The sequence below is a fragment of the Patagioenas fasciata genome, chromosome 20 (genome assembly GCF_037038585.1).
Source record: "Patagioenas fasciata isolate bPatFas1 chromosome 20, bPatFas1.hap1, whole genome shotgun sequence".
In the NCBI taxonomy this organism is placed as follows: Eukaryota; Metazoa; Chordata; class Aves; order Columbiformes; family Columbidae; genus Patagioenas; species Patagioenas fasciata.
Window position 1 is genome coordinate 9,442,253 of NC_092539.1, and position 277,235 is coordinate 9,719,487.

Here is a 277,235-nt window from a genome sequence, read left to right on the forward strand (position 1 = left end):
GCTGCACTGCGGTCTTCAGGGGCTGCGTCGGGACCATGTGCAGGCTGCTTGGGGGGGTTGCACGGAGGTGGCCGGGGCTGCGCTGTGGCTCTGTGGTGTCTGCATGGGAGGGCTGTGCTGGAGCTGCAGTGGGGATGGGGAGCTGCATGGCAGGGTTGTGGGGACCACACGGTGGGGTGCACTGGGGGTTTCCAGTAGCTCCATGTGGATGCTGCATTGGGGTGTCCGATAGCTGCATGGGGGGCTGCACTGGGGGTATCCAGTAGCTGCATGTGGATGCTGCACTGGGGTGTCCGGTAGCTGCATGTGGATGCTGCACTGGGGTTTCCAGTAGCTCCATGTGGATGCTGCATTGGGGTGTCCGATAGCTGCATGGGGGGCTGCACTGGGGGTATCCAGTAGCTGCATGTGGATGCTGCACTGGGGTGTCCGGTAGCTGCATGTGGATGCTGCACTGGGATGTCCGATAGCTGCATGGGGGGCTGCACGGGGGCTCCCCGTGGGGCTGCGCACACCCCGCAGCCGCACTCCCGTCCCCTCCGTGGCGGGAAGGGGGTTCCCAGCGGCGGCCCCCCGGGCTGGGCAGGGAGGAGCGTCCCGTCCCGTCCCGTCCCATCCCGTGCAGTGCCGTGCCCGGCCGTGCCGCGGCGTCCCGCCCCGCGCCGTCCCGCCCCCCCCCCCGCCCTCCCGCCCGGCCCGGCCCGGCCCGCCGGGGCTGAGCAGCCGCGGGAGGCGCCGGCGCTCGGAGTCGCTGTGCTCGGCGCTGGGGCGCGGTGTGTCTGGGGTTCCCGGCGGGGCAGCGCGATACCGGCACCGGCTCGGCCGAGGCCCCGCGGATCTATGCGGCTGTGAGCGGCGGGAGCAGAGCGGGATGGAGCGGCTCCTGGCCCCCGGCCTCCTGGTGCTCCTGCTGCCCGCCCTGACGCGAGGTGAGCGCCGCCGCCACGGGCCCCGGAGCGGCCGCCCCGGAGCCCGGCAGGAAGTTTGTTGAGAGCGGGGCCGGGCGCGGCGGGGGTCCCGGTCCCGGCTGGGCTCCGTGGGGCACCGCGGGCACTCGAGCGCGGCGCCGTCGGGGGGTCCGGGACGCGAGTTCCCCGTGGGAACCGGGACTCGGTGTCGCGGGATGCCTGGGAACCGAGCTCAGTTCCCGCGGGGGAACCGGAGCTCGGCGCCGCCGGGGGAAGCGGGGCCGGAACCGTGGGGGGAGCGGGGCTCGGCACCGCGGGGGGGTCAGGGAGGCCGGACCGCGGGGGGGCTGGGGCTCCGCGTCCCGGAGGAGGTGGCGGGGCAACGGCGCTCGCGGCCGCCGGGAACCGGAGCTCGGTACCGGGGGGTGCTGCGGGGAGCTGCGCTCGCTGCCGTTGGGGGAACCGGAGCTCGGTACCGCGGGAACCGGAGCTCGGGACGGGCTCGGCGTGCAGGGCGGGCGCGCTCCTGCCTGTTGTTCTGCGAGAGCTTTTGACCGTTTTGCAAATTTTTCTCGGTTTCCTGTTTCTTGAAAGTCAGCCGGGTCTCCTCCGGGGCCCCCCCCGGCGCCGGCCCCGGGGCGGGTCCGGGTGCTTCGCCGCAAAGCGCTGGGCGACTGTCGGGGCCGGGGAGAAGAGCCCTAAAAGTGGCCCGGAGGTGCGGGGCGGAGCGGGGAGCAGCGCGTCGCGGGGGGCCGGGGCCCTGCGATGCACCCCCCGAATCGGGACCGAGCGAGCAGCCTCCTCCGGAGCAGGAGTATCCTGGGAGGATTTTGGGAAAGGAAGGCAGCGGGGTTGCCCTCAACCCGCTCCGCAGCACGGCAGCACGGGCTGAGAGCCATGTCTGGCACCCGGCCCCTCGGAGGCAAAGTTTGCAGAAAGTTGTGCCCAGCACCCCGCTCCATCCCCCGTGGGACACGCGGGGCTGGGGACAGAGTCTTGAGCGCTGCGGGGTGTCCCCGGGGTGCCCGGGGCTCGGAGGCCGTCCGGGGGACAAGTTTGGTTCTGGCGGTGACGGTGAGAAGCTGGAATCGCTCAGAGTGAAACTGCTCTGGCTGCACACACGTGTCGCAGAACCAGTTACCGTGAAGAGCGAGCAGGGCAGAGAAGGGGAAGAGGGAGCCAGGGTGGAAATCGGAAGCGATTCTGGTACTTTCAGCAAGTTGCTGTGGTAACTGTGCAGAATTTGGCTCTGAGGGCCAGACAATGAAACCTTTACTCATAACAAGTTGTGATGGGCCACTCATTTCATTACTGAGTTAGTGGTAACTAATGGGCCCTCGGGCGCGTGGTTTTTCCCAAATGGCATTTGTCACTCAAGGACCTGCTCTGGGGTTTCTCTCTGTCAGTCCTCCTGCTGGAGGAGAAGGCAGAGCCTACTTTCAAGCCCACCCTGAGTTTATTTTTAGGTGAGCCTCTCTGTGCTGGGGCCATGTGGTCCCTGCTCACCTCCATCACCCTGCAGCCCCCATCTCCCTAGGCTGCTCTGAGGGTGTCGTGGAGCCCGTCCCTGGTCCAGGTGACACTAGGGGATGCAGCCCCCCCCGCTGCCACCCGGGACCTGTGCTGTAGCTAACACTTCCCTTCTGTTTGCAGGTTTACGGTGCACACAGCTTGCTGAATCCTGCCTCAACGGGGGCAAGTGTGAAACTTTTCTCAACGGGACAGAGGTGTGCCAGTAAGTATGGAGGAGCCAGAGGATTTTCATCTCCCCCGACCAAAGTATTGACATGCATGTTGACTTTGCTTTGAAGGCTCTGGATTTAATAGGGCAAGATGCGTTTTCTTTCCTTGAGTGGCAAGAATAACCTGCTCGTGTAGGAGTCGCTGCGAGTTTGGCAGGATCGGGCTTTGTTCCTAGCTGGGTGGAAAAACATGGGCAAAGGGCCATGTTTTGCTGGTATTAACCTATGTAGACTGCCCTGCTGATGGAGCAGGAGGTAGGGCCAGCCCACGGCGCTCGTTGGACCGTCGGGCAGGGAGGCAGGCTGTCTGTCTGTCTGTCTTCCAGCTATTCCCTCCTGGCCCTGAAGCGTTGCCTTTCAGTCCCTTGCACCCTGGCAGTTTGTGGTGCGGTGTCCAGTACATCTCCAATAAACGTTCAAGAGGGATTTCATGGTGTGGCTCTGGCTGCTGGAGCTGCATGTTGATGTCCATGGGTCTGCGGGGCATCACCCGGGGGAGCAGGGCCACCTCCTCCCACAGCCGTGCTGGTGCCAAGCTGCGGTCCAGCCGGCGTTCCTGGCGGGCCCTGGCGCCCGGGCAGGAGCTTTCTCCAAGCCGATTGTGGGGGAACGGATGTGTAAAGCGTTGGGACTCTTTGAAGGACCAACCGACCCACCGCAGCGATGGCCGATTCACTCCAGGCTCCCAGGGAACAATAACCAAGAGAAATGAATAAGACTCCGGCTCCCTTTTTAAAACTATTCCATAAAAGAAATGTGAATGGGCAAGGCTCTGTTTTCCGGCCAGATTTCCCCTCTGCCTGTTGAACGTGGCCTGAGCTGAGAGCAGGCGGGGAGACGTTCCCACCCACCCCAAACTTCCAAATAGGAAGTCCTCGGAGGAGGAACCTGAAGGCATTTCCAATCCCAACCTGTTGAATGGCAGTTTCCCTTGACAATGTGTGTTGCTTTTTTGCAAATGCGCCTGGGTGCCGTTACTCTGCCCAGTAGCTGGGCACCTCCCGCCCCCTTCTCCAAGCTGAGCCCCCCAACCCTTTGGTGCAAATAAATCAGCAAATCAATCAGGCACATGAGCAATTTAATGGACAAAGGCTGGGTCCCTTTGTGAGCCACTAATGAATGCACGCCACTTTTTTTTGCACAGAAGCCCTTACCAACGCTTGACGCTCTAAATCTTGTTTTCTTTCATTCAAAGAGCGACAGCTGGGATTCGGTCGAAATTCGGCAGCTATTGTTAAGGGAGGCAGATTAATGCTGTGTGACTAATCATGTATGGCTTCCCAGAATGCCCAACCCTCCACCCCCTCCCCAACCTTACACCCCTCCTTTTCCTTGTGGTCATTCTTCCCTTTTTTTCTGAAGTCTCTGCAACTCCTGATTTACATTTCATGTACAGATGGTGATGGAATCTAATTAGATCTGATGTGTGCGAGCTCTATTTGATGGAAAAGCCTCCAAAGTAGGCTTGAGCTGGATTTTTTTTAAGGGAAAAAGTGAACTTTAAAGAACTTTTTCATTCTAGCTGTGAATAACCGCATCTCTCTTAGCTTCACGAGTGCATGTGAGTTATTTTTGCAGGAAGGCAAGGTGTGTGCCCTTGGTGTGTTAAAGCACTTGTCCCGTGCAGGGAACACTCCATGGGCGATGGGGGCAGATATTAGAGATACTGCTACACCGAAGGAGGTGTAACTTTCCAAGGCATCCAATAGCAGCTCGCAAAATCCTGGTTTTTCACTTGTTTGAATCTCTCTTTACGAGGAGTTTTGCTTCCAAGCTCCTTAAACAAAGCAGAGCCAAGAGCACAGATACCAGACGCAGCAAAGCTTGGCACTGCCCTTTGGCGCCTGCGTGAAATGCACCATTTTGGCTACTGGCCACATCTCTGCTCGGCCTGGCACTTAACAAAGTTTGGCCATAAAGCCCCATTGTGCTGCCCCCACAAATCCAATTAGAAAGTGGAGTGAAATAAATAGCGTACGAGGGAGACGCTACTCCAGCGGACGAGCGTCCCGGCGCTTGTGGCGGGAGAGAGCTCGTTGGGTTACGTGAAGACGACTCCGATAACACCAAACCCGAGTTATCAACCCTGTTACGGAAAGGGAATCGTCGGTGCGAGACGAGGAACTTTCTCTGCCTTTATTACTTTACAGCGCTAGTTTGTAGAACTCCAGGTGCCTTATCTTGCTTGTCCCTTTGCCAGGCAGTCCGGGGCGCGCGGGGCTGTAATTGAATGGAGAGGACTGAGCATTTGATCGGCGGGAGGGCTCGTGACAGAAGCGGCCTAATTAAGCCGCCTTTGGAGCTGCTTTTCCTCTTGGCAGGGGCAGCCGGGTCTTTCAGTGCTGGAAGAGCAGCAGAGTTTCGTGCATCGTGGAGGGACTCGGGGTGTCTCTGTCCCACGCGTGGCACTCGCACCGGATCTGGAGCTTTCAAAGGTCTCGTCTGCGGAGGGCTGGGACCAGCGGACGGTGGCTGATGCCGTGTTCCCTGTGTGGTTTCTCAGCGCTGGGGAGCTGGGGCTTTCCAGAAGAGTCACTCGCCCTCGATTAAGGCATTTTCCCAGGCAAAATGAGAAGGTTTTCCGAAAGATGGTTTTGTCTTCTAGTGATAGCTCCTAATTAGACTGTTGGATAACCATAGTTTTGAGTGGCATCCCTGCAAACGAGCGGGGCTGATTTTAGCTTGCTGTGCCATGTGACGTTTATTCCCAGGACCTCCCTTGCTCCGCTAGTTAAAAGCAGATGGCATGAAAGAGGGCTGAGTTTCCAACCCCGCTCCACCAGCCTTTCTCCATTAAAGTCTGCGCCTGGGTTGTCATACTCTTGCCTAGAGAAGCCAAAGGAAAAGAATAAGTTAAATTAATCACCAGGCTTGCGCTGGAAAAGGGGAAAAGTCAGTTTGCTAAAGTACTTCCTCTGTTTATGAATCAGCGCGGTGTTGTAGTTCAGCCGGGGCGATGGCTCCTGAGCCGGTGCCCATCGCCACCACCAGCTTCCACGGGCAGCGGGCCAGAAACCTTGGAAGAAACATTCAGAGGGGGACTGTAGTGGTAAGAGATGATTATTTTAGCTCAAAACTCTTTCGGGAGACAACCAGGAAGGCAGAGGAGGGATCTGAGCCCTGCAGTTCTCTGTGCCCTTCGAGTTATTCAACTGCTCAGTCATTGTTATCTCATTGTAAAGGGCGGAAGTTTTCTTCTGGTTTGGTTTTTTTTTTCTCATGTGCTTTAACCCAACGTTATTTCCATGAAATAATAACAAAGAAAAAAAATGCAGTCTCGGTGCTGGAGAGGAAGAGGGTGGAGTGTTGAACAATCACCCAGAGGAAGCTCTTAAAGAAGTAGCCGAGCCATGATTCAGCCATGTTGAGAACTCTCGATGGCTCTTTGAAGCCTGATCTCATTCTCGGAAAGAACAAGGTGGAAATGGGTAAAAGGGTAGATTAAAAATACAAAAGCATCACCTGTTGCAGATTCCAGTGGAAGGGGAGGGAAGCTTTGCTGAGGAGCCCAGCTGGTGAGGTCACGGGGACAGCAGCAGGACTTCTGATGTCTTTTCTAGAAGAATCTCCATTAATATCACTCTGCAAGGCGTCTTGATGGTTCTCAGTTGTCTCAGGTGGTCCCGCCGACTCCTGCTAACTTGCCTTGGGATTTTATTGGTTGGGCAGTGGTTTGTTGCTCGATTTTTCTCATGGCTTGGTACTTGAGATGGCCAGAGGGTTGTACTGCGTTTGGGCAGGGGCCAACGCAGGCGGCACTCAGGACATATCTTGGTAGGTCCCTCAGCAGTACCTGCAGCACAGAGATGAGCAGGAGACGTGGGGTGATGCTGCTGAGATGAGGTTGCCCAGGGGCTCCACAGCATCCAGAGGGGATGAGGCATCATTAGATAGAGTATGTTTTATTCCACCAAAATCTCTGACTTGCTGTCTGCCTACCTGTTGGAAGCCATGATGTGTCCATTTGTTCCAGCTGATCCTACACGCCCTGGTCTCACCTCCAAGGCTGTTGTGGTTTATTGTATGTAGCATGAGGGGGACATGCTTGGTCATTGCAAGGCCAAGCTATTCACCAATTAAGGGCTTGGATAACATAATCAGCAGGCAGTTAGCAAGTTTTAAAATAACATTGTTTGGAAATGAACCTGCTTTTTCCAGGCCCGGAGGTGTGCTGACCCTTGTTTTGCTCGTGTTGGTAGGTGTCCTGAAAGGTAACAGCATGTGTACATGAGTGGAATGTGGAATTTATAGACCATCAGCGTGTTTAATGAGGGAGTAGCCTCGGGGTGCAGTTACCGAGGGCTGGTAAGCTCTGGATCTGGATGGAGACTTCATCATATTTAACCTGTTGCCAAACTCCGGGTGAAAGTTTTACACCATGTATTGGGGTTGTGGAGTGGAAGAGCCTCTGGGACACAATTTAAACCCCCCTGGGGAAGCAGACCTGCAGTGGGGTCTTGATTGAGTCCTGTCTCCATCCCAGGGGTGCAAAAGGTGTTTGTGGTCCATCTGCTGCACTGCAGGTGTGTGGCTTTGTGTCCAGCCAGCTCCTGCTGCTGCCATCTCCCAGGCCATCTATCCGCAGAAGGGCTCCGTCCTTCAGTGCCGGGTTCCTTGGCCAAAGATCTGGAATGAGCAGTAGGGATGCTACTCTGGTGTTCAGGGGAGACGTCACGTTATTGTTGCTTGGGTATCTCTGCTCAGAGCAGAGACGTGAGGGTCAGGGCTTTGGCACCACCAGTGTCAGCGGGGTCTGAAGGGCTTGAGAAGCTCCAGCTGTTAATAGTTTCTTTGCACATGTACTTAATAGCACAACTCTCTTTGCACATCTACTGTGTGTGATGTTGGGAAGCCTTTGCAGCACCTCGCCAGGTCTCAGTGACCCCAGCCCATGGCAGGTCCCACCTGCCTGCTTAGAGAGCCCCAGGACAGGTTGAGTTGCCCACCCGAGGACACCCCAGTCTTTACTTTACAATCTGAGCCTTGCTGGTGGAGCAGCTCGGTCCTGCTTCCAGCTGACCATCTGGCCAAGGTGTGACGGTGCCTGTTCAGACTTGTGCACCTTTGTCTGGACTTCACCTTCCTCTCTGAGCAGTGGTGCCTGCGCCCATTGCAGCTCCACCATCTACAGCTCCAGCATGTGTCCAGTGGGTCAGGTCACCTCCTCTCACCTCCCCATGTCGGTAGGTGCCCCACAGGCTGAGATCTGCAGTACGGCGTGGTGTTGGGGTTTCCACGTATGTCAAGTGAGGTCTGCTTGGTGTCTCGGTTTCCCTTCATGTGCTGTTGCTTATCTGAACATCAAACCCTGTCTTGGTGTGAGATGAAGCAGCACAACCTACGAGGTGCATCCTGGCTCGTGGAGGTGAATTAGGTGATGGAGATGCCCATTGGGAAATGCAGCGCTTGGTGTGAGCAGTGCAGGATTAGAACCATGCGAAGGGATTGGGGACAGGCAGAAGACATTTGGCTGGGCTGTATGGGGAGCTCTGCCCCAGAAAATAATATTTTCAGTTGGAAGGGACCTACAATGATCATCTAGCCCAACTGAAGGGGCAGCATCCTGCCCCGTGTGGAGTGGGCATCACTCGTGGCCGGTGATGTCCCACATCTGTGTCTGCAAAGGGCTGTTGGGAGCGTGACGCCGGTGGCACGGGAGCGGTGTGTGCCCTGGATGTGCGTCCCTCGCCCAGCAGGAATTAACGTCTGCTTCAGGCTTTCACCCGTCACATCCTCCCCTTCCCCCACTGCAGTCTGGAGTTAATATTGGAAAAGTCAGTTAAACAGTTAATGTTTAGGCCCTGGTTATTGGGCTCTTGCACTTTTCCAGCAAAGGGAGCAGAGTTGCATTTTAATGGGAAACTTTCACGCTCAGTCAAGTTGCAAAAATTTATTTGCGCAGAAGTCGTTTCTTTTAACAAGTTTTCACCCTAATTCCCTTCCCCAAAATCTGAATTTAATGGTATTTATATGGGAAATGGATTTATTAAGTTTTAATGATGGTATAATGTTGCCCTTATTTAATAGAAGGGGCAGGCAGCCTTGCGATGGGGGGTAGGGAGGGCTGGGTACCGGGAGCACCCGCGGGATGGGGAACCTGTTGCTTTGGGCTTGATCTAAAGTCAGTGTAGCTGTGAGTGGTGGTGCTGGGCTTTGCTGAGACCTCCGGAGCTGGGCAGGATCAGTCCCAGACTGTTGAAAGGGCTGAGCATTGCTGATTCCTCCTCATCCTCATCCGGAGCTCCTGGCACTATGTGACACTACCTGTGTCTGCTACAGCTGTCACCAAGAGGAGCAACCAAAGAAGGGTCTTCACTTTGTCACCTACTCTGTCCCATCAGCAGGGTGATGGGGACCCCAAGGACCTTACACTCCCCACCAGCATCACTGCCTGGGGGGCTGAGTGTTTGAGCATGCAGTGATTTATTTTAAGATGGAAATTATCTGCTGTCAATGAGCAGCTGTGGAGCAGAACACGTCCCCAGCCTTCCCGCCCCGTCGGTGCATCCTTGCACAGGGGGATCAGAAAAAGTCCCTCTCAAAGTCACTCCTGGCCAGTTAACCCCTGGAGTAGCCCCTCTCGGGGCAGGTGGGGAGTGTGGCTGTGGACAGTGGGATGTGCAGCGCTGCCGGCTCTCGTACCCGCTGCCCATCAGCCGCTCCAGCCCTGTGCAGCGGCTTCGGGCCGGGCTGGGAGAGTGACCCCACGGGGGAGCAGCCCGGGAGGAGGGGGGGGGCTCTCCCTGGCCCCTATTAAAATGTTAGACACAGACCTCCGAGTCAAAAGGCAGGGCGACAGACGGCCCTTTCACAGGGCCTGCTGCTCCCCACAAAAGGGGGGTTTCCAGGGGAGGGGGGCAGGAATGCGCGCTGCGGCTGGAGGGCAGAGCCGCCACCATTGTCCCCTCTCCCTCGGCGAGGGCGTCATGTTGACACAGGGATTTCTGCCGGCAAAAGGTGTCAGAGGCAGAGTCTTCCCTCCCTCCCTCCCTCCCTCCCTCCCTCCCTCGCCATTTCCTTGATTAAACTGAGCAGCAGCAGAAATGCCAGGATACAGATCCCAGGAGCAGATACCCGTCTGCTTGGGGGTGCTTTACATCCCTCAGGCTGCGGTTTCCAAGGGGGGGGGGGAGGTTTTTGTTGCTAATAACTGGTTTGGGGAGCTTTGCTTTGCTTGCAAAGAGAAACCAACAGCTTCGTGGCTGTGAGGTTGAGGGGAGGTGGATCCGTCGCTGTCCGTCCGTTGTCATCTTTGCCCGCTCACCGTCTCGCCGAAACAGCCCCGGTGTGAATTGCTCCGGCTTTCGGTGGGGTTTGTGCCGCGGGGACACCCATGTGCTCTGCAGAACCCCCCTCTCCTCCTGTTTATAAATATTGGAGCTAAATATAGCTTGTTTAAACTCTTGGTGGCTGTTCAGATCCTAATCTTAGGTTTTATGTTCAGGAATAGAAGAGTGGGATGGTGGGGTCACGCATGTCCCGGGTGGGAGTTTTCCATATTTGGCTCTCGGGCAGCGCAGTGTTTAGCCAGAACTTGGTTTGAGGGGGAAAAGGAGAAAAATAATGAGAGTTCATCATCACTGCGTGAGATGGTGACACCGTGTGCGTGCCAGAGCTCCCGGAGCAAGGGAGTGAAACTGCCCTGCACAGGCAGCAAGTGTGGGCAGAGCGGGTGAAAACGGGCGTTTACCCCAAAAGTGATGGGGAAGGGAGGGTGCCCTCAGTTCCAATAGTGCTGGGCTGGCAGGTGGCCTGGGGAGGTGGAAATTCCTCATCTCCCCCAAATTCCGACTTTTCCATCTGCTGCCTTAAAGAATGAAACATTTTTAAAGGGAAAGCAGAAGTGAAAAATCAAAACAGGGAGCAGTTGCAGTGGGTGCTTTCGAATGCCAGAGCTGCTGGGCAACACCGTGGAGGAAAAGAGCTGGGGAACTTCATGGTGTCCAACCGGCACATCAGTCACTGGTGCGGGCTCGTGCTTGGCGACCTGTCCCAGGGTGCTTGTCCCTGCCCCGGGGTGCTTGTCCCTGCCTTATGGGTGGGCAGTGGGACCATTGCCAGCCTTAGCCAGGTTGTGTTCCCTGGGGATGCTCCACTGGAAGCACATCCTTCATGGTCACCCCATCAACGGGCTCCTTCAAGAGAAGGAGCGGGATGAGCGGGAGAGCAGAGCTCAGCAGTCGCTCCCGCAGACAATGGGGCTGTGCGGATTTACACCAGCAGAGGATATGAAAAACATTAACTGGGGGAGGAAAACAAAAATATTTCATAGCAGCCATTGTTGAGGGTGGGAATGAGGCGAGTTTTGTCTTGGTCTCTTCCTTCGACATCTTTCATGTTTATTGTGAATGAAGCTCCATTGAAAGGCAGCTCCTTCCCAGGTAGCTGGTTACCACCCCGTGAATAGCCTGGCCACTTTGCTTAGTAATGGGATTATATTGTTTTTCATTACAATGGGAACTTTGATTCCCAAACTGTCCTGACTAATGTCTGCTTAAGAAACAAAGCCATTTTTTCCCCTTTCTGCTCTGTGCTAGTAGGAGGAATAGAGCTCTAGCACGTCTTTCCCCACTCCCGTCCATGCTTTGGGAATTCCTTTAGTTTCTCTCCAGATGAAAGTCTGGGTCTTAAAATCTCAATTAGATGGCTTGGGCTAGGTCAAAAATGAAGTGGAACAAAAAAAACACATCAAAGACTTCGGATTGCACTTTGCTTTTTTTAATTAAACAAGACTGGAGATCTGCTCTTGCTTTATTAACCTGATGTCACTTGAAGTAACCCGCTGCTTTGCCAACCACCCTCCCTGTGTGAAACTCTGTTTTTTTCCCAGGCTGGTGTCCCGGTGTGTTTAATAAAGCAGGGCTTGGATGGAACTTTGTTAAAAAAACCACCAGTTTGGTCTAGCGCTGGTTTTTGGTGCTGGGAGACGCGTCGCGGCTGCCGGGGGTGTTTGTGGGGCTGTGCTGGCGCCGGGGCCGGCGGGAGCTTTGGGGTGCATTGGCTGGCCAGGGTGCCCCACACGGGTGAGGGGGAGCTCTGTCTGCTCCGCCTGGGCTCTCCTGGGAGCTGTGGTGAAGCCTTTGGTTTCTTAACGGACTCATGTGCCAGAAACCACAGAGCCAAGCTGCAGGTGAGACGCGGTGAGCCCGGCTGTGCCCGCTGCCAGGAGGGAGCTTGAGCATCCCCCCAGCAGCCCCTGCAAGTGCAGGGGGCACCCTCTGCCACCCCCTCCTCCCCAGGGAGGTGATGGCAGTGTCTGAAAGTGTTCCACATCTCCCTGCACCCATCCTCCTCCAGCTGGGCCACCCGGAGCATGGTGACAATGCTGCAGCAGGAGATGGGACTGGGGTGCAGGATGCTGAGCTCTGCTTTCCCAGCTGGACAGGTTTCCAAGCTTGTCTGCCTTCCTCTGGCTCTGGAGCACATTCCTGTGCTCGGTGGGGTGTTTCTGGGGTGGGCTGACCCCGGGTAGGCAGTCGGACACACCTGTTGTCCCTGATAATGCTCCGTGCAGGAACACGGGAGGCGTTGAATGAAATAAGATGGAATGGGAAGATGGAATAAGAAGCGGACCTCTCAGTGACATGGAGACATCCCCGAGCACCGGCCCTTTCTCTGGTTGGACTGGAGCTGCGGGAGATCTGAGTCTCTCGGGCTGGCACCGAGCAAACGTGTCTTAGGGGGAAGGGTGTAACTCCAGGAGAGAGCTGGGGTGGTGCTCCTGGGCTGTGCCAGCCGGGAAGCCACTGGCACAACTGGAAAAGTGACTCTTGTGCGTGGATGTCTGATGGCAAGCCAGCTAACGCCCAGGCTCTGCCGCTGCTGGGGCTGTGGAAGGAGGTGGTTGTGGTTCCCGGTTGTAAGCCCAAGGATGATGGTGACCCTGAGAGGTGTGGGGACGATAGGACAGGGTCTTGTCACCGCTCTGCAGCCAGGAGCAGCGTGTGGTGGCTGTGGTCCTGTGTGTGGCTAAGGGAGGCTCAACTGCTGGCTATTTCTCCTTCCCTGTTTTGTTGCCAGCAAACACATGAAATGCCAGCGTCCTGCTCACATTTGGCCGCTTACTTTGCTCCGTGGAGTCCAGACCGGGCTGGCACAGGTGTCTGCTTGGTCACACAGTGTGTTTGCTGGTGTCGAGGGCTCTGTGGGTGTGATGGTCCCTCACTGGGGACCCTCTGCACCACGCAAGGTCACAGTCATGGTTTCTGAACCACCTCTTCATTGGGGCAGCTTTGCCAGGGACTCTGGGGTGCAGCGAGGGTGGCTCATTTGGGGTGGCTGCCCTGGGCCATGGGTACCGCAGGGCAGAGAGCGCATTCCCCCAGGCCAGCCCGGGGATGGGTGTCGCGGTGGGGGCTGTTCCCCCAACAGGGGACACCCCGCACCCAGCGCCTGGGTTTGCCGCTGCCGCAGAGGCAGCGGGGACTCTCCTGGCCCCATTAGTTTCAAGTGCCCCCAAAACGGGGCTTGAATAAAGACCTGAGCTGCCCTTCCTCAGCTTTCCCACGGTGCTCGTACCTTGGGGAAAACAACCACGGCCGTTTATGCTTCCAGCAGATGAGGGTGAGGAAGAGGTTATGTGATAGCAGCGCAGATAAGAGGCGGCCTGGACGTGGGGCCAGCGGCTGCGATGGGGCTCCCCGCCAGCCCCCCATCCCCTCCCACAGCATGGGGGCTGCCCCCTGGACCTGTCCCCCTGTGGGATGGGGATGGGGGACAGCCCCTGCGTGTCTGGTGGCCGTGTTTCAGCTTACACCTGGTTTTCATTTTGCTCGTTGGTTTATTTTGTACATTTTAAGCCCAAGGTGGGTTTTACCTCCGCATCATCCCCCCCGCACCTCTGAACCCCCCCCAGGCCCCGAGCTGTGCTTGTGCAGGGCTGACGCATCCCGAATTTGAACAAAGCTCCCGTGCCGCCGTGCGGGAGCCGTGCCGGGGCGGGCTGGGCTGCGGGAGCGCCTGGGTGTCATCTGTGCTGGCCGTGGCAGATGGCAGCTTAGCACAGAAAGGAAAACAGTCTTGGGTCAGAGGTCGCAGAAACATCTGCCTCGGGATGCTTTCAGTGCCCGCATTGCTGCGGAGGGACAAAACCTGTTGCTGGTGGGTTGGAGGAAAAGCCTCGCGCGCTGCGAGCAGGGAGGGAGCGAACAAAGGGCCAGCAGCGCGCGGAGCTGCGTGCACGGAGCACCCGGTGTGGGGCTGCGGGGGCCGGGACGGGCACCCCAGCTCTCCCAGCACTGCTGGTGGGGCTGAGAGCTGCAGCGCTCGGGCAGCACGTGTGTAAAGCAAAGCGGGGGCAGTGGCACAGTAGCAGAGCCTGTGAGCTCTCCCGCGCTTCTGCATCTCACTCGTGCTTTGGGTTATATGATCTGCCGAGCTTTTCTGGAGCCCTGCTGAAATCTCTGCAGCGCTGGGCTGCAGTTTGTCACTCGTGGAGGATGTGCAGCAGACACAACAAATGCACGTGCCCACACCGAGCTTATCCAGATGTGGCCTGGGCTCGGTGCTGGGAGTGGGGTGGGAAACTGGGGGCTGCTGTTCCCATTCCCAGGCCATCCCCAGGGACTTGCTGTCTGACCTTGGACGAGGCCTTCTCCGTCACCCTTCACATCGCCCATGAATCACGGCGGAGATTTATGGGTCGGGAGCGCGGTGCATTATTAACTGCGCCTCCCCCCTCGCAGTGGTTTGCGCGGGTGCTCGCTCAGGGCCGGCGTGGAGGGGGAAGATGCGTCGCAGCCTGGTTTCATGGGAATCCAGCCCCAGCCTCTGCCTGACCCCCCGAAACAAAAAGCCACTTGGATGTACCACAGCTCCAGACGCTCAAGGGCTGTAAATCGGTGTGTTCACACCTGCAAGGAGCTCGTGCAGCATCCCCATCTGCAGGGATGGGGACCAGCTGCTGCATCGCTGTCCCCTCTCCTGCCTGGGGCCTCGGTGACAGCCCCAGTCCCTTGGTTAGGTCACGTAGGAAACATCCTAGAAGTGAATAGTCTGTTCTGACCTGCTCCTTGTGCCGGGACGGTGCTGGGAGTGGGAGCATTGGGCTCAGCCATCACCGGGGTTGGGGTCTGTCACCCTCCATCACTGTATACAACGGCAGGGTGGGTCGTGGCTGGAGGGTTTGGTGCCTCTTCAGCAGGTTAATGAGTTAACAGAAACGTTTCTCAGCTGTGTGCTCAGGGGAGGGAGAGACACCAATGTTTTTAGCCCTTGCTGTGTCACGCGTGGGGCTGGGAGCGCGGCCGCGCTGGCCTCTCCGGGGATTTCATGGGAGCTCCTTGGGAGCTCGGCCGCCTTTCACCACCTCAAAGCTGGTTTCTAATGGCCCTTTGGAGCTGTTTTGCTCCTGGAGCACCCACCCTGTCCTCTGCCAACACATATATATATATGTATATAATTAAAGCATAGCTTTAATGTCTCTTATGCTAATTTCCTTGAGCTGCCTGGGGTTTGGTTTGGGTAGCCCTCGCTTGGGAAATGCCAAAGGAAAAACCACAGGGTGATGTTCACCTGGCTGAGCCCACGGGGACGCCGCATCCTCCGTGTCTGCTCACCTGGGAACCCTGACGCCACCACCCACTGGTATGTTTTTTACGGAAAATAAAGCTTAGCTCCTTGGGCTGAACTTTAGGAGAGGTTTTTAGGCCCTGGAGAATTAGGTGGATGCATGATGAGGTTGCAGCACGGCTGTGAGCTGAACCTGGCTCTGCTGAATCCAGCCTTTCCAGACCTAGGAGAGGTGAAAAATAACTACGTCTTGGGCTGGCCTTATTCTTCACCTGGTTTTTGATCTCTTGCTTTGCATGAGAGGCTTGTCTTCAGGCTTTCGTCTGCAGCCTGGACTCTCTAAAGCTGTTGTGGTTGCTGGGTTTTTAAATGCAGCTCCAGAGTCTCCGGCTGTGAGTGAGCCCTGGGTCCTATGCCGGGGGGAAACAGTGACATTCATCCCGTGGCTTCAGTCTGCAGCCATTCCCTGCTTCGTTTCAGACTTGCTGTTGCAAATATGGGCACGATCGCATCATTCCTGTGCAGAAGCATCTGTGGATGCTGCAGGAGCAATGTTGAAGCCACCAGGTGCAGAGCTGCTGTGGGCACATCCCGGGCGCTGCCACTCGCGAGTAGGGGTGTTTGGTGTCCTTGTTTCGTGCTCTTGCTGAGCAGGATTGTCACTGTCACAAGAGCCGTATCCCGAGCGGCAGACAGAGCTTTGCTTTGATACCTGGAATGAGATTGAGATGCCTTAGAAAGCGCGAGGAGGAGTTTGAGAGGGCTCCCCGAGCCGGGAGCTGGCGCTGTGTGTGTGACAGGTCTGTGAGGGCCGTCCCCATCCCTGCTGTGGTTGGGATTCGGGAATCGCTGGGTATCCACAGCACGTCTGTGTTGCACAGATGCAAACGCCTCTGTGGGTTATAGTAGGGACCATACTGGATTTGTAGTGTGCCTGTGTTCTATTGCATTTTTTCTGAAGCGTTGCTTCACCGACACCGCTCAGTGGCTGGGAATACCCATCCCGCAGGGAGGAGGAATGCAGTTCACGAGTGTGCCCCGATCCTGCCTGCCCGTGTGTGCCCGTCGCCCAGCTCAGCCCCTTTGGCTGGGGCAGACCCGTGCCGAGCCCTTCATCGGTGTCTGCCGCACCCTCCGCTTGCTCCTTGAGCCGATTGTGTCCATAAACCAGCTCTTTAACAAATAGAAAGCCATTAAAAAGAAAAAATCTGCAAACTCCCCGAAACTTGAGGGCTTTCCTGAACCAAAAGGCTGGAGCAGCCCAGCTGGGTGGGGGCAGCCCCCAGCCCCCTGTGCCTTCAGGCAGGGGCTCCCTGCCCCCCCGGAGAGTTCCTCTAATCACTAATTAACCTCCTGGCTAATAACCATGCCCAGGCTCGGGCTGGGCTTCCCATCCATGAGCCGAAACCACCAGTTGCCGGCACTGAAATTGGAAATGGTCTGAACACTAATTGGGTGGGAGGGCTCTCGGCTCCGCGCCCCTTGCTCCAGCCTCATTTAAGCCTCGCAGTGCAGGAACCCCAATCCCAGCGATCGGCCCCGGGGTGCAGAGCATCACCGCCCGGCCCCGGCTGCCCGAGGCAGCACCGTCATAACCAAATCCCGCGCCGGGAGCCAAATCCCGCGCCGTGGCGGTTCCCGCGCGCTCGGTGGTTCCCGCGCTGCCCCGGGGCTCTTTGTCCAGCATCAATTTGTTTTTCTTATTCTTTTTTTTTTTTTTTTCATTCCGCCTTTTTCTCCCATTGGCGAATCTCCCGCCGCCCCCCCTGTCCAGGCAGCCGCTGGCAGGGCCCGGAGGATTGTTTTAAGAAAAAAAGCGTGTGTGGTGCGGGGAGAGAGGGGGGGAGCGCGGTGCATTTTAACAGATGACTGCACACTTGAGCGGTTTGCCGGCGGCGTGCCTGTGCCGGCCGGCCGGCCCCGCACAATGGTCCCTCTCAGGCGGCCGCGGCCCCCAGCCCCTCGCATTCCCCCGCGCGGGGCCGCGGCGCAGCCACCCAGAAGCGCCCATCGCCCCACGGCCGCGGCGTCCCGGGCTCGGAGCCGCCGGCGAGCCGGGCATCGGCCGCGGGCGCCGGCAGCTGCTCTGCCTCATTAGGATGCACACCTGCTCCCCGCCGCCCTTTGTGTGCCGAGCAGATGCCCTGATTTATTATTATACACATTTTCTTTTTCATTTGGCCTGGATAATGCCATCTCATTAACTCAAAATGTCTCCGAATCCTGACAAATTCTCACACAATCCCCAACAATGAAATCAGAATTGGGTTAAAAAAAAAAAAGTGGGGGGAAGAGGAGAGGGGGAAGCGGGGCTGAAACGCGGTCCTGCCGCCGGCACGGCGCGGCAAAGCACGGCGGCTGCGGGTTGAGCTGGCAGAGGATGGGGGTTTGCTGGCTCTGCTTCACCAGGGGGCCCCACATTCTTGTTTTGGGGTTTGTAGGTGGGTGGGGGTTGCAGTTGGTTCTCTCTGCAACATTCCCTGGGACCCCCTGCTTGCCTCAGGGGGGCTGCCTGCCACAGGAGCCTCGCAGCACCGTGCCCAAGGCTTGGGGACACAAGGTCCCACCAGTTTGGGTGGCGATGGTTGTGAGCTGAGCGCTGCGTGTCCCGCTCTGCTGCGGTGGCATTGGCATCGCGGTGCGGGACGGCAGCGGGACGGCGTTGCCTCGCTCCTCCCATGCCCCACTCGCAACAGCTGCTCGGCGCAGCCCAGCCAGGGTAGCAAATCTCCCTTTGGAAGCGGTGTAACGTGAGCAGAGCTGCTTGGGGACAAAACGCGCAGCATCTCGTGTTGCAGGCGCGATGCAAGAGATGCTGCACGGGAGGGTTTGTGCTGGGGAGGTGCTGGAGGGTCTTGTCCCCAGGATCTTCATTGAGTGTTGGGTGCCCACGGTCTCTCTATGCAGAGCTTTGCTCTGTCCTCCCTTTCCTGGGGGGCAGCTCCCCACTCTGCAGGGTCCTTTGCCAGCCCCATGTCCTGCTCAGCATTGCCAGGACTTGTCCTTGCAGCGTGTCCCCATCACCCCGGTCCTGCAGCAGGCAGTTGCTCCAGCCTTGTCGGCCGATGGTGACAGATGGTTGAGCCGGTGGCCGCATCAGGGGGCCATTTTCTCAGAGCCCCCACGCAGAGAGACGCGGCAGCCGGGGCCACTCATCCTTCCTTGCACAGGGTTTGTCATCAGGGAAGATCTCAGCTGGCTGCGAGGAGCAGGAATGTGTCCCACCTGTTACCAGCCAGCGCTGAGCCCGGGTTTGCGTTTGAGTGATTTCTTAGGATGGAGGAAGGATAAACATCACCCTGGTGGGGCAGGGACCAGTAAGCAGGGGGGGGGGCAGAAAAAGTGTGTTGTGATGAGAAGCAGGACGTCAGCACTGGAGGCTGCGGTTTTGCAAGTCGGCGCAGGCCCCTCGATGGGGGACGCCTTTGTTCCCAGCACCTCTTTCATCTTCCTCTTCTCAGCCCGGAGCAGCCGAGGCAGAGCCTGGCAATTGCTAAACCCACTGTGCTGGGATGCGGTGCAGGACTGGGCTCAGAGGGTGTTTATAGAGTCGCAGAATGGTTTGTGTTGAAGGGAAAATCAAAGCTCATCCAGTGCCACCCCTGCCATGAGCAGGGACATCTTCACCAGCTCAGGGTGCTCAGAGCCCCGTCCAGCCTGGCCTGGGATGTCTCCAGGGATGGTTCATCCACCACCTCTCTGGGCAGCCTGGGCCAGGCTCTCACCGCCCTCAGGGGGAAAAATTTCTTCCTTATGTCCATCCTGAATCTCCCCTCTTTTAGTTTAAAACTGGCACTCCTTGTCCTATTACTACAGACCCTGCTAAAAAGCCTGACCCCATCTTTCTTATTGGCTCTTTTTAAGTACAGAAACGCTGCAATAAGGTGTCCCCAGAGCCAGTCCCTGAGGTGGCTGGGTGTCCCCAACCCCTCAGGGCCAGTCCCACTGACACATCTTCCCCCTGCCAGGTGTAGCGGTGCCTACGTGGGTGAGCGGTGCCAGCTGCCCAACCCCTGCCTGAGCTCCCCCTGCAAGAACGCCGGCACCTGCACCCCGGTCGTGCGCGGCAGCACCGTGGACTACACGTGTGCCTGCCGCCTGGGCTTCACCGACGAGCTCTGCCTGACGCCCCGCGACAACGTCTGCATCAGCAACCCCTGCCGCAACGGGGGCACCTGCGACCTGCTGACGCTCAGCGAGTACAAGTGCCGCTGCCCGCCGGGGTGGTCAGGTGAGGGGGAGTCACCGCGGGGCATGGGGATGTGGTGACGTGGACAGGGGGTGGAAGGGCAGCCTGCACCATGGGTTGCTCCTGGAAAACCCTCGTGGGTGGAGAAGGATGCTGGCTCTGATTTCGGCTTGCTCCAGTGCTGGGAGAAAGGAGGGGGGTCTGCACACCTGAGCAGGGGCTTGGGGGGTACCTGGCTGGGCGAGCTGCAAGACTTGTCCATGGGGGAGGGTTTTACAAGGGGAGTGGTGTTGGGGAATTAGTTGCACCCCCTGTGAACACAGTCCCAGAGCCAGCTCTGCACCCCAGCACAAAGATCGCTCCCACCGGGTGCTTGAGCTGCAGTTTGCATCCTTATCCTCCCTCCCTGCCCTCCCCAGGCAAAACCTGCCAGCAGGCCGACCCCTGCGCCTCCAACCCCTGTGCCAACGGGGGCCACTGCGTCCCCTTCGAAGCCCACTACATCTGCCGCTGCACCGCCGGCTTCCACGGGGCCAACTGCAAGCAGGACGTGAACGAATGCAACATCTCGCCGCCCGTCTGCAAGAATGGCGGGAGCTGCACCAACGAGGTGGGCACGTACCAGTGCTCCTGCAAGCCAGCGTACACCGGGCAGAACTGCGAGCACCTCTATGTGCCCTGCAACCCGTCGCCCTGCCAGAACGGGGGGACGTGCCGCCAGATCGGGGACACCACCTACGACTGCACGTGCCTGCCAGGTAGGGGCTGCTGCTGAGGTGGGGGACGGGGACCAAGGACCATCTTGCAGCCCTTTTAGCACCCGCTTGAACAAGTAGTGCCCAACCTTCCCCTGAATTTTGGCTCTGGGAGGGACAGAGCTGTTGGCTCGCTGTGCCACGTGTGTTTGAGAAGACATTGGGCAGTGATGCCCAAAGAAGGGAGATCATCTGGGGGTTTTTTATACTTGGTGATTCACCAAAATAACTCTTCCAAAACAGCTGTTTGAGCAGAGGCCCCAGTGCGGATGCTCATATTCCAGAGTACGAGTGCCTTTTTCCGCTTCAGCTTAATCCACTTCCAGAATGGAATAATTAGCCCGGAATAGCTATTTTGGAAAGTTTCCGAGTGCGAAGGGAGTTGGGGAAGGGAGACCCTCCCCGTGCTCACTGCTGCTCCCTCCAGCAAGCGCTGGAGCAGCCCGGATGAATTACAACCTCCGAAACAAAGGGCTCGTGCAGGAGGGGACCTGTCCCAGGAGCCCAGCACCCTGTACAGGAGCTCAGCACACGGGGTGGGGGAAAAGCAGCCGTGAAAGTGCCCCCTGACCTTGTCAAGCCCTTTCACTTCTGCCTTGGGGCAGTGGTCGGCAGCGCAGTCAGGGCAGGGAGCGGAAGGGGCTGAGCGTGGCTGCCTGGAGAAATGAAATAGCTGGGCTTCCTGCTGGCGCAGCCCTGGCCCCGCTGCCACGCAATGCAGCCCCATGCCCCTGCCGGTGCTGGGGAAAGATGCACGATCCCTGCAGGGGAGTCTTATCTTAACCTCCAACACAGGCTGAAAGCATCAGTCCCCTTCCCAAAGCTTTTGGCTGCAATAACTTTAAAGATCCATTAAGCATCCCAAATACACAGGATCCTGCAGCATCTCCTGCTTCCCCCCACACCTGCTCACCCGTCCTTAGTGGCAGCACCGGGGCTGACCGGGCAGCCAGGGAAGGAAGCCTTTCCTCCCAGGATGAGCCGATGCAGCCAGAGGTGATGCTCGGCAGGAGCAGCTCCGAGCCCTGGCCCGGCGGAGCAGCGTTGCCGCAGGGACAGGCAGGAGGAGCTGGTCCTGCCCTGCTGTTCTGCTGACGAGGCACTTTCCCTGGCGCAGCCCAAGCGTCGGGCACGTCGAGGTGAGGTATAGCCCCGGGGGAGCATCCCTACCACGACGGCACCAACGCTTTCACGCCCATCTGCGGCTTCGAGGGCTGCTCCCCGTTGATCTGCATGCTGCTCGGGCTGGTTTGCCACCTGCAGGGCGGCACAGCCCCAGCTCACGGGGAGCGGGGGGGTCCCTCGGCACCTCCACCATCCAGCACAGCTCGCTGCAGGAGCTACATCGGCTTCGGGCGGAGGCAGGAGGGACCGGGGGCCGTTTCTCATGATAAGAGGGTGATTGATACCCTGGTATGCAGCGCAGCGGACCTGAAACAATGTCCCTTTTTCATTCACGGAGAGGCCTGGTCGGACCGAGTTTCTTCAAGTTAAACTAATCTCAGCTGTTTTATCATGCCATCGCTGTAGAATGTAACCTTGAGTTTAAAGTAATTGCAGTACTAATTACTCATTCAGATGGTTCAAAATGAGTTAATCCTGGTATCTAGGACATTGCCAGTTATTGCTGTTCAGTCTCAGGCCAGCTGCTTAAAAATGAGGTGCAAGCAACGTTATCTGCTTTGGATTCCTACCATCAATCATTAATAGCTGTTGTTGCTCCTCGTGTGATGGAGCTGAGGCTGCAGGGGAAAGGCAAATATGGTCCTTTGGAGAGAGCGAGGGGAAAACCCCCATCTGGGCCAGGGTCTGGTGTCTGGTGGAGGATGAGCCTGGGCAGCGCAGTCCCTTCCCATGGTGGTGCAGTGAGCTGCCTGTGCGGGGAGCAGCCCGGTCTGGACCTGCAGAGCGCCCGGGGGAGTTTGGGGAGCTGCTGGGACATGCCGGCACGGTGGGGAGCTGGTGTGGGCTGGCATCACCGTCCCTACCCCCAGCGTCTGGGCAGGCTGGGGAGGTGACGCCTGGTAGCAGCCGGATCAAGGGCTTTGGGGTCTTAGAGTAAATGCAGCTCTTAACCCAGGTGGCAGGTGGAGGGGGATGAGGAGGGTTGGCAGGTGCCCTGGGAAGGGTCTGGCTGTTTCATTTCTGCTGGAGAGGCCGGGGGTGGTGTGGTTTCCATGCGTGCCGCACGATGCAAGTGATAACACAAACCTGAGCAGCCGGACTCCCCAGGCGAGCAGCGGGCTGGGACCAGCACTGCGTGGGGCGGTGGGTCGTCCTGCCAGGGGTTGGATTTCCCCCCCAGGGAAAGCACTGCTGCTGAGGCTCTTTACATGAGAAGTTAAAAGCTGGTGATTCAGCACCAGGTGCTGCAAGCCTTTGTGGGAGCAGCTCCGGTTTATCCCGGCTTGCCACAGAGCCGGATCTTCTGCTGCTCGGGGCAAGCGTCTCCGGAGCCGGGGGCTTTGGCAGACGAGCCCCATGCTGGGGATGCCCCATCTGCCATGCACGGAGGAAGCCGCTGCTGTTTGCTCCGGTGATGGTGCCCTGGCAGGGAAACCTGCACGGCAGAACTGAGCCCCAGCAGAGGCGAGACAGGGCTGGGGACGAAACCAGTCTCAAAGCTGGGCTGGGAGCGCCTGGCGCATGCTCAGCACCCGATAACGATCATCCTGCCGTGGGCGGTAGGGTGGCGGGGGGCTGGAGCAGTGGCACGGCAAGTTGGTGGGTCGGTATCACGGCAGATGTCTCCTCTGCGCAGGGTTCACGGGCCAGAACTGTGAGGAGAACATCAATGACTGTCCGGGCAACAACTGCAAGAATGGAGGCACCTGCGTGGATGGTGTCAACACCTACAACTGCCAGTGCCCACCCGAGTGGACAGGTAACACCGCTGCTGCGGCCAGGGTGGCACAGTGCTGGGCTGGGACGGTGGATCTGGCCCTGAGGGGTGCAGGGGACCGGGATGGGGACAGCTGTCCTGGTTCTCAGCAACGCTGCAGAACCCACAGGAGCTGACATGGTGCCCTGTCCCCTGGCAGGTCAGTACTGCACCGAGGACGTGGATGAGTGCCAGCTGATGCCCAACGCCTGCCAGAACGGGGGCACCTGCCACAACAACCACGGCGGCTACAACTGTGTCTGTGTCAATGGCTGGACGGGCGAGGACTGCAGCGAGAACATCGATGACTGTGCCATGGCCGCCTGCTTCCATGGGGCCACCTGCCATGACCGGGTGGCCTCCTTCTACTGCGAGTGCCCCCACGGGCGCACAGGTGAGGTCCCGTCCCATCCTGGAGCAGGGTGGCAGCTCCCCACATGTCCCCTGGCTCCCAGCTGAGTCTTGCCATGACTTGTGTACCCATCACCCTTGACGTGCACCTGAATTTTGCTGCCCAGGTTTGCTGTGCCACCTCGATGACGCCTGCATCAGCAACCCCTGCAATGAGGGCTCCAACTGTGACACCAACCCCGTCAACGGCAAAGCCATCTGCACGTGTCCCTCGGGGTATATGGGGCCAGCCTGCAACCAGGACGTGGACGAGTGTTCACTGGGTGAGCAGTGGGGCTGAGCTCACACAAGCAGCTGGGGAAAGCGCCGGTGCAGCCGGGAGCGTGTCCTGTGAGCTGTGGTTGTGTGTTGCAGGAGCCAACCCTTGTGAGCATGCGGGGAAATGCATCAACACCCAGGGCTCCTTCCAGTGCCAGTGCCTGCAGGGCTACTCGGGCCCTCGCTGTGAGATTGATGTCAACGAGTGTCTCTCCAACCCCTGCCAGAACGATGCCACCTGCCTGGACCAGATCGGGGAGTTCCAGTGCATCTGCATGCCCGGTGGGTGGGCGGCCCTGCGGACCCCTGCTGCGGTGATGGGTGCGGGTGGCAGGAGGGCTCTGGGTGCCCCTGAGCATCAGCTCGGTGTTGGTTTGGATGAGGAGCCACTGGGACAGCACCAAAAAGAAAGAGCTTGGTAAAGATTGCATGGTCTCCCGCAATGATGTGGAGATGGGGGGTGAGAGTTGGGCACCATTCGCTCTCTACAACTATCAGAAAGGAGGTTGTAGCGTGGAGGGCGTTGGTCTCTTCTCCTAAGTAACAAATGACAGGACAAGAGGAAATGGCCTCAAGTTGCACCAGGGGATGTTCAGATTGGATATTAGGAACAATTTCTTCCCAGGAAGGGTTGTCAGGCATTGGAACAGGCTGCCCAAGGCAGTGGTGGAATCACCATCCCTGGTGGGGTGTAAAAGACCTATAGATGAGGTTCTTAGGGACATGGTTTAGTGCCAGAGTTAGGTTATGATTGGACTTGATGATTTTAAGGGTGTCTTCCAACCAAAATGATTCTATGATCAGCCCTGCTCTGGACTCCTCTTGCCAACCTTGCCAGCTTTGATTGAGCCAAGGGCAGGGAGATCTGGGGCGGACAACCACAGAGCAGCTTGTGCATCAGGTCCCACCACCTGTAGCGCAGCTCCTGAGCTGCTTTTGTAAAGCTGGCGTTCCAAATGCGTCCTGCTGTCTCCTGCTCATCCCACGTGTTGTGCCGGCCCCGTGCCACAGCACTGAAGGTGTGGTGGGTCTCTCGGCAGGTTACGAGGGGGTTTACTGCGAGATCAACACGGACGAGTGTGCCAGCAGCCCCTGCCTGCACAACGGCAACTGCCTCGACAAGATCAACGAGTTCCACTGCGAGTGCCCCACTGGTACGTGGCATCCATCCCACTGCCATCGTGGTGACAAAGCCATGATGCATCCCGGCTCAGTGCCCAAAATGGGCTCCTTAAATTCCAGAACCCCCTGAAATGGGGAGAGGGGGCTGAGCATCTCTCAGCGCTTTTGGTGGGGGATTCCCCCATCGTGGCGAGGGGCTGAGCCCCACTCAGCGATGCTGCTCTAGGTCCGGCCCATGGGAGAGGGGAAGGAGGATTAAACCCCGTGGCTTTGCACTTGAAAAGGCCCCTCTCTGGGAAGGAGGGCTGGGGGGGGCCGCGCCAGCAGCTTTGAATGCGGTGTCAAAGTCACGGGGTGGAGCGGAGAATGGGGAGACGGTTAATCTGTGAAAGGAGGTTTTGAAGTTCAGAGACTTTGCTCCTCTAGAGATGTAAATAAGATGCTCTCAATGGCGGGTCGCAGCCCCGCATTCAGGGCCCCCAGCAGCCATCCCCATGGAAACCTGGCGCCCCGGCCGGGAGGCAGGGGGGGCCTGGCGGGATCGGCCTGAGGGAGGGGGGAGCCTGGCGGGTCCGGGGACGTGACTTCTCCCTCCATTCCAGGCTTCAACGGGCACCTGTGCCAGTTCGACATCGACGAGTGCGCCAGCACCCCCTGCAAGAACGGCGCCAAGTGCGTGGACGGGCCCAACACCTACAGCTGCGAGTGCACCGAAGGTGAGGGGTCCCAGGGGGCTCGGGGGGTCCCACCCTGACAGGCAGGAACAAACGACCTTCTACCCCATGATGTGCCATAAATTGCCGAATTATTAACAAGCGCCCACCTCCCCAAGCACCTGCTATGGACGGTGGTCCCCAAACCCCGCAGCAGCGGGGTCGGTCCCTGCTGATGTGCCTCCGCGGGACAGGACTGTCCCTTTCCCAAGCGGTGGCAGAGCAAACTGAGCCCTGCTGTCCCTTGAGCTGGGATTAACGAGCCCAGTGCTCATTAGGTGTGGCCCCGCAGCAGCCATCCCGCCCGGGCGATGGGCGGCAGCGAGGGGGCTGGCAGGAAGGAAGGAATAAAGCTGCCTCTATGGGGACGCAAGGTGCAGGGCTGCGGGGGCTCGTCGACCGAAACCCAAGGAGCGGTTGCACAAAATGATGACTTGAGCCCCGGTGGCAAACAGTGGCTCTTTTGTGGAGCAGCTCCCGCCAGAAATCTTCCAGCTGAATGGCCTCTAATTAGTGTCTTGCTAATGCCAAGCCCCGATGAAAAGCTGCTATGTGGGCTTGGCGGGGTCTAGTCAAAGCTGTACTTTGTCCTCGGCTCTCCACCCCCAGCCCAGTGGGGAGGGAGCCGGCCAGGAGAATAGGATCTGCTGGGGGGGTTATTATTCGGGGGTGCCTGCGGCCGCCCCCCCCGCACACTCCAGGACGAACCGCGGGCGAGCGCGGGGCCCCACTCCTGAGCTGAGGCGGCTTAATGCGGGTCATTGTGCGCCCCGCGACAAAGCCCGCAAGCTGGGGGCTGACCGGCCCGGCCGCCGGCACACCGGGGTGCTCCCCTGCGTGCGTCTCGCTCCCGGGGGTCCCGGAGCTCACGGCAGGGCGGGTGGGCAGGTCGCATCACCCCCATGCACTGCCCCACACCTGGCCAGGGTGGGAAGGAGTGTCCCCCATCCTCACCCCTCATCCCCCATTCCCACCCCATGTGCCCCATCCTGACCCTGTGTCCCCTCGCTGGTGGCAGGTTTCAAGGGCGCTCACTGCGAGATCGACATCAATGAGTGTGACCCTGACCCGTGCCACTATGGGACGTGCAAGGACAGCATCGCCTCCTTCACCTGCCTCTGCCAGCCCGGCTACACAGGCCACCGCTGCGACATCAACATCAACGAGTGCCAGAGCCAGCCCTGCAAGAATGGGGGGACCTGCCAGGACAGGAACAACGCCTACAACTGCCTCTGCCTCAAAGGGACCACGGGTGCGCAGGAGGGACCCCCCGGGGGCTCTATGCGGGTTGGCTGTGCCGCACAGCACCGCGGTCCCATCCCCATCCCCAGGCAGGTTGGCCCTGGGCCACCACCAGCAGCCGCCCTGGTGCCCGGGCTGGCCCGGGGCATCCTCAGCGAGGGCCAGTTCTCCCGGTTTGGGGAACCACACCCCAGCCGGGAGCCAGGGAGCCGCTTGCGGTGGAGGCACTTTGTTGTGGAGCAGCGGTCGGTGCTGATGAGCTTCCTTTTGCCTCCTCAGGGGGTCTGGGGACCCCCTAACGGCACCGCTCTCCTTCCCAGGGCCCAACTGCGAGATCAACCTGGACGACTGTGCCAGCAATCCCTGCGACTACGGCAAGTGCATTGACAAGATCAACGGCTACGAATGCACCTGTGAGCCAGGGTACACAGGTGAGAGCAGGGCACGGCGGCCACCATGGTGCTCTGGGGACCTGGTCCAGATCCAGCCTGATGTGAGGAGCCCTGGGATGCCTGTGGCTGGGGGTGTCCCACACAGCCAGGGCAAGGGGACAGCCAAGAGGGGAGATGCTGCCATCCCACTTTCGGGAGGTTTTGCACCCTTTGTTCAGGAGGGTGACCCTGGCTCAATCCGAAATCAAAGGGGTGTCTGGTGCCACGAATTTGACTCCCGCTGCGCCCACTCCCATGGGTATCGGGTTGCCGCCTCGTCCAACTGGTTTGTTTGATCGCTGCTGGAAATGGCGGAGAGCTTTGATGGGAGCAGCCCCCACCTCTCCCCACTCGCACGGCCCCTTGTCCGCCTGCCCGCCGGGAACCGCAATAAAGCCCGGCTTTGTCAGCCGCGGCAGGTAGGGTTACAGGCTGAAACCGGCTCCCTTCGTTATTCCCTCCTGGACCAAACGAGCGCAGGGCATGGCCTCTTCCCAGTCGTGTTTAATTAAGCCAGGCAGGCGATAGAAGGGTGTGAAGTCACCCTACCCGGGGGGCAGCCCTGCTCCACATGTGTGCCCGGAGATTTGAGATTCCAGCAGCCGTTCCTTGGGTGGCTGGACAGGGACCAGCCTGGTGGGTGCCCCCCGAGAGGTGGCACACACCCACTGTGCATCCCATGGGGTGACATTTCCTCACATCCCCCCGCTTTTCCCAGGGCGCATGTGCAACATCAACATCGACGAGTGCTCCAGCAACCCCTGCCACAACGGGGGCACCTGCAAGGACGGCATCAATGGCTTCACCTGCCTCTGCCCCGAGGGCTTCCATGACCCCAAGTGTCTGTCTGAAGTGAATGAGTGTAACAGCAACCCCTGCATCCATGGGAAATGCCATGACGGGCTGAACGGGTAGGCTGGAGGGTGCGGGGACCCTGGGGGGCTGTTGGGACCAAAAGGCTACCAGCAAAGTTAAGGTTAGAGACAGGGTGAGCAGGTGCCCCTGCTGCTTGTCCATGCTCTGTGCTAGTCCCAAGGGATGTCTCCCCTCAGGGACACGCTGAGGAGCCTGGGCTTTGCTGGGTAAATGATGGCTGGTGGAGCCAGGAGGGCCACATTGGACCAGAACTGTGCTTTATGCCCCAATTTTCCCCCAAAGCTACAGGTGTGACTGCGACCCAGGCTGGAGTGGGACAAACTGTGACATTAACAATAACGAGTGTGAATCCAACCCCTGCATGAACGGTGGCACCTGCAAGGACATGACCAGCGGCTACATCTGCACCTGCAGGGAGGGCTTCAGCGGTAAGGATACCCTGAGGAGCTCTGGGTGGGGGTGCATGACACTGGACAGGCAGGAGACTCCTCTGTGAGCTGGTGGAGACCCCAGCTCTGGGTGGGAGACGTGGCAGTGCCACCAGCATGGGGACCCTCAGCAGGGCTGGAGCTGAGAGCAGGAGGCTCTTCCATGGTGATGGGTGGGCTGTTGCCACTGTCACCATGTCCCCACAGCCCCCTCACACCAGCACACCTCCATCACAGTCGCTTTTATCTGTTTTTCTCAACACAGGACCCAACTGCCAGACCAATATCAACGAATGCGCTTCCAACCCCTGCTTGAACCAGGGCACATGCATCGACGATGTTGCTGGCTACACCTGCAACTGCCTCCTGCCCTACACAGGTGAGGGGCGCACCCTGCACCCCCACATGACCTCGCTGGGCCTCCCGCTTCAGCTGTGACAGCAAATTGGTCCCTTTGCATGTACAACAAGCCAGCACCAAGTGTGGAGGCTTCCGTCGCTCTGCCCCGCCATGGGGCTGCCCATGGCCGCAGCTCCACCTCCCTGTGCCACGCTGCAGCTGGAGGAAGTTTGGAGGAGCTTTAGGAAGTGGCCAGCCAAGGCTTCCTTGTTCGTCTTCCTCCTCCTCCTCCTCCTGGAGGGCACCGAGGCGGTGGCTCAGCCACGGCGACCGCCCCACTCACACCCCACTGCCCCAGGGGCTCGGCGCTGCCGGCAGCCCCGTTCTCCTGCCACGATGCTCGTGCTGGAAAAAGCGAGGAGAGGCTGAGGGGCTGGGGAATTTTGCTGAGCCGATTCCTGTTTGCCGGCCTCCCGCTTCCTCTCGCGCAGAGCGGCAGCCGGTGCACAATTGCAGGAAGCTGTGAGCCGTTTCCTGCCCTCGGCAGTGGCCATAGAAACCCCTGGGGGGGATGGGGACGGGGCAGGCGGGGAGGGGAAGGCTCTGGAAAATAGCAAAGGCCAGTTTGGGAGATACTGGCTGACAGGGAAGATAAGGGTTCGGAGGGAACGTGTCCCTTGGCTGGACGTAAACAGGAAAAGCGGCTGAGAGGGACATGGGGGGGAGTGCAAGAGGGGAAAGACAGCCCGAGCAGCGCTTCCCTGCCAAGGGAAATGTGCAGCACTTTAGTGCAGCCCAGATTGCCGGGACTTAAATGATTTGAGGGGGACCAAGGTCATGGGGGACTGGGGGTGGAGCAGTTGGTCCTGGCTGGGCTGCCCTGGGGCAGTGGGGAAGCCCAGGACTGGCAGCACCCCAGGGCAGGGGATGGGGCAGCGGGGTCTTGTCCCACCCGTTGATTTGGTTGGGTGTCAGTGGGTGCTTGTGCCTGTGCAGGAGCCACTTGTGAGGACGTGCTGGCCCCCTGCGCTGGCAGCCCCTGCAAGAATGGTGGCGAGTGCCGGGAGTCGGAAGACTACGAGAGCTTCTCCTGCAGTTGCCCCTCCGGTTGGCAAGGTAGGGGCACAGTGCTCGGCCTCAGGGAGGGTCCTGACCTGCCCATGGTGCAGCCGGGTGGGCAAGACACAGCCATCGCCTGTGGTTTGCTGCGAACAGTACCGAAGATGTCACTGTGATCCTCGGGGCTTTTGCCAGTGCCTCCAGCCCACGCGGTCCCTATCCCACTCTGTCCTGCAGGTCAGACGTGCGAGATCGACATCAACGAATGTGTGAAAAGCCCCTGCCGCAATGGGGCCACCTGCCAGAACACCAACGGGAGCTACCGCTGCGCCTGCAGGACCGGCTTCACCGGCCGCAACTGCGACACCGACATCGATGACTGCAAGCCCAGTAAGAGCAGGGACCACACTGAGCCTGGTCCCGAGCCATTGGTTTCTCTGCCCCTCCTGGGGCTGGGATCTTGCCCCCCGTGCACGGGGGAGCCCCAGCCGCTGCTCCAGGCTGTGCTGCGAACCCTGCTTGGGCTTCTGGGCATCATGAGCACCTGCTGGTGGAGTTGCGTCAGTCCAAGGCCACATGGGAGGTGGCAGGAAGGACACTGGGGGGGAGAGTGACGTGCAGGCAGTGAGCAAGTGTGTCCCATGTGCCATCGTTGCTCCCAGTCCTGGGGCTGGGCTGGCCTCTGCCCATGCTCTGTCCCATCCCTCTGTGTGGCCAGGGGATGTGTGAGGATGGGACAGCAAGGCTGGACTGTCACATCCTCACATGCACGTCCCTCCTCTCCAGATCCATGCCACAACGGTGGCTCCTGCTCTGACGGCGTCGGCACGTTCTTCTGTGAGTGTCTGGCTGGTTTCCGTGGGCCAAAGTGTGAGGAGGACATCAACGAGTGTGCCAGCAACCCCTGCAAGAATGGTGCCAACTGCACCGACTGCGTCAACAGCTACACCTGCACCTGCCCCTCTGGCTTCAGCGGCATCCACTGCGAGAACAACACACCTGACTGCACAGAGAGGTACAGCCTGACATGGGCACAGTCTGTGTCGGGGCTGGAATGAGGGGCTGAGGTCTCTGTGCTGCCCTGGGCTGGTTTGGGGGGGATTTGGTGTGGGGCACAATCAGCCGTGACTCACTAGGACATGATGTCTGTGTTCCCAGCTCGTGCTTCAACGGTGGGACCTGCGTGGATGGCATCAACACCTTCACCTGCCTCTGTCCACCCGGCTTCACGGGCAGTTACTGCGAGCACGACATTAACGAGTGTGACTCCAAGCCATGCCTGAACGGGGGCACATGTCAGGACAGCTACGGGACGTACAAGTGCACTTGTCCCCAGGGATACACAGGGCTCAACTGCCAGGTAGAGGAGCCTTGGGCTGTGGGCTGCTGTCCCACGTCTGTCCCTGTGTGCTGGCTGTGGGGATTTGGGGGGTCACTGCAGTCTCCGTGGCTGCAGAAGCACTGCTGGGTCCTGACCCCTATCCCTTGCTCTGCTCCTCCAGAACCTGGTGCGTTGGTGCGACTCCTCTCCTTGCAAAAATGGAGGCAAGTGCTGGCAGACCAACAACCTGTACCGCTGCGAGTGCAACAGCGGGTGGACAGGGCTCTACTGCGATGTCCCCAGTGTCTCCTGCGAGGTGGCTGCCAAGCAGCAAGGTGAGTCCCTGCCATGGATACAGCCTCATGGGGCCAGGGTGGGATCCCCAGGTGCCCCCTGCGCAGGGACTCACTCAGTTCTCCTGGGGATCTTAGGCACTAGCAGAGCGATCTCAAGGATTGCTGTAACGTGCACCCCGCAAGGCTGCAGTCCCGGCTGCGATCCCTGGTGGGACAGGCAGTGGCCAGGACGTGGGTGTCACCAAGGTCCCAGCATCTCACTCTGCTCTTCCTGGCAGGTATCGACGTAGCACATCTCTGCAGAAATTCGGGGCTCTGTGTGGACACCGGCAACACTCACTTCTGCCGCTGCCAGGCCGGCTACACCGGCAGCTACTGCGAGGAGCAGGTGGACGAGTGTTCCCCCAACCCCTGCCAGAACGGAGCCACCTGCACGGACTACCTGGGAGGCTACTCCTGCGAGGTGGGTGCTGCAGGGAGACAGAGATGCACAGGGAGAAAAGAGCAGTTACTGCCCTTCTGCTGCTCAAGGAGCTGCCCCAGTTTCAGGCTGGCTCGGTGCCCCTGTCCCGAGGTGGACGCCGGGCTGCTGACCGCTCCTGCAGCTGGGTGGGAACTGCGCCAACCTCTCTGACCATTCTCTTCCCTCCTTTGCAGTGCGTGGCTGGTTATCATGGAGTTAACTGCTCAGAGGAGATCAATGAGTGCTTGTCCCACCCATGCCAGAATGGAGGAACCTGCATTGATCTCATCAATACCTACAAATGCTCCTGCCCCAGAGGAACTCAAGGTAAATTAATTCCCCAGGCTGGCACATTAGTGGGCTGAGCGCGGATATTCTCGGGAGCTGCTCATTAGCTGCTTGGGCTAGCAGAAGCAAATGCAACGGTAGAGTTTTGTGTTTGTGGGCGAGCTTAGCCGTCAAGGCCACGCCGCCTTGGCCGCGCGGTGCTGCGTGTCCCCTGCCCGAGCGGCGGCTCAGGCTCAGCCCCTCCGCAGGGACGGGTCACACAAAGCGACCAGCGGGCACCCCGATACTGTTTGATGAGCTGTGTGGGTTGTTCCCCCATTTCTCTAGGGGTGCACTGTGAGATCAATGTGGATGACTGCAGCCCTTTCTTTGATCCCGTCACCCTGGGGCCCAAGTGCTTTAACAATGGCAAGTGCACGGATCGGGTGGGCGGCTACAGCTGCATCTGCCCCCCTGGCTTTGTAGGGGAGCGCTGCGAGGGAGACGTCAACGAGTGCCTGTCCAACCCCTGCGACGCCCGCGGCACCCAGAACTGCGTGCAGCGGGTCAACGACTACAAATGCGAGTGCCGACCTGGCTACGCGGGTGAGCACCGCGTCCCGCCCAGCTCCCCGCACGCGGCCCCGCAGCCCCCAGCCACCCCCAGAGCCTTGCACACCTTCCTCTGCCCCTCACACGCTCTTCTCCCTCGCAGGCCGGCGCTGTGACACCGTGGTGGACGGCTGTAAAGGCAAACCCTGCCGGAACGGTGGGACGTGCGCGGTTGCCAGCAACACCGGCCGTGGCTTCATCTGCAAGTGCCCCCCGGTAGGTACCTGATCCTCTCCAGCTCTGAGCGTGGGGTGTTGCATGGGAAAGGGACAGGCCAGGGGACAGTTTAGCCCCTGAGGATTCCCCAGCTGGGACAGCCAGGAGCAGGTGTGGAGGGGCAGATGTTTTGCTGTGGGTGCTTGCTGGAAGGAAGTGTATCTGTACATCCCTCCTCATTTGCAAGGAGACTGGGTTTGGGTGAGGGACAAGGAGGCAGCTCAGCCCTGCAGGTACGACACACAGCCCTGCAGGTACGACACACAGCTCTGCAGGACAGGCTCTTGCTTGGTTGACCATTATTCTCACCACATCAAGGTGGAACAGGCAGCTACGAAGAAGAGCTCCCTTCATTTTGAGGCAGATGCTCTAACAGTGTTTACGTTCGAGATCATTCTTGCCCATCACTAGTTTCAGAGGACACACCAGAGCCGTGCCCTGGTTCACTGGGTTCATGCTGAGTTTCCCAGAATGCACACGTGTGTTAGGCTGCTCACAGGACAGCGTCCGTGACTCTGACTCCCTCCTTGCTGTCACCTCCCCAGGGCTTTGTGGGTGCCACCTGCGAGAACGACTCCCGCACCTGCGGGAACCTGCACTGCCTGAACGGCGGCACCTGCATCTCCATCCACAAGAGCTCCAAGTGCATGTGTGCTCCGGCCTTCACGGGTCCTGAGTGCCAGTACCCGGCCAGCAGCCCCTGCACCCCCAACCCCTGCTACAACAGGGGCACCTGCGAGTTCTTCAGCGATGCCCCCCCCTACTACCGCTGCAACTGCCCCGCCAACTTCAATGGCCTCAACTGCCACATCCTCGACTTTGATTTCCAAGGTGGGATCGGGCAGGACATCATCCCACCCAAAATTGAGGAGAAGTGCGAGATCGCCGTCTGCACGGGCTACGCCGGCAACAAGATCTGCGACGGGAAATGCAACAACCACGCGTGCGGCTGGGACGGGGGCGACTGCTCCCTCAACTTCAACGACCCCTGGAAGAACTGCTCCCAGTCCCTGCAGTGCTGGAAATACTTCAACGACGGCAAGTGCGACTCGCAGTGCAACAACGCCGGCTGCCTGTATGATGGGTTTGACTGCCAGAAATACGAGGGGCAGTGCAAGTAAGTGACTTTCTTATTGACCTTCTTGTTTTAAAGCCGTGCCTTCCGTACTGATCGTCTTGGGGTGTTTTGTGGTTGCCTCTGCTAAAACTCCTTAGTGCAGACCTGTTGTTCACTCTCTGCCTTCTGTTCTGCTGCCTTTGGGGCTGCAACTCAAGCAACCACAGTTCCCTGTGGTTTTATTGAGTTTATATACACTTGGAAGCTTTGGCTTATTCCAGATGGCTTCCCTGTCCTTGCCTTTATCACGCCATGGAAGTGAATTCTCTAACTGTCCATCGTAACACAGCGAGTTTCAGTGTAGGGAGACCCCAGATGGAAGAGCAGCCAGAAAACATGATGATGTGAACATCCAGGCATTTACCAAACATTGTCTTTGGCAACAGCGGGAGCTTAATCCCAGATGCCTGGACAAACTCTGGTCTGAGTAACTATTTTGTGTCCCCATGTCTTCTCTGAGACACACTAATTTTTCCCTTTTTCTGGCATCTACATTGCAACCTATAATTGAACAGCTGCTGTCTTTCACCTGCAGAGGTGAATGCTTCACAGCACTGCGTGAAATAGTTGCCTCCTGTGTAAACTGGCTTAATGTCTATCAGGATGAAGAATATTTATACGAAAGAGAGGTCCTTGTGGGCCACCGCTTATTCTCTCAGCAGATACAGGTAATACACACAGTACTTGGTCTAATTCATTCTTCTGCCTTTCTTTTTTCCGCCCAGCCCTCTGTATGACCAATACTGCAAAGATCACTTCTCCGACGGTCACTGCGACCAGGGCTGCAATAATTTTGAGTGCGAATGGGATGGTCTGGACTGTGCGAACAACATGCCGGAGAAGCTGGCGGATGGCACGCTGGTGGTGGTGGTCCTCATCACCCCCGAGAACCTCAAGAACAACTCCTTCAACTTCCTGCGGGAGCTGAGCCGCGTGCTGCACACCAATGTGGTCTTCAAGAAGAACGCCAAGGGAGAATATATGATCTTTCCATACTACGGCAATGAGGAGGAGCTGAAAAAGCATTACATCAAGAGGTCGACAGAGGACTGGTCAGATATGTCTAGTGCTGTCATCAACAAAGTGAAGAGCAGCCTCTACTCCAGGGCTGGCAGGAGGCAGAAGAGAGAGCTGGATCAGATGGACATCAGAGGGTAAGGGGGACCAGTGAGTTCCTTTTCCACAGAGCGGTATTTGTTTTGTGTGTTGATAATAGTAACACGCTATAAAGGGAAGGATGTAGGCCAGATAATTGTATTTAGACATTGCGTTCTGTGTGAACAGAAACCGGATTTTGCTCTCATGTGGGAAAAGCGAGTGATCGCTCAGGAATCCCTGATACAATGCTGCGCCGACTCTCACGATTGAAGGAGTCCTGCGTATTGTTGGGAGCCGGGGCTGGGCTGGGTGGGACCTGGAAGCAGAGCTTGGCCTGACCGACTGTCTGACTTCAGGAAGTCATTAAGTTAAGCCTCAGTTTCTCCCTGGGAAACGCTTTCTAGAGCTTTGTTGTAAAACTCAATTACTGCAAACTGTGTTCGGAGATCTTTGATATAAACATATAGATCTAACCTTCCCCCTCTCCGCGGGCTCAATCAAAAGCCACCGAAAGCAAAGGAGTTAGAGCAGTGAAACTGATGTGAAAAGATCTGAAGGCTCCCAAACACCATTATTGAAGATACTGTAGTGTCTGGGTGATTTTAAGATGTTGTGAAGCAGAGATTCCCTTCCATTCTGAGTTATATTCAGCGAGGCAAATCCAGTAGCCCATGAGTGTGAGCCACAGGGCTGGGGCCACCAGCTAGCAAGGAGATGGGGTCCCACCTGCTAATTCCCACCAACGGGGGTTAACGAGGGGAGGGAGAAGGGCTCGTCTGTCTTGTCAGTGTGGTCATTGCTCCGTGGGTCTCACTGACTCTTCTCTCGCACGCAGATCCATCGTGTACTTGGAAATCGATAACCGCCAGTGCATCCAGTCGTCTTCCCAGTGCTTCCAGAGCGCCACCGATGTGGCGGCGTTCCTGGGCGCCTTGGCCTCCCTTGGCAACCTGAACATACCCTACAAAATAGAAGCCGTTAAAAGTAAGTACGACTGGCCAGCTGGGGAGGAGAGACAGCCAAAACTTCCCAGCCTTATCCACGTTCAGTTCCCCGTCAGCTGGCCGCACTTGAGAACAGTCTGGTTTTAATAACCTTACATCGTTTCTTTTTTTCCTTTGAGTCTGTTCTAAAAAAAAAAAATTGCAAAACCAGTTTATTATTTTTGCTTATTCCAGGTTTATTTCAAAATCATTATCACTATAAAAGTTATAAAAAAAAAATAAATAAAAGAAAAAGAAAAAGAAAATCCAACCAGCTCCGATCAATCAGTGACATGCAAGGAGTTGAAGTTTGTATCTTGAAAATCCCCCCTAAATCCTTTTGTCTTAACAGCTCAATGCAAGCGCAATGATTTGAAGTTTGCTAATCCTTTTCCTTAAAGGAGAAAAAAGTGAAGCTGTCTCCTGATGCAGACTGGCTTGTGCAGCCGAGAATTTACCGATAGTTTGCAATTCTGATTAATAGCTTATAAAATGACCTTATTTGAGGGGGGGGGTGCTGATTTAGATCAGCCTTAGGTACCTCTATTAACTAATTTTCCTTCATTTCCACTCTGTCACTGGTTTGCTATGCAGCTTAATGTCTCAGCCTCTCTTTGTGCCCCACTGTTCTGTAGGTGAAACGGCCGAGCCCGCGAAGAACTCGCAGCTGTATCCTATGTACGTGGTGGTGGCCGCGCTGGTCTTGCTCGCGTTCATCGGAGTGGGGGTGCTGGTGTCTCGTAAGCGGCGCAGGGAGCATGGGCAGCTTTGGTTCCCAGAAGGCTTCAAAGTGACGGAGTCGAGCAAGAAGAAGCGACGAGAACCACTCGGGGAGGATTCTGTGGGACTGAAGTGAGTAATTTCATTGCTAACTCATTAAACGCAGCGCAGCGGGGCTGCTCGGGGCTCTTCTGTAAGAACCCATTGGAGTTTTGTTCTCCAGTGCATCATATTGCTGTAGCGGGAAGGAGAATAATCAGGTTTCTTAAAGTTCTGCATGGGGAAAACAGTGTTCCCATCTGAAGGAGGTTTCTAAATGCTTCGTGGTCTGTTTACCCTTGGTAAAGAATGAAAGGCAACCTGAGGAGAACCTCCTGGAAATTGCCTTCTTGAATCTTCCTTCAGTTTGTGCATATGTATAACCACAGCCCATCACAGACCAGTTCCTGCAGAGGAGCTGATTTTCTGTCTGGTTTTATTTTTCCAGACCCCTCAAAAATGCCTCAGACGGCACACTGATGGACGACAACCAAAATGAGTGGGGCGATGAGGAGACCTTGGACACCAAGAAGTTCAGGGTAAGCTCGCTGCCACGTCCCTTTTTGGTGCTGCGAGCTGTCACTCGCTGGGTTTTGTCACGGAAGGAGCAGCACGGAGCGGAGGGACCCTCAGGGACCCGGTCTGCACCGCACATCGCTGCTGCCAGCTCCTGCGCAAACCCGCGTGTGACAAACGCCCCTTGGGGACTCGCGGAGCTTCCCATGCTGGAGCTCAGCGCCCCCTCCCACCCTGACTCGTGCATTTTGCTGGGTGCTCATTCCCGCGGTCGTTCCGCAGTTCGAGGAGCAGGCGATGCTGCCCGACACGGACGACCAGACGGACCACAGGCAGTGGACCCAGCAGCACCTGGACGCCGCTGACCTGCGCATCTCATCCATGGCGCCCACTCCGCCGCAGGGGGAAATCGATGCCGACTGTATGGATGTCAATGTCAGAGGTCCCGGTAAGCTGGACTCCTTTCATCACGTGTGCGCTGCTTGTCAGCTCCTCCGAAATCCTCCCTCACCCCTGCAACGAGCAGCCCCAGACAGCCCTACCTGTCCCCATTTCTAGTATAGAGTTGCTGCCAGGTGTTCTGCATCGCGTGGTTGCTGTTGTGTGTGATTTAGAGATAGACCCTGTCACGTTTTGCTTTCCATGAGATCTCTTTTGTTGAGATGGAAATCAGAGAACACAGAAGAGCTACCTATTGATTCATCCAGCTTATCTCTCTGACGCTCCTAAATTCCTCTCCTCCCACCAAACTGCATGTTTCACAATCTTCTTTTCAGGTTTTTAACTATACGAATAGTTAATAGGTTTTTAAATTATTACAAACATTTGGTCGTCTTCATATCTGTGAAATTGTTCTCTGAAATAATAGAAATATTTAAAACTTTGCTGTACTGTACTCAAGTTTGCTTTGAGCAACGAACCTTATACATTGCACTTTACATGTTAGTGTACAAGCTAGGAGATAAAATAGGAAAAGCAGTGAGTGGTGAGATACCACTAAGGAATTTCAGATCTATATCAGAAGAAGGATATTTGTGTTTGATGTTTAGAACCAGTCAGGAGCTCAGTCTTGATGCACCCACGAGAATAAGCTATCGCAACCAGAGCATCTTACTGAGCCGCCTGCATTAGAGGAGGGTAAAAAGCCTCTTTTTTCACCGGGTTCCCCCGTGTTTTTCAGATGGCTTCACCCCCCTCATGATCGCCTCGTGCAGCGGAGGAGGGCTGGAGACCGGCAATAGCGAAGAGGAGGACGATGCTCCCGCCGTCATCTCGGACTTCATCTACCAAGGCGCCAGCTTACACAACCAGACGGACCGCACCGGCGAGACGGCCCTGCACCTGGCCGCCCGCTACTCCCGCTCGGACGCGGCCAAGCGCCTGCTGGAAGCCAGCGCCGATGCCAACATCCAGGATAACATGGGCAGGACGCCCCTCCACGCCGCCGTCTCTGCCGATGCCCAAGGCGTCTTCCAGGTCATTGATCCTTTCTTGGGGTTTTCTGGGGAAATCATGGTGCTATGTGTTGAGTTTGGTCACACAGCTGAGCTTATCGCAGGGTGTCCCACTTGCCCTGGCAAGTTAAAGTCATGAAAACCAAACCTCGGTTGTCTTAGGGCAGGACACAGCAAAGCAGCAGCCCTGTAGCTGCCGTCGGGATCCACATCCCCAGACTGGGAGCAGGGACTGGAGGGACCCTCTGGAAAGGGAGTCGCAGGTCCTGAGACTTGGGTACCAGGACTATCTGCTGTCTGTCCCTCCTGACGTTTGGTGACCTGCGCTTTGGTCCCTGGCAGATCCTGATTAGGAACAGGGCAACCGACCTCGACGCCCGAATGCACGACGGGACCACTCCTCTGATCCTGGCCGCTCGCTTGGCCGTGGAGGGGATGCTGGACGATCTCATCAACTGCCATGCAGATGTTAACGCCGTGGATGATCTAGGTACTGCAGGCGACTAAAGGAAAGGGCTGCTTGCTGTGTCTCTTACCACTCACTAATATGTCTTGTATTTCATGGTCTTCCCCTATAGGCAAGTCAGCGCTGCACTGGGCAGCTGCTGTGAATAACGTTGAAGCCGCAGTTGTCCTCCTGAAGAACGGTGCCAATAAGGACATGCAGAACAATAAGGTATGGGTCTCCTGGGCTGACATAGGCGAGGAAAGAACCATTTTGGGAGTCTCTTAAAGGGTTATTTTTGCCTAAAATACAACAGTGTCTGGCACTCAGACTCTGATTTGATTGTCCTGCTGGGAATGAAGCTCTTGGATTTGGCTCGAAGCAGCACTGTGGGATTTGGTCCTCTGAGTGATGTTGAGGAGCCGTGCAGTGCTTGGTGAGCAGAATGACAGTGTTAGTGTGGCCATCTCCTTGCATGTTCTCGGTCACTCGTTGGGTCCCTGGTTTGATATCAGTATAAGGACATGGCAGGGTAGGAACACGCCGCAGTCAAACCTCACCAGAGGAGAGACCATTACAGTCCACCCAACTGCATGGTGTCGGGCATCGAGCTCAGGATGCTAACCAGGAGAATATGTGAACTTACTTAACCATCTTTGTTGGGTTTCCAGGAGGAGACCCCACTGTTCCTCGCAGCCAGAGAAGGGAGCTACGAAACCGCCAAGGTCCTGCTGGACCATTTTGCCAACCGCGACATCACGGACCACATGGACCGTCTCCCACGGGACATCGCCCAGGAGCGCATGCACCACGACATCGTGAGGCTGCTGGACGAGTACAACCTGGTGCGGAGCCCACCCCTGCACAACGGCCCACTGGGGGCCCCCACGCTGTCCCCACCGCTCTGCTCGCCCAACAGCTACATCGGCAACCTGAAACCTGCCGTCCAGGGGAAGAAGGCCAGGAAGCCAAGCACCAAGGGCCTGAGCTGCAACGGCAAGGATGCCAAAGACCTCAAAGCCCGGAGGAAAAAGTCACAAGATGGAAAAGGATGTCTGCTTGACAACTCCAGCGTGTTGTCTCCAGTGGACTCGCTGGAATCGCCCCATGGGTACCTGTCGGATGTTGCCTCCCCTCCGCTGATGACCTCTCCATTCCAGCAGTCCCCTTCCATGCCTCTGAACCACCTGCCAGGCATGCCTGACGCCCACATGAGCATCAACCACCTCAACATGGCAGGGAAGCAGGACATGGCCATGGGAAACTCCAGCAGGATGGCTTTCGATTCGGTGCCGCCGCGTCTCTCTCACCTGCCCGTCTCCAGCCCCAGCACGGCGATGAGCAGCGCCCCGATGAATTTCTCGGTGGGCGGCGCGGCCGCTCTGAACGGGCAGTGCGAGTGGCTCAGCAGGCTGCAGAATGGCATCGTCCAGAACCAGTACAACCCCCTGAGGGGCAACATGCAACCTGGGGCGCACCAGCAGACGCAAAACCTTCAACACGGCATGATGACCACCCTGCACAACAGCTTGCCCACCACAAGCTTGTCGCAGATGATGAGCTACCAGGCGATGCCAAACACCCGCCTGGCTTCCCAGCCTCACCTGATGCAGAGCCAGCAGCTCCAGCAGATGCAGCAGCAGCAGCTCCAGCAGCCAAACCTGCAGCCGCAGCAGCCGCCGCAGCCACCCCAGCAGCAGCCGCCGCCGCAGCAGCCGCCACCACAGCATCACAACCCCAGCTCCACCACCAGCGGCCACATCGGCCAAAATTTCCTCGGGACGGAGCTGAGCCAGCCCGACATGCAGCCGGTGAGCGGCAGCTCCATGGCCGTCCACACCATCCTGCCGCAAGATTCCCAGATGCTGCCCACGTCTCTGCCGTCCTCCCTCGCCCAGCCCATGACCACCACCCAGTTCCTAACTCCACCTTCCCAGCACAGTTATTCCTCCCCCTTGGACAACACCCCCAGCCACCAGCTCCAGGTGCCCGACCACCCTTTCCTCACGCCGTCTCCAGAGTCGCCGGACCAGTGGTCCAGCTCGTCCCCTCACTCCAACGTGTCCGACTGGTCCGAGGGCATCTCCAGCCCCCCCACCAGTATGCAGTCGCAGCTGGGACACATCCCCGAAGCCTTCAAGTAAAAGACGGTGGTTCAGAGACGCTGGTGCTCAGCAGGAGTTAGAAGCTCGAGGGAGATCTTTTTTTAAAAGGACGTTGGATGCTTTTATTAAAGGATCCTTTTTAAATATGTTTTTATAAAAAAAAAAAAAAAAAGACAAATTAATTCCTCTTTTTTTTAGTATTTATTTATGTACTTTTTATTTTACATGAAAACACTGCCTTTTTATTTATATGTTCTATTGTTAAGAACTCAATGCGTTTCAAGAAATCAAAAAATTAGGTTTTTATAGGACATTCTCTTTTGTTTGGGGGGTTCGTTGTGTGGGATCTGAGAGGAAATGTTTATGTAAAGCTATAAGCAGCGATTTGTGATTCTGAAATGCCATTAATTTATTTTTTTCTCTTTCAACTCAGAGGTGAGAACGAAAAGGGGAGGGAAAAATTGACTGAAAATACCGCTCCGTAGAGGGAAAAATTAACTATGGGCAGATTTTTGAAATGTACTTTAAAATGTTTCCTTTGCTTTTCTATCCGGGAGGACATTTTATGGTACCAGTCATGAATCTTTGTTTAAATTTCAGTATTATATAGTTGTACATTTGCCTTGATAATAGAAATGTTTGTTCTCTCTTGTTTTTATATATATAAAAATATATATTTAAATGATTTTTATGATCTAAAAAAAGAATGAGGATTATAGACCTGTAAGAACAGGTTCTAAGCTAAAAAACAAACAAACTACAAACCATGAATATTATCCCCCACCAAAAGAAGTCTATTTGCCAAACTTTTAAAGAGAGCAAACCCATAACTACGGAGTATATACCGAACCCACAACTTTGGAGTTTATACACAAAGGAGGCTTAGTTTTACTTTAAATATCTTTTTTTTTTTTTTTCTCGTGTTTGCATTTGAGCAACTGTTTAAGAAATAAACGCCAATATAAACTTGTTAACCACATCCTTATTTTAAGGATGGCCGGCCTGTTTGGGAGAAGGCGAGTCTATTAGTGACCTGGGTGAGATGACGAAGCATCATTGCCGCTGCCACCACCACACGCTCCCCCGTGTCCGGCCCCAGTGGGACACGCTGCTGGTTTTACTGGGGTGCTGGACCCATGGGTGGGGGCGAACGACCAAGCGCAGCCGAGTCTGCGCCGTGAAACCTTAACACTTGGTTCTTGTTAGCCCGGAGTGGCGCATCTTTTTTTATATTGATGTGCGCTCTTTCTGTGTATCGTGTAAAATATAGTATAAGCCTGTGGCAGATTTAATGTTTGTAAATACGGGGTTGGTTTTTTTTTTTTTAAGAAAAGGTGGATTTTGTTTCAAAAATCTAAATGAGCGAGTTTAAATATATCATAAATATATCACCTTGTAGAGGTGTTGGAATATCACTCACTCGGGGGCAAAGGCAAGCAGACACCCTAAGACTAGATATGTGTATGGGACAGGCAAATAGAGAGCAGTTAATCAAGAAAACCTAAGAAAAGGGTTCCTTTTCCTCACTCCTTCTTATTAGAACACCAAATCAAATGGATATTTCTCAAGGCACAGCGCCGTGCTGAGCACTCATCGTAGTTAACATTTCAGACCATTGTTATTGTGACGTGCCTAATATGAGTGATAAAAACATCACGTGGTGTTGAATCTTCCTATGTTTTATAAACTAGAGTGTAGTTTAAGAAAAGATATCTTCTGTAATAAAGTTATCTACATGCAAAGTTGTAGTTTGCAAAAATGATGTATTTTTTTTGGTTAACTGATTTGCAATAAATGATGCTTCTGGGCATCTAGATTTTACTAAAACTGGAACTTAAGTGTTTTTCTTATGGATTGTTTGGAATCTGGATTTGATGCCCGCTGCCTTTTGATACTGCAGGCACTTTCCTGACGTCTTGTTCTCTATTAAAGCTCAGAGCAGGGCTTTGGACAAGGAAACATTCTCCTCAACTTGCACAATTCTCTGACTTGAGCCGTCTGGTCTGAGGCAGGAGAGGCTCTGCCCATGTGGCCCTTTATGCTGCGGCACAAACACGGTGTGGAAACATTTGCCGTCCTTGCTGCACTCCAGATTTTTAAGGTAATTTGATTTTCTCTTCCCCGCAGGGACTCTCTCATCCAAATGCGTCTGCAAAGGCCCCAAATAACTGGTTATAAATAGCTGAGCCATGAACCTCCTCCCAAGTCAGATAAGCCCGGTGACTCTTGGAATGCTGGTATTTTCCACCCTGTGGCGGGAGTGGGCATGTGTGTGCATGTACCCGATATCCAGCCCCAGACAGTTTCGGGGCCACCACATATTTGCTGTAAAACTGGTCAGAAGCCGGTGCTGCCGCAGCAGCGTTTTATGCACTGCCCAGCAGCGGTGAAACGTGGCGCCTTCAGAGATCAGGGAGACGATGTGCCAGTGGGTACTCCGGCAAACTCCTTGGAAAGGGGTATTTTAACCAAGGATAAATCCCTCTTTGTGGTTCACCAGCGAGGATCTTGTTACCCCAAGGGACATCCTGGAGATTGGCTTCCCAAGATGTGCTCTTGACCCGAGCTGTGTCCCATCTGGGGATGAAGAGCATCTCCCTTCACTGCAATTCGTGCATGTATCACATCTGGCAACATCCAGCTGTGTTCCCATCCTTCCAGGCTTCTGCCACATGTCCCAGCGCCTGTGCCCACGGGTGGCTGCAAACACAGCGTGTCCCCGCGGGACCGGGAGATGCTCGTGCCAATGGGAGACTCTGCTGCCTGGCCCAGTGTGCAACGCTCCGGTCGCTCACGGTCGAGGTGGGAATTTGGCCTGGAATGGATTAAAAAATAAGAGGATTGTCACGATGTGCAAAATAACATGAAGCAAGAGGTAACTAAACACAGGTGGGTGATTTAGGAAGTGAGGGACTGCAAAGCAAGTGATTCTCCGTGAGGATGGGTTAGAGGGACAGAATGAGGAAAGAGGGGGTTAAATACTAGGGAAAGAGGTAAAACAAAAAGGTCTGCATTGGCATGTAATAAATTTGCCATAGGGTAACTCAATGAAGAAGTCAGCAAAGGTTTTCTAAGCAGTAGAAGAGTAAGGATACACAGTTTAAATAATTAGTCCCCAAATGACTCTGGTGTGGTGACCCACAAACTCATGCCAGTCCCTCATTCCTGCTGAACAGGTATATGAGGTGATTGTGGGGTCACAGATCCCCACCTGGGACTGAGGCAAAGTTAATGAGAAATGAGTGAAATGGCCCCAGTTTCAACACCCCGCTCCACACCCAGGGCACCAACTCTGTCCAGGGGGATTTGCCTTTCCCCAATCCCCTCCAACCAACCCACCCTGTCCAACCACCAGCTCATGTTGATCTCCTGCCAGTAAAGATGCTGGGAGCTCATTTTCAAGCTCTCACATGAACAGAAGATGCGGAGGGATGAAGGGGTCACGGCAAGCACAGTTGTTGCAGCATTCCAGGTGAAAAAGGCTGAGAAGCACTGAAATTATATCCCACGCCAAGGGGAGGGTTCAGAAGTGTTTGCATGAAACAAGATGAGCACGGAGCTGCTCGGATGGCAGGTATGTTGATGCTATGAGGAATTGGTGCATCTGCACTATTTGTTTACATGCTGGAGGGCCTGGGTTTTTTTATTCTTTGTTTTCATTATTCCTGCTCAATTAGATGGGACATTCAGACATTGCTACTCTGTATTGCTTTTACCTCCAGGCTATTGGTGTTTGCTCAGAAAGTTGTGAACAGCTGCTTGAACCCTGATTGCCAAATTGTTGCTGCAGCTCAAATCACCCCCTTAAGAATGTACCAAAGGAGCCAAATTCATCTCAGGTGTAGCCTCTCTCAAATTGCACATGGGTTAATGTGGCTGGGGTAGTTTGGATAATCACAGCAACTAAATGAGTAAATAAATAGAGCTCAGCTTGTCCAAGTTGGCTAACCTGATATGGAATACTGATACTTGCAAGAGAAGTGCTCCTTTAACCATTCTCCCTGTTTTTAAACTCAGAGAACAATCCTTTCAATAGCGAGCCCCTGGGGCAGAGCTTGTTTGTGGTTGCCCACAATCTGAAGGCTGAATAAATTATCTGAATTTAATGGGAAAAGGTCAGTATCATTTTTCTTGTACCCCAAATAAGCTGATGAAGTAGGAGACAGGGATTCACTCTGTCCTCATCCCAGTAGCAAGCGTTTTATTTGTAAGGGTCGCGCTCAAGTCCAGAACTGGCTGTGTTTGCTGAGTACAGCAAATCGGTGAGAAAGCTTCAGGGTATAAAGGAATTGGATGTCTTAATGAGACAATTCTTCACAATCACGTACTTATCAGAACAGCAGGGGTGAGAGCCCATCACTAATGTTTGCATTGTCTATGTATGTGTAAAAGATGAGGGTTAGATATGTTATGTATATAGCTATAGATACAGATGTAAACTGTTGACGATATTTACAGAATATATATGTATTTTTAAAAAGACAATTGGGCTAATGAAAATCACATTTCCTCTGATTACACCTGTCAGGGGAAACATCAAGGAAGGACCAGGGCTTTGTCTGCTGTTCACACGTGTGTAGGGAACTGGTATTTGACAAGCTGGTTTATAAGAACGTTCCTACAAAAGAGAGAGATAAAAGGCACTTTAAAAATCACAGCCCTGCCTCTGGTTCCCACACCAGCATCAAAGTGCTGCTTCCCCCGCTTGGGCTGGGCTTTGAGGATATTGCCCGGCCTTAACGATCCAGTGTGCAGAAATAGCTCTTGTGCTGATAATGGCTCTTGATTAAGATGTTTATTCAGGTTGTTTGTGTTTTCTCCTCCACAGCTCGTCACTGGGTGCAGAGTGTGACAGTATCGGTGCGGTAAATCAGGCGTGTCCTATGTTTGAACACGGACTCCCCCTTAATAAGCTTCGTGTTTGCATGAAACAGACCCTCAAAAGGGTAAAATCTTTAGGGTAAAATCTTTATTCTTGCCAATAGCTGCTTGATGTCCTGCTATTTGCTCCGCTGCAGCGTCCGGACACCCGCACACCAGCCGTCCCTGGGTTTGCACCATTAATGTCCCTTCACACAATGTCCCTTTGCAGATTGAGCTCCTGCAGGTCCCTGTGCGACAGGGACCTCGCTTCGCAGCAGGTAACAGTTTCTTATATTCGCCTCTTCCTCCAACAGAGTAGTTTTTCTCGTTCTCAGCCTCAGCGACCCGGGACTGGGGGACAATCTCCCGTCCCGTCCCGTCCCGTCCCGTCCCGTCCCGCTCCCCGTCGTCCTCCCCCGGCGCCTCTGCCGTGACCGCCGGTCCTCTGTCCCGCCCTGGCGGCCGCCTTCGCCACTGCAGCCAGCTGGGACACCCGAAGGCTCCCGAAGCAGGACCCGCACTGGGCCGCGCTCCGCCGATCCCCGTGCGGTGGGAGCGAGGCCCGTAGCGGACGGTGCCTTGGGGAAGTGCCGGGATGGACCCGCAGGCGCCTCAACCGGGACTCGAACCGCGAATCACCCAGCCCGCACTGCGCCTGCGCTTGGCCGTGGCGCTGCCGAGCCCACTTCCGCCCTTAGTGTCATTTTTTCACCTCCGGCACTTCCGCCCTCCCCCGTTTCCCTTTAAAGGAAGGCGGAAGGGCGGCGGGAGAGAGAAACACAAACACGGGCGCCGGGCCCCGCGCGCGCCGTGGCGTCATTGCGCGACGCGACGTGACACGTCGGCGGCGGAACTGCCCAGCCGGATGTGCCAAGATGGCGGCGGCGGAGGCGGCCGGTGCTGCGGCCGTGAGGGGGGGCGGCCGCTGCTGAGCGGCGTCCGGCGGCGCGGGGGCTGCCAGGTACCGCGGGGACGGCGGAGGGAAGGGGCGCGCTGGGCCGGGGGAAGCCGGAGGGCGGGGATCCCATGTGGAGCGCAGGGCCCGAGGTGCGGGCCCCGCGGCTGGCGGTGGCCGGTGCTCCTTCGGTCTTGGCCCCGGGCCCCGGTCGCGGTGCCGCACGGGGGGTGAAGCAGCGGGTCCTGCGCAGTCACTGCAGCCGTCCCGACGGGTTCGGGGTGTCCCAGGAGTGTTCCGTGTGGAGGGGGACAGAAAAAGATCCTGCGGCCACAAGTAGCGCCTGATGTCCCGTATCGTGTGCTTCCCTTGTTGAGACACACGACTTGTCGCAACTCAGGGTTGTTTCTTCGAGTTGCTCAGTGTCGCGGGTCTGGGCTTGACTGGAGCAGCAACCGGTGCTGACTCAGTGGGGCAGTTGCCTGGAAGTGCCCGGGACCCGCTGGTGGGAGGGACCAGGGGGTCTCCCTTCCCCAACAAATGGGAGTGATTTGTCCTGCTGTCTGTGGATCGTGTTAAACCCTCTGCTTTTGACTCCCAAAAAGCTCTTTTCACTGAACAACACTTGTAAATGTGCTTGGTGTTTGTCAGAAAGCTGGTAGGGAACTATCAGCAGCACTAAAGATGTAGAATGTGATCAGTCTGAGCGTCATCCACATGTGTGCAGGTGTCTGCACAGAAAAACAATCTGAAAAAATATAGTGCCTCGGATACTAATTTTAAAAAAGCAAATCTCATTTTTCAGCTACTCTTGTCTTTGAGATTCCAGCGGCATTTTTTATTCACGTTATTTGTGTTGTTACAATTCAGTGTGCGTTAACACATTATTTATTGTTTGTTACGTACACACATATGCAAACCTGTGCATGTACATATGTATAGGCACACATGAGAATTAATATTAGTATTCTGTAACCTACTTTGTTGCCATACCTATTCTTGTCTAACAATAAATTACTTAGCTTATGCCCCTTAGAGATAGGATTAAATTAGTTCCCCCCAGATAATTTATTCCTTCATGCAGATAAATTTTCACAGAGGAGTTTAAACCAGTCACAGCCATAGAGTTTGTCAGGTGTAATTTATTGACAGCCTTGACTAGATGATAGTTTTAATATGTATTTATATGTATATATATTTTTTTCTCTCTTTGGTAACATTTTCTTGCACATTTGGAAACAACTTCTGTAATTATTATTTCTGGTGACTAATGTTTAGCAGGCTGCTCTGCATTATCCATTAATGAACCTGCTGAACATGAAGAATTTCTAAACTGGATAAAGCAGAGATGGATTGCTCTTAACTTACATAGTTCTCATTTATACATTTCTTCAAATCAGCATTTCTGTGAATACTGGGCTGGAGGGAGGGAGGGTCAGTATCACCGAGTTGGTATCTTCTGTTTAACTTAGGTGACATGGGCACGTTCATTTTATTTGGCCTTAATTCTTCCTGTCTTGCGTGCTTTTACTACTGTGTGCAGTCTGTTAATATTAACTTTCCATCTGTAAGGAATCTGATACCCTCACGTTGAACTTCTCTAACACAACATCAGAGACCTTGTTATAGGAATGGCAAGCCAGCGCTTTAAAGTAGAGCTCTACACTTATTTCAATTAGCTAATTACTGGTACTGGGTGTTACCAAAATGTGGTAAAGTATTAGGGATTTTTTTTCTTTGTGTACATCTGATAAGACACTGTGAGGAGTGCAGTCTGCATTAGAAATTTGAAAGTGAGTATTTAAGTTGTAAAAATAGTCATCTTTTGTGCTCGGCTGTATTTCAGAAACAACTTTTCTAGTAAGAACAGAACTGTTAGGTAGAATAGACATCAACATTTTAAGTGGGTGCTTTCCAGGCAGTAGCTGCCTTGGTAGGTGTTTTAATGAGCTTTTTTTTCCCTCCCCACTTTGCAGTGTGTTGCAAAAAAAACATCCGTTTATTTGAAGTGGGGAGGGAGGATTTTTTTCTGCAGTTAATACAATAGAGAACATGGTGAAAAATAACTGGGAATGTCCAGAACAGTCTGGGCTTTCTCCAGCGTGTGGAAGCAGAGGGGGGGTCATTTGGTCAAGGCTCCCTGGGAACACGCTGATAGTGAGTGTGGCTGCCTGGAAAACCTTCACCTCGTTGTAGAAAACAAGATTGCAAAGCGCTGAAACCCTTTTGGAAGTGTTCCTTGATAGGAATGCAACAGGCAGCTGTGGATTGAAAAGAAGTTTTGAAGACAGATGTAACTAAAGCATGAAACTATTGAAGCTTTCTATTTAATGCTTTTCTGGTCTTCCATCCCATTTTAACAAAACACAAGTTTTAACAATTTACAAAGTCTTAACTTAAGACATGACTATGAAACATATAGATATGCAGAGAAATTGAGAGATTCTGATTGCTACTTCAGGCCTTTGGAAGAGGGACCTGGATTCTTCATAGGACTGTTGGATTCTGCAGTGATGAGCGGAACAGATTTTACCGATATCTGATAGTGTATATAGCTCATGTGGTACCAATCAGTATGCTTTTCATTGAAACTTTTTAGTCCTGAACCTTTATGGAATACATGGTGTTAGGCAGTGGTCACTCAATATGTGTTTTTGTTGACCAGAAACCAGAAGTGTCTTGCATTTGAACTTCTCTATAGTTATCGAAATTTTGTCTTCATTACCAACCTCTGGCTTTTCTGGCTTCCCATTATATTACTGACAAGATACTGAATCTCAAAAAACCTAAACTTTCACAGCTTTTGTGTGTCTTCTATAAACAGAAGTGCATCTGATGTGACACAATTGCCATGGGTACTTCACTCTACACAGTGTCAACTGTATTTGTTGTGTGCTATGAGAAAACAAGGCTCACGTGCTGCTAAATCTTCGCTAAGCTGAACTGGACACGTTCTGAAGAACAACTCCAGTTTTTTCAGCATTTCTCCCTGCCCCCTATTGTTAAATGTTGATAAAACTGAAAAATATGTGTTTCTTACAATTTGCCAAACTTCCTGTGTACCAAATTTGCAACGGGTATTGTTTGGAGTTCTTGGCAGAGTTGGAATACTTGTGTGCCCGTCCTTTCCACCCTGAAACACAGACATAGCTCTGACACTGGGCCAGAGTCTCACTAGTGCTAAAGCGAGAAAGCTGGTTAATTACTAGGTGGGAGGAGTTGATTGTCTTTCATATTCTTAAATACAGCTTTACTAAGAGGCATTCATCTAGAAGAGAGAATGTTAGTGATGAAAACCCAGTTGCCTTTCTCAAAATAAATAATGCTATTGTCCTACCCAAGGTTTTCTTTATTAAAACAAAACTGGACTGTGTTCTTTTGAGGGCAATAACATCTGATTAATTCTTTCTTGAGATGCTTGCTTCTCATCTTACCTGAAAAAAGGTGCCTTCACATCCAGCAATGCTGCAACAGAACTGAAGATTGTCTCTAACAGAATTAGAGCTAGATAATAGTTTCTCAACTCATTCTAATTAAATTGAGCTTGCCATAGTGCTTGCAGGTTCTGCTGCAGGCGGACTGCTGCTGCGTCTTGTCTGTGATTCCATACTTGTGCTTAAAACAAATTGGGGAAAATGTGACACCGTTGGTGCTTCAACAGTCTCAGATTTTAACATTTGTACACGACTGAACTGTTTAATTATTTTTACTTTGAACTATTTGTTAATGAGGATGTTAAAGAATGTGCATTGTCACCACACAGCATTAATACTGGGCTTGGATTTAGAAATACAATGTTATGTGTACATTTTTTATGCATTTTGGAGGAGAGATATTTTTCACTTCAAGTTCCTTGGGTAATTTTGTTTCTAAAGTAGAACTTGCTGAAGTGCTGCATGTATTGTGAGAAAGGAAACTGACTTGTCATTTTGCCTTAACAGGGCAGAAGAAGGAATCTGTCTGTGGCACCCACTACTAGTTTGTCGCCCAGCGCCTGACCTGCTGAGGCCACCATGCAGCAGCCTCCACAGCCTGTTCCAGCGGGAGCCGCAGCTCCACCTCCCGCAGGCATCGCCCGGAACATGTACTGGAGAAACAGCTCACTCGGGAAACGAGGAAATGCACCAGCTGCCCCAGTGCAGCCTGTGACAGACCCTTTTGCGTTTGGCAGACAAACTCCACAGGGTTCCCCCTTAGATAATCCATCCAAGGGCAATGCGTTGGTTATGCAAAGCTCTTCCCCGGCAGGGTTTCCACAGCCAGCTGTTTTGCATGCTTCACCATCGCATGCAGGGGACAATCCTCATGGACCGCATACATCTTTATCAGCTCCTGTATCTCAACCAGGAATAAACACCAGTTCATTTTCTAATGTTCCAATTCCTTCACCATCCCCAGGATGTGTTATAAATAGTACTGCAGAAGTGCATCCAAATGCAGATCTTGGACTCCATGGGGCTGCAGTACCGTTGCATTATAATACAGGAGCAGCAGTTGAAAATTCTCTTGGTGTGCATCCTGGAATGGTGTCTGCATCAAACAAACCTGGAGTCAGACAAGACATTAGTAGAGATCCAAATGATGTTCCTTCAGGACCCAATGCCACAGCACTCTTCCCTCCACCTCCTCAGCAGCCTGTGTCTCAGTGGAGGCCTGTTCCAGGTAACCTGCAGTCTCCGGTTCGAAATTTCATGCCCCATCCTGAGCTGTCTTCTCAGACTGATGTTCAGAATGTTTCTCAGTCTTCTGTTAGCACTTCTCATCCTCCTCCACAGACAAATTTACAGCAGGCTCCTGTACACCAAGGTATTCCACAAAATATCATGCAAGCGCCTTTATCCGTTGGTTGTGAAAAGAATGGGAAAAATGGCTCTGCAAATAGTCACCACATGAACAGCATCCAGCCTGGAAATGTGTTTAGGCATAATGCAGAAATGACTAATGCTTGGTTAAATCAACCATACCAGGAACAGTTCTATCCACAGCCACCATTGCAAGACTCCAGTTTTGTCATTCCAGCAGCTCAGGAAACTAACCCTAAAAACCAGTCTCCAGATATGTCTGGAACATCAAATAGACCTGTTCCTGCAGATCGAGATTCAGGAACTCTCTCAATGTTTTTCAAAGGGGATGAGGCAGAAAATGAAGAAATACTTTCATCTGAAAAAAATTACATAGTTGAGAAAACAGAGTTTGATGCTTGTCAGACGAATTCGGCATCTTTGTATCACCCACCAATGCATCCTCAGCGGGTTGCAACTAATGTTCTCTCTCAGGCGCAGACTGGTACAGGTTCAGCCAATGAGATGGTACAAAGAGGAATGGATGCCCAGTACTTTCCTAAAATTGTAAGTCAGCAGGAAACACAGGCCGCTAAGCACTCTATGTTTGCTGGTGATGACAAGACACGTATAGGTGACACGTCTGGGCATGGGGCTTCACAGTATGAAAACGTTGAGAACCTGGAGTGCATTCAGAATCAAGAAGTGCTGCCAAGCGAACCCCACAACATTAGTGCTGCACCCCCGGCTGCAGGCCCTGATCTCTACAGATACGGATCCTTTCCAGGTCACGCGCTTCCCAAGAACGCTGTTGTGAGCCATGCTGAAGGAGGACCAAATTTGGAGGCACCTGATTCATTACCTCACCCTGTCCGACCGGACAGTGTATCTTCAAACTACAGTAGCATCAGTCATAGGAGCGCTTCTAGCTCCGCAAGGCCTCAAGAGCAAGTCGGTACATTTATTCAGCAAGAAAGTGGGAAGCCTGATGAAGAATCTTCTGCTACCTTTTTCAAACAGATTGACTCCTCTCCTTTGGGAGGCGATTCAAGTGAGCTAAACCTGAGCAAGAACTACCATAGTAATCTGTCCCAGCCTCCAACTCCGAGTCCTCCTAAGCCTACAGGAGTATTTCATACAAGTGCAAATAGTTCTTTTGAACCTGTGCGATCCCATGGAGTTGGTATCAAACCTGCAGAGATTGACCAAGCAAAGATGGTGGTTGAATTAAGAGAGAACCACTCAAACCAGAAGAATATCAAGAAGAATACAGCTGTGCCGGTCGCATCCCCAGGCAATCTTGAACAGCCACCAGATAATCTGGAAACTATTTTCATGCCTCAGGTACACCCACTGCCCCTTGCAGTCACTGGGGAAGCTGGAAATATGTTGCACTCTGGACCTACTATGGAAAACTTACAATCAGTATCTGAGAGGAGGTCCTCAACAAGAGCTCAGGGGGCAGTTAAGAAGTGTGATAGCCCAGCGACAACTTTGTGGGCTCATAATGAGTTACCTAATTTTGGGGGAAATGTTCTTCTGGCTCCTGCTGCTCCTGCAGTGTACGTACCTGCCAAACAAACTGTGGAAGTCATTCAGCCACCAGAAGAAGTCCCGTCTAATCAGCAGCCAAGTAAACCAGGGACTATTCCTGTGCAGCTTTCCCAAGATGGAAATATATCCTCTGAAAATCTTGAGAATCCTCCCAAAATGGGAGAAGAGGAGGCACTTCAGTCTCAGGCAAGTTCCGGTTATGCAAGTTTGTTGTCTTCTCCACCTACAGAGTCTTTGCAAAATCAGCCTATCCTGATTGCTCAGCCTAATCAAAGCTATAACTTGGCTCAGCCAATGAATTTTTCTATTTCTCTATCTAATCAGCTCAGCAGCAATGAAAACAATCAGCCAATGAAGGACTCTGGGGTTGGGGACAAGCCTGCAATGGGTCCCCAGACGTCACATGCTGGTGGGATAATTTCTGGGGAAAACATGCCATTACCTGCGATGCAAGTTGGATCTCCATTAGTTAATGCACTTCCAAATACTAGTCTATTGAAACATAATTTATTACAAAGCCCTGTTAATTCCTCTGATACTGCTTCTAATCAGCCTGCAAACTTGCTTATGAAAACTCCGCTTAATTTGGCTCCAGAAGGGCTAAAGAATGTTAATACGGAAGGTTTTGTTCCTGAATTTGCTAGCAAGCCAGGGTCTAACTCATCTGTTTCTCCTGGGACGAATCTCCCCAGTGGAAGTGCAAATGCACTGGTGTCCCCTGTTAACTCTATAGTACAGGCTAATAATTCTGCAAATCACTCAAATAGCAAAGAAGCAGCTGCTGGAGTGCTCGACTTCACAGTATCACGGACGTTGGAAAAAAGCAGTGCAAGTAATTCTGTACAGGTGCATAATCAATCACTTTCTGGTGGTCCGGTATATCCTCAACAGTCAGCGGGTGGTGCTGGTCAGGTGGGTCCTGAGATGCATGACAACCAACATTTCTATCAACAGGTGACAAAAGATGTGCAGGCTGTATCAGACAGAGCTGTACAGGGAGTGTTGCCATCTCCACCACAAATGCAAGCAGCTCACATGCAGCAGCCACCATCTTCTGGGCCATCCTCAGTTCCTTTGAACTACCAGGGTGCCACAGGGACTAAAGCCACGCAGGCGTTGCAGCAGCACGAGAACCAGGTGCTCAGTAACCATCCACAACCTGCGGGTTCCCAAGAGGCAAGTTCAGCGCAGCCAACAAGGTACAATCAGGCGAGTCCTGATAAACAGCCGGCGTCTGGGCAGCCATCGGGTGCTCCACCCTCCACAACCCCGTCTACCACCAGTCAGTCGGTCACGTCAAGTGCGCAGCAAGACCTGCAGCGTCCGTCCCTGCCGCAGACCCCTCAGGAGGCCTTTGGTCCACCCCAGAACCCTTACTACTACTACAGACATCCTTACGATGCTTACCAGCCTCCGTATCCACCACCTTATCCTCCTGCAGACCCCAGAACAGCAGCTCATCTTTATTACATGGTAAATTTTTTTGTCCCTTGCTGTCAGTGTGTATCAGTAATTTTCATCTTTGAATTATGAGTTTAAACAGTTGTGTCATGATCAACATTCAGCATAGAATTCATGTTGAGTATTTAATTGTCGGGAAAATCCAGATAGCAGTAACAAAACTTATAATACGAAGGTTATAAAAACTTTAAGTAGTTACTAAAAGCGATTTGAGTTTGCACAGATGTCAGCTGATCGCAGTTTGTCTGGTTCTTTGGAAAAAGTTGCCAGTTACAACTGTCTCAGCTGCCCACGTGTTCAGATTTGGTTCTCGTCTGCTGCCTGGATTACTGACAGTTTAGCAGAGTGACCAGCGTAGTGGTTGAACTGCCTTTAGTCCAGACATAGTGGTTTTTTTCTTAAGTGTAGGATATCAATAGACTTGAATATACTTGCCACAATGGGTATCAACAGCTGTGCTGTAGTCTGTTAATCACTTCAGGTATCACAGTTGTGGTGTAGATGATCACTTGTTTAAAGATTTGTTCTTGGAGGGAGGATGCTTCTCACCGCACACGTCATCTCTTTTCTAGGATGACAGCTACGGGCAGTACGACCCGCGGTACCGACACTACGAGAGCGGCACAGCGTACGTGGAGCCCGGGAGCTACCGCTATGCGGAGCCTGAACGACCCAGTTCCAGAGCCAGTCACTGCTCCGACCGGCCTTCCTCTAGGTACGCGCTTCCCAAACTGAGTAAATCACCTTCCAGAGATGACTGTTTCCTGATGATTATTGCATAAGTGATTTGTGGGAGCTTCAAATTAATGACAAAACGTTACTGTGGCATTATCTGGTGGATGGATTTGCAGGTTTCCAAGAAAGAACCCCAGTTATCTATCTGGAAGTGATGGAGACCTTTGTAGTATCTGTCTGTTGTTGGTAGCTCACTCATGGATCAGTCTTCAAATTAAAAATGTAACATTTACAAACATCACTAGATTAGTATTTAGTAAGGGCTGTCAGCTTTTTGTTGCACACAACACATTAGTGATATATTGGTTTGTAAAGTCTTAATTTTATGATTCCTTGGTTTCCTGTAAATGCATTTAAATATGAAACTCCACCTGATGAATTGTTGCATGTAGTTCTTCATATCTCCTGCTGACTTTAGAAGAGGTGGAAGGAGGAATAGTAACTTTTGATACCTGTGCGCTTTCTTCCAGGCAAGGGTATACTGAAGATTATTATCCAAAAACTGGATGGAGTGACTATTATCCAGGTTATTACCCCAACTCATATGATTACGGAGGTAAGATGTCAACATGAACTCTGAATTTTTCTATAGAAAATTTCAGGTTTATGCAAATATTTATGGGAACATGTTAATGAAACTGATACCCTTTCCACAACCAGGAAGAATAAGTTTATTCTTGCTGAAAACTGATCTTTGGGCCTACTTGAGTTCTTACAACCAAGTCTTCCTCACTGTAAGGGTTTTATTCAGTAGAAGTAGTAAATAGAAAATGAATTCAGGTTTTTTTCCTCAGTACCAGACTTGTTTGTCTTTCCATTGGGAAAGCACACCATGTAAGTCTACAGAATAGTTTTCTTCAATGTGTTGCAAGCCTGTCATTCACTGGGGTATATCCTTGATGTGTAACCTACAGGCAGATTTCAGGGGGGTATAAACAGAAATTGACTCATGACTAGAATTTGGTTTTGTCCATGATTATTGAATGCTCACAGAGACATACTGGTGTTGTGAATCTGAAGATAATTGCTTGTCTAGTGCCTGGGAGGATTTTAAGCAACATTTGTGTACATCCTGAGACATTTAGCATGATTCTCTGAAGACTGATCACAAAGATTCTGTTTATACTTGTTGAGTAATCATGTTGCAAGCAAGTTTTTAAATTTTTAGAAAAGATCTATCTGTGTGATGGTGAACACCGTACCTTCAAGAGTATCTAGCTAACTATAATAACCATGTTTGTCTGAAAGGGGTGACATTGATTTTTTTTAATTGTGGGTTGGTTTGTTTTAACTGAAAATGAGTGGACATATTTACATAGCTTTAAGTACATTATTTTGGTTTTGCTATATGCTTTTAAGGCCAAATCAGTGTATAACTAAAGAGAAAGGGCTAGAAAAAGCTTGTAGACAACAGCTTCCAATACCTAAACCATTTATTTTCCAAAGATCCAAGTCGCTGGGACCACTACGCATCAGCGTACGACCCCAGATACAGAGACCCTAGAGGTTATGACCAGAGGTATTGGTATGATGCTGAACATAACCCTTACCAGAAGAGAGATGGATATCCATACGGCAGCAGGTTTGTCCGTTCAGTCCATGTTATCTCAATGCTGTTTGCAGATCCAGGGCAGCGTGTGGCCTTGGTGCTGGTGATTAGAGAACTGATGTGTCTGTCTGAGTGCAGGTGGAAAACCTGGTACCGGTTTCTTAAGGGCTGAGTCCCCCATAGTCAAATATGTCACCAGAAAATTAAGTTATAGCAGTAGGTGTTAAGGCAAAAAGGCTGAGGCTTTGCTCATGCACTACCAGAAATATTACTTTATTTGCTGAAGGTCTGTCCCAAAGCCTTCAGAATTTATCAACTGTTGTGGTAGCTGTATTAGGCAGCGGAATTTCAGGGTATCATGCAGTTTTGTTAGTAAAATCTTCTCAATATTCTGTAGGAATTCAGGTGAGTCCTGTAGCCGACTGTTGAAATGCAGTATTGCACGTTTCACAGATAGATGTTGCTGGTCCTTTCTGTAGCTTTAACATGGGCCACTGAGGTAAAACCGATGTGCTGTCAGGTCATTCTGAGGATTTAAGGCAGTAGGACGTGTTTTCAGATCAGGTGAACATCCTGTGGCTTTTCCTAGAACAGACTCTGGTTATGATGTTGGTCTTGATCTTGAGTATTCTGATTGAATTTGGAGAAATGTCAGTTTGTATACTGTAAAACCAAACCAAAAATCCCTCAATCTAGTAATTAATCTAAAAGCCAGTCTGAAGTTAGGTGCAGTTTTCTTCCTGCCAGATACACAGTGAAGTCACTTCCCTCATGGATACGGGTGGCTGTGCTCATTTTTACTTTGTGTGTTTCTTCATTCTTCAGATATGACCGGTATGAAGATAACTGGAGATATGACCCTCGCTTTGCTGGAAGTTTTGATGATGAATCTGAACCTCATAGAGATCCTTATGGTGATGACTTCGATAGGCGCAGTGTCCACAGTGAGCATTCCGGGCACAGTCTCCGGAGCTCCCGCAGCGTTCACAGTCACCAGAGCAGTTTCAGCTCTCGCTCTCAGCAAGTGAGTTTCAAATGATCACATCCAGTATTCTTTCAGCTGAGTTGAGTCTTTCTCTATGTTCAGGGTGGGAGAAACATTAGAAATACAGAAATATTGCTGGGTTTATCTCGGGGAATACGTATTTTGAAGACTTTTATTCTGTAAGTTAAGCCTGTTTTGTAATATAGTTTTGAACATTTATCGCAGTTGTCAAGAGAGCTTTAACCAAAATCAGCACTCAGCTGTGCAAGTTACCACACACAGAGAAATGGAAAATTGCCTCTACTGAATCCATTTGTTGTTTGTGAGAACTTTGCCCTCACTGTGCCTGGCTGTAGTTGATAATGTGTCTGGCTTTCAGTTTCATGTCATTTTGCTTTTCACAAGCATGAATGATATTACTGACCTGGGCATGTGTTAAAAGACTAACTCCATATTTGTATGATGCTATTTTGGCTTTAAAAGGAAAACCCAAATCTAACAGATTACTCATCTGCTTATGCCATAAGTACAAACACTTGAAAAACGCAGGATATTTGGGAAATTTTGACGTATACTCTTTTGCTAGTGGAATACGTCACTTTAGCTGTAGTCTCATGTGTTGCTGCATTTCTTGGAAGTTTAGGTGGTTTTCCAGTCTGAACTCCAATTCATTTAGTAATATTGGAAGTAGTACTGGAGATCGTTTAGATGTTCATCTTGAGGCACACAAAGTCATTTAGACATTCAGATGTAAGAGAATCTCAGTTTAAGATTTTCTGTCCAAGTGTTGCAGCAGAGGTGAACACTGACTCTGATCTGTAGTGGCTGATACAGCAACACTCGAACCTGTAAGTCATTTCTAGAATGTTATTCTGGACACCAGCACACAGACGTTTTGTCGTGACAGAACTGACCATACTTGCCGCAGGTGTCGTGCAGGGCAGCGTTCTCAAATGCAGGGATGTAATAAACCTGGTTTATGAACAGTATGAAGAACTGAAGCTGGGGGGAGATGCTGTCCTGAGTCACGCTTGCAGTATCACTTGCTTTGTGTAACTCCACTCTCTGCTAACAACTACTAATATGATCTATTTAGAGCCAGCTGTATAGAAGTAATCACGATCTAACGGCTAATGCCTATGAAACTACTGCGCAGGCAGTGTCGCTCCACACAGATTATCCGTATGGCGGATACCCTGCTAACTTTGATGGACAACAGCCTTTTACAGATTACGGCTACGCGGCTGAACCGGGCTGGCCGGCGGTAGAACAAGGTATTGGCACCACTGGGGCGGGAGGAGGGACAGCACCGTGCTTGTGAGGTTGTCTACCAGCAGTAGTTTGCACTTCGGTTTGTGTTTGTAGTGTATTTGTTGAAGCTGTTAACGGGGGAAAAAAGGCTGGTTTACAGTGTAATTACACATGAACAAAGTCTCGTTTCCTTTCCAGTGTAAGAATAATTTCTTACTTGCTGAAGCCTGGTTATATCGCACAACGGCAGCAGTAGCTAGACAGTGTTTGCTATTAAATACTGCATACTCACAATTGTAACTCTCTTTTCAGATAGATTTTTAACTATGCTGCTTGCACTTCATGGGGAATAGAATTAAAGTTTAACTTAAACTTTAGATTTATCCACATTTTCTTCTTACCCTTTCAGTGTGGAACAAAACACTCTTTCTCTGGGAAGGCTTTTCCAGAGTATGTTGAAGTGTATCATTAACTCTTTGAAGATATGTCCTGTTTGTATGGAGATCACAGAAATGTGTCTTAGACAATCAAATCCTCTGCACTGAGAAAATAAGTGGATTTTAAAGTTCTGTAGTCTAGTTTTGTTCTTAGCGTTGCAAACCTTCCGAAGATCTTTATTAATTGTTGTGTATAGAGTTCAGCCAGATTGAATGGCAGTTTTTTTCCACTGGTACTGGAGGATTACTGAGTTGGATAAATACGTCAGCAAGTTTACATGGTTACCAGACCAGCTACTTGTTCTTAACTTTATCTTTTCTCCCCACTTCAGCACCTTTAAGGCCCTCAACGCCTGAGAAATTTTCAGTGCCTCATATCTGTGCCAGGTTTGGCCCTGGGGGCTTCTTAATAAAAGTGCTGCCAAACCTCCCTTCGGAAGGACAGCCAGCTCTGGTGGAAATACACAGCATGGAGGTAAAGTCTCAAAGGAAAAAGGGAGGTGCTTCAATACAGGTCATTTTTTTGGAAGGGGAGAAGGAAACTTGGATCTGTAGCTTCCTGACTTTTGCTTTTCTATGTCAGTCGTGTGTCTTCATATTTATCTGTCGGGGCCGTAATCATAAGTAAGCCAGTAACTTTAAAAATTCTGCTCCTGAGAGATGATGTAGTCATGAATAAAATATCCCTAGGAGGGAGCAGAGTTGTACACAAATACTAGAACAACATCAGGAAAATCATTGGGCTTGGCAGTGTTGGGTTTGGGGTTGGACTCAATGATCTTAAAGGTCTTTTCCAACCTAAATGATTCCATGATTCTTTTCTATTGTTAAGGAGATATAAGACAGGTTTTAATACCTTGCTACAGAATGACTTCCATGTAAAGTAGATTCCCGCATTTGTTACCCTTGTGCAGGTTGCAAAACTCATAAGAATGTCTTACTGTTTGTATTTGTGTTTTAGACTATGTTACAACATTCTCCAGAGCAAGAAGAGATGAGAGCATTTCCTGGTCCTCTTGCTAAGTATGTTCTTACAGATTTCAGAAATACCTTTCATGCATTCAGAGCTCATTTCTTCATCAAACTTTTAATTGTCTACAAACTGTAGGATTTAAACTGACTTAAAATATTTGTGGCTTTTGACCTGCTTAGATAATATGGGAGCTTTAAATTTGTTCCTCATGCCAGTCACAATAGTGATCTGAATATTTGTTTGTCTCACTAAAAACATGTCATTCTTCTTTCTTTTTCCCCCCACCAGGGATGACACCCATAAAGTGGATGTTATTAATTTTGCACAAAATAAAGCTACACAGTGCTTTAAAAATGAAAATTTAATTGACAAAGAATCTGCAAGTCTGCTTTGGGACTTCATTGTACTGTTGTGCAGGCAGAATGGGGTATGTCTCACTGCTCAAATGTTTATCCTAAAATGCTTTCTACTCAAAATATTATTTATGTAAGACACAGTAATATGAGTGTAGTGACTTTGAATAGTTCTCAGCTTGATGGAAGAGTTAAACTGGTCACTTGTCCTCAGGCGCTCAGAAGTGCTGATATTCACATATTATTCAAGTGACAAATAATGAAGGCAAAGTTGAAATAAGGGATTTTTTTAATTGTTTTTTCTCTGCATGTTTAGACTGTTGTGGGAACAGACCTGGCTGAACTTCTGCTTCGAGATCATAAAACAGTGTGGCTTCCTGGGAAGTCCCCTAATGAGGCAAATTTGATCGATTTCACTAACGAGGCTTTGGAACAAGTGGAGGAAGAATCTGGTGAAGCCCAGCTCTCGTTTCTCACTGATAGTCTCATAACCACAATTGACAGTCTTGAGAAAGAGACAGAGAGATTCAGAGAGCTGCTGCTTTATGGCCGCAAGAAGGTGAATGCTTATACTGTTGTTTTAAATACTTCATGTGTCATTTTGTTTACTTATTTTTCACAAATCTTAAAGTTCTAGACATCAGTTAGAATAATTTTTGCTCCTTGCAGTGCACTTACAATTTCATGGCACTGCATTACACTGATATGGAAAAATGTTAGGCCCTGCAGTTCATAATATAAAACAAAATTACATTCATGTGATCTAAACAGACATTTTTTAAAATACAGTCCCAAAGTACTACTGTAAAACAGTCATTGTTTATCTGAGTAGTATGTTAACCTGTTCCCAGGAAACTAATTCCTGTGTTAATTAGGATGCTTTGGAGTCTGCCATGAAGCATGGTTTGTGGGGTCATGCTCTGCTACTTGCCAGCAAAATGGACAGCAGAACACACGCGAGAGTTATGACCAGGTACTGGTTTGCTTGTTGTTTAGTACAATGTGACTACTTGTCCTGCTAGTGAGGTAGAGACTTAGTGCCCAGACATCTTAATGTCAAAATCATGAGTTATACTCAGTAGCTCATGCAAGAGTTGTGCTTTAATTTTACCTGTAGATTCAGTTATCATAATTACCTTTTATTTTGGGACTTTCTGGTTAACTTAAACCCGAGAAGTTATTCTGTGCCCCTTGTTCCATATAAGGGGTATTTGTACAGTGTCACTGTGGGCTCGCTTGACATGTGCTGTTAGTCATGCCTTGAAAAAACTCTGCAAAACCCTAGCTGTCACCTTTGTTAAAGCCAAGTAACTCTGTCATACCCTTCGTTCTCCTTTCCCAAAAGAAGCAGATGTGTTTGTGGATGCTTTGTCTGTAGACAGAGAAACTTTATCTCAGCTTCCTGAGCTTGTAAAATAATGTACTAGGTCTTGTCAGCTGGCATGGGGAGAATGCTGAGGTTTTCCCTAATTTGAGCAGATCCACTTAACAGTCATGTTCTGGTTTGGAATGTTATCCACTGGGCAATCACTTATTCAGTGTAGTATTTTCAAACAGCACTTCCTTCTCTTAAGCTAAGTTAGGTTCCGGTACGTTTTACCTGCTCACCTCTTTTGTTTTTCTGTGTAATGTCTCTGTAGATTTGCCAACAGTCTCCCAATTAACGACCCTCTGCAGACCGTGTACCAGCTCATGTCGGGAAGGATGCCGGCAGCGTCCACGGTAAGAGCCCAGTGTGAGCTGCACCCAAGACTAAAGAGGTGCTGCAGTAAGCAGTGTAGTTCACAACAGAAATCCTCCCATGTGCTTCTCCTAGAATTATCGGATGAGTTGTTTTAGTCCTTTTTAGGTGGAAATGCACACAGAGCTACAGCCACTAATTTGACTCGGTAATTGTTCTGATTTTAGTGCTGTGGAGATGAGAAATGGGGAGACTGGAGGCCTCATCTAGCAATGGTGTTATCCAACTTGACCAATAATGTGGACTTGGAATCCAGGACAATTGCTACCATGGGAGACACTCTTGGTAACTCCTGGGGAATGAACAGCGGGATGACTGAAGGAAAAGCTTTAATTACTCCGTTTATTTATTTATTTTTTAAACAAGCAACTGCTGCGTGAGATGTGAAGTAGAACAGTTTTCTGTGGGGGTGTTTCTGTTGGGAAGATATTTGAATGCAAAGCCAAAACAGTACGGGACACTGAATTGCATTGTGCCACCGAGAGGAATTATCCTGAGTTCTGTTGCTTGTTTCTCTACAGCTTCCAAAGGCCTGCTGGATGCTGCTCATTTTTGTTACCTTATGGCCCAAGTTGGTTTTGGAGTTTACACAAGGAAGACAACAAAGCTCGTCCTAATTGGATCAAATCATAGGTTTGGCTTTCTTTTTTTTATTTTAATTTTTTTTTTTAATGTGATGTCCTGTCCTCGTTTGAGGAGTAGAAGTTATTGATATTTTCATGTCTAATAGAACTATGTTTCTGACTTTATTTCTGATTGCTTTTATTTATTTATTGTCAGCATGTACAATCTTAATGTTAAATAATATTTTTCCTCTCTCATTCTCAAATAGCTTGCCATTTTTTAAGTTTGCCACCAATGAAGCCATTCAAAGAACAGAAGCCTATGAGTATGCGCAGTCACTGGGAACTCAGCCTGGCTGCTTGCCCAATTTCCAGGTGAAGAGCTGTTTCTTTTTGTCTTTCTTGTGGCAGGTTTTATACAAGGCTTTAATCTCTCATTTACTGTATTCAGCACAGCAAATATTTTATCCATTGTAACATAAAACATTCGTGGATAACTTAGTGCAAGATGGCTTGTTTCCCGTTGTTACTTAAGTATTCTTTTTGCATTTTTATCTGTTCGTTCTGAACTTCAGAATTTTAAACTTGGTTGTTATCATAACTATATTCCAAAAGGAAAATTCCAGCAGAATGTGTTGGCACTAGCTGTAGACAAATAACAACTTCTGTTGGGTATGTTGGGTGGAAGAGGAGAATTGGATGCTTCTTCCCTCTTTTTATTTTTTCCAGCACACTGTAGATGTGGTAATGGAATATCTGAGCTTTCCACTGAAACGACAGACTGCCTTTCATTTGATACTTATAAGAATGTTCCTACCACTGTGTTTATTTCACGTGCTTGCATTCCACAGGTTTTCAAATTCATCTATGCTTGCCGACTGGCTGAGATGGGACTTGCTGCTCAGGCTTTCCATTATTGTGAAGTGATTTCCAGAACTGTCCTTAAAGATCCACATTACTACTCACCTGTGCTTATTGGCCAGCTAATCCAGGTAACATAAGGAAGAATAAAGTATTTGTGGCTTCGTATTGTAGGTTGTAAGCTGTGGCTGAAATCCCCTTTGTCAGCTGGTTAACTGAAACTTTACAATGATTCCTTTCTCCAGATGTCATCACAACTACGGCTGTTTGACCCACAGATAAAAGAAAAGCCAGAGCAGGAATCTTCTATAGAACCTTCATGGTTAGTAAGGCTTCGACATGTGGATGGACAGATCAAGGTACAGAATGGACTTTTCAACATGAAGCATTCTCCTTAAGGATTAGTGTAAATGCAATTTTTTAGATGGTTATGTTTATACCGCTAATTATGGAAGCACACGGAGTGACCTTATGATATATTCATGTTGTGAAGTGCGAGTGTTATGATTTAAACCAAGTGGATTTACCACACTTCAGCGCCCTAAGATTCAATACAGAATTGGTAAAGGGTTGTGTACATTCTATGAAACAGGCTGTTCTTAGAAATGTAATGCAAGGGAAACTGGGACGCTCATTAGGCTGCAATAACTACTGTAAGCAAAGGATCTGCTTGCCCCCAAAAAAGTTGTGTTTGAATTAGTGTAGCTGGATTGTGACAGATAGAGATCTGTTAGAAATTGACTTAAGATTTCCTTTGCTATATGTTCCATTGGTTATTGACTTAATGTCTGGTACTGTTATTAATATCTTGTTTTTTCGTGCAGGAGGGTGCAATAGCTTATAACACAGACAGATCCACCCCCCCACCATACGCCTGTAGTACTCCAAGCTCTGAATTAGACCGTGCCAGTCAGTGCGATGGAGCAGGAGTTGGCCGGGACATGGGTCCAGGTGCTGAAAATCCCCTGTTCGCATCCTTGTTACCCAACATGGCTCAACAGATGCAAAGTGTGCAGCTGATGCCTTCAGGTTAGTGTTTGATATTCTTCTTCATGACAGAGAGAAAAGAAAATGTTTCGGGTTTCTGGTATAAGAAACGGCTTCAGAGAGTGGCAGACAGTGCGATTTCACTTCTGCATTGTGTCATTTTATTCATAAGGTAAAAGGTTCACATGCTGGAATTTCTGTTTAGTTATAACTCTTCACTTTTGTGTTGCAGTACCTCAGGCCGTCCTTGCTGGGTCAGCTGCGATGATTCCTCCTGGTGACCAGGAACCTGTCCAAAGTGTCCCTTTCTACTCAGTTGCTTCTCAGTCAGGACCTGGCTTTGCACCTCCAGGATTTTCAAATCCGTATGGAATTGAACCATCACCAGTGTATTTAGGGTCAGCGCTACCACCGGGAGGGCCGCCGCAAGAAGTTGAACCACGGACAGAAGAGCAGACAAACCTGGAAACAGGTCTGGGATTGGAGTAAACAGCTTTCCTTCATTATAGGGGGAATGAAATATGTTGGGGAATATTGCAAAATATCTCAATATTTAGAAAATAATAAGTCTTGGATTATGAAGTTTAAACATACCATATAACGGTACAGAAACATCAGTGGGAAGTTATAGGATTCATCCTGCTTATTTGGTTTAGTTTGCAAGTGAGGTCAGACTCAGCAGATTGTCATTTAGCCCCTAACAGCTCATCACCGAGTGCTCTGGGCTTGCCAGCTCTGTTTGCAGGGTCTGTGACTGGAGGCTCAGGGATTTGTTGCCTCTGGGTATCAGCATCTGGGACGCTGATCAGTTTGAATTCTGTGACAGCAGAACCAGGCACAGGTTTGGCAGAGCTGTGTTAGAGATAGGAAGAACCTCAAACTGCCACAAAGCAATGGTTGCAACCCAGAGCCTGCTGTGACTCTGCTTACAACAAATATAATACCCATGCAGGAGAAAAAAAAATCACAGCAACTGCAGTTCACTTTTGTTAAAAGACCAGGTGCTTTCTAGCACACAGTTCATAACTAGTGAAGATTTTTGGCTTTAAAGTGTTGTTGTGGGGCCTGGGGGCTTTTCTGTGTGTGGTGTTGTGTTCCTCCCAGCTAACAGAATCTAATTTGCTTTTTAAGGAATGCAGAGAATTGCCCCGGACTCTCCTTCACAAAACTCTTTCCCTGAACAGAGAGAGGAGGATTTCTATGGCAGAATGGCCAGCATGGTATCTCTCATTTCATACGTTTCTCCACAACTGTCAGCTTCATTGCAGATCTTTGCAAACACAAGAGTGTATTTGGACTTGAAGCTTAGTTTTTCTTTCCCACTATCCTTCCCCTTCATAATAAATAATGAAGAACTAGTAGAAAAAAATAAAACTGAAGAACTAGATTGATCTTTTTCTGCCCTGCCTTCCTCTTCCATCTCCCAGAATGGTTCTTCATAGCCAGAAGAGCTTGTAGCATACATCAGGAAGGCCCTAAAGACAGTTCTGTGACTTGGTTTTAAAAGCGTAGTATTGACTACAGTTCAGCCATAAATGGAAATGTGGAAGGTGCTTATCAAAATCCCAAGCCTATTTTTGAAATACATAGTATTATTTTTTTTTAATTTTTATTTTTGAGTTGCTATACAAACATTAGAAGAACAACCTAACGTTGGAGGGGGAAAAAATCCAGCAGTGACGGCTTGGTGCAGCATTTTTCTCTCTTTATTCTTGTGGGCTGGTTACCCTGATTTATCTCTTCCTAATGGACCAATTACATGATAGTACAGTTACTTGACCAGACTTCAGCTCTTTTTCTGCACCTCCCATGCCAGAGGAGATAGAAGTACCCAAATAACCAGCTGGGATATCTTTAATTGTGTGGGAATTTGTGATAAAAAGTGAATGTTGTGTCAGATATTTAGCTGTTTGCTTATTAAGCATGTCCTGGCTTTATGTCTAACCAGGCACCAGGACGAAGATCCAGATCCGCATCTCAGTCTTCAGCACATATGGTATGCCACCAGCAGGCTCTTTCACTGAATCTTTGTTCTTATTTATGTTAAATTTTTTATGTGCTTTTGTATCTCTTAATAACTTTCCAAAGAAGGAATTTGCTTAGCAAAATGAAATGCAATCCATCACTTCAGCAGTGCCAACTTTGGACTTGCCTGTGTGTTTGTAATACAGGGCTACGGACGGAGATCCCGAACAACGTCAGAGTCCTCTGCTCATTCTGTGGGGCGAGAAAGATCCAACTCTGCCGCAAACCAGCCCTCTCCTCCTCCCTCTGCTCCTGCAGGGAAAGAGACTAAAAAAGAAACTAAAAAGGAGCCAGCACCAAGAAAGGTAAACTTTCCAAGAAGCTAGAGGAGATCTGTTAGTCTGTGTTGTAACTCCTGGTCCAAGGTCCTGATTTAAGAGGTCCTGACTAAACTGTTTCTATTTATTAGGCTCAACTCTGGGCTCAGAGTTGGAGCCTCTAACAGAAAATGAATTGCTGCATGAATTTTTATTTTGATCTGTCTGTAAAGACAAGGGTTGAGATAATTAACTGAATAGATGAATTTGTTTTTAGACTGGTGGAAACTGGCTTCGCTGGCTGATGGGAAAAGGCAAGAATGAAGCTCACCTTCCGGATGACAAGAACAAATCAGTAAGGCCCCTAATCACAAAAACCTTTATACATTTTAATGTGTTTTCTTGGATGACAGATGAACATTGTTTTGACAAGTAAACAAATGTGTGCCAAACTTTCAAGGTTACGCTTATTTAAAGACAGGCTCTTTAAAAAAAAAAAAATGTTACAAGATTATTTTTGTTTGTTGAACAGCTGTGTTTTGAACTCCTAACTGTTGACTGTGATTTCCTTGTAGATTGTTTGGGATGAACAGAAACAACGCTGGGTTAATCTGGATGAACCGGAAGAGGAGGTAAAAATCTGAGACTTTTACTTCTCCGAGTGGAAAACTGAAACCTGTACTGACACACAGTTATCTTCAGTCTGTCATTGGCTCTTAAGAGTTGCCTCTTCCTGAATTTGGACTAAAACGTGCAACATTTTGAAACTAAGGAACAGCTTACATGTTGTTGTAGTCTACATCCTTATGGAACCTTTTGTATCTTTAGTTCCCTGTGTGGATCCAGTAACTGTGATTGAATTTACAAGTGAGTTTAGAGTAAACTTAGTCCAATATATCTCTTTATAGATACAACTGCAAACAATACAGGGGAAAAAAGAAAAGTCTATAGTTTTGAATATGTAATGCATTGTAAAGCAAAGAAAATCACACATCCTGTCCATCCTTGTAATTCAAGGATCTGTCTCCAAACACAAAGAAATGATAAGAACTGCTGTTGTAAGTGTTTTCTTTTAGAGTGAGTGTAGATGGGTTGTAACTAATCCTAAGTGGCATTGCTATCAGATGGAATATGAGCAATGCTGGCCTGCGCTACAAGGTCTGTGTCTGTATACCCAGTTTTATGTGCTCTGGCATAGGTAAGGAAAAGGAGAAGTCAGACAAATACTTGGTTTAAAAATCTGTCAGTGATGTGGTTGCATTATTTTGTTGTTCTCTCTGCAGAGTAAACCTCCCCCGCCACCTCCAACAGGATTTCCTAAAGTTCCTCAGGCTGTTCCAGCTGGACCTGGAGGCCCAGCCAGTGCCCCTGTCAACATGTTCTCCAGGAGAGCAGGTAACAGACAACACTGGTGCTTGAAGCATGGAAGGCTTCAAATTGTCCCTTGCATAAAACATGAAGACAGAAGCCTTGGCTTTTCTGGGGTTGTTTGGGTACAGTTGGCAGCTCGGTGATATCGTGGAGCTGTGGCTGTTGCTGGCTTTGCTTCTGCCGAGTGTCTGCACTGTGATTGCTGTCACAACTCTGTAGTGACTTGGGTATTATCATTTGTATCCCTGGAGCATTTCTTTTTTTATTCTGAAAGATGGCTTAGGCAGCAGACCATTCAAAACGGACACGGTGATGACGACCAGAAGGTTTATTTCTGTTCTTTCTGAATTTTTCTCTTTTAGCTGGAAGCAGAGCTCGTTATGTTGATGTCCTGAATCCGGGTGGAACCAAGTCAAGCGGTGCCGTTCCTGCGCCATCAGACCTCTTTGCCCCCTTGGCACCAATGCCAATTCCTGCAAATGTGTTTGTTCCAAACTCAGGTGTGTCATGAGTGGAAAAAATTGGAAGGAGGTTGCATGGTTATTTATGATTGTGTAGTTCTCTAAGTGTCTTTTGACGGTGTGTATTACATAGCCTTTAGTGAACATTTAAGAATGTTCAATCTTCTTAACTCCGATTTGTTTTGCAAGTAGAGTTAGTCTGGGAACTGCAGTAAAACAAATGGATTAGTAAAGCCCAGCTCTGCATGCTGCAAGCAAAGGGGTTCTCTCTCTTTTGCCTTTCCCACCTTGTACCCATTGCAGAGTGGCCAGGCCATGCAAATAGCAAAATCTGAACTGTGTAGTGTTCCTGCATTGCTCAGCATCTTGTGCTCACTTCTGACACCTGTTGCTAGTTCCAGGATTGCTATTTGGGGAAATAGCTGCACACTTACCATTTTTTTTCTGCTTTTGCTATGTACTGTGTTGCACCAAGATTATCTGTATGAACTGTGTGCATCTCCTGCTTGCAGACGTGTAACAAGACTGGGGCATCTAGAGGCATTGACACTACCGTTTTTAAATTACCTATCTCCTGGGAGAACCTTGATACTGTAGAAATTCAGTTCTGCTGATGTCCCTGCTTCTCATTCTGTGAAATCAAACACCCTGGTATGGTGTGTCTGGCTAAATCCCACTTTATTTGTAGTTCCAGGAGAAGCGCAGCCAATGGAAGGCAGTGGTGCGCCAGAACACGCACCAGCTGCAAATCAAACCAACGCAGATCCTGCTGCAGCTGCGGAACCAGAGGTGGGTTGGAAAGAATGGTTTGTGTGTATAGTTCAAACTTCCTATTAAAAAGTCCTCATCATTCTGAGTAGTTGTTTCTTAGCCACAGTACATACAAAGCATGCTGTTGTTACACGCAAACATAATCCCTACATTTTAGTTAAAAACTGGAGAAGGCAAACGCAGGTGAAAATGGAAGTGGGAAGTCCCTGAAAAGTGACTAAAGGGACCAAAAACATAGGAAGGAGCCCTACACTGCACGTTGCACCTGGCTTGATGTATAGTAACATTTTGCTTCGGTGGGATCAATACAGCAGAATGTGGAATGACATCACAGTAACAAAGATAAAAGTGCCTTGTTTTTCTTTAGTATTTAAACTCTGCAGTCCTTCCTCCTGGGTCTGGACTTCCCGTCTCGAACCCTGATGGCTCCCAGTCAGGCGAGGTAAGGCTTAATTCATTAGCTAATGACTTCTGCAGCATATTTTAACCATAAATTTGTAGTGGACTTAACACGGGCCATCTAAAACAAGTGACTGATTCAGTTGCTGATGACTGGCCAGGATGGAATCCCATGACTGTGTCAAATTTTACAGAAAAGACCAGAGTCCACACAATCAGTTTAGCCTCCATGTCCTGTGTTCTGTGGTGTGATCTCATTTTTCTATAGAAATAGACTTTTACAAGCTTTTTTCAGAGTAAAATGTCAGTAGCGGTTTGAGGGTCTCTTGCCTTGGTGCATGCGAATGATTTCACTAATACTCAGTGTGAGACACAAAGAGAAGAGCAGGTTGCCATGTGCCAGGCAGAGTAACATTACCTTTGTTCCTACTAAGTGTTTTCTATAGCTACATAATTTTGTGCTTTAAGAAGTCCCTTTGATTTAAACTAACTTCTGGCTTTACATTTTTTTTTAACTTGAGGTTGGTTTAACCTTTGGCAGTGAGACTTTTAGAACGAAATAAAACAACTGAAAGCTTGGGGCAGTGACATGCATGACGACTTTTTTATTTGTGTTTTTTTGTATTTGTGTGTTCTTGCTGTTTTGTAGCTTTCGCGCTCTAGTTCAATGAGTTCATTATCACGTGAAGTAAGCCAGCATTTTAATCAGGTACATGTGGCTGGCTATTCTCATTTATGTTAACTTATTTACTTTTCCCCTCTTTATTTTGCATTTGCTCCAATACTTACTAATGCTACTTCCAGTCATTTTCCCCTCTTCTCATTTCACAGAAATAACATTAAAAGTGACTAATGATGTCGTGTTCCTTTTAACACTCAAACAGGGTCTTCAGATTTTTTTCTGTTTATGAGAATGCATGTAATCCAGGCATGCTTTTTTGGTTTTGTTCATGTTCCTGAGAGATTCACTTAACAATTTAGATCAGCCAAAGAAGTCAGTTGATTTTAAACAAACAAAACCCAAAAAAAACTCCTTGAAAGACTCACACAAGCAAAACCTTGTCGTTGCTGCTGCCAGTCTCAAATCAGTAATATTATCATTGCCTGTTTAATCTGCAAAAGCCCCTGTAGGAATTAAAGGAATGCTTCATCTCTGCTCTAAGTTCCAGTACTGAGGGGATCACCATAGAGGGGTGACACAAACTCTTTCTGATATTTCTTGGTAAAGCAAAACTTAACACAAATGTTTATTTGGGGGCGAGCCCTAAGGTGTACTAACAAGCAGAAGGTACTAATTCAGTGAAGTCGCACTGGTGTCTTGTTTTGGTTTTGCATGCTTTGGATTTTCAGAGCTGTTTACAGTTAATGCATGCGATGTTGTTTTGGCAGTTCCTACATTAAGCAAGCAATATGAAAGATATGGATGCAAACCATACCAGCACTTTTTGCAGTTGTTACACTACGCTGTGCTGTCCATATTGTCGGCATTATTACTGTGAATATTTTCTCTGTATGACTAAGCAAACTGTTGGCGGGGCAGTGGAGCTCTGCGGATCCGTAACTTGGGTGTTACGTGTCTCCTAGGCTGCCGCCGCACCGCCCTCGGGGGGACCTGCAGCAGGAACGGTACAGTTCTACAACCCCTCTCAATTTGCACAAGTGAGTAAAGGCCTCTTCTTTGCTTTGAACAAACTCAAACAGAACCATGGACTTGTCAGCCCTGACAGTTGAACTAAGTAGTGAAATGTTGCTTGAGTAAATCGTAGTCATGCTGAACCTACTTGTTTTAAGAGACTGCAGGCCACACCTACATTTAATAAGTAACTTGGTATGGCCTTAATAATCAGGACAAATTCCGCCTTTCCCTTCCCGGATGCCTTTTGAACATAGTCTCTGTTCCTTCCCCCGCTCCCTACCCCCAGCTTTCCCTGCCTTTATAGCATTTGGTGATTTTGCAAGATAAAGTTAATGGAACGAGCAGCTGCTATGCTGCAATCGCTTTCATCTGCTCTGAAACCCAGTGCGAGGGGTTAAAAGGCTGTGTGACAGAAGAGGCCGTCTCGCTGTCACAGGTACCTGCGTTACAGCGAGGCTTGTTGCACACAGAACAAGGCTCTTGCTGCTGCAGGATGAGTTTCTCTTGCCTTGTTGGAGCCACAGAGATGAAAAGTGTTTAAATGTGTATTGCTGTGAAAATCTACTGCCTCGGAAGGGTGGCTGAGCTTTGATAGCCAACATCACCTGGCAGAGTCTTCGTTTTGCATGAACATTAAATGTGCACATAGACCAGTCTAGCACCTGTTTGACAGGTTCATGTTCAGAGCTTTATTGCCATCTTTTTGCATTTTGTCTCCAGTATGACACTTTTACAGAGTATTTTTTTTATTCCTGTTCCCCCTTTTCAGTCTCCTGCAGTCACTGGAAGTTCAAGGCTGGGAAGAATTGGCCAGAGGAAGTATCCGACCTTGAAGTAGAATACAATGGCTTTATATTTGGAATTCTCACTTTCTGAGTATACAAAGAACTATTCGATCGTACAGCACATGGTGTCAGTACTGGCTGCAATCGAATGATGGGTGATTTTTTTTCACATGGGTCTCCCTACTTGCACCTCATCTACGCAAATCATTACCAAACATAATATATGTAACTTTTCCTTTTTAAAAAACTGGCTAGAAATAGCTTTGCCGTGATGAAGAATAGACACAAGGGAGGAAATAGTTGCTGTCTGTTACAAAAACTATTTGTAAATTGCATAGGCAATTTATTCCTTAAATTAATTTTAAACCTATTAGTGTGACCTTCAAAGACATAGTTTCAGGGATTCCTTAATTTCTGAAGGCTGCTCCCCTCCCAGCAGGGGGAAGAACCATGTCCACATTGTACCGGAACACTCTGTGGCCTTAAGAGGACCATGCACAATTAACGCTTATCGCCCAGGGCTGGGGTTTGGGGTGTGAAACGGGAGATGCTCCCCTGGGAGACTTTTGGTGAGGGGGGCTGGGGCCACAGCTCATCCAAATAAATCGACCTATATTGAATGAAAACTGTGACTGTAATCTAATGCTGATTGGATTTGGATCTTACCCAGTATGTATGTAGTCTGTGGTTTTAGGTTACTTGTAAAGCAAATTGTATAGTCTGGAAGAAGCTCTCTGTATAATAGCTGACGCTGTACTGTTTGATGAGTGAGTGTTCTTTTAAGTGCAATACAGTTACTTGCTTTCTCTCAAACTGCTGGCACCATATCATTAAGGTGGTAACAGCTTGAAAGTGGTTTAAGTTCCTTCCTGTTGAGTGCCAGAATCTGCAAAATACTCTCTTCTTGAATTTCCATTACTAAAAAAGCCCAAGGTCTTAGATTAGCTAACAGCTGAATTCAAACGTACTAAAAGTAGATGGATTAGACCTCTACCGCTGGACTTTAAAATCTTTACGTTTAATATAGAAAATCTTGAAAACCATGATATGCAACATTCATATTCACTGATGAATCTGAATTATCTGCAAAGAGAGAAATAAACTTTAAATATTTATTAAATCGTTAGGTCATGTTTTATTTAGAACTTGCCACCAAATGATTTGCTTTTACTTGAATTTCTGCCCTTGAGTAGAAATAATGTGAATGTGGAATTTCCAGTGTTGGTCCCCAATTACGTTTTTTTTTCTTTCCCTGATAACACCACCTTTCTGAGATCTCGATAGCCTTACGTATGTCCCAAAAGGTTTGTATGTAACCGAAGTACAACGCTGTTTGGGGAGATTAGAAACTTTTGCATAATGGTCCATACCCAATTCCAGCCGTGATCAGCAGCAGTCGGTGTCGTTTACTTTTTTATAATTGAAACCCAGTCAGACATTTGGCTTTGTCTGGTTCAGCCAGGCTGCCCGCTCTGTTCTCCTTTCAGTAGAGACTGCCAAGCAACCGCCTTCCCCGCGGCTTCCTCGGAGCTGGGAGCCCCTGATCTTTCCTAAGTGTAAGATTTGACACTGTAAATTCTTAAATAAAATATTTTGCGCTCTGGAGCACTTTCACATTTTACTTCTTCTTGTGGTTATTGCATTAGCAAGCTGGGCAAGGAATTTCTCCTGTATATTAGAAATAATCTTGTGCTGTGCTTTAGTGTCGTCATTGCAGTATTTGAAATTGAAGCTGTAGATTTAATATTTTAATTTTTGGGCAGTGTAAAATGCCTCGCTTTGAACTGTCGCCTTAATCTGGTAACTTTTCTGCAGCGTTACACGATTGATTGATTGATTGATTGATTGATTTGCCCCCCCCCTGGCGGCGGTTCGGTCCTCCGGCCGCCAGGGGGCGCAGGCGTTGCCCGCGGGGCGGGCCCAGCAGCGCCGCCGTTGCCACGGCCGGGCCGAGGCCGCACAGCGGGGCCGGAGCGGCCGCCGCCGGCTCCAGCCCTGCCGGCTCCAGCCGTGCCTTTGTGTGGCCCCGTGGGGAAGGAGCTGTGTCCCAGCCCGCAGCAGCGGGTGAAAAGCCGCCGAGGCCAAGCGCAGCGGAGCCTCCGCCGGGGCGGCAGCGGGACCCGCGGGCCCGGAGGTCGGTGGTCGCTCAGCGAGGGGGCGGCCTGTGGGGAAACTGGTCCGTTCTGTGCTCGGGGTCGGGGGAAGGCGGGTGTGAGGGGCCGGCAGGGCTGTCCCTCAGGTAACAGAAGTGGCTATGACAGGATTTGTGCTCCCGGTACAGAGCTGCAGAGAGTGGCACTGCAGGGGGAAGTTTGGGTTGCGGTAACTGCAGTGACAAGGTGCTTTCCCCCGTGGGTAGGAGTTTGCCTTGAACCCCAATCCCGCATCCCTAAAACTGCGCCTGGGATATTTTCTCGGTTTCAGCAGCGGTGGCCGGAGGTTGCTGCAAAACGAGAAGGTGGCGGCGATTTCCCCGCTGTGAGATGCCGGTGGAGGCTGAGATCACTGGAAATTTCCTGGCCTGAGATCACTGGAGGTTTCCTGGCCTCTGGCACCAGCCTGGGGGGGCCGGTTGTGCTGGTGACCCACTGCACAGCAAGCAGAACAAACCACGATTTATGTGCAGTTTTGATTTCTTTTCATGCTAACAGTGCACACAAGCTTTTCTTAAAGAAGTCGGTACACAGCCATGATACCTGCAGCAGTTAGGAAGTCAGTTCGCTGCTCTGGTCTTAATAAAAAAGGAAAATAACATTGGTTTTCTAACAAGGTCATGTTAAGGTCTGAATTGTTCTAGAGGCAGGTCCTGTGAGGAGCTTGATTTCTGATTAATGGGCAGATTTTGCAGCTTAACTTTTATTTTTTTCCATATTTCCCTTGGGAAAATCTAGGTATCCCACTTCTTATTTCAGACAATGCATCTCCCTACACATATACCTGCCCTTTGTTCTCAGCTACAGACTGAGTTATCTTCAGTTTCCCTGCCTTTCTGCCTTGGCTGAAGCTCTGTGAATCTATGGAGTAAGTAAGGGAAGGAATCGATGTTGCGAGGAACTTGGCCTGTGGAGCTGTGTCCATAGCTGGGTACAGGGGAGAATGAGCACTCCGAATGGATTTCCTCAGCACTCTGGGGCATGTGCTACCCCGAGCACGGAGGGTGGAGCGGTACAGGACCTGCACGCTAAAAAAGCTGGCAAAGCAGCCAAGAAGGACCCCGGTGACAACGAGCTGCTTACCTTTGAAGATCCTCCAACTGTAGGCACCTCTTTAAATGAAACCTTAAAGCTTCTTCCAGCTGAGCTCAAAGCTAATATGAAAATTAAATCGTTCACTCCAAGGCCTCCTCGGAAACCCCGGCTGGAACGCGCTGCGTCTCTGGATGAGAAAAGCTGGAGAAGGTGGAGGCGGTTTAGAACGAGTCAGGAAAGTCTGACTGACCCCAACGAGACAAGTTCCTCCAACGGTTCTCTGCAGGAAGCGTCCCTCAGCCCTCCGGTCAGGGGCAGGGCGAGCCCCTGCTGCCCGCAGAATTCCTTGCACAGCTCACAGGATGCCTTGGAAGCCAGTCCTGTGGGGAAGAGCAGAGGAGGCACCTCCGACCTGGGCAAACGAGCCTCCGAGATCTCCAGTGCCTTTGGGGGGCTTCTGCGGGGGAAAGCGTTTGCCGGCGGCAAACCCCGGTTGTCCCAAATAACGCCGGTTCGACCTCTGCCACCCCTGGAGCTGAATGTGGCCTCTCACACCCTGAGGACAGCTAATAGGATTGACTCAGATTGCATGGATTACCGATATTATTCTCAGCACAAGTTTGGGAGGGTGAGCAGCAGCTTGAGCGACACCAGGCTACACGGCAATGGGATGGTCTATGATAATTGCTCCACAGACTCCATGAAATCCACATTCAGTCTGCTCACTCCCATTCGCTCCAAGGATGTTCGAAGCAGGTACGTCCCCCAGTTTCTTGTGGCAAAGTTTGGGGTGTGTTAGCAGAGAGACAGCTGCCCTGGGAACTTCCAGCCCATCAGTAAAGCACAACGGTTGTTTGGTGGTGTTTAAGCTGCTGTGGAGGCTGGGAACAGTTTGAAGAGGAGAGATTAATACAAATGCTCTGTATTTGCTTCTTTCAGCTGGGTGTTGTTTTTCATAAATACAAGTTTGATTTGCCATCAGCTTGCTTGTCATATTTAAGTAATATTTTTTTTAATTAAGAAACAGTAGCTGTGCCTACTAATAGTTGGGAAAAACTGTTAAAGCTTTACTAACTGGTGTAAATGCCCCAAAATAGGTTGTTACTCATTTGTCATGAGGGGTTTTCTTTCAGTTCTCTCTGCAAAGCCGCTGGAGTCAGGTGAGCAGCTGGGTAGAGCGCTGGGTTGTGCAGCGTTCCCGGGCATCATGCTCTCATCAGTATTTGTAGGGCTTAAGCAAGATTAAAAATGCTTATTCAACTTGCAGTCCTTTTGCCAATACCCCTTGCTTTTGTAAGCAGTGTGTTCTTTGGAGGGGCAGATCTGTCCTTTTCAAATGCGGTATTATTTTAGACCTCAGACTCAATAAATCATTTAGTTGAAAGCTAATTTGATGAGCTGAATTGAAGGAAGAATGTGGTTTGAATCATTGATTAGGAGCCACTTGATGCCAGAATGCTGGCAATAGTGGATCTATTTTCACGTTTTAATTCAACTGAGCTTCCTCAAGATACTCAAATATCAAACCAATCTCTTCATTTTGTGTCTGTGGTAAGTACCAGGAGACTGAAGATTTTTGATGGTTTCAGTCTTCTCATCACAGAACCTGTGTGGCATTGGTCTCGCCATCACACTCTTGTCCTGGCTTTGAAAAGCCTGGCTTATGACGATAGTTTTGTTTTCCTGCGTATGATCCATGAGCTCTCTATAAGGGTTGGAACTTCATATGGAACTTAAGGCAAGCAGAACAGTATATAAAGACTAAATGCTATTTTCTTGAGCTGAAGGTGTATCTTGGATTAACTCAAGGTGCAAGTGTTACAAATGATAATTGCAGCTGTCATGCTGATTCCTTAGCTGCTCTTTTATGGGTCTTGTGTTCGCAGGAGCTATTTGGAAGGCAGCCTTCTGGCAAGCGGTGCCTTACTGGGAGCAGAAGAACTCAGCAGATATTTCCCTGATCGGAATATTGGCATTTTTGTGGCCACCTGGAACATGCAGGGTCAGAAGGTGTGTGCACAAAGTCTCCACAGGTCTTTCGGCAGTGGTGAAGTTACCCCATCTTTACTGCAGGGCTGGTGTGATGGTTTTGTTTTGTTCATACTATGGTCCTTGTCAACCTGAGCTCATTGTCTTTATCAAATTACAAGGTTCTGAGAATTCAAGCCTGATTGTACCAGGTGACTGAGAAGCTACGCTTGGACACAAGCAGCCCCTGGGGTGTTCCGTACATAGCCCGTGAGCTTGGTAAAAAGTGAGGAAATTAGAAACATCACGTTACTGGCCCACACGGCTGAGCTGTGGAATCTTGGCTACTGCTGGAGCGGCAGCAGTTGAAATCTGCCCTTGGGAAGGAGAGTTTTCAGTGTTATCACTTAACGTATTTTTCAGAGCCTGAATTGTTTGCATATGCTGTGGAATTTGTAGGTTAGCCTGAAGTTTTCTAATACTTTTCTAGGAAACCTTTGCATAGCTAATACTGCTATTTTATCTTTTTTCTTTTCAATTTTTTTTAATAATAGGAACTTCCAGTGAATCTGGATGACTTCTTATTACCCACAGAAGCTGACTATGCCCAGGACATGTATGTCATTGGGGTTCAAGAAGGCTGTCCAGACAGGTAGCAAAAACAATGTAAAGAACCATCATTTTATTGTTAACTAATTACTTTGTTTTTAATTAGTCTGGAAATAGTCTCCATCGTATTAATATTTTCAATAACCAACCCATTTAATAAGACTCTGAAATGCATTTCATGAGCACCAGGGGAAATAGGTTTTAGAGGAAAATGTCATAAAAAGCTGTAAATACAGAGCTTGGTCATGTTGTTAGGACAGCAAAGAGCAAAACTCTGGTCTGATTTCTGTGGGCATCTTACCGTAGATCTGGGAGGCGATGAGCTCGCTCAGAGGCCAGTTGTGTGAGCAGCAACGTGCTTGTTACAGGACATTGCTGCAAGTTCCTAGTCTGTCTGAGACTACTGACCCTGGAAGAGCAGGTCGAAGCCTCCTATCAGACTCTGCTATTTTTAGGGAGTCTCCCAGTGGGATTCTCTTTTCCTCAGATTTGTGAGCTGCTTGGTGCTGTAATTCTCTCACCAACATGCAGAACCTGCTGCATGATCCATGTGGAGTTCCACACCAGCCTGACGAGGCAGCGGAGGTTTCGCTTACGCTTGTTTGCTGTTCATTACCAGAGGGATTGCTCTGTTCTCACGACACTGATTTCCTCTCCTGGTTATTGTCTCTTGTGCTGTCCTTGTGATCCAGCTGTTGTTCTCTCCTGCAGAAGAGAGTGGGAGATCCGCCTGCAAGAGACGCTGGGTCCCCACTATGTCATGCTCTACTCCGCTGCTCACGGGGTGCTGTACATGTCAGTTTTCATCCGGAGGGACCTCATCTGGTTCTGCTCAGGTGTGTGGTCCAGAAGGAGCTGAAGAGTGGGGAGGTGACAGGGCTGCTGCCATCAGGCATCTTGTCCTTCTTTCCTAATTTTCCTGCTCACCATCTCTAGAGGCTCTTCAGTAAAAGCAGGTTCTTTTTCTCCTTCCAGAAGTGGAGTATGCCACGGTGACAACTCGAATCGTATCTCAGATCAAAACCAAGGGAGCGCTGGGAATCTCCTTCACGTTTTTTGGGACCTCCTTTCTCTTCATCACATCCCACTTCACATGTGAGACTTTTACAATCTCGTTAGAAGTGTCTTGATTGAGGGAGGAGGGAAAAAATACTGCAGGGGGATAGAGGAGCAAGACAGACTGAAATCAAAGTGTGGGATTGCTGAGCTAAGAACAATAAGGGAGGAGAACTTTCCATTACAAAAGAATTGGCTTTAGAAAAGCAGAAATGAACTCTGCACAATTGTGTCTCTTTTTCCACACTTTCTGTCATTATTTTTCAGTCTGTGTGCTCCCTGGGTCAGAGTGTTACAGTTTACATGTGGGATGTGTCTGATGTCATTTGGAAGCTCCTGTTTTAACCAAAAATGGTAATTGAATGGCAGCAATGCATTGTTGGCAGTAATGGGATTTCTGTCTTTCAGCTGGGGACAGTAAGGTGAATGAGAGGAAACTGGACTACAATAAAACCATCCAAGCCCTTACGCTTCCCAAGAATGTTCCAGACACAAACCCGTATCGATCCAGTTCTAGTAAGAAATAACTTTATTTCAAAACTTAAGAGAAAGAATATTATTTCAGTTTACATATCCACAGGTCAGTGTATTGTTTGCCAAATTTTATCTTTGTTTCTTATTACCACATTCTGTGATGGTCACAGGCAGACAACATGTTTAAGTACTATATCTCCTGGTAGTAAAAATAAATAGTTTATGCCTGTTCCTTGAACAAATCTAGCAGCACTCTCAGTACGCCATGCATCATGCAGCTCTCACTTCGAAATAATTGAGTTTCATTTTAATGAGGCTTTAGCCACATCACATCCTTTAATTTTCCTCAAAAGTCAAAAGGAGATTCAGGGAAGAAAAGTCTGGGATTTGTTTTGTTTTTCCTTCAGAAGTTTTCAGGACGTTTCCCTTTATACTGACGCTTCTGGCTTGAATTTGCAGGTGATGTCACAACTCGGTTTGATGAGGTGTTCTGGTTTGGTGACTTCAACTTCCGGCTAAATAAGGATCGCGAGACTGTGGATTCCATCTTGAACCAGAACCCAGAAACAGATGTGTCCAAGCTGCTGGCGTACGACCAGCTCATCAGTGAAATGAGCAGGGGTGAGCAACAGCTGCTTTATCTCCCATGCTGCCAGGAACAGAGATATCTATGCATAGAAATAATTACAGCCAAACCTCTGTTTCCTAGAGATCATCACTGCTTTCTGTTGTTACGTTCCCTAAAAACGGAAGTCAGCAGTTGTCCGATACAGTGGCAGTCTGCACAAGGGACACTTTGCTGTAGCATTTTGCTATATATAGTATAATCTCTTACTGCTCTGTTTCATCCAGTTCCTCTGAAAACTGGACATCAGGGTCTGGGGCATTTAGATGTGAATAACTTGCATTTGCAAAGCATCATGAGCTTCGATGGAAGGGGAGGTTCATCCAACGAGTGTTTTTTTGTTTAAATAGCCACAGGCTATTTTTTATCCTCGATATGTAAGAACTTGAGCTTGCTCCTTTTCCAGAGCCCAAGCCCAGGTTTTTATAGTTATGTATGTACGTGGCTGCAGTTCCAAGCCAGCCTTAGTTAAGCGGTGTTGAATAATGGCAGAAAGCGTGCCACCTTCTTGTGAAGGAGGAATTTGTTGTTAAAGCTGTTCTCCCCTCCCCTTCCAGGGTCTATTTTCAAAGGATTCCAGGAGGCCGACATTCATTTCCGTCCTTCTTACAAGTTTGACATAGGGAAGGACAGCTATGACACCACTTCCAAGCAGAGGACTCCATCCTACACGGTAAGGGGTGGTTTCGGGGCAGCACGCTCAGCCTCTTAGCCACCTCCAACAGGGGTTCTCACCTACGTGACAAAGCTCCCTTGCCACAGCTGGTCTGTGGGAGATACAGTCGTGCTGAGATCTGTTGCATAAGGGCAACAGGACATGTAGAACTGGTTTGGAAGAAAGGATCGGTGAAGCTGTGAGCACACGGAGAGTTTGGTACAGGCTGCTAGTTTTATTTTCCCTGCCTTACATCCTGTTCTGTGCGTTCTCCCCTGTGCTCAGAGCTGGGCACGGAACCGCTATTGGGATCAGACACAAATTCTTCATAAAAGGGACACTTAATTTCAGTCAGTGGAGTGTGGTAAATGAATGGATTTGTCTGTTGTGAACCGGTGCTTCTTTCCAGGGTGGACGTGCAAAGGAGTTAACGCTCAGTGTCCCCTCTCTCTGCCTCCCAGGACCGAGTTGTGTACCGCAGTCGGTACAAAGATGACATCCACGCTGTCAAGTACTCGTCTTGTCCTGTGATCAAAACGTCAGACCATCGGCCTGTGTTTGCCTTGTTTCGTGTCAAAGTGAGGCCTGGCAGAGACAAGTTAGTACCTCGTTACACCACTCTGTATGATTGCACGTGGCTCCAGTGGCTCCTGCTGGGGGTTTGTCCTCCAAGGAGAGTCCCGGACACACAGTTAATCCCATGTAGATCCCTGCAGCCTGTTTGGTTTTTACCCAAATGTGCTCTCAGTGCTCAGGGCAGTAAGAGCGCTTAAACCTTGCGCTGACATCTGAAATCCCTGCTGCTGGGTCCCTTAATCCTCCTGAGGGAGATAAACAGAGTCCACTGCAGTGGACTATAAATCTGTGGTTTATCTGAGATGCAGCCCTCAGTTTTTCCTGTCAGCACGGACAGTTTTCCTCTTCTGTTCCTCTTTCCCTTTTGGGATCAATGCTGGTTTTCCTTCCCAGTGGTAGCTGCATTTCAACATCATTGTATGTCTGTGGAGTATTTTGAGATCCTCCATGTTCTTAATGTCCCATTGTGGGCTGTTGTGCCAGTAGAACTCCTTAAAAATTTGGTTAAGTCACTGAAATGTAGTTAAGTCTCTTTTCTGAGTAGCAGTGTCAGGGATTTCAAGACCCAAGTATTTAGAAAACGGTGATTTCTCAAAGCACTTGATCGCCAGTGCAATTAGAATTGTATTTTGTTTGTTTGTTTATGGGTATTAAATACCCATTAAATAGAAGTATTGCAGAGTCTGTGGGGCTGAGCTGCTAGAGTTTCCTTCTGGCCTCTCTAGAACAGACTGGAGTAAGAGCTGTTGTGCATGAACCCTACTAGAAAATACTCCAAGTTAACAGTACGCTACTTTAGTTTTACAATTTTTATTCTGTTTTTAGTTTAGGGTCATAAAGAATGTCCTCCATGTATGTCCCTTAAGAATGCAGACATGATCGTGCTTAAATTGAAAGTACTTTTGCCTTTTACAACCATTTTCTTCATTTAAAGGTATTGTGAAACCCTTAGTTTGTTGCTGTGGAAGGACTCTGTTTAATCTGTTTTCTCCCACAGCAGTAGCTGAATGCCTTAAGGAAGTAAAAATCGGGTTTCTGGCCTTTGTTTTATGAAGTAGTTGGGCAACGTTGGGCAAACCAGAAGAGTGTTGTGCTCTGATCTAATTGCTTGTGTTTGTGTTGTAGCATTCCGCTTGCTGCGGGGCAGTTTGACAGAGATCTCTATTTAATCGGAATAAAGAGACGGATTACAAGGGAACTTCAGAAACGGCAAGAGCAAAAGGACCAAAGATCCAGCAGCATATGTAGCATTTCGTGAGCTGAGAACTCTGCAGTGCTTGTGTTAGAGGTGCCCAGAAAGAGGATTTCAGGCCACGACAAACTCTGCAGGGAATTGTGTGCTTAAGCACCTCTGGCAGTTGCTGTGGCTTGTGAAGAATGTCTTAAACCTCATCCTGGATTCATTTGCATGAGGTAATCCATGTAGCTCAAGTACTTTTGCTGGAGAAAATGGAGTCAGTTATTTAGGACATCCATCCCAACAGATGTGACTGATTTATTTTTAACCATGCTTTCTCTGGAAGCGACCAGATGCAGTCTCTTGGTTCTAAGGTGACTCCACGCAGAGGGCACAGCTTCTGGAACTGGCATGACTGGGCCAGGGGACCTAAGAAAAGCCTGCAGAAAGGTGGAAACACTCGTTTGTCTGTTCAAGTTGACTGCTTAGCTTACATACATTGTGAGGTTGGATTTTTTTCTCCTTATCTGTAGTTAAGTGTACGGTTGTTCTGTAAAATGCGTAACAGGGACCAGTTAGGGGACTTGGGCAGTTTTGTGTAAGGATGGTGCTCCTGTGTTGGGCTTTTTTGGTCCTCGACAGCAGGACCTGTGTGAATGTACTACTAATGTACTACTGTACATTTGATGTGTAGAAACATTGCCTTTCAATAATTATTCTATAAGGCCTTCTGTTACTGAGGGGGTAAATCTCAATCGCTCGCACCATGTATATGGCTGTTGAGACTGCTTGAAACAATCCCTTCCTTGACTCACTTGCCCTCCCCGGGGGGATAAAACACTTGCTGTCCTTGAGGACACTCAAGGTGAAAATAATGGTCTGAGTACAGCTACTGTGTGATGCTTCAGCGAAGTGATGGAGAGGTCAAGTGAGTAAATGAGGGCAGCGCGCAGAGAAACTGCACAGGTCAGATCAGCGCAGTTCCATTATCTCCGATTACAGTTAATTCCTTTTGGTTTTTTATTTTTCCAATTCAGTGAACTGTGAATAAGTTGCTGTTTTTGAAGTAGTGTTGTCTTAAGGCTAAACGTGCTACATGGACCAGTGTGGCACTGGTGAAGTGCAAGTCCAGCTAATACTTTATGGGCACAGATCAGGTGGATCGTTAATCACCTTAGTACATAAAACACCGTGCAAATTTGGAGGAGGCGCTGCTAACTATGCAACCTGTCTGAGAGCTTCTGTTCTGCGGTACGAACATTTAAGGCACTGACCTGTCTGTAGCCATCAGGTATTTCCTTTCTTTTTAAAGGAATAAAAACATATTAATGCAATACCTTAAATGAGAACGAGCTCTTATTGCAGGGTTGTCAGAACTGGAGTTCTTTGTGTGACACATGCTAACGGTTCGGGGAACCTGAGCTGTTTGTCTTCAGCTGGCAAAGCAGGACAGATTTACTTGGGATCATTTGCATTGAACAAACTAAGCACATTTTACCTGCCAATACAAGACACCCAGCCATTAGCAGCTGAATTTCAGAACTCTTACTACTTGTTCCAGTCACTTAGAGGTCTCATTTATTTTCTTACAAACATACACAACAACTGGATAGGAGATCCATACCGTGGGTTCCACAAGAAGCAATGCAACAGGTTTACTTCCAGTTGCATGAGGGAAGGTTTGGGGATAAAGCCGGTAAGAGCTGCCTCACAGCGTTCTGATCACTCTGTACAATACACATCTAGCCAGTGAGGTGCTGCAATGCAACTGTCTACATTTGTAAGCCCGTATGTTAGGGGATTATAGAAATCAAACATTTTATTCCTCTCTTTTGGATCTCCATTTCTTCAGTGTGTTGGATGCATGGTACTTAGTTTGATGTCTCTTTGTGTATGCAGGGTCAGTCACAGGATCACGGGCTTTCTAAATGTTGTAATTTTGTTGATCGTGACTCCCAGCCGAGTGACAGTTAAGTTTTCTTTTTGCAAGTTCATCCGAGCAACAGCTCGAAGAAAGCAGGTACAAGTTCAAGGTGCAGCAGCAGCAACTCCTTTAATAATTTCCCTTTGTGTACCAACTCTGGAGTAAAAGAGCTTTTATTCTTTAGCATAGTTTACTTGCAAGTGAAAAACCTGAAGAACAGGATCGCGTTCATTCTAGAGGAAGTGTCCGTGGAGCATTATGCATAGTATCTCTGTAGATGAACTCCCCAGAAACTTAAGTTACACCATAGGTCTACTTTCCTTAAAAAAGAAGCAAGTCTTTATCGGAAGAGCCGGTACTTCCGCGGGAGCCGCCCGTCCTTACTGGAAAGTGCTGCCTGGATGTGTTCGTAAGTGGGCAAATCTGTCAGGTCACCCAGTGCAGCCACAGCTGGCTTCTTATGAAGCATCTTAGTGACCACTCTCTTGATATCAGCAGATTTCACCTGACCTGTGGGGAAAAAAAATAAGCCAGAGTTGTGACAACTACATTGTAAATAGCGCAAAGCAGCTTTACGATGACACTGAGTCAGACCCCGTGCTCAGAAAACCAATCGCTAACTCTAGACCTTCTCCACCATGCTGGTTTATTCCTTCTTTCTGACAAAAATAAGCTTTGTGCTGGCTTGCAAGCAATTGAGATGAGTTTGGAGTGTTCCAAGCTGCTCCCCCTACCCACAATTGTACCTACGGTTCAGTCAAGGCCAGGAAAAGCGTTGTCTACTCACTGATGAGGGCACAGAGCTCGTGAGGCAGCTTCCTTGTGTTTGTTGCCAACACTTGCCTTCCCACATCTTCAAAGATAACTGGCCGAGACTCAAGGTTCATCATGAGCATGGACTTCAGCTGCGTCTTCGCTCGCTCAAGCTCGACCTGTAAATGAGCAGTAAATACAAAGAGATGTTTAAAAAGAGTCTGGCTGCTGCTCTCTAATACAAGAGACCACCTAAGAGTTCTGGAAGCACCTTCCTCTTTGTGAACGTGCGGCTAAAATTACTGTATTCTTTTACAGAAATACTTCACATACTTATCTACAAAATGTCATTCTAGCCAGGCCAGTGCAATGCAATATTTCAGCTCAAAGACCGAAGTTAAGCTGCTCACCTCCCCTACAGCTCCTGCCATTAGAATGAATTCTCTTGTGATGATTTCCACCATCTCTCGAACCTAGGAAAAGCACATGATTGGAAGGAGATTAGAGCAACGCTTATTCCGTCTGGTAAGAAGTGATGTGATTACTTTTGAAGGACACCTGTCTTTGAATACAGGACTATTTACCTGTTTTGGGTCTGCACTGGCGTGTATACACAGGAGACCTGTATCCTCGTAACTGTGGTGGTAAGAGGTCGCATTATACATCCAGTGGTGCCTGCGAGTATACAAACGGTATTTAAATGTAAAAATTTAACAAGCATGGACCATGAGTCCCCTCTTAGTGCATTTTCAGGATTTTCAGCGTTACCAATGAGAATCGTTAATCCTTTGCCTCTGACAATTTCTGCCATCTACTCCCTTCCCTCCACTTGCATCCTCGAGACCAACCCCAGGGCAAGACAGAGCAAAGTTACTGGTACCTAGAGCCAATTAATATTGTTAATATCCCCTGATTAAAGGATGGATTGGTCTAGCAGAGGAAGACAGGATTCCTGGTCACTTCTGCCCTTCACTTTCACCCTCTCAAAAAATAAATCAGTCCCACAGGTTTCAAGCAGAACAGGCAGATGCGAAACCTGGGGGTGCTGGCTTTCAGAAGATGAAGCCTTCCACATGAACCTGCTAATGACTGTTTTTGCTGTCCCTTAAACAGAAAGGCAAACAAACCTGTTGAGCACATTGAGATAGAGCCGGGTGAACATGCCCTTGCCAGGCCCTCCAGCTGAAAAAGAGCCACCGCCTCCCATCATCATGTTCAGGACGGCAAAGGGAATGAAATCTTCCTCCTGAATCACAACAAGAAATTCAGCCAGCTAACAGCAGAGCTTTCGAGGGGCTGGGATGAGTAAAGAGGGAGAAAATGAGTCAGGAAGAAACAAGGCATGAGAAGAACCGAAAGTTCAGTACCTTCACCAAACAGTGAAAAAGCTGCTGGGCTGTATGTGCAGCATCAGCAGCAAAAGTGACAATATTTACAGCGTGAGACAGTATTCTGGGATTCTTCGAGTACAAGGCACTCAAACCAAAGGATTTTAGGTTAATACTTACTAAAAATGAGCAGCTTTCTAAGCCAATCATGATGTGGGTGAGCTCCGGGATGGGAGTAGGGCCCAGACTCACATCTGACATATCTTTTTCAACCTGTGGGAAGGGCACACAAATTATTAGGATTGATTTTTACCTCTCTTGTGTCCAGCCTGATATATTCCCAATAGAAGTAACATCTGTCATGGCCAGTTTTGGCTCATACTCAAGAACAGCGTGTGATTTTAGAAGAACAAAGCCTACGGAGAAATCAGCTCAAGTCCAAATACACCCCCTCCACCTCCCTTTTACCTTGATGATGCCTCCCGTGTACTGAGCCACCGATCTGTCCACGTCCTTGCTCTGCCCGCTGCCCCACACGGGCTCCACGCCCAGCAGGTGTTTCCTTGCACACTCCACCAGCTGCTCGTGCTCGATCCCCACCCCGGCCAGCACCATCCTGTCCGGCGTGTAGTAGTTGCGCAGGTACGAGTGCAGGACTTCCCGATCGATTTTGTCCGTATTTTCCACTGGGCAAAACCTGTTCAGTCCAACTGTGTTGTCTCTGTAGGCTGCCTAAAAGGAAACAGATGCATTAAAGTAACAAATATTACTTCACCCCCCCCTCCATCTGAACCTTTTCTTTCTGTTCTAGAATTATGCCTGTCTGTTTGAGGCACGTAAGAGAGGAAAGGCCAAGCGTTATTTCACTAACGTCAGCATAACTCAACAACATGTTGTCACCCGTGTCAACAAAGACAAGTTATAGATAGTTTTAGTTTAGGTTAAAATCTTGTGTAGGATTTTGAAGTGGAGCGACAGCAAAATTCTCCCTCTCACCACTGAAACCTAATTGAATAACAGAAAAATCGGTTTTAGGAATAGTCTAAAATAAACCCTGAGGTTCAGGAAAAACCGAGGAAGAGAATGCAGCGCGTCTTGTACAGGGCACTGCACACAACGTAGACTGTTGAGTGTTTTACCGCGTGGATCATCTCCGTGAGGAGCGGCTCAGGATCAGGTCTCATATTCAAGTCTTCAAGCTCAAATCGTATCGCCATTCGCGTCATCTCAATCTCCTCATCTAGAACAAGAGACAGAGACAGAGGTAACAACCACCACGCAAAATACCCGATTGCTACAAAATAACGTCTTGATGAGCACGACTTAATGAAGAATTCTGAAATCTAGCAAGCCATGCGTGGGGAGGCTTTTTTTGGGACAGAGACTTGTGTTCCCACACCTGAGAACCTGGGCTGCAGGGCAACATCAGCCAGCAAGTTGACCACCGTGTCCAGGCCTTTGGCGTCAGCAGAAACCGCGTACATGATGGTGTCCCTGCAATACAGACAGAAATCACGTCTGTGAGCGTTCAGTGAACGTGCATCACGAATTCACAGGTAAAGCTGCTTGACCGTTATCACTAAATACTTTCAAAATGAAACAGAAGTTTTATAACCCTTCCACTTCATTTCTGTAGCTTCTCAGCAGTCGCCACAAATGGATTTCTGCTGCTTAGAAGGAAAAAGTGGCTTTGACTGTCACACACCTCAAAAAGCAGCGCAAGCTGCTGTCAGTGTTAGAAACACTCAGGTAACAGAGCACAGAGGACGTCATACCTCGATGCCTGGCAGTCACAAATGCCCCCGTGCTTCTCTAACGTGAGGAGAATCTCGTCTTTGCTGCCAAACTGAGCTGTGGACTGAGAAGGAAAACACCAGTGTTAGTAATCAGTAAAACCACAACTGTTTATAATCCTTCAGTGTAGCCCAGAACAAGAATAATCTACAATCTTTAAGCCAAATGGTTTGCTAAATACTCCCTAACACTGCAGGTGAAAGCAGTGCTTTCAAAATACAATTGCGATCGCAATAATTAATCAGGAATGCCATCAGCGTCTATTTAAGCAGCTCAGACCCCGGGGAGGAGCAGATTTACGGTGTCTCGAACGGTACTCACGGAGAACGCCAGCTTCTCCAAGAAGTGCGAGATGCCGCTGAGGTATTTCGCTTCGTGTCTTGATCCCGAATTTATAAGAACTGGCGTGAAAAGGAGAAGAGCTCGGTGTGAGTCCCACCCCCCCAGCTGTCACCACCGTGTCCCCAGCTCTGGAGCCCACGCACCCCCCTGGTACCGGGCTCCGGTACTCACGGCCCACGGTGCAGAACTGCCCGAATTTCTTCTGCGAGGCGACGCGCAGCCCGTTCTCCAGCACCGTCACCCGCGTCTCGAACTGCTCCCGGCCCTCGGCCGCCGCGAACACCGCCTTGGGCACGCCGGGCAGCGGGCAGCTCAGCGACACGCTGGGGTACGCGCCGCCGCCGCTGTAGCTCCGACCGGCCGCCAGCCCGCACCTACGGGAGCCGCCGTCAGCGAGGCCGGGAGCCCCGGCAGCACCTCCCCCGCGTCCCTCCCCGTGTCCCCCGTTCCCCGCTCACCGCCGGGCCGGGCCCCAGGCACCGCGCCGCAGCCACGCCATGGCGGCCGCCATCCTGCCGTCACCGGGAGCGTCGGCGCGGGGTCACGCGTGGGCGGGGCGGGCGGCACTGCGCAGCGGCGGGGACCCGTGGATTGGTGGGCGGGGAAAGGGGCGGGACTCAGACAAGGACATGATTGGGTGACAGTGTGGCGCCCTCTCGCTAATTGGTCCGTTCTGAGGGAAGGCGGAGCCCACTCAGGGGAGGCCCCGCCCCGCAGTCGGTGCCCGCCCGGTTCGCGGAGGAGCGGGGCTGCCATGGCGGCGGGCGGGTTGCCGGTGCCGGGCCCGGCCGAGCCGAACCCCTTCTCCTTCCGCGAGTTCGTCCGCAGCAAGGCCCGCGGCGGCGAGGAGCCGGGCGGCACCCGCCAGGTAGGGCCCGGGCGGTGGCGCGGCTGAACCCCCCTGCGGCGCCCACCCGCACCCCCTCAGCTCTGCTCTCCCCTCGCAGGCAGCGCTGCCCGGCCCGACCCCCGGGCCCCTCTCGTTCCCGGAGCCGCCCAGAGAGGCGGAGGACGAGGATGATGAGGAGGAGTGGAGCGGCAGCTACCGGCCCTCGGCTGTGGAGCGGGCCCACGCGTGCCCCGCCGGCTCCTTCCCCTGCGAGGGCCCGGGCGCGGCCTCTCCCCGCGGAGCCGCCCCGGGGCCGGGCGGTCTGGCCCTGTTCCAGCCCAGCTACGAGCAGGTGAGAACCTCGGCCGGCTCCCGCCGCCCTGCTCGGGGAGGACACAGAACCGGGCTCCGGGTTCTGCCGGGCCAGCTTGAGCATCAGGTTGCAGGAAACGAGCGTCTTGCCAATAGAACAGGCCCAGGCAGGATCTCTCAGCAAAGCATATTTTAATAAAGGTCTTCCAAGACTGGGTATTCTACCAAAAGGCAGGTGCACAGAATAGGGCAAAAAGCCCTTGCTTATATGCCCCCCAAATCCCGGCTGCATATTCCCTGCCCTGTTACCCATGGGTTGGCACTTCAGGGTTTACCTGACCCTGCCTCAGTTTATCTGTCTCATTCATCTAATTCTAACAGCCCCCTCCCCTTATTGATGTATTTAAAACATGGATTCCTGGCTCTTTGGTTACCCTTCCCCTAGCTTAACTTTTTAAATACAGTAAACAGTTTGCATTCTGGGATTAGTTCAAAGACACTTTGTTTTATGTTAAGGATCCATAGTCTGATGTCTCTCAGTCCTTTCCCCCGCACTGGGGTCAGGCACCAGGTCCCCCGTTTTGTAAAAACAACATTTCTTCGTTAAACGTTCCTTACAAGGTTGTTACAGAAACTCTGTGTTAGTCAATCGTACTGTCAGCATGGGCTGTGCGGTACCCGGCAGCTTCTTAGAGCAGCTCAAAGGGGAGAAATAGGCCTGAAAAACTGCTCCACAGCATGAGTCAGATCCAGTCCCTTGTCCTGCTGCTTTGGGCATGACCTAGGTGACTTCCTCATGCTTTTCGCCCTGAGGTTGTGTTAATTTAGAAATAACAGCATCTGGCTAGTCACATCTGCACTGGTTGGTCGGTGACACATTTCTGCGCCCCACAGGGTTAGTGATGTTAAATGGTTTTGAGATGGGAAAGCTAGGTGTGAAAGTAACCTTGAATGTAGTAGAAAGTGCAAGATTTTCCGGCACTAGAGTTAAAGCTGAATATTTCTTATGGTACTGGTCTTGGGGTGTTAGTAGTGGTGTGAAACTACACCCTCATTTCTAATGGAAGTTTTTATATTTTAGCTAAAAGAAGAAAATGCCAGTTTGAGAAGCAAGATCAATAAGCTTCAGATTCTCTCTGAAACTCAAGCCGACAAGTGCGTAAGCCACAGTATGGGGGAAAGTAACCACATAAGCAAGGAGTTGTCTTAGAAGAGGTGCTCACTGGAAACAGTCAACGTCTTTAAAGAAGAAAAATGTAGTTGCAATCTATGCTATTTATTAAAAAGCTTTAACAAACCTGGTTTGCTTGTTGAAAAAGGCTTGGAAAGTAAGTAGCAAGCTGACATCTGATAAGTGTGTTTGTGTGGCTTATGCTTTGTGCAGCTTAGGTGGTTAGTGAAAATGAGGGTATGGCCTGACAGGGTGCATTTCATAAAGCTTCAGGTTAACAAAATACTGAGTCTTAATCTCTCTCCTTGGAAGCAGGAAAAGTACTTTTGTTTTTGCTGGTGAGCAACTTGATATTGAGACACTTGAATTTCCCGAGGTTAAACAACCCAGGACTGATCTAGGGTGGCTGTCTGAATCCCCTGTGTGGGGCTGCTCCTCCGCTGAGGCAGCTGCTACTTCATGGTGATGAGTTAACATTTGTTTCAGAATTACCCGGTTGTGAACACCTCTGTTTCCTATATGGCCTTTCTGCATTCAGCTGTATAGTTCCCTTTAAAGCTAATGGGTGTTGAACAAAGAAATCCTCGGAGCCACAGCATAGTTCTGTGGGAAGACTTTTATTTTTCTTATAACATCAAAGAACGAACTTCTTGATCCTTCCCTAGAATTTTCTTCCTGAAGTATTCAATGTTACAAGTGCTCACTGTACATTGTCTCTTTTTTTAAGGATGAGGAAGCTTGAAAAAAAACTGGAGGAAAACAAAATTAAGGAAGAAAAAGAAGCGCGGGATTTAGAAGCAATGGTGCAGCATGTGGAGCAAAATCTCCAGCTGATGACTGTAAGTGTTGGTGTTTGCCACAGGGCCAGAAGTTTGTTGATGGTTGAAGCTGTGGGGTTCTCTTCCTTTTCCTTCCTCCCCCAGGAGAGTGGGCGAAGCTGAGATAATTGCTTCACTTTAGTGAGCACTAAACACCTCTGAATTGGTCCAGAGTCTTCCCTTATAACAAGACTGCATCCCAGTCTAGAGCTCCTTTCATCACCTGCAATAAGGGAGGTCTGTGCAGAAATACCATTTTCAGATTCATCAAGACCTTCAATTGCTTTTTTGCAGCCTTCTGAAAACACCTCTTACGTGACCTAAGAGCTGTTTTTCCTGCTTCCTTATTTATATTGAGTACCTTTTCCTCTTGTCCACGAAAAAAGAGAAATAATAGCTGGAGGTGGTGAGCTGCACTTGAGATAGCTGAAGGGAAAAACGGGGAGGAAACAGCTCATCGGATGTGACTGGGTGCACTGTGCCCATCTTGTAAAGCATTCGGAGCAAGACGTGGTGTAACACAAACCACATCGCTTCAGGTTACCTGCTGGGATCGTAGCTCAAACTGCCCACTGTGTCTTAAGCACTGCTATGGTATAAATAATCTTTATTCTGTTTCAGAAACGGGCTGTTAAAGCAGAAAACAACGCTACAAAACTGAAACAGGAAAACGCACTACTTCAGGTAGGAAGCAGGATTCTTAAGGCCTTGCTTGAATGTGTGGAGGCTGAAAACATCTTGAAATTGACCCTATAAAAAGGATATTAAACATTATGCCTCACTTCCCCTAGGAAATGCTGCAGAAAGTGTTCTAGACCAGCCCATTTCAGCTCTACGCAGACTGTTAACCTCTCCCCTTGGATGTGTAGTACTTCACTTAACATTTGGGTGAAGTTTCATTCTCTCTAGGCAGCCTGGTTATGGGACGTCTTTGTTTTTTGCTTCACCTAATGAGCTGCTGTACGAGTGCGTTCGTTATTCACTTTTGTTGTAAAGGACCCACTGGAGTTTTGGGCTTATTTTCACATGATTTTTTTGTCTGTGTCGTCTGCAGGTTCAGCTGAAGAATTACAAGACGGAGAACGAAGCGTTGCGGTCGGGCCAGTCGGCGAGCCTGGCCGTGGTGAAGCAGAACGCGGAGCTCGCCCTCCAGAACCTGCTCACAGTCATCACCAACTCCCGCTCCTCCATCAGGTGAGTGGCTTTAACCTCGCCTAACGCTGGCCCAGATCCTCGTCTAAATACTGAGGCTGCGAGTAAATGTCCCCACGGGTTTTTTAGGATTGAAACTCAGGCTTTTGTATTCTGTGTGCCAGATCAGCTTGTCCGTGTTCTTACTTATCTGGCATGTATTTTCCTCCAAGTTTAGGTAATAAAAATAACTAGAACGTGTAAGTCTTATTTTCTTCTAAGAAGTGAAGTCTTCAGATAAACTGCTTCTGAAAAGATCCCCTTGTGTGGGTGAACAGCCCCAAAATGCTGCCTGGCTGCTGCATCCCCTCCCCGGTCTGACGCTGCGTCTCTCCCCGTTACAGGCAGCTGGTCTCCGGCGCAGAGTCACTGCAGCTTGTTGCTGATCTCCTTAAATCAATAGACAGAATTTCTGAAGTGTCGGAACACGGACAGTGACTCAAACACAACGGACTCAAAGGGAGGACTTGGCTTTCGTGCAGAAATCATGTTAAAAAAGTTAATTTCTGACATTCCACCTCGTGACAAGGTGTGAAGCTGGTGGCGCTGCTGCAGAAATGGCTGTTCCGGGTCACTAGAACCGAATGGACCAGAGTACATCCTTGTCCTGCCAGGCTGGGACATTGGCTGCCCCCTCACACCCCACATTCCCGCAGGCACCCCGGATTTTGGCTGGGACGCCCCAAGTGCCCCAGGTTTTGGCTGGGATGCCCCTTTGCCTTTCCGTCCCCGTTACTCGCCTGCTACGGAGGGAAAAGGGCTTGCGGGGGTTCGCGCAGCGCGGCGAGGCCCCGGGCGCTGTGTAACGGGTTTGGTGCCGCTATTAAAGGCCGCGGAGGAGGCGGCGGAGCCGGTTGTGCGGTCGCTGCGGGGAGACCCGGGGCGGGGGGCGGGAGACCCGGGAGCGCCGTCACACCGCGCACGTGCGCCAGCCCCGATCCGCAGCACTGTCGGCGCACCCCATTGGCTGCGTAGGGTCACGTGCAGCGGGGCTCAGCGGTGATTGGGCGGAGCGTGAGGGGGCGTGGCCGCGGTTAGGCGCTGCGGCCCAGGCCCGGGAGCCCACGGCGCCGCCATGTCCCGGCAGCCGGGCCCGGCCGGGCCCCGCCGCTCCCCCGGCACTCAACCCACGCTGGTCCCCGCGGGCCTCGACCTGGACGCGGAGCGGGAGAAGATCCGGCGGGAGATCGAGGAGCTGGAGCGGAGCCTGGAGCCCGGCGGGACCAGCGTTGAGGTGACCGTGTCCGACTCCAGCCTCAGCTCCGGTACGGGTCGCCCGCTCCTCTCCATTCTCCCCCGCTGCTTCTGCGTTGTTACCGTTCTGCCTCTTCACACGCGGGTCTGGTTTTCGTGTCAGCCCCGCCGTTTCTGCCAGGCGAATGTTGGAGGCGTCTCCTCAGGGAGTAGCCTCCTTCACCCACGTTTTCCCTGTTTTTGTGGCGAAACCCAGGGCAGGATGGCGGGGGAGGTGCCAGGGCTGGCAGGCCTGGTGATGGAGCTTTCTGCTCGGGGCAGGGGGAACGAGCTGACTCGTGGAACGTGACAGCCCTCCAGATGTTGTCAGTAGTTAAATCGCAGCCGTTTCCATGCAGAACGGACGACGCAAACTCTGCTGTGTGAGCTACTCCGTTTCACAACCTGCCTGTGCCTCCTAAAATCAATTTTTCAAAGCAAACAGAGGATGCTAAAAGTTGGAGCATCTGTGCTTCTGGTGGCTTCATCATTGCTTCATCAAACGGTGTTTTGATCATGCATGTCAGGAATCTGTGGCCAGGCCGAATGCAAACCCTGATATTGCTGAGGCTGTTCGGTGCTGTCAAGGTTTATGGGGTCGGTTGGGTTGGAGCGTTCGCTTGGCTGCACACTCACGAGTCTGTAATTCGCTGTGATGTGCAGGACCAAGATGCAGCGTGATTGTTGATGTAGTTATCAGGAGCTGCTCTTTTTCCCTACTCTAGAACAAAAAACTACATGCGTGGACTGTAACTAAGTAGGATTTTTACTTGACAATATTGGTAGTGTCCAAAAACGCTAATGGTCATTTCTGAGAGACTATGTGGTGCTTTATTCTGTATGCATTAATTGAAAAGTCTTGGTTTTGAAGCTTTCCTTTTTATATCCCGCTGCAGTCAACATTTTTGTGTTTTTGTTGTCTAACAGATGACGATGAAGATGATGGCTCAGACTCTCATGATGAAATGGTAACCGCTTTCTCTTTAAGCATATCTTCCTATCTGTCTGCTGAAGAGAACGGGAGGAAGGGGAATTTCATTCTGTTCTGGGGAAATGTAGGCAGCTGGCTTGACTCTGTAGCTTGGGGAGGATTAATAATACACCAGAGATTTAGTTATTCCTGCCCAGGACTTTGTTATTCACATGTAATAGAGACATAGAGACATTTCTTCATGTGAAAACAAATGAGAGGGATCAGAGACCTCACTGCTCTAGTGCTTGCTGATCCATCACTGGAAACACAGCAGCTTCTGGGGGAGGTCGCAGAGCGTGTGAGCAAGAAATCATCAGCTTGTGATCCAAAACATATTTTCCTTCTTTGTACCTGAAGAATACTGGGTTTGTACCAGAGGGGAACATTCACAAATCTGTTCACCTTTGGTGTTGTTTTAAAGAGAATATTTTCTCAGACTTTCTATAAAAAAGGTTTAGTAGAGAACGGTCTTAACACCTGTAGAGCACAGGAGAGGAAGAGATAGTTTGTCAAGACAAATCTGCTTGGGAGACTTCCATGAAACAGCCAGTCCTGCTTTGTGTCTGAAGCACGGGGTGATAAACCACGTAAGGGAAGAATTGCTTCGCTAGAAGCACAAACGAGGTGGAAATTTGTAAGGGTGGTTTAGATTTAGCAGGTAAGAGCTCCAGTGTAAAGTATCGTTCAGTTCACTCACAGTTGTGCGGTTGATGGCAGAAGATCAGGCCTTGGCAAGGCTTGGAGTGCGGCTTTGGTTCAAACAGCAGCAGGTGAACTGATGAGCAGGGCAAGGGGCGCTGGGGGAGGCTGTGACGGCCTCTGGGAGTGTTCAGAACAGCTGCCAGCGAGAGACCAACAGTTCTGTGCCTCCAGTTCCTTTGAAAATCAGCTTTGTAAGACAACAGAGGTGTTGAGTTACAAAAATAATTGTTACATACCTGCTTTTAAAGCGATGGTTATTCTCCCTTTTCCCTAAATGCCTTATTTGACTCAAGGAAGTGGAAGGAGAAGCTGACAGTAGTGACGATGACGTTGAAAGCAGTCTGCCACAGGATCCAGAAACCTGTCTGCAGATGAACCATGTGTACCAGGAAGTTATCCAGGAAAAGATTGAGGAAGTCGAGCTTCTCATTGCTCAAAACAAAGAACAGCAGGTGAGCAAAGTAGCAGTAAAATATTCATTCCTGTGCTTCTCTGGGTTGACTGATGTTTCCATGCTTTCTTATCACTAAAATTGCTACCCCTAGGGTGTTTGATATCTTGTATTTTAGCTTTTAGTTTAATTTTTGTGTTGCAGAAGGAGATCATGTGCGAGCTTGGTGGTCCAAAAATGGCAAAGGCAGGAGATGGTAGAAATCTACCAGCAAACGTATTTTTGGGTCACTTTATGAAGCCATACTTCAAGGATAAAACAACAGGAATTGTAAGTGAATGTAACTAGGTTACATATTGATATATCTTTCAATGATGGATTTAAATTGTAACTGTGTTATGTTTCAGCTGTGTAACTGTAAATGTCACTCCTCGATTTGAAACCTTGATTTTCCTCACTTGTTGCTTATTTACCCTCTTTTGGAAATGTTTGTTCAACCTTTGTCTGGCTGTGATGTCAGAAAGTGAGTTTGGAGGAGTGTGTTCCAGCCACTTGAACGTTCTAGTTTTCAACTTCACTTTGATTGTTTGTCTTCATCTCCATGACCCAATTCCACGCTGTTGTTTAAAGCATTTGTTGAAATCTGATTGTCTTGGAAACCGACTTTCTGAGGCAAACGTCACTAGTTTTTTCATGTGTTTTTAAAGGGTCACTAGTAAAAAGAGATCTTGACTTTTTGTTGTAGCCACGTTATCAGCTGTCACCATGCACATATTAATGTAATAGCCAAGCAATGCCTGCTGATTTCACTTTTAATTCCTAGTCGAGTTGGTAGTGTGTCTTAAGTAGGAACAAACATGCATAATACTTGTCCCCACGTTTTTTGTTCATGCTGGAGTTCTAAGAAGAAAGGGCAATTTTTCTGTGTGTCTGACTCTTCCGGTGTATCTCACCCCTCTAATCTTCATCAGGGCCCTCCTTCCAATGAAGATGCCAAGGAAAAGGCAGCTCAGGGCATAAAATCCTTTGAACAACTCATTTCAACAAAATGTAAGTAACTCTTTGCGCTGTTCAGTGTTCTATAGAGCTATAACAAATGTAAAAATTCATATGGTTAGTTTCCCCCGGCTTGTGGTTAAACAGTTCTGATATTTCATACTGGACTCCACAAAAAACAGTAGTTAAAAGTAAATGGGATGCTCCATAAATTGTTTCATTGAGTGATAAATGACTGCCTTCTTTCATCTGCATTTGTTTCGATGCATCAGCTCCCGTGAGCGCTCCAAAACCAAGTGAGATGGTGCAAGGGTAGCGCTCAGATGGGAGAAGTTCCGGGGACACTTGGAGCTCTAGGTGGTTGCAGGCACCTGTGTGATGATCTTTATTCAGGTTTCTTTGGAACTAAAACTGAGCAAGAGGCTGTGGCTTGCGCAAATCAGACGTGACACCAATGATTTAGATGGGGAACTCTTACTGAAGACCTGAGAGATACTTTAGCAGGGGTATTGAAAGCTGTGGGTCTCTTTTTCTCAGCAGTGCTTTTGCAGTCATGTCTGAACACTCGATTACCTTGTTTGGTTTAGGGAAAAGCAAAGAGAAGACGTTATTGCAGCAATCGATAGCAAGCGACCGCTTGCAGCGCCTGCTTCAGCCAAAGCTACTAAAGTAAGTACCATGCAAGAATCTTTTTTCTCCTGATGAGAACGTTATATATGAAGGAAGGAGAGATTCCACCTTCCTTCAACACGGTGTGGAAAACCTAGATGAACAACAGTTTTGTGTAGTGTGGAAATAAACTTGGGAGGAAAGAATGATACCGATGGGGAAACCGTCTTTGCCATGTGTATTCTGACACCATCGACCTCATTCCCATGTAGTGATATTAAGTAATGATAAAAATGTCTTTGAACAGGATGAGTTACTGGAATCAGAAACTGGATAAAGTCAAGACTGAAGTGGAGAAGCAGATCTTGGAAAAGCAAATCAAAGAAGTGGAGCAAGAAATAGAGGCAATTAAGTGAGAAGTCATCTTCTTGTCTTCTTGGTGAAAATGAAAATCTGTTCTTGGAGTTTACCTCTGATAATTCCCTCCTTCCTCGAGTACTTCTGGACATGGCATTTGGAGAAAGCTTTATGTGTGGTTGCTTGCAAAAAATCAAGTGCTATTCAAACTCTGTAGAGGTCTCATCTCCACAGTTCTTTACTAAGAATTGTGTTTTCGGTCTTGATATAAATGTAGTATGTATAGCCAGTATAAAGGTGCTGGTTTAAATAGTTCTTCATTTAGCAACAGGGAAGCAGAGAGCTCAGTAGTCCTTGGCTTTTGCTCATCAAGACATCTGGAGCAATGAATTTTGATATTGCATTAATAATTCCTCTTGCTAAACAAGGATCATCCTGTAGAGGATTGTTTTTCAGTAAGAATCATTGTTTTGCACAAAGTTACTATGACATAGTCCAGTGCTTTGAGGTAGCAAGTGTTTGGTTCTTGTGGAAATCAGTAACAGGTGGGAGGAATAAGAGGAAGCAAGATCAGGAAGACAAAGTGAGTGTTTGTTTAATTAACCATTTAATGTGGTTCTTTCTCTCTTTGTACCTTCTGCTTTAGCCAACTCCCAGAAAGTGAATTGTTAGGAAACAGATTTGATGAGCATGACTGGGAGAAAATTTCAAACATCCATGTAAGTTGGGAAATCAGCTGTTTCATTACTTCTGAAACCTGTGTCCCTTCTCTCGAGATTTACCTAACCTGGTCTGGTTTGCATCCACTGTTCCCATCATGTATTCCTCAAAGTTGACTGTTATTTGACCTCATCTTGTTGAATTTTATGATTTAATTCTGGAAAGCTTAACAATAAGGCATATCTGGAATACAAAATACATTCCTTGTATCAGTGTCCCTGTCTGTCCAGGTGATTCAATCCCGGTGACAAGACAAAAACAGATTTTTGCCGTTTCTTTTAGTTTGACGGACAACGTAGTTCAGAAGAACTGAGGAGGTTTTGGCAAAATTCGGAGCATCCGAGCATCAACAAAAAGGAATGGACCGAGGAGGAGATTGAGAGGCTGAAGCAAATCGCTGCTAAGCACGGTTATCTGGACTGGCAGACCATAGCCCAGGAGCTGGGGGTAAGGTCTGAGGCGACAAGTCAGTTAATTCTGACTTAAATGTGCCTCGTGTCAGTTTTCAGAAAGCGATGTTACTGTTAATTAATGATTTTCTGGGAAGCATTCAAGAACAGCACCAAGAAGTTTGGTACTTTAGCCTTTTCTTCTTGCCTTCATAAATAACCAGTTATCCACGTATCTCTCTTTTCGTTGTATTAAGACAAACAGGACACCTTTCCAGTGCTTGCAGAAATATCAACTCTATAACAAAGATTTGAAAAGGAAAGAGTGGACCAAAGGTGAAGATCAAATGCTTTTAGAGCTTGTTCAAGAGATGAGAGTGGGAAGTCATATCCCATACAAGAAAAGTAAGTGACCTACAAGTAAAAATACCTCTCTTTTACCTTTTTTCATTCTCCCAGGCTCATGTCCATGGATATTTCTACATACTAGAGCACCCAGCCTGCTCTGATTCAAGGAATTAATGAAGTTTTATTTCCTCTGAGTGTTTCCATTGCCAGATTAGTCACAGTTCTGTGTTTTCACCTTACTGTTCTAGCGTGGGATCAGTGCGAGGTGCAACAGCACTGTGGCTCATCTGAAACTACAGATATTCTGATTTCTAAACATCCCTTGTTGATGCGTTTGATTAAAATGCTGCTTGAAAATACCACAGTTACAATATAAGTAAAGGAAGAAACATGGTTTGCAACAGACTTTAAAATGTACCTTTGCATTTCTAGTTGCGTATTACATGGAAGGAAGAGATTCGGCTCAGCTGATTTACCGATGGACAAAGAGCGTGGACCCCAGTTTGAAGAAAGGACCCTGGACATCAAGGGAAGATGCTGTAAGTTCTGTTCTCTGATACCTAAAACTGCAGGGTGCAAGAAGCGGGCAGATGGTGCATGGCTGGATACATCTGAGCTTTAGCAGTGGTAGAAAGGAACATAAAACAGACCAAGGTGGGCACTGTGCAAGTCAAGAGCGCTTAGAAGCTCCTAAACGCTTTTGTTCAGAGATTTACAACACAGTGGAAACAAATACAGCTGCTTCAGTCTCAGGCCTATTAGGATTATTACTGATGAGAATTTCAACTCTTGTTTTGTCTGATTACCGTAGATGTTGTTGGCTGCAGTTAAGAAGTATGGAGAGCGTGACTGGTACAAAATTCGGACAGAAGTGCCAGGGAGGAGCGATGCTCAGTGCAGAGATCGGTAAGTGCCTTAAACGTAGCAACGGTGCTTTGAAGTTTATTACAGAGAGCCAAGGTGCAACTTATTTTACAGATATGTTTGATTTGCTTAAACCAGTGTCACCTTAAGGACTGTTTTGTAAAAAGTGGTTATGGTCTCAATATAGTCACTAACATTGTCTCCATATAACCCGGCATTTCTAGTTACAGACGTCTATAAGTTGAAACTGAGTTTAACAGAGAGAACAGTGTGTTGTTGCCTGTGGCGTTCTGCTCGCTCAGTATAGTTGCCGGGTGTTAGAAGTTGTGAAGGATGTTGCTCAGGATAAGGCAAAGGGGTCATAAAACGTGAATGAGGGCGTGTAGGGAGGGAAGGTCTCATCCCTGTATTGTGTCTGTGAAAACGATCTCGTCAGTGACGGCTGTAACTGAGCACCCATAACAAGGTGCTGAGCATTTTTCAGACTCAGCTTCAGGAGGCTTCAAGTACAGTATGTCCTAATTTCATTGACCTGTTTTACAGCTGCTTGTTGTAGTTCCTAATCACGTGGCCTGATATTTTTGAGAACAAAGAGATTGTAACTGTGCTCTATTAATGGAGTAGGAATGGGACCCTTAACAAAAATAAAAGATCTGATAAAGAATGCTGGTTTTGTTCGGCCTCAGAGTGTGTGGTTATGATCGGAACTGCACAAGCAGAATTGAATCTTCCTTACTTTGATGTTTTCATGTGAAGGTACTTAAAAGCATTGCACTGCGATGTCAAGAAAGGCAAGTGGAGTTTAGAGGAAGAAGAGCAGCTAATTGAACTGGTTCAAAAGCATGGCCTGGGTAAGTGTTTCTGTGTCTTGAACTCTGGAAGCTTAGAGAAGTGCTATTAAGGAATATATCTTTTAAGTTTTCTCCTTTTTATTTTAAGCCCTGCAGCTGGTACTAGGAGGTTCAGCCTCGTACTGATGTTTGCAACCTTCCTTAGATCGTGTAGTCTGTTCCTAGAAATTCAGTTTTTGCAGGATTGTGTAGTAAAGAATTCCGTAGCTGTGTTAGCAGTCAGAGCTGTGACAGCTCAGTTTGTTGTATTAATAGGTATGTGCTACTCTCCATCCTTTTTAGGTCACTGGAGTAAAATTGCTTCTCAGTTGCCACATCGGACTGGCTCCCAGTGTCTGAGCAAGTGGAAACTCATGATTGGGTCAAAGGTACTGTACCACATCCTGCTATGTCATAGTCCTGTCTCTTTAATTAAGATTATCTAAACTAAAAGCAAAATCCTGTAGAATCAATACAAAAATTGGGAACCTGAATGTGTCAAGATGGGGGCAGCTGTACTCAGTTTGTCCTTCCATGTGCACCAGTTCTTAATGCACGCTTGTCTCTATGTGCAGCTTTTTCTTTGCATACAAGAATCTAAACCAATAAAAATCTGGGTCCAAAGGCAGTTGTCAGTTGTGCTGGGTTTAGTTAACCTTAGCAGAAGTGGAGGTTGAGAGACTTGTAAGTGAAGGGTCATCACTGCCTGAAACTTGTCTGTGCTGGTTTTGACTGAGCAGAAAAAATCTAGGCCAACGAAACGCCGACACGTGGAAGAGAGTTCCAGCTCTTCAGAGAGCAGCAGTGAGGACGTAGAACTGGACTTAACAGACAGTTCAGAGGAGGAGACGGCAAAGGAGGAGGAGGCGACGAAGAAGGAGGAGTGTGCAGTTCCCAGCATTGATCTGTGGATACCAACACAGACAAATACACAGGAGTCAAACAAGGGAAGATACCAAACTCCATCCCTTTTCTCTCCTGCGAGTGAAGTTCCAAGTGCAATAGGAGACAAGGACAAAGTTGCCGATAAACCGTCAGAGTTGAACACCCTCCTGAGGGGCATTGCACGTCCCTACTCGACAGACGTCGTCGTGAGGAATCCAGAAGAAATCATGAACAAGGTGAATCCTGGGATTCTCAGTTTGTTCTTGATGGGATTGGAGCTCAGATCAGAAATGACCAGGAGGCTCAGTTGCTGTAGTAAATAGAGTGTGTGATGAGTTGGATGGCAAAACCTTTTTTGCGCCTCTGTTGGCTGCTCTGGCTGTGCCATCGGGGGGTGCTGTTGGGAACTGAGCTGTGGGATTAAACAGAAATTTCTAGCACTGACTCCCTGTGCATTACCGAGAAAATAGCTCTGTTCCTTCCTCCACGTATTGTCACAGAAACAAAACTGGTTTTTAGATCTTCATGGAATTGGTCAGTGAATTGTGGTGTCTCCCTGCCCTGGTGATTAGAGTGTACAGGCTTAAAGTTTGGGAGAATTAAGTAACTTACACATCTGTATCTGATTCTGAGCTGGGTTTTCACCCCTAATCAGATACTGAAACAGTGCAAACCCTCCTGGCACACAAAGGCTTTTACAAAGTAGAGATTTGATATTGTCATAATGCACAAGGACTAAAAGGTAAGGTAAGCATCTGCACTTTGGGTCTGATTTCATTTAATAAGATACTTCCAACAGCAGGGATGTTGGAAACTTTTGTACCTTCTGTGTATAGTCAGTGCAAGTAACCTTCTCTGAGATAATTTCCGTTATATCTTTTCTTGTATGCTTTTGCTTTAAGGCCTTCAGGTGTGGAAAGCAAGTGCTACGAGTTAGCCTGGAGAATGTGAGAAGAGCATTAAGAAATAACACATGCTTCCAGAGGAGGATTGTAAGTGCCTCTTCTGTCTTGTCTGCTCTTGTGATGGGAGCACTACCAGGCGGTGCTCAGTGGGAAATGGTTTTTTATACAGTCACGTATCTTCTCACACTGTAGTCCCAAGAGGAAAAGCTCATCATTTTTTTTCATGACTGCCCCATAAATAGTTTGTCTTGGGACTAGTTGTGGTAGAACCTTCCCAGTTGCAACTCTAACTATGTATTTGTTCACGCACAGCTGGCCAAGATGCTGAAATCTCGCATCGCTTTAACAAAAATGTCTGGAGATAGTACATCTGGCCAGAAGGTTCAAGGGCCTCAGAACATCACGGAGAAAACTTATCGTCAAGAGAGAGCGCGTTTGAGAAGATTAAACCTTGACAGAAGGCTTCTCATGGCAGTGACACCGTGGGTGGGTGATGTGCTGCTGCCATGCACCTTCCAGACTGGGCACATGGGTTTTCATCAGACGAAAGGTAGTGGTGACCATCAGGGACAGAACTGCCCTGCTCTTTGTCCCTGCTTTTTGACATCTTGGCAGCGAATCCCCAGCTGATTTTAATGTTGGACTTTTTTCCAGCTGAGTCTATTCAAGAGAAGATGAAGTCGGTCAGTCTTGCAAGCACTCCCCTGTTCACGCTTTTCCTTCAGGTGGGTTTTGCTGTCTCAGTGGCATTACCTGCTTTCAAACAGTGGTAATGTTTATTTCTGTATTTGGTGCTTAAATAAGTGGTTTAGCTTCGTTCCTTAAATAATCATCTAATTACTGGATCAGTCTGACCTCATGGCTTGCATATGCTGTGTCTCAAATAAATCCTGTATCCAAAATCTAATACTGTCAGTTTTATTTCTGTAAGTGCAAAAATGTCTGCAGAACCTTGCATGCGAAGCTTCTCCCACCCATCTTTTGTTGTCGCTGGCTCTACCAGCACATTTTTGTTCTCAATCAAATTTTAATGAAATTCTCACCTTGCAGCTCTTCCAGATCGATACCAATGGCTGCATGAAGATTATTCGTGAGAGAAGGCAAAGGCAGGCAGAGCTGCTTAGTGCTAATGCAGGGAGCCCTCAGCAGGTATTGCTCATGATCTGTTTCCCTCTTTTTTTCTTGACTAAAGTAGAGATTTTTCATTGTGTGTGGCCACTGCTGCTGTTTGTGTGTGTTACCAGTTGGTTTTGGTTCAGAAGCACAATCAAATGTTGGCCGGTGTGCGCTTGATTCACATCTGTGCTGTTTTAGCGATCTTTACATATCTCAAAAGTATAATTTCTTTTTCTGTTTGTTTTTGGCAGGCTTCCCAAAATACGGACACTTCTTCAGGTACATACCAGAACATTTATTTCTATGATGTGCAAGAACTTTCACATAATTCATCTCCGTTACATTAATGACCAATATAACTGAAGGAGAACTACATTGTCGTTTCTGCTAGCTCTTGGATCTTTCAGTTACTGGCTAAATACCTTACCCTTTGGTAAAAACTGTAAAAAATACTGAAGGGCTGGGGGACCAGTGGCGCTGGGCCAGCAGTTCTGTAGACTGTCGCTGTTAACGCTTTTCTCCAGCAAGGCGCTGGCTGTAGTGAAGGTGCTGGCACCATCAGAACCGCAGGTCGTTGTTCCTGGAGCGCTGCGCAGTGCGGTTCCTTCTGTGCGCTGTTACGGTTCATTCCCAGCCTGTCTGTGATTTCCAGGGAAAATTACATCAGCGCTGAACAAGTGGTAATCTTGCTGCATCAGAGTTACCTGAAGATGTCAGGATGGGGCTGGATTAAATCCAGACTGTACTGTTGTAGGAAGACTCACAAATAGGAATTTTGCAACTTCCCCTGCAGTGTACTTGATGCTTACTAGCTAAGGTGTGGCTTTTGAAAATACTGTTCAATCCTTTATTTTTTAAATCTTTATGTTCTCTCCTCTACAGGCAATCCATCACAGTCTCGGACTCAGAGCAACTCCCAAAGGGGTGTCCCGAGGAACGTTGTCAGGAGACCCGTTGCCTCAAAATTGAAGGAGAGCAGTGCTGCCTTGGAGAGCTGCGCTCCTGCCACGCAGGGAGCGCTTCCAGCCCAAGGGCAAAGGCAGAAGCCTAAAACTGTCTCGGAATTACTGAGAGAGAAGCGGCTAAGAGAATCCCAGGCTAAGAAAGCTATGCAAAGGACAGTGTTTGTTGCCCCACAGGTGCTGGTTTCCAGACCACTGATAATCCAGCACCCACAACAACAAATCGTTCCTCCTGCGCAAGCAGGGAACAAACCTGCAGCAGGCAGTTGTACTAATGGCCAAGTACAGTGTGCGCCAGCTCCATTGCCAGCGTTTACTTCTGTTGCGGCTTCAACTTCTACCACTATCGTGCTTGGAAACCATTCCTCATCAGTGCCAGAAACTGGGGAAAGCCCTGGTTCCTCACAAGGGACCGAACTGCAATCCAGTAAGGAACTAAAAGAGCAAGCTTTGGAAAGCAGCCCCGAGGGAGGGTTTTTTCCGGGCTTGAATCCAGCTGCAGTGGAGAAGGCCCCAGATCCGGGAGGGAGCAATGGTCAGGTCCTGGCTGGTAGCTCAGCTTCAGTAGTGTTGCAAAACCAAGCTTTTGTGCCACATCAGATTACAGTGGTGCCTGTTGGCATTGAGTCTGGCACCAGCAAATTGTCTGTTTCCACACCAGTTGCCTGTGAGCCGAACAGCGACGGGTCCCAGCAGAGGCCAGTCAGTCTCTTGCCTGCTCTTGTAACTCCACAAACTGCTTCACGTTTGCTTCCCAACAGCATCCTGCCGTTCACATGGGTTGTGACGCCACAGGCTTTGCTCCCCGCCGCTGTACAAACCGTGGTGAGTGTTCCCCAAGGACTGCCAGCTCCTGCTGTGACAAATCAGGGTCAGACAACTGTGACTTCCAACAGCAATGGCTCTGTCTCGGGGGTGCCTCCTATACTAGCGGCAGCAGACACGCCTCAGCCCAGCAGTGCAGAGACGAAAGCACCAAGCACCCAGTTAGCCGGAGAAGCACCTTTGGGCAAGACAGCCAACCATTCCACAGCTGTACCCGTGACCTCGGAGAGTGCTGAATGCGCTACATCCAGCGTTTCTTCTGCAACACTTGCATGTTCAGATGGCTCCTCCAAGGCTTCTGACTCCTCCCCGGCTCAGACTGCTCTTCCAGCTGGTGCTCCAGCCCTGCGTGCTGTGCTGCTGCCTCAAACACACCCACCTGCAAGCACTCAAGGGTCTGATTCCCAACCGGCGTCGAGTCTTTCTAGCTCGGGAAAGAGCCATGACTCCGTTACAACTAATGGGTCATCTTCTAGTCCAAGTGTCATCGCGAAAGGGCTTGTGCTCCAGCCGGGAAATCCAGCTCCTTGTAACGATGTTCCTGGAAACACCGGTGGTTTTGCTACACAAGCACTGAAAAATACACCTATTGCCTCCAAACCACCCACTACACAGGCAGCTGACACCCCAGCCCAGCCAACCACATCCAGCGCGGAAAAGAACCTGCTTGACTTCAGCCTGATTTCCCTCGAAGATGAGGGGGTGGTGAAGGAGTGGCTGAGTGGGAAACGAGGTGTCCAGGTGCCATCCCTGCAAACCAGGTTGCCTTATTTGCCACCTTTTCTGTGCAACTTAAAAACCCTCTCCAGGCTACTTCTTCAGAAAGCAGCTCTGGAAAAGCAAGCGGCCACTCTTCTGCCTTCTGACACTGGTCAGGATGGGGGCACTGGGGTAGATTTGGACGCTATCGGAGAACTGGTACAGCGGGAACTCGGCGATAACCCTGCCTACCTCCTGCTGAAAGCCAGATTCCTGGCAGCCTTTACACTCCCAGCCGTACTGGCAACTCTGCCTCCTCCAAAAGTGATAACAACTCTGTCAGGCAGCAGGAAGCAATATGAAGAGAGTGATGAAGAGGAGTGGCAGAGTGAGAAGGAAGCGTCTGAGGAAGAGAGCTGTGGGAGTGAGTCAACAGGTGTGCGGCTGGATGGGACAGTTGCTGATGAGCCTGGAGACAGAGATGCTGATGCACTAAATCAGGTAAAACAGAGGTGCCAGGGAATAAAAGCAGAAAGTTACTGCCAGCTAAATACTGCTCCCACTGAAACCCAGGGTGAAACCCCCACTGTTAATTAAATGTAGCAGAAAGGTAGTCCTGAAGAAGCACGGGTTTGCAGCTGATAAAAGGAAAAGCTCTGTAGCTCAGCTGGGAGTCCCTTAGGACTCAAGAGCAAAAAGCCTGTGTTTTCATGTTCATGTTTGATACCTAGGAGTGGGTATCAAAGCTCATTTCCTCTTACAGTTTCTAATCTGCTGCACAGACTCCTGTATTTTTGAAATCAGGCCCATTTTTTTCATTGCGTGTGTCCTTTAAACCCCAATAATATTAGGAGAATTTTCTGTGTTTGCTCCTATTGCCATTTGAGGTCTTCCTCCTTAATTGTTTTATATTACTAGAGATTATTAAGTATAAGGATCGCTGTAAGCCATAATGTCCTGTTTTGGAAAGCTTTCTGAGCTCCCTAAAGCAAAAAGCTGGCTGAGGGAGTTCTTTGCAGTGATGCCAACTCAATGGTGTTGATAGTCTCTCCTCTTTCTGTTGCAGGATGCGGGAGCTGCAGGGATGGCTGCACAATCTGTCTGGGACTCCGGCACCGATGTGGCTGATGCTCCTCAAATCAGGAGAAGCACCCGCTTCAGGAAGAGGAGGAGGATATGAGAAGGAAATGTGTTAGTAGCTACTCTGTGAGTCTTGTATTTCTTGCCCAAGAAGAGAACTTGAAATGCATCTGTCTGTAGTACGGCCTAGACAATGAATCATGGCCCTAGGAAAGGACTGAAATCATCTCGACTTTTGTTCCCTGAGGACACAGAGTTCTACAATCACCCATTAATCACAGACTAAAGCTATTACTTGAACTTTCATGGGGAAGGAAGTTGATGTCTGCATGATAAAATTATATACAAAAGTCAGGAAGTTCAAACATTTGGCAGCCTTTTAGTCCGTGCTGCTACCTACTGATATTAGACTTGGTTGGTAGCACCCTACAGACTTGGCTGCTAAAATAAGACTCATTTAATAATAGAGGGTCAGGATTTGTGGGCCAGGAAAGCCCGGGCAGCAGCTGCTGGCGGGAGGGTTTGTGTGTGAGTGCTGAACACTTGCAACAGAAGCTGAAGTAGATCCTTGCTGCAGGTTGCAGCGAGCAAGTGGGTACCTCATTGGAGTTTGTCTTTAACGCTTGATCTTTGACCAACTTTGTGGGGTTTTTTTTCCCTTTGTATGGCTTCATTTATCTAGATGTATGACAGAAGCTTCTATAGGGTACAAGCATGTGATGTCAATATATGTTGAGGCTTTTGGAGAAATAGACTAAATGAACATAAATGGTGCTTGATGAATATAGTTGTCAGATGAGACTGTTTGGGTTCTACCTTTAAAATTGGTTTTAGAAGCTCCGAACCGGCAGCTTCTATAAAAATGCTGTGACTAATAGGAGTTGTTGTGCTTTGTTCCAGGAGCCGTGTGAACGCAGTCTGCCTCCCTACCCGGCAGCAGGAGATACTCTTTGCACTATTCACTTTGGACACTTTCCAACAGACCAGAGGGACCCAGGGAAGAGGAAAACGGCTGGACTGGTTTCCCCATCACCCAACAAAGTCTGCGTCTTTAGACAAATTGCAAAACATGGAGCAAAGTGGCTGGTGGGAAGTCTTCCAGGCACAGACCAATTCTGTTCTCTTTCCAACTAGCACCTGGCATGGATGCTTGCGGGGAAGATTGCTGGAGATCTGGGGAACCAGCAATGGTGGTTATTTATTTACTTTTTGTGCTAGCCCCTATTTATGTGAATGCTTATCCATGTTCCCAATATGTTGTTCATTGGACGGCGTTTTAGTGCTGTGACAGTGGTTTGGCTTGATAGCTGACTGACTGAATACTGCTGGATAAGCAGTGGATTAATTTTGTATCAAAATGAGTCTTGAGTGTTTGTTGAAATACAGATGTTTTATTTTTCTCACTTAAAAATTACTGATGTGTTCTGTGTGGGGTTTTTTCGGGTAAATAGTGCTTTTAATAACGTGTGTATGAGTGTGATTGCTAATGAGAAAAATGAAGTTTGCAAGCTGCATGAAAACCAGGGAGAATGCGGAAAATGAATATGCATGTGGCTAATACTGCAGGAGTGATTTAGGCTTGGATTCTTCCTTCGTTCTTCCACAGCCTGCCCTGTGCAAACGTTAGCAAATCGCTTAACAAAAACCTATTTCTTCATTCATAAACCAGCAATTTCTGTCTTACAGAGATGTGCCAGGCTAGCTGAGTCAAAGCTGATAAAATCTAGAGGGAAAGTGCTGCAGGAAGCTTCATTCCACTGCACTGGTTAAACCTGAGGGAGTGTGGTGGTGAGTTCAGAGCACTGGGAGGTGGAACTGCCACGAGAGCTGGGGCAGGGGGTACCCGTGTGGCTGTAATTGGCTGTCAAGACATGGAGCGAAAGGAAGGATGGTGAAAGGGTTTTCCTTCTCAAGTGTGCTCTATTTTCCATAAGCCAGTATAGATAACATTTTTCCCAGAAGTTCAGATCTCTGCCACGCAGTTCTGTGTGCTGTTCACCACAGGGCTGTTACTGTGAGGCCCTGGCAGTAAAAGTGATCTGTGCACCAAACGAGTGTTTCCTTCGCAAATGCCATTCAAGAAATGCCCTTGTGATCTTACTGCTTGTGCAAAAAACTTTGTATAACTATGAGAATCAGCTATCTTTGTTCTTTTTTCAGCATTAAACTGATCTGTTACTATAGAACAAAACCTCCTGAGGCAAGATTGGTCAATTAGCAGATGTTCTGATTACCTTCAGCAAGGGCATAGCTAAGAGAGGTACTGTATCTTTTTTTAGTATAAGTCTAATTTAATGCCTAACCAAAAGCACCGGCCTAAAGAATCTCTGAGCATCTCTGCCCTGCTCCTAATGATAACATGGAGGAACTCTCCAGAAACTTTGAAAGCAGAACAAAGAGTAGAGTGGGAAGCTAATGGGAAAATGTGTCATGCTGCCATGGTATCAGAGCGTGTGTGTTCTCCACACTTTTGTAAAACAGACTGCTAGTGAGTTTTTGCTGCAGCTGCAGTTCAGGGCTGCGGGGAGGCAGTCAAAGGTATGATGTTGATGCTTAAAATCATCCCAGCACTGCTGGCTGTGCTGCTCCTTTAATTATCGCTAGAGCCACAGCCTGTAATTTGGGAATCGTGGGTTATGTTCCTTGCTTTGCCAAGACTTGACTCCTTTTCCCTCAAAATACTGAGTTGTCATAATCATGCTTGGAGCTTAAGGACATCCAGAACTAGAGGCATTATTATAGAAATAATTCCTTTTGGCTGAACTCTAAACTGAGAGACCGTTTTTGCTGCCACTTGCTTTCCTGTATGAAGATGTTAACAGCTGAAGGGCCATTTGAAGAGCCTCTTCCTTCAAACTCTGGCTTGTTTCGTCCCCTGAAATCAGCTGGACAGACCCGTGCCTGTGACCTTCGCACTTTTGAGCCTTTCTGACCACTGCACAAAGAATCTTTCTGGACTCCAGCTGGAAAACAGGCAGAATGAGTTTAAAATCAATGTGTGGTGATGCTGCTGACTCGCAATGTGACCAGTGTGTCTCTTCTCCCCCATCACCCACTCTGGCTTCCCCTTTTTTTTAATATCTATTCTTTTCCTTCCCTTTCCCGTCTCAGAGTACGGCTGAGTAGTTTCCCCTTTTCTCTTTTCTCAAACCAGTTTTGCTCCTGGAATGATCTTTGCTCTTACCAGAATAGAAAGGGAGGCTGCACCCAAGACAAGTTTTCTCAGAGCCAGGACACAGATGAGTGAGGCTTTTGGCTGCACAGGCTCAGGTTGGTCCATATAATGCAGAATGGTTTATTTTAATGGGGAAACTGTTTTTATTTTACAGCTCTGAGGGAAGGCTGTGGTGTTTATCAACAGGGGAATGCGTTTCTTGTAATGTGCTGGGGCTGGTTTGACGTCAGGCAGAGCAAAGTATTTTCTCCATGACAAGTGACAAGTTCCCTGTCAGCCCAGCTCGTTAAAGTGAACTGACAATGTAACATTTAACGAGTATTCCAAAGGCGAAGAAGCCTGGGTATAGAGCGGGTATAGGCCTCTCAGGCTGTGTGTTTGTCACACGGGTGTTTGTGAGCATCAGTTGCTGAAGCTGCACAGGTGAGATCTGTGAGGTGGATGTGAGAGGCAGCTGACTTCTCTTTATATATGGATGAAGCATGCAGAAAACCAGCTTTTGCGTGATTATTGCTGAACTCAGTTGAAGTTGTCACCATTGGGGTGTTCACGGAGCCTTTTGCGGGTGTTAGGTGGTGATCAGACAGAATACAGGGATCTCCTGAATGCTGGGAGATGGAAGAGTGAGCTGTTCGTAATGCAGAGGCAACAGCTCATTAGAAGAGCTTTAAAGATGTTTTCACTCCTTCAGGAGATGCTCAGTTTCAAATTGCAAAGTTGCAGTTTGCCATCAACTTCTCTTGTGTTGTGTTCCAACCCTTTTTATATCATTCATTTGGATTAAAGATTTAATTCTAAGCACAGCTGAGCATCTGGAGAATCCATGGTGAAGTCAGTGAGATTCGACAGCCCGTTCCTGGGGTACGCTGTTGGGAATCTAGAGTTAGTTGGATTTTCCCCTGGTCATGGGGCTCTCAATGTCTTGCCTATCACCAGTGGACCCGTTGCTAGTTTCACTTTGCTCTAGCCCTGAGATCAGGGGGATGTTAGCTGGTTGGAGGGACATCTTCAAGCTTTGGTGACTTCTGTTTTCTCAGAATTTCTCGCCAGCTCTCCCTCACGTCTGGGGCAGCAGCTTTGGCACCAGCCTGGCCGCTGCTGCTGTCTCCACTCTGGTACCTCACTCTTCTTCCAGGTATGACTGCAGCGTGTTCTGCAGGTGATTTGCAAGCACTGACTTAAAGACCACGTGGGAGAATATGTTTCTGTACCTAAAAGATGCTTTTCCATTCTCAGGCTGTTAACACACTTGGTTTTAGCACCACCCCCAGTCCCCCTAGGAGGCTCAGAGTCTGCTTGTTCGTTTTCTGGTCTTGTTTTTCCAAGACAGGACAGCACTGCTCACCAATCCTTCTCGCTCACCAACATGTTGGAAGAAGATAACGATGAGACATGTTGGAATAACCTGGAGGACTTCCGGGTGAAGCTGATCTCCGTGATTGATCCTTCCCGTATAACACCTTATCTTCGCCAGTGCAAAGTGATCAACCATGATGATGAGGAACAAGTCCTCAATGACCCCAGCCTGGTGATGCGCAAGCGCAAGGCAGGTGGGTGAAGTGCAGCTTCGCCTCTGTAGATGTTCCTGTGCTCTGTTGGTTCCTGGGAGCAAATCAGAACAGGGTGCTGACCATCTGGACCTGGAGGAACACATTGCTTCTAGGTCACCATGTGCCTGTGTTTAGGCACAAGCGCTGTAGTCGCTGCTCAGCAGCCCCTTTCCCTTCCCTTTCCCCAGCGCATCATTGCAGGGAAAGAAGGAATGAGATGTTCTGTCAGAAATAGGTAAAGAGAAATAAATCAATAGAACATCCTGTTGCTACTATTTCAGGTGTTCTTCTGGACATTCTTCAGCGAACAGGACACAAGGGCTTTGAGGCATTTCTGGAGAGTCTTGAGCTTTATTATCCACAACTGTATAAGAAAATAACGGGCAAGGAGCCCAGCAGGGTTTTCTCTACGATTATAGGTAATGTTTATGTTCTGAAAAAACAGTTCTTTGTTTGGTGTTGCCGTGCAAATCAAGGGGGGATTCACCTCTGTTTTCCCCAGCTCCGGTGAGCAGAATCGGGAGTGTTCCCTGCGTTGTTCCCTGTGTGCTTTGGAAAGGCTCTGGCAAGAGCGGCCGGGCTGTCTGGTGTCGCAGGCTGCACCCAGGAGGGTGAAGGAGGAAGCACACGGATCAGTTCTGTTCTGCCAGTGATGCTGTGGTGTAGAAAGGCACAGAGCAGGGGGGGAGCAGCAGGGATAATTCGATCACACGTGCCTTCAGGCTTTGTGTGCCTGTGCGTGGCATGTGATGATCCCCATCTGCAGTGACCGCGGGTGGGAACCGGCGCTGTACATGTGTCCGGGGAGCAGACAGGACAGCTGATTCCTGCCCACCAAACAGACACCGCTGGGGAGTCCGGCCTGAGCCAGCTCCTGATGAACGAGATCGCGAAGCTGCAGAGCACCGTGCAGGAGGAGCGGCGGAAAGCCCAGGAGCTCAGCGTGTGGCTGCGCACCAAGGAGGACACGATCAGGGAGATGTGGGTGAGGGACAGCCTCCTCCGCAAGCACCAGGAGCGGGCGCAGAAGATGAAGGAGGAGAGGGACAGCCTGAGCAAGGAGCTGCGCAAGTGCAAGGACGAGAACTACAGCCTGGCGATGAGCTACGCCAAACAGAGCGAGGAGAAGAGCGCTGCCCTCATGAAGAACCGGGACCTGATGCTAGAGGTCAGTCACTTTTTTCTCAAGCTTCTGCTTCTTACCTGATCCCTGGAAGGCTGTACCAGATGTGCCTTTGTCCAGAGTTGTCTGAATCAGTCCAGCATGAGTTCTGTGCATCTTCTCAAACAACATGAGGAAAACAAAGGTGGAGAGAAACTTGCCCCATGTTTGTCTGGGGAATGAAGAGAGAACTGCTTGTGCAGGCCAGAGTTTTCTGTTTGTTGTTGATGAGCTCTGAACCTTCTTGTAGATCGATCACTTGAAGCACAGCCTCATGAAGGCTGAGGATGACTGCAAGCTGGAGCGTAAGCACACGATGAAACTGAAGCACGCCATAGAGCAGCGTCCGAGCCATGAGGTGATGTGGGAGATCCAGCAGGAGAAGGAATTTCTCTTGGCCAAGAATCAGGAGCTGGAAAACACTCTCCAGGTTGGTGGGGGGGTTGGAAATGGACTCCTGAGAAGTGATTGTAGCAGCCAGGGAAGCGATGGGGCTGCTCTGAAGTTGTGTGGGTCAGTTCTGGCTTTGCTCTCCTGAGTCAAAATAGAGCACACGTGGCTGCGGGGAGGGCATTAATATGGAGTTAGATGGCTGCTGTATCTCACTTCTTTCTTTGTCCAGCAGGTTGCCAGGGAACAGAATTTGGAGAAGAGCCTCTCCAGCGAGACTCTGGAGAAGGACTGTAGCCAGGTACTAGAAGAACGGCGGGAGCTGATGAACACCATTTACAGCCTTCGCAAGGAGCTGCGGCGAGCAGAGGTGCTCCAAGACAGAGTATGTGCTGTGGTCCTGAGCCTCAGCGGGTAGGACAGGCAGATGAAGCACCTGCCATGCCTTGCTTTTGAAGCAGAACAGCTGCTCAGCACCAATCCCTGCTGCTGCTACTCTAGTGTCTGTGTTACAGTTTGTTGAAAAAGGCACGCTAGTATTTTAGCATTCTGTGGCATTAACTGCTACCTGTTAATGCTTCATTATTTAATAGTCCCTGCCTCAGCCTGGAGGGTGGTGGGAGCTTTTATCTCGATTGACAGCTCAGGTACATGTCAATCCAACATGTCAGCAGTTCACTGGGTCATGTTGACCAACCTTCTGGTTGGCTTTGCCCCAGCTGGACAGTCAGGCTGGGCTTTGGCGTTGCGTGGTCTGGCTGTAGCGATCTGTGGACTGTCCCCACTTCTGCTCTGTACCAGCTCAGGTTCTGCCCACAAACAGGGTGGTTTTGACCTTCTTTCGACAGTACGTGGAGGAAAAAGAAATGCTTGAACTACAGTGCACATCTCTGAGGAAGGACTCCCAGATGTACAAAAGACGGATTGAAGCTGTCTTGCAACAGATGGAGGAAGTGGCTGCAGAAAGAGACCAGGTGATGAAACATTCCTCTGGGAGCCTCTGCTAATCGCTGCTTCACTGCTCGGAGTGGGCAGATACTGCACTGACTGTGCTGTTGTGTGACGTGCCGTGGCACGTTGTCCCTCACGCCAGGCGCTCCTGACCCGGGAACAGTTCTACACGCAGTACTCCAAGAACCTGGTGGAGAGGGACACGCACCGCAAGCAGATCCGGGAGCTGGGGGAGCGATGTGACGAAATGCAGCTGCAGCTCTTCCAAAAGGAGAGTCAGTTACTGGCTACTGAAGCCAAGCTGAAGAGGTTGCAGCTGGAGCTCCCCACTCCGGTACGTCTGCAGGTTGTTGTCCATGGGGTGGGCTGGGGAGCTGTGTAGGGCCAGAGCGTGGCCATTCCGAGGCCTTTGCACCAAAGCCGTTTGGATTCGGTGCCAGCTCTGTGGGCAACGATCCCCATGCAAACACCGAGTTTGGAGAAATGAACAACGTGATGGATCCTGTTACCTCACCCTGGTTCCAGGCGCACATAAGCTGGACTGGTGCACGCTGAGGCTTTTTGTGCTTGGAGCACATCCAAAGATAATGAGGGGAAACTCAACCACCGAAGAGTGAGCTCTGTTTAGAGACTGTGTATGTGCCATTTGGATGAAATGGGAGCAGGGTGTGAGGGTGCTGAAGTTTTTGGAATTAAATTAGGTATACAGGGGCTTTTAATTAGCGTGGCATCTCGTGTGCTTTCTCCAAGTGGTCAGACAGGAGCGTAGGAGGGAGGAAGTCCACACTTCTCTGTTTTCTGGAGCTTTCAGTCTCCTGTATATTCCCTTACTACCACTTCCTTGCTTATGAAGAATGATTAATTCATACTGGTTTTATTTCAGACCTCTGACCTGGACGACACCTCCTCCAGAGATTCCCAGGAAGTGAGTAGGGTGCCTTGTTTACCTTTTACTTTCTTCAGGGATGGGTTCAAATTCCTCACGTGTGCTCAGTTCCCCAGGTAACATCAGTTTGCCATCCACGGCTCAAGCTCATATCCAGGATATCAAATCTACAGAGGCAGCAAAACAGACCAGTGACAGAATATCCCTCTGTCCTGAGATTTCTAAGTGTAGGACACAATAATGGGGTTAGTCAGCAAGATTTGTTGAATCTAAGCAAATCAGGGGAATTGAATTGTTTTGAGTTGCTCCTGTTTCTTCTGTTCCTCCATCTGTTCCTGGCTGCTGGGAAACAGAACAAGGGGCAGTTCTCATGTTCTTGCTTTGTTTCTGTCCCATAGCTCACTCTTCACAGTCATCTAGATGAAGATACGCAACCGACTAAAAGTAAGGCTTTTCTTGGGGAAACAGAGTCCAGTTCTTGAGAGGATGATCCAGTGCTTCAAAGGGATGGGAAAACACATTCCTGGGTTTGGCTTTGTAGCCTAAGTGGCGACTCAGGTTGTGAGAGATGCTTCTCAGTGCGCTGCGCTTGGCACCCCGAGTGAGAGCAGCTGGAGATGGTGAGAACAGGCACCCATAGCTCAAAGCGTTCTGCCACTTCAGACATCCTTCCACCTCCGCTGGCCTGTGTGGGGGGGATTTCTCCCTCCCCTCTTCCCTGTGACGTTGCAGGCTGTTTTCACAAAAGCAGAACCACGTAGTTAACACTGTCACTGGTTCTTTTTCTGTGGCATTCCCGGTGGAAGTGACTCAGCAGTGTGGAAAGGCATCAATAGGCTCTTCTAAGAACTTGAAATTCGCTTTTAAAACATGTTGAGAAAGGAAGGAATCTGGCACAGTAGAAGGAATTTTCTGGCTTGATCTCCTGGAAGATCTAAGTGATCTTTTCATTCACTGAGGTGGGAGATTTTTCACAAAAGCTAAATGCCACTGATCCCAAAAGCCTTTTATTATTCTACCTCACTCAGCTAAAACACACGTATTGCAATACCCGACCACGACATAGGGAGTTTCACTAAAATCTGGTCTGATGTGAAGTGCCTTGATACGCACAACTTAGTTGTTGGGAAACAGGGACGAGTTATGGTTAAAATAATGATTGACATTATTTCTAATGTGATTATTTATTATTATTTTTTTAGTGATGCTAAGCAGAGGTGCTGCTTTGCAAAGGTCCGTTTTGCTCCCGTGTCTCCCTCCATCACCCCGGGTCAGGGTCCAAGTGAAAAGTGCCTCGTGCATTGATCACAGCACTGAACCCCCAGTGTTTTTCAAGGGTTGGTTTCAGTTCTGCCGCTGACTCTGTGCAGCTCTTACCGTTCAGCCATTGCCGTTTGACGAACGGGTGGAGGGAGAAGTTACTTCGCAATGGCAACTATGACTAAAGCTGTGATTTTTTGTTGGTTTGTTTTTCCTTCTCTTACAAGATCGCCCTGAAGGACAAACCCAGCAATTTAGCACTCCAGAGATCAGTCTGCCTCCAAAGTCACCAAGTGTAAGAGAATCCTTTTGGGCTCTTCCTTACTACTTTACCTTCTTTTGGGGGTGTTCTGCGCCTTTCACCCCGCAGAGGCCACACGCAGAACACGCGCCTCAAACCCTTGGCAGAGCAGGTTTGTGCTCCCTGGTGCTGACGCTGATCTGATCTCCAGAGGAATCCCGCTTGTACTTGTTTGGATTTCTTTGCAGTTCAAGGAGTGTGGCTCAGCCAACGAGGAGCTGGCGGAAAAGGAGCGGAGGAGGATGCGGGACTGCTTCGAGCGATACCGAAGGTCCGGACTTTCTGTAAATGAGACATATTGTGTGACTTAACTCATTAGCTTGTTGTATTTCCTCTTTTCTGACCCGCGTCCCCAAGCTCGGCTCAGGGAGGGCACAGATTTATCACAGCTAATCTGCAGAGGCTTGTGCTTCTCGCTGAGCTGGTTGAGACTCCTGGTTTAGTACCTGAGGTGGCCAGGATGGCTACGAACCCACACACTCTGGACCGTGCACATGGTTCTGCAGCAGGGAGCGGAGAGCGCTCCAAAGAATTGCTGCTTTAATCAATTGGAAAGATTTCTCTGTGTGTTCATCAGTTTAGATAATGGATTGATACCGACTGAACCTCCCACTTGTTTGCAGAAAATGTCTTCTAAAAATGTAACGAATTTTGTTTTCAGAAAAAGAGCGATGCGGAGGGTCCCCAAGGACCGACACCACGAGGCCGACTGGGAGAACAGCAGCGACAACACCGACACCGAGGGCTCCTGAGCCGGACCCGACTTGCCCTTGTAGTTCTCTCTTAATGAACTAATTGGATTTTAAAACACCCAAACAAACATGTTAATGTTTGTAGCAGGGCTGGATTGTTTAGCTGTGATGTCCCCTCCTCCATCTCGCCCTTGGGAAGGCAGCGGTGCCCGGGTGTGCGCCGCACAAATAAAATCAACTCGGCTCTTAAGCGTTGTTTAAGTTTGCCCAAAGCCACGAGGCTGTACGTTAATTAACGGCGGGTCCCTCCAGCCGCAGGGAGCTGGAGGAGCCTCGGTCTGTACCGGGGGAGCCCGTGGGTCTCACCGACCGCAGGCGCCGCTCGGTTCCCGCCGGTGACCGGGGCCAGCGCCGGGCCCCGCCCGCGGCGGCTGCCCACACCCGACATGGCCGGCGCCCGCACCTAACATGGCCGCCGCCTTCACCTAACACAGCCGGCGCCCTCACCTAAGATGGCCGCCGCCTTCACCTAACACGGCTGGCGCCCGCACCTAAGATGGCCGCCGCCTTCACCGAACACGGCCGGCGCCCGCACCTAACATGGCCGCCACCGCCTCAGCGCCCGCCCCCTCCGTGCGCCTGCGCCTTGCAGCGCCATGCACCGCGCTGCGCGGGCGGTGGTAGGGGCGCTGCTCCGGGCCGCTCCGCCATGGCGGCCCCGCCGCCCGCCGCCCGTCCCGCCGCCGCTCCGCCGGGCCCCGCTCCGCACGGCCTGCAGCGCCGCCGCCCCAGGGCAGCCGCGGCCCGCGCACTATCGCCTGGTGTACACCTGTAAGGTGAGGGGGCCGGCGCGGGAGGGCGGGCGCTGAGGTGAACGGGTCCTCCCGCGGAACAGGCGCCGGGCTGGGCTCAGAATCAATCACAGGGTGGTTGGGGTTTGAAGGGGCCCTTAGGGATCATCTTCTCCAACCCAGAATCTTCACACGGGACCCGTCAGGAGCACTAAAACTCTGTGGGCACTGTAGTTCAGGCGAGAAAGCTCATACGTTTGTGTCCGGACCGTTGGTACAAACTCCACGGCATCGCAGCACAACTGAGCTGCCTTGAAACAGAGGTGAGGGAGGGGGAGATAAACCTTTTAATCAGGTAAATAAAATACTTTTCTCCTAAAGGCTGCGGTTATAAATCACGATGTTTGGTTGGCAGGTCTGCCAGACCCGCTCGGCCAAGACCATTTCCAAGCTGGCGTACCACAGCGGGGTGGTGATCGTCACCTGCCCGGGCTGCGGGAGCCACCACGTCATCGCCGACAACCTGGGCTGGTTCTCCGACCTGCAGGGGAAGCGGTGAGTGAGCCCGGGACACCCGTTCCGCCGGGGACCGGCTGCCGAGTTACCGCAGCGTCCTCTGTGGCTGATGCGTTACTTCTGTGAGGCTTTGTCGAGGGTTTTGATTGCGGGGTGACAATAAAATCTCCTCCCCCGCCTTTCCCCATCTTGGCCCTCCCTCTCCCCCCTTCCCGCTCAGGACAGGCGATCGGGAGGAAAAGGAGGACAGAAAAGAGTGGAAAAAATTAACAATGTTTTACTAATGCTACTAATAAGAATAGAGAAAATAATACAAAATATATACAAAACCAATCTTGAAAGTCTCAGCAACTGCAGAGCCGGCACCCAAAGTCCTGGACTGGACTCTGCAGCCAACCGGAGCTGGATTCAGTCTCTCACTAGGCCTCAGTTTGCAGGGACAACCAGGAAGGTCCTCTCCTAATGTCGGCCATAAGCAGAAGGGAAAAGGGATGAGATCCTCGTGATCTCCTACTTCTATATGAAGTATTCATGTGAATGGGATGTTATACACCATTGGTCAGTTTCTTGGTCACCTGTTTCTGGTTGCCCCTCTCAGGAGATGTCCATCCGTGCTTATCAATAAGTTTGCATTCTATTGCTATGTTTACCAAAACATGTATCTGGTTCTCTAGAAAAATGCAGCTGATATGAAGGCTTTAGCTGACAGGCAAATTCACTAAAAGAGAAACTTGTTTTTTAACAAAACCAGGACATGCTTTTAGAATGCAGTTCAGAGAAAACCAGAGATTTTGCTGGATATAATTCTCTGCTTATCTGGATTCTTAGAGCACACAAGCCGAGTTTATAATCTGTAGTTTGACAGCTGCTGCCTAGGGTTCAAATAAATGGTGTAAAGTGGCAGCAGCTGTGCGGTACACACCATCCGTGGTGGTGCCGGCAGGTGAATTACTGCGAGTGGGTCCTTCTGTTCTCCCTCGGGTTTATTAAATCACTGCAAGGTTTCCCTGGCTGTTTTAAACGTCTGGACCCACGTGCCGCTGCGTTTCAATGATTTCTAACTCCCTTAGATACCTTTAAAAATCTCCGTTTATCCATAATTGCGCAGTCATTGATCCCAATGGATCAAAATAGTCCCAGAAGGTTTGGGTGGTTTTATCTGCTTCCCAAATGCTTTATGGAGAAATAACCGCGGTATCGCTCGTGCGTGGTTCACTGTGGATTTAACCCTGAGAGCAAAGCGTGGAAGTTGAGTCTGCGCTTGACTCTTGGCTCTGGCCTTTGCTGCGGGGTCACTGTTGGTTTTCAAATCGCTGTTCAGGAACATCGAGGAGATCCTGGCAGCCAAAGGGGAGAAGGTGAGACGCGTGGCTGGCGAGGAAGCCTTGGAACTGCTGCTGGAAAGCTCGGCTGATACCGGGTCCCCAGGTGAGCCCCCCGAGGGAGAAAGCGGGGAATCCCCCCCAGAGACTGGCGGCAAGGAACAGACCTGACCAACGGGATTGGTGTCGTTCTGCTGGTGGCCAGAGAGACTCTTAAACCTTTATTTCCTGATTTCAATGGTCTGCGTTTAAAATAAACTCGGGCACTGGTCTTTCTCTGCTGTGCGTCTTTGTCTCGTGGAGTTTTGCCTTTGATCGAGCTGATGTTTTTAGAGGTGTAGATACTTTTCTGGGTACTTGTTTTGTTGTCTGTCGAGTGTCGGTGCTTCGGTGGTGTCTGGAGCGCTGGTTTGTGTGCTGGTTTGTCAGTAAAATCCCTCACAGCCTTATTGTCTCTGGGCTGAACAAACCCAGTTCCTTCAGCCAAGCGTGTCCAGGTGCTCATGGTTCTTAATCAGCCCACTATTCACTGAGGCCATTGCATTGAGTAATGAGTGTTTTAATGAGTTTACTCCATTCACCTGAAGCGCTCTGGGTGCTTTTATACATGTTGCATTACAAGCACAGATCGGAGCGTCAGCAAAGAACGATGTTTTCCTCTTGGTATGAAATTTCAGAGCGATGAAGCAGCATTGGAGTGGAGTTGGACCAAGGGTTGGACTTGATGATCTCTGAGGTCTTTCTTTTCCAGCCCAGTCGATTCTGTGATTGAGGGGCAGGAGCTTCACTGCCTCGTGTGTTCAGCTCCCGGTGAGATGACAGGATGCTGCAGTGACCCACGTGTTAACCAAGCAGCAGGATCTTGCACACATTGCCGTGTGCTCACCCTGTTGGGAGTTGCTGGCCCCTGTTAGCACTGCTGCAAGAGGGGGGTCTTTTATCACCTTCTGCCTGAAAAATCAGCATTCTGCTTCCTTTGTGCTCGAGCCTTTGGGGTGGCACAGAGCAGCTGTTTCAGGATCTGCGTTGCCTTGGAAACAATTTACAACCTGAGGTTTGGGGTTTTTTTATCCTGTTCTTACCTTTCTCACCTGTTATTCACCCCACTACAGAGAGCTGGTGCTCGTTTTTGCTGTGTTACAGTAAAAGCTATAGCAAAGTTGGTCTGTGCTGGCTGTTAGTAGATTTTTTAGTGGTTTTTGGTGTTTTTTCAGCGCAGTATCCCCGGCACCGGGTGCTGTGGGGTTCTCAGGGACATGGGGTAGTGCCAGGGCTGGGGTAACACTGCAAGAAATCGGTGCTTCTCATGACAAACCATTCTGGGCCTGTCAGCTGGGAAGGTGTTGCAGTTACGTGAGGGAATTTGCACGTCACACCGAAGGTTTTGCTGCTAATAGATTGCAGGTAAAACAGGAATTTTGTGCTGCCTTTTGAAGGGGATTTTTCTGACAAATGGTGTGTCACGGGGAGCGTGTCTGTTGTTGAAAGGGGACAGAGGTGAGCACGCTTTGTCTAGCAGGAGCCCAGCAGACCTTGCTTTAGCCAGAGACGAGGGATTGGGAAGAGGAGATGCAGCTTTTCTCCTGAACCGGAGGTTTGGGGAAGAAGTGCCGTGAAGTCCTGGTGCAGCGGAGCAGGGGAGAGCGACTGGAGGGGCAGCCGACCAGGGTGAGTCTTTGTGGGATGGGGCAGGGGACAAAGCAGCAGTCGCAGGGAGGGCAGCAAAAGTAAAGCTGTTTTCACATTCCTTGAAGCATTTCACTGCGGCTGTTAAGGGCTGGATCCTCTTCCTGGTTCCTGCCCATAAAGGCTTTTCTGCAAAACGGCAAATACTTTGCCTCTGGTTTTCTGCCTCTTTGAGCAAATCCTCCTTTTGTAGTGCGGCTGAATTCCAGAGTTAATGTGGCTGTTAGGGGGTTACTGGTGTTCTGGCCCGTGTTCAGTGGGACGGTGGTGTTTGGGAACAGGGGGACCCTGTGGGGAAGAACCAAACAGCAGGGAGGCTGGGGCACTATCCTGTCTTTCTGCTGTTTGTTTTTCAGAGGTCCTGCACTGGGGCAGCACCCTGTGCTGCGGTAACTCGCAGGTTACAGCTGCTACAGCAGCATTCTGCAGTCCAGGGCTGAACAGCGAGTCCTGGCGATCTCGCATCCCTCCGGTGGGTGTCAGCGCCAGAGAGCGCGTCCCTCTGGCCGGGGCTGGCACTGGAACGGCCTCGTGTCTGCTGCCATGGGTACGGCAGAGCAGCGACCATTGCGGGTCAGTTGCAGCCACTGCCTCCTACTCACAGAGCCTTTCTGTTTCGTAGGTGCTGAGAGAGAGAGAACATGGACTGGAGAGTCTGCGCTCGCTTCCCCAGCTGCTGAGGACAGCGAGAGATCACAGGTTGGACCCCATCGCTCGCTCAGAGGGATTTCCCGTTCCTGTGAGACTGAGCTGCTCCCCTTTGTGTGCTGGGGGGGGCTGGTTCTGTCTGCACGTCACACAGAGACTTCCAGCACAGAGCTGCTTGTGTCCAGGCACCCAGAGGCACGAGAGGGCCTGATGAGAACGAGCTGGGGGTTCTTCATTAATCTTTGATTGGGGCCAGCACAAGTCAGCCAGGCGTGGGAAGACCAGCTGTGACTTGGCTTTATCCTCACAGAGTTCAGGATCCAAAAATCTGCTGCTCTCAGCCCCACTTTCTGACAAAGCCTAAGGGCCTGCTCACCCCTGCTGTGCCGGACCGAGCTCACGCTGCCGCTGCTGCTTTGTGAGTATCTGAACTAAGGGCCGATTCAGGGCTTTGCGCAGCACTCGCTGCCCTTTCCCTCTTGTCACTGCCACCGGGGAAACAAGACACGTCTTGTGTGGAAGGCGCCGAGAAGGCGCCAGCACAGGGCTGAGCCGGAGCCCAAGGCACAGCCTGAAAGGAAAAACTCGGCCGAGTTCTGAGAGGAGGGCTCAAGCTGGCAGAAAAGCTGGGCTTTTCTCTCTAAGCGGGGCTGCTTGTCTGCCCTGTCGTCCTGGTAACTTGGGCTGTTGCTCAGGGTTTTGTGTCCATCCACAGCCACTCGATCAGACAGATGTTGGGATTTAGGGCTGCGGAGCTGTGTGTTCTTAATGCAAAGGGATGTGTAGGTGGGCGCACACGTGCTGTTTGCCACAGGAGACCCCCAGCCACCCCGACAGCGGCTCTGCTGGCCGGCCAAGAAATAACGCCAATGGATTTTTGTCACTGAAGCTTAGACACAAATATTTATTAAGCACAAACCCCACCCCCCCTTCCCCTTGAGCTGTATTCATTTCTAATATATTAATTCATTTGGCAGATTATTTTTTTAGAAAAAAAAGTACCTGTGGGTTGGAAATTTCCCCCCATTAAAATGACATTAGCAAAAGCACATGTAAAAAATAAATAAGCTCATACATTCAAGTATATGGCAAATAATTAACATCTCTGAAAGCTTAACGGTCAGATTCCAGTTCACCACCTGGCTGAAAGCTGCACAGGCCGGAGCCTGCGGCTGCTCAAGTCGTCTTCATCTTCAATGTTTTCCTCCTGTCCCGGGTAGGAGGCCGAGCCGGTGCAGCCGGTGCGAGCTCCCAGGGCAGGGGCCGCAGCCACCGCTCCGCATGGTCAGTGCAGGCAGGTTCAATGCCCAACGAGCAGCATCACTGGTCTAAAAATCTTACTGCTGGTTGGAAATGTTTCCATCAAATGCATTTCACATAGAAAGTGCTGTTTTGTTCTCTATAGGAACACATCTGCTTTGGCAGAACTCGTTACTGGAGTTGCTGAAGTCCAAGATAGACTGTCTGGTCAAGCAAAGAAAAAATACTCCACCTCCCTGAAGTTAAATCCACGCTCCCCTCCTCATAGGGTTTGCTTTTCCAACTGTTCCAAAAGGGGAAGGAATTAGAGTAAATGTAGACCCTTGTGTGGGGGTGGAACTGACTTCCCAGCCCACAACCCAGTCTGGAACTCTCAGGAGGCTCCATTTATTGGAGATAGATCAGGCAAAATGGGAGCACCTGGCCAAGAGCAGCTCCGCAGGGACACGGAGAAGCTCAGCACTGGTTTGGGGAGAGCCAAGGGAGGGCAGGGCTCGTATCCTGCCTGCTGTCGGACACAAAGGGAGGCGAGGATGCTTCTGTTCGCTCCCCTGATAAGTCATGGCCGGAAAATTTTGCTGGCTCCGAGCCCGGCACTGCAGAACGCGGGCTCTGCCTCGGGCACACTCACCTGCACGCAGGACACCCCTGCACGACACTTGTGGCTCAGCAGCACCAGAAGTGACGCGTCACCCGCGTTTGCCTTGTGCTGAGCAGACAGGCAGGGACGCCCAGCCCTGGGCTGCACAGCTGGCGGCTGCTCTTCAGGGTTTGGCCCAAGCCCAAGCTGGGCTTTGCTGCGCCGCTGTTCTCTAGAGGTAGCAAATCCCACTAAAGCTCAGCTCAGCGAGGCTTTGCTCCAGCTCGGGAGGTGCCACGAGGGGCTGTCACAGGGCTCACAGCAGAGTCCCCAGCAAACCTAAAATAAAGCTGAAGGTGTGTGGGACCATGACTGCAGCTGGGTGAGGTTTGAAACGGCCAGTGTAGCCTCTGACTTGGGCTCATTTCCTCCTGTAGAAAGAAGAAAGCTGAGCAAGACATTCCAGGGAAGGATCCAGAGCAGTTTGTGTCACCTCGTGATGCAGGCAAGACTTCCAAATGGAAAAGGTGCTCTTCCCTTTTCCCCTTAAATCAAAAATGTTGTGGAAATAAAAGGCTGGAGTTAAGTACCCGCTCTGGGCTCCTCCTTTGGCTGACAGCACATGTTCCTGGATTTTTAGGTAGTAAGCAAAGGGGCTGCCCAAGTCGTCTTCCCTGGTGCTGTGCCCACTGGTACAGTGGCCGCGAGTCCTGAAAAACCCCCTTGTTTAAAGACCGTCTCCCGTCCGATGGGTCTTCCTGCAGTGCTGCCCCCGCAGAGCAGCCCGGCGCAACGCGGCGAGGTGCAGCTCCTGAGAAGTGGGGGAGCGCTCGGCTTTGAAACCGCCTACCCTTTTAAAAACTTTTTAAAACCAAAACGAAATCAAAAGAACCCCCCCGAGCCAAACCCCGGTTCTTAGCTGGAACCGGACCTCTGCTGCTCCTCTGCTGCCTCCTCCTGGGCTGAGGCCAAATCCACCCGCTGCTCGTCCATGCGCTTGGCCTGGACACGCTGGATGAGGCTGAAGAAATCTTCATCGGGCATCGTGGGGCCGCGGGGAATGGAGTCGGGTGGTGCGCAGCGCTGGTCGTCTATCCTGGAGGACTGCACGGGGAGAACAGGCGTTAGGGTACCGATAAAACAGTTCTGTCATAAAAATAAAAGGCTGTGGGGAGCGCCCAAGGGTGCACGTTCCTGTGAGGGCTGTGGGCACCACTTGGACGGTGGGTTCTTCAGCCGCTCTCATTCGCAGAGCGGTGACAACACCCAGCCCTCAGTACAGGGTTAAAAGAGGATACGGAGGTAAAGGCAGCGCCCGCCGGGGTGCCCAGGGCTCATGGGAGCAGCTGCTGGGCAAGTTGGGGAGAAACCAGGGCCCCCCCCTCTCCAGCTCGGCAGCCCATCGGCCCTGCAGTACCTGACACTTCATGAGCATGTTGAAGAACTCGTCCCCAGGCTCCTGGGCGTCCCCCTCCACGCGCAGGTGGCCCAGGTTGTTGTGCGTGATCCGCAGGCCAGGCAGGTTGCCCACGTTGGCGCGTTGGTCATCCAGCCGCCTGCTCTGGGAGCTGGCGATGAGATCGAAGAACTCCTCGGTCTGCGGAGATGCCATCAGGGAGGACTGGGCTGCGGGAGGAGGAGCACACAGCACGGTCAGCTCTGCGGGACGCTGTGGGGCCGGGCAGCGCTCAGGGCAAAGAGCCTTTTGAGTCCTGGCAGCAAAACGCTCCTGGACAACAGACACTGCGCCCAGGACGAGGACAAGCAAAAGAAAACGATAAGAAACCTGACCCGATTGGTGTTACTGTCCCAGGGAGCACAAAGCACTTGAGCAGAGGGTGTCCCAAGCCTAACACAATGTGCTCGTTGTAGAGCCCCTGCTCCTGGAGTTGCAGAAATACATGAAAATCTCTGCACTGATATGAACACAAGTTTCTTCCCCTCCAGCTCCCAAAGACACCTTGAAAATAACACGTCTGAAAGGCTCAGAGACCAAATGAGAGCTGAACAGAACGTGGGCCTACTTGTACATTCTTTATAAAGCTTCATATTTTAAACTCAGTCTCCTAAATTACACAGCTGTTACAGTCAAATGCACTTCTGTATCAGAAAGGAGTGTCTTGAAAAGGCGATGCTGGTTTCCACCCAATTTTTAGAAGATAAAACCCACTCCCCTGGCAGCCAGCCTGCCCTGCCGCAGCCGGACCCGCTCTGCACCTGCTTCCCCCGGGCTGTGGCTCTTGTCAGGGGTCTCCACTTCGTACTCCACATTCCTTATCCAACCAATAAACCATCCCTTCAAATGAAGTGGTTTTTCAGCCCTTTGTGATGGTGCTTAAGCACGCAAGCGTGACCTGCACATTTTAGTGCTTTTCTCCAGCTTGGTTTAAACAAAGAACCTCAACACCACATCATAAAAAATAGACATGAAACCGAAGCGCAAACACAGGCCCGACCTGGCTTTCCTGTCCCATCTATTTGTCAGGAGGCTTCCTCAATTTATCCCTGTTCTTCCTGCGGGTGAGCTGTCTGCCTTCTGCAGCTTCCTATTGTTTACCCATCCTGCTGGCTCCTCTCCTTACGCAGCACCTATCACCGCGGCATCCAAGAGCTCTACAAAATCCAGACGTTTTTCCTCCATGGCAACGCAATGAGGAAAACTGGTGACACTTTAACCTGCCCGTGGAAGCCCGTCCCGGCACCCTGCCTGCCCCAGCTCCCCCAGCAAACATCAGCATTTTCCTCCTGGACACGCTGGCAGAGGCAAAACCCTCCTGCCAACCTCACGGTTCAGCAGGCCAGTACTAGAGATCCATACTAAAAAAATCCAAGTACATTCTGCATTTCTCTTGCTATTTTACTCTCCAAGCCTTAGTTCACATTCCCCAGCCTTTCCCTCAGCAACCATTAACATCCGAATGTTTCTTCCCTCCTTAAGTAATGACGCAGATTGCCAAAGAACCGCTCAGTTCGGGGAGCCCAGGCTTGGGGAAAACATCACAAGATTCACAGTAAAACACAGCAGCCGGCCAGGCCATGGGAGCAGCAGGGACAGACGGACACATCGGTACTCACAGATCCGCTCCTCCAGGGCAGGGACTGGGGTGGCAGCCGCCTCTGCAGCCTCCGCCGGGCATTCTTCCAACGGGCAGCGCTGATCATCCATCCGGTTGCTCTGGAACTTGCTCAGCAGGTCAAAGAAGCATTCCTCATCCGAAGGGGTCCGGTTGATCTTCTGGGAAGACAATGAAATACAGAAAAGGGTCAGAATGCCCCAAACAGCTCCCCGTGTCCAATCGCTCTGTCTGGCATGGTCTGGGCAACGCCTCGTGCCCTCTCCTGCTCCCTTCAGGGCAGGCACCGCTCCCTCTGTGCTCCCGGCTCTGAAATAACCTCCCCCTTGTTCTCTTGCCACCCTCAGTGACGATCAAACTCCATCCTAGAGGAGGCCACAAGCATCATGAAGCACCAAGACCCCTGTGTGCGAGTGGGATGTGCTGCTGTGTCCTCAGCACACCACTCGGAACAGTCACCGAACTGGCAAATGACACAAAATTATAGTTTCTCAGGAAAACAACTCTTTCACGAGAGCCTCAAATAAGCACCTTGCTCTAGACAGTGATATATTTAAGTCGTGCTGCAGAAGGGTTCGCGTTCAAGGCAGCTTTTCAAAGTCCAGGGGCTGTGCATCCCGTGCTGATGAACCCAGAGTCCTGTTCCGGGGAACAGATCTTCCCAAGGACCACTCAGAACGGGATATAAAATTCAACAGCAGTAAGAGGGGCATCTGCCAGGCGCAGGAAGAGTCCCTGCGTGCTGAGCTGGTCCCACCAGATGCTGGAAAAAATACAAGAGAAACCAACCGAAAACTCCCCCGGTCTGCCTGTGCTGAGCTGTTTTCCAGCACGGGGATGGGGAAGGGGCACTGGGGGAGCAGCACAGCCCCCAGACAGCCAGGAATCATCAACATCATCAACAGCAGAGATGGCATCTCCGTGGCTGTTTGTGAAGTGAAACCCGTCCTGGGCAGGTGGGAACCGTCCCTCTCCTACACGTTCAGTGCCGCTCTGCACCGGGACAGACGGACACAAAGCCCTTCCAGGCTGGGGGACGCCTCGTGCTGACAGGGTTAAAGCCACAAGTTGGATTCAATAAATGAAGGGAAACAATTTTCCCGTGTGCTAAGCAAAGCAGATGAGATGCACTCAGCTTCTATTTAGGGCAGTGTCAAAATTAGCAGCGGGCAGAGAGGAACATTAGCAATGTGGGAGCTGAGCATGGCAGGGAAAAACCCCTCTCGTCTCCTTCCATGTGCCAGCCCGCTAATGAAACAGCGGCTCAGACAGACCCTTTGAACCATCAACAGATGCACCTTGGAAATCAAAGCTTGCTCAGGCTGGAGCGGAGGATGAACTCCATCTATCACTGCTCTGCTGTGTTGGCTTGTGTGACCCAAATTTCAGGCTGGAGAAAGAAGCAGGGAGGTTTGGTGTGAATGAGCTCCCTCGGCTTCCCCACAAACGCACGGAGTCAATGGGAGCAGCTGCACACCCTCCCAAGTTTTGCCTGGGCAGAGGCAGCAGGCAGAGCCCCAGCAGAGCGCGGGTTCCCCGGGACGCACCCTGCCAGGGACGCTGCGCTTTCCCGTGTCAGGATCCCTGCTCGAAACACCCCCAGGAGAGGAGAGGATGCTCTGAACCACTAGAAAGAGCAGCTGGTGGCTGCAAAGTCTGGGACAGGGCTGGTACCTCCCGGTACGGTGGCACTGGTGGCACCAGAGGTTGGCGCCGGGATGTTGGGTGCCCGCAGCAGCACCCGCTGACACCAGCTCCCTCCAGCACTGCCCCGGCCTGCACCTCTCTAATTTAAATGCCCAGATACAACAAGACACAGAGCTCTTGGCTCCCTCTGCTCACAGTCTGCTCCTGGCCTGAGGACCGAGCTGCGAGGGCAGATGGACGCACAGGCACAGCCCAGGGCTCACCGTCTGCTACCGAGCTCTGTGTGCCCAGCGCTTGGCATGTCCGGGATGGTCAGGAGGCTTCCTGAGAGCCAGGGCATCCCCTAACGGCACCAAGCAACAGTCCCACAATAGCACAGACACACAACCACCGCTCACCACGGGCCCAAGACCCTGATCCCTCAGTGGGTCCTGGGCAGCAGCCCTGGTTTGCTGCACAAAGGGCCAAACCTTGTTCCGCTGTCAGATCAGCTTCTCTCACAAACCTGCCTTTGGTTCCCTTCGCTCCTCCGGGCTCAACTTCTCCCAGACCTGCCCCGATGCAGCAAGGAGCTGTCAAGCTCACGCATCGCTCGCTGCGGTTTCATCCAGCCCTCCGAGGGGTTGGTGCTGCCCAACCTGCGCGCAGGACCTGCTGCCCAGCAGCGGATGGACCCGGCAGCTCTGGCACAGAGGATCCAGCTCAGGAGCTGCTGCTCCAGGTGATCTGGCTCTGGGGTGTGTGCCGGGTCAGGGGTGAGGTGAGGATGGCAGCAGGTCGAGGGATAACACAGGGGTTTTAACGTCACTCCCTCAGAGAGCACTGCATTTAAATGTGTCCACGATTCCTCCTCCCCGCCGTATTTCAGGGAGGAGACAATGTGGAGATGAAGTGACTTGACCAAGTCCCTCAGTGATGCAGTGGCAGAGCTGGGACACGACCCAGCGATCGGTCCCCAGGGCCACCACGCTCTCAACTGCGGACAGTTCTTGGAAAAACTGTGCCCCTTGTTCTAGCAGGTGCTTATCTGCCCAGGGCCTGGCAGATTTTCATTCCATCACATCTGTGTCCACGTGCTGTGCCTTATCTGTCTCTCCCTCTCTAAACCAGACACATCACAACTGCTCACCTTCTCTCTTTTCCAGGCAGATGACCTCAAAATCCCCAGGCAGAGCTGGGGTGGTGCTGGTGACAGTCAGTGCTGGAGCACTTCATCTCCAGCTGCCCGTGTCCCACCAGTCCACACACACAGCTTCGCTTTATCCCCACATCACCCCAACACCTCACCCCGCAGGAACACACCATGGGGGCCAGCACCCCAAACCCCCTCCCCTCACAGGGACACCTGTATTAACATCCCCACCTCATGGCTTCACCTGGGGAAAAGCATCAAAGAGAAGGTTTGCAGAGAAAGGGGCTGGAGGAGAGGAGTGGAAGCAAAGCCCCGGCCAAAAGCCGCAGCCTGTTTTACCGGGAGCTGAAATGTCTGGAGCATCATCTCCGTGCTGGGGAGCGGGGCTCTCCCGGTCCCTGGCCACCAGCACCTCGGCTGGAGTCTCCACTCCTTGACAAGACTCTTTTTAGAGCCAGAGGAGCGTTAAACTCGCCCGGCTTTGCTGAGGACGGCGCTTCCCTTCCAACACCGGCCCCTCAGCACCCCCAAAGGCAGGGCTGGCCGCAGACACCCCAACCGCCCCCGCCAGCGCGGAACCACCAGCCTCACCAGCTCTGCTCCGAGACACCGGCACACACCCGAGCAGGCTGTGTGCTGCTTCCATCTATTTCCCACAAAGTTGCAAAAATATTAATAATAAAAAGTTCAAACTGAAGCCACCTACAAAGTTTAAATTAACAAGCACACATAAGCAATACCCAAGCCCTGGCCCGAGTAAATCTCTCTTCTGTATCTGTATCCACCTCCTTCTCCTACCCCTGATCTAGCCTCTCATTTCAGAGGAGAGAAGGGAAGCACAAACAAACCCGAGTTTTACTCACTGAGCTCAGCAGCCAGCGCTTCCCAGACTCCGGCTTTTACACGTCCACGGGCAGGAACGTGGGGCTGGGACACGGGGCTGCCGCTCCGACGCTCTTCAGCTCCGGCGCTCGTCGGTTCAGCTGCCACCAGTCGCCCGGAGAGCTCCCCAGCTCTGCTCCGGCTGCCGGCGCTGGGATCTACGCGGAGCGCGCAGCCATGTGCAGAGCGCTGCCAGCACCGCTGACCCGGCGCGAGATGCGGCTTAAAGCCCCAGCCCCGCTCGCCACGCTCCTCCCGCGTCACCCCTGCCCTGGTACGAGGGGGTGGGCTCCGCTCGCTCTCCCTCACCTCGCTGCCACCATCCCCGTGTTATTAAGATGATGCTCTTAAACACACAGCGGAGCTATGTGAATATTTAGCTTTCCTTCCACCTCCTCACCTCCTACCCGCCACACACACTTTACCTTAAAAATAGATTGGGACCAATTTTCTTAAACTACATCTGCAAACACACTCAGCTCTACAGGCACACGCACCACGACAGTAAATGCCCTGTGCACATACAGACACAATATAATCACTCAGATTTAAAGCACCAAAATAGTGAAGGACCATTTTTAGCTCCTGATAGTCCCGCTGCTCCTCATATTATTAGATACACCATTTTTTTTAGCTATTGCAAAAGCCAAAGATGCTCAGCCACAAGCATCTTTGAATTTAAACGTACCACTGCCAAACAGAGGGAAATTTCTAAGTGCAATGAGGTTTTAAACACGGAGAGATGGAAATGGTATGCAACAGCCCAAGAGCTGCTCTTACCTCCCATTTGTGAAAGGTGAACATGAAATGTGCATTTGTGGCTGTGAAATGGGTCACTGGAAAGAAAAGCAGCTCGCCAAGGAGCACCTGGCAGGGCAGGGGTGAAGTGGGGACAGAGCCCCGGTGGCACTCGTGCCTCCCTGGCCACGCTGTTCTCTTACACTTCATTCTCATCTTTCATTGCAAAAGTAGGAAATTTCTTTATCCTGAACAAATGCAGCTTTGGGGGGCTGTTCTCCATCGCACAGGACCTTGGAAAACCCCGGTATCGGGACAGGGCGGGCAAAAGGCAACTACCGAGCACCAATTCTGTTCTGGTGCCGCTGGCTATGGAAGGTAAGAGACAACTGGGAATCAGCCGTCAACTGGGCTGCTGCCTGGGGAGCTCACACGCTCAACTTCAATTTAGCTTGTGATTTAATTATTAAAAACACTACAGCAACTGAGGAGGGTACAACACAGGAACAGAGCCCACACACAAGAGGTCAGCGCGAGAGAAAAACGACGTCTTGCGCCCACGTTTAGGATGCGGCAAAGGGGAGCGAGCGAGGTGTCCGTGATCTGCACAGACACCAGCGGCAATTTCAGACCCCGGCTCCCACACCGGGAGCTGCGAGCGTGTCCCCAAGTGTGCCCTGGGCACGCGTGTGCCCCCCGTGTGCCCTCCGTGTGCCCCCCGTGTGCCCCTCGTCCGCTTTGCAAACCCCACAAACCCTGGCGCAGACCCCACACACACCCCCCGAGCACTGCGCTTCCCTTGTAGGATGAAATTACCACCCTCACTTGGACTGTTTTCAAAGATTTTTTTTCCCTTTAAACAACTCGCCCACTCATCCCTATAAACGCCGGTGCTAAAAGCTGGTTCTGTTGTTAAGATTTCAAATAACTTGGGTTTTATTGTTTCAAACAAAATCAAAATAACTCACCCACGCTCCCTCCTTCCCTAATACAGCAACTGCTGACCTGCTGGGAGCGTGCCCTACTGCCACACGCGGCTTAAATCCATTCCTTTGGGTTGATAGCGGGTGACAAAATCAGTTTATATTTTATTTTGAGATGGTGTGTCTGGCTGAAGTGTCACTGACACCTTGGCCACCTGCAGCGCGGATCCGACTGCCACCATGCTCGGATTGGGCCACTTTGTGCAACAACCGTATTAATGTTGGGTTTATACCTCTTCCCCAGCTACACAGTAACCTACCCTGAGACCACAGGTCAGGTAGCCAGCCCTTCCTGCTGAGACCAGGGCATCCACGGCATGGAAATTACCTCTGGTTTCTCTTTGGGAGACAATTTATCCGTCAGCGTATTCAAACAGTCCTCAAAGAGCTACAGCAAAACCCTGTAGTTAATGTAGGAACTTTTCCACATAGGTTTTGACAGCATTTACCATGCCAGGCTGGGTTTCCCTGTCACCATTCAACATAAACACACAAGTCTAGATTTAGCACCTCAAGCTTCCATTACTAACCAAGGAGACAAGCTGGCAGCATTTTCATTCCAGGTCAGTCAGTCTGCTTTATGGCAGAAGATGGGAAGCTCCACAGGCCAATTTTGCCCTCCAAAAAAACTGGAGAATCCCTTAAATACCAGAAATGGGAGTGAACATGAACTACTTGCTCAAAAAAAAAATCAGGTTATAGGCAGATGCCAGCAAACAGTGAGTTATTGGAGCATAACCGATGCTCCCCCTCCCTCAGAGCTGGGGTACCCGGCCATGCACCCCGTAACACACCCAGCAGCAAAGCACAAGGCTTCAGCTGAAACAGGTTGTGCGGATTTACTCTGCAGTTGGAAGGGGGTGGAACTAGGACCACGCTCAGCTGTTGAGTCTCAGCTGAGCAGCAGTAATTTGCTCAGCCGAAATAACTCCATTGCTTTAAACGATATAACCCATATTCTTGATTAATTAGCACAGAAGCCAAGGTTAATACGCAGCACTCAGCTCCCAGTCACCTACTTTACCCATCAGAGCTCCTCAGTTCCAGCCCCACCGAGGAGTAGGTGGTGATGGAGGAGACAGGTGCCTATAAACGCGGGGAAGGACTCGCTCCTGTTCCACCGCTCCCCAGCAGCAGCTATGCCCTCCTCCCCACAGCACACTGCTCCCGGAGCATCTGAAATCAGAACATCCCGACAATTTGCTTCGAAAACGCTTTGCAAAAAAAGCCTGCTCGTCTCTGGATTGCCAAAATTGTGCCGCTTTCTTGAAATGTACTTTTATTTAGACACCTACTTGCTCTCAGCACAGCGCTGTGGTAAAAAGCAGATGAACAGATGCAGCACCTTTACTGGGGTGGTGGTGATGGGGTGAAGGTCGTCGGCGGATCCGCACACACCCATCTACAGTAGCACCCATAACGCACATCCAACCTCCACATAAACACCCTTCGCTGCAGCAAACGCCCAAATCTTAATTATTATTTACTCATTTTGCAGTAATGCCTGAAGGCCATGCTCAAGATCAAGGCCTCGTTATGCAAGACACCCCACAAAACATGAAATCCTGGCGCTGCTGGGGGCAGGGAGGGTCCCGGGGCTGGTACCCGCGGGTTTGCCATTTCAGCCATGGTCAGACACAGAAGAGCTTAAACAGGTAAGACAAAAATCACATGCAAAGACAAGAATAGCTTCTCCTATCAGCAAAAAGCAGCTCTTGCTCTGGTAGATGCTGCTTAACAGGGCAAGACGAAACTACACCCCGTCTGGGGAAGGCAAAGATGTGGAGGCTGATTTGCTCCACATGACGGTGCCCAGAGAACAGCAGGATGCAAATAGCTTTAGATACAGGTATCAAAACCTCCAGGGACCTTCCTGCACATCCCAGGGGAGCTGCGCGTCCCACACCTGAGCACGTCCAGCGGTCCCGGTCTCTGCTGGCTCTCGGGAGGGGGCTGCACCGCTGCAGGAGCTGGTTCTCCCCTCCTCCAGTACAACGAGCACTGCAGGGAACTGCAGCTGCCTCTGTGCCACTGACACACAGGATGGAAAAGTTGGATCCATGGGATCATTTAGGGCCCTTTTCTAATTGCACATATCAGCAAACAGCTTCCCCAGCAGCCCCTGCATGTGAACACTGAACCGGGCTCAGCTCCATGCCAGGGTCGGGCTGCTGACTCCTGTGGCCGCAAGGGGAAGGAGCCAGGGGCTCCGAAAAATCATTATTTAGGCATTTTCAGATTAATTGGTGTTAATTGCCTTGGGAGGCTCGAAAATAGCTCTGCTAATGGGAGCGTGGACGCAGGCGGAAGGCGAGGAGCGAGCAGAGGCTCGTGATGGCCACACTAACCCCGGACACAGGCTGTGTCCTTTCCAGCGGCAGCAGCAGCGATGGCCAAAGCGGGGAGACCTTCCCCATCCCCTGGGACCTGCCTGCACCCCCCTCTGCCCCAGCAGAGACAGCCGTGCTAGAAAACCAAAGAACATCCCCAGTCACCGGAGGCTTCTGCGTCACCTGGTGTCGTCATAGCTCCAGTGATTTAAGCAGTTATGCTGCTTTATATCCAAAGAGAACCTGAACTATAATTTTCTGTAAGCTCTTCTGGAACGTGCAGTTTATTAAATGTGAGAGGCCGGAACTGCGAATGTACAAAGTGCCCCAGGCCCAGCAGAAACCCTAGAAATGAATGAAGAGTTCCATATTCTGAGGGAAGACAAACATTTGGAGTTTTATTGCTCTGGGTCTGGCTTTGATTCATCCCTCTTTTTAGTATTGTTCTCTTTAAAGTGACAGTTTCTAGGAAATGGTGAGTGTAACATCTCTTTTACTGTCTCATACCACTTGACGGCTGACAATTTGCCGGGAGAAAAGGCTGTGCAAGGAGGAAAGCAAACTTCAATTATGGCTTCAAAGTGCCAATAACTGAAAATTCAGTTACAATGAGTCAAGGGAAGAAGGATGTATTTTGGTAGCTTGGGTAGTCAGCTCCAGCCTGCAGACCTTGTGTCGTAATCTCCAACAAGAGTCTGCTGGGGGACCCTGGACAACCAGTTGTGTTTTTACCTCCTTCCTAGAGAAGGTTCCTCTGGTAAGAGGCTCTTCCTTACAGTTTTCTAGCTCCAAAACCAGCCTCCCTCCCCAGGCACCCTCTCAACCACACCTTGCCAGGAGCAGCTTCTCCTTGGGATGCTGAGAAGCCTGGCAGGTAATTCTGGGTTTTACTCCAGCTGTGTGTGCTACCCTACCCCACAACCCCATCCCTCTCCATGAGAAAAAGTAACTTAATGATGGATGGTAAAGCCTCAAGGAACCGCTTGCACGGCCCCGCACACCAGAGCTGCCATCGGGAAGGGTCGTGCTGAGGTTCACAGAATCATTCATAGGATCACAGAATCGCTCATAGGGTCACAGAACGGTTGGGGTTGGAAGGGACCTCTGGACATCATCCAGTCCAACCTGGATGGGTCCCCCCAGCACAACACCTGCCTGCAGCAGAGCCTGCCGTGCCTCCCCCTCTCTCACACACTCTCACTGGATAATTACAGAGAAAACCAATGCAAATCCCAATTTTAGTGCCATTATAAAACAGAGAGGGGGAATTCATTACCTGGCAGCTGTTAATATTTAAGGAAGAAACTGATAATTTACCTCTACGGCAACGAATGCAGCAGAGGCAGTGCAAGCCAGAAAACGCTATTGCCTCCCCCCACCGTCTCTTTGCAGAGATCTTCTATTGACCCGTTTATTTCCCTGCCTCCCCACCAAAGTCCCAGCGAGGAACAGCGTCTGCCAGGGCTCTGCACTGCAAAACTCACCCAGAGTCCTGTCTCTGGCTCTGCTGTCCCTGCTGCACCTCTAGATTTGGGAGAACGCTTTTTACATCTGCCCTGGTTCATGCAGCATCTCTGCAACCAGCCCACTTGAGTCAGAGGAGCTGAAGTAAAGAAGGGCCCTGGAGCTTCACAAAAAAAACCCCTTATACAGACATATGGGAAGAAAGGTCAGACAATCTAAGATGACTCTGGGGAGGCAACCGGGTCACCAAACAGCCCAAATCCCTGGAAAAGTCTCCCCATATCTGCCAGGCTCAAGCCCTCCAGAAGTTTTCCGGCACATCACCCTTCCAGCTAGAAAATATCTCACTGCAGAGTCCCCCCAGGTCTGTGTCTGCTGGAAGCAGCACAGAAGGTCCCACAAACCAAACAGGAAGACAAAGCATTACAAAATGAGCCAGGGCTCAGTGTTTACCTGCTCAACTCCAACAGGACTGACAGCAGCACAGCAGCCCCCAGGTGTCATAGGAACAGTCTCTAATTTAGCAGTAGCCGCCTTCCCTCTCCCTGACTCCATCTTCTCTCTTCCTCTCCATCCCCCTCGCTCTTGGATTCTCGGGGAGAGCGTTTACACCAGAAACTCTGACCAATTATAATGGTATAATTACACCCATGCAGTTAAACAAAACATAAAGGCTGTGAGATAAAGGAGGGCGTGCGTTTGCACTGCCCTGGCATTGAGGTAGTTTACACATCAATAAGACAAAGAGGTTACACCTCATCTTGAAAGAGAGATGACGCACAGGCAGGCACGGCGGAGCAGCACAGCCTGCCTGGTGAACCCCCTGCGTTCAGCTCCAGGGGGGCCGCAAGGAAATATCAGTTTAACCTTCTCTCAAACAACAGACAACAACCAGGGAAAGACTCTTTGGGGCCAGAGCACAAGCGTCTGGAGGAAGCCACCAAGGCTGCATTTATCCTTGAGCTCCAGCACCCACCTGGCCAAGTCTGCACCCACGGTGAAGTCATAGGGATGGATGGGGGACCCGACATCCTCACACGGTTCGGCAGGGATGGGCAGGAACTCCTGCCTGGCTCTGCCACGGACCCCACGCTGCCCCCCAGCTCTGCTGCCTGCCCCTGACACCAGGAGCAGAACCCTTGTACCTGGATGTCAGACCAAGGCTCAACCATGAGATCTGCTCCGTGCATCGCTCCCACAACCTGACAGCCCACCAGTAAATCATGAGAGAGAAGACCATAAAAAGAGCTCTGGTGAGCTGTATTTGGGGCAAGGGGAGATGATCTATGATGTTTTCCCTTCTTTTATGGTTGCTTCTTACTGTAACCATAAAAAAGTCTTATAAAAACATTTGTCCTAGGGAATGTCTGGCGATACAGTGTGCTTGCAAATTGTTCGGTGTCTAAATACATCAGCAACCCATCTCTGCAAGTTGTCACTGCAATCACACGCAGCTCCTCTTTGTCTTGACTATAAATGGTCTTTGCTGAGGACAGGTCTGAGGAGCGAGGATGTGCTCCCTGGGAAGAGGAGGGTCCAGACGAACAGAACCAGGACACAGATCCCCAAGGAGGGGAGACAATTTGGTTTGATCCTTAATTCTCTCCCTGGATTTTGCTCCAGCTGTTGGACCTTGACCTAATAAAGTGCTTTAGCCCTTGAACTCTGGTACATGCACAGTCCCATTGACCTCAGAGACTTTAGCTTGGTGCTGACCTCAAACCCAAGTCCCAGATTTGGGGCAGGTCCCCAGCCCCTCCCCAGACAGTCTTTTCAGGAATACACATCCCATTTCTCCCACAGACCCTCTCCTTTTTGTTTTTTCAGAGAGGAGGGTGAGTGACTCAAAACTTCTGATATTTCTGAAGTGTTAGAAAAATCCCATCCCTCTAAAATACAGCTGTTACCAAGTCAATCCAGAGCTGGAGCTTTATGACCTTTCTCCACAGAGGAGCAGGGGGGTTAGATTCATAAGCAAGCCTTTGATGTGTGCAAGCTTCATGTGGTACAAACCCTTCTGCTTTGATGTTCCTTTTAAAAGGGAGGAAACTCAGAAGGTGTGCAGTGCACGAGTCCCAGGGAGCACTTGGATCCAGCAACCCGCGATGCAGGCACAGGGACCGAGCTCTAACGCGGCTACAAGGCTCTGCTGTGACAGAGAGAAAATGAGACCACAGGAGGGGTAAGGAAGCCCTGGGAGGGGTGGGGAAGCCCGTCTCTCTGCCCCGCCAGCGATGCAGCCCTCCTGCACCAGCTCTCCATCATGTGCAACACCAGCACCTTGCACGGCGGCGGCAGAAGGTCTAAAGCCACATGGAGGGACCTGCTGCAGGCTCCGACGTGTTCTCCTACCTTACACAGCACCTGGGCCACGGCCTCTCCTATCCAGCCCAGCATCCCCACGGCTTTGCCACAAGATGAGCCCTTCTCCCAGGGCTGGACAGAGCTGCCAGCAGGGACAGGCTCCTCTCCATCCCCAAGCTCACTTTCCCTGCCTCCCCTTGCCTCTCCCGCCTCCTCCCATGGGGAGTTTCCCAGCAGCTCAGTAATTAGCACCATCATCACCAATGCTAATAACACCACCACAGCTCCTGCCATCCAAAGCTCAAACAGCTTTACAGCCATCATCACGCCTCTGTAACCTCCCCGGGGTAGGCAGGGAAGCAGCATCACCCATCACGCAGACGGGGAAAAGGGAGATAAACAAGAGGCAGCGGGTGGCAGAGACGGGCAGCGAACCCAGAGCTCTGATTCAGCCACTGCACCCACGGGAGCTCCCATCCCAGGGACCTGCCCAGTGCAGAAAGGCCCCTTTGGAAGGAGGTCAGTGTCAGCAGGACTTATCCAGAGGTTACACCACTCGGCTTTGGAGCACTGGGATGAGTTTTTTTCCTGGGCATCCCCAAGCAGAGCCTTGGTTTCCCTCTGTAAAAGCAGCACACAGGACTGAGTTCTCACCTTCTGATGGGACAGCGGGTATTGTCGCATCCCACTGAAGCATCTTAAATCAACCAAGAAAGCTCACCTCTAATTAAGGACTTGCTGTTGACTGATTTTTGCTTTGAGCATTCAGAAAATAAGGAATCTGCAGGGTTTCTTGTCTGAACTGCCTGGCCAGAGAAAGCTGCTCTGCCATCTTGGGTGGAGTTTGCTACATTTGATTTTAAAAGTCTCATATGGATGGGAATTAGGGCTTTTCAAATAAGCCCAGCCACACTCTGCAAGGGCTTTGCATCCCTGCTGTGCTGTCCCCCTCTGCTCACAGGTTTCCATCAGAGTCAGCAACAGCATCAACCACCCGCGTCCAAAAGGCTCCTCCTGCCCCTGGGGTGTGTCCATATTCACCTGCTCCCTCTTGGACACTCCCCAAAACCCGGCAGGTACCGTCACCAGGTCACTGGGGGTTGGCAATGTCCCACAGGGCCCGTTCTTAGACACAGCCGCACTCCCGAGAAATGCTTTTCGCCTTGCTCTTGACGGAGCATGACTTTTGTTTGGTTTCTGGCTGAATGTCTGAGTTAAAAATACAAGGCTACTTCTGGCAGAAGTAGTTTGTCTTTTTCTTTTCTGCCTTTGTATTGCCTTGGATGCCCCTGTGCTGCTGTCTCCTTTCTAGCTCGGATGAACTTTGTTTTCCTTCCCAATGATCATGTTTGCACCGGTGAGCAGTAGGAAATGCTTTTCCTATCAGAACATCTCCACAAGCACTGTTGGGAACGAAGAATGAGCTCAGAGACGTCTAAAAAAAACCTGTTAGTGTAAAGATCCTGTCTCCAGTGGTCAGAGAACTGGAAATCAGGAATGCCTGTCGTCAAAAAGGGATGTATACATCCGCACATGCAGACCGGTACAGCGGGACATGTTCTCCCCGTGATCCCTGGAACAGAAACAGAAGGCTCTGTGCTAGAAACACTTTAAGCATCCCCGCTCTACAGACGAGCTTCATCCTGAGCTCTGCAGCTCAGACCCTTTCTCACCCAGGATGAAAACATTTTAATTCACTTTTCTTAACTGCTAAGAAAAAATAGGTCTGTCTTCCTTGGCTTGGATTTATTCCATCTGGAATCACTGAATGATCATCACAGGGCTGTGATAGTGTGTTACAGTCTTAGTATAAAGCAAGAGCCCAAAGACTTTTAAGCACACGTGTCATCGTTGAATTTTTGCTGTTACACTTCATCTCCTGGCAACGACAAGCTGAGGACTTGGAGCTTCTCACTCGAGATCACTGAGTTCAAACTTCTCCAAGCCCCCTCCCACGATCCAGGAACACACCATGGTTCATGGATGTGATCCCTGTCTCCAGGACTGAGAACAAAACCAACACAGCTGCAGGACGCCTCCCCCGCATGTTGTATTTGCTGCATGTCACAACAAACATCAACACAACCAGAAGATAACAGCCTAACAAACAGCTCAATTGTTCGGCTGAAGACATCAAAAAGGCGCATAGAGAGCTCTCCAGGGCATGGATCCCCACCGCCCTCCCAAGAGCCAAGCACAACTGGCTCAGAGCTCTTCAACACCCAACGCAGGACTTGCTCCATGCCACCAACCCAGAAATCACCGACAGCAGGGCCAGCTCCTGCTCTTCTGGAAGCAGCTCCACCTAACTTGCTTCCAAAGAGAAGCTCATACACAATGCTCTTCTGTCATTTCTGCCCCAACGATTGATGAATTCAAAGAGACCACTCTGCACATTGCCACTCTGGAAGCCACCAATGTGATCAGGAGATGAAAGGGAATGGGATCTAAAGTCCCAGATTTGGCAAAGAAAACTGGCATTTTCAGTTACTCATCAGAAACCTCAAAAGGGCTGTTTCTTGACGGAAACAGGCCCACCCCTCAGGAACCCAGGGAGGCTGATCAAACCAGGCCCCACACGGCAAGGGCTCTGAATTGCTGGGTTCTTCTGGAATTCAAGGCATCACATCTTGACAGTCCCAAACTCAGGAAAGTTCAGGTCTAGACCTGTGTCCCTCAAGAGAAGGTTACAAATACCACCACTAAACACCAAGCTCTCATAAACCGGTTCATGATGGAGGTTGGTACCATTGTTCTGTATAACGGACAGTGACGCTGAGGCTCAAAAAGGCACAATGATTTGCCCACAGTTCCCCAAACAGTCAGCAGCAAATGTAGTTACAGGTTCTGTTTTCCAGCCCACCCCATAGCAGGTTAGAAATGAGGTACAAACAAGCATATAAGAAACTCCCAGATCAGTATTGGAGGAAAAAACCATCTTCCTACCGACTGTGACACCTGGACTCGGACTTCGCTGGTATCCAGCGGCGATGTATTTGACCCCTGGGACTTTCTTCCAGAACTGGATTGGTGCTCCCGGTATTTCTTAGACCTTGCAGGTAATGACAAGAACTCCTTTCCAGAGATCTTCAGGTCTCCCACGTGATGGCTGTCCCCATTTTGGTCCTTGGGAAAGCAAGAAACAGTCATTGCACAAATTGCCTGCCCCAGGTTTACGTGGAGATCTGTTGCCAAGTAGCCACAGAACAGGAGATGCACAGAAGCGAGAAGTTAATGTGGAGTTTAGATGGTGTGAGTTGCTACTCGACACATGTGGGGTTGAATGAGGACGTTTTGTCTGTCACTGCAGCGTGAGATTTTAATGAGTGGAGAAGCAGCATCACCCAAACAACACACAATAGTCAACTTGCCCACAGGGAGAAGTAGAAACCCCCTAAAAACCCCAGGTACACAGGTAGAAGGATGGCTGGTTTATTTACAGGCATACGGAATGATGGAGAAATGATTTCAGAACTGGAAAGAAACTGCCTTACAATGCCTTACTGCCTTAGAGCCCTCACACTGTTTAGTTCATGACAAAAAGAATAGATGACTCAATTACAGTGCGTGAGCACCTTCAGGGTGAAAACCAGCATGTGATGAAGAGATTTTTAGTCTGGTAGAGAGAGGAATAAACAGGAACCAATGGCTGGGAGGTAAAACCAGAGAAGCTCAAAACAAGGAATAAGGCACAGGCTGGAGAGCGCAGGATGATGGGGAAGCGGCGTTCCCGTCTGCTGGGTCGCTCTGCCCTGACACATCTCCGTGCAGAGACCTTGGCCAAGAGCTCCTGTTCTGGGCACTAACGGGGTCCCTGCTGAGCTGAAGGTCATCGCTGCCAGAGACAAAGGGCAGAGAGGGTGAGATGATAACGAGAGGGTGCTGGAGAGATCGCAGGTCACTCCACTGGTTTATTCTTTACAATCTTATCACTCTCACCATAGCCAGCCTGAAGCAAACAACCCCCTCCCATGACTGTAATCACCTCTCTCTTGGAGCTGCAGCAGGGGAATTGCATCCAAAACACTCTCGCAAGGAGAGGTGAACTTGTACACAGCCCACAAGGCCACTGCAAGGGGAACAGGACAATTACGGCCTACCCACAGCTCCTGTTTACTCCATCTTCCCTGCGAAATCCCTGAAATCCCATAACCCCGCCTGAATTACTGAACGAGGCTCAACTTGTACAGCAAAGAGCAGGAAACCAGCAGCATTAGCAGCAAATCACATCAGCAAAACTCTCCCTGCCAGTCCTCTGGGCCATGCTGCTCCGATGGGGACACACGGCGGAACACCCCCCTGACACTGTCACCAACGCTCCAGAGATGGAGTTCAAGCATGCAGCAGCCAAAAGAGCCAGCGGGCTGTTGGAAGAATCAATAAAAATACATAAGAGCATTTGGAGTTTAACTCCTGAAGAGAGTTAATACACAGAGGAGTTTTTGTCAGGCCCTCCCAGCGCTTACTGGGATGTTTAGGCACACAAATGGTTTTGCAAGCCCCAGGCTGCTTGCCATTAACCATTTGCGTTTGCCTGCAACTTGGGTGAGTTTTTTCTCTCTGTGATGCCTCTGTAAAAGGGGGAATGCTCCCTGGGACACTCAGGAGAGCTGTGCCTGGAAAGCACAGCGTGAACTTAAATAATTTGTGCCAGTGACATTCTGAAAGGGGGGAACAGGGCTGCTGGTCTGGCCGCCTGCTCTGGGAACGGGCAGGACTGACCCCACAGCAGCACCAGTGCCCGCAGCGATCCTGCGCAGGCTTTTCTGAGAAACAGAAATGATTCCCATAGGTGGGAAGGCTCAGTGGCTGCCAGCTGACTGCAGGAACAGCCTTTGCCCTGGGGAGACCGAGAAAATGCTGATGTGCTTGGATCTGCCGCTTGCAGCCGTGAAGCAGAGCAGAGACGATCCTCAGAGCCCCTGGAACAAACCCTCTCGACTCACCGGCTCCTGCTCTGACCTCTCCTTCCCCCCTTGTGCTGGACGCAGCCTCCGCTGGGCTAACGCAGCACTGGGATCGGCCACCAGCCACTGAAGGGGCTAAAAAGCTAATGATTATCCTCTCAATAAAGGGCTGCTTTTTCAGAAAAGCACAGAAGTGGCTTTTTCAGCTTTCAGTTGTTAAGTGCCTTTTTAGTTAGACCAGCTGTTCCTCTTCTCCAAGCTCTCTAGACACCCTCTCTGGTTAATCCCATTGACTCCAGTGATATCTGCTAATTGCACACTTCCCTGCAAATGAAGCCGGTCAACAAGCCATTACAGATTCCCACTGATACTTAATCTCCAAGGCCAGACATCTTTGCTTACCTTTTCAGAAGGGAACTTCAGGAGGTCTAAGCTGTCCATGCTGATCCTCTGGAACCTCTTTGGCCTGGCTCCTGCAAAACAACGCACTCTCGCATCAGGAGGATGTCACTCACTGACAGCCCTAATGTCACACAGATAAACTTCAAACCAGGACAGACCCTCCGTTCCCGTTAACTACAAAGTCAAAAGGACGAGATGCTGCAGCTGTGCTGTCCTTGAGATTCAAACGTGGGGTTTTTTCTCTGTTGTTTTGGGTGTTTTTCAAAATACTATCACAGCGCAGCCAGGGCTGCATGAAGCTTTTGCTATCAAACCAGAGGCTGGGTCACACTGTGACCCTGATCTCAACTGACGTCTCTGGAACCCAGGAGTTACAAACCCCACTCTAAACAACAAAACTCATGGGACTGACATTGAGAAAAATAATAACAAAAATATATTTTGGCAAATGAGTGGATTTGTTGCTTTATCTTCATGTTTTGAATTTAAAGAATGTATCTGCGATGCAGCTTGGAGCTTTTCTCTATGGTTATGACGGCTGGGAAACTAAGTGAAAGAGCAAATATTTTCTAATTATCATAGGCCCAGACTTAAGGGGAGCAAAACCTCGCCCCGAAGCTGACAGAGAAATCAGAAAACTCTGCAGCACTCACGAAATTTGAGATTTCAGAAAATTCATGTTAATGTAGTATTCTAGCAATAACAGAGTGGGTGGAACACAGTTCAGCTCCTGCTTTCCAAACTCCCCTGACCTCCACATCTCCTCCCAACCTGCTTCCAGCTGCTATTGCCTTGCTCCCTAACGGCCAGGATTTACAAAACGGCCCTGGGATGTCTTCACTGTGCCCAGGAAAACTCCTGCCCTTTCACCCTCCTGCTCCCCTCGGTTTAGTCGAGCGCCACATGACATCCACACCAGCAACACCCAACACTCAGCCATGAAAACCCTTGACTCAAGGTCCCATGACAACTTCCAAGCTTCGGGGGAAACCCTGGGGGAGGATGGATGAACACATATGAATGGAAACCCATCCCCGTGCTGAGCCCTGAGAACGGAAACCACCAAGCTCCATGTGGTTCCTGCAACAGCAAACTCGCCGAACCTAAAGATTCCTCAGTTTCCCACCACCGCCTAACAGCACCGTTGCTTTTGTTACAGCAGCACCCACGGACTCAGAGCTCTTTGCACAAAGCTGAAGTCCTGCAGCAACTCAGTGGGATGCACGAGACACCCCACAGCAGCTCCCATCGCTCCATGGGTGTCGGGACGGAGCAGCCCCAGGTGTCCTCCCACGCTGCCAACTGACCAAAGGCTTTGGCTGGTGCCACGTCGGCCGGGCAGGAGCTCAGCGAGGGGCGGCAGCGGTGGGTTGTGCCCGGCGGCTCCCGGTTACGCACGGTGACGTTCCGAATGTCGCTATGGCTGCTCACGGCTCCTACGGTCTGATGTGCAGAGCAGCGAGGTGGGTCTGGAGTAAAAGACACCTACAAACGCTTCATCAGGTGGCACGTTTGGGTTTCAAAGCCATGCCCAAGAGACAAGGCCGGCATCTGGAAGCGAGCGTGCGTCACAGAGGCTTTTAACAGCCACTTCCAGGAAAGCAAGAGAGAAGCAAAGTGTGTCTGATTAGATAAACACACATTGTTTCCAACAGCCTAGAGAGTCGTTAATTATACACCTCCGTCCTCAGGTGCTTCTGTACATTAAACCGCTGGCCAGAAACCATTAATCTCTGATCTGAGAAAACCTGCCTTCCCTTTTGCTAATTTAATATACGCAGTCAGCTGAGACTATCCCAGCAACCAGGACACGCAGAACAATTTGTCTTTCCCAGCTGTTTTGATGCTGCTGTTCCTGTTACCGTGTGGATTGCACATTCGGCTGAGCGAAGAGAGAAAGAAGTCAGGAGTTACAAACCCAACTTCAGAGCCACCCAACTCAGCTATTTGCTTTCTAAAGGAAACACAACCAGTGCCAGGGCCAAACGCTGGCCTCGCAAAAGCCCCTGGTTCTGCCATCCCCACCAGCTGTCCCACAGCTGAATCAAGCAGGACCATTGAAATGAGCAGCCAGAAGGAATTAAGAAGCACAGATCTTAAGATCAGCATAGGCAGCGATTCCCACCCAACACATGGGAGCTTCTCCCATTCCCTCCACAGCTCAGGAACCCGCACAGACCCATCATCCAGGACAGCAGAGGGATTTCCATACTCACAAGCACCCCACAACAGAAGGAGTCCCATTAAGTTTCTGTCTCCAACCAGGACATTCCCTCAGATGGCTCCAGATACAATTTTCAGCCTCCTCCAAGTTATTTTTCCCAGTAACACCCACAGTGCTGTCTAATACCGAGCAAAACTTCAACTCTGCCTCTTTTTCCTCAGCGCCGATCAACAGCAGCAGCCGTGGATGCAAAAGACGGAGCAGCTGAAAACCTGTGTCTGTTCCTCTGGAAGGTTTTTTCCTCTCTCTCCAGTATTTATTGGCATGTTTACCAAGCCTGCTGCAGGGTAACGGAAAACCTCAGGGGTATTTCTAAATGCTCTCTCTGTCTGTAAGGTTTACTGAGGTCTCTGCTAGAGCAAGTTGAAACCTTCTTGTGAAGATCAGCTGAGCGACGCTACTGACTGGCTGCATTCATGCCTTGTTTTCCCGGAGCTCCTCGGATGTTGTTCTTTTCAGTGCTCAGGCTCAGGGTCCTTGTTGCTTTTTTAAATGTTTATATTCAAAATCTCTTTCCCCCGCCCATGATCTCAATACCACCATCAAGCAGGGCGTATTTTTTTTCTCCCTTTTTTGCTTTCGCAATTTGGTTGCTGAGGTGCGTTTAACCGTTTTCACATTCTTGTATTTAAAACTCGATGAAGCGGTCACCTCCCTGCCCCAGAGGGAGCAATGAGTTCCAGGGAGAGTGAAGTTTGTTGCAATAGAGTAGTGGGGGACATGCACGCACTTGGTTGCACAGAGGAGATCCTTGCTTCCCCCAGCCCCATTATATCCCCTCATCTTGCAAATACTTCCTGTTCTTCTGTCTTTGGGAAATTAACCCCATATATTCACATCAGATAGCCATCTAGACCCCTTTTTTTTCCTCTCCAGATGGAAGGACTTGATTCCTGGGCCACAAGGTGGGTCCTCCAACAGGCAAGTCCTCGATTTTCAGGGTGCAATTAGAGGAGAAACAGAGCCAAAATTCCCTAGCAAGGAAGTGTTTTATTGCAGGGTGGTGATGGAATCATCCCATGTAAATGTGCGGTAGGGCAAAGGGGGTAAGACAGTGCAGGCAGAGTTTGTTCCTCTATGAACAGTCTCCATATCCAACTGGTGCTCCTGAGGGTTCGGAGCTGACAAGATCGAGCAGAACATGTGTAGCAGTGACTCCGGGAGCCCTGCCAGGGGCTCTCATCAAGCTGACGTGCTTTGATAACTCCTGGGCTCTCCCCGCTCTCCAGCGGCGTGGAGAGCTGCCCGTTCCATCCCCGTCCGAGCCGCAGCAAACCCCCCGACGCCATGGAGCGACAGTTCTATTTGCAGGCCAGGAACACGCTGCGTCCCTCTGGGGTGGCTGTACCAGAGGAGGCAGAATTAAACCTGACAGTGCACTCCACAGAAGACCAACAGGGAAAGGTTGTATGGCCAACATCACCCAGCTCTGCCTCAGCCTCAGCCCCAGCTCGGCAGAGGTCACCCCCAGAGCACAAGCTTTGCACCGCAAAGAGAACACAACAAATCTTGGCATAGATGCTTGCTGTATTTTCATGAAAAGGTCATTCCTCTCTGTACCTGTATTAACTGAGATACTGACTTGTCCTTTGGGTGAGTTCTTGCAGCCCAGGATAGCGCCTCCCCACATTTGTAGAGACCCCAGCATTTGAGAACCTTGATTTTGGCAGATAACTCCAAATACCGTTCAATATCATTAAATTAGACCAGTCAGCCAGTTGTGTGGGGTAGAAGACTGGTCTGTAAACCCTACCAAGCTCAGAAGTGACAGTAGAGATATGGTCCAGCAATCCAAATGCACACAGAGCATCTCAAATCATGCACTGCTGACATCTAATCAGGAAAGCTCTGCCAAGCTCGTGCTCCATTATTGCAGCAAGCTCTTCAGAGAAGAAAGGATTTCAGAAAAAAAAAGAAAGCAGCACAGCAGCAAGAACAGGGGAAAAAAATCCACCTCCAGTAGGACAAGCATCTCATTTAAGACTTTAATTAGTCTTCAAACACATAATGGGTTCTGGCACTATAAATCCACTTGACCTCTATTATTGCCAGCACTTGCATGATAAATGCTGGCAGTTGTTTTCCCAGTTGTTATTGGGATAGAACAATACTTTTCTCTAAATAGAGAAAGCAAATAATATCAGTTATTTATGATGACTGCACCATCAATCCCCAGCACCCAGCCGTTGTGTGTCGATGCATGGGAAGGACCATCTGCTCATCCTTGAGACAGGAAAGGACCAGGGGAACCCTGACAGCTCTGGCCCTTCTGTTTCTGAGGATACCACTATATGGTCAAAACATTTTTGTCCCTATCAGTTATTTAAGGGCTTTTCTGGCTGCCCAGTCCAGGAAAATGCCAAGAGCAGCTATAGCTCACAACAGAAATGATAGTAGACATGAAAATAATAAAGCTGACCCACAGCTAAGCAGCAGGGGAAGCTGTGGGGAGGTTGTTTCCAGTGTGTTGTCACATCGGAGCTCCTGAGGAACGCTTCGGTCCCATGCAAGGCCATTCAGCTCCAGCTCTCCATCCTCAGAACCGGGAGGCGGAAGGACAGGAACGAAACCTCTTCAGCTGGGAAGATTCAGGCTCCAGCATGTTTGCTCTGACACGCTGTGTTCATTGGCACACAGACAGCACACAGCTGAGCAAATATCAGCCTTCCAGACAGGCCCTGAGCACTGTAAAAACCTTCTCCAGAATAACAATTTTGCAGGTTTGTTGGTTTTTTTTTTTTTCCTCTGTGGCAAAACTAATCCTTAAAAAAAAAAAAAGTAATAAAGAGAAGTTACTTTCAAATCAAGATGCTCGTGTGCCTGATTCGGCAGAAGATGCTTTGTGTATGTGTCAGCCGAGTTCCGCATCCTCCAGAATCCAGTCTGACAGCTGAACAAGCGGCTGACAGTAGCAGCAGCACCGCACGTCCACACGGCACCCGGAGCCCCTTGACGGTGCCTGACTGCATCGGCGCGAGCAGCTCGCTCAGAGGCTTCTTGGATGGGAACAGAGAATGAAGAGAGACTCTGGATCTTCACATTCACGTGGAAGAGGTGAGACTTGGTGCAAATGTCCTCGTTGGAGAGAGAGTTACACAAGGGAGTTACTTTCCCCGGGTGGGGACAAAACCAACGTAGCTCAGGAAAGCTGCGGTATTTGAGAACGAGGTGATCTTACGTCTTGCAGCCTTTCAAACTGCTATTGGTTGCCATGATGTTGGGTAGATCTTTGACTCCGGTTTCCTTCCCAACGGCAATGGGTGTTAGCTCTTCTCCAACTGAGAAAGGAGGCATTTCTGTACCAAGAGGGTGGCCAAACACTGGAATGGGCTTTCTAGGGAGATGGTCGAGGCCCCAAGCCTGGACATTGCCCTTAACAACCTGCTTTAACTTGGTCAGCGCTGAATTGGTCAGGCAGTTGGACTCAATAATCCTTGAAGGTCTCTTCCAACTGAAATAGTCCATTCTATTCTATTTAAGGCTGGAATATGGCATATTTGCAAATAACGTGTTGGCAATTCGGGTCAAAGAATTAAGTATTTAGGTTTGTATTTGCAGGATCCGGAAATGCAGAGCACCTAATCACGCAACACCTATCAGACAGTCAAATCCATGCCCTGGAGCTTGTGGGAAGCTTGGAGCCATGTTAGAGGCAGCCTCCTATAACCACAGCCTCCCCAGGCAACGGTCTGAGCAACAGCTGTGGGGACAGGAGGATTTTCTGGGAGATAAACTGAACCGGGTGGAGGAAGCACGTAACCTCGGGGGTAACTCAAGAACAGCCCCGAAAGGCTTGGCAGGAACACTTGGCTTTCTTCTCAGAGCAGGATTTTCTCTGCCAGTATATGGCAGAGCTTCACGACCTCCAGTCTTCCCATTATCAGCTTGTGTTGAACAAGCAGAGATCAAAGAGAAACTGAGTTTGAGCTAGAAAGCGACACACAGTAATTAACACAGGCAACACCTCCAGCAGCTAGACAAGCCCAATTACAGCAGCTGTGTCCTCCAGGCTGACTCAGGGGGGTCAAAGGAAAGAGCAGCACACATCAGAGCCTTGCAGCAATCAAACACTGGCCAGAAAATCTTCTAAAAAGAGGGGTGATGTACTTGATCCCTCCTCCTGGGTGCTGCTGGGAATCAGTCACCAGCTTGTAGCACTTAACACGGCTGGTCGCACTGGACGCTGAATGCATGAGCTCTGTCTGTACAAGCTGCCAGGGCTCTGCTGAGCAAAGGTCTGGTTCCTGTCCCAGCCTCTGGGTGAAGGGGGATGGTTCCCAAGGACCATCCCGAGATCATGGTCTTGCCTTACTTGGTGAAGTGCCAAAGCAGACCATGGTCCTCCACACAAAAACCTTTATGAGATAAAAAAATAATCCAGCTGGGAAAGAAAGACAACTGACTTGTTCTCAATTCTCTTTTTCTTACGGCACATAGCAAGAAAACAGTAAGCAGAGATATCTAGTTCCTAATAGTAATACTGTACTGTCAGACAGAAGATCATCATAATCATAGGCATTTCCTACACGTTGGCTACCAAAGGAAACTGTCTGTGGAAAGTGCATTTTGGAAGCAGACAGCACACAGCGGGGCTGGGACGGCTGCAGGAGCCGGGAACAGCGGCCAGAGCGAACGTGGGGCTTCCCAGCCCAGGGCAGGAGCTTGTGTAAAGAACCAACAATTCCAAAACAGTGAGCCTTCTCCACAACAAGACATCCCTTGATTTAATGGGTGGTTTTGCCAAATGCCACGTTGTACCTTCTCTGCCACAGGCTCTAAGAAGTGGCCTCTTCCTCACCCTCCTTTCCAGCATCGAGATATTTCCCCTGCTGTGAGCAGAGATCTCTTGCTATACTTCACACTGAGGCTGGGAAGGAGCAAGATGAGAGAAGAACATTAAATACTCTTAGCACTTTGAGAAGAATATTTTAAAACTTCATAAAGCCAATTCAGGGGTAATCTGAGTGCTGAAGTACTCAGACTAAACCCAAACAACTCAGAGGTTCATCCCCCCATCGGTGCTGCTGGAATGATTTAACAGCTGTAACAGCAGAGGTTACTCGGATTGAGGAAAAAACTCATTATAAAGATAATGAAGAGGCATCTTTTAGAAGTGCTAAATCTTCACCCAAGCAGTCCCCATGCCAGCAGCCCTCCTGTCTTTCCTGCTGTGCTCATTTAAGCATCACAGCAAGGACCACCCCAGACCCGGGTCTTTTTGGACACCTTCCTACCGGGAGGCACACGGGAACGTTTGCACCAGCACTGCTCTGAGCTCAGAAGCTGAGGCTCCCCTGAGCATCTGTTAGAGCACAGTAAAGCACCCAGACCACCTGGCATCCTGCCTTCCACTTGGTCAAAACCTGCTCTGCTTCAGTCCTCAACCTCATCCATCATAACCCTGCATAAGCTGGTACAGTTAACCAGCACAGTCTCAGGCTTTCGTTTTCCAAACGAAAAAAGGCTGAGCTGCAGCCCATCAGCTCTTGGGAAAAATCAAATATAATTGAGGATATTTAATGTTAAGCAATTGCATTTGCTATGCTTACTCGGCCTGGCTGGTAAGAACAGGGCAGTTCCTTGCTGAAGCCACCAGCAATTGTGAGCCCTGCACTCCTCTGCCGAGCAGAAAGCAAACGCTACGCACACACCAAAATCGCAGCCCAGTGAGCAGGGCTGTCCCACTGTCAGAAGGAACTGGTCTCACAGGGCCACATCTCTCGGCTGTCACCCAACACAGTCCTATGTGGGACGGTTGAGCAAAGCACAGAGAAGTGATACCCCTGGGCAGCAGCCCAGCCGAGGCACAGGCCGGCAGGGGTTGGCAGCACCGCTGCCTCCTTGCCCTGCATCAGAGGGCTGGTCAATCCGGCGTGTCTCAGCAGCCCTGAACGCTGCTTAGATACTTCAAAGATATTTAAACCAAGCAAACAAACGTGCTGGGAAACATGAAAGCAGATTTCTTCCATCCCTGTCTAATTGATCCAAGGGTTCAAAGATTCCTGTGAAGAAGGCAAGCTCAAAACTGCACTGAGGACGCAAAGACTCACGTTGAAAACCACACAGAGCTGAGGACTGCTCAGGAGGAGTGGGGTTTCACGCCCGCCCAGCCTCAGCTGCCCACTTCACCAGCTGAGGACACGACCTGAAGCGCGGTTGCCTCTCACAGGGATGAGCAGCGCCCGGCACGGAGGCTCCTGAACACCAAACAAGCGGCCTCACCTCTGCCAGCCCCTTCTCAGCAGATGTGCGGAGAGCGGGGGAAGTTGGGCTCAGAGCCGGGTCCTTTCCTGCCCTCAGAGCTGGTTGAGCATGACTGGGCAGCAGCGTCTGCATACAGCAAACAGCACACACACCGTGCCAGGAACCAGCTTCCAGTGCATCTACACGCCAATACCTTCTGGAACACCTGCATCCCCCACACCTGCACCCAGCTGCCAGGAGAGATGTTGCTCAGTGTCTCCTAACACAACCTCTGCCGTCAGAGACGATGATTGAGGCTGACACACTGCTGAGAGCAAAGGGAAAGCAGCCCAGAGTCACTTTTCACTTTGGAGAGGCACCGAGGCTTGACCAGGGCTGCTCTTTGCCTTCCATCTGGGACCTCCACCCCACGGATGCCCCTGCTCTGCGCATCCCCCCCTGCTGGCAGCTGCCCGGCCGGTCCAGAGGGGAGAGCTGGTGAGGAGGAGTTGAAGGGGTAACTCTGCAAGGCTGTTCAGTGTATGCTGGAGATGCTGTTCACCCACTGGGCTTGGTCTAGGAACAGTTCAGATGCCCTTCTGCCCACTGAGCACCAGGCACAGCCCACTCTTTGCTCAGCAGATGCGGAAGCCTCAGCCCAAACAGACTGATCCCAAAAAGGGCAGCCAGTGTGGGTGAGGTGGTACAGCCAGCGCTCCCAACCCACAGCGGGGCTGAGGGGGCTGTTTGCACCGTGGGGCATCCCCCAGCTTGTTCACAAGGTGGAAGGCACCTCTTCTTGTTCACAGGCGCCCTCACCCCTACAAAACACCCCCCTGTCAGGTACAGCAAGTTCCCTGACTTCGCTCCAGAGGCAAAAACCTACTAGTACTCCATTCTGCACTTGTAGTACATGAAAGCAGGCGAGACCCCTTTTCAGAGCCACATTTTTGGGTGTTTGGAGAAAGAGACCCAGCCTTTGTTCATCTGCTTCATGTTTTAGCTCCTCTCTAGCTTGCTTTGGTTTGTTGCTTTAAGCTCTCTATATTTGTGTTTCTTGACAAGGTCGTTGCTTTCTCAAGACTTTTGCAGCGCTGCCCCACTTCCCTGGCCTCCAGCTTTGTCTTCTGACGTCCAATTGTTCTCAGAATATTAATTAAAAATCACAAATGGCTCAGGAAGAGGAGCAAAAACAGCAGAGGAAAATATCAGACACTGTTTCCTCCCTCAGGCCATCAGTGGAGGGTAATATCCGAGACTTACAAGCAAAAGTAACCTGCGTAGGACATCACAGTCCGATGGTCTGGCTCAGGGTTTCCCAACTGATGGTACAGATTCTCCAGAACTCAAGTTTGCTATGAAACTTCACTCACTTGATGAAATGAGTGTGTTTTATAACATGCCTGCCCTTACAGTTGATTTTAGCATCCTTATGAATATGTGGACATTTTATAACCTTAACCAGGGAAAATAATCTGAAGGGAAAAAAAATGTGAAAGCTCTTCTCACCACAAGATTTGTTGACATCAAAAGGCACGGCTGGTTCAGAAGTCAACTTGAACCCCAACTCTCTCACCTGCTTCCTGTTACAGAAACAGATGTTCCTCTTGCTGTAAACTGCTGCTATTAATAATATAAATAATTATGCTTTTCTAATCATTTAATAGGTGCACAGTAGGGTACCAAAGTTCCTGGCAGCAATTAAATACATCTGCTTTCTTCTCGAGGGCTCAGAGACATGTTGGTGGCCTCTCTTATCCTCCGCTGAAGTTCAGAATAAGAGCTGAAGCCAAAATAAGAGCCAAGGAGCAATCGAGGGAGCCAGGCTCCTCTCCACAGGCTGCCCTGCAGCCCCAACCGCTCTCCAGATCTCTCTGCAACAGGGGCAGCACCTTCCCCACCTGAGATGCGTGTGTAAAAGCACACACACAGGTAGGTGATCTCCAGAGGTCCCTTCCAACCTCAACCGTTCCGTGATAAAGATGGACCTGATGTGAAAAATGAGGCTGAGGCAGTTGTTGTGTCCCACATGGCCTTTGAGGAACAGCTCAGCTGATGGGGCACAGCTGGGTACGTCAGCTCCCTCACCCACAGCTGGATTTCTCACAAAAAGCTTTAGCACCAGTGCAGCAGGTTACACCTTTGAGATCAATACTGAGAGCAAACAGCAGAGCCAGCCTTCCTCCCAGAACACCGTCCCTCAGCCCAAGCATCGTCTTCTCTACATCAGTTCTACCAACTGGAAAGAGAACACATCGCCTGAGAAAGCCTGTCTGCACTAACAAGGTCATATTTAATCAGACAGCACCTCCCGGGATGTGGTTTCATCTGTGTGAATTAATAAGTCTGTCCACAGCACCAGAGCAACCAGCTGGAAATGGCCCATGCTGGGCACCCAGGGATGTCTGCAGCAGGCAGTGCCAGGACAGACGGACGGCCCCCAGGCTGGGGACACATCAGGTTGGCAGCACTCTGAGGACTCGCTGTGCTTTCCTGCTCCCTGGGGAGCAGAGGCAGAATGATCCAGTGCAGTGAATAGAGCCATTTTGCCTGCTGTGACCAAACCTTGCCACATCTGTTTCCAAGCTGGGCATCACTGCAGGTGCTCCAGGGGTGAGGCAGAACCCAGCACGCTGATGCTCACAAGCTGCCTTCAGCCCATGCTGTAGGCTTGTTCCTTGGATGCTAATCAGAGTGCGAGCAGACAAAAATCCCTGCCAGTCACCTTTTGAAAGCTTGCTTTATCAGTCAAATCACTTAAAAGGGCCCTGCAGAGCTTTAAGAGAGACAAAAGCTGATTTTCTGCCTGGCACAAGGAATTTCATTCCCACCACAGATTAATTCTATTAACTCGTTCTGCACACTTTTTGGGACAGATCCTTCCCTATCCTTGCAGCTTATACAAAGCGCAGAGCAAACACACAGCATTCTTTCTGGTAAAGGCGCTCAATAGCTTCATCTGGCTCTGGCATTCACATTTCCTCCCACATTGCCCACTTGCAAACACCTCCTCATGCCAGCCAAAGCCCAGAAACTCACCTTGCGCCTCGTAGCCGGAGTAGCGCTGAGCTGTGCCCACGTCCTCGTCCCCGGGGCCCAAGCCGAGCGCTGCCCTGAGCTGGGCCATGTTCAGCTGCGCTGTCAGCTCCCCGGTCCGGTCCCCGATCTGCAAGGTGTAAACCAAGAGGGCAGGTGGTTAAAAGGCAACATGCTCTAAGGAAACAGCCCCTAGGAAAGGGTCTGCAAGTCCCATATCAAAGCAAGCACACAGAAGAAAGTTTGGAGACATCCCAGAGGGACCATACAGTCCAGCTTTCAACACCAAAACAACTCACCAAAACTGTTTGTCAGCAGTAATTTGGGAGAGGGTCCATTCGTGCTGCGCTGTGCACTGGCTACACCTCAAGACGCATTTCTGGAATTTCTGCGGAGTCAATGAACTGAGGGGGCACAGCTCACCCACTGCTACAGAACTGGGATAGAGGTAAACGTGCGCATCTGGTCCATCCCGTAGCTTGGCAGAGAGCCCCGAAATTCTCAGTCCCTTTCCTCAAGCATTTCCATAGCTACTGGGCACCAGCCAGCCACGTTACCACCAGCCACATGGGCAGGAGCACACTCAGGGCACTGATGCTCCAAAAGCCCTCCTGTCCTGGCTCAGATCCATGCAGTTTTGAGTTGTTCCTAGTGATCTACCCACGCAAGACTCCAAAATCTCTTGCAGTCCAGCTTTTTCCAGATTCCCATCTCTCGCTGGCCCGAGGCCAAGGAAGCCAATGTTACATTCTCAAGAAGAGATCTGCCCAATGGCTCCTGCTATTTAAAACTGGGAATCACAGGACGTGCTGCTGGGCCCTCCTCAAAGTTTAACCGAACAAGAAAGTGACTGCGCTGCACATCACCAGTGAGCACAGCGAGGTCACTCGAACAGCCTCTAATCTCCAGAGGAACAGCAGCCTCTGTTACCGAGGGAGACCTTGGCCGTTCCCTCGGAGGGGTCTGACTCCCTATTAAATGCCCTGCAAACAGCTCTTTTGTGGTCCTTGGAGATAGACTGCAGCGTGAGCCATCCTAGAACAAAATCATAAATCTCTACATTATTTATGACAAAGTCCCAAGCACTAGTAAAGGACGGCAGATCAAACAGCTTATCACAAGGCATAAATCCCCTGCCAGTTACAAGAGATTTGCTGTTGACACCATCTCCAGAGAAATTACTATGTCCTGCTTCGGTCTCACAGTCCTTGATGCCCTGTTAAATGCTTCCCTGACTTCCACTCACTCCAGATCATCTCCATAACATCAGAGGAACACACTGGCAGGACAATGGTCCCAGGCAGGACCTACCACACTCACCACAGCAGAGCCCCGTTTTCTGCCCTCAGCTGGGATGTCTGAGCTCCCCAGGAGCCCCTGCGACACACAGAGATAGGAAAGGCACTGCAGAGCGTGTCTGAGAGCTGGGGCAGCTCCCAGGGTTTCTAGATACACATCCTTCACTCCAGCTGCTTCAGAAGAAATTCTTCAGTAACCTCTGATCACCCTGCAGCAGTTTTCAACGTGCTTACCCTGAGCAGATTTCATTTGGATTCAAATGTCACTGTCAGATTTACGTGGAAGTAGAAGGGGGAGGTGAGCTCAACACAGTGTGCAAAGGTTTAACTTCACCAGGTTTTTCCTGGGCAAAATGCTGGCACTTGCCACAACAACACAGGCAGCTCGCTTGGTTCCCAAGGCTAAAATAAAACACTAGGCTTAGAACAGAATCTCTAGCTGCTAGAAGCTAATGCAGGCTTTCCTCACAAACGGACAGTCTCTGCACTGCTCCGTAATTAATGATGTGGGGGAGTCTATTAGCCACCTGCCATGAGTAACCTGCTCCTGACATGCCCTGTAATCACAGTGTCAGCCCAGGATGAAAACAGCACTGTGAACCCCCACCCTGTGGGGTGCCCCCTCCTCCCCCAAAAGTCACCAGGACCACTCCTGCTCCTGTCCCTGTCCTCCCTCATCCACACCGCACATCACCCAGCTGCCATCTGGTTCTGAGTAATCAGCCGGTGCTGCAACACTGCGAGCAGACTAACGCTGGAAAAGTTAATTTGTCCTAAAACGTACAGTGCCAAAGAACAGTATTTCTTCTGCATGTCTGATAAGTATAATTAAATACATAATTAGGCTGGTTATGTCAGCCCTATCCCAAGATTTAGCCAACCTAATAGACAGGCAGGAGAATACACAAAGCACTTACATGTGGTGATTTCAATTAGTGCTTCACTAGGGCAATTTCTTCATCTGGGGAAGACTAAAGAGGCCACGGCCGATTTCCTCATAACACACTGGAAAGAGCAAACAATGGCAATCTTGCTTTTCATACTTTTGAGCCACCTAGAAACACCACGTTTTTGCACCAGGGAAGCCACAATGAGCTGGACAAGAACATCTGTGAAAACCAGAGTGGCTGCACACACAAACCCCCTTGTATTCTCCAGGTACTTAACTCGCCGGCAAATTGGGTCAGGCCACAGCTGGAATCACTGGTCCATACCAGTCAGGATCTCGCAGCCTTGTGCTCTGGAAAGGGGAGTCTCACTACCAGACCGGACACCAAGAGGTATCTGAGTTCCTTCCCTCCAGCTGGGTGTAAAACACCTTGGCCAGCAGACTGGACAACCAGTCCCCCCAGGTCCTTTCTCACCCAGGAATATTGGTTAAGAGCAACACACAGCAAACAGCTTAGCTGGAATTAAAGGGAAGGCTGGGAGCCTCCCATAAAAATAATATTTTCCAGCCAAGCTCTACAGTTCCTAAAGACACCGTTGAAACACCACATAGACAAGGGCTTTCCAGAGCAGTCACAGTGAGAGAAGAACTACATTAATACAACTTATTGGCATAAAATAAAGCCTCTCAACAAGGGGGACTGATCCCCTCTGATCTGAACCAGCTTCTCTTACCTCTTGGGAGATTTCAAGATGCTTCCTTGCAAAGTGCAAAGCTTGTTCATGGCTCCCCAGAGAGACATAAGCATTTCCAAGACTCCAGCAGGCTCTTCCTTCTCCCACCCTGCAAAACAGGAAACCGTCAACCGCAGAAATGCTGGGCAGAACCCAGTAGCACAGCAGCCCTTTCAGGGCCTCCTTCTCTAGAGCACACACAGCCAGGCCTCCTGGCTATGTTTTCAGCTACAGAAGTGTTCTGAAAAGGAAAATCAAATGCACTGTCCATATTAAACAGTTTGTATGCTGAGGTCAGAAAGATCAGAGAATGAGCAATAGCCTCAGCAGCAGATTTGCACCCACAGTGGCCAAGAGCAGAGCAGTGTAGGGGGCTTAGGAATGGTTTGTTCCATTAGGGAAGGGTCCAGAATGGTTTTTCTTCCTCTGCAAGCATCAGCCTGAGGGCAGATGCCAGAGCTCCTGTTCAGCTTCCACCTTGCACAGCCAGGCTTCCTCTCCAGAGATGCACAATGCAGCAAGAGGACATGTAACATCCAGCCCTTTGGTTCAACAACAGCCCAGAGCTAAATTAGCAAGAACACGGCAAGGAGAAAATAATGCAGGAATGCAACATTCTCCTGCTAAACACCAGCACTGCATCGCCCAGGATGCACACACAAACTAAAACTGCCTGCGACAGCCAAGCAAACAGCAACCTATTTCCACAAGGCCTCCAGGGCACTGCTGCTTGTTTTCAGAAGCCAGAGAAAGCAGGTGAAGTTAAAACCTGCCCCGGGGCAGCCCCCAGCAGACACCCCAGTATCTCTGGAGCAGGTTTCAGCACCTGCTTGCACAAGCAGGCAGAGACGTACGGCTCCTCAGAGCCTGCTCAGCTCTGCAAACGAGCAGATGTGGGGGGTGATGGGATAAAAAAAGCACATGGGGGCGCAGGGGGAGGTTCAGCGTGACTGCAACTCCCTTTTCAGAGGTTTGGGCGGGTTGATCAGCATTTAAACGTTTTTCTTGTCACCCTATTCAATACCTTCTGCTCATAGGGTGTGTTCCCAGAAATGCAGGAGCCCACAGGCCTGCACCCCCACAGCATGATTCACCCTGGGGTGGGATCACACCTTCCCTGAGCAGATACCGCCCGGAGACTGCCACAGAGCTCCCATTTTAATGTCTCTGCTCCATCTAGTGGAAGATACCGAGCTTCCCAAGAGCCAGCAGCACGGAACGAGGTTGCTGCGAAGTCACTTCAGCTGCAGGAAGGCTCCAGGATCACAGTGTGTATCCAGGAGAAAGGAACCAACCTCTCTTAAAAAAAAACTGAGGCCAAGCCGCCTAAAGAATAAGGAATGAAAGCAAGAAGCAAAACATAACATCACCACGTTCTCTATGTAACTTCATTTCTTTCTACATGGAAGTTTCCAGCATCATCTTGGAGCAACAAGACAAAGTGGCAAATATATATGTATTTATGTCCTACTCACACAGTTTCTAAGAAAGATGTAATTCTTGTGAACTTGAGGAAGCTTTAGAGGGGCCCTTCTGCGATAAAATAGCAGTAGCCACGTTGCAAAGTGCCAAATACAAAGCATTTTCTTTAAGTTCCTCTGATCAGAACACTCAGCCCACACAGGCATAGCTTTAAGGGCACAACCTCCAGGTTTCAATGACACAATAAAGGTGCCAATCACGTTACCTTTTTGACAGATGACTGAACTAAGGCCTGGTTTCTGAGACATTTCTAAAGACTTTCAAGAACACATGTCACTGCTGTTTAGCCCCAGCAGTAAAGAATAAACCACCAGGGAAGTCAGTTCTCTGAACCCACCAGAGCAGAAACACCCTCTCCTGAGGCAGCCCCTTACCTGTCTCCCAGCTCCTGTGCTATCACCAAGTGTTTTAGGTGGTACTCAATTGCTCTTTCATAGTCTTGAAGCAGCGTGTATGTGTTTCCAAGACTGTAGCAAGCCTGGGCTTCTACTGCTTGGTCTTTGAGTTGTCTGGAGAGCTGGAGCGTTTTCCTGCATGAAACGGGTGGAAATGAAGAGATCTGGTCACTGTGGGGCACCTCTGCGACAGGAAAGTCACCGCTTTGGCGTGTGCTGTGGTGAAGTGGATGCCTGTGGCACACTGCAGGCTGGCAGGTGGCTGTTCACGTGCCACCACTGAGCACCACACATGCAATTGGTCCCCAAGTTCCTCGTCACAGCCCCCTGAGCCACTGAATTCAGTGCAATAGGCCAGGATTTCCAGGGACCATCTGCCCTGAGTCTGCCTTAGCCCCTGGCACTTACTTGTAGTACTCAGCGGAGATGTCAAACCTCCCAAGGAAGATGTGCGCATTGCCCAGGTTGCTGTACGCTCTCCGCTCGGCTGCCTTGTCCCCAAACTCCTTAGCAATAGCAAGGCGCTGCAGCAGACAGAGATTAGTGAGTACAGTTTGGCCATTGTCAAGTTTCGGTTACACAGCAATGGTTCTGGGAGATTAACTTCTTGTTTTGCAAAGCTCCCCGCCCAGCAAGGTGGTGGTGCACATGTCTACCAGGGCTGGAGGCAGCAGGAAATCTCTCCCTCTTTATGCAATTTAGGATCAGGAAGGGTCTTTGGAAGAGTGGGAGTAATGTCACATCCTCTTTAACTCCTACGCCAGCCTGGTCAGTACACATCTCTCCAGCTAAAGTGCAAAAGGAGTTATGCACATACCTCAGCAGCTGAACCGAGAGGCAAATGGAGAGCTGTAGGTCAGGCTGTGAGGGATGTGGTTGATCAGCAGACGAGAGCAGGAACAAGGCTGTCACTCTGCGTGGTGCTGTGCCACACAACACACATGCACGTGTGCACGTTCCATCTCACCCGCCGCGCTGCAGCTGCTCCCCGGAGCTCCACCCCTGCCCACACCTCGGTCCTGCCTCTCACACCCCCTGCTCCCCGGGCTTCCCCACCTCTCACCCTCCACTTTGTAGCACCCCCAAATACTGTTCTCCCAAAGCACCGCTGCCTGCTGTCCTCCAGCACTTAGAAATCAGAAGAGCTGTGACAGGGCTGACTTTCCAAGGTGCTGAGCACCTTCCACTGCAAGCAAACAGATATATACTTGGAACTACATGCTAAATTGCATTTGAATTGAGGCAGGGACTGTGTCACCTCACCTGTCTGTAAAGCTTTACAGGGAGTTATTATGTTCTACAAGCAACATTTATTCCTGATCAACAGCTCTTTCAGCAGCTTAATTAAATTCACGGCTTGAATTTATTAAAATCTAGACCAACACAAATTAAGAGCAGAAAAGCCTTGCTAGGTCAGCTGCAATCTGCCCTTTGATACCTCCTTTGGTTTCCAAGCCAACAGGAACCTTCCCTCATGCTGCTCATTAGGTGCTGACAGGGACTGGAGTAAGACGGTGCTCAGCATGAGTTAGTACAGCAGGACCAGCCCCCAGGTGAAACAGGAGGGAGATAAAACAGCTGAGGGCAAACGTGTCCCTTTGCTTCCCAGGCGCAGCCCCTGACCCCTGGAAGAAGGCACAGCACTTTCCTACCTCCTTGTGGAAGGCGATGGCTTCACTGAAGTTGCCCAGTAAGTACTGGGTGTTGCCGAGGTTGCCATAAGCACGGCCCTGCGCAGCTCTGTCCCCCAGCTCCTTCACCAGGGACAAGTTCCTCCTGAAAGAAGTCAGAGCAGTACGTCTGGTGAGACACAGTGGAAGAACCTGCACTGTAACGAGAGGAAAGCAAACCTGCAGAAAGCATTTCCCCTCCCCAGCCGCCCATCCTGTGCGCCCCATGGCATGTGGGGCCGGTTGACCTCAAACTATTTAGGAAAGGATGTTACAAGCAAGATAAACTACAGATCCATGAGAAGGACAACCAGGACTTCAGGTGAAAGCCTCTTCCCTTGGGTGAGGGACTCTGTGCATGGCTGCAGCGATGGAGACACAGAGGGCTCCGTTCTCGCCAAGGCCAGCAGAGAGCAGCAGGGGCTACGGGAGCTTCCAAACACAGCTCCGAGAAGGAGTAGACTATTGAACTTAATTGCACGATCATACTTCAAAGTACACTGAGTTTTACCAAGGCAATGCCAGGATGAATTTTAGCTTGCAGTCCCTCTCTCACCTTCCTTGAGATTAATTTGCCATCATCACTCAGCATCTCAGGGGAATATTCCTAATTCATTACAACGTGCAAAATCTCATTCAGTGGCCCAGTTTTCAACAATGCTGAGCCCACACTCTCATTCTTTGCAAAAAGAAACAAACCCCGCACGAGAAAGGCTTCCAACAGGACTCAGTAAAATCTGTTGCCTTGCACCCCATGCAGCTATTGCTAACCTAATGGTTATCAGAGCTCAGCCACCCTGCAGACCCTGCAAGCTGTCAGCAGAACAGCAACACCACAAATACAGATTATGATCTGAGCAAGATAAGCTCAGAGGTCTACCTGTGTGCATTTTAGCAATCACTGATGCCTGACCACCCTGCTCCCTGCAGGAAAAAGCACTGTCCAACCTTTAATACTCACTCATAATATTCTGAAGCTTTCTGTAGCGTCTCCTTGACTTCTTGAGGCAGGTAGCCTGGGTCTTGGGCCATGTTCCAAGATAAGTGCTTTCCCTTTGCATGGTAAACATTTCCTATATTATAGAGTGCTCTGGCTTCACCTACCTAAAGGGAAGAAGAACACTGAGCAGCAAGATACTACACTTCACATCCCAATATGAACCTTTCCATTGCTGGACAGAGATGGTCAAAGCCAGGAGGCCCACATCTTCCTTTCCCATCTTCACTGTCATGGCACCTGTTGCTGTCAGCAGCACGAGAACCGTGACGGTTCCATCTCCTTCCAAAGCCCACCTTCACCATAGCACAGTTACTGACTTGCAGACAGATTATTTTTAAAGCTAGGAAATAGTTCCTCTTGGATGCCACGAACCAATTACCTTGTCTCCCTGCTCCTGAGAAATGTCCAAGTGTCTCTGGCAACAAACAACAGCTTCATCAAACTGCCCGAGTATTTTCAATGTGTTTCCGAGGTTGCCGCTTGCCTTGGCTTCTCCAATGCGGTCCCCAATGGTTCTACAATATGACCAGAGGAACGAAGAGAGGTGTTGAAGAGCTCACAGACTTTTATTCACCAGCTGTTGGGAGGCAGAATTCAAGCTGCAGCGAGTCAAGCACTGCACGGTACGTACACCGCACCCAGCCGTCCCCAGCACGCATGCCTGGCTGCAGTGCTTCATAGAAGCTCTCTCCATTTTGAAGAGAGATTCTTGGGGGTTCAGACCCCACAGAACCTGCCTTGTGCCCGATCAGGACGAAGCACTGCTGACATGCATACCTGGCCAGAGTAAGGTCATGTTTATGGTACTCCAGGGCCTTGGAATACTCCTTTAGGTAGAAATAAGCGTTGCCCAGTTGACTGTAGATGGCACTGAGAGTCTTCAGGTCCTCTGTCCCCACCTGCACTGCTGCTTCGAAGAAGGCTGCCCCGGCTTTGAAGTCCCCAGCCTTGCACAAGCGCTCTCCTTCCAGGGCCAGTTCCAGGCAGGACGCCTCCATCCTGCCAAGAGAGCAGAATTTCTAGAGGAGTTAAGACTGCAATGCACCCACGCTGCTATGCAACGGTTAAAAAGTTTAATTCATTGTACATCTTTAATTATTTACTGCACAAGTTAAAAAAAAAAAAAAAAAAAACAACAAAAAACCACAACTTTAAAAAAAAAGCCTGGAAAGAACCACCCTCCAGGCAGCAGCCGTGTGTGCATTCAGCCCCACGTCAAACCCCGGGTGATAACAACTTGGGGACACGCAGCCAGCACAGCTCAGCAGTGTGGACACGGTGGGCACTGAGCCTCTCCGAGAAATCAGCCTCCCAGGTGTGAGCCACAGCAGCATCCAGACTTACAGGCTGCAAGTGGCCAAAGGCAGCCCCTGGGTTGCTGATAAGAACCAGACAAGCAGCTCTGGGCTCCCAGCTCTCAGGATGCACGTTCGCATCACAAGGGTAACACAGCATCTGTTTTTCTTCCAGGGGGTGCTCAGCGCAGCAGCCACATTCCCCTTCGCCAGGGTAGCAGAGAGGGTAGACAAATTGTAACACGTTTTTATTGGACACCAGAGAAAACCCCGGTCTGCACAGAATTTCTTGGCTGAGTAGCTTCCAGTGCTCAGTGTCTGTTTTTCATTAACTCTCCTGCTGTCACTTTTTCCACAGGCGCTCTGCACATCGGCCCCCAGGCTCGCTCTCCTCCCATGCATTGCTCGACACCTTTGGCAATGGTGCAAGCTGTGCTGTCAGTGAGGACTCTGCAACCCAGACGAGAAGAGTGAGACCAGTGATTGCTACAGGAGAAAGGAAACGTGCTCCTTTAAGGGCTCCACCGAGTCCTCTCTAAGCCACAGCTGTCCCTGTTAGACCATGTGCATCCTCCAGCTCTCGTGTGTCTGAAAGCTCACATCTGGAACATCTCGCCTGCTGCAAACCCAGCCCCTTCACGAAGCAGATGGACACGGTGCTCCTGCTCCCCTATTCAGAGGCTTCTCTTTGCTCTTTTTGGCTTTTTCATTTCTGCCCAATGTGTTTTTAAAAGTCAAAACTATCTAGGTCAAAGGTGGGCATCTGCTCAGAAAAAACACAGCCCCTTTGTTCAGAGCCAGAAAAGGAAGGGTCAGAAAAAAAAGATAATAAATGTCCAAAGGTGGTTTCTGTATGTGCCAGTGGAAACACAACCAGAAGTGCAATTTGTGCCCTGAAACCTGCATTCCGACACGCTCACACACCCCCTTGCACACACTCACACTCGCGGGTGCTTTCCTGGTGTTCCCATAGTAACTGTTCAGGCACAAGGCAGTGACATGACCCTCCAATGCACAGAGCCTTTAATTAAAATCTGTTTGTCCTTGAACAGGCTGCTTTGCAGAGTAGCTGACTTATCTAATTAACATCACTGCTCGATTTGGGACCAAAGCAAACAAGCGTAAGGGAGAGAAGGCGTTTTCTCTGCACCACACTCTGCCAAGCCTTTACTGCCATGTGAAGGGACAAGAGGCAAGGATGGTGGTTATTAATAGAAATACAACCCACTTCTAAAAACCACCCTTGCCCTAAATCAGTGCAAACCACTCATACAGATTTGCATATACCTCCGGATCAGCAAAAATTCCCAAATATCGGCAGAAGGCACATCCCAGGCTGCAGGTTCACCATAAGCTGCCAGGAGGGTCTGACCTTCCCAGATGATCAAGTCCTGGACCAAAACAAGACTACAATATGTATAGCAAAGTGGTTTCTTGTGAATGCGTGGAGATGACAGACTGTGTCAAGTCTGGCCAAGGAATAAAAGTTTTGAAGACACCTGCTGTAATCTAGCAATGAGAACAGTGCTGGTCTACGCAGCAAAGAGTCCCAGCACTGGTTCCCAGCTGAGTGTTAAGCAAGTCCCACAGCTCCTCCACGCCTTGGGTTACGTACATAATCTGTAAGACAGCAATAAAGATGGCTTCCAGAGTACTTTGAGATCCTTCTGCAAAAGGTATTTTTAAAAAGGGCACTACATACGTTTAAGAAACAACAACAAAAAATAACAAATCTTTTAAAAGCATTGAGAGGCCAAATATAAACGCGACGTTTGGCCACAAGTGAGTCTGGCAATCTGCAGAGCGTTCTGCCAGAGGAGCGGGTGGCGTAATGCTGGCAGATCACTCGGCCCCCAACAATGCGTCAGCTGCACATTTCAAACCCAGGAGTTGTTGTTGCTTCTGACACCCATATGAAGCAGAATAGGGTGACCTTCCACCATGCGGTGACTGGGACAAGAACATCTCTTTCCAATACAACACAGGGCAGGGCCACCTTCCCTCCTCATCAACTTCTTTAAAGGATAACTGATCTGAAGGCAGAAAGAGCCGAGAAGAACAGGAAGAACAGACACTGCCTTTAACAACAAGATTTCCCAGGGTCATTCATCACTGTCAGATAGCAGCTAATGATGGTCTGTATCACAGATTGCCTCTTGGCTGCCTTGCAAGCTGGCTGAAAGAATTAAAGAGCAAAATTTTTCCTTTACAAAAGGCGCGCAGGCAAAACGCAAGGACTATTACACATCAAATATTTTCAAGCCACACAGCAATACAGAGAAGGCAGTGAGGGTCCCGGGAGCACCAGGGATGCTGAGAACACTGCCAAGTAGGAAATGAAACAACGCAAGGTGTTATCAGTGCCATTAACAACAATCACCATGATTGCTGTCAAAACAGTGCTATAATTAGGACTTGGGTGATGATACAGGTTCCCAGAGGGGGAACACTTCTAATAACGTATGCTCAGAAGCTTGGAGCTGCAGTCAGCCCTCCTAACACCTTGCTCTCCCCCTAATCTTCGTGTCTCCCCTGCCAAATATTCCAAGAACATAACGCTGTGTGGATAACATTGCGCTAGTCCTCCCCGGCTAGGCTGGAAAACAACCGTACAGCCCGACTTCAGCCAGGAGCTGCTCTGCAGGACCACGGGTTGTGCGCTGACCCGAAGCTCGAGGTTGCCACAGCTCCTGCCACCCAGGAGATGCGGCCACAGAAGCCGCAGTAGGACACAGTGACATCCCACCTCTCGGGTCTGCAGCACCGCGTCCGCTCGGGCAGGAAAAGAGCAGATAACATCCAGCAATGATGTTTGTCTTACTCCAGCCCTCCCTCCCACATATGCAGGGCTGCCCTGCCTGGCCTGGCCTGATCCCAGCACTTACCCCATTGACAACCAATCCATCAGAAAACAATCATGTCACAGGACAGAACCAGGAGACAGTTGTCTGCTGCCTTATACTGTAAAGCTCACAGGGCAAGAGAATCTTTTTCTGCTTGCAAGGTGAAATTGCCTTAAAAAAAAAAATATATATATATAAAGATATTTATAGCTTTTGATTCCTATGAGTGGGGGCAATTGCAAAATCCATTCCCAATCAGAGCTGCTGTAGTTCTAAAATCAGGAATAAAACCCAAGCTCACAGAGAGGAGATAAGGTGGAAAAACACCCTATCGGAAACATCAACAGTAGTAAAAACCCCCCTTAGTATAAAATTTCCCTCCTGTTTTGTTTGGAAAGGCCAAAGATGAAGCAATAAGTGCTGCGCCCCGTCGTTCCCAGCTCCTGAATTAGTTCCAGGACAGTTTTCTTCCCAACTCCCGAGACACACGAGGTGCTGCAGAGGCTGCTTTGTGCCACCAGCACATCTGGAGGGGACAGGGTTTCCACCGCACATGCCTTCACTGCTCAGCCTGCTGTCAGTCCTTTCAGCTGCCCCAAGCTGCAGATAATAAAACCATATATATGTATATATACACACACACACCACTGCCTGAGAAATGTTTGTTCAAGCCAGAGCTCCAGGGAGTACCAAGATGAAGCGATTTTCACTGCAGTCTTTTGATAAGGGCATGAAACAGAACCCAGAGGGGAAAACTGCAGGGAGGTCTGGAAGCTGCCGGGTCTGCGCGCTGGCTCCAGATTTCCACCCGCTGATGGCAGCATCAGTGCTCAAGAGTAGTCATTTCAGTTAATTGCTATCTACCATTAGCTGCAGAGTACTTACAAGAGATTCAATTCCACTGCATATTTGCTAATAAATACCAAATGACAGCAAGGAAGACAGCTGTATTTAGTTGCATTTACCCTCTTATTAGCAGAGCTGAAGAAGACCCTATTTCCATTCATAATGGCTCCAACAAGCTGCATCATTGTCAGAAATTCGGATTCAAACTCACCATTGCCTGCTTGAAAGCAAAAGTCATCCAGTGCTCCCGTGTGTCCCCAGACAACTGCATCCAACCAGGGCCCATGGAACAGTGACCTCAGTGGCTTTGATCCGCGGGGATGGTGCGAACGGGGGCATTAATAATTATCTTGAATCCATATCGCAAATCTTGCCCACAAATATACCTTGACCCATAGGAAGAGCAGAGAACACAATGAAAATTTTTCTGTGTCATTTGAGGAGTGAAACCTTTAGAAGGCAATGAGCACAAATGTAAGAATTCGTGCTCCAAAATTACTCAAATATCAAAGGATCATGATGCAATGTAATTAACTTGCAGGTTTTGAGAAAGCTCAGATGGGATTAAGGTGCAAATGTGATTTTCATTTTATCCTGGTTAACAGTTTCACTTGATGCCCATTTTCAAAGCACTTAAATTATAAGAGCCAAATACTTTCCAGGGTCTAAGGAGATACCTATTTGAAAATTAATTCATAAAAACTTGTTCTGATTCCCAAAATAATTAAAAAAAAAAATCCACCGAACAGATGAATTGAACAAGATGCCTCAAAAGAAGAACTGTACAGGAAAATTCACTTTCAAGAAGAGTGAGAACGAAACCTGGTGAAGAGCCTGGATCCAAACCTCTTAGCATGGCTCAGCAGCAGGTTACAAACCCAACCACCACCACCTGCCATTGAGCTAAAGGAAAATAAGTGTAGAGGCACTGGGGTCACTGAGGATACTTGACATGAACTGAGTGATTTCAGCACAATGAGGGAAACTTCTTGAGTTTTCCAAGAGCATTTTGCTTCCATGTACGATGCTAGTGCCTTCAGTGAAAACAAACAACCGTCAAACTGCAATGAAACAACACTTTGGGGATGATTTCACCAGAAGTGAAGTGTTATTTCCTTCAGTCACTTCCAGAAACCAGGGGGCAAGAGAGGACATGCAGTTTGAATGGCTTTTCATTGTAACATTGCTTTGGCAATTAGGTCAACATATCCTCTCACATATGCTGTGATTTAAATCAGGATACTGCTCGGTCTAGAAAACACACTGGGTTACAATTACAGTATACAGCAGAATAATAGTCAGCTTATCAGCAGGTATACAATGGAAACAGGCAATTTATTTATCACCCATTTTACTTATACTATTTAGCTTTTATTGCTTTCAACAAACACAGGGGTTCACTGATGCCAAACTTGTTACTGAAAACGGCTGGAGTCTGGTTAGGGGGATCTTTCCAAACTCAGAAGCACTGTAAATGAGATGGGAGATGTCCAGACTCAGACCTCTCCTCTCTCCGCCTCTGGGATGAGGGGGCCAGCCCGGCCCCTCCTGTCACCTCCATCAGAGCTGGGGACAAGTCCCCATGAACCATCGCAGAGCTACAACACAGCGGTGCCAGCTCAGGTGAGACAAAATGAGGGTGCAGCCCAGGACCTGAGCTGAGACAGCTTCGACTCCAAGGCACCACAGCGCAATCCCTGTCCCGGGGTCCTGCCCCCCAGCTGCTGGAAGGGTCACGCTCAGCTCCACAAACGCCACCCAGCACAAATGTTCTGCTGTGTAACTGCACAGGCTGAGGGGCCTCACGAGATTTCCGTTCCTGCATACCCAGAGTACTTTTCTGAAGCCAAGTGAAAGCAAACTTTGTTTTCCCAGAAATGCAGAGGCCACAGGCTCAAGTTTTTTCCCCAATTCAAGCTGCCTGGAAACCTTTTCAACTGCAGCACCCCCTTCTCCTTCCTCTCTCAACCTGCCAATTGCTCCTGCCTTGGAGCAGGAAAACAACTGCAGAGTGAAAAGATGCTGCCAAGTCCCAGCAACACTAGGGACTGCACTACATTTAAACCCAGCCGGACAAAGGAAAACACCTCTGCCTGTCCCATCACTCAGCCCCTGTCCCCTCCACATGCACATCCCAAGCCCCCCAGCATCAGCCCAGCACCAGCAGTCGGAGGCTGCACCCACTCCTCCGTCCTACCCACACCAATCACAGATCCACACTCAGGGCATGGCAAACAGACCATCATTGCGAGGAGGGGCAAAAGAATATGGTGACAAAGTTCACACCACAGTTTCTCTACTGACTCCTCAGCAACCTTCAGCCAATTTGGTTCAGTTCCCTTCCTGTCTCATCTGCTTCCCTTCAGCCCCGAGCCAAGGATTTCAGTCCAAGACTGAAGCCCTTTGGGACCTGGCTGAAAACAAACACCCCAGATCTGCTCCTGGGCCATCCAGGCTTTGAGCCAGGGAGGTGCTGAGCGACTGCAGCTCACCAGGAGATGGCTCAGGATGCTCAGCAGCACCAACACTCGCACGGGAAAGGGGTTTGGATCTGATCTTAGCAACACAATCAGCATAAACTTGGCCCTCTCTTACTTTCTGCAGAACTCATTGAAAAGCAATTAGCAGGAACAAAGCGATGAAGTCCAGCAAATGCAAACAGGCAACAATTCCTTTTTTAAACTTCCGCTTGGTAAAGCCAGTGAAGATGGTGCCATGGGATCAGAGCACACCAGTGAGAGCCCATGATAGTTCCTGCCTCAGTGATTGTGTGCCCAAACCAAAGAAAATCACAAAGGAAAACAGCCACGGTGGCTCTCCGAGGTGGCCAAGAGCAGGTGGGCAGAGCTCACACCTGGGCTGGAAGCGACACCAGACACTAGAACAGATTTTGGTTGGCAAAACCGTAGCAGAGCAGATTGCACCAATTCTTCATTGTTTTTCCGCAGCTGTCTCGTGCTCCGAGGGCTGTTAAAAGCATTGTCATGCTCTCCCTGAAAATTTAAGCGGTTCTAAAAATCAGTAATCAGCCCAGACTCACGCACACGTTACAAAGGCTGCCTTGGCAAACAGCGCGAGAGCTCAGGCGCAGGAGGCTGCTGCTCTCCCTGGTGGCTGCACAGCCACGGGGCAGCCCTCCGGATTTTGTAAAGGGAATATTCCACATCTGTCTGAAAGAAATATGGACTAGAAGCTCCCCAAGAGCTCAGATATCAGCCAGGGGTGCTCTGCATCTCTAGACGCAGTTTCTGCAACTCCTCCGTGAAAACCCTGATTCAACAGAACAGCAGCAAGAGCACTTCTGGGTTCTTCACGGGGTTACGGAACAAAACCAAACCTCTGTGTGCCATCAGATTAATCTGCAAGCCTATAAATCAGCGTGGCAGGATCCCCAGAAGGCCAGGCCATCGCCTCACAGCAGCACAGCTCCCATGTGAGGTGAGAACCACGCTCAGCTCATCCAAGAACAGACTCGCCGTCTCACACTGTGCGGCACAGCCTGGGCGTCTGCTGCCTCTGCGGGGAACCCTCCGCTCCAGCATCTCGCAAGCTGGTTTCACTCCTTCCAGAGGATCGTGTGGCTCAGTCCTCCACCGCATTTTAGCAAATTTTCAGCACTCTTGCCCTAGCAGAGCTCCACAGATAACATCCACCCTGGAGATGCTCAGCACCGCTGCACTGAACATCTGTACGAATTAAGTGCATGGAGATAAGCCCCTGCTCCTCCCCAACACAGCACCACACACCAGGTTCTGCTCCGACACTGCGGTATTAGTGTAATTCAATCACGTGTGTAAATAACAGGCTACTTATTCTATATTTCACTATAGGAGTTTGTCACATACATCAAAGCATGGTATATCTTTGCATCTGTGAGACGGACTCTGGTCCTGTTCTTCCATAGCAGGAACTGGTAGAAACATCTCGTTTCCTGGAAAGTCTCCCTGGATACAGCAAGAACACTAATGATCTCCCTAATACTTTTTTTTACTATTGCAAAATCTTGAGTCAGTCCATAAAATGATTTGCCTTTAAGTGAATTGCAAAACTTATTATGAAAAAATTAACAAAATTATGGTCTTTTACATGTTTCTTGGAATTGAGCCTTTGGTAAGGGGAGTAAATGGATAAAGCACCTGATTTTTAAGTTTTTCCATGCCAAAAAGCTCCACGTTTCCTCACAAAGTGGGGTAAAGGTCCACAGCACATCCGGCTCCAGCAGAATATCCCAGACTCATTCGCCGCTCCCCTCCTCCCTTACACTGGTGGAAGGAGGGAGGATACAGCATCAGGGTTAAACACGTACTCAAATCAAGGGAGTTCATTTATCCAGACTACTGCATAATGCATGTCTGCAGAAAAAATACCTCTGTTCCTGCATAGAGACATCCTCATCCAGCAGTGAGAGACACAACAGGCCGCACAGAGAAACACGCGGCGGGAGCACGGGCAGCAGCGGCAGGGAGGACCAGACAGGTGCAGGCAGCTCCTTACCTTCACCCGTAAGGGCGGTGGGAGCTGCTGACACGGATTCTGTGTGCCGGAGTAGCCTGCCTGTTTCAATCCAGGGCATCATGGAGCGGCGGCATTTGTGCTGCACAAACAGCCTCTCTGAGCCTTTCAGGAGCAGTTACATCCTCCAACACACGACTTTAATTGGGAAAATTTGTTTTAATTTTAATTCCAGTCACATGTTTCGAGCTGTTACTTTTCTCTCCTCTGTGTGTGCATATAGATAGATAGCTTTTCACGTCTCCTGTCTGCGTGCCACATTAGCCTCAGGCAACCAGCTCCCACAGCCGCTCAGCCTTGGCAAATGACTCAGTTCTCATTTGGAGCCAGGTCCGTGCAGCATCTCCTTCCCTAGGGCTGCTGTTAGCCCAGCCACCCTGCCCTCTGCACATGGGCTCGGAGCATCACCAAGCACAGCTGGAGTCGACCCTGCTTCAGCAAACCCCAAACGACCCCTTGAAATAACACCCATCATACGCTCACCTAAGGTCTCTTGGAGAGGTTTCCATCACTGGGGAATGTAATTCTGTTCAGTGATGGGGAGCCAAAGGCTTTCTCTCTTCACCCTTCATCCTTGTGTCACTGGACGTTTGGCTTTAAATCGGGGTCAGGGCGAGTCGTGGATGCTGTGGCAGGGACCAGTCCAGTCACAGTGAGCACAGACATGTAACAGAGACGCCTGCTCCTGCCAACGTGCTCATCAGCCCCACAGCAAGACAAAGCCAGGCACCCGGCCCCGCTGCTCCTTCCTGGGGACACACGGCACAGCAGGACACCTCTGCGTGAGACCAGGGTCTCTGGAGGCCATGCAGGTTTCACGGGTTTTCTTTCTCCACTGCTGATCTCTCATAGAGCTCTCTGCAAAACGCGCACTCAATGGCATGACTGATGACAACTCTGCCAAAAATACTAATGCCAAAGAACGGCTTTACTGAAGGAAATGTACATTTTGCAGAATGACTTTTCATTTTCTTCCAGAACAGTAGAGGAGAAAGCGGCTATTTTCAACCATTTCGTTGTTAACTCTGTAGACACCTGAACACAATGTCAAAGCTCCCTGTCGAACAGGATCTCCTGGTATTTGCTGGCACAATCCAGTTGTTTGCACTCCCGGCGGTGCACGCGAAAGCGATGAACACAGATAACACAACAACCTCCCTTTCTCCAGGGCCTTTACCCAGGAAAGCACCAAACCACAGACTTCAAGCACTCAACGAGCTCACACTTGCAGTTTCCTGGATTACAGCCCGATGGAAGCAATTTATACAAGAGCCGGCCAAGGGCTGCAGCCTCAAAATTCTGGGTGTGTTGCAGTGAACTCGTATGTTTTATTATTTAGACCAGTGCAGGAGCCCAGACACTCAGCTGAACTGGGAGGCCAGGAAATGCCTCGAGGCACATGTGGAGCCTCACGATTCCAAGACATTCATCTGCATGTATGTATATAAGTCCCAGTTCACCCGCCACAAGATGCTGGCCCAAGCAAGCTACTCCTTGCTGAAATCAGGCGGCCTTATTTGTCAGAAAGGAAAGAGAAACACGTGTTGCTTATGATGTGAGATATTTTCATCTGTTTAGTCACTGGTGGTTTATATTCCTGCCTTCATGCTGCAGAAAACTCGGCCAGTAAACAAGTCAGATCTGATGGCCTCTGTGTTCTGGAGCAAGGTACAATCCCCAGTGCCATTTTCTCCATACAAACTGCTAAAAGAGGGGCTGTTTTCTGACGCCGTATCAGCTGCGCTATGATTACAAGAGCATAGCTGGAGTGCAGTAACAACAGGACCCTGCCCAAAGCACCTGCATCTGCTGCCCATCCCCAAAGCTTCCACCCAACTGCAGGAACTGAGATGTGCGCTTTTCTCTCTCATCTTCCACGACTCTCCACAGGCAACCACCCCTTAGGGCAGGGACCCAGGAACTCCACTCAATTCTTAAGCAATGTAACTTGCAGGCAATTTTCTGACAGGAACCATTTTTCCCTGTGTCCCTCTCTCCCTTTTTGAATTAACTGCTCTCTCTTCAAAACCTGAGAGACAGATAACTATGTAGAGTCACAAGTACCTGACCACTCTATCAACTCAGGGCTATTCTCATATTTAAAAGCCAATACCTGGATTTGGGCTCTTCATGATGAGCAGACCCCACGGCCACCCAGGCTGCTGCTTTTCCTTTCCCGGGGGATGTGGTTTGCAGCGTTCCCACCACATTTGCAAGGTGAGCCTGGTATTTAATTCACCAGCTGGTAACTTCCTTCTAAACCACCTTTTGCTCCCTCCCACAATAAGCAGAACAGCAGAACCATTGTAATATCGTGCCACGCATGTGTTGTGCTGCCCCGTCTAGTTCAACAAAAGCCAAACCCAAGGTCTCCAATCCACAATTAACCTCATTGCGCTGTGGGTAAAGAAGTGCTGAAGGGAGGAGTGGGAGTCAGGACATTCAGCTCCCAGCTTTGCCATCTATATTCTCTTTCACCCCGAAGACTGCACAATTTCCCACCCTTGAAAAGAACCACAACCTTTCCCAGAAAGGCTGCAATAAAATACTGATGTTTACCAAGCACTCTCAAACCCCAGAACGGATATAACGCTTCCAGGACCCGCTCAGTCTGGCACAGCAGCACGGGACGCCAGGCAGTGCTGTAACACAAACCATGAACAACAGTAATTAACAAGTAGCCCCAGAGAGATGAATATTAATCAGTAATTTCCAGCTCTCCTCGGCTATGAATGGATACTCCACAGATGGAGCACAGAAAAAACAACCTCAACTCTGCAGCGCGGATCACAGGAAAAACCTGCCCCACAGCTAATCTGGACTCAAGCTGCTCCAAGCCAGAGCACAGGAAATCGTAGCAATGTACACCAAAGTGCACAGGGAGGTACCACCAGCCAAGGCCCACGGTGCTGCATGGGGCAAACAGTCAGAAACGGCACCCGCTGAAACACCCACCACAAAGCAAATACAGCCCAGTGGTCTGCAGTATCACAGGAGTGTCTAGAAAGCCATAGAAACATATAACCAAAGCCATTTTGTACAGCAAACCCCTCCGTTCTGCCCATCAACATGCACAGCTTTCATTTCATAGGGAGAAACTTCACCGCACACGCAGACCAGTTGCTGTCCCAGCAGCACGCTGGAACTTCCCCCGGGAACCCACACAACTACGAATTATTTGCGTTCCCACAACACTTGCAAGCTCCACGGCAAAACTGGTCTTGCTGTGCCCAGTCTGCTGCAATCCTACAGCAAAAGTCATTCCTCCACACGCTGGATGGGGCTGGCAAGTACAAAAAAGGCTGCAAATCAAATAACTTGCCCCAGGTCTCATCATGGATCAACAGCCGGACTCGTGTCCAGGAACACGGATCGGAGGGGCGATGATTTGCTTTTGCAAGTCATCTGGGTCTGCTCCCCAGCAGCCAGAGCATGGGAGGGACATGGAGCCGGATCCCCGGGGCAGGGGGTCCTGTCACACCGCGTGTGTTCAAAGCTGCATCCCAGGAGCATCACGCAGGCATCACCTTCTGCAGCTCAGAGAGCAAACTGCGTATATCAACTCATGACACTAAGTTTTAGCCATGCATTTTTAAAAGCACATTCCAAGACAAAACATCTGCTCTCAGGAGGAGCCAGGGCTCAACATGACATGGCTTCTACAGTGAATTAAGTTGTTAGCATAATATAGGTGTTTTTTCCATTTTAATTCCATTTTCTTAATATTTCTCCTGCAGCAGCTGGAGGAAAGATGTACCAGTCCCCAGCTCCCAGAGGAGAGCCGCTCTGGCTGCTCCAGAGCGTATAAATGTAAAGGGTAAAGTATGAGGGGAAACAAGACACTCCAACTTCCTTCATTCAAAATTCCTTCAGGTTTAGCAGCTGCACAGAACTAGTGACTCGCAGCACAAGGCAAAGCTGCTTTAGATATATCATTTCTAATCTCGGAGTCAGAAAGGAAAGGCTTGTGGTTCCAGTGCCTGTCATCCTTGAGCAAAACCCTCTTGTTGAAAGAGAACTGGGAATAGCAGAAGATTTTTAAACTATTTATTTCTACCCAGAAGGTTGTGATCAGAGAGTAGCACAGCCTTCTAAGTTAGAATTCATTCAGGGGCTGTGCTGCTGCTCCAACATGTAAGGCTTTGCAGAGGGATCTTTTGATTGCCATTCCTTATTCCAGTGGGAGCAATCGGGTATCAACGAGATTCCTCAGCACATGCTTGTTTCCTCTTTCCCAGGCTTATGTGGACCAGGGATCATTCGGGCACTTGCAGGATCAGACCATTACAGCCATTTGGGGTTCAGCTGCCCACTTTGAGGGCTCTCAGCCCAACCCCTCAGATTCCATTCTAAAAAGAGCCTGTATTTGCTCCACTCCTGGGGGGAGCAGAGGCCACAGCTATTGCCCTTGCCAGCCCTGTCACTCCATCCTAGGAGATGTTAAGTCAGTTAAGTAGAGGGTTATACTACAAATTGCTCATTTAATATTGCTTTGAAACTGCATTGTAATGATAATTTTTCACTTCCTTCCCTGGGCAGTTGCATAATTGGTGGGCATTGTTCAGAGAGCTGTGGCCTCCCAGCCACAGGCAGCTGCTGTCCCTGTCCCCAAGCACTGGCAGGGCTGGTACCTTTCTAGCTGAGTGGTTTTTGTTTGGTTGGTTTTGGTTTTTTTTTCCACACTCTTGTCATCTTACTACATTAAATGATAGATACTCACGACTCTGGATGCAAGCCTTCCAACAAGATTATTCCTACTTTCATCAGCTTTCAGTAGGGAAAAAAATACCCCATTTAGACCAGTTAAAAAGTCATATCTGTCAAATAACATTTAATTAAAAGAATCTTTAGGGAGGGAGCAGCTCAGTCAATGGAAAGCTTTCCCACTGACTACATAAATAGCCCAGGCCCAGGATTCAAGAGCCCCACTTTGTGGTCAGGCTGTGGATGCCCAGATGCAGGAGGATTTTTTGTTTCATGGCTGTGCTTGGCATGTTTTCTATAACAGAGAAGTAGCTTTGAATTCTGGAAGCTGGGCTGCTGATCAAAGTGATACACAGAGCAGGATTTGGGCTGTGGGGGGTGGAACTAGGTATACTTGATCAGCAGCTTGGAGACAAAACTGCTCTTAAAGCAGAACAAGAGTTCAATAGATATATCCCTCCACTTCAAGAAACTTGCTGCTGGTGGCTCCTTGCAGCATAAGAGCTGATGGGGTTCAAACCTGCTCTGCAAAGCAAGGCTGAACGCAAGTGTGGGCATCACCTGAATGTCTGCTGGGCACAAATGCCTTATCCAATGCAAAGTATCTCAGGATAAGGAATCCCGAGGGACAACTCTCACCCCAAAGCACAAGGCACAACAAGTGGGTCTGGCACAACTTGAGTCAGTGAAGTACAAGTCAGCACAGGGGAAAATAACAAAGCGTATAATCTCAAGGTGATTTACACCTGCACATACAAGTCAAATTAACACCCTGAAGGCAACAATTGTTTGTATTGCAGCAGCAGCACCTAGAGGTCAGAAATAAGATGAAGATCACTCTGTGCCACGCACCATACGGGTTCAAAGCACATCCCCTACCTGCTTAACATCAGACACCAAAGGGAAAAGGAAAGAGCTGCTCTCCTTGCATCCCACAAGGTGAAACACAGAAGAACCAAAAAGGATGCCCCAGGTCCTGGGGAAAGCTGCAGCAAAGCCAGACACCGATTCCCAGGCCAAGGTCTGAGCAGCCACCGTCCCCTCTCCCGGCTGCGGTGGAGACTCCGTGTTCTGCTTGGCTCCACGTCCCGATGACCACATTACTCGCAAATGCTGAAACTACAAGCCAGTTGTTCGAACTGCCCCAAACCAGATGTCAACAAAACCAAGACTGCGTGCTAAGCTATCATATAATTTTTTGCTCAAGCCACCTATTATGCAGCACAGCTATTTTAGAAATGTTTGTCCTGTTTTTCACATCCTTCGGTCTAACGGACACTGACTGCATAGGCCTACGAAAGAAAAACTGCGATATTTTAGAAACCTCCAAAACAGCATTCCCAAATTTAATAATCAAGCAATTGCGGGTTTGATCTGTGGAGTAGAGAGAGACAAAAAGGGGTCATTCCCGGCTTTCTGGTAGTGCAGAACACCCCATTTTCACTGTGATGCCAACTAGCCCCTGCCTCCAAACCTGCCCATCCGGGACAGACCATCCCCAGTCACAGCACTCATGACACCGTGGCATTTTCAGCAGGAAAATCTGTACCTGAAGACAAGAAGAAGACGGCTGTGACAACTTGGAACATCAGAATAGGGACACAGGGGAAACGTGCCAGGAAGTCAAAGACACAAAGAGCAGCTGAAACAGCCCGCAAGCTCAAACAGGTTAAAAATAAAAACTTTAAAAAAATCACATAAACATTGTATTTTCTATGTAGGTCCTGCTTACGTAATAGAAGTCACCTACACCAACTCCACATGGTTTTAGAAGGCAAAAATGTGGAAGGAGCTACTTCCCATCCACCCACCAAGAGCTGCCTGCAGCACCAGTACCCCAAGCCAGTCCTGCCAGCTCCTCACTCCTTATACCAAGAGTTTGGAGGAACCTTCACCAAGTTCTAGGCGATCCCTCCCCCCGAGTTCCAGTCCCACAGAACCAGCTAATCACACTCTGCCACCCTCCTGTGAGCCAACTCTCCATAGCCCCAGGCTCAAAGGATTTGGTAGCAAGGCACAAAGCTCCCTGTGACCACACTGCTGCTCAAATCCAGCCCAGCAGTTATCACCACAAGGCTTATTCACTTGAGTGTTGGGTAAAATTCTTAATGAACACCAAAACAAGCACTGCTGGTGCTGCTAATTTTCATCTCTGTGCACAGGCAGATAGAAAACATCATCTTCCTAGGAGGTGGTATTTAACTGTATCTTAAAAGAAAACAATGTGTAACTTTTCATTTTCAATGAACAAAACGCAACACTGCTTCTAGCATTATATAAAGTCCAGACTGTAAGTTTGGAAACTATTTAGCAAGTACGAGCACCTGGAAAATAACTGGAATATTTCATGGTGTTGTGATCCCTTGGAACATCCCAATGCTGGACTTTCTTCCCAATTTGCTTTGCAGACATGGGTTTATCCTGTCTTAACCCCCACACTGAGCTACCAGCGCTCTCACTGCCTTGCATGTTAGAAGGCCAACAATTCTTCCACCCCAGTTTTCCCATCAGAATAAGAGAAAGTTGCCTTCTCCACAAAGATCTGTGGAGCTCAGAGCGCTCTAATTGCCCGATGCGCATTCAGGTCAGGTACCCACTGTGGTGACATTAATGAGCGAGACTGAGACTGTTTATGCCACAATCAAGAGAAGTTAGTAAACATTACAAAAGCCAACAGCTCTATTGAAAGTACGAGGCGCTGCAAGAGAACACAGAGCACGGGAAGGGAAAGGGAGGTCCAGCGGGAGGAACAAGATGTGCTTTTCGCCAAGTTTTCCTGTCAGATTCATACATTTCTAGTCTGACTGCAGCACTATAAACCTTCTGCAAGCAGGTGTTTCACAGCTTCCACAGCCCACATTCTGTCCAACAAAAGTCCTCAGAGGTTACACACAGCTGAACTGGATGGGCTCAAATTAGTACCGGATCAAAACCCCCCTGGGAAGTAAAGCATTAGCTTAGGCTCACATAATCCTCACTCAGCTCAGGTTTGCAGAGCACTATCACAGAGTTCAACGCTTCCCCAAGCCCCACCAGAGATCCTGCGTTCAACACCAGGCGCTGGTCACCACGGATGTGCCAACCCTACAGACTCACAACTGCTTCCAGCGCTCTGGTCTTCCAACGAGCCTCCCCTTGAGACTCACAGGTCTGCCGTAGCAACAGCATTGAAATAAAAGGCATCAGAAAGGTTAACAAGAGCTGATGTAACGAGCAGCACAGGACCTCTTCTCCAAAACTGCACACGGTGTGTTATTGCTGTAGCAGAGATACTCCTGACTTCGGTCTCTAAATAGAAGAGTTTGGCCCCAGCAGCACGCAGATTGTGAGCTGCGAGCACAACAGAACAGATGCCTTTAAGATGGGTTGAGTTTAGGGAAATATCAAGGGATGTAGTAAAACGAACAAGCACTTTTCATTTCTTTGTGCCATGCTTCCTTCCGCCCCATCCCTCTTCCTAGAAAGAATTCACCACCCCCAGCTAAGGGATCTTGCACTCCCTGTGTGCACAGGCACCTTCTACAGTTCTTACACCTGAGTTACTGCTCCTAAGCAAAATAATAACAATACAGTGAGGAAGGCTGATTCCAGTCATTATAGCTTTACCACCCAGTCACTGGAGCTTTCACCTGTCACCCTAGATATTCCTACTGCATGGAATTTGGAGTAATTTATGTCAGGCTAGAAGTTTCTACACTGCGATACAAGCTAAGGAAGAAACTTGAAGTTACAATCTAGTTAATAGCTCAGTAAAGACAGAGTCTCCATGGATGTGCACAGCGAAGGCCCGAAGAACACTGCAGGGAATTTTGACAGCACACACCACCCAGACCAAGCCATGGGAGAAGCACATTCACAAAAAAGTTTTCAACAAAATCAGAAGAGGAAGAAAGAAAAAGATCCAACGTGATTAAAAGCCAAGCCAGTGTTTTTCTCAGCAGCTCCACCAGGTTAGGCAGACCAATGGTTTTAACTCCGCATTCTCTTTTCATTTTCCCAGGAGCTGCTATACAATACAATAAAACCAAGAAACACCTGCTGTCCTAATGAACCAATACTCATTAAACTAGACAACCCACTAGCTGCCATGCTAATTATTGCAACGCATGCCAAGAGAACTGATGAAAAGCTACTACACTGCATATACTTCGAGTTGTTTTTTTCTCTCTCTAGTCCAGATACTGCATTACCTCAACTTCTGGCTGCTAGAGGAGAAATAGAACACAATGAGGATGAACAGCATAAACAACAATGCTCCAAGCAATGCCATAAGGCCCCAAATTGACTCCAGTTTAGACTTTTATATTTTTGATCTAAATGAAGAGAACAGGCGAGATACGGTATTTTCATTAACACCAGACAGCCTGAAGCTATTTTTTTTTCCCAGCCATGTGTGAATTTCTATAGCGCCCAATTTTAAAGCCGAGACTTGAAGTCTCTGCAGTGCGATCATGAGCCTCCCATGCAAACGCCCGGCACAGACCAGGTTTCACCATCAGCCTCCTTAAGAGCAGGAGCTGAGCGCTCCGGGCCAGTGCCAAGGAAAACCACAGTTTCCCTCCCAGCAACCTCAGCACCCACCACCCTCCGCACGAACAGGAGCTGCCCCATGGAAGAAAAACCGCGTCCCTCCCCTCCGCCTTCTCGCACTCTTGCTGGGTCCCCAGCCGTGCAACAGCTTCTCCCTTCCCCTGGCCGGGCGCTCCCGCCCCTCCCCGCAAACCCCGCGCCCGCCACCCCCGCCCCGCGGCCCCGGGGCTCCGCGGGACGCGCTGCCCGCGGCGGGGACGCCGCTCCGGGAGGGGCTGGGGCCGGTTTCCCCGTGGCCCCGCTTCCCTCGTGGCCCCGCTCACCTCGAGTAGAGCCGGCGGGCGGCGGAGCCGGGGCTGTCCCCGCCGGGACACGCCATGGGCGCCGGCCCCGCCGAGCCGCCCGCCGCGGCTGCAGCCCGGCACCGGGCAGCGGAGTATGGCAGCGGCGGGAAGTGATGCACCGAGCAAAGAAACTCGCGGGGAGGCCCCTCCTCCGGCTGATGTCAGCCCGCGGCGGGCAGTGGCCCTTCCTCCTCCGCCCGGCCCGCCGTGCTCGGCGCTGCCGCCCGCCCTGGGGCCGCGGCGGGACGGGGAAAGCGGAACTGAGCGGCCCCCAGGCTGGCTTTGCCATCACTATGCAGGGGAGCATCGGAGCAGCCCTTGCAATAGGGTGGGCTACAGGGCACACTTGTCCCCCGTGTTTAACATCACATATCAGTCCCTTCCAATCGCTAACATTCTGTGATTAGTGTCTCCACACTCACCTCCAGAGCTACCACAGCAGGGAAAGACAGAAACACAGCAATCCCATACACAAAACAAGGGTACAGACACCATACCTGCATGGTAACACAAATAGCAGTAGCATAGCATTACTGATTTCTGACCCACAGCCTATGTAACCACTTAATTTCATGATAAGAAGTCTCTGGTTTTCTTTAGCCGAATCTCTTTTGTCCTAGAGAGTAAACACCCACACCTGGAGGCAGTCAGGGTGAGCAGCACAGCTGGCACAGCTGTGTCTGCCTCACCTGAATCACCAGGGGAAGCCACAGAGGCCCGTGCTCTCCCGGTAAGTCTGCACAGGCTGGCTTAGCTACAGAACAAAGCCTGGCTGCTGCCTTTGGTAGTGAGGAATTCACCAGGAAAAGGGATGTTTCCCTCTGGCCCACAGCAGTTTGCTTTCTGTTAACTGTGAACTTTGGGGCCTTCAGTATTTATTGTCAGGCACATTTAGAGATGGATGCAGGTCGTCTTCAAACACCACACCCGGCTCCCTCTGTTTTCCAAGGCTTGAGATGTTTCTGTAAATGTTAGGGAGCCAGTCACTCAGCAGAAGCCTCTCTGTAAATTAGTGCCATTTATCCAGCAACACTAAATTAAACATCGTTATTGTCACAGATATCAGGAAGAAGCACAGATATAAATTGTGGCTTTCAGCAGATTCTAGCAGCTTGCTCTGCAGACATGAGAGCCCTATGATCAGAAGGAATTCAGAGCCATGCCTTACTTACTGGGCTGTTTCACCCTGGGGACCTGCACAAAAACCCCTCTCAAGAGCAAGCAGAGATGCTGCTCAGGAAAACACATCATCAATAACACCCCACTAGCAAACCACAAAAGCCTCTTTCCCTAGAGCTAATTGATTGGGCATTTAAATCCAAAACAAAAACCCATAAACAAACCTGCATCTGTGTCTTAGCTTAGGAATGGTCTCAATTCTGTAGATAAACCATAGCAGAGAAAGCTGAAACCGTTCTGCTGAGAGCTGCCTCCTCACCCAGGGAGGTACGCGGGTGTCCGGGGTACATGCCATGACACCCCAAAATAGGAACCCCACTGTGCCCCTGAGCAATCAGCTCCAGTAGCCCTGCGGGCAAACCCATGGGGCAGGCTGGGACACTCCCCACACCAGCCAGGATTTACCCAGGTTTGTGGTTTTACTGAGAGCAGCAAACACCCTGGTGCAACCAGCTGCTCACAAGCACGTGGAGACGAGTAACTGTGCAGCCCTAAGAGATTTTGGTGTTTCCAGGGGATGCGCCCATCTGTGCCTCCACCCTAACTCCTTTTCAAGTCAAGAATACTAGTGCAAAAGATGGAAACCAGCTGCTGTTGCTGCTGGCTACAGCCCTTCTCAACCACAGGAGACAGAGGGGGCTTGGCTGCCCTCGGCCCAGCGCTTAATGAATATGGGCAGATGGAGGAATTGGCCTTTAGAGAGACAATGCTGGAAATGGGAGCAAAAGAAAGGCGGGTAGAGGCCAGCTTCCAATCTGGGATCTGGCCAGGCATACGGTATTCCACAGAGCTCTGGGCAGATGGGTCACCCAGACTTTAATGACACAGGAATCACTGGGTCAAATTCCACGGCCTGGGTTATGCAGGAGTTCAGACTAAGATGAGCATAATGGTCCCCTTTGGCCTTAAAATCCATGAATTTTCAATGGACAATTTATCATCTGACAAACTCAGCTTCTTTTTCTTCTGTAGAAGTGGTAAACAGGTCACAATAGATTTGAATTCATTAGATGAAATAATTCAATTACTTTGCTGTGGGTTGGGTTTGGTTAACCCTACATATTCATGCCAAGAAGCTCCCTGCAAGCACTTGGACCTAAGCCACAATTCAGATCCATTTGTCAGCTGCAATGAAACCTCAGCTGCAATGAAACAGGAAAATTACAAGAGTACAGAGAAAAAGAAACCCCAATAGTTTAAAAATGCCACTAATTCATCTAGTGACTTGTGTCCACAGCGTGTCATGTGTTGGGAAGGACATGGAGCAATTATTAATAGAAAGACTCCAGATGAATGTGACAAGCGTGACCTACAAGGAAAAGGTAAAGAAATTGATTTGTTCCTTTCAGATAAGATCAAGAGGAGGTGGAGTAGTAATCTTTAAACATGAAAAGGGCTGCTGCAAAGAGCAGCATAAAGGAGAAATGGATCATGGAAAAGGGGATAGGACACAAAATACTTGGTCTAGAATCCATCACAGGAGATGCAGGGGTCACGTTAGTCAGACATTACGTATCTCTGCACCTCCAACAGCGTTTTGTTCCAGCAGTTTTAAGGCACCACTGATTCCTAATAAAGAGCAAGACTTGTCAAATTACCAACATCATCCTCTTCCTCTCAGTTACTCAAGGTCTCTATGTCTATATCCCAATGCTAAGCAACAGGACTGCAGGATCCTTCAAACTTCTCGAGGAGTTTTTAATATTTCTTTTAAAAATTGATGTCCAAATCTATCACGACACAACAGGAAAGAGCTCTAACTATTGTCACACTTGATACTGCTTGGAAGAGACAACCACGAAAGCAACAAGGCACAGAAAGCTGAAGGGAAGACAGCGAGACAGTAACACAGAGTTGTGATAGTCAACCAGCAAATCTGACCAATCATTGAAGGATTGCTGGGACTTGGGAACATTCCTCTACTGCCTCCATGTCTTCATCATCCAGACACACGGAGCCAGGCACTCCTTCCAAAACACAAGGACCTTAATTAGCAGGGAAGCTTTCCTGCGGCTCACAAGATGGGTTGCTGGTGGCCTCTGCTGGGGTTTGTGTGCAAAAGGAGCACTGCGGTTCAGATTCCCGAAGCTGACAGACCCCAGCTGAAACCTCTGCTGAACTGGCACTGTAATTGTCAGCTCTTACTGACGACAGCTGTAAGTAAATAGCATCACCATGCACCGTGTTTTTGCAAAGTGGAGTTTACAACATAATGTCTACCTATCCCTCCTGGGGAAGGAATAAGAATTAATGTCTGAAGATCTTAAATGTATTACTGAGCTGTGAGCAAAGTAGTTCGAATAAGCCTGAAAACAGCGTGAAGATGGGTAAGAGAGGAGTTGGCATTGTTTAAAGAAAAGAAGGGAATAATAGAAATGCCCCTGGAGGGTGCAAAGGCTGGTGTGCAAATTGGGGCCACACACAGCCTGTCTGAACCAGGAACATTTGCTTTGGCTTTGGGATTTTCATTAAACATAATTACATGAGTTTCAACAACGGTCTCCTCAGAACAGCCCAGAGCCATCCAGGAAGCTTGGGAGAGGACGGGGACGGGTTTCAGCAGGAGCACTTGGCCGTTCCTGTTATTTAAAACAACATTAAATGAACCTGCTGGGGAGACTGGCCCAGCTTGCCCTGGCGCTGCAGCCCAGCGCTGCCCCGGCGCAGGGTGCTGAGTCTCTGCAGACACCCTCGTCTTCCTCCTTTCCTGGAATCCCACTGGTGTGGTCGGGGTTTCAGCTCAGCTTTGCCACAAATTCCCCGAGAGCCAGTCTGACCAATGGGCCTGGAGGGAAATCTGGAGCTGGCTGCCATATCCAAGACAGATGATACTGGATAAGCAGCTGGGGGGATGTGAACAGCCTTGGTGTTATTAATTGCCTCTCATGTGCCCCCAGGCAGCTCCGTGATTGCAGCAAGCTGGACATGCTCGAGCAACACATGGATTTCTGCTGCCTTTTCATGTCTTGGTAAATTCCCATTGCTTCTCACTGTTTCAGGGCACGTGCGCTCCTGTTCCTGCAGAATTTCACAGCCTGCAAGGTGCTGACTTCAAGGTGTTCTTAGGTCTCCAACCAAAGCCCAGGAGGGGATGGGAGTCTCCCTTGTGCTTCAGCAGAAATATTTTGGCTTTTTTGTGGGCAGTAACAGAGAGCTTTTCTTGGAGGCATTTTATCAAAGCTTTATTGCTCAGGCAAATACCCCAGAGCTCCGAGTCATGATCGGCTCATCTTTACAATGATGGCAATGGGTTTGTTTAAGCAGCTTCAATTTCCAATAGTCAACAGATGAAAATCTGTTTCTCCTGCTGGAAGTCTGGGAAAACTTCCTGTTAGCATTAACTGACATAAGAAATACTCTTTTGTTGTACTTGAAAGCCTGGGGGAAAAATACACATTTTCACCTTTGAAGGGGGCTTTATTTCCTTTTTCAATTGTAACTGTTGCTAATGACGTTCATTACAAACAAGCCTGTTTGGGTTTGTTTTTAGAACAGACTGCCAATATTTACACTTTAATTGCTTGTTTAGTCAAGCTTCTGCAAGTGCTTTGCAAACACTCACTGTGGAACTGACGGGCTTATTTCTGTGTAACCAACCACCAGCTCAGAGAATCAGGAGCAGATGAGGTGACTCCGTGTCACCAGCCACCCCGCCCGGTCACAGAGGCTCCTGCAGCACCCGCCTGCATCCCCCCGGCCCCCAAACCAGCCCCTTGTGACAGGAAGCACGTTCTGGTTCTAACCAAAGTTGCAGTCTAACCACACAGGCTCAGGTCTAAACCCATTTCTCGATCAGCAGTGAAAACCAACGTGAGAATATCACCATTTATGGCTCAACTCTGCTAAGTGTTTATGGCAGGATATACAATTTGGTTTTTTTCTACATTAAGCAGCATTTTCTAAAAGTAATAATGCTCATTTTAGGACTGATGACTGGCACGCAGTGCACTCTGCACCATTAATGCTGATTTCTGAGCAAATAACAGAACACAAGGAAAGTTTCAAAGGCCTGAAGAGAGACTAAGAGTGAAATGAAGTATCTTAGAAAAGTAACTGGGATGACCCAAGTAACTTTAGCCTTGTTAGTCCAATACTGATGCCATGGTAATGTGGGACACAGTCAAAAGGGCTGCAGAATGTCAATCCATTGCTTCAGCAAACTGCTCATCAAACCTGCAATCTTTCTTTTGAGGAGATTATAAATTAGGTTAATAAAGATAATTCTGCTGACATAATAGACTTAGACTTCTGCAAAGCAGCTGACTTAATCTTGCATGGCATTCTGTTAAAAATAGTACTCAACAAAATCAATGTAGCTTATGTTAAATGAGTGGAAAATTTGGTAACATGCATCTAAAAGTAATTATCTGATGGAGGAATTTCTAATGTGTCCAAAAGGATTTACTCTTGGTACAGTGTTATTCAACATTTTTATCAATGATCTGCCATTACTGGTAAAGTTTGTGTAAAAAATGGAATTCCGAAGAACAGTAACAATGAATGGGAGAAGTGGGGTTGGATTGTTTGGTAGGTTGGGACACTATGGAGCGTGTGTTCCAGCACGGCCAAACATCTCTGCATTTACACTTCTGATAACAAGAACAAGATGAAAAAGCACCTGCTGAAATAAAGGGGCTGTGAAAAGGCTCTTGGGGCTTCAGGAGGCGACAAACAAAGTGAGAGAGCACAAAGCAAAGAACAGAAACATCAGCTACAGGAGGGATGCTGAATCAGCACAGCAATGGATTGAGCTTGCTTAAGTGAATTTTAAGGTGTGACTGAATCTCAGGTGACAGTTAACTTTATAGACAAGAACATTCCTGGGAATAGGAAGCTTTTTAGTCAAGTAGAAAGTGGCACATCCAGAACTTGCAGCTAGGCGAATCTAGGCTGGAAATAAGATGTGATGTTTAAATGCAGGTAATTAAACAGTGGAACAAGTAACTACTTAGGAACTGGTGCGCCCTCCATTAGTTGGTATCTGGAAGAATGGTGTTTAAATATGCTGCAGTTCAAACACAGGTTCAGCATCTGCTGAGTGAGTGTGTTTGCTCTGCGTTATGTCAGAACTCTAATTAGACAATCTGCTCTGTTATCTGTAAAACCACTCTTCTTGCTTTACATATTGATCAGTTTTATCTACTGATATTTGATATTTTCCACGGACTGGCAAATCTCAACATTAAGGCTGACATGACAGTCGTGTTTTTAGTGTAATGTGTACTGCAGTATCGATCACACTATGTGATTAACAGCCTGTGTTGCCTAAGGGATGAAATGAATATTAACGTTTGCTCGAGTTGTCTGTTGAGATCAAATATTTGTGTCCTCTGTTGATTGCAGTCTGAAGACTGTGTTGGCCTCTCAGAAAAGAACAGAGTCCTGATTCGGAATGGAAGGTTGGGGGGTGCAATGTGTAGTGTTAGTCTATGTTTGCTATCCCATCCCCTCAGTTTTCCTTGGGAAAGCAAAGAGGGTGAGTGAAGGCAGCGAAATTGCTGCTCAGGGCAGTGTCCACCCCGGCTGCTGCTTTGGACTTTCAGAGCTGTTAATGATGTTGTCATAGAAACATAAAAGGGGCACGTGGGAACCCTTCCCATCCGGGCTGCGCACAGAACCGCACGTTTCACTCACATGTATCCAGGTCTATAAACTTATTACGTTTCTACCAGATAGCACAATTCAAGACGTCCAGGTTTTCCTACCCAATTCTTGCATTGTGGTGACGGTCCTTGCTCACAGAGGCTCAGTCCCTAATAACTGTCATTTTCAGGTGTCCAGGGCCTGTTCTTCCTTTCAGCGAAGTAACACGCCCACTGACTTTGCTGCAGGCAAACAGAAATTCCTCAGGGTCAGCTTCTCTACTTACATAACCTCTATTTACTGTCACAGGGCTGCACCGCTTCACATCAGCAGAGAGTTCAGCCTTCGGACATATGCTATGTTTATTTTCCATTGGAGATGGGTGTGCAGCTATTATCTATTTTCCTTTGCACTGAGCTCCATATAGATTAATTTTGTCAATAATGGGGGAATATATTTGCTGGTTTAAATTGTTATCCGAAGAGACAGAAAAAGCCGCACAAGTCCAGACAGAAAAATTCCAGTCACAGTCGCAAATGATCTCAGGTTAAATGACTGTGCTGTCTGGCATCCTGGGGGAGAGCAGCAATGCAACCGTGGCAAATCTGAAGGCAACCTGACTTGACAGAGCGTAACAAGGCAGAAGACAGTCTGTTGTGTTGACTTTACGCTGCCGCTTCTCCATTGACAATATATTGGATTGGCGCTTAGTAGTAAAGCAAATACAATCAAGGGGAAATTGGGTGAATTTATGAGCAAAGGGTCAATGACCCCAGGGATATATAAAGCTCTTTTACTCTCGTAGTCACCCGTACTGGTGACTGAAGAGAGACTGAGCAGATCAGCTCTGATGCAAGACAGATGTTTTGCATCCAGCCAAGCTGTCACGGTGCATTCGCACACACCACAACGTCCTAGCCTGCCCAAGAGTTTCTGCCTAGGGAGTCAGATAAGCTTCTCACTGTGTCATTTGCAAGTGATACAGGTCTGAGATTAACGGCCTGTGCATTGTTGCATGGAGATAAAGAACTGCAAGGTGGCAGGAGGGATTCTGAAAGCACTGAAGGTCCAAGGAAAACTCTACAGAAAGGAAAACACGCAAAAGGGAAGTGGAACCAGATTTTGTTTGGACTACTTGGATTTCAAACATAAAGCTCTTCTTGAAGGAAGAGGCTGAAATCCTGCCATTCAACAAAGCTGTTTGATGCTTTGTTGAAAGGTTGAAGCAGAACAAAGTAGTGTTTAAATAAAAAGCTGTGGAACACTGTAAAACACACTTACAGAATATATAGGGCTTTGAGTCTTTGCTGGCAAGGAGGCTGTATTCTCCAGCTCAAAAGGAATTTTCCTTCTTATATTTAACATCACAAATATACCCAGGTTTGTACTAAACTGCATATTTAAATCCAGTCACACTAAGCCCAGGGTACATAAATCAGGAGATTTTGAGCTTTGTTACTAGATATGACAACAAGGCAAGTTACTTAAGCACATGCAGTTCTGTAGGAGCTAATGAGGACAATGTCAGTTCCATGTACATCAGATTTAACCGTTGCCCTTAGCTGGGAGCAGGACCAGATGTGTGGAGTCTGATCCAGGGGAGGGTTATGTGGCACTGTCACCCAGGTCTTGGTGATGTCTGGTGATGAAGGCAGCACTGCGAAAATAATGTTGTTGCTGTCTCATACCACTCCATATATTGCTGTACTGGAATGTCAATACATGGGAGAATCTGAAAACAGTAAATCATTCCTCACTCATCTGTTCTCTTGTTACAGAAGCAGTTTGTGGCTTATAGCACGCTTGGTGTCACTTACAGGTGTAACAAGCTGGTCTGGGGGACTTTACCTGATGGACTCTTCCCCAGGTCCAAACCAAAAGCACAAACTGGGCAGCATTACTGGGCTGTGGGGTCTGCTAAAGCATCTGCAGGGCTGTGCAAGCAGGAAGTGGACTCTGCTTCTCCTCTCTCTGAGTTTGTGGGGCACAGGTGTGGTGCATCCTTGAGCCCACTGCTGTGTTTTGGGGCACAGGGGACAAACAGGTGCCTGCTTGTTGCGTGCCTGGCCCAGCCCTCACCAAAACCCACAAGAATCTTTGCATCCTCTTCTAGGGGTTTTAGATCAGGCTTTGAGACACCTCAGAACTTTGTACTCCTGCAATTCTCCCCACCCACCTACCCTTTCTTTTTCATTGTACAGTGCATGGAGACAGTGGGCAAGGAGATGTGCCATTTTACCTGTAGACTGTTGATTTAAATTGCCTAGTCCCAGCTCCGTGCTATAAATCCTCCCATGCAGCTGGAGAGCCGGGTTTCCTCCAGCGGGTTTCCATGGCAATGCTGCGCTCTCCCTCCTCCAGCTGCACCGTGCGGGCAGCCCCCCCTTGCACACTTCACATTCCGCTCACATGGTCTCCTATTGATAGGAAAAACACCCAAATAGGCCATGGATAATCATTTCTTATCTTAACATCCTTTCCCCCAATAACTGGATGATAGATACGTACTTCAGTACATAAAGAGAACACTTGCCCTTTTCCAGACATCGTTTGGCGTGCAGCACAACGTCCAGATATTCCGAAGGTCTAGTTCTTCTCTGACACACATTACTGTTGGTTTTTAAGGACATCAACAGGAAAATATGACCTTAATATTTCCCTGTGTTTCTGGCTGTAATCACTACAAAGGAAGTGTGTCTATATTGGTACCAGCAAAAATTCTGTAGCCAGGGTCAGGCTCGTCCCTCTGGGTCTCTGAGTGTTTTACATGAATATTGCTGGTTTACAACATTACCTGTGGAGGAGGAAATTTGTGTCTTATCTTGGGAGCTGTGACACGGGATCATTAATGGGGCAGCCCATTTATCTCAGTCTTATTTTGCTGCTGATTTACGAGATGATAAGAGCCCTCAAGAATGACTTAAATGTGTAATGGGCAGCCCCATGCCCTTTGCAGGTTCAAATCAAGTCCCAATTTATTTCTTTTTGTCCCTTTTCCTTTCAGCTCATGTTTTGTCACAGATTCCAGTGGGTGCAGCACCGGGCCCTGGGCTGACAGACTTCAGAGCAGTACACTTCTTTTTTTTTAATCAACTGCCTCTTCCCACCATATGCTTATTATAAAATTTATGTCACATCCAGCTTGCAAGCGAAGTCTAAATTTGTGCTTTGATTGTTTGCTAACTGAGAACTGCTGTGAAAAGTGGTTTACAATGTAAATTGCTTAGTCAGGCACTGGGAAAAAAAAAATGCAACCACCATCAGTCAAAACCAAACAAATACCATTTCCTTTCCTTTTAGTGGGACATGTTTCCCAAAAGTGAGGGAACTCAACCCTCTCACAAAGCCAGGCACACAGAGCAAACTGGCAAGAGAAAGAAGGGAATGTGTCTGCCACAGCTGCGAATTATCGCTTATATGTGCCTTAGAGCATATCTGCTGGGTGCAAAAGTGTAGGTGCGTGATACGCAGCTGTTTCAAAACACAGAGACTTAGGAGGAATTTCTGGGTTTGGTTCACATACATATGCACTTCCTGAATTTTGTTAGACCTTGTGGGTTATTTGTTTAAATATTTCCTAAACAGCAACGGTGCCCAAGGGCGGAAACTGAAGCCCCCGGGATGTGAACCTGCAGCTTGGACCGTGTCAAACCAGCCTGCAGGCTCCAAACAGCTTTGTATGGGGTTGAGCAATTACCAACCCCACTTGCCTTTGCGTTGCAAAAGCACCAGAAATCCAGGTTGCATCCCCCTTCATCTCCGTGTGTCCCCCTTCATCGTCGTGCGTCCCCCTTCATTGTCACACACACAAGTGTAATGGTAGCAGGAGCTGCTGGCAGGGAAAAGCAGACACTCGTATCTGGACAATGGGCTCTGTGTGGGATAATCTCATGTGGTGGGTTAGCAGCCTCTCTCGGCAAATCCTGAGCTGCAAGAAACTTGGCAATATCCTTTCCAGAAAAAACCCTAAAATGGCTTTTGTAAAACCTCCACTGGGTATGCGATAGCCCATAGTGTAATTTGCTAAAAGTAGTAGGCGGTAGCCTGAGAATCTCTGTAGGGGAAATTCAGTGTTTGAGGACTGATGCATAATAAATGCCATATGAGTGAAAACATGGAGCCTAAATCTGTCTTAGTTCCACGTGACAGGAGCTGTGGAGTTGTCAGGTCAGAGCCGTACATGAATGGCTCATTTTGCTCATACACGCCTAAAATACAAATCCAAATGGATTTGCTCCTATCTGCCTTGGCTCACACTTGGCTCCCTGACTTGGGAGTTTCCTACACTGCAGAAGTGGGATTTGGCCCAGCGATCGGTTTCACTTCATCTCTCAGCAGATTTGTGGTCTAACACTCCAAGATGTGCAGCACAACACGCTGGCAATCTGTCACTCTCCTGGCTCTCGTTAGCTCCAACAGCTTGCTGAGAAAAATGGTGCCAAAATAGATGCTGGTCAGACCTGAGGGACCTCAGCAGCATCACCTGTGTGCAGGGAGAGCTCTGCCTGTCACTGCACGGGGGTTCCAGCTCCACCTGGCTCCTCCATCATCCCAGCAGGCTGGGACCAGCCCTGGGCTTTCCTGGTTCCTGTCACAGCCTCCCATTTTACCAAATCTTCACCAAAAGCTGCCCTCCCGCTACTGAGGTTTCACGTTACTGTTCTCTCTTGTCTCTTGGGTGGACCAGTTTACTTGGTACGTGGCTGCCCGGGAACCCTGCAACTCCAATTAGGGCACTTACCACTTGCTGCGGTTCCCGTCTTGGACAAGCTCTGCGTTCCTAGCACTGAAGCCTCTAATCAGGCCAAAATTTTGGCTTGGAACAGCTTGACACAGGAACTTCATGACTCCAGTCTGAAGCTCAGGAATTCCTTGTTTGGTCAGATTGGAAAAGCTGAAATGCTGGGGATGTGATATTTATTAGATTAGCAGACTGAGCCTGGTTCTTCAAGAGAACTTCTCTAGAGACCACAGGGATCCATGTACATGAAAGCATGTGGTGTCGGTATCTTGCCTCACCATCTGAGTGCTTTTCCAGTAATAATGAACGCTTACAATACTGACATTACTGCTTAAAGGAAATCTGTAGAATTATGGACAAATAACTGAGGACATCAACCAGTAAAAAGAGCCAGACTCAATATAAACCAAAATGCTGGTGAAACAGTATATCAGTCTCCTCTGCTCGGCAGTGACGTGGGACCTAGAAGAGGATAAAAAGCCTTTGCTCAGGGTACTTAACTGAAATTCAACCCATGACACAGAGCCGCTAAGCTATGGCCACTGCTGTAGCCTCCTGTCTGCGAGCTGCGCTTGCCCTCTGCTGTTTGCTGAACAAACTGTTGTTTCTGCTTCGCCCCAGTTGGGAGAGTAAGAACAGCAAGACCTGAAAAACCAGAATGGTCAACCCCGGATTTCAAATACTTTAACTTAAAAACTGTGACACTTAAAAAAGTAACACCCACAAAGGTGGAAAAGCCTTATCTGAGACTTAAGCACACACTTTGTTTATATTGTCAAGATTCTTCTTTTTTTTTTTTTTGTAATCACAAAGACCAGAAACCCCTCTGCCTTCTTTTCCCCCCCCAAAATAAAAGCCAATACTCAAAATTGAGCCCCCTGCTCTCTTGAGACCAAGGATTTGGGTGTGAAGAGTGTGCTGCTGAGAGCAGGACCAAAGGCTCATGAGCCCACAGGGGATGATGTAAGAAGGGCCCTGGGATGACAAGAGGTGCCCTGCAGAGAGGAAAGGTGCCCTGGGATGAGGACGCAGACAAGCCTGGTTTCTCCCCATGCTCTGCCACTATATTTTCCCTCCATCCCAGAACCGCAGAGCTGCTTCCAGCTGGGCCCCAGGTTAGTGCCCCTGTTCCTCTGCTGCCGTGCCCTCTCCTCTGCAGCCATCCAGCTGCAGGACGGTGATCGCCAGGATGCCAGGCGCCCTGGAAAGGACACAAGGGCTTGTCAAGAAAGCTGCTGGCATCTTGCCACGTGTTTGCAAGCTGAGATCAGCCCTCAGGCTCCTCTTGTTGCTGTTTGTTTTCTCCTCTGCTCCTAACAGCCTCTCCCTGTGCTGTCGCTACTGTTGCCCTGCACAGAAGGGCTCAAACAAAGGTGTGGTGAGGGCTGGTGGGTGGTGGGACTCCAAACGTCCTCCTGTGCTCATGGGCAGGGCAGGGACTGGCCTGGCGCTTGTCTGAGGAACTTCTGCACTCCCAGCTGGTGCCAGGGAGCTGGTGCCTGCAGATGGCTTAGCCCTGGCAAGGAGCAACGAACGCGATGGTCAGCGCCTAGACCTTTCTCCCAACTTCATTTGGAAGTGGCTTTTGGGATGAGCCACTGTAGAAAGGCTGGAGCCCTGTCACAGATCATCTCTGAAGGGCTTCTCTAGGTGCTTTTGCACAGCTTTGAAGTGGAGATTTTGTTCCATGCATGGACGAGGCTTCAGAAGGTAAGTGTTAAGCAGGCAGTAGCAGGGTGACATGGGAGGGAACTGGCGTTCTTGACTCTCTGGTCATAGAGTCATTGCCCCTGTTGAGTTCATCAGAGTCCTGAGCTCCCAAGGCAGCTCTTCAGGGTGTGCTGGCCCAGAGCAGGACACGTACCAACTGTGTCACATCCTCGTCCCTCCCCGAGACTCCCTCACAAGGCTGAGAAAATGAATGATAATAGATAACATTTGCAAACACCACAGAAATGTATATGAGGAGGGTCTTTATGGCCGTCAGCAATTATAGCTGAGATAAAATATATAGAGAGATAAAAATGACCTAGTCTGCTCTCAAAAGGCAGCAATAACTAGTCCTTTTGCATGGTAATTTCAGACTCGGATATCAAGTAAGCAGAGCTCTAGCACAGCTGGAAGATGGATAACAGGTTTGCAACTGGAGAATCAGGTCCTCTGGCTGGTATGTGGGTAATGAACTTCCATCTTCGTAGAGTCCTACTCAGAGGCTTGGACAACTTTATTTTAAATCAATTATTTCTTGCTTATTGAAAGACTTTGGTGCTTAGGTTAATCTGGATTGCATGACTTCAAACACAATAGGGTAAATATTTTGAAGGGTCTTGAACAGTTTTGTAACTGTGCTTGTAGCTCTTACAGTAACATTGAAACTCCTCATTTCATGCTGCTTCCTAATAGAGACCTGCTCTTTGAATCTTAGCCTCAAGGCATCGAGACTCAGTTACTGTTGAATGTATGCAGTGAGTTCACGTGAGGAACTTCTGCTTTGTTGTTTCCTATAAAAAGACGCGATTCATTTATACTTTCACAAATAATCTTGTATGGTTTTATGTAAGTAACTACTACCAAATAGGACTGAAATGGGAAAGTTCAGCTCAGTCTTTCTCAAATACATGCAAAACTGCCAGCCAGTATTGGTGAGGATTTTGCTGAATAAGCACTAGCGTAGCTCAAAGAGCATTAGCTCTGACAGAACTAAGCACACATTGAAAACAAGCTGTATACAAAAGTAGTACAGACCAGTTTTCCAGGAGCAGTTCTGTGCTTCAGCCACCAGCTCTATAAACATTTCTGGCTTGGGCATGAGTGGAAATTGTCTGTAGTGGAGACACGTGTGAAGAGCTGCTAAAACATGTCTTCTGTCTCTGGTTTCTGCAGATGTGGCCCTGGCGTGGCAGAGCCTTCAGAAAGCCAAAGCAGTGGTACGTGCAGTTCAGGGGACGTTTGCTGTCCCATGCCTTCATCACTCTCTGTTACCTACCTGTACATCACCCCCACAGCGTTTTCTTTCATGGATATAATATAACTGAAAGCAATGTAAACATGCCATATTGCTTGTTCTTTTGCAATGAATGTATAACCTCTTTAATAATTTGTTAAACGACAAAAAGGGGATAAGGAGAAAAGCGAGGAATCTTGCCAAATTTCACACCACTCCAGAATTATCAACAAGAACAGAGAAAACTTCTCCTCGCTTGCGATTGAAGCCCTGAGCAGAGTAATAGCTGACACTGAGCCAGAGCACCCTCTGAATTCTCCCTGTCTTCTTGTCCTCTTAGTAGGAAACATAATAATGTTTAGATCAGGCACAGCAACTGCAATCCTAACAGTGAAATCGCTTGGATGGATGCATAACATTAACCAAATACATGCAGCATCGCTTGCACGGTCAGGGCCTGACCCTGGGTCACACTGTTTCGAATGCTGTTGGCTGGGGTTACTTCCAGCTTATGCTGTTTTTAAAACAACTGAACAGCGCTGGTAAAAATCTGAGGCACATGTACATGCGAAGTGTAAAGAATGGAGAGAGGTTATTCCACCTCTTATCTTCCCAGGCAGTTGCATTCTTTCCAACTGTAGGAAATAGCCCATGGAACGTGCTCAGACACGCCGGTGTTTACAGAGTAACTAGGAGCTGCAAAATTAACCAGAGAAACAGTGCACGCCAGAAAAGGCCACTGAAGGAAAAAAAACACAACAGACATATGTCTCCCTTCAAAAGAAAAATCTGCCTTTTCACAGCTACAAAGGATTGAAAACAAATTCTATCATCAAACGTGGAGTTGTGCCAAGTCACAGGCAGCCAGAAGAAAGCTTTGGCAAGGAAAAAGCTTTGGTGAGTTCTGAGTTCCTGGGAAACCGCTGAGACAGGGGCACTGCCGTGGTGCTGGAGGGAAGGGAAGGTGGCAAGAGACAGTGGAAGTCCCTCTTTATTGAGGAAAGTTGATATTTTCATCAGCTTCCTACTGCTGTTCCCAGGAGAGCATCACAATGTGCATTCACACCTTGCTGGAGAGAGCTCAGGCAATAGAGCATTAATACCCACCAGCTGCAGCAAAGTAAAAGCTACTTGTGCTTGTCCTCTGAGATTTTTTTCCGACACATAACTGAAATTTTGTAAATACAGAATTTTGTTAGTTTCTTTTTTTGCAGGAAATGCGTAATGTGTTTAATCTCTAAATACGAAGTGGGATAACAAAAAAGCAGGAAGTTTGACCAAATTCCACAAGACTCTTTAATGACAAGAAAAGACTTAACTTGTTACTATTTTCCCATCTGCTGGTTATTTGTTTTTTGAGATTGCTTATTGGCTGGGAACAGTTTAAGCTACCAGCCTTTGATATTTCTGGATGCTATTTGTTCCCTAAGCAGAAGGACTTCGTTCAGTGTCCGGACCTGTTCTTGGTAACAGGGGTAGCAGGAGAGGTGTCTTGAGCTGGTCTGTTAGAGGCTTTGCTGGAGCTTGTGGTTTTGCATGTGAATGCTTTTTCTGATTTTGCTGTGCTGTAGATGTCGAGAGGAATGGAGATGAAACAGCTTTGAATGAGAGAAAGAGCAATGAGATTCCTCCAGCCCGCAGGTAAATAATAACCTTAATGTACAGCTCTTGGTGGATGAAGAGGCAAAGGCACACATAAAGAGATTTAAAATTCTGGGATGCGGGACTTCAGATAAAGTTTAACACTTTATGAGAGATAAAGAAAAAGTCACCAAACAATTTCACCCTCAGAAACGCTGACCTGAATTCTCTGTGTTAGTCTGTCTTCACATGCTTGTAATAATTCTTATCAGACCGCAGCTGGATTTGCACTTTCCCAATGTTATCATCGTTTGCCAAACTGCTGGTAACTGGGAAAATGCTGATCCTGCGGAGACACTGAGATCACTATCGGAGCAGGTTGTAGAAGCTCAACTGTCATTCATATTAGCAGTCCATTGAGCAATTTAAGAATATGCCTTGAGTATTCAATCTTGGTTTTCTTTTTCTTAAGAAAGAGAAGCTGTGCTGCTGTCTCCCCTGCTTGGCCACAGACCTGTTCCCTTGAGCGCCCCACCATGAGCTTTGGCCCGTCCAGAATGTCCCCTCTGTCCCCCAGCAGAGGCTCACGCTCAGCGCCTTGCAGCCCCCTGGATGGAGAAGGCACAGCTGGGACACGGTCTCCTGCAAAGAGTCTGTACAAACCAAGAAGGGACAGTTTCAGGGAACAGGCAGATTTGAGAGGTCGCACCACGCAAAAGGAAAAATCTCCCTGCTGTCTGCATCACCCACCTTGTTCCCCTGCAGAGAGCAGCCCGTTCTCAGCTGTCCCACCGGAGCAACGCTCCCATGCCCACAGCACGTTCCCTCCATCCCACCTTCCATCAGCCAGCAAGCCCAGTGATCGGAAGCTGGAAGAGTTGTGGAAAACATCACCCCAAAGGAAGTTAGAGCAACTCAAGAAAAGAATCCAGGAGCAGAAGCAAAAGCAGCAAGCAGCATCACAGAAGTGCCTGATTTCTGCCTGTGCTCAAGAGCCACTGCAGAAAAGAGCCGTGAAGAGAAAGGTGTGCAGAGCGGGGTCTGCGCCTCCCGCTCCAGCTTACAGAGGTCAGTAGCAGCCTGGCATCTAATGAAGAAAGCCTGAAACTGTGTGTTACCCAGCAGTGCTTTGGCACAGCTGAATAACTGACCACACACCTTCCACCCCACGCTGCGGTTTATGCTGGGCAGCAACTGTGTTCATGCAGCAAGTTCACTTACTTCTGCAGCCCTTGGGGGAGCTATAAACCTCCCTGTGCTATACATATCAACTTGCTTACTGAATTCACTTCTCCACTGGATTTACTCCCCAGCATACACAAATTTATAAATTCCTTTCCACAAAGTAGTAAAGAATATGCTGCCAATATATTATTTTCTCCCCTTCCCTCCCTCATTTTTCCTTCTTCCACATACAGAGCATGAGACAGGGAGCAGCAGCACAGTAGTGCAGAGGGGCGTCACAGGTATTTAAAGCAGGAATTGTGTAATTCAGAGGCATTACAGGGGATTTAACAGTTCATTCAGTAGAACTAGCGTGGATCTGAAAGCAAACATTATTAGACTTCCTTATCCTACTTTGCTGCTAAATTTGGGCCTGGAGAACCATCCGTCTGCAGATGTCGCTTTAGTTTAGCGTGATTTAAGATCTCAGATCACTGTGAATAATGCACAGACTTGAGAGCAAGGGCTGACCGTGGCTCCCCGGCCAGCCTGCCCGCTTGGCAATCTCTGCAGCCAACGGGGGATTACTGAGCGTGTATCAGACTAGAGGAGACGAGCTGAAAAGCTGTACATAATAAATCTTATTGCTGTAATAGCATTAGTGTTAATTCATTGGGCACTATGATCCCTGTCACACACACCCCACCAGCTTCCATGGACATTTCCCTTAGATTTGCTCCAAGTCACCTTTCCCAGCGATGCGTGGAAGGATTTGATGGTGGACACCTCGAGGCTGTGGGAACACACGTTGGTCCCACCATGTCCCCCTCTCAGCTGAATCCAGCAGCACTTTCCACCACTAGCACGCGGTTCCCCCTCCTAATACCCAGAAGCCAGAGCCACAATCCCTGCTGAGCCTCTTTTGAACATTCTCAGGCTAGTTTAGTTTGTTTTCAACTCAGATCATTTTACACAACTGAGTTAGGGAACTACCAGACAAACGATCCAACTTGCAGAACAGAGGCAGCGTCTGAGGCTGAAGATTAACAACTCCAGTCTCCCGGTTCAGATGCAGCTTGTTCAGTTTGACTGTACCACTGGAAAAAGTGTGTCACAGCTGCTTTGCCAGGCATCACCTCTGTCAGATATCTGCAGGCTGGCCTAGGAAAACTGCTTCTGTTTTTCACACATGCAGGAGCTCAGTGTGATCAGATACCAGCATTTGTACCGCTCCTCATAACCTAACGGGTTTCAAATATCTGTTTGTCCAGCGTTTGGTGCCGTGAACCTGAGATCTGCTCCCCGCTCACCTGGTGAAGAGCAAAGAGCCCCACGCAGAGAAGCGTTCGCCATCCCTGGACAAGGGAGGGACCATAAAAAAGCCCCCAAGACTCCAGGTTAGCAGTGCTGTATCACAACAGCTTGTTACAGGCAACTGGCCTGTATTTTACACTAGTCAAGTTACTAGATATGTAACCTGTGTGAAACAGAAACAAAAAATCCAAGATATCTAATACCGTGCAGATTAAATGAACATAGCGGCATCATACGCTCTACTGCTTAAGTACTATTTAAAATGCATGAAATATATAATAATTTCCTTCTCCTTCCTCCTCTTTTTTTTTGTTTTAATGGATTGTTTGAAAAATGGCTTGATCTTCCTCTGAGAGTGGGTCATAATAAGACCATGGCACATGAGGCATTCATCATTGTAACTGCCAGTGTCATGGTGTCTTTATTGGCTATTAGTTTCTGTCAGGGAAAGAGCCAACGCAGGGCTACCAAGAGATGAATGGGGGGCAGAGGTCAGAGCCAGAGTACTCAGGAATTTGATGAATTAGGAATTTGCTGTAGTTAACAAAAAATTAAGTCACAACAGCTATAAAATATTCATCTGTTCATGGGTAGAAAAAAAAACAGGGCATATTTAAATCAAAAGATTTTCTTCTAGCAACTGTTTTCATCAGAAATTCTGGCTGCTCTTGAACTTTAACATAATTGTTTCTCTAGTTAATAAACATCATGTAGATAAAAAAAGATTTAATTGAAATCGGACAACATGGTGAAGTGAAGATTGTTAGATCTACGTATTAGTTTGTCAGTTCAGAGAAACTAAGACAGCATACAAAATGAATGCATCCTGCACTTTTAATACTGCTAAACTAGAGAACAATGTAGTACAGCCAAGTGTTTCATTGAAGACATTGATGGATCTCAGTGTTCCTGAGCCCACCGGGTCCTGGCAGTTCCACCCGTGGTTCCTGCTGTCGGACACTGAACGAGTTTACTGAGCAGAAGCTGGAAACCCTGAACCACATCCTCGAACTGAGGCCGATACTGACTGAAGAGTAAAATATTTCCTCTAAAAAAAAAGGTCAAATATTTTCTTTGGGGAAAATTTGGTGGGGAGGATTTTGATGCAAAAAGCCACGTAAGTACTTGTTCAGTCACCTTCTGCTGGAGAAGTGTTTGCAATAAATACATAATTATGCCAGTGCCAGTATTGGCATGCTGTGAATGCAATCCGAAATTATGAAGTAAAACAGTGATGAATGTTGTCTATTATGTGACACCACCTATTAAGCAAGAATAATTTTTTTGCGCTGCGTACTGCATCATTTATTTTTGCGTTATACATTGTCCCTCGTCATGTATCGTTCATTGATTCTTCCACATTGCATCCTGCTGATTCTCACCGGTTTAAAAATGAATTCATTTTCTCTAGTGAGTTTGAAGTAATTACAAGGAAAATAATATTTTCATTATATCCCTCCCTCCAGTTCTCAAATCTGCTGGTACCAGTGGGTACCAGCTGTCTGCAGCTGCTGTTATAGAAGGATGCTCTCAGACAACCTCAGGTCAATGTCCCGACCTCTTCTTAATGTTCCTGAGGACTCTGGGAGTCAGTGGTTTCTGAGGAAAACTTGCAAGAGCTGTGCAAACGTGCTACAACTGTTAAATTATATAACTGCTAATGCAAAGCCCTAGGAAACCAATGAACCTTCATATATTGCCCTCATCTGATTCATGAACCATCTCTCTCAGTCAGTGAACAGACCACAGCAGAGTGACGGCCTCCAAAGTCTGAGTGATTTAGAAACTTTCTGTTACCAAAGTAACATCAATATTTTTTTAAAAACCTGCTCTGACTGAAACTTCTTAGATCTCCCCACACCCTGAGTGTGATTCCTGGAAATCACCATTAAAAAAAAGATTTATAATAGAGTTACAATTTTCCTTCAAAGAACGCGTCAGGGTTTAATACTGAAATACAAATCCTCTGTTTCAGGTGTGAAGCCACCCGGTGCTTCTGCGTGGAGAGAAGGTCAGAAGATAGCTAGAAAGTTGCTTGGGCCACCCCCTACATTTCCAAACCTGAGGAGCACAACTGAAGAGCAGATCACAGCAAATACCTTGGGTACGGTTGCTCTGTGCACCTCTCTTTAATGACTCTTGCAATAACTCACTTGTCAGGTTAACAACAACCCGGAACAATTATTAAAGCTGGTGTCCACAGCCAGCACATTGAATCCTCTGTGCAAATGCACTGTGTCCTTAAATTAAGACTTGTCTGGCCCATGATACACGTTGTGTCTCCCCAGCATCAGCTCCATCTCCTGCACATACCAGCATACTCTGCTTTTTCACTGGGTTGGTTTGCCAGACACAGCTGCAGAGCTGCCCTGGCTCTACCAACAGCTGAGGTTACTGAGTCCTCACTGTGCTACACCGACAAGTACGAGGTTTATGAGATAAAGGGTTTCACTGCCCATGTATATTAAATTCTATTTATGCTGGAGAGCCACAAACTACACATCATTCGTACAACTGGCCACTGCAACCTCAAGTTCCACCCTTACAGATTTATCTTCTCCCTAGGGGGTTGCAGATTTTGCAACAGACGGAGAATCCTGGGCTATGCAAGCAAATAGTCTCAGAACTATAGTAGGAAGCAGGTATTGAGATGCACATGATAGATACAGGAATTGATCCATCTCTGAAATAATAACACCACTATTCTTTCCAAATGCTTTCCACAGAACCTGGTAGAGGATTTGTAGCAACACCAGTGATGGAAAACAGCCCCAGAGAAAAGGGAAACCAGCCTGTGAGGAGAAGTCCTGAATTCCAAAGCTGCTTGATTCCCCACAGCAAACATATTGAAAGGGGCAGCAACACACCATCCAAGGACTCAAAACAAATACTCAGGAACCTACACTTGCAAAGCCAGTATCAAGATGAACACAAATGTACCAGGTTCCCAAAGGACACTGTGGAAAGAAAGGTAGAAGTTCTACAGCAATACCTAAGAATCCATTCTCCTCCACCTGGACCTCAGGGCAGAACTCCCTCTGTCTTCAATGGGGAAGAGATCCAATCTTCATTAGTGAAAGATGGAGCCAAGCCCAGCACCTCAGGAAACTGCAGGAGAGGAAAAAGCACAACTCCTCAGAGACAGCAAGGCTCAAGCAGCCCTGCACAGAAAGGGTCTGCGAAAGAAAACCTTAAGCACCCTTCAAAGAGGATGGTAATCATTAAAAAAGCTCACCCCTACAGTTCTGAAGTTGTTCAGGAATTTATGTATCGAAAGAATGAAGAAAGAAAGAAAAAAATCCTAGAAGAGAAAAAGTCTCTGGTGCAGGCCATGGAGCTGAGAAATAAGAGACTGCAGGAAGTGTACAGGAAACAGAAAGCAGCTATTGCAAAGAAAACGTGTTCTGACCAGATACACAAGCTCACCAGGGAAACTTCTTCTGCAAAAGAAAGTCCTGCGTGTAAACTGGAGCAGGTAAGTCACAATGGTTTGTTGGCTGGTGCGTGCAGTTTTCCAGTTGCATGAAACGATTACTGAGGGGAACAAAAGCCAGATGTTACCCTCGTGTTGCCCAGCTATTCATGCTTGCACTAACAGTCACTTCTGTTCCAGGAGCAAACCAGTGACAGAATCCTGGAGAGGAGTTTCACAGCCTGGGTGGATAAAACATCCTGTACTCTACTGAGTAAAGATCACAGAGGCAGGTACTTAGACATGAAAAGCCTCCTAGAAAGTCTCTTTCTCAGCACACGCTGCAGACTTTTCATAGGATTTTGTTGTAAACTATAAAAAATAGAGCAATGGAGTGATGCACTCTCATACCTCACCTTAAAATCAGCTTCAGTGCAACCTGATACCGAGTGGTTACAGAACCTGGGAGCATCTGGGGGTGCTTTTGAGCACAGAAGGACATTGATGCTCTGGCTCTCCAGAGCTCAAAAGCACTGATGCTCTGGCAAACTTTTCAGCCTACTTTTATGCTTTGTATTTTCAAATAAGAATTATTTCTTGCAAGCCTCAGGCTGATTCTTTTCCACGTGTCAGCAGTTCATAATCCACCCTGAATCTATCATTTGACAAATGTATCTATAGACAGGGAAATCTGTTTCCTTTTCTTTTTTGAAGCACTTTAGCTGAGGTTACTGGTCTGTGCAGAAAGCTACTGTCACTTTGTCTTTATAACCTGACGTTTCTCCTTTTTGTTTAAACAGGAATCAACTTCTAGATACGGTTCAGGCACCTAAGAAAAGAGCAGCATCAGCTTCTCCAGCACCGCTGGAATCTGAATGCTGGTTTCTCAGTCCTCTGAAATGCGAAGGCTCGAGGGATTGCTCTCCCCCAGCTCTGCAGGCACCCCCTGTGAGCTTTTCCCTTCCTCAGAAAGAGCCTTACTCCAAGGACTCCACTTCTGGTCTTTCTCCATACAGAAGTAAACAGGATCGAGTGAAAGCCATACACAGTCTATGCAAGGAACTTGCCGAAAAGATTGAGATGGCAACTAAAAGACTGAATGGAGCAAATATGGTTAAAGACTCCGCTGACAAAACATCGAGAGAGACAACTTTGGACCTTTTCAATGAGTTGTCTTCTATTCCAGAGCCTGAGACATCCAAGGATGAGCAAGACAGGACAATGACTATACACATGCTTCTGGACACCCCAGATCCTGATGTACTCCATGTGTCAGCAGGCAGGGGATTTCATGGACTGGGCAGGATTAGCCTTGCAGGCAGCACTGTGGGAGCAACAGCCCTGGGCAGACAGAAGGAAAAGCCCACTCCTTTGGCTGGTGGAAGTGAAGAATTACTGTGGATCACGCATAGCGCAGGGCTGAGGCATCTCAACACCAGGGAAGACCTGAGCAACACATTGCAAGGTAGTTCCCATGGATAAAATGCAACAGTGCGACTCAGATGCCACGGCCTGAGTCTTTTCAAAGCTGCAAAGCCTGATCTCCCCTTGGCTATTGCAGGTGTGGTGTCTCGGAAAATCCCTGAGCAGTGGGGCTTCTAGGCTGTGTCCGTACTTCTCGGAGGGAACAATCGCTGCAGCCTTGAGCATTTGCGGGTTTGTTCTCTGCACAGCTCACAAATCTAATGCTGAGAGTCAGCACAGGCGCGGGAGGTTGGGTACCACTCCATACACTGTTCAGCAGAGCAGAACCATGAAATTCCAGCAAAACTCTTCAGAGCAGAACGTTGCCACAATGTTAGTAGTGGCTGACTTCTCTTACATGCCTGTTTGGTTAGCACTGAAAAGCCTGTCAGTCCCTCTGTGAGAGGAGAGGTGCGACTGAAGCAGAGGCTGTCACATCGAGAAGCAGTAATGTAACTTGGGTAATGATCCAATTTCTTCTCTTCTCATTGCACCTGTGAAACTATAGCTCTCTATTTTTTCTGTAGCTTTGCCACTGATTTTGGTCACATTGCATCACCTTCTGGTGCCTAGGCTTTCTCAAAAGTAAGAAAGGAATTATAAGCCTAACCCCATGTACTTAAAAATCTGTGAATAAGAAGAGTTATATGGAAGTTAAGTGCTCACACATATGTAGGCAGAGAATAGATGCCAAAGCACGGGCCATTTCATTTCTACAAAGAGCATATTTATTAAATGCCTTCATTTGTCTTTTTGAAAGGTTTTCCTGTGAATAAGGACTCCAAGATGGACATAAGTCTATTGCACGAAAAGCCAATAACCGGCCCGGCCTCTCCATCTCACAGATTCCTCGCAGGAAGGTAAGCGAATTTGGATATATTATTCTCTGCTAAATGTGCCACACACATACACGTAGTTAAAATAAATAGCACCAATTCAGCACGGAGCCAGACTACTCTTTAGTCCTTACACAGCGAATTGCTAAGTAGGCAGATTTTGACACAAGATATACTGGAAGAGGGAACCACCTATTTGCAGAGACCTGGGAGATGAATAGGAAGGGTTCAGCTGGGGTTTTTGGAGAGATGGATGTTCCCTGCAGGAGTTTTGCCAGAGGTGCACCCTCCCAGTAGCCTGAGCGGACTGGGGGATGGGGATGGTGGGAGTTCTCTCCGTGCAGCGGAGCCCTGTCCTGCCTGTCCGGGGCTGTCTCGCCGTTCCAGCCCCCCCGGAGCGGGGGCGGCCCCGGGTCCCCCCGCGGGGCTGGGGCGCAGTGCCGGGGCTGCCCGCTAGGAGGCGCCGTGAGCCCGCCGCGCCTGCGGAGCCGCTGGGTCCTACCGCCGCCCGCCGGGAGCCTCCGCGACCCCCCGGTCAGAGCCCCGCGTTTGGGAAGGAAGGCGCAGGTCGTGCCCCCCTCCCCAGTCCCGTGAAACAAACTCCTCGGTATTTTAATATATGGCATTGGCAGAAAAATCAACTGATCATGAGCACCTAATTAAATCTCCACTGATCTCCTTTTGGCAGGAGATTAAAGAGTGATTTAATCAACTGAATGCTACAAATTCGTTTTTAGTAATTGTTTTCACTCACTTTGCTCCAAAAGTGGGTGAAAAGCTCTGATTACTGCAGCTCTACAGGCTGTGTGTATGTGGAACAACACCTACTCACAAACATCAAGTTTCCTTGAACAGGACACATCAGAGCTCAATAATTAGTACAGAAAATAGATTTTGAAGCAGGAAGTTTAGAAAAAAGGACTACCATTCAAGCAGGCTGTTTTCAGTCAGCCTGCAGTAATTAAATGTTTAATGTAGATGGCAGTCGACAGAAAACCCTCTGTGTTTAGCCTGTATCTTGGACAGCAAAGACATATTCGTGTAACTGTCCCAGGTGGGTCACTTCTGGTGACAGGGAGGACCATGAAGGGACATGCGGGTGCAGACACAATCGTTGACTGCAAACCAGACCCTGCCCCAGAGAAGGACAAAGCCAGAGTCCCCACAGGGGCTGCACATCTCTCTGCAGAAAAGTCTTCCCTTAGATAATAAATCCCCGGAGCCTTAGAAGATTAAATATGCCCTGGGCAGACATGACCAAAGGAAGGAGATGTGTGCAGCAAACTGGCCACCGCATCCCCAACTTCCCATTCAGAGAGAAGGATGAGGTGTGGGTGCTGCAGGATCCCTGCCCAGGCAGGGTGGCGTGGATCTGCGTCACGGGTGGGTCCCTGGTGCTTGGGAGCCAGCCGGCTGTGCCAACCTGCTTGCAGTTGAACTGCAGAAAACTGTAGCAGGAAAAAGAGCATTTTTTTTAAAACCAAAGGCAGGATATAAGGCACAGCATTCTTTTTAAGAAGATTGGTTACAGCATTACAGTGCAAAGTAAACAAGAGGAAAATGAAAATTTGAGAGGTATGGCCAGACAGCTCAGCTTACTAAAGTTACGAACAATAATTACTGGAATTACTGAGAGGTAAAATCCTGGGTTCTGTGCGCAACTACCGCATTCACAGAATCATCAAACCATAGAATCGTTTTGTTTGGAAAAGACCTTTAAGATCATCGACTCTGCTCTGAGAGATCAGTTGCAAGGGTTACAGAACTGTTCTGTCAGAAGATGGCAAATGTATAAAACATGAGCACTTGGAGTGTGCAGTGAAGAGTCAGAGCTGTGTTCACACTGAACCTCACAGAGCGCAGCCCACCCGGCTGAAGAAAATGGCGGGGCCCATTACTCTTGTCCTGATGTGTGTGTGTTTATTTGCAACTCTAATTCACAGTAATGGAAGGTGGGTGCAGAATGCCTGTGGGCCCCAAAGGGAACAGCCCCTCAGCTGTAATGGACAAGCATCAGACAAAGTAGAAAGAAGACAGATTGCGGTGATCTCCTGAACGATGCAATTACTGAGAAAGCAAAGCTCCCCTGTGTTTGAGCAGTGAAGTCAAAGTCCTCAGAGCATCACAGAAAAAAAACCACCAATAAAGCCTCTCAAACAATAAATCACAACCCTGTTCCAAGTGCTGTTTCAAAAGATGAGGAGAGCTACTTGCAGATAAAATATCGCTGTATTTAGAGATTAGAAGTGCAAAGCATTGCTTTATTGTGAATGACTCCAGACTCATCTCCTTGTGGGTTGAGGGCTCCCCCTGATGCAGCAGCAGTGACAGCGAGGGGATGATATAAAGGGGAGTCCATCCCATGTCTAACCCCTTCTTAGCTACAGGTAGAGTGGATAATAGAATACAAAGATTCAGAGTAAAAGCCTGTCTTTGAGTTGTCCTCAGCTTTTATTTGCATGTGATGGAGACTCTAATTTTGCACCTCATCCTGAAGCCTGCACTCTGACTCACTGGAAGCAAAAGTGGATGAGAGTCCTTCAGTACACACCAGTGGGCAGTACACACCAGTGAGGACAACGCGAGGCGCCCATGACCGAGCTGTTCCTGATGTTGCTCTGATATCAACTGTTTCCTATCCCTGCTGAGGGCATGCGTCCATGGTCTGATCAGACAGAAAGCCACATGCTAAAGGAGCACCAGTGTGTTAAGGAGGTGACTGAGGAACACGCTTTCCAGGGTCATAATTTCTCCTGCCTCGGACACATTTGCACTGCGGCTGCATGAACTCCATCTGCGGGAGCATCAGTAGGGAGCCAAGGATGCCAGTGTCTTGACCAGCACTCCAAACTGCCCAGAACTCTGCAACCAGAGGGGACAGTGCTGTGTCCTTAGCCCTTGGTCAATCTTTGCCTGTGTCGCTCATCACCAGTGCAGCCAGAGCTGGGTTAGAAAACGTGATAACAAAAGCAGCTGAATCGGGTCTATGCTCCAGCTTCCGCTGTTGCTACCAGTGATAATGAGTTGTGAGCCCACAGTTGGTTACAATAGATATCCTCTTCAAGAGTTCATCTCAACAAAGCCACCTGTTAAGATCTGACTGTTTGCCAGCCTCCTTCACACACACAAACCATTCAGTGTTACCAATTCAACACTCTTAAACACGGTCTCTTCCACAGCCAGTTTCTACAGCACAGTTTTCTGTTTACATGTTTAATTATAGCAGTGACTCATGTTCATGCAAGAAATCCCGTGGGTGTCTCTTTCCACAAGCGATGTCCCCGTTTCACGCACGGCTGCTCCGCAGTCCGCAGGGACGGCTCACGGACATTTGTTGCCAATGCAAATGGCTCAGTGATGGGAATTCTCCCAACCGCCAGAAAACGTGTATGCGATTTAATCCTTTTTTTTTGATTCAGTTACCTATAGAAGTGGCTTTCTGTTACATTCTTGAGAGCTGAAAAGATCTTAACACTTCTGCTATAAGCTGCTCTTGAGAGATGCCAAAAGAAACAAGAGCATTGACTAAAACACTGACACAACACAAATGCAGAGACAACACTTCACACATTTGCCCAACAAATATCAGGATTGTTTTTTAAGAAATCCCCGTTACCTCTTCTCTTTCTCTCTCATCCACCTTTGCTCCCACTTTCTGAAGGCTACATCCAAGACGCGTTAGTGGAAGCTGTTCTAATCGTTTTAGCAGTTTCTGGGTCATGAAAAACAAAGAAAAGCTTATTAATGAGAAAAATGAAATGAGATTTCCCTAAGCTGATTGCCGATTGAAAAAAAAAAAATCTACATTCATTTTTTCCATATAAAAAAGAAAACATCTGTCACCACTTCAATGCGTCTCGGTGTCCCCGCCTGTGTCTCAGAGGTTTGATCAATAAATGCCCATTTTCACACCTTTCTTCCTAATCTTTTTAGTTTAGCTGAGATAGTTACAGATCAAAACAAAGTAAAACCAGTCAGCTGAAACCTTCATCAGGACTGTGGGACTTGATGCTGACGTTGTTCTGAAATACTAAAGTATATATATCAATAGCAAACCTTAGCTGGTCCACAGCCATGCTCAGCACATCCCAGAAACACTGGAACAGAGATCAGTACTTCGAGTTTCTGAAAAGACCTCAGAAAACTTTGCCAAGGTTCAGAGCTAGATTGTGCAACCAAGTCGCAACCATGGCTCGGATTGTACAATGCAGTCCTCATAAATCAAGCTTCAAAACTGCGAGGTTGTTGTTTCTATTTGTCACCAGGTTGAAAAATATCCAGCTCTTTCAGAGCAGTATCTAGAGTAGGTAAAGATGAGTGTTGTTAGCTTTCCTGACAACATCGAGGTGCAAAAAAGGGATTTTGGATGTTGGCAGGTATGAATTTTCAGTGAGTCTTTTGTTTCCATTTAACACAATTTAATAAATGATAGCTTTGTTGAAAGAAATAACCATTCTTTAGTTCAAAAGATTGCTTATACGCATGCACAGCCTCAAAAACTCTCCAAGTAATTGTTGTCTTTACCTTTACACAGTCCGCAGACAGAACTCACAGCCCAGAGGAATCACCACCCATGTGAGACTGTTTTGAAAGTTCAGAATCAAGAGGAAGATGCCAATCGGTCTCCCAGAGAGAGCCTGAGGACACGGGACAGCCTGAGGTCGCTTCCCTCTGCCACCCCGAGCCCTGGAGCTGAGACTCCCCAAAGCTTCGAGCAGGACCTTGGTAAGGTGGCATTTCCCAAAGTGTCACAGCGCGGTTGTTACTCAGAGCCCTGCCAAGGTGCTGCTTCTGCTATTGAAAGAGAAAGAATAGTCCTTCATTGCAAGAGATTTCCTGCTAACGGTTCTGGCTGGGGCTGAAAACACTTCTAGGGTGAGTGGGGTTTTCAAATAGCTGCTTTGCATTCCGGATTTCAAAGGTGAAGAATAAATGTATGAAAAAATGTCCCCTCAGCCATCATCACAGTCCAATTTAACACATACATCCCACTAAAACAATACAATAGAAATGCTCTCAAGGAGCTTTGTGATTAATTCCTCATAATTACCACATCGGATAAGTGTGGGATATTACCCTACTTGTACAGCAAGAGGCAGCACGGGACACTTGTAGGGGTTAAAGGGTGGAGGGACCTGCTCAAGGACCTGTGCAACTGGACAGGTCTTGAAAAAAAACTGCTTAAAGCCTCAAACTTTTAGGGTTCAGTTGTGGTTGGACTTGGTCTCTTCCAACTGAAATGATTCTGTTCCACTTCTGCTCAGAACAAATGTTTGCATAGAAACAAGGGGAAAATTTGTGTCTGAAGGGGTTAAACAGCAAACGGAGCATGCAGGCCAGAGATCTCTGCTTGTTTCACCAAACAGGAGCAGATGGTGCATTGTTTTAAGGGCTTTTCTGAGACAAAAGAACAAGATCAGATAACCTTTCCTCAAAGAGGGTACTTACAAAAAGCCTGTGCTCTTATTAAGGATTCTTTATTGTTTTCCTCACAAAATTTTCTATGTAATACTGGATTTGGAGCTGGTGGAGAAGCCAGCGTTGTTTACTATGCTTCCCCACACCCCCCGGGGACTAGGAGGGCATCTCATAGGATGGGACAGTAAGTCTGTTGTCTGAAGTGTTTACCGTAAGTGACATACTAACAACCAAGGGCCCCAATTCTGAAAGCTATCTGGCAAAAAGACCTCGCCACCCGCTACTCATCACATGAACAATAGGAACTGCTGCCTGGTATCTGTGCCCAGAGAAACCTTCTACGTTCTCGGAGCGTTTGCAGGAGCTGAGGCGTTGAAGGGAGCTCAAGCCCAAGGTCTGGGTCTAACCCAGCAGTTCCACCGGCGGTGCCGCTGCAGATGAGGCACAGAACTGCCGCGCTGGACACAATGCGGGTTTGAAATATGGGTCACAAGTGGATCTGTTCAGCGCTTGTATCGGGAAAAAGGCGTTCAGACGCAAGGCTCTATTGTCCGCTATACTGCATCGCACCAGCAGCTGATTCCGTTGTCTTTAACAGAAGTCACTGTGCACACGCAGCATAATGGTGCGTAATCATACACCCCGCTGCAAAATAGAAGTATTTACCTTTAAAAGATGCATGCGCCACCTAACCGCTAATTGCTTTGCCAAAGACGAATTTTCTGTAGTGAACATGCTTGGCAAAGTAAGAAATTCCATTTTCAAGCATAATAAAACACAGTAGAAGCAGCAGAGATTCACAAACTACTTGTGTCCTGAACTGTTGCATTTTCTTTTTAAACACAGCCAGTATAAAATCCAGCCTTGCAACTGCTGTAAGCACCTGCTGCCATGAACACAAATCTCCTCCACAGGGATCATTGGAAAGTATTTCACATAGCTTGTATATACGTCTAACTGATTTAGGCACTAAACTCGGTACAACCAAGTGAGTTGGTGAGGAGGTGGTTTGCACTTTCTGCCTGTCTCAGAAACCCTGCTATATAAAATCTTCCTCTCGTTCCTGCCAGACCAGCAGTTCCTCCATAGGGAGCCAAGGACATGAGCTGAACTTCTCTTGATGCTGCAGCACACCCTCTGAACACAGCCCAAAGGACCCAACTTTCTGTATCACTATTCAATAAGGGAACTAGGTGATTATTATTAATAATAATAATAATAATAATAAAAAATTGCCTGTGCCCCTTCCTACAGCCTTGCAACTGAATTATGAGCCAGACTCTTAGATTTTCCTGTTTTTTGGTAGTATTTGAGAGACAATAAGGTTTACGCTGAAATCATTGTTAAAAAAAGTATTTTCTAAATGTTTAAGCTAAGCAGAGCAACTAGTTTAAAGTAGCTGGCATTAGGAAAGGAGATGGAATGCTCTCCATTATTCTTGAAATGTAGAATTTTAACCTGGATTTCAAAGAAAATATGTTAATATGTAACATCTTTCCCCTGAACTGCTGATTGATGTATTTTTCTCACATCACTAGAGGGAGCTGCCTTCTTGCTTGTAGCAGAGGAAGAAATGATTAAATTAGTGGAACCAGCAAAGATGTGTAACAGCGTGGTTTCAGCTGATTGTCCTCTGGCTGAGAGTTCTGAGATAACACAGCTCCTCCTGTTTTGCCTCGCAGTCCTACACTTTCGCATTTTACAAAGCTTCTGCCTGCTGGAGCTTCAGTGGGCTCCATCCTGAGCCTTCAAATGGCTCTAAAATAGTCTGTAATGTGGGCAACGTTGAAGCACGGCATCCATACTGCAAGCATAGTGGCTTGAGGGAATATAAACCATGAGCAATAGAAGGAGCATTCCATGGAAACGCAGGGTTCTGGTGAGGCCCAGCTTCCTCCTGCTGCTCTGTGTGTGACACGCCGCACGTGGAAGGGGCGGCAGCAGGGTGAGGTATCGCCATGTGCTGCAACATCTGGCTGGGAGCTGAACTCTGGCCAACCCTCTGCACCAGAGGATTTAGCTATAAACACAAAATACGTGGAGGACAGGAGCAGCACAGGCCACATTAATCCCCTTGTCTAGCAAGCAGCTACTCTTCAGTGACAAGCAGGATACCAGATGTATTTATAGAGGAGAGAAGAAACTGATTCAGCAGGAGCAGAAATACAGATCCTCCAAGGTACTCGCAGACCGGCCCATTGGTTTTCCTGCGTAAACAAGAATAGCCTTCAAGTTTAGAGTCGCCTGCTTAGGGATTACTCCTGGTTCACAGGTCTTGCTGAAGAAGGGCCAACCAACCATCCTGTTCACCTGTGCTGCTTATCACAGTTGTGATCAGGAGTTAGCAAACCTCTTTTCTGCATCTCCATTTACCTGCCATCTCTACAGCCCAGCTCCTGCATGCTAACAAAGTCCAGAAATGCCTGGGTGGTATCTCGCCCATGCCTTCCCTTAGCTGAAGAGCATCCTAAAATATTAATAATAAAGCAATTGAGCTAGCACAGTAATTTTGGAGAGGGGAAGGATTAACCTGACCTGGGTATCAATGGGTCAGTTCCTTCTGGAGCTGTTGCTCCATCAGGTAAGAGCCTTTCAGGACTTTTTACACCCCATCTTCACACACCTCCTGGCAATAATGCAGTCAAAGTTGTGCTTAAATCTAAAGTTGCAAGTATGTATTTTTATAATAACCGGTTTGGACTGATTGCTGACATGGGCAGAAAGAAAAAAAGCTGTCCTTGAGTAAAGCAGCAGTAAGTGCTTCTGCCTAGCTTCAAGCGATTAGAAAAATGAGACTTTTAGCCCGGCTTTCTTAATTACGTGTCACAGAGATTCTACAGGGCTTTACTGAGATTCTGCAGGTGCAGCGGAAAGTGATTTAATAAATAGCATTTTTTAAAAAAAAAGACTGAGTGTATGTACATTGAAGCTATCTGGGCATGCAGTAAAATGCCATTCATCATAACATAAGAGGATGTGAAGTTTAGCCAGATGGTATTTTCTTTAATGCAGGATGTTGCAACGCAAGAAACGCATCTGGAAATAGCCACAATTAGGAAAATTATGTTCAAAAGGAGTGAAAACAGATCAGAACAAACTTTGTATTAATTTTGAGAACAATACCATTGGTCAGGCTTTGAGCAGAACAGTAATAACATTGTTCAGTTTGAGGCACACATTGAAAATACTTCCCAGTTTTAAACACTCCAAGAGGGAGGTGAAATTTGCAATCAATTTGTAAAAGCACAGCAACCTTCTAATAGAAAATCCAGGCTTGAAACATTAACATTTTATTTCACTCACGCCCATGTAAACACAAAAAGCATCCTGGCATGCCAAAAAGCCCACGTTTCTGATCCTTCTATGTTAAAGATCCTTCAGCATTTAAATCAAAACCAAACCTTGCATGTCACGGGCTTATCCTGAGGCATGGGGTAATTTGGATTCAGGCAGTCTTGATAGGAATACAGATTTTTATCTCAAGTTTCCAGGTCAAACCTATTTCTATTTATGACCCACACTCCAATTCATTTATGACTCGGTTGCTGTGACAGTGGCACAGCACAGAGTAAACACGCAACCTGTTTGCATAAGCTTAGCAATTCATCCGAGGAGCTCAAGGCAGCCAAGAACATATCACTGGTAAACATTACATCACCTATACTGTAAAAGACAGACAGGACAGTTACAAGAAGGAAGTAGCAGTGGAATACATGCACCTGGAACAAGAGTTGTTTTCGCCATTTAAAAAGTGAAAGCTTTTTTCATGGGTTAGTGCCCCCCATGACAAAAGAGAGAAATCAAGCCTGCACCCCTGCACAGGGAGAAGCTGGAAGGCAGAGGGGCACACATGATGCTGATGGAGTTCCCGAAGAGTGACCAGATCAGGAAGATTTTCTTCTTTTGTAACTAGTGGACCTGACTCTGTCAGTGCAGAGAGGATACAGTGGGGATAACCCACACTCTGGACTTTGGGTTTAGAACAGGAATTGCTCCTCAGCCCTTCTTTACAAGGCGTACCCAACCAGCCAGCCCCTCTGGCAAAACGCTTACCAAATGCTTGATCCCCATGGACTTTGAGAGCGTAGAAACACATTTTCAAGGCAGCATCTAAGTGGAATCTGAAGGAAATCTCCTTCCACTCTCCCTCTGGTAAAATCTGATACTTTCTTCAGCTGGCACCTATTAAATGGAACACAGATTTTTTAAATTTTCTTTTCATTAAGTAGTAACTACTGTTACCACCTGTTTCCTAAGTTTCTGCAGGTGAGGGAGATCCTAACTGCACAGCACTGGAAGAGAAACACAGGAGACACCTTGACAACTTAAGGCAAACCTCCCTCCTACTGGCTCACAAACTGAAGGTACAGTAACCTGTACAAGCAGCAAAGAGCAATCCCAGCTCTGCCATGGCAGGTGAAAAGGTGCTATCCCTAAATTCAGGTGCATTCAGGCTACAATCAGCTGGCATCAGCTGACTCTGCATCAGGTTATAAACCCTGGAGCCACAAGAGAGAGGTGCTAACCTTAATTTGCTATTTGAAGATCCTATTGTAGCACTGATAGGCAAGAACATGTTGCTCTGTTGCAGCCCAAGCAGGGATTTGTGGTGCCTGCCAGATACCTGCTGCATGATATCTGTGCTTCCTTCTCTTGGAGTTTGCTGGCCTTTACCCCCAGCTTTGAAGAATCACATGGCTTAGTTAAAAATATTGTTTATAGCATGTCATTTCCTAAAGCAGGCCCATCAGCTCCAGCAGGAGCAGCAGCTCACAGTGCTGAGGGAGAAAGCAAAGCTAGAGGTTCAAGAAAACCAGAGGTTTTTGAGTGACTTGCTTCAGCACAATTCAGCGGTAAGTTATTGTTTCAGATCCTGTGCTACTGCTGCTGGATTCAGCAAAATGTTCCTCCAGTCCCCACTGTGTTCTTGGTTTTGTTTTGTATTCCCCCTTGCTCAGAGTCCTTTAGTAAAAATGTGGGTTTTTAACTGATAAAAACTGTAGATCAGGGTAAGTTTTTGGAAGTGCCCAGGTTTCTCAGGTAACAGAGTCCCTTGTGCTGTCACTTGGACTGGATCTGGAATCACTTGGGTGCTGCAGCATTTCGTGTCTATAGCTGGTTTTGCTGCAAAATCGAGCGAAGGGTTTTTAAGGGAAGAAGGCTTAAAAGTTCTGCCTTTCAAATAGATCATTCAGGTCTATGGGCTATTTCTGTGTTTGCAGGGCTGCAGCAGCTCCAGAGGTGGTTGTTCCGTGGTGAAACTGGATCATGAAGAGCAAATGCAGATGCAATACCAGCTGGAAGGTGGCAACATAGCTGGCAGGTACAGAAGGCAGTATACAACAGTGACGTGGGACACTAACATGTATGCACTGCTACTGAAATGAATGTTGAAGTCATTTAAGAACAGCTTATGTGGCCGTCATGTTATATTTAAGACTATGAGCAAACCATTTTATTCATTCAGATCTCTGTGAAGTATCCATCTTTGTGATACAGTATTTCTACTCTGATTTATGCACAAACTATAGTATAAACACCTTCCTAATGTTGTCGGAGATTTTGCAATCTTAAAAGGTAGAAGGCCCTTTGAAACTTGTGGCAAGATATAATTTTTCCCATTTTGCTTTACCATCATACACCTAGGTATGAATGAGAATATTATATGTGCACACTTTAATGTTCATTTGAAGTGGTATAGATTAAAGACTTGAGAATTGCTTCTAGAGTCTTATGGCTACAGTTACCAGAAAGGTACCTTTGCACAGGTAAAAATTTCAGTATCACATAGACATGGGCTCCATGCTAGTTTGAAAAAGATTCAGTTTCCACAGAGGACTTAGCTATGAAAGCCAGGAATTGAAATAGTATCTCTGACTCCAATGAGAAAATATTTCCTTTCTTTCCTTTAGTAATCAAGAGACCAATCCACTGAAGCAATCTACATTGAAGATAGGAAGAGATCACAATCCAGCCGATCCCAAAACGCCGGCAGAAAGAAAACTGCTGGGAGGAAGGGGTTCATATTGCTCAGTGCTTCCAGAAGGTGAACCCTAAGTTAAAGGATTTGGTGGTATTGGGAAAACACTTTCTAGTGTGGCGTGAGAAAAAGTGAAGCATCCAGAGACTGAAACACATACTCACAAATTTCCCTAATCTTCTAACTAATTTTGAAAACTTTGGCCTGAATACTTCCATGCAGTATGCATAATTGAACCATAACAATCTCTGTCTGTACTCCTGACCCTTCTACAGAAAATAATCTTGGGAGCTGGGAGTTACTTACCTTATTTATAGGCCCCTTTTTCTCTTTACCTGTCTACTGTGATTTCACTTGAAAGTGCGGTTAGTGCTCATAATTAACTGTGTGACAGCCGTGGGGTGACTCCTCAGGCTCCCTCTGAGGGCAACGCGTGGGCCTGGCTGACGAGTTTTGCAAAGGAACTGAGGAGCAGACACTAACTCATGTACAGTGGGAACCATTCTGGGGGATCCTTTTCCTTCTGTTACAGAGAAATATTTTACTTACAATCACTTTAAATCTTCTCCCTAGGGCCCTTGCCAGCAGAGCACAGGGAGCCGCTGCATGGCCGTCGAACTTGGACTCTGTTGCCACCTCCAGTGAATCTCCATGGGGAGACCTGTGCAGGGGACAACTCTGGAGAGAGCAGCGAACAGGCCAGCTCCGACAGCCAGGTGACACCAGCTCTTGTATTAGCATGTGGGGTTGTTTTGGGGGGATTTATTTTGGCTTTTAGTCCCCTTGTTACTCATCACTCGCACAGCACTTCTCCAATAAACACGACGCTCTGCTCTGTCCCCAGTGGAGCGAGGTTGGCCGGCACTATGGAGGCTCCAGAACCTTCTGCCATTTCAGCTTAGCCATGGTGGAGCAGTGTCTGAGGGGAGAAGAGCTGCGAGCTCGACACCAGGCTGCCCTCCTCGAGCTCCGCAGAAAAGCCCTCCGGGAGAAAGCCAGAGCCGAGCTGGCCTGGCTGGGCCACCAGAAACGGTGAGGGGACAGCACAGGGCTGCCATGGCAGGGACGGGTCCCTCAGCAGAGGGTGGAGGTGCAGCTGCCTGCTCAGCCCAGGCAGTATTCCTTCCTTTCAGGGGAAACTGAATTGGGTTCAAACTGGAACACAAGTGGTTCCACTTAAATTTGAGAAGAAACTTCCTCACATTGAGGGTGGCAGAGCCTGGCCCAGGCTGCCCAGGGAGGTTGTGGAGTCTCCTTCTCTGCAGACATTCAAACCCGCCTGGACACCTTCCTGTGGAACCTCAGCTGGGTGTTCCTGCTCCATGGGGGGATTGCACTGGATGAGCTTTCCAGGGCCCTTCAACCCCTGACATTCTGGGATTCTGTGAAATAAAGCAAATATAAAATTCTGCTCTTAGAGAGGTAGGTAAAGCAGAAGGAGAGGAGTCTGCACGGTTTAGTTCTCTCCAAAGCACAGCTGAGCTCCCGACTGCAGCCTCCTCCAGGGCTGTGTGAGGTGTCCCTCAGCGCTCACTGGGCTGAGGCGCCATTGGGGACAGTGAGAGTCCCCCTTGTGCGAGGTGTCCCTCAGTGCTGAGATGCCTTTGGGGACAGCACGAGCCCCCTTGGAGCAAGGTGTCCCTCAGAACTGACCGGGCTGGGGTACCACGAGGTACGTTTTGAGCCCTCCCAATGCACAGTGTCCCTCTGGTTGCCTCAGGAGAGCCCCAGAGTGGCAACATGTCCTCCAAGTCCACCGGAACTTTCTGTGGAGTCTTCTGTGGCTACTGCTGCTTTTGCAGATGCATTGAGAGGAGCTTTGCTCCCATATCTAGCATTGTTTTCTGAAGAGCATTCACTTCATGGTATTTAATTATTTATTGATTGTGATCCCCACCTTTCTCTGGTCTCCAGCTGTCTGGAACACCTGCAAGACAGTAAGGGAGCGTCTGCCATGGCTGCAAAGCAGCACAACATCCTAAGGGAGCTGAAGCAGGAGCAGGTAATGCTGGAGGAGCTGGATTTCATCTCATAAACAGCAGAAGGATGCAATGTGGGGAGATGCCTGGAGTTGCTGGAGCAAGTGGGGTTTGGTTTTGTTTTGTTTTTAAAGTCACTGTTATCATTTCACATGCATTGTTCTGCTTTTCTTCCCACATTCTGTGAGGTATTTTTTGTGCCAAAGTCAGCAGTCTGTAAATCTTTGAGAAAAGAAACATTTTTTTTCCCTTTCTGCTACTCCACTGTGTGTTTTTTCCAGTTGTGCCGTAACAAGCAGGTCATGTAATGTAGGTTTCCACCAATGTATGCAGATTTATGTTTCTGATGCTGAAATATATTAAATTAATCTGACAGCTAATTTTGTAGTCCCACTTCTGCTACTGAGAGGAATGCTGGGCTCATAATTACACTTGGTAATCAGTAAATTTCTGTCCTATTGCTTGTGTGGTACAAGCCTCTCCTTTACTTGAAGGAATTCCTACACGAACAGACTGCAAATCAGAAGCATTCTGTAGCTTCGAGTGATCTGAACACAATTCACTTCTAGAGGTCTCACCTCTGAGACACCAAGTAAGGAACAAAACCTGCATATTGAATTTTCAGGGTGTTTTGTGGGTTTTAGTGCCTTATGTTAAGAAATATTATTCACATTTTTAGGTAGGTCTCATTTCTGTTATTTCAGCTCTCTTATGTTCCTTTCTTTTTCTGCTTTGGATAGGCAGAAATCCAGCACCTGCAAAACATCTACAGGGCAGCCCATCAAGAAAGAAAGCTCCTGTTAAAGCACCAAAGAGAAATCTTAATGATGAGGCATTCAACAGCACAGCTACAGGGAAAGCTGCATCGTTTGGCTGGGAAGCAAGAGGTTATTAAGTCACAGTCAGCAGATATCTCGGTGGGTTTTTTTGAGTGGATAATGACTGAACTCAAAGCTGACACTACAGGTGAGGAACCCAGGTGAAACCTCATGTATTACCTTTTCCTTTCAGCTTACAAGGAGCCCAGCAACTGAAGAAGCAATCAAGCTGAACACAATGAGACTTATTTCTAGCCCAAAGTTCTACTCATCCTCAGCAGAGTCTACAGCCCACCCAGAAACACCTGATCTGTCAGGGAGTAGGGAGAGTTGTGTCCAGCTGAAGAATAAGCAAACCAAGAAATATGAGAGGTAAGTAAAACCCTTTTCCAGCAATAGATGAACCAGTCCAGTGGAGAAGATGGAAACAGTTACATCCTAGATAATAGTGCAAGTTTAAATGCTCCCAAGACGAAGTTCTATAATAAGTTTTGAAAATCTCTGTGTTCAAACAGTTAATGTATTAAGATCACTGCTTATCGTTCTGACCAATGTTGCCTCACTGTTTACTTGTGTGTCCACTATGTCTCCAAACTACCATCCGGTGTCCAAACCAGTAAGCTCCTTGAGGCAGGGACCAGTTTATTGCAACGTGGGTGAACAGCATTAAGTAAACTGTCTGGATCTGTAACTGGAGATCCTTATTAAATTCTTCAGGTAGTATACATTCATCACTTCAATATATCAATAAGAAATAGTGTATTTATTTCAGATTCTTCCATTCTTTAAAAAGATGAAGTACCCTTCTGTGCAGGGGGAAACGTGTTTTAAGTAAAACCTTGAATTTTAAAAGAAAGTTGAGTCAGTATTTACAACAACTTTACTGTTTATCAGGAACTGCTGCTGATATACATACATATATAATAGATATATATATAAACCCACACACAAAACAAAACAAAAAAAACCCTCTTGGTGGTTACAGGGAGTTACATTACGATCTTGATACCTCTGTATGGCACAGAATAGAACAAGCTACATCAGAGCCTTAATCCTGAAATTCAGAGTCTGTGTACATGTATTGATTTAATTGGTGAAATTCACTCCTTTGTCATCCTCTGGCTCTAAGCCTACGTGTCACTTAACTCCTCAGAGCAGGTTTGTGTTTCACTTAGGGTTTAACCACAGGAGGCTTTTGTACTACACGGGGCTTAATTTTATGCTTAAACTGAAGCGCAGAGGTGTCAGGTGAAATGCCCACAGTCGGAGGTGATTCAGGAGCTCAGTCAGACTGTCCTGAGAAAGCGCTGGTCTCCTGTGCCCCTGGGGCTGTGTCCCCAGTGTCCCTGTTGGCTGAGGACCAAGCATTATCCATATGGCTCAGAACAGCACACTTCCCAAAGCAGGCTCAGATGAATAAAAATCTAACTTGCTTCAAGAAAAAAAAAAAAAGGTAGTTAAAGACAAATAGATACCTATATGAATCTAAAAACCTCGTTCATTCAGTGTTACCCAGACCTTAGCAGACTGGTGAGTCAGATTTGTGCATTTACTTAAGTCCCCGCAGGGAAAGGCTTTCAAATAAATCCCTGCATGGAACCGATCTATAATTCATGGTGTTATTGATTACAAGTCACAGAAATCTTTAAAAGGTTTCTTGGCTGTGCTTTCACTTCTTATTACTGACAAGCCTGCTCATAGGAGAACAGTGAATATTGGCGTCAGTCTGGAGCAGACAGGCCCTGCTGGAACTCACAACACACCCAAACTCCAGCGGCTGTTTGATTGCGTATAGATCTCTTTCCTGTCTAAGAGTGTAGAGTGGTCATTGTGCTATCTATCCGCCGGTGGAGGTATGTTCATGTTTTCATACTGACCAGGAAGACAGTTAATAAGCAGGGCTGTAAGGGGATGAAAAGAGTTGGGAAACACCTTTTAAGGTGAAAGCAAACTGAAACAAAAATAACTTTCCAACATGCAGAAAAATCCCTGCTGATTTGGGCATTTATTAATGGGTATTCGTAGAATCATACAGATTGGTCATGATCAACTTGGGAACATAAAACCTACTCCTAATCATTAATTCCTTATCTGTTTACAGCTTTTCTACTGAGAACAAGAAAACTTCGGCACAACACCAGGAGCAGGCAGAGGAGTCCCCAGGTTCAGAGCAGCCCCTTGGTGTGCGATGTCCTTGTGTGTCTGAGGTGGTGACCAAGACAGTGCATGGTGCTACCAGTCAAACCATGGGCTCGGTCTCTATGGGTAAAGATTACAAAAACACAGGTACCGAATGAAGATTACTTCTGTGGCAACCATGTTTGTGAGTACTTGGTTAAACTGAAGGACTTAGGGCAGAAGTTGAAATCTCAGCTGTTCTTTGGAGCAGTTCAAATGATCTTTCAGAAGAGTATTGTTGAGCTAATTAGCCCATGAGAGAGAACTTGCGATGTTGATCTGGTCCTTGGTTACCTTCAGCGTGGGTTTTTGTACCAATATCTGTTCAGAATTAGCAAGAAGAAGGTGTAACAAAGGTGTAAGTTGGGGGGTTTTTTGAGGTAGCAGAGACATACAGATGAAGCAAGGGAGAAAGTACAGAAACTTCTGGAAGTGGGCTTTACAGTACTGGATGGTACATAAGGTGGTGATCAGATAAATAAGATCATAGGTCCTTAGAGCTTCTGTTGGCGTGACAAGGAATGTGTTGGGCAAAACTAAGTTACTCAAACTATAAATATATTTAAATAAGTCTTTTTGACTGAGCTAAACAAAAAAACATAGTCAAGTTACTCATGCTAAAAAACCGCAGCATTGGAAACATTGTAATTGAACATTGTACCTTTCAGAGCTTAATGCACAGGGTGGTGTCTTACTCCCTCTGGAACATGCAAACTCAGCTAGATTGGATGACCCTATATCCACACCCACTGCAAGAGAAGGCACGAAGTGTGCGTTTCTGGTAAGGATCGCCTCTGGAATTCCATTTCTGCTTAAAGAAATAGTGCCCTAGGTTATATTTGCTTTAAGACAGGATCAGCACAAGACTCAATTGGCTGTTCTGAACATCAGGTAGAAATCAGCCTGTGTGTTGATTCTGTGTGTTTCAGCTGAAGACTGAATTTTGACATGGGCTCATTCACCACAACTCTCCTATCCCTTCCATTTTCTCCGTGTTGATAACTGGTGACAACGTGTTCAAGCCATCTCCTGTGGGTGCTGTGCTCCTCCAGGAGAAACTACACCTATCCCCTGGAGCAGTAAACTATTATTTGCCCATAGCAGCTGCAGAAACTGGTCCTTTTCTATTTCATATAGCAGTGACACAGCCCCAGAGTGGGTATATATGCCGTGGAGTCCATATGCATTTATATACCTTGGTGTGACCACGTAGATTTAATCTCTGGTCTCTTAACAATTTTTTTGTGCTAGTTTGCCAACAGCAAAGTTCTTTTCTCTTAAGACATTAACTCTGTCTCAACTATTTACATTCTAGGAATCTGTGCTGAATGAAAAGGCATTGATTTCAAGCCCAAAGATGGATCCTAAAGACAATGAAGATATTAATCCATGTGACAGCAAGTTCACAGTGGAAGGCTTGGAGATGCTTTCTGCTTTGTGTAACTTAAGCCTGGTTCAGGCAGAAAATACTCTTCAAGGAACTGGTAAATCATATTTAATGCTATTATGTCCAATCTGTTTCAACCACTTCAATCAAACTTTAATCCAGACAGAGAGAGAGAGACAATCTTCTCATTTATTACACAGGTGTCTTGCTCACTATGCTCAATATATAAATCACTGCTAGGCAAGATGGTGGAGATTTCTCAAAGGTTTGTTATGAGATATGATTATACTGCTTCCTCAGAACAAAATCATAACTTATTCTGATTCTGTCATTAACAATTTACTCTTTTGAGGTGTTTTTTAAAGTAATTTAAGGTGTTCTTTTTAAAATAACATAGATCAGTTGAAGATGGACTTCAACAGGACATGCTGGAGTTATTTTTGTTTCCAGGTTTTATCCTTAGTTCATATTTCTTCCTCTCAGTAGGATGTATAAAAAATAAAGCTGGCTGCTTATATATGAGCCAGTTATATAATTTGTATAGTGCTGGGTATGCATAATCTCTGTATTATAAATATTTACCTATGGTAGCAATATTTTGTATTTGTGTTATTTTTCTCACAGACTATCTTTCTGCATTCACTCCTAGATACCATAGTGAGGGAGACTATAGACCTATGTAATGAAGACTTAGGAACCATGGTCTTGGTGACAGAATTTTGACATAGACTGTACTTGAACTAGATTCTCAAGCCTAGCGTTGAGCATGTGGACATCAAATTGTCTGAAATCCTGTCCCTCAGGCAAAGAGAAATTTTCTCATGGATTTCAGTGGTCCACAGTTTCACCATTAGTGTTCTGACTTAACTTATGTATTAGGGAAGGAGTCTAGTGCTGTTTCACAACCAGAGTGTCAGTGCACAGCACTGCTATAAACTCTAAGCAAGGCTTAGATCCTTGTAGTCATGGCTATTTTGTACGACTGAGATAAAGAACCACCCTGTATTTGCCTTCTGTGCTGAATAATCTGTGTATTTCAGATGGTGCTACATCATCCTTAGAAGATGTACAGAAAGAATCTCTGATAGTGGAGAAAGCACCCAAGCAGCATTTGGATGGTGTTTCCCACGGCCCTTCTGATGAAGAAGTAAATTTAAAAGCATTTTCTGAAGGATTAGCTTCCACTGAATCATCATCCAAGTCAAACAACTTCCCTCTGAGATGTGAGAGCGCCAAATCAGGTTCTTCACTCCCAGAATTTCAGAAAGTGTCTGCAGTTTGCATTGACATTTCAGAAAGCTCCATTTCAGACTCTGAATTAGAGCTGAAAAACGCAGAGGACACAGATGTCAGTATCCCAGAAGAGTTTGATGACAATGGTGATGTGTTTCACAATGTTTCAAAAGAGATGCTAATAGCAGTAAGTAATGGAAAGGAAATGTTACCTAGTGACAAATATGATGAACGTGAGGTGCCTGAAGATGAGAGCACCAGGACTTCATCACGCTCCCAGAAATACTCTGGAGATGTTTCAGATCATGGCTGCGCTGATCATTTGCTTCCTTCCATTCCCTCAGACAAAGTAAAAGCCTCTGAAACAAAGTCAGGAGATTCTTCCCAGTCTGATAACCCTGCTAAGGGAACGGATGAGCTGCATCTGGATGCTTCAGAAAGCTACAGCAAAACCAAAACCTGTTCTCAGGAGATCACGAAACAGGGTAAAGATGCAGTTGCCAGGTCTTCATGCAGTGATGATATTTACTCACTTAAGATCTATGAACAGCAGCAACCTAGTTCTACAACTAACAGAGTGAAAAACGATGTTGGAATGAACAGTTTATTTGTGGATCAAAATAGAGACCTACTGGGGTTTCCACTGATGGGTTCTCTGAAACATCTAGATTCAGTTACTGACCAGCTTAGGAACACAGTGTCTCTTCCACCTGACAAAGACATTACAAATAGCAAATTATTAGCATGTCTGTCTTCAAGAAACCTGTCAGTTTCAGGAGGTGAAAATAACCATGCACAGCTTTTGAATGAGAGACTCACATCCAGCAAACTCGATGAGATTGGATCTCTGCCCACACCCATGCCAGGAATTTCTGAGGAAGTCCATACAGAAAATAATTCATTTGAGTCTTTGCAAAGGGTGGCTACAGAATATCAAAATAACTCAGCAACTGAAAAGCAAGCCATAAAGGAAGCAGGGGAGGGACTGTTTTCTTCCGTCTCCTCAAAAAAGCAATTGTTTCAAGCTGAGAAGTGCTCTTCCAAAAGTGATTATACAATTTTTATTGGTGATGAGGGTCTTCCTCCAGCTGCTGAGGGTACCTTGTCAGAAATACTGTCTCCTGTTGATGAAGTATTGTCCTATGGAAGTGCTGACTTGCCATCCTCTAATAAAAAGGCTTTGTCATTTCCAAGTGAAGATCTTCCTCCTGCCCCTTTAGGTGCAGATGCAATGAAAAATGATGATTCTACCTTCAGTATGGACGATTTCCCACCTCCACCAGAACAAATGACAGTCTCAGAGAGCAGACAGTGTATGGATGAAGATACATCACTGCAAATGGATGCATTACCCCCATTACCTGATAACGCTGTGCCTGAAGAATTTCCCCTGCTCGATCGAGGGACAACTGATGCTTTTTCAACTCAGGATGGTAGTGTCTCAGAACAATCTTTAGTTAAAGATGTTTTCAGTGTGAAGGAAGGTTTATTAGAGTACCAACAAGGAGAACACAAGACACCTTGGCAGAATTTGGAGTTTCTGACTGTATCAAATCCTATTTCTTCTGGACAGGCCAGTAAAAGTCCCAACTTCACAATGAAACAATGCAAAACATACTTAATGTCACCCAAAGCTGAGGAGGACAGTGATGACCCATTATTAGCATTTGAAATTGGGGACAGAGTGTTAGTAAAGCAGACTCAGCCTGGAACTCTCATGTTCAAAGGACGGACTAATTTTGATAGCGGCCATTGGGCTGGTGTCGCACTGGACAAAGCTCAAGGAGACAATTCTGGAACTTACAAGGGGGTGAAGTATTTTGCGTGTCCTCGGCACTGTGGTGTTTTTGTCAGACCTGAGGAGATTTCACACCTGTTGGGGGCTGATGAAAATGGTCCCAATTACCTTGGTGATGAAGACTCCGATTCCTATGATGATGAACCCTTCAAAGGAGACCGCACATACCCTGAGGATGATGAGCAGGGAGGGCTTGCAGAGCCGAAAGCAGAGGACACAAACAGTGCAGGAGGATCAGAAGTGAAAGAAAACCGGTCTGGGTTACACACCGCCTCGCTGGCTGGGAAAGGGCAAAAGGTTCCATATTCTGACCAGCATAAGTGCAATGAATTCCTCTGTCAAAATAACTCAACATGCGTGGGATCAGCTAAAGAAAAAACAGAACTGACACATATGGAATTGTTTTCTGAATAAACAAAAGAAACCTATATATAAACCAGAATAAATGAAATAAACCCTATGTATGTCATATTTATTTATTTCTTTTACTGAAAACAACTAGAATTGCAGATTATATTGTATACACTGCTGTTCTCATTAGCGAATGGGAGTAGTTTGGTTGTTTTGCAGACAGCTCCCGGGGAGGTTACAAAGCCCTGCCTTGCTAGTTGCCATATGAACAGAAATAAAAAGGCAGCTTCTGCCCCAAGCGCATTAACTGTTGATCTTATCCTGTAAACTATTTTCATGTCCCTAGTGATACATTTATTTTTTAAGCCTCTGACTTTTATCCTCATTGATTAATTAATCCAGATAAGTTATTTGTTCTAAGATCGATGTTTTCTTGTTGTCAGTTTACAGTAGAATTTAACACTTTTTTTTTTCCTCCTGGACTCACAGACAAATTCTTGGATACAATGACAAATCCATATATTGAAGCACTACAGTTTTTCAGTTTATTGTTGCTATGGTTTTGCAGCAGCAGCAGGATCTTTGCGTTTGGAATGAGAGGTATTAAAAATATCACTTCATATAAGTGAAAGAATTAATGAAGGACTTGTTTTATGTTACAGTGTTTGCCTTATGTTACCCTGTATGTTACACTTGAGGAAGATAACCATTATATCTGCAATGAGGTTTGTGAGTGAAGCCTGAACCCTTGCAAGATACTATATACAGAAGGACATAGCTATAAAATAACCATTGCTGATGAGAATAAAAAATGTTTACATAGAATGTCAGACATGTTTAATATCCCCCACCATTCTGTGTTCAAAACCTCAAATTCTGGCACCCAGATATATTGACCTGTTCAGTCAGTGGCAAGACTTCAATATCAAGACTACTCCCCTTCAAGGTCTAATATTTTGTTTGCCTTGGTTTTGATCAATATTAACCTCCTGGGTCAATAAATCCTGATACTAACCTCAAGAGGAGTCATTATCTTTCATAGAAAATGATTATTTCTCAGTTAAAACCCACATTTAATTTTCCTGTAATCCATCTCTTTCATCTTTATGCATTTAACAATTCTCCTGAATAAAATGGACTCTAAAATATCTTGTGCACTGCAGATTTTTAAAATCCTAATTAGCAGATGCCAGGAGATTTTTCATTTCTTTGAAGTGGTTGGACTCCATTATTGTAACCATCTAATTTTGTTGTTTACAGCACCTGGGAAGAACAGAGACAGAAAACCCCTAGGATGGGACGTGATGCAACCACATAACTTATGGCTGTGGATACGGATGCAAAAGAAATGTGCCTGAACCATTGCAGATATTAACGGTGAAGAAAAGAGAGGATGAGGAATAGAAAGGGCAAGGGTGCAGAATCTGTTTCTCCATTCTCGAGGAGAGGATTTTTATTGTATATAAGATTCCCACCCTTGTGCTGTCTGTGAATTGTGGGCAAGAAACAACATTAAACTCAATTCTAACTTATGAATTTACACCAGTGGGCCTGAAGTAAGAGTTTGGACCCATTTGTTTCCTACTTGTTCTCAAAGGATTAAAAGAAGTGTTTGTGAACAACAGAAGCAAGTATTATCTTTTTGGGGACCTTAGTCTCTGTGTTTAAGCTCCTTTGAAGTTGTCCTCTGGGGACATTTTCTCTGCTGGTTTTCTGCCTCTGTTAATGTAATGAAAATTCTTGCGCTGTTATTTATAAATGAAATGTGACTTTCATGCTGTGGCTACAGCTAAAAAAGGTTCTAAAATCCATTAGTAGCGCATGACCAATCTGAATTAAAAGGGGAGCGTTTCTAACACGCTCTTCAGCGCTCTGTGCCCGACGTGCAGCCTTTGAGCACATCTTTGGGTTTGAGGAGAAATGGCTCTTTCCTGCCTAGCAGTGTGCTTTGAGATGAAACAGCCCCTGATCGAAGGGTCATGTCATCTTAATCTCATCTCAGTGAAAAGATTCATGGATTTGAAACTTCTGTTTTATAGCAAATTGCCTCTTCAAATCAGCCATCAAGCTATTGCTACTGTTTCAACCTTGTTAGTTTTACTTTTTTCCTTACTCCCCGGGCGGGAAACACAGAAGCAAAGGGTTTATTTGTGGTGCGTCCCTGTCGCCAAGATTTGGAAATATATAGGCAATGAAGGGGGAAGGATGGAGCGGGGAGGTGAGGATGGTGGACAAGGTAGCAGGTGGTTCGTGGGGGGCAGCTGATAACTGGTGTGTCCCCACTAGGGGCAAGGCCACGGCGCAGGGCTTGAACTGTGGAACAGCGGGAAACAGTGGCCAGGCTGCCAGAGCTCGGGGCCGCCAAGGGGGAAGGAACCGCACGGGGCCGGGTCCCGTCGGCTGCCCGGGCCCGGCGGGCCGCCCGCCGCTAGGCCGCGTTGCCAAGGCCGGCGCGTTGCTATGGCGCGGCCCCGCCCCGCCCCTCGCCGCGCGCCGCTGGCGTCCCAACATGGCGGCGGCGGGTGGTGCGGCGCTGCCGGTGCTGACCCTGCTGCTGGCGGCGGCGGCGGCGGCGCGGCTGTACCGGCCGGGGGAGGACCCGCTGACCGTGCTGGCGGCCGGCTCGGTGCGCCAGGCGCTGCTCAACTCCTCGGCCGCCTGGGTGGTGCAGTTCTACAGCTCGTCCTGCGGCCACTGCATCGCCTTCGCCCCCACCTGGCGGGCCCTGGCGGGGGACGTCAAAGGTGAGGCGCCGGGGGAGCCCCGGAGCCCCGCACCCCGGAGGGCGGGCAGCGCCGCCGCCCGGCTCTCCACAGCCCCGCCCGGCGTGAGGCCGGGCTGCCGTGGGCCTGACCCGCAGCCCCCGCGGCCTCTCCCCGGCCGGCGGTCCCGGCGCTGGGCCGCAGTGGTGCCCGTGGGGCGCTGGGCTGCAGCGGGGCCTCGTCTCGCTGTGTCACCCGTGGGCTCCGGCCGTGGTTTGCGCGAGTGTCGCCCCTCTCGTCGCTGTGGTGGGGGGCACAGCCCTGGCCGCGCTGCCGGGGCGGCACACGGGACCGGGCCGGGCTGGGGGGGATGTAGCAAGTCTCCAAATTAAAGGTTTCTTAGGAATTCAGGGGTTAAACAAACACCTCTCCCTGCACGCAGGGATCCCGCTGCTGATTTACACACCAGCATCTCTGTGTGGAGCACAGCGCTGAGGCACAGGAGGGACGTTTAGACTGAAAAGTCTTCGAGGCAAGATCTTTATCTCCTGCATGGTGTGTAAAGAGACTCACATAGGTTAGAGGCTAAAGGAAAAATAAATATTGTGGTGCTGGAGAGGCTGTGCGTGTGTTTGGTTCGTATCTTGCAAGTTCAATGTAGGATGAATGGACTGGAAGGGAAAAGGACCTCAGTGAAATAATACAAAAAAACAGGCTGAGAGTCCGATTTTCACATTTGTTGATTAGTGGCTTTAAAAGAAATGGTGCTGTCCACAGTTTATACTGAGGGAGACTTGCATCACTGTGTCTTAGTCTGCTCGGGTTTTTTGGCAGGTGCTGGAGTGTTTTACTCTATTTGTAGATTTAAGGTAAGGAAACAAACAGGCCCCTCAGGTATCGGTCAAATTCAATAGCTCTGGTAGGGAGAAGACCTAAGATCAAATTGATAGCAAATGTCATGCTTAATAAAGTGGTCTTCAAAGCTTTTAAACTACTCTTAGTTTAGCGTTTCACCTGAAAGGCGTTTCCAGGATGGAGACAGCAGCTCCAGTGCATTCGTATGGTTTTAGTTTGAGAGGAAGTGAAGAGCTCTGATTTTTCTCTGGCAGCCTTGTATGTGTTAACATTAATATGAAAATGTAGGTGCAGTATTAGGTTTCTTTGCACGTGAGATTTGCGCAAAGAAAGTATCTTTGTCATATGCTGTGACTGGTGTGTTGCTGTTCTGTAGCATTTCTGAAGTGGGAGGTTTGACCAACCATTTGTCCAATATATTCACGTCATTCGTTGGAACTTGTTTAGCATAAACAGAAATAGTGTTGGTTAACGTATCACTCGTCTACCCATTTTATATAGTTTGTGTTAGTGCTATTTAAAATTAATCAGGATTTAGACAGAAACAGCCCAGGCTACAGTGCTGCTGTAAACTTACACAACCTAGACTGCGCACTCCAGCAATTTTTGCATCCTTTAGAAAGGAAAAAGCTCCTTTTGAAGCACAAACAAATGCTCAGCAGCTCACATCCCAGCTGGTGCTCTTTAACCCAAGTATTTTGCCAGAGCTGGGTGTGCATTGTTGTGCACAGGCTATTTGCATGAGGTTCATGGGGCTTCTATTCATTGCGTGAGGAGGATGGAGACAGGTGGAAAAAGGAGGAGGAGTGGAGAAAGTTGAATGAGATAGATACCCAGAAGCCAAACTTTTTTTTTTGATTTTGCATTTGATTTGCTGGAATAGGCTGTTGTATCTTTTGTGCTACTGTGAATACGTGCCCATCTGCTCCTCATGCTTGGAGTTACTCCTGGTGCCTGTTCAGCTGTTGGCACGTCCAGCACAACTGAAATTCTCCCTCTGCTGCCCCATCCTCCTCCAAACACAACTAAAGGTCAAGCTAAATTTCAGAAGCAGCAAGGCGTGCAACTGTCAAACGGATCTTGAACGTGATGAAGCTTTCATGCTCTGTGATATAAAAGCAAGTTTGATTTTAGTGCTTTTTAGATTTTATTGATACTTGGGAATTGCGGTGTACGTTCAAACTCTGCCCACAGCTGTTTCGATTTAGCTTAGCTTTAAAAAGTAACTGTCTAAGGAGTCTTTTGGAGTGGTTCTTGCTTGAAGTGATTGTTGCAGAAGAACATGGCTCAAAAAGAGAAGTTCCTAGCAAAATGAGAAGGAAAAAGCTATAAATGAGTTGAAAGCTTTTACTGACGTTATATAAGCATATTTATAGAAATAGTTGAACTCTTGTGGTTATTGCTATGAAATGCTTGTAAAGGAAACTTATGGTGATGTTCAAACTCAACTGTTTAGCACTCTGGTTAAAAATCAGATATTTTTTGAGGTCTGTCAAGTGTATTCCTGAACAGCACTAGAAGATAAAGACAGATTTCAGTAGACAGTATAGGAGCCCTGGGTTGCGTGAGGGAATTGTAAGTCGGTTAAACAGTGAGTCCTTGTTAAAACAGCTGTAACACAAAATGCATCAAATTTATGGTTTTGTAATTGACAACCACGTGGCTGAGTGAGGGTTGGATTAATTCTATTCAGTTATACATATTCTGTGTGCTTTATTTTATGAGTTTAGCTATTGGGAAAGGCCAGGGAATGCAATCCGGTGTCTTGTTAAGTGTTGGGTTGGCCCCTGCTTCATCTTCCTGGATTCAATAAAATGTCTTCGGCCCTGGAAGTGCTACATTGTGTGTTGAGATTATTCTTGTTTAGGTGTATTGAAAATACTGATGCAGCCAAGAAAAACCGGGAGGTTTGAGTTACTTTAAAAATCAGTAGATTGTATTACACTTGAGGATAGGAATGGATAGCAAATGAGAATTGACCGAGGACTTGATTTTTTTGCCATTGGAATCTATTGGAACTCTGGGGTTGATTTCCATGGGAAGCAGGTTAATCCATCAGCTGGGATCCATGATTGCGTCTGCTGACAGTTAAAAGCTATCTTTGTTTTCAGACTGGGAATCTGCAATTCGAGTTGGTGTGCTGGATTGTGGGGAAGAAGAGAACTATGAGACGTGCAAAGAATATGGGATTCACTATTACCCAACTTTTCGGGTAAGTGGCACAGTGTATCACCGCAGGAGAATCTCAGTATCTACCATGGTTCATCTTCAGGTCTAAGTGCAGTTTTTAACGTCTCTGTCAATCTGTATAATCACATTATTAACTGTGAGTGTAAGCAGAATGTGATGGATGGAGAGGATTGAATAAACTGTGTGTGTTGTGACAGGAGAGGGAACAGGAGATGTTTCGCTGTAGAATTTGTGATGTTCTACCCTGATAAAAAGAGCAATATATTTTCTTTTTTTTTAATCTTTCGAGTTTTGGGTGTAAATTGGAATGCACTCTTTATTAGACACTGAATCTTTTCTATTTAATTTTTTATAGCAGAAGGCTCCATTATATATCCCGTTTAACCACTGGAGGGAGTTATCAAAATGTGAATAATGTTTTAAGTATATACAGAATTGGTAGTACTGGTTTGGTAATCAGTTAATTCCTGTTTGTGTTAGTGTTTGCAGTAATGGATCAATATAGAGTGTTGAATTATGCATTGTCGTATTTTTCCTCCAAAGGCTGGCTTTATTGTGTATCGGAGTTTTGATGGGTGCCTGTGAGCTACCGTCATATAGTTGAGAGCAGGTCTTTGGAACTCGTGGGCTAAGAGGGAAAACTAATGAACAGATAGATAAACATGTTTTGTAGTTGGAGCTGTAAAAAGTAAAACCTCTTGAAAGCCACTTTGGTTTCTAAACTGAGCTTTTCTTTGATACAGTGAGTTATTTTCAAAGCAATAATACTTTTTTTTCTCCCACATAGTACTTCAAAGCATTTACAAAGCAGTTCACTACTGGAGAAAATTACAAAGGTAAGAACATCCTATTGTAAGAAGTCCCCAAAGCACTTATCCTGTCAGCCAGGAATATGTCACGCAATAAGCAAAATCCCTTTGCCTGTCAATTAGTTTAGACAGAGATGGGCACTAAATAGCTCTGTAAGACGTGATACTACAAGTGCTGTGTGAAAACGGAACGTCAGGCAGAATAGTACACAGGCAAAGCATTTGTTCAAGAACTTAGGGCTCGCATTCCTCATTTTTTTGAAATGTAGTTCTTAATTTTCAGAAATGACTAGATGATTTTTTCCACCAGACACCTCATCAGCATGAGATCAAATTTACTCAGTCCTGACTTTGGGGCTTTTTGATCTGTCAGCCACTTCCCAGGCGTCCTGAGCCCTATTCACATGTTGACTAACTGAAAACAGGCTTATCCTGTGTGTCTGACAGGATCACAGCTTGAGGTGGTTTGTCTGGGGACAAAAGTAATGTTGTCTTTTCCAATGGATTACCACTGAAAAGGCCAGAGGTCAGAAGAGGGACCACCTGCACCATTAACCCTTCATGGAGAAGCAGACTGTAGTTGTACCTGTTACTTTTTGGTATTTGTGAGAGTTTCTGCTTTTTAATTCATTTCTTTCAGAGCATATAAAATATTCTCACACTTGAGTTATTTCCACATGGCTTTGTTCGATAAGAATGCTACACCTTTGCAGTTTTTAATGCATGGTGATTATCCGTATTTCAAAAAAGGTACTGAAGTTGCCCACGCTGAGTATTGTGAAAATGAGCACAGGTTTAGAATGAAGTGTTGTTTGAAGAGAAAATCAACAAGGCAGGCAGATGGTTAGATTTGGAAAAGTCTTGAGGTTTTGTTAATTTTGGGGTGTGATGAGAGCTTTTGAAATTATCTCATCTCAACAGAATCACAGAATGTCAGGGGTTGGAAGGGACACAATATTCCAGGTGTGGTCTCCCCAGGGCAGAGCAGAGGGGCAGGAGAACCTCTCTGACCTACTGACCACCCCCTTCTAACCCACCCCAGGTACCATTGGCCTTCCTGGCCACAAGGGCCCAGTGCTGGTTTTTCCTACCCAGATTCAAGACTTTACACTTGCCCTTGTTATATTTCATTAAATTTTTCCCTGCCCAGCTCTCCAGCCTGTCCGGGTCTCTGGATGGCAGAAGAGCCTTCTGGTGTGTTAGCCGACATTGAAATGAAATCCAACAACTAAATCCTTAGTCCCTGTTCTTCAGCCAAATAGTGTTCTGTCCAAATTTGAAACAAAAACCTGACACAGAAAACTGTGAAAATGTAGAAAAACCTGCATGTGAGTAATTTCCCCCCAGTTTTCTGTAGCGTTGGGGCTTTATTGTAACCTGTACTCAGCAGGAGCAGATCGAGAGCTGCAAACTGTTCGTCAGATGATGATTGACTTCTTGCAGAACCATTCCCGAGAGCTGAGGCCGCCTGCTTGTCCGCCTCTGGATCCGGTTTCGTAAGTTCCTCGTTTAAAGTACGGTTGGTCTACACTTACTATGTTCATTAACTAAAGCGTAGAAGGTCTTGTTAAAGATGAAGTAAGATTTATTCTTATCATCACTTCTGCTGTGAGATTGTAAGAGGAAATGCCATGAATAGCAGTTGGTGTATTGCATTCTACCTGTGCTAAAGAGCTTTTCTTTCTGCTCAGGCCCAGTGATATCACTTCTCTCTTTGACAAGAGCAGCCAGCATTATACTGCAGTCGTGTTTGAAAGTAATAACTCCTATGTTGGTCGAGAGGTAACGTATGACTTGTGAAATTCTAAATTCTCTAGTTTTCCATGTATACATTTTAGGAAATTACATTCTAAATGTGTAAGTCTTTGGTTTTTTGCTTCTCCCACCTCCCCAATAAAATGTTTAATTTGGCATAATTTCACCACCTAACGAGCCTGCTGTTAGCTTAGGCAACTGCTACTTTTCTCTTTCTGCCAAGATCTAGGATAAGGAAAGAAAATAAATTGCATAATTATCTAGACATAATCTGTGTAGAAACATCCAACGTCTGTGAAATGTTTCTAATTAGATTTGATGCTGAGATGTCCCAGTTGCAGGAGTGGAGGAGGGTTTGCTGCCAAAAGCGCGAATGACTTTGAGAAGCAGCTGCTTCCAGACAGCAGTTTTCTGGAAGCTGCTGCATTGATACAAGTGGGCATTACTGAAAAGAGGAGAGGTGATGATTATACAGTTCTTCAGCGTTTTATCGCACTCGCTTTGGTTTTATTACCTACTGTTATAGGGGAAGAATGAGTGTCATCTGATCAGCAGAAAGCATAGTCTGCTTTCAGAAGAAAAAGTATTTGGTAACGTTATGTCGTATTTTAGCTTTATAGAATAGTTTAGTGAAATAGAAAATAACATTGTTTTCAAGTTTACAGTATAAGACAATATGGAAGACAGTAGAAGTCATACCAGCTCAAGAAAGGAAGGCCACGCGTTTATCACTGCTGAAGGGAAGAGTCTCTTAAATTACAAGAAGTTTGGAAGTGAGGAAAATGTAGCAAAGATAGTATTCACCTGCAAGAACAGGAAAAAGGCATAGAAGAGGCAGAGAGGAGTAAAAGTAAAAGAATGCCAAGCAGAAATGTAAGAATGGTGAGAAATGTGGAAGGTTTTATAGGTAAGAATGGAACATTTGAAATGGTGGCACAGGAACATCAGGTGTGAGGTGTGGGGCCATTAGAGTGGCAAAAAGAGTGGGATCCTGAAGGATTTAGGAAGGGAAGGAAGGAGTATTTAAGCATTTTTTAAAGGACAGGTTTTCATTCCTTATATTTGAATCACCATATTCATAGGTGCGACTTTGGCTGTAAGTTGCAAAGAACTTTAATAGTTAAGGCACCCTGATGTTACCACCCTCTGCTGCTTCCTCCAGCCTTGGCTGAAGGTCACACTTTGTGAAGGTGCCCCCCTCCCAGCTGCTTAATGATCCCCATAAAGGATGATGCACTTTACCTCTTCACGTGTCTTATCCTACAAGATCAGATATTCCTCGCACAATGTGTAATTCATGTCATGTTTTCATTATCCAGGTTATCTTAGACTTGATCCAATATGAAAACATTGTTGTAAAGAGAGCGTTGAATTTCGATAAACCTTTTCTGGAGAAACTGGGTGTTACCTCAGTCCCTTCGTGCTATCTGATACATCCAAATGGGTCCCATGGATTAATTAACATGTAAGTAGTTATCTGTCTGAGGAATATGGGGAGGTTTGTTTAAACTATAGAAACAGTTAACATAGATTCCTTCCATATGAAGTGTGGGAAATAGATTATTTGAAGTAGTGTTTCTGACTGGAAATAAAAGCTCCAGGCTGATGTTTGTTGTTTGCAGTTTGATATGCGGAGAGCAACGAGCTGGTTGTTCTTAATGAGCCATTTAATATTGTTTCCTGTATTTTTTAATAAGAGACCTAATACCCAGGTTCCAGTATAAGTTGGGGAATGACCTATTAGAGAGCAGCGTAGGGGAAAGGGACCCGGGGGTCCAGGTGGACAGCAGGGTGACCATGAGCCAGCACTGGGCCCTTGTGGCCAGGAAGGCCAATGGTACCTGGAGTGGGTTAGAAGGGATATTTGGATATTCACTTAGTGTGAGATGAAAAGTAATCTTTGCTTTGTCCGTTTATATGCAGTTTGAAGCCTCTACGATCTTTCTTTTCTTCGTATTTAAAGTCACTGCCAGGTGTAAGAAAAAAACTCCTTTTGCCACTTCAGCTGCCTGTGCAAGAAAACAAAGAGGAGAGTCCAGAAATCAAGGTGTGGAAAGAGTTCGATAAGTAAGTGATACCCTCGATTTTCAGATCAGTGCTTAGTATTAAAATTTGTATGCATTTTCTTCTTACCATGTGGGAAGCTGTGCTGTAATTTATTATGAAATCCTAGTGCAGTTCGAGGTTTTACTTCATTCCATCCCAGGTGATGCGCCTTGAGTTGAACAGGTTGGTCACTACTGACTGATCTGCATTCTCCTACTGAGTAAAATTGAAGGTGTTCATGCTAAATTATGGCATTGACACAGAAAACAAGGCGTTCAGATGTTGCTTCAACTTCATCCATTTCTCAGTGTATTTGGGTCACACTTTGAATTAGTTTGATTCCAACATCAAGTTACAACTTCCTTTAAAATTGCAAGCAATGTTTCAAACAATTCAGAGGTGAAATTCTTGAGGGCTGCCAGTATTGGGGTTTTGGCAGCAAACATCTGCACTGCTATGGAAGGAAACCTTTCCTCCAAAAGTACTGTTAGGTACTCACTTGTCTTGAAAATACCAAGGACTTGTCGCCCCTTACCTGAAGTATATAGATCACTGATTTGAATTGTTGGAAACCTTCAGCAAGTAATCGGTGTCCCTGAAAAAATAAATAGTAAAATAAGCTATAACATTTCTGTAGAAAACAAGAATTCTCTGTGTGTGTAATAGTGAAGCAGCGCCCACCAAAAAGTGCTTGTCAAATGCAAGTATAATAGAAAACACTAAAATCACTGTAAAATATGTTTATCATACCAAATCCATAAGGTTTCCCTCTTTGTCTGTGTAAGACAAGGATGCGAAGGCTTTGCAGGAAGATAATCCCTCAGCATCTTTAGATGGAAAAGATGTAGGACTGAGTGCTTTCATTTTGTACTTATTTTCCTTCCATGGACACTATTAGTGTCATCTTTCCATGACTATTATAGAATCTTTTCTATTAAACCTTGTGTTGTCAAAATAGCTTAGTTAAATTGAGCTGTTTTCCAGCAAGACAAAGTCTTGTTGGTGTGAATCTTCAGTCCATGTATCTTCTAAAGAGGATCCTGTGGGAGAACCTCATGCATTCACATGGATGTCTCTGTTTAAGAAACCTGAAGCAGAATTTTGCTGGTTGGTTTTGAATTTAAGTGAGTACATTATTAATTAAGGAGATAAGTTCAGAATAAGTCTGTGGATTTGAATTGTTAAGAATATAGATTATTCTGCATTTTAATGTGTTCTTTCCTGCATGTTATTTAGGAGGTGGGGCCAGCCAGTTTCTTAAATGATTGCTGTTTTAATTCTATCTGTTGTTAGAAATAATAGTGCTGCTGAAATCTTCCAAGAAGTCTTTGACTCTGTTAACTATATGAACTTCTGTTTGTTCCGTTACATTGCTTGGTATCGTGCTAAGATTTGTGCTGTTAAAGCATTGAAAGGGTGTTTCACTTGGTGCATTAGTACTTTGTAAAGTGGTTTTTGTTGTTATGAAGATACCCGGTTGTGTGGAGAAACTCTTAAAATATTTGATTTGCTTTAGATGTTTTACTTGTACCTACCATAAGGTGCTTAATTCTGTCTTAAAAGTTGGTGTGATTAAAATTGGCTGTTAAACTTCTGTGCAAAGAACCTACAGTACAACTGCTGCATTTGGGAGAGGATTTCTGGGTACGATCCTTTCCAACACTGACCTTTTTCAGCCCTGTTTGCACTCCTGCTCGGTGTATAATCTACTTTTGTTCAACCAAAGTCTCCCTTTTTTCATAGCGTGTCATTTTGCTATTTGTGGTCAATCCTGAAGAGAAGCTATAATTTCTTTACACGAGCTCTTTCCGTGCTGCCAGTGTCAGGGTTATAATTTTGTTACAAGGTGAAGCTGGCCGGGAGGCAGAAACTTTGGTCAAATCTAGAAGAAATGATTGTGTGTGGTTATGCTTCATTTGTCTAAACTCCGAACAGAATGACATAAAATTACTCTTTTAAGAGAGCAGAGTGAAACTCATTGAACTTGACATTCACCATCCTAAGCACCCGGAGGAACCGCCGTGTCCTCCCGTGCTGGTGTAGGATGTCCTGCAATCACTGCGGAGCGGCAAATGTGGAGGCTCTAATGACACCCACTATAGATCAATTTTACCTTCATGACTGGTGAGAAAATGAGCGGAAGAAAGCTGCCACTTTCTAAGGTTATATATGTGTGTTCCAGGTCCAAGCTGTACATGGCCGACCTTGAGTCGGGATTGCATTACCTGCTCCGGGTAGAGCTCGCTGCGCACAAGGCACTTGAGGGAGCTGAGCTAAAGACCTTCAAGGATTTTGTTACCATCTCTGCCAAGGTATACACTCGTAGCCTTTGATTATTTGTAAGAATAAAGTGACTCAAACATAAAATTTATTATCTGACATAAGTCTCTCAAAATGTCTTTCAGAATGTTTAAATATATGCTTCCCCACTAGCTTAAAAAATAGTGTTGTGGGTTTCTTTAAATGTCAGTTTTGAGTGATTGTGAGCCCTTCTGACGTGCTTGTAGGGTTGAAATGCATTTTAATTAAGTCTTAGGGGGCTCAAAATTAAATAAAGCTTAAATAGTCTGCAGCATATTGGCCAAACACTGTAAATATAGTCCATTTATCAGATTTTCAGGATAAGTAGCTATTGTAACTGAGTGGGATTAAAAAAACCTTTGTTTTTCATTCTTGACTTTTGGATTTTGTTAGTGCATCCTTGACAAATGGTGTTTTATTTAGAGAGATTAGTCACTTCTGTCTAAATTTTTAACATAGTTGAGGTATTGAATTTAACTGAGTATTTTAAAATAAGTGAGGTGTTTAATATAATTGAGTATTCAAAAAATAAAGATGCTTACATATAACATTTAGGTGAAGGGACAGTATGTGTAATATGACTTGAAAACAACTGAAATAATTTAAAATGTCAGCCTACTGAAATGACCGATGTCTCTTCGTATTTACTTACTGAGCAGCTATCACTTTGTTTTCTTTTAAAGAAAATGAATCAATATGTGTTTAAGGGAATAATAGGACCTATATGAACTATTTCCAAATATCTGGATTTATCTGCAAATCAGACAGACAGTGTCTTGCCCCCCCGTGGCCATCAGAGGTCAGAAATCTCCAGCTGGCCTCATTTCTTTAAGAAAGTGCACTGGTAATCTTTCCATCATATTATCCCTGAGCCATCCCTGCTCTCCCCATGGCTCCTGGCCAGCTGATGCCATTTTTACCCGGCTGTTGTGCGACGTAGGGAACGCTCGCTTCCCATCGTGTGCTCGGCTCCAGACACCGTGGGACACCTGGGGACTCCTGTCCTGGCTCTGTGGCTTTTATTGGAGTTCTCAGTCCTGATTCTCAAGGGTTTCCAGTAGGAAACTTTCCACACTCTTCTTCTGTGCGACAGCATTTATGGTGATAATAAAGTCAATGAGGTCTCTGGTTCCCAACGTGGGGAGTTTTTATTGTTGTGGATTTAGTTTTTTTGGCAATTGGTGCCGGAGTCCGTTGTTTTTTGAATCCTTTATGAGACTGACATCTACCCCAGATACTTCTATATTTTAGATAGCAATGTGTGATATTCTGGGGCTCCCACTGGAGTAAATGCAATCCCGGTGTGCCCACAGTAGTTCAGAGGAGTGCTGCTTTTTTGTGGACTATTTGAGTCCTCTTTGAACCCAAACAATGCACAGGTCCCTTATGTTAGATACAATTAGCAAAGGAGAGCTCCTGCCCATTAGATTTGCATGGTATCGAGTGAGTGGTCTATGAATTAGAGATCTTATCGACAGCAGGATGACGGCTGCAGAGTGACTGGTGCATGTGTAACGTGTTCTGTCATAAATGTAGCCAATACAGGGACTTCATTTCCCCATGTGTTGAAATACTGCTCCCTCTGGAAGGGCACTTAGATGATGGTACGTGTACTCTACTTAATTCTGTAGTAGTTACAACCATCGCTAAAGCAAGATAGCATTTCTAGTGTAAAATAACAGCATTACCTCTGATTTACAGTTCCTCACCTTCATCTGCCAGACTGACTTCAAGTTGCAAGTTAAGGAAGTCACTATTTCCAAACCGCTCTGGAAATCACTGTTAGGCATATGTAAAGGAAAATACTCCTCTAGATAAGCAGCATAACCTACATGTACAGAAATCTGTACAAATATTTTGTAAGAACTAATTTTTGTGATTAATCTTCTAAGAGCGAGAAGGATTTCAGCCTCTCTGATTCACTTTGGTCTTATGCTCCATTCTGAGCTAAACACTGAGCTGAATTAACTTAATGCAAAATTCTGTGTAATCTGTCAAAAGTTGTTCCGTAGCATTTCTGCTGTTGAGTAGCTTCATTTTACTGGTTAACATTTTGTGCGTGCAACTCATTAAGTTTTGTAAGCAAAAGTTAGCGTGAGATTGCTTTTTACTGAAAGCAGAACAAGTAATTCATTTGCTCATAACAAAAGAAAATCTGAAGCGTTTTAAAGACAGGAAAACCACATTTAGATAAAGATAAAAGTGTCTTGCTGCTAATGAGATTTGTGCTTTAAAATAAGAGTATTTTCTTCTTTTTTCGCAGCTTTTTCCTGGCCGTCAGCCTGTGGTAAAGTTGTTAGAGACCTTGCAAGAGTGGCTGGTGAGCCTTCCATTAGACAAAATCCCTTATGATGCTATCCTGGATCTGGTCAACAACAAAATGCGGGTAAGCTGTTACTAGTTGCTACCATAAAATACAGCATTAGGAAAGGATAAGATTCTATATAAATCTAAGACATCACTTACTGATGGTCCCTCAGTCATAATGGAGTTATAAGAAGGTTAAAATGAAAATAAAGTGAAGTCATTACCACAAAAAAAGAAATCCACATGAAGGAATTGAAATGAGAGAATTGAAATACACAATCCTACCTCAGTTTTATAATGAGCGAGCAAGTGCTAACACGAACATGTTCCTGAACGTCAGCTTCCAATGATGCAAGACTGCCAGCAGATATTTTGGTGTCGCCGTTGCGTGCTGTGCCCGCTACCAGCGGGATTCTCCTCAAGGTCAGAGTTTAAGCGATGGGAAATTCACCCGCTTGGACGGGCATTATTCCTGAAGAGTTTCCACAAATACTCTTTTAATTTCCTGGCATAGGAAAGGCCTTGCTGGATATCCCATCTCACTGTGGTAATTCAAAACCTTCTGATCCAGGCCTCCAACTGGACTCTGCCCCATTGACCACGACTCTCTGGCTTCTTCCCTTCAGCCAGTTCGCAGTCCACCTCGCTACCCGGTCATCCAGACCGCACTCCCTCAGTTTAGCTGTGAGGATGCTGTGGGAGGTTTCTAACTCCTCTTCCTTATTCCCCATGCTGCACGCATCGGTGTTCAGGCATTTCAGAGAGCGAGCCAAGCACACCGATCTCACCCCAGGGGTATGGGAGGCCTCCAGGCACACCAGGGAGTTACTGCAGCAGTCGATTTCCTTTTCACACTCCCTGATGGTCCTCAGCGTCTCAATCTTACACTGGATTTTAGGTGTAATGAATAAGTAGTGGTTTTGTCTTAAGGAATAATAATGGGTTGTACGTCTTAGCCTGTTTGGAATTCACCACTGTGAGTCATGTAGATCCTGCTGAGTAATACGGAATTTTTAATGTGCCCAGGGGATCTGTAGCTCTCAGTTTACAGTAGGATTTGTGTGTATTGTGTTCATACTGTGCTTAAAACAATCTTTACAAGTTAAGCTACTCAGTGTATTGTCAGCCTAATTAGACATTTGTAATGTGCAGTTTAGTAGGTTTCACATCACTGACTGTATGTTGTATACCATGGATCACATCAGTTTTGAGGTAGGACCTGCTGTGACTGCTCTTATGTTCAGTAGTGAATTTAGGTCCTGGAGCTGCATATATCCTAACTCTTCTTTTTTTCCTAGATTTCTGGCATATTCCTCACTAAGAAAGTCCAGTGGGTGGGATGCCAGGGCAGCAGACCAGAGCTGAGAGGTTACACCTGTTCCCTTTGGAAGCTCTTTCATACCCTGACCGTCCAAGCTGCGCTGCGACCAAAAGCTTTGATAAATACAGGTGAGCAGCACTTGAAGGATGAGACGAATATGTGCAGCAGTTCTGCTATGCAGTAGAAAAAGTAACAGATAAGAGCAAATTTTTTTGTGTGCAAATGCTCAGTTAATACATTGGTGGAGGTTTTTGAGGCTTTGAGGGTTGTGCCAGCAGAGGTCAGAGCTTTGCTGCGGCAGAAGGCTGGGGAAGCAAGGCTGGCAGCTTGTCTTTGCTTCCAAATGTGCTAAGTAAGGTGTGCGGCCCTAAAGATGTGAGCAATAAAGCAGAAAAAGGAGAGAATTTCTAAGACATTTTGAAGTACCAGGCAAGGGATGAAGATAGCTCAGGTTCCCTGAGTTTGCACTGTTCATTTAATTTGAGAAGACTGAGGTTTAGCTGTACAGTTTAGTAGCTATAAAAACCATGCAACCATTAGCCAATCCTCTGATTTCATTTCTTAAACACCAACTGTTATGACTGTGTTTTTTTCAGCTGAATGTACCTAGTGTCCATTAATCTGTGCTTGCTTTCAGACTTGCAGCACCTTGTGAAGCAGAGTGTTAATATTCTGGTGATGATTGCTATTTAAGGAACATCCTGGATATATAATCTATTTCCCTTGCACAATGGAAATAGAATTACTAATGCTAAAATATTGACCTTCATATGTTTTTATTCATGCCAAGACAGTGCTTTGTTTCATTATAGTGCTATTTAGTTTTCGTTTAAAGCCTTTTAAATGCCTTTTCCAAGGAATAGAAGAGTGCTAGATGGACTGTTAATAGGTCATAAAACTCAGAAATGTGCAATTTGTTGATTACTGATTAAAAAAAAAAATATTATTTCAAGTTATGGATCCATACATTTGTCCAGCATTACTGGCAATCACAGTGATAATCTCTCAGTTCTTCATACTGAATCTCCTGCAGAATAGGGATGGTTTTTTGATAGCAAATCATCAGGTTGTTGATTTTTGTTTCTCTCTTTGTTTTGTTGTATTTTGGTTGTTATTCGTGGGATGGTAGGGTTGAATCCCTTTAATTTAGCACTGTGGTCCGCCTGGTGAGTTTGGGGCTTTTTTTGTACTGGATGATATATTAACCATTCAACAGGATCATGCACAAGTTAAATTTCCCCTTTTGTCCCAACTGCCAAAAGTGTTCTAACTAAATGTAAAACATGTTCTTAATATTTCACTATACAAAATTGCACCTTTAATTGCTCCCGTGTTTCAGGCGTGAGCTCTAGTCAGCCTGAAGTTAAAAATACATTGTAGAACCTGAGAACTCTTTGGCACACTTAACCATCGATTTAAATTGGGGCAGAAATGTGATGATCACTTCTTATGGCGAAAGAATTGGGTCAGTCTGAGACTGTCGGATTATGTCTTGGGAGGTTTTCCTCTCCTTATTGCTTGTTTAAATCCCATCTACTAAAAAGCATGATGTACTCCCTAATCCTGCCCGCCACAGGTAGGGTTTTATGGTTCTTGTCCACTTTAAAGATTAGGGTTACCCTGAATTGCAGTAGTTTGGGAGGCAAGAGAAAAGGAGGATTACACGATGATACATGGCAGATGTTAATAGAAGATTCATCTCTGGGCTGATAAAAGAAAAACAAACAAAATGAGCCATTTTGCAATTGTTTGTTTTCTTTCGAAAGCAGCTGTATTTTTCTTGATGGTTTCCTCTGATCGCAGGGCCCAGCAGGCAGCGCGAACTCGCTGTGGCTGTCTTGAGAGAATGCGTTTATTGGTTTATATTTGACATGTTTTCATGTCGAATGGCGTAACGTGAACCTGCAGCAGGATCAGCACGAGGGAATCGGAAGGAACTGAACAGAACTGCTCCCATCAGAGGGCGTATAAAATCGTTGTAGCGATCTAGTCCTGAGCGTGCTTAATTACATGAAATCTGTTTTTAGGTAATAGGATCTGTTGACGTGGGACAGGCTGTGCCACCATCCAGTGAGACCTGGACAGGCTGGAGGGTTGGGCAGGGAAACATTTAATGAAATAGAACAAGGGCAAGCGTAGAGTCTTGAATCTGGGCAGGAACAGCCCCAGGTTCCAGTATAAGTTGGGGAATGACCTATTAGAGAGCAGTGTAGGGGAAGGGGTCCTGGGGGTCCTGGGGACAGCAGGGTGACCATGAGCCAGCACTGGGCCCTTGTGGCCAGGAAGCCAATGGTACCTGGGGTGGGTTAGAAGGGGGTGGTCAGTAGGTCAGAGAGGTTCTCCTGCCCCTCTGCTCTGCCCTGGGGAGACCACACCTGGAATATTGTGTCCAGTTGTGGCCCCTCAGTTCCAGAAGGACAGGGAACTGCTGGAGAGAGTCCAGCGCAGCCACCAAGATGCTGAAGGGAGTGGAGCATCTCCCGTGTGAGGAAAGGCTGCGGGAGCTGGGGCTCTGGAGCTGGAGAAGAGGAGACTGAGGGGTGACCTCATTCATGTTTACAGATATCTAAAGGGGGAGTGTCAGGAGGAGCCAGGCTCTTCTCAGTGACAACCAATGATAGGACAATGGGTTCAAACTGGAACACAAAAGGTTCCACTTAAATTTGAGAAGAAACTTCTTCATGGTGAGGGTGTCAGAGCCTGGCCCAGGCTGCCCAGGGAGGTTGTGGAGTCTCCTTCTCTGCAGACATTCAAACCCGCCTGGACCCCTTCCTGTGGAACCTCAGCTGGGTGTTCCTGCTCCATGGGGGGATTGCACTGGATGAGCTTTGAGGTCCCTTCCAACCCCTGACATTCTGGGATTCTGTGATAAAAAAATTATCTGGATTCTTTTTAATCTGTTCCTGAACGTGAAAGACCTCCCTGCAAAATGAATTTTCAAGGCCGTAACATTACACAAGAGAACAAATATAATTAAATTTGCGTATGGATCTCTGTTCCTCCATGAAGAGGTTATTTGCTGGTAGTTAGTTTTGCTGCGGTGTTGTTGTTTTTCTCTGAATATGTATCTTGCTACACATGGCAAAACTGCATTGCCTGAAATTCGCTTCAACTTTCCAAAATTATTTTTCAGCCTTTCTTTTAATACTGTAATTTAATCTGCTTTAATCTCATAGCTTTTATTTATACATGCCTATTCAATCACAGATATTGAATGTCTGAGTAGAGATTGTTTGCTTTTTATGATTTCTTTTTGACTTTAAAGACTCTGTTTTTTTGCTTCCACACTTAAGAATATAATGTCGTTGTTGTAAATAAAGGTGTTGATCAGTCTTCATGCATTTCTTATCTATGTAACAGATAAGTACTCTGATCGTTTTGAATAGGTTTTGTTGAGGAATTTTTTCCCTAAAGACCAATGCACATATGGAGGGTGTATGTGCTACCAAACTATTTGCTACCGGAACAGGACAGTGAGCAAAGCACCATAACTCTTCACCACAGAACCTCCAAAACCTGCATTGTAAATTACTCAGGGTAGAGGTGGTTCAGCTGCAGGGGTCGGTAATTTGATCAATCTGCTTCATAAAATGCGTTTCGTTTGACAAATGTATGTTTGTGGTAACGTGTAGCACACTTGTAAGTACATTTTGGCATAATTTACTAGGTCAATTAAGCATGAATCAGAAAATCCATGAGACAGAGATGAAACCATTAGGATTTTAACGAATTATGTCAGATTTTCAAGCCGCTTACAGGCGTAGGACCTACCTGCTGTCGCAATAAAGGCCCAGGACAGAGTTCTCAAGCTATAGAGACCTCAGCTTACTTCTGAATAGAATAATTATGTTTTTGCATTCTATTTAGTGTAAAAGCATAGATGTTATAGAAAGACCAATATATTTGTATGCATTCTAGGAGGAATTCCTGAGTTACTCTTGCAAGTTCCAGTGTCGCTGAGTAGCTGTTATGTGGTGCATTCAGCACCTGCCAAAAAAGCCACGGCGTTAATAACTGTAATGAGATTCTGGTGTTGGGTAATACCTCCGAGTTACGGAGTAACAAACTGTCGCTCACCTAACAGTTTTTGAAGCCTTATGTGTGGAAATAATTCCATCCTAGTTGTGTGTGATATCCCAGACAACCTTTAAAACCAGTATGTTTTGGAATGTGCTGTTTGTGATGACATTAAACTCTACAGTAGAAACCAAGTTATTTGGCAGTGAATAAATATGTCTCACCTGAACTACTTAGTGACACTATTAAATATGTATTTTGTTGGGGAGGGGTATTTCTTCTAAGAACTGTGTGAAGCTTTTAATGCCTCTCATATCTTTGTACCTTGCTGAGGTGGAGGTTCTGTGTGATGACGCGTGTGCCGTGGGTATGTTGAAATCATAAGAATGACTGATATCTTATATCTAAATGGAGGTGTAAATTTGCATGGAACAAGAAGGCAGTGGTATTCCCTTTCCTTTTCCCATGGTTCACTTTTATATATGTTAAAGTGCATCTGTTGAAGCTGGTGGTAAATGCATCTATCATCCGTCTGCCCAGGTCTCGAGGATGACCCCCAAATAGTCCTTCAGATCATGCGCAGATACATCCAGCACTTTTTTGGGTGCAAGGCTTGCGCTCAGCATTTTGAAGAAATGGCAAAGGAGTCCGTGGATTCTGTGAAAAGCCTGGACAAGGCTGTTCTGTGGCTCTGGGAGAAACACAACGTGGTGAACAACCGGCTGGCAGGTACGGAAAGCCTGGCTTAGGAAAAGCCACCAAAGGTGCCTGAAAGACAATGCCACAGTTTATACAACGTGGTTTGTGTTTGAACGGAGAGAGATGCACATCAGGCTCTGTAACAGGAGTTTAAAACAACAGTAACTGTTGGTCCAGCTTGATATTCCTTTATTAAATACTAAATATTAAAACTGACTTCAACAGACTGGTGGACAAGAAAGGGTACTTGAGTATGGAGCAAAACTAGAGCATCCCAATCAAATATAACCCTAAAGAGCAGCACTCTGACCTGTGTATGAGTGAGAAATACACACTTGAGACACACTGTCCTCCAGCAACATCGTTATCTCTTATGATATATAGTGAAAACCCATCATTCTCAAAGTTACTATTTCTTCTGAGATTTCACCTGTTGCTCGATGAGAGGTTCTTTCTGGAGTACAAATCAGAGCCATTTCAGAAAGGAGCAATACAGTTCACCTACTTATCAGCGGATTAAAAAAATAATTGAATCTATTTCTGTAACAGTCTAAATAGATGTTAAAGCCTGTCTTCGTTGGTTTTTTTCTGGCAAGACGCTGTACAGAAAATGATGATAATTGAACAGGAGGGTTTCTCAGGATAGAAGAGCCTAAACTATTAGCAGATCAGCAACTGAATAACATAAAATTACAGTATGAAGAAAATCTGTTCCCCTGCTAGATTGCTATGTTTTCAGTTAGACTAAAAGTGCTGTTAAAATACTGGTTGTATTTAATCCGTTCTGTTATGGGGATATCAAGTAACTAAAGCACTAAAGAAAATTGGTTTCTCTTTGCACTTAATCCCTGTCTGCTGTTATGGATCTGTGTAATGTAGCATTGCTTACAATTTAAATATGCTATATTGTATTTATATTACGGTTATGCTGAATTCCCGAGATTTATGGAGTATTAAATACTGTTGTGAGTATAAGCAGTTTTATCTCCTTTCTCCAAGGAGAAAATAAGTAAATGATGAGGTGTTCAACACAAACATCCTCTGCTGTCTGTTGGTGTCGCCAGGGTGAACGCAGAGCCCGTCCTGGCGACTCGCAGCCGCTGAGCAGTGGAGCAATGCGCTTATTTACAACATTAACTTATTGGAAACCTCACATGGATATTGATTTAGATGATGCAACGGCCGGCTAAAATACCCTTTTAGGAAGAAGTAGAAACATACTGGAATAAATAATAATGTTAAATTAGGCTTTTTAAGTTTGCTAAATTTTCTCTTTGGGACAGTGACTTATTTTAAGCCTTAAAAGCTGCATCTGTATTTCTGGTAATATATTTCCCTTCCAATGAGAAATGGTGTTGGACTGGGCAATGAAAACGCGTTGGCGCAGCCTTCGGGTGCATGTCAGAGATCGCTGTAGATGGCTCTGCCCCGTTCAGTCCTTTCCTGCTGCGTTAGAATGTACAGAATGTATAGCGTTCTTCTCTTTGGCAGAAAAGCATCAAGTACAGCAAGTTTGCTGTTTGTAATCTCACCGTAAGATGTTTTGTTTCTACAAATTGATTAGCGAGGGATCGTTCTTTAAGATATCTGAAATGCAAACTTGCTCTCTTATAAATATCAAGGAGACATATTTTTAAGCATCCTTTGAATCCCTAAACAATATTTTGCTCAAAATCACGAGGAAGTTTGCTGCCTTTGAAAAGGATTTAAAAAACGAAGAATCATCTATATTTATTTCTGGAATATTTTAAGCTTCACTGTGCTAATAACAAACAGCTAAACAAATGAGCTTTTTTACCAGGTAGAGATTTTGGTGGTAAAAGTTGTCTCCATCCACATTTTAGGATGTTATTTTTTAGAGCAAAAGGCAGCACTCATAGTGTTCAGCTCTTTGCCATCCAGGCAGAAAAGCGGTCAGAGCCACAAGCAACCGAAATGTTAACGTTTGATCTAATTCAAGGCGGCGTTATATATTGAAATGCTGAAAAGCAAGCTGAATAATACATCTTAAACATGAGAACAGTTTTTAAAGTACTGAAAATGGTTTGCTATAGTAATAATGCAAGCTATGAAGAAGCAAGCTCAGGGCGGAGTGGTTTAAAATATAGAAAAATGAAAGTATCTGCAAGTCTTTGGCCTTGAAAGTGCTCAGTGCAGACCAGGCCTTGGGATTAGAGAGAACTGAGCGCAAAGGAGCAGTTTGTTTGGAACCGTAATTCAAATTAACCCCTGAAAGGCCCAGATGATCGTATTTTCATGCCTTCTGAAAACATAGCAATTGTAGTATCTTGTCGTGTTAGAATTTGAATGCTACAGCGTTTACTGAGGGAAATAATTTAAGATGTAGTGTTTGTATTTTGAAAGAAGCAGCAATATTTCGGAATATAATTGGTGCATCCATAAGGAAACGTCGATTTCCAAATTGAGTCGTGATTGTCTTCAGTTTAATACAAACATTCCTGAGCTGTGGACTTGTTTTGCCAGTCTCACAGTTTATGAATGGAAAATACCATCTGTGTATCCCAGTGAAGAGTCTGATGGTTCAGCTTTCCTAGTTTGTTCACTTCTGATTGTTTTCTCCTCCCCATTTAGGTGATTTGACCGAAGATCCAAAATTTCCCAAAGTTCAGTGGCCAACTCCAGACATTTGTCCTGCGTGTCATGAAGAAATTAAAGGATTACATAGCTGGAATGAAGCCCAAGTCCTACAGTTCCTGAAGTATCACTACAGCAGTGAAAATATTCTATATAAATACACCGAAAGCCAGACTGACCCCAGTGAAACTGAGCAGGGAGATCCAAGGGAGGCGAAAGACAAAAGCCTGCTGAAGAAACCGAGTGGAAACAGAGAAAATAAGGTCCAGGATAAAGAAAACGTAGCCGATTCGGAACTGAAGGTGTTCGATAAGCTCATAGCAAATCACGGACCCGCCAAAGAGAGCGGTAAAAGCGCGGGGGGGTCCGCTGGCCTCCAGGAAACGAAGCAGGCGGTGTCGATCCTGGGGATCGGCTTCTCCAACATCGACATGAGTCTGTGTGTCATCCTGTACGTGGCATCATCCTTGTTTTTAATGATCATGTACTTTTTTTTCCGAATGAGATCTAAACGGTGGAAAGTGAAGTATTACCGCTCGTCTGTATAGAAGTTTAAATCGGAAACAGAGTTTTCGTTGTGGCTGTTCAGTACCAGATACAGCTTTAATATTTATGATCAGGGATTTTATACAGTATTCCTCGTTTAAAGCCCCTTTCTGCCCAAGTCGTTTCACAAGTGTTCTAGCTTGATACGCGGTGCTGCCTGTAAGAACCCTCATCTCTTAACACCATAAATGTCACTGAAGTAAGCATGACGTTTGTCAGTTAAGATTTTTCCATGACTTACCACCTACATCCTTTACTCATTTTCAGAGTAAACATTGCATTATGCAATCGACTGTGCCTGGTTTTAGAAGGAAATTGGATATTGGTTTGTGTACTTCAAGTGGTTTTTTAATCTATCCAGGGCTGATTTACCTGCCCGAGTACTGAGCAGAAATGCTGTTACCTTGGCTGCTTCATTTGGAGAAGCAAGAATTCCTCTTTTTTGATTTTCAGGAAACAAGAGTCCTATTCTGATCAATTCTAAACCTACACGACTTTCTCAAATACGATTTACACTGCATATTTGAAGTAGGAAGCATTACACATTCAGATAAGTCTTCCGTTCTCCCCTGCGTTCCAGCTTAGGATGTGTGTCTCTGCTAGGATGAGAGATTTAGCTGGTTTGTATTCAATAAGCAGCATGGTTGTGATTGCCAATGCTGGCGTCTATTTTAACGGAGTTTGGTGTAAGCAAGGACAGACTCGGACTCTACTGGATGTGTTGTTGGAGCATTAGATAACTCACCTCACTCATTTAGGAACCAGAAAAGTAGCTGAGTAATGGCTGCGTGATCCAGATGGAAGCCAATTCTGTTGAGCTCCAGTAAAGAGAAACACTGTTTTTAGTGAAGAAACCTGAGATTTGCATCAGTGTACCAGAACAAATTTACACACCTGAAAGTACTAAGCTTCTGGTGATGTTGGATAACTTTGTCACTATATCTTAATTTTTCTTCCTATGAGGTGGCATAAACACTTCACCTGGCATTCCCAGCTGGGAGCTCACAGAGCATCCCCTGTCTGTGCAGTGTTTAGGAGAACAGCCCATTTCTCCTGCTGGCGCTTCTCTGTTTGGTTGAGAAGGGTTTGACTAACGGCTCCGTCCTGGGATGCGGCAGCGCCGGGGAATGCGGCGCTTGCCATTGTGGCTCTCACTGGGCTCCTGGCTGGCAGCAATTAGAAGAAACCATGAACCCGGTTATAAAATTACCATTGGGAATAGGAGTTCCTCTCTGACCCTGGCTGGGGGAGATCATTCACGTCCTGGATAGTGAAGTTTATAATCCTATCCAATGTAATTGAGCATGTTCTAGTTATCCATTACCTAATCTTTAGTTAATCCTAATAGGTTTTGGCCTCAATGTTTTCTTGTGGCGGTGAGTTCTACAGATTAATTATGTTATATAAAAAGGCTTTTCCTTTCAATTCTACATTTGCAACCTTTAATTTAATTGAGTGTTCCCTAGCTCTTCTGTTACGCGAGAAGGAATAAATAGTCTCTGGCCAATTCATTGTATTTATACTGTTAGTGTGTCCTCCTCTTATTTCCATCCTAAGTTCTAGCATTAAAAGTTTAAAGCCCAGCAACAAGAATGTTCTGAAAGCACAAAATCTCAACGGGGATATTTTTTCATAATCAAATCTGGTTCGTTCACAAAACTGAAGGTTTCTGACATAAGTTTCAGCAGCTTCCAATTGGAATAACAACATTGAGCTTCAACGATTTACTGTCCCTTTTTCCTTAAGTTCATCAAAATAACGTACATATAAAGTAAGAACCTCTGGTGGTTATTGTAAATGTGTGTCGTTCACATGACACCGTGAGTCTGATGTAGGTAGAGGTGCATTATCTGGGGGGCTTGAAGGCGTCTTCGCTGGTTATTGTGTGCGATTGCTCCAGTGTGAGCAACGCGACTCCTGCTCTCTCTGAGGAGCTGGAGATGGGACCGGGAGCACCTGTGGCTGCCTCTGTCTGCTTGTGCCTTTCATTCTGTTTGGACGTGTCTGCAACATTCAGTCAGTCTGTGCTTTTGAAGGGCTCTCACTGTTCAAGGGTTCTGCCACAAGGAGCCACCATGGGTCTTCCTTTTCTTCAGGAATTTGTCAGAGTCCCCATAATTACCTTTGCAGCACCTGGGCTTGAATATGAGAACAATTCATAAGTAACTACAAAGATAGAGAATGGGTGGTGGAAGGTCCAGGCTGGGTCATCGGTGCCACTTTGCGCTGATTCCAGTGAGAGGTCCCAGGAGGAGATCAGTTAGGAAAGGCCAGAGTTTCCAAATGTAGCTTTGAAAATCAGACAACTTGTAAGTGACCTGACTCGTTCTGGTTGTTTTCATCTGTGGATGAAAGCAAAAGGCTTTGAAGGTTTGTAGGGATGATTTTACCATTAAAAGAGCAGTAAATGTGGCTCTGGAATACAGCATTTGTTTAGCTACACGCCATTAACTTTCACAGTACTGTGACCCTGCTGGAAATGTGACAAAATGAGCCAATACTCAAACCTCCAGTGCTCGGGGTTTGTTTCTTAAGAGCGTAAAAGCGTAAAATCAGGATGTTGCTGATCCGTGTTGGTGCTCTGGCTCCATTGCTGGTTACCTGGCCGAGGCTTTCACTTCAGTTGCGAGCAGTGACCTCATCTGGAAAACTTCTCTTGACTTTGAATTCAGTTGTATAAATCTTGTGCTTATTTTCTATCTTTGTAATGACAAATTACATCCTTTCACGTACTCTGACATGAAGATGTGTCTGCAGGGGAACGTGTGGCGCTGCTTTGCTGTGGTGCGTTGTTGGGTGAGCTACAAGAAGGTGTTTCCTTTTTAAATTGCCTCAAACCACCATCTCCTCAGCCCTGGAGGTTTTATTTGTGTCTTGTGTTGTACCACAGGAGTCTCTGCGATGCCACTTGCATTTGTGGCTCGTACCGCGCTGGCGGCTGTCATTGCCACGGAACATTTCTTGGCCCTTTGTAATTCACGGAGCCTTCTTTGCTCTTCAAATGGTTTTAAAGGGAAATATTCAACCTGCATAGAAAATGACAGGAGTACTGTGGAATGTGCCGGGACAGAAAGAAAAGCTGCAAGTGCTAAAGCAACTTAATGAAGTTATTCTTGTGAACGCTTGATTTTTGATTTCCAGCAATGTATCCGTCCTACTGTTCCTGCTCAGAGCCGGATGGGACCTCCTGTCGTAGCAGGAGGTCTGAGGTGTCTCCTCTGGGTCTGTGCGTTGCATATGAGGTGTTGAAAATAGTCGGTGTAACAGTTCAGTAATTTAAATGTTTTATTTATTTTCATTCGGTAACTTGACATTTTCAAGTATATTCCGTTTTGTTTGGGTTTTTTTACTCAGTCTCATACCTCTCTAGGAAGGAAAAGTGACCGTTTTGTACTAAACTGTAAACTAATGTGCTTGTTTAAAATAAACTGCAAACATTTGGGCAAAGTGCTGTGCTTTGGCTTTTTACCTGTATTTTCAAGTTCTTTTTAGCGAAGCTGTATTGCAAGGATGGCTCCTGCTTGTCCCTTTCAAACCATGTTGGTCATTTTATGTGGATACTTAATTTTGAAAAGTACCTGGAACAGGTAAACTTTTACTCCAGTTCTTTCCCTGTTATCCCATAACTTTATAAAACGTCAGTGAATGTTCATGGGATTAATGGAAGGGGCTTTTGTGGAAACCTGCTGAGGTGGTGTGACAATGCGAGGGACCCGTGGGGCTGAGAGCATGATGCTGCGCAGCACTGCCATGGATAGTCCATCAGCCACTGTCCCCGTCCTGCACAGCCACCGCTGCCACCCCCTGCCCGCGGAACAGCCACCAGCACACACGCGCTTGCTTAAACTGCTTCTATAGAGGATCAGACTAAAAATCCACTTATAAAACTGAGCTTAGAAGAGTCCATGTGGGTCATCACCTGCCTCCCCCTAGAAGCTGTTGATGGCCCTGGGGAGGGTTGGGATGTCCCAGCGCAGCCACTGCTGGTGGCACCCGGCAGGACTTGTGGTACCCGGCAGGACGCACGGTACCCGGTGTCACTGCAGCTCGGTGCTGCTGCACTGCCAGTGGTCCACCCGTACCCAGCCGTGCTCCGGCCCAACATTGCCAAGTACTTTATTTGGGGACCCCAGATCCTGGTCCTCAAAATGTCTCCCTGCACTTTTGTTCCAACCGCACGGGTCTGAGCTGTCCCCCAGGCTGGGACCTGTCCCCTGGCCAGATGAACCACCAGAGGGGACAGTCCTGCCCCAGCTGTTGGCCCCGCAGCACTGAACCATACAGGACCAAAGTGGGGAGCAGGCACGAAGGCAGCCGGGCACCCAGGGGTGCTCAGGAGCGGCGTGGGGCTGATGTGGGTGCTGCCAGGTCAGGGTTTTTGGGGGCTTGGTGCTGGGCCCACTCCCCGCTGCCCCCACGGGCGGGCGAAAGTCCGTGTGCTGCCGTCCGGCAGGAACATATGTGTGTTTGGAGGCTCCCGCCCCTAAGCTGCTTTTATTAATTTGTAATCCCCTGCGAGCAGGAGGTAAAGGGATTCGGGGGGATTAACGGGCTCACAGTAACAACCACAATTATCAGCTCCGGCTGCCTGGGGCAAGCCGTGCACACACGCACGGGGCTGTGCACCCCGGCACGGGCACGCACAGCACACAGAGTGCACACACCAACATTTTCACACGTGCAAACACAGCAGCACCCATGGGATAGAGCACAAGCACACAGGTACAGATACAGGCACACACACCTGTGTGCACACTCAAACCTGCACACCTCCACTCGCACACCTGCATGGATGCACAGGCTGGCATACCCACCCCTTGCACGCACAAAATGTGTATGAAGGAGTGCACATGCACACAACTACACACACAGCCCTACACCCCCTGTGCACACACGTGCTCCTGCAAACACACCCGCACGCACCAACCTGCACATGCAAATACATGCGTGTACACGCACATTCATGTCTGCTCTGTCCTCAATTAGTGCAATTAACCTCCGCCAGCCGCGGGGCGTTGATTGTCGTGGGTCAGACACGAGACTTCACCCGTTACGTCTCCATGCTCATTAACTAATTAGTGGAGAGGGATGAATCCCCTCGCTCCTCACAGGCGGCGTCGGGACAGACCCGCGCCGCGGGGACAAACGAAATCCGGCGGGAGGGGCGGCCGGGGGGCGGCCGGGCCCGGGGGGAGGCTCCCCCCGACGGTGACTCCCCCCCCCGCCCATGGTGCGATGCCGCCGTCGGCGCTTTGCGGGGGCCCCGGGGCCGCTTGCGGGGGCCCCGGGGCCGCTTTGCCTCCGAGGACGGCGGCTGCAGCCGGAGCCTGCGCGTCGTGTGAGTCGGCCCCGGCCACGCGTGGGACGTGGGGGGACAGTGTCGCCTCCCCTCCCGCTTTTGTGATGCTAAAGAGTCCCGCGGTGAACCGCGGCCCAGCTGCGGCCCGGCCCGACGGCGCGGTGCCGCCCCCGGCCCGCCCCCCCGCGCCGGCCCCGCTCCGCCCCGGGCGGCGGCCAACCCCCGCGCCGCTCCCTGCGCTCCCCTCCGCGCCGCTCCGCCACTCCTCCGCAGCCACCCGCGCACCTCGGACGGCGCCCGGCGCGCCCACGGAGGCCGCGATGTTGCTGGAGCGGGTCCGCGCCGGTTCGGAGAAAGCAGCGGAGCTCTGTCCCTTCCCGCGGAGCCCAGGTGAGGGGTGGGACGCGCAAATCTCCGCGTCCCCCAGCGGAGGCGCCGGTAGACGCTCTGGGAGCCCCGGCAAGCAGCGGACTCGGCCGTTCCGCGCTCCCCGGGCACCGTCGGGGCCGCGGTCGGGTCTGGTTACCGTGGAGGGTGAGCGGTCCGACGGCACCGGGGGGTCCATCCTGGTCCATCCCGCCCTCCCACTCTCCCTCTCGTTCTCTCCTGCCTCGTCCCCAACATCAGAGACCGATCCGCTGCCCTCGCACGTCGACGGCTCCGGCCCCGCGCCCGCTCCAGGCGCCCGTTCGGGTCCCGTCGGGTCTGGACCGGGGCTCCCCGCCCGCTCCCAGGGGAAACGCGGAGACTGCCCCGGGCTCCCCACCGGCCCCCGCCCCGGCAGGAGCTCTGACCCGCGCCGCGGAGCGTCGGTTCCTGCCCCGCGGTCCCGCAGCTCTCCGCGCAACGAGAGCAGGGACGAAACGGGGAGCTTCTCCCCGCGGGTTTGCCCCCGACGATGAGCATCCCCTGCGCCACCCCGTCCGGCGCTAACCCGGTTTTTCTCACTTCTGGAAAAACTCCCATTAATTCCTTTCCAAAATGCTCTTTCTTTCCCTCCCGTTTACCGAACGGAGACAGCATTATCGGGGCGGGGAGAACCGGGCCGCGCTGCCCTGGCGTGTCCGGGACACCGGGGGTCTGACCGAGGGTGGCAGAGCCGGGTCCTCGGCACCGGGTCCGGTCCCGGCGTGAGGTCGTCCCGGTTCTCGCCAGCATCGACAGCACCCGACTGGGGCTTAAAAACAAAAGCAACGAGAAGCCGTGTCGGGGGCCCCGCAGGTGTGCGGGAGCCGATGTGCCACCGGGAGAGGGTCCAACCCCGCGGGCCGGGAAGCCCGGTAGCGCCCGCCACGGGGCTGGTGCCCCCGCTCCTGCCCCTCGCTTGGCGCCCGGTTTGTCTCTCTGTGGCTCTTCCCTGCTGCTCTCCGCGGTGCGGTCGCCGCAGCCGCGGGAGTTTCACGTTTGACCCGGCAACCGGGAGATGTTTTTGCTATCGGGAGGAGGAGAGGGAGCCGCCAAAAGCGAATCCCCGGTAGAAGGCACGGCGCGAAAACGGCGTTTTCCCGCAGGATGCGACTCTCGTTTATGGTCCCGTGCTCGCTGGACGGGCTCCGTCGGGGCTCCGTGGGGCAGCGGGATGAAAGCAGGGGGGCTCACCGGGGCTTACGGTGGCGGAGGGCCGGGGCTGGGCGGCGGCAGGACCGGGCCCGGCTGGGGCTTCGTGCCGCCGGAGGGGTCGACCCGCGCGATGCTTTGCCCGGGCCGGGGGAAAATCCCGAGGTTTGCGGTTCACAACGAGCTCGGAGCAGCGGCCGACGCTGCCACCCCCGCGGCCGTACCCCCACCGCCGCCTCGACCCCCGCCCGCCGCCAGCACCGTTCGGGGGCGGCCCCGCCCGGGGTTCGTTTCCGGGCGCCCCGGAGCCGTCACCCTCCCGCCGTGCCCAGCCGGGAAGGGGCGGCGGGAGGGGATGTGCCGCTGGCCCCGAGGGGATTAAATACAGCGCGCCGCGATGCCCTGCCCGGCGATTCAGACCGGCACCGGCGGGGAGGGCCGGCGTCTAAAAATAACCCGCTTCGGCGAATTAAATCCCCGCCGCCGCGGGGGTGGCAGCGGCCGGCTGGGGGCACAACTGCCCTGTGGTTTGGGGGGGCCAGGGAGAGCCGACGAGGGGGAGAGCGGTAGTTCCGCACCCCGGCCTGGCCTCGGTAGCGGCGGGACCGGGGGCGGTGGGCGCGGGGTTGGGCAGCGGGGGCTGCGCCCGCACCCCGCGGAAGTTGCGCCAGTGCCCGCAGCCCGGCTGAGGGAGCGGAGCTGCCGCGGCCCGCGGACCCGCCATGCAGCGTAAGAGCCGCGGCCGGGAGCGGACCGGGCTGTATCGGGACCTTATCGGGACCGGGGCTCCGTCCTCGCCGGGCAGCCCGGGGCCGGGGCCGCTGCCTGTAGTGCTGTCGTTATTGGGGTTATTCGTTTGGACGCGGTGAATCGTTGAGGAGGCGGTTAATACCTATAACAATATCATTTCCACCGCTACCCTTACCCACAGCTATACATCTGTCTCTGTAGTTATCTTTACATATAGATACTCTTATGTCTGCATCTATCTGTATCTATACAGCCGTTTCTATATATATGTCCATCTGTATCTGCACCAATATATCTATATTTATGTATGTCTATATCCACATTTTTACCTGCCTATCTATATCTACACCTATATACGAATATCAATATATTTATGTCGATATATCTGCACATTTTCGTTCTTAATGTACTCTACCTGTTTATTTTTATATCTCTGTTTCTCTATATCTGTATCCTTATATCATCTGTTTCTATATCATCTCTGTTGGTACCTGCAGTGCGACAGGACAAGCCTACTGCGTTTTAATTTGCTGTGCAGTCCTCATCATTTTCGGCAGTTTCTCTCCCCACCCCGCGCGGGCCACCCCGCCATTATTTGCAGGTGAAATTTGGAAATGTAGGAAAAGGGGGAAAAAAGCCTGGAATAACTGCGTTTCAACTTTGCCGGCGGCTCGGCCCGCGGGTTAATTCCGTTCCCATCACTTCCCGTCTCGTTTTCCTCGATGTCCCCAGGCGCTTCCCCCGGTGTGGGTACTGCTCTCTGCGGCGCAATGAGAGGCTCACACGCCGCAGCGTCAACGAATTCGAACGAATAACGCTTATTTTCGGCCCGTTCCCCGGGTCAACCGCAGGTCTGCCGTCGGGCGGCGGCAACCCGGGGGGCTGCGGGCCGGGCCGGTCTCGGGCAGGAGGCGGGAGGCAACGGGGCCGTCGGGGCGGCGGCTGACAGGGGCTGCCTCCCCGCAGAGATCCCGTTGTGCGCCGGCTGCAACCAGCACATCGTGGACAGGTTCATCCTCAAGGTCCTGGACCGACACTGGCACAGCAAGTGCCTGAAATGCTCCGACTGCCAGACGCAGCTGTCCGAGAAGTGCTTCAGCCGCGGGGACGGCGTCTACTGCAAGGAGGACTTCTTCAAGTGCGTGGGGAAGGGACGGGGAGAAGCCGACGGGGGGACACGGGGAGAACAGTCTGGGTGGGTGACGGACACGCGTGGGGTTCAGCACCGCGGGCAGAGCCGGGCGGGTTCAGCACCGCGGACAGCGGCAGTCCCCCCCACCCCGGCCCTGCCGCGCTCAGCGGCCGCCGCTTGTCCCCCCCGCTCAGGCGCTTCGGGACCAAGTGTGCCGCCTGCCAGCAAGGCATCCCCCCGACCCAGGTGGTGCGCCGGGCCCAGGACTTCGTTTACCACCTGCACTGCTTCGCCTGCATCGTCTGCAAACGGCAGCTGGCCACCGGCGACGAGTTCTACCTGATGGAGGACAGCAGGCTGGTCTGCAAGGCAGACTACGAGACCGCCAAGCAGAGAGGTACCCCTTGCCCCGTCTCTCTCATCACCCCCCTGGGGGCAAGAGGGAGACGGCCTGGGGTACTCTTGCCCTCTGGGACACGCTTATGGAGCGGGTGGGAGGGATGCCCGGCAGCATCTGCCGTCAGGGGGTGGCTGAAGGGAGGACGGGGGTCCCACGTCCGCGGGAACACTCCGTGGTGACTTCGCCTCTAACCCGCGCCGTGTCGGCAGAGGCTGAGTCCACGGCCAAGAGGCCCCGCACCACCATCACGGCCAAGCAGCTGGAAACCTTGAAAAACGCCTACAACAACTCGCCCAAGCCGGCGCGGCACGTCCGGGAGCAGCTTTCATCGGAGACGGGGCTGGACATGCGGGTGGTGCAGGTGAGACGGGGCGGCCCTCACTCCCCGCCGGCTCTGTCCGGGCGGCGGGGAAGGGGCCGGTCCCGCAGAGAGCGAGCTCCCCGGTGTGTCCTGCTTGCAGGTCTGGTTCCAGAACCGCCGGGCTAAAGAGAAAAGGCTGAAGAAGGATGCGGGGAGGCAGCGGTGGGGTCAGTACTTCAGGAACATGAAGCGATCCCGGGGGACCTCCAAGTCCGACAAGGACAGCATCCAGGAGGAGGGGCCCGACAGCGACGCCGAGGTCTCCTTCACAGGTCGGGGCTTTGCCGAGTGCGGTCTGTGCCCTCCCTGTAAAGCTGCTTTCCGTGTCGAGGCTTCTTTCACTCCCTCGGTGCTCCGTTAATAATTTTCGGCCTTAATATAAGGAATGAAAACAAGCGCCCAAGGCAGGAGAAGGGCAGAGCTGCGGGATTTGCCGCGGTGCGGCCCCGGCTGCCCGGTCGTGGCTGAGGAGCTGCAGGGAGACCCCGCTCCCCCTCCGGGGGGGCCGTGTCAGCTCCTAAAAGCTGCAGGGAGAGCTCCCCGGGCAGGCGCTGCGGCTCTTAGAGCCTCTGCTCATAAACAGCCTTTCCAAGAGACTCTTGGAAATACGAAAACCAGGGAGTCTGAAATCACAGCATGTTTCTGTGGGAAAAGTGTATAGAATTTATTTTCATCCTCTTTAGGGGTGCTTTATCTGCGCAGTCACTAGTTAGATCTCCATTTTCCGTGGGGGCTGTTTGCTCTCCACTGTGCTCTACAAGGGAGATCGCTGTGTGTTAGGAGGTTTCTGCATCGGAGGGTCTCATTTTGAGGGCAGACGTTTCTACCGGGGGAGGTCGGTGTCTGCTGTGGGGGCACATTCTGCGCTCCAGAGCTGCCCCACGGCCCAGTGGTCTCTGCTGACGGTATCTGGTCTGTGCTACTACAGCACCCACATGCGCATGTGTATGCGCGTATTGTTTTTAGGAAGCCAGGAGAGAAGCTGAAATGCAAAACTCTGTGTACATATTTACACAGACACGCGTCTATAATGCATGTATGTTTATACACACACAGCTTTGCATCTCAGCTCCTCTCCCATGTTCCTAAAAACTATTTGCTTTTCGAGTCTCTTTATACACACTGTGCAGCAACATCATTAAATATGAATATACTATAAATAATAACGAAAAAATGGTGAACAATTACTGATAGCTTGACGCCACAGACAGGTTTGTATCCCAGGCAACAGAGCAGCTCTCACTGCCCATAAAGCCCCTAACGAGTGCAAACAATTTTTGCTGTTAACTCAGAAAATATTGCTCATGTTTCAGAAGAGTTTTTAAGTCTTACAAATACATTTCATTAGCCTGTTCCTGAGCAGACAAATACTGCTGAGATTGAATATATATTATTTTTTTTTCTGAGCAATGGAGAATTTTTATTGCGTTGGTGAATGTTCAGGTAGCTCCTAAAATTCATATCAAAATTCAAGATAAACATCAAAGCCAGATAGAAGCACAGAACAAAAGGTGGAAAGACATTGAACTCACAGTCCCTGTTAAAGGATTATTTCTAAATCACGGTTTTATATTTTAGTATGTACTTTTCATGCATATATTTAAAATCCAAAATGTATTAGATATTTGTACTCTGAAAAAATAACAATCCTGTGGCGTCTGTGAAGATCCATCAACCAGGATGGGAATAATAAGGAATTACAAGTGGCAAGAGGGGGCTGCTCAGCTCCATCCATCTAATCTATTTACACCCAGAGCTTGCGGGAGTTCCCGTGCGGAACTGCCAGCCGCGGCCATTACTCTCCCAGTAAAACCAGTCTGTTCCCCTTTCAGACGAGCCCTCCATGTCCGAAATGAGCCATTCCAACGGGATTTACAGCAATCTCAATGAAGCATCCCCTGCTCTGGGGAGACAGGCTGGGACCAACGGGAGCTTTACTCTGGATCACAGCGGCATCCCAGCTCAGGACCAGTACCATGACCTGCGATCCACCAGCCCCTACGGGATTCCCCAGTCACCGGCGTCCTTGCAAGCGCTGCCAGGCCACCAGCCTTTAATCACCAGCTTGGTTTACCCAGACAACGGCTTGGGCATCATGGGACAAAGCGGACAAGGGGTGCCCCAGCCCATGAGGGTCCTGGCTGGGAACGGACCCAGCTCCGACCTCTCCACCGGCAGCAGCGGCGGGTACCCGGATTTCCCTGCCAGCCCAGCCTCTTGGCTGGATGAAGTCGACCACGCTCAGTTTTGATGCAGGGTCCAGCACCGTGCAGCGGGGAGGGAAAGGACTCGGTGCCGTTGAACATCGTCTGCTCTTGGGAATGACGGACGGACAAACTGAGGGTGCTGAGCGGGGCAGGACAGCGCGAGGAGGTGCAGAGAGCGGCTTTGCTTTCGGAGGGGTCGGCAGAGGACGGGGGCACCGCAGTGATGAGCACCCGGAGCATCCAAACGCAACTGATTATTGTGTCTTTACTAAACACCGAGACTTGTGCTTTACAGAGTTGAGATGAGGTATCTGCTCTCTGTTGTCAGTGCATTCTGCAGAGCAAGGACTTGCTTCACCACCCGGCCACACCAAGACCTTTTAAAGAGAAAAGAAAGTCCTCACCCCCAGTAAAAGGTGTGACAATGTCTATATTTCTATAGGGGAAATGTTAATAGTGAATCACTTCAGAAATCCATGGTAGAAAACTTCTCTGTTCTTCCAGCAGATTTTTAAAAAGCGCACCGGTGCGGTATGTTTTGTTTTATTTTGGATTTACATTAACTTTTCTAAAATGAGATGCTCTTTAATATGCCAATCACTTATCAACGACCTTTTTCCTTTGTAAAATGAAAATCATATATTAATTCTGCTTCTCACCTTTTTTAATTTGTAGATTGCTAGCTTTATTCTTCCATGTAAGCATTAAACCGTGAATAGATGTATTTATTACCAAACAACTACACCTTTATCGCGAGGTCAGGAAGCGGTTTTTCTAGCCCCAGGAACACTAGCAGCTCCGGGTTGTGAATTTGACGCTTTTCTTTCGAATTCCTTCGCAACGGTTTCACTGCAAAGTGTCTCAGAAATCACCCTGATGTCTTGTTGCCAAATAATTCTCGGGGGTGTCTCGGAGGGGGGGTTCGGCTGGTTCGGTTCCAGCCGCTCTGCAGCGAGCACACGCCTCCCTGTTCCAGGCTCTTCTGTATTTCCACAGATCCCGCGTGGGCTGATTGTGAGCAAAGGCAAAGACGATATGTGTATTGTTCTCTGTAAAAATTATCCAATTAAGTGTAGATTCTGTGAATGTCCAGTGTCTTTTATTTATATTCTCGCTTTCTCTCTGATGATCAAATACTTCAAGATTACAAATAAATTTGTCAGCTAAGCTTTAAATAGTCTTTTGCTAAATTTACATCAAAAGCGTCGATATAGGTAAATACAACACCTGAAACTAGAAAAGCCCTCAAAACTCAATGCCATGGCTCGACAAAGTGTTGAAATCTTCTCTCCCCTTTAAATACAGGAGCAAACCCACCAACCTAAAAATGCTTTGATAAGCTGAAACAAAAAGTAATGACAGTTTTGGAGGCTGGTAATCCTTGGGAAACCCAAACAGTATTGCTCTGTGCACGCACAGGCTTGGAGTGCGGTCAGGCTATTTTTGATGGTTTATGGTTATTTTTCAGCATTCATCACAAAGGCAGAAATCCATAAAGCAGAAATCTGTGCTGATAAAGCAATAGCAGAGTCTGATATTGCCTGTCTGTGAACAGAGTGTTGTGCACACCAAACACTATAATATATTGGAATATTTCAGAGCAAAATCAGAAAGAAAATTTTAAAAACCCTAAGGAATGAAGCCTGACCAAACATACGCATCCCGTGTGTGTATGCACACGAGAGGTGCGTGCACATGTATCTTCATATAAATATGTCTGTGATCACACTCCCTGGAGCAGAGTGACTTTGCTGAAGTGTCTGATGTAAGAATGAGATGAGACACCTGTGAAAGCACAAGGGCTCCGAGCCCCGAACCCCCCTGGGGACTTCATGAATATTCATCTGTGTTGCACCAACCGCCCCTGAGAGCGCGCGGATCTGAGCGCAGCATCGCGGGCTCGCCGGGGGCCGGTGCTGGCACTGGGAAGCTCCAGGTTTTCATTCCTCCTCTTTTCTAAAGGTCACATCGCCACGGCCGGCATGGGGTGACGTGTCCTTGTCCCCACTCCCTTGCTGTCCTCACCCTGGCTGTTTTGCAGCTGCGGGGGACACGTGCTGCCCTTCAAACCCGCTTGTCGCAGCCTTGCTTGGTGAGGGTGGGACACCGCCGTCTCCAGAAGCCAGCAGGTATTGACAGTATTTGTAGAAAGATGTAGACTTGCAAACTCCTTGTTAACCATCTCTACAGCTTCTCCCCCTCTTGTTACACTTGATTTGCTTCCGAGAGAAGAAACACGTCCGTTTTCTGCTCCGTGAGCCATCAGGAGCCTGCCCAAAGCGAAGCAGGTGGCACATGTGCTGCCTTAGCGCTGCAATATTCACCCAACAGGGAAACCCACCCTCTTCTTTCCCTCTTTTCAGGAGACCCGACCCAAGAGCTAAGGCAGGGAAGGGAGAAACCGCCCTGTGCGACACCATGGGGCTTTTGGTCTAAAAACACCATACCAGCTTAAACCCAGGGGTGATATGTGCAAATATGCTTGTGTCTCTGCTCCCGTGGGACTTTTTGGATGGATGATGCTTTGGCTGTTGTAGCCAGGGTAGAATTTTGCCCCATTTGGGTCTCAGCTCAGTGCTGGGTTCAGGACCAAGAGTCTGGAGCTGCTTTTCCTTCCTTCTCCAGAACTGAACAATAAAGAGCCAACTGTTGCTCCAACCCGCAGGCACATCGCAAGGACAACGAGACTCATGGAGTAGTTAGAAAATGGTGGGATTTTAGAAAGCAGATCACAAAACTTCACCCGAGCAGAAAACAAGAGTTCGTATTTTCAAGAATTTAGTGGTTTCTGCTCTCTTGAGCTGTGATCTGGAAACCCCCCCATCAGTTCTGGGTGTTCTGCATCAAAACATTTTGGCAGTTCAAATATAAATAGTATTTTCCTAGAAAATACTAAAAAAGGCTATAGAAGTCTCTTATTTCCTTAAAAAAAGAGGGAAATAAGAACAGAAAGACAGAAATATAGTTGACTTAGGACAACAATCTTGTCATAAACCCAAAATCTAGAAGCTGTAGATATTGAACATTTATCGTATAGATTTTTTTCCACAGTTTCCCTCCCAGCAAATAACGGGCGCTGTTGTTCCTGTCACCCCGGGAATTCCCAGCGGATGGTTGGATTTAGGGAAGGAAGAAATGCAGATTTCTCTCAGCCTTTGTGCTGTGCTCTGAAAGGCAGAAGGGGCTGAAAGGTGCCGTTCGGTGCTTGTGCTCGTCTGAACACGGAGAAGAGCTCCCCGAACACCCTGATATCGAATGCAGGGGTTGCATTTCAGCCTCTCCTTTCAGGGCCGAGGCTCGGCGATGCCATTAATATAAATGCTTTCTTCCCATTAAAAAGGAAACCGATTTGAAAGAAGCAAATAAAACCAACGCCACCCAACTGACTGACAGCCTGTAAAAGCCAAACAGAATTAGGAAGAGGGGTTTGCGTTGCTCAGTTTGCAGGTGAGCTTTACCACCTCGGCTGGTTTGCCTGAGCGCAGGCAATTTTCGTGCTATCAGCAAGGAAATCTAGCGCAAGGCTTGGTGACCTCAGTGCCTCTTTGGGAACATCGGTGTCCCTTTGGGGTGTGGGCCAGGTGAATCCTCACCCGTGGGGAGCAGGGAAAGGGCCAGGTCATCCTTGGGGTCCCTGCTGATGTTTCCTCCCCAATGTGTCAGAGCATCCCATGACAGGCGCCCTCACACCCCACGCATCCCCCTCACCGCTCCCTGCGAGCACCAGGGGCTGCAGGAACAAGGCAGGAAAGCGAAGTCCCATATGATTTGTACACTGAAATAACATTTCAAAGCAGCAAATGACTTTGTTAAAACCTGACAAGAAAACCAAGCTAGCAAAAATACGCCAAGGAAAAGAGCATAGGTGTTTAAATTAGGGTTTTTTTCCCTTTCTGACATCTTTATGATGTGCCTAGGTGGGAGTGCATTTTGCACTAAACCGCACGTGCAGGCGTGTTTGTTGGCACACGGGTGGAGCGAATATGGAGCAGAGCCTGGGGAAGACGTTGATTTAGGATGCAGGAGGCACAGCTTCCGTGCTCAGCATTTTGCAGTCTGGGGATGAAAAATAATTTAATAGCCAAATACGCAAGGCTTCTGGATTTCAATGAACTTTCCCATGTTAGAACACAGTTTCTGCATATTATTTCTCTTGCAGGATACATGTATTTATATATACATATATGTGTGTGTGAGGGGAGTGTCAGGAAGGTATGTGTGCTGCCTACAGAAAACACAGACAGAAGATGATCCCAGGTAGCAGTGATGCTCCTGGGAGGAATATCGGGATGGAGGGGACCTGGGTCCCTTCCCGCACAGCTGATGACCCGACTGATGTGCTGCCTGTGAAGCTGCTCTGAGCCCAGGGGAAACACAGAGGAAAGGTAACAAACACCCCAGTCCTGACTCACCAGGGATGTTGTCTGACATTTATATAAGACCTGGACCCTCCTCTCGCAGTGGAGGCAGAGCCGCCGGCTGGGGTGAAGGAGAGACCACAGAGGTTTGGACCCAGTAAATATTCCAGCAAAGATGCTGTATTTTAACCAGCAATTTTCATTAAGAGCAGCCCCCGGTTCAGACAAAAACGAACTCCACACCTTCCTTTAGCTCCCCAGTTATTTTTCCACTGTGGTTTGAAGAGCATCTCTGTCTCCCCAAGGAGGACAGAGCCACTTGCTGCCAGTATCTGCCTGACCCGCGCTGTGTCCCGCTCCACCCGGGCACGGGCTGCTTCCAGCTCCTATGCTGGAGCCTGTAAAAAGTCTCCGAGTCAGCTGGAGGCGAGTAAATCATTCCTGACAGCTACATCTCTACAGGGCAGTTAGAATTAATGTAACAATTTGGCGTTTAATGAAGCAACAACACGCTGGGCTGCAGAGAATAGCCGGGACCTGCTGCAGTCACATTATAATCCCGGAGGGACCCAAACGGCAGCGACTCCATCAGATGCCGACTCGTCAGGCTGAGCAAACCGCCGGGGGGGGGGTTGGGAAGGCGCTGCCCCCTCCAGCTGGGGCACAACCAGCGTGGGCCACCTGAGCACAGCGGGGGGGACCGACCGTGGCTCTGAACCCCAAATCCTGCAGCCCGGAGCTCCCGGGATGGGGCGGAGGGAAGGAGCAGCGGGGATGCGAGGGCACGTCGGTCGCGTTGCTCACGCGTCTCTGCCGGGAAACGCGGCCTCGTCCCAAGGCAGGTCACGGAGATGCTGGATCAATGTTGTTTGTGTACAAAAAATACCTTCTGAAGCTTGTCAGAAGAGTGGAGAAAATAAGTCAGCGGTGGAGGCCCTGGGCGGGGGGAGCTGGCAGAACAATATGTTTTGTAAATGTAAACCAGCTTGATCAGGTGCTTTGCATCCAGAAGTCTTTTATTTCTGCAGAAGCTGCAGGTATTCCAGCCACCTCCAGGATCTTAAAAACACCCACTGCACGAGGGAGGGAAGGGACAAATGCAAATGATGTTGGAGACAATCTCCTGTTTCTATGTATATACACATGCTCTCAAAGCATTGCGGTTTGCAACAGCTTGGATGCTTTAAAATAAATCAAGCAGTGCATTTTTTTTTTCCCCCTCTCGCTTTTAAATGAAACCTCGGCACAAAACGCCATCCCCTCGCTTCCAAAACCACCCCGGCTGGTTCTCCTCCCGGGGCCGGCCGCTGTGCGTGTGGCCATAAACCTCCACGCGTTTTGTTGTGGAGCCTCATGGTCACCGGCTTTAAGGGCTTGACAGGTTTATAAAGTGCTGAGTGTCCCCGAGGGAGCGCGGCACTGTTTGCAGGGAAGATGAAGCGTGCCATATCCAGCTGGTCTAACAAGGCAGCGGGAAATCTAAATTAATTCAGGAATCACTTCTGTTTTTCCGAGGGAGGATGTTGTTCTCAATCTATGGAAATTGCACAGCAGAATACTTATGAACAGCAGGCACGGGGGGCGCGACACCAGGCTCCCCTCTTGTACAGTGGTGTAAATCAGGGGGAATTGAGCAGAAGTGCAAAGCAGCAGAGTGAAAAGGAGACCCCAGAGCTGTGTCCCCACACAGGGCAGGATTTGGGGTTGTTTATTTCCACTTGAAACAGCTGATTTACTCAAACCTGCCTGTAGAGAAGGATTGGCCTCAACAAGTCCCACCTGGGCTGTGCAGGTGAGGCCAGGGGGTCATTTAATGGCTCCTGGCTGCATTTTGCTTAGGGCTGTGTTCTGGCTGGTTCCTGGCTGTCCTCAAGCATCACGGGGTCACCATGTATTGAACACTTGGGATCTGGGATTGAGCCTTTTCTCTGTGCCCAAGGTCAGTTGTGGGGGTTTTAGAGGAGGCTGTTGCAGGTTCATGGGGTGTGGGGTTGATCTCATCTCCAGAATGTGGTGCTTGGTGTTTCCCCAGGCTCTGTCCTGGCATTTGTGTGGGCCACAGACTAACCAGTATGTGTTTATATCCATAAGGAGCTTGGTTCCTAACATGTGATTCTTTTCTCATCTAAAAAACCCCCAAACAAACCTCAGATGGTCTCAGCTTGAGGTACAATAAGCCTTTACTTTACCACAGCCTCTGCTTGAGGGCCTGGAGGTGTTTGTTGGTTCCTTTTTGTGAGGCTGCACAATGCTGAGCTGTGGCTGCTTTTCCTTCTGCAAGCTGGAATAGGCTCTGTTGGGATTTGTTTTCTCAAATATGAACTATAATTTGGAAGGCAGATACCTTTCTGGAGATGATGCTGAAATTCCTGCTTGTTGTCTGCTGCCTCCTCTCTGTGTGCTGTGGGTGGAGGGGTCATGACAAACAAGCGGTAGTAGTGGTGTTAAAGTTATTTGTTGTAATTATGTCCTTCGGAAAACTAAGTCAAATATGCAGTGTGGTCCTTGGTACCCTGTTCATGTGGGCCAGGGTGCAGACCCATGGGTCCCCTCAAGCAGGAGCAGCTCTGCTGGCTCTGAGCAGCCCCAACCCAGAGCCACAGGGACCCTCTGGCTAAACGAGGGAGGATTTGGACAGCAGACCTCAGTGCTTGGGAACTGGGCTCCAGTTGTTGAGTTTATCACATTGAATTGGCTTCATATGAGATGGGGCTTTTATGAGAGTGATTGAGAAGGAGCAGCGCCAGGTCCTGCTTCTGTTCCTTGCCACCAGCAGTACTTAGCACAGCCTTTTCATTTTCATTTCTGAACGCACCCTCCTCACCATGGCCTGTTTCCGACAGGAGGCTGCCATCAACTTCAGAATTAATTTTCCTGGACTATCCTAATCATTCTAGTTGAAACATCCCCTTGTTATGCTCTTATTGGTACTTGGCTCTGGGGGATAAGGGTGTTTTGATGAACCTGCCTGATGTGGCAAAATTAAAACTTATTCTGGTTTTAATTTGTACTAATCATACACTCTGAAATAAAGAATTGGTCCCCCAAGTGTTTTTCTGGACTAGAGGACTAGGCTCATTTATTTGTACAGATTAATACACTGCATGCTAATTGTGGGATGCTGATATTAGCCAGTCTGTGGCAACAGAGGCAGCGTAACCCCATCAAGTCAGTCTGGAGACATAGCTGTAGCCAGATCCATTGAAACACAGATTCGTGCTGGTTTTATCACTAGATTTGCCAACTGGAATATCATCATTTTCAGAAATAAATTCCCTTGTGTTAATTGAAGCAATTCAATAACTCAGAAGAACACTAATTGAACATGCTTTGATCAGATGGGATATTTCTTTCCCCCTTCAGCAGACAGGGCAGTGGGTTACGTCCTGTGTGCAAGTTTAACTGTTCAGACCAAATGCAGCAGGATATGGTGGGATCCTGATCAACCCCGCGATGAGCAGCGCCCACAGGAGCTGTCACTGAAATAACTGAGTGCTCAGCTCAGATTTTTGCAGGCTGGTGCTCAGTATCAGGCCTGACTGCGGTGGGCAGCCAGAAGACATGTCCTTGTGCCCCAGTGCCTGCCCTGGGGGTAGGAAGTCCCTCCATGCTTGGGGGTGGCTGGGTGAGGTCCCCTTGTGCCACCCGAGCTGTTGACACCTTTGGGTTTTTGGGCCCTGGAGCTGAGTGACCCTGTGTTTCTCCTTCAGGCACAGCACAGCTGGAATGCGATCGCTTTTGTGGCTCTGTGGGTTGACACGTTACTTGTCATGAATATTATATCAAGCCAAGCAGAGATCGAGTTGCAGCGCGTGGAGCCTTGGTGCAGTTGTTCTTTCCCAACAGGTTGTGGGGAGAGGGCTGGGGTGCTTGGGGTGGAACTGGCAGCAGAAATATGACTGAAATTTGTTGAAGGTTTGTGTTTCTTGCTCCATCACCCTGGTTTGCTGCATCTGTGGGGACAGGAGTTACTCAGGGTCACCTCCTGCCTCCACCATGGTAGAGGTTTTGCCTTCTTTTGGTCTTGACAGAGGATGTAGGAAGATAAAAACAGAGTCCTCTTTATTTTCTAAGACCATTCCTGCTCCTGCTGTGAGTCAGGGCAAGGGGAAGGTGTCAAACTTCAGCCCACTCTGGGGAATGGCCAATTATGAGCATGGAGGTCAAACTCACCCTGGAAAAGCGGAGTCGAAGGCACATGTGCTCAAGGTAGAAAGACACCAGTGGTTTAAAGGAGAAAACAAACCACACAGAAAACCACTGCAGGCTGCATTATCTGCGTTTTGGGAGCTATGTCACTTCCCACTGATCAGCCAGTCGTGCTAATGAGAAGGCTGGCTCTGAAGTCACCTCTCCTCCATTAATTTAAGTTGTTTGGTGTGAAGCAGTGAAGAGGGATTGAGGAAGGGCTGTAGATGCAGTTACACTTTCCATAGATGCTGCTGGGTATCCATTATGGCTTGTGAAAGCCTTGTCAACATTTTTCCAAGGAAGAATGAAAATGCAAATAACTTTAAAATGATTCAGTGTCACTGTGGTGTGGAAAAAGGTCATGCTGCTGGAGACCATGTATCTCTTTTGCCAATTTAAAGAGCTTTTTTCCTGTTACATTTTTTGAAATTAATGTTTTTAAACATTACCCGAAGTAATGTTAACAATCATGGGGTTTACGGGATTGATTGTTATGCAGGTTGGGATTTAAATTGAAAAAGATTTGGTTTAGGTAGCTGTTGTTTGGGGGGGTTCAACAGACTTTTTGATTTATTGCTTATACAAATGTTTGTGCAATTTAATGAAAAGACAAAACTAGATCCTGAGTTCCCATGCAAACATGAGTAGAATATACTTTGGGAGCGAGTATGGGATTGTGGAAGGAGATCTTGTGTGTGGGGATAAATGTTGAAGAATATAAATCTGAGGAGAGCCTGAAGGCACAAGGGGCTCATTTACAGATTAAGGGTTGGAGAGAAGATAAACTGGAGACTCAGTTTCCCTGTAGCCCCATGTAGTGCTGCTCATCGCTGCTCTGCGAATCCACAGCACAGTGGAAAGTCTGTACCTGCTGATGCGCTTGGCAAAGACCCAGCCCTGAGCTGGAGTTCCCATGTCTGTCTGGTGTCTGTCACCTCGGACACCAATGGTCTGGTGTGGGTTTTGGTACCTGTAACCTGCCAAGCACCAATACAAGGGCAAACCTCTGCCTGGACACAGAAGGTGAGGTCCCTGAGGGTGGGACCTTGGAAATAAGGGCTGGGTGTTAAGAATTAAAGTTTGGGCTTGTCAGTGTGGTTTAAAGAGTAACGCTTGGAAAGAAAGGGGTAAAGATGCTCTCTGCATCTGACACGGGGAAGCCCCACATGTGTCCCCCAAAGGGTGACAGTGACAGACTGTCAGGGAAGGTTGGCCAGGGCTACCTGTTCCCTGCACAGCCCACAAACCACAGTTGGCCAAGACATTCTCGTCAGCCCATCCGCTCCAGCTGTCCCACAGCAGTGCCCACATGAAGCTGATCTCCTGTTGAGTCACTTCTGACTGGGGAAACAGGTGACACCTGTGAAAGGTTTTGTGCTCTTCTGCACAGGAAGAATTTTGACAGTGCTGAACCATGGTTTGGGGAAGGGAAAAAAAATAGCTGTGCTCTTAATAGAAGTGCTCGGCCTGCTGAGATGTACTTGCATTTTTCACCTCTGTTGCCCCTGCTACATCAAGTGTGAGGGAGCAGGGGATGCCACAGCTGGTGCTTTGCATGTAATTTTCACCCTCTTGTTAATGACCTTGCAGGGATTAGCATGGCCTTCTCCATATGCCAGTAGATTATGTCTGTTGGCAGCTGCTACTACTGGAGCAAAATGGGATAGTTTTCATTAGGAGTGCTTGACACTAGGTTGCCCTGGGTGTCGTCAATTCTAAACTGTCAGTGCCTTTGAATAAAGCAGCGTACAGATGTGATTTATTAGATGTGTTGCTGCTTTGCTGAAAATGTGGCATTTTCAAGTCAGCAAGGTCTTGTAGAAGTGTGAAAGGGACCTTATCGCTCTTCCCTACTCGCCCTTCCACCCCACAGGCTCTGCCGGGCTGGTGGAAAATCTGCCCCGAAATGGGGAGTGACATGGGGACTTGAGTGAAATATCCCCCTATGCTGCTCAGTGTAGCTACTCACTAGTAATTACGTGTGTGTTTAGTGAGGGAAAGCTGTATTTAACAGCTTTAAGTCCAAGTATGCTCTGAAAGAGTATTTCTATCCAACTTGAATGGGGGTGAGGAGCAAAGGCTCTGTTGCTTCGTGTTGAATCCTGACTTCAGTATTGCCTTATTCCTGTAGCTGAACCGGGGGGATACACTGAGCCTGCAGAATGTTTTTGTGTGGACTGAGGGGTCTCCAGGGTTTGGGGCAGGAGGCGGGAGGGATGCTGTGGAGGCTTCTCTGCTCCCTCTGCCCTGGGAAGAACCAGGCTCTCTGTGTTCTACAAGGTCATTAATCCTCTGTTTATCCTGTTTTAAAATAAGCAGTTTAAAGGAGGCTGCCAAAGATGATAGGCCACAAATCCATGTCATTCTTTTGATTTGCAACAGCGAAGCTAAGCGCTTGTGTCCCTCCCTCCTGACCAGAACCAGGGCTGCAGTAATAACCCAGCCCCTCTGGCCAGAGGAGACCTGTTCCTGGGGCAGAACTGCTCATTTGTAAGGGTCTGAGACTATCCCAGTGACACAGGGAGTATCCAGACAGCCATCCCACAGCGTTCAGGGTGCTATGTGGGGCTCATATCCCCCGGACAGACCCAGGTGTCACCGCTGTGATGTGGCTTCACTGAACAGCAGACTTGGGTAAGGGACCAGCCACTGTGGGATTGTCCCAAAGCTCTTTGCTCAACTTCACGTTCACTCTCAAGAATGGTTCCAGTGGCCCCTCTGAGCAATACTGAGCAGAACAGCTTCACTGCACTCTACCCACCTAATGGCTCTTCTTGCAAGTCCAGTAGCCGCCAATTAACTGTTGAAGGCATGCCAAAGGAGGATTAACAGCCGTGTAATACACCAGCTATGATTCATCTTCAGTAAATATGTCCCTTATAATCAATGGGTAATTATTTCGTTAGCAATAGTTCTGATTAAATACAAATTAATAGTGCACATGGGACACTAGATCTTAAAGTGGTAATGTAATGTTAAGTGAATTCTGATCATTTATTGCAATACAAAAGCCAGTGTTTGTACCACTGCAGCAGGGCTGGACCAGCCCAAAAAATATATATAAATATATAAACCAAATAAATATTAAACCAAGCTAACTTACTGGCTCATAGCAGCCTGAAAACAATCACAGATATTGTCTATGGGCAAAGCTCCCACTTCCCTGTCCTGACGGGGGTGTTTGTGCAAGTCTGTATGAGTCGGGTGCTGGGGGGGCTGCTTTGTGCCCAGGGACCATGGGGTGGGGGCTGTGGGCACTGGGGGCGACTTACTGTGAGCCCTGAGCAATTTCGTCATCAGAAGACCCTGAGGAGGATGAAAGGGTGTGGGCAGGGGATGATAAATGAGGGAGGAGGGGAAAAAAGAGCCAAGAAGGGCAAATGTGAAAAGAAGCGTTTGAACTCTGACTGCAGCAGCGTTACACCACAGATGGGTTGGACTTCTGTGTTCAGCGGTAGGAATAAAACGTCACCCTTGACAATTAGAGGCAGGAGCAGCATAGCTAGTTCTAGGGAGAGGAAAAGTAAACAGGTTAGTTAACAGTGATCGTGCTAAAAAGCCCAGAGGGGAATTAG

General features: G+C 48.7%; 12 protein-coding genes across 34 annotated transcripts; 10 read left to right on the forward strand and 2 right to left on the reverse strand.

Moving 5' to 3' along the window:
* The first annotated feature begins 706 nt into the window (after positions 1 to 706).
* NOTCH1 (notch receptor 1) lies at positions 707 to 43,343 on the forward strand. 2 transcript variants are annotated; one of them, XM_065853496.2, is made up of 34 exons: positions 707 to 929; positions 2,562 to 2,643; positions 19,129 to 19,391; positions 19,769 to 20,107; positions 22,866 to 22,988; positions 23,146 to 23,379; positions 23,504 to 23,659; positions 23,751 to 23,936; positions 24,695 to 24,808; positions 25,379 to 25,492; positions 26,508 to 26,741; positions 27,052 to 27,162; positions 27,881 to 28,073; positions 28,321 to 28,466; positions 28,732 to 28,845; positions 29,802 to 29,921; positions 30,102 to 30,254; positions 30,651 to 30,879; positions 31,023 to 31,224; positions 31,367 to 31,520; positions 31,760 to 31,944; positions 32,139 to 32,271; positions 32,560 to 32,817; positions 32,927 to 33,039; positions 33,585 to 34,156; positions 34,882 to 35,310; positions 36,090 to 36,238; positions 36,873 to 37,089; positions 37,445 to 37,535; positions 37,795 to 37,960; positions 38,693 to 38,988; positions 39,309 to 39,456; positions 39,545 to 39,642; positions 40,083 to 43,343. In XM_065853496.2, exons 1-34 carry the CDS (start codon positions 872 to 874, stop codon positions 41,553 to 41,555), a joined length of 7,653 nt encoding a protein of 2,550 aa, XP_065709568.1. In that variant the 5' UTR covers positions 707 to 871; the 3' UTR covers positions 41,556 to 43,343. The 2 variants fall into 2 exon arrangements, with proteins under 2 accessions (XP_065709568.1, XP_065709569.1); XM_065853497.2 differs by having other exon boundaries at positions 32,698 to 32,817.
* A 3,860-nt stretch (positions 43,344 to 47,203) lies between these two features.
* On the forward strand, positions 47,204 to 74,824 carry SEC16A (SEC16 homolog A, endoplasmic reticulum export factor). Of its 6 annotated transcripts, XM_065853528.2 has the most exons (33): positions 47,204 to 47,340; positions 51,216 to 53,795; positions 54,564 to 55,082; positions 55,643 to 55,785; positions 56,276 to 56,361; positions 57,252 to 57,387; positions 58,180 to 58,378; positions 59,436 to 59,613; positions 60,360 to 60,502; positions 60,989 to 61,050; positions 61,289 to 61,427; positions 61,670 to 61,912; positions 62,229 to 62,326; positions 62,994 to 63,075; positions 63,262 to 63,379; positions 63,616 to 63,727; positions 63,927 to 64,032; positions 64,509 to 64,649; positions 64,764 to 64,877; positions 65,343 to 65,547; positions 65,738 to 65,977; positions 66,637 to 66,725; positions 67,454 to 67,501; positions 67,677 to 67,835; positions 68,065 to 68,142; positions 68,363 to 68,419; positions 69,071 to 69,182; positions 69,521 to 69,658; positions 70,308 to 70,408; positions 70,758 to 70,832; positions 71,439 to 71,498; positions 72,374 to 72,448; positions 73,195 to 74,824. In XM_065853528.2, exons 2-33 carry the CDS (start codon positions 51,288 to 51,290, stop codon positions 73,261 to 73,263), a joined length of 6,633 nt encoding a protein of 2,210 aa, XP_065709600.1. In that variant the 5' UTR covers positions 47,204 to 47,340; positions 51,216 to 51,287; the 3' UTR covers positions 73,264 to 74,824. The 6 variants fall into 6 exon arrangements, with proteins under 6 accessions (XP_065709600.1, XP_065709595.1, XP_065709598.1 ...); XM_065853523.2 differs by having other exon boundaries at positions 51,216 to 55,082; XM_065853526.2 differs by having other exon boundaries at positions 51,216 to 55,082; positions 59,496 to 59,613.
* Positions 74,825 to 75,134: 310 nt separating this feature from the next.
* Positions 75,135 to 84,881, forward strand: INPP5E (inositol polyphosphate-5-phosphatase E). 4 transcript variants are annotated; one of them, XM_065854079.2, is made up of 11 exons: positions 75,135 to 75,344; positions 75,635 to 77,154; positions 78,285 to 78,408; positions 78,921 to 79,018; positions 79,687 to 79,811; positions 79,951 to 80,070; positions 80,440 to 80,547; positions 80,965 to 81,126; positions 81,688 to 81,803; positions 82,247 to 82,383; positions 83,487 to 84,881. In XM_065854079.2, exons 2-11 carry the CDS (start codon positions 76,307 to 76,309, stop codon positions 83,617 to 83,619), a joined length of 1,971 nt encoding a protein of 656 aa, XP_065710151.1. In that variant the 5' UTR covers positions 75,135 to 75,344; positions 75,635 to 76,306; the 3' UTR covers positions 83,620 to 84,881. The 4 variants fall into 4 exon arrangements, with proteins under 4 accessions (XP_065710151.1, XP_065710150.1, XP_065710152.1 ...); XM_065854078.2 differs by having other exon boundaries at positions 75,638 to 77,154; XM_065854080.2 differs by having other exon boundaries at positions 76,102 to 77,154.
* Positions 84,882 to 85,090: 209 nt separating this feature from the next.
* PMPCA (peptidase, mitochondrial processing subunit alpha) lies at positions 85,091 to 90,266 on the reverse strand. Its single transcript, XM_065854127.2, has 13 exons — positions 90,138 to 90,266; positions 89,851 to 90,053; positions 89,659 to 89,738; positions 89,319 to 89,401; positions 88,943 to 89,037; positions 88,683 to 88,783; positions 88,012 to 88,275; positions 87,724 to 87,816; positions 87,343 to 87,461; positions 86,800 to 86,890; positions 86,626 to 86,688; positions 86,250 to 86,394; positions 85,091 to 85,972 (listed from the first exon to the last, which is right to left on the reverse strand). The coding sequence occupies exons 1-13, from the start codon at positions 90,188 to 90,190 to the stop codon at positions 85,803 to 85,805; spliced, it is 1,560 nt and encodes a 519-aa protein (XP_065710199.1). The 5' UTR covers positions 90,191 to 90,266; the 3' UTR covers positions 85,091 to 85,802.
* A 123-nt stretch (positions 90,267 to 90,389) lies between these two features.
* ENTR1 (endosome associated trafficking regulator 1) lies at positions 90,390 to 94,855 on the forward strand. Its single transcript, XM_065853941.2, has 7 exons — positions 90,390 to 90,547; positions 90,627 to 90,860; positions 91,902 to 91,975; positions 92,719 to 92,830; positions 93,431 to 93,493; positions 93,864 to 94,003; positions 94,345 to 94,855. Exons 1-7 carry the CDS (start codon positions 90,434 to 90,436, stop codon positions 94,436 to 94,438), a joined length of 831 nt encoding a protein of 276 aa, XP_065710013.1. The 5' UTR covers positions 90,390 to 90,433; the 3' UTR covers positions 94,439 to 94,855.
* A 173-nt stretch (positions 94,856 to 95,028) lies between these two features.
* SNAPC4 (small nuclear RNA activating complex polypeptide 4) lies at positions 95,029 to 111,075 on the forward strand. 3 transcript variants are annotated; one of them, XR_011741992.1, is made up of 24 exons: positions 95,029 to 95,265; positions 96,161 to 96,201; positions 97,202 to 97,360; positions 97,504 to 97,629; positions 98,271 to 98,349; positions 98,883 to 98,964; positions 99,212 to 99,316; positions 99,908 to 99,980; positions 100,264 to 100,428; positions 100,628 to 100,775; positions 101,151 to 101,257; positions 101,530 to 101,624; positions 102,339 to 102,433; positions 102,716 to 102,801; positions 103,153 to 103,533; positions 104,200 to 104,289; positions 104,515 to 104,752; positions 104,857 to 104,927; positions 105,253 to 105,351; positions 105,570 to 105,597; positions 106,201 to 108,305; positions 108,871 to 109,010; positions 109,785 to 110,672; positions 111,045 to 111,075. XR_011741992.1 is itself a non-coding variant. In XM_065854105.2 (23 exons), the coding sequence occupies exons 1-22, from the start codon at positions 95,076 to 95,078 to the stop codon at positions 108,982 to 108,984; spliced, it is 4,677 nt and encodes a 1,558-aa protein (XP_065710177.1). In that variant the 5' UTR covers positions 95,029 to 95,075; the 3' UTR covers positions 108,985 to 109,010; positions 109,785 to 111,075. The 3 variants fall into 3 exon arrangements, 2 of the variants coding, with proteins under 2 accessions (XP_065710177.1, XP_065710178.1); XM_065854105.2 differs by having other exon boundaries at positions 109,785 to 111,075; XM_065854106.2 differs by having other exon boundaries at positions 108,871 to 108,995; positions 109,785 to 111,075.
* Positions 111,076 to 111,162: 87 nt separating this feature from the next.
* CARD9 (caspase recruitment domain family member 9) lies at positions 111,163 to 119,501 on the forward strand. Of its 4 annotated transcripts, none has more exons than XM_071817202.1 (13): positions 111,163 to 112,154; positions 113,386 to 113,609; positions 113,891 to 114,028; positions 114,452 to 114,777; positions 115,022 to 115,201; positions 115,394 to 115,546; positions 116,010 to 116,135; positions 116,255 to 116,446; positions 116,996 to 117,037; positions 117,397 to 117,442; positions 118,486 to 118,671; positions 118,748 to 118,830; positions 119,221 to 119,501. In XM_071817202.1, exons 2-13 carry the CDS (start codon positions 113,426 to 113,428, stop codon positions 119,344 to 119,346), a joined length of 1,782 nt encoding a protein of 593 aa, XP_071673303.1. In that variant the 5' UTR covers positions 111,163 to 112,154; positions 113,386 to 113,425; the 3' UTR covers positions 119,347 to 119,501. The 4 variants fall into 4 exon arrangements, with proteins under 4 accessions (XP_071673303.1, XP_065710005.1, XP_071673305.1 ...); XM_065853933.2 differs by having other exon boundaries at positions 118,486 to 118,553; XM_071817204.1 differs by having other exon boundaries at positions 116,288 to 116,446.
* Positions 119,502 to 119,907: 406 nt separating this feature from the next.
* DNLZ (DNL-type zinc finger) lies at positions 119,908 to 126,640 on the forward strand. Its single transcript, XM_065854182.2, has 4 exons — positions 119,908 to 120,087; positions 120,458 to 120,597; positions 121,880 to 121,986; positions 124,189 to 126,640. Exons 1-4 carry the CDS (start codon positions 119,908 to 119,910, stop codon positions 124,458 to 124,460), a joined length of 699 nt encoding a protein of 232 aa, XP_065710254.2. The 3' UTR covers positions 124,461 to 126,640.
* Positions 126,641 to 126,786: 146 nt separating this feature from the next.
* Positions 126,787 to 183,997, reverse strand: GPSM1 (G protein signaling modulator 1). 4 transcript variants are annotated; one of them, XM_065853704.2, is made up of 14 exons: positions 183,882 to 183,997; positions 165,606 to 165,827; positions 165,208 to 165,343; positions 164,790 to 164,932; positions 163,811 to 163,934; positions 162,567 to 162,682; positions 162,138 to 162,293; positions 160,282 to 160,390; positions 157,364 to 157,490; positions 145,918 to 145,988; positions 143,555 to 143,734; positions 129,130 to 129,289; positions 127,472 to 127,680; positions 126,787 to 127,158 (listed from the first exon to the last, which is right to left on the reverse strand). In XM_065853704.2, exons 1-14 carry the CDS (start codon positions 183,935 to 183,937, stop codon positions 126,970 to 126,972), a joined length of 1,998 nt encoding a protein of 665 aa, XP_065709776.1. In that variant the 5' UTR covers positions 183,938 to 183,997; the 3' UTR covers positions 126,787 to 126,969. The 4 variants fall into 4 exon arrangements, with proteins under 4 accessions (XP_065709776.1, XP_071673644.1, XP_071673645.1 ...); XM_071817543.1 differs by lacking the exons at positions 157,364 to 157,490; positions 160,282 to 160,390; positions 162,138 to 162,293; ... (4 more) ...; positions 165,606 to 165,827; positions 183,882 to 183,997 and adding an exon at positions 148,134 to 149,489; XM_071817544.1 differs by lacking the exons at positions 157,364 to 157,490; positions 160,282 to 160,390; positions 162,138 to 162,293; ... (4 more) ...; positions 165,606 to 165,827; positions 183,882 to 183,997 and adding an exon at positions 147,225 to 147,248.
* Positions 183,998 to 196,831: 12,834 nt separating this feature from the next.
* On the forward strand, positions 196,832 to 230,755 carry CCDC187 (coiled-coil domain containing 187). Of its 4 annotated transcripts, XM_065853994.2 has the most exons (27): positions 196,832 to 197,115; positions 197,489 to 197,572; positions 198,289 to 198,332; positions 199,153 to 199,246; positions 199,921 to 199,990; positions 200,403 to 200,998; positions 202,366 to 202,491; positions 204,384 to 204,512; positions 205,135 to 205,883; positions 206,022 to 206,113; positions 206,621 to 207,285; positions 208,045 to 208,144; positions 212,655 to 212,845; positions 217,796 to 217,902; positions 218,278 to 218,391; positions 218,761 to 218,861; positions 219,451 to 219,584; positions 220,092 to 220,234; positions 220,363 to 220,550; positions 221,433 to 221,520; positions 222,238 to 222,414; positions 222,509 to 222,687; positions 224,417 to 224,601; positions 225,162 to 225,274; positions 225,809 to 225,977; positions 226,921 to 229,372; positions 229,752 to 230,755. In XM_065853994.2, the coding sequence occupies exons 2-26, from the start codon at positions 197,530 to 197,532 to the stop codon at positions 229,323 to 229,325; spliced, it is 7,002 nt and encodes a 2,333-aa protein (XP_065710066.1). In that variant the 5' UTR covers positions 196,832 to 197,115; positions 197,489 to 197,529; the 3' UTR covers positions 229,326 to 229,372; positions 229,752 to 230,755. The 4 variants fall into 4 exon arrangements, with proteins under 4 accessions (XP_065710066.1, XP_065710065.1, XP_065710067.1 ...); XM_065853993.2 differs by having other exon boundaries at positions 226,921 to 230,755; XM_065853995.2 differs by having other exon boundaries at positions 218,281 to 218,391; positions 226,921 to 230,755.
* A 1,001-nt stretch (positions 230,756 to 231,756) lies between these two features.
* Positions 231,757 to 256,852, forward strand: QSOX2 (quiescin sulfhydryl oxidase 2). Of its 2 annotated transcripts, none has more exons than XM_065853942.2 (12): positions 231,757 to 232,006; positions 234,931 to 235,031; positions 235,797 to 235,845; positions 237,206 to 237,314; positions 237,510 to 237,600; positions 238,893 to 239,038; positions 239,497 to 239,640; positions 241,802 to 241,931; positions 244,184 to 244,306; positions 245,526 to 245,676; positions 250,106 to 250,294; positions 252,857 to 256,852. In XM_065853942.2, the coding sequence occupies exons 1-12, from the start codon at positions 231,772 to 231,774 to the stop codon at positions 253,405 to 253,407; spliced, it is 2,019 nt and encodes a 672-aa protein (XP_065710014.1). In that variant the 5' UTR covers positions 231,757 to 231,771; the 3' UTR covers positions 253,408 to 256,852. The 2 variants fall into 2 exon arrangements, with proteins under 2 accessions (XP_065710014.1, XP_065710015.1); XM_065853943.2 differs by having other exon boundaries at positions 231,761 to 232,006; positions 237,209 to 237,314.
* Positions 256,853 to 258,946: 2,094 nt separating this feature from the next.
* On the forward strand, positions 258,947 to 266,286 carry LHX3 (LIM homeobox 3). 2 transcript variants are annotated; one of them, XM_065854052.2, is made up of 6 exons: positions 258,947 to 259,094; positions 261,978 to 262,149; positions 262,338 to 262,540; positions 262,753 to 262,904; positions 263,005 to 263,176; positions 264,737 to 266,286. In XM_065854052.2, the coding sequence occupies exons 1-6, from the start codon at positions 259,025 to 259,027 to the stop codon at positions 265,153 to 265,155; spliced, it is 1,188 nt and encodes a 395-aa protein (XP_065710124.1). In that variant the 5' UTR covers positions 258,947 to 259,024; the 3' UTR covers positions 265,156 to 266,286. The 2 variants fall into 2 exon arrangements, with proteins under 2 accessions (XP_065710124.1, XP_071673556.1); XM_071817455.1 differs by lacking the exon at positions 258,947 to 259,094 and adding an exon at positions 260,903 to 260,990.
* The last annotated feature ends 10,949 nt before the right edge of the window (positions 266,287 to 277,235 follow it).

What these genes read in the sequence shown, in the direction of transcription:
- ENTR1 (XM_065853941.2), top strand. Translation starts at nt 90,434, where the DNA reads ATGGCGGCGGGCGGGTTGCCGGTGCCGGGCCCGGCCGAGCCGAACCCC. An exon ending in TCTGAAACTCAAGCCGACAA is followed by an intron (nt 91,976 to 92,718) that starts GTGCGTAAGCCA and finishes TCTTTTTTTAAG; the next exon opens with GATGAGGAAGCTTGAAAAAA. An exon ending in AAAATCTCCAGCTGATGACT is followed by an intron (nt 92,831 to 93,430) that starts GTAAGTGTTGGT and finishes ATTCTGTTTCAG; the next exon opens with AAACGGGCTGTTAAAGCAGA.
- QSOX2 (XM_065853942.2), top strand. Translation starts at nt 231,772, where the DNA reads ATGGCGGCGGCGGGTGGTGCGGCGCTGCCGGTGCTGACCCTGCTGCTG. An exon ending in TCCCATGGATTAATTAACAT is followed by an intron (nt 239,039 to 239,496) that starts GTAAGTAGTTAT and finishes GTTTATATGCAG; the next exon opens with TTTGAAGCCTCTACGATCTT. An exon ending in AAAAGCTTTGATAAATACAG is followed by an intron (nt 245,677 to 250,105) that starts GTGAGCAGCACT and finishes CCGTCTGCCCAG; the next exon opens with GTCTCGAGGATGACCCCCAA.
- CCDC187 (XM_065853993.2), top strand. Translation starts at nt 197,530, where the DNA reads ATGGATAACAGGTTTGCAACTGGAGAATCAGGTCCTCTGGCTG. An exon ending in CCTGAGCAACACATTGCAAG is followed by an intron (nt 207,286 to 208,044) that starts GTAGTTCCCATG and finishes TCTTTTTGAAAG; the next exon opens with GTTTTCCTGTGAATAAGGAC. An exon ending in GCACGAAGTGTGCGTTTCTG is followed by an intron (nt 225,275 to 225,808) that starts GTAAGGATCGCC and finishes TTTACATTCTAG; the next exon opens with GAATCTGTGCTGAATGAAAA.
- INPP5E (XM_065854079.2), top strand. Translation starts at nt 76,307, where the DNA reads ATGAGCACTCCGAATGGATTTCCTCAGCACTCTGGGGCATGTGCTACC. An exon ending in CCTCATCTGGTTCTGCTCAG is followed by an intron (nt 79,812 to 79,950) that starts GTGTGTGGTCCA and finishes TTCTCCTTCCAG; the next exon opens with AAGTGGAGTATGCCACGGTG. An exon ending in CATCAGTGAAATGAGCAGGG is followed by an intron (nt 81,127 to 81,687) that starts GTGAGCAACAGC and finishes CTCCCCTTCCAG; the next exon opens with GGTCTATTTTCAAAGGATTC.
- CARD9 (XM_071817202.1), top strand. Translation starts at nt 113,426, where the DNA reads ATGTTGGAAGAAGATAACGATGAGACATGTTGGAATAACCTGGAGGAC. An exon ending in CCTCCAGAGATTCCCAGGAA is followed by an intron (nt 117,038 to 117,396) that starts GTGAGTAGGGTG and finishes TCTGTCCCATAG; the next exon opens with CTCACTCTTCACAGTCATCT. An exon ending in TGCTTCGAGCGATACCGAAG is followed by an intron (nt 118,831 to 119,220) that starts GTCCGGACTTTC and finishes TTTTGTTTTCAG; the next exon opens with AAAAAGAGCGATGCGGAGGG.
- GPSM1 (XM_065853704.2), bottom strand. Translation starts at nt 183,937, where the DNA reads ATGGCGTGTCCCGGCGGGGACAGCCCCGGCTCCGCCGCCCGCCGGCTC. An exon ending in ATCTTGAAATCTCCCAAGAG is followed by an intron (nt 157,491 to 160,281) that starts GTAAGAGAAGCT and finishes TACACCTTGCAG; the next exon opens with ATCGGGGACCGGACCGGGGA. An exon ending in CTCCGGCTACGAGGCGCAAG is followed by an intron (nt 145,989 to 157,363) that starts GTGAGTTTCTGG and finishes GTTGTTTTGCAG; the next exon opens with GAGCCAGGCCAAAGAGGTTC.
- LHX3 (XM_065854052.2), top strand. Translation starts at nt 259,025, where the DNA reads ATGTTGCTGGAGCGGGTCCGCGCCGGTTCGGAGAAAGCAGCGGAGCTC. An exon ending in CGAGACCGCCAAGCAGAGAG is followed by an intron (nt 262,541 to 262,752) that starts GTACCCCTTGCC and finishes CCGTGTCGGCAG; the next exon opens with AGGCTGAGTCCACGGCCAAG. An exon ending in TGGACATGCGGGTGGTGCAG is followed by an intron (nt 262,905 to 263,004) that starts GTGAGACGGGGC and finishes TCCTGCTTGCAG; the next exon opens with GTCTGGTTCCAGAACCGCCG.
- PMPCA (XM_065854127.2), bottom strand. Translation starts at nt 90,190, where the DNA reads ATGGCGGCCGCCATGGCGTGGCTGCGGCGCGGTGCCTGGGGCCCGGCC. An exon ending in TCACGGAGATGATCCACGCG is followed by an intron (nt 88,276 to 88,682) that starts GTAAAACACTCA and finishes GTTTCCTTTTAG; the next exon opens with GCAGCCTACAGAGACAACAC. An exon ending in TAGAAAGCTGCTCATTTTTA is followed by an intron (nt 87,462 to 87,723) that starts GTAAGTATTAAC and finishes GTTGTGATTCAG; the next exon opens with GAGGAAGATTTCATTCCCTT.
- DNLZ (XM_065854182.2), top strand. Translation starts at nt 119,908, where the DNA reads ATGCACCGCGCTGCGCGGGCGGTGGTAGGGGCGCTGCTCCGGGCCGCT. An exon ending in GCCTGGTGTACACCTGTAAG is followed by an intron (nt 120,088 to 120,457) that starts GTGAGGGGGCCG and finishes TTTGGTTGGCAG; the next exon opens with GTCTGCCAGACCCGCTCGGC. An exon ending in GGCTGATACCGGGTCCCCAG is followed by an intron (nt 121,987 to 124,188) that starts GTGAGCCCCCCG and finishes TCTGTTTCGTAG; the next exon opens with GTGCTGAGAGAGAGAGAACA.
- SEC16A (XM_065853523.2), top strand. Translation starts at nt 51,288, where the DNA reads ATGCAGCAGCCTCCACAGCCTGTTCCAGCGGGAGCCGCAGCTCCACCT. An exon ending in CTCAGTCTTCAGCACATATG is followed by an intron (nt 67,502 to 67,676) that starts GTATGCCACCAG and finishes TTTGTAATACAG; the next exon opens with GGCTACGGACGGAGATCCCG. An exon ending in TGTGTTTGTTCCAAACTCAG is followed by an intron (nt 69,659 to 70,307) that starts GTGTGTCATGAG and finishes CTTTATTTGTAG; the next exon opens with TTCCAGGAGAAGCGCAGCCA.
- SNAPC4 (XM_065854105.2), top strand. Translation starts at nt 95,076, where the DNA reads ATGTCCCGGCAGCCGGGCCCGGCCGGGCCCCGCCGCTCCCCCGGCACT. An exon ending in AACTCATGATTGGGTCAAAG is followed by an intron (nt 102,802 to 103,152) that starts GTACTGTACCAC and finishes TTGACTGAGCAG; the next exon opens with AAAAAATCTAGGCCAACGAA. An exon ending in CAGAAGAAATCATGAACAAG is followed by an intron (nt 103,534 to 104,199) that starts GTGAATCCTGGG and finishes TTTTGCTTTAAG; the next exon opens with GCCTTCAGGTGTGGAAAGCA.
- NOTCH1 (XM_065853496.2), top strand. Translation starts at nt 872, where the DNA reads ATGGAGCGGCTCCTGGCCCCCGGCCTCCTGGTGCTCCTGCTGCCCGCC. An exon ending in CTGTGAGCCAGGGTACACAG is followed by an intron (nt 27,163 to 27,880) that starts GTGAGAGCAGGG and finishes CGCTTTTCCCAG; the next exon opens with GGCGCATGTGCAACATCAAC. An exon ending in CATCGATGACTGCAAGCCCA is followed by an intron (nt 30,255 to 30,650) that starts GTAAGAGCAGGG and finishes CCTCCTCTCCAG; the next exon opens with ATCCATGCCACAACGGTGGC.